Source organism: Homo sapiens, chromosome 6 (assembly GCF_000001405.40).
Source record: "Homo sapiens chromosome 6, GRCh38.p14 Primary Assembly".
Lineage (NCBI taxonomy): Eukaryota > Metazoa > Chordata > Mammalia > Primates > Hominidae > Homo > Homo sapiens.
Genome location: NC_000006.12, coordinates 168436613 through 168723197, shown reverse-complemented (window position 1 = coordinate 168723197; position 286585 = coordinate 168436613). Strand labels below are relative to the sequence as shown.

The following is a 286585-nucleotide window of genomic DNA, read 5'->3' as shown; positions in this document are numbered from 1 at the left end:
TCCAATCACGAGAGCATCTGGACCTGTTGGTCCATCTCCACTTGGTCATTCCATGGGAAGCACCCACTCACTAGAGGTACTATTCCGTTTTCATGCTGCTGATAAAAATATGCCTGAGACTGGGAGGAAAAAGAAGTTTAATTGGACTTACAGTTCCTCATGGCTGGGGAGCCTCAGAATCATGGCAGGAGGTGAAAGGCATTTCTTACATGGTGGCAGCAAGAGAAAAATGAGGAAGAAGCAAAAGCAGAAACCCCTAATAAACCCATTAGGTCTTGTGAGACTTATTCACTATCATGAGAATAGCACTGGAAAGACAGGTCTCCATGATTCAATTACTGCCCCCCCAGATCCCTCCCACAACACGTGGGAATTCTGGCAGATACACTTCAAGTTAAGATTTGGGTGGGGACACAGCCAAACCATATCACTAGAGAATTTCGACCTGTAGGTCCATCTCCACTTGGTCATTCTATGGGGAGCACCATTCACTAGAGTATCTGGGCCAGAACTCACTTTCCTTCTTGGCTCTCATCTCTGACCTCTTTCTGGCACCTGCCCTGACATGACCCCTGTGGGGTCCAGGGGGAAAAGATGTTTCACGTGCCAGCCATGGAGGTCAGCTCTGGTTGCAGAGCTAGCTGGAGAACAGAGCAGAGAAGACCTGGAATGGAGACGGCGCAATGAGATGCTCCTGCCTGCACTGCCTGGGCTCCTACTTGCCTGATAAGTTGTGTGGTCTCAGCATCTGGAGTTGTTGTCACATTTTCTCTCACTGTTCCTCACCCTTCCACTTTAAGAAGCATTAGGTTTCCCATCATCCTCCTTTTATACTCCATGAGCAATTCTGTCTTCATTGCCTTCCTATCCTTTAGGCCTGCATCTATTCCTCCTGTCTTTGCCCAGTTGAAGTAGAAAACATCTAGTCCAGTGTTTTTGTTTTTCAAATGTGGACTATATTAATACTCTTCTTAGGAGGCTACAGTCCTAGCACAATTTTTTTAATACTGTATTTTTATTTTTATGCTAATCTAAACCTAATTACTTTTACTAGTTATGATGACAAAACTTTTTCTACAGTGAAAACGTGCAGTTAAACGGTATCCCTGCAGGCTAAACCTCTGCTTCTTATGTATCCTCAGAGAAATGCAGAGAAGATCTATATATTTTCCACATTTAAAAATGCTCGATGTTACATTCTCACAGACCCCATCCTCTTGGTCACTATTTAGCACTTGGCCTTTTGAAGAACTTTAGGGTTAGTGAGGAAAGGACACTGGGAACTGGGTACTCCCCAAGCACACAGTGGTGTTCCCGTACCTCACAACAGCACTGTGATCAGGGATGTGTGTGTCTCTGGGGCTGCCCTAGCAAAGCACCACAAATCGTGTGGCATATAATAACCAAACTGTGTTTGCCTAAAGCTCTGGAGGCTACAACTCTGAAATCTAAGTGTGGGCGGAGCCGTGCCCTCTGCGAAGGCTCCAGGGCAGAATCCCCCTGGCTGCCTCCAGCTTCTGGCATTTACCGGGGACCCTGGGTGTGCCCTGGCTTGGGGCTGCATCACTCCAGTTGTGTGGCATCTTCTCCCTGTCTTCACAATGCCTTCCCTCTGTGTGTGTCTCTCTGTGCCCAAACTTCCCCTTTTTATAAGGATGCCAGTTATATTGAAGTAGGATTCAATCTAATAATACCATTTAATTTGGTTATCTCTATAAATACCCTATCTCTAAATAGACTCCTATTCTGAGGTCCTGGGGATTAGGACTTCAACATATGAATTTTGGAGGCACATAATTTTTCCCATAGCAATAGGGATTCTTCTTCTTTACAGATGAAGAAATTGAGGTTCAGGGTGTTTAGGCAAGTCCTCAGTCGATGCAGCTCCTAAGTTCCAGAACCAGGCCCCAGACCCTACCTGTCTAACCTCAGAGTCTGTGTTCTCTGTAACATGCGGCTGTCTACTCATAGGCTATTCAAGTTGGAAGGGATTTAATGCTCTATCAAAAAAAAAAAAAAAAGAAAGAAAGAAAGAAATCTCTTTCTAACATTCAGGTCTCTGTATTAGAGAGAGTCTTTTTGCAACTTAGAGAAAGGCACTCTCTTTGGGTGGAAGTACAGAAAAGATTCTGCTTTCTCTAGGTGGACACCGTTCAGCCCGAGCAGATAGACTTACCTGATGTGTAAATGTGACAGCCCAGTCTTCATGTCAGGTGCTGTACATTCCATCCCCGTCCTCAAAAAAAAAAAAAAAAGAAAGAAAGAAAAGAAAATTAACCCAGGCAATTTCAACCCTGACCTCGAATCGGGTGGAAGACAGGAGAAGGATCTTCCACACTTTAAATGCAGGGCAGGCACAGACAAGAGGTTTCTGCCTAATTGCTGCTCAACCCAAAGGCGTCTGCAAAGTCCACAGCTGATGACACAATGAGCGTCTGCATCCCTCACCAGCCACATTTCTAATCTTCCCTGTATGAACCACTGGAGCAGAAACTCACAAACAAGGTTCCCAGAGAATACTATATACACGTGGACTAATATTTGTTTCTTTAGGGATTCTGAATTCTTTCTATATCCATGTCTTCACATTCTTTATTACTGATCAAACCAGATTTTATCAGAGCAGAAGATGTGTACGATATGCTGTTCTTGCATTGCTCTCAAGAAACTCCTGAGACCAGGTAATTTATAAAGAAAAGAGGTTTAATTGGTGCACAGTTCTGCGGGCTGCACAGGAAGTGTGGCGTGGGCATCTGCTTGGTTCCGGGGAGGCCTCCAGGATCTTTTACTTATGGCCAAAGGTGAAGCAGGAGCAGGGGCAAATGAGAGACAGGGCGGGCACTACACACTTCACACAACCAGGTCTCGGGAGAACTCACTCGCTCAAGGACAGCACCAAGGCATGAGAGATTACAATTCAAAATGAGATTTGTGTAGGATAAACATTTGTGAATGTCAAATTCCCGAAGTAATTATGGAAAGATTTCTCTGCCTCGTCCTTGCCCCACTCTCTCATACCAGGCCAGCCCAGGGCATCCCCACCGCTTCCTCCACCTGTGCCATGGCGTTGTCCTTCTGTGAACACTGGCTGGGGCTGTCTTCTTTGCTCAGCCCACCTGGGGTCAGGGGATGTCCAGGTGTCTCTTTTCCTGTCTGCAGTGAGCCCTTGGGGCAGTTCCCAGGTCTCACCCATCTTTGTGCACCTCTTACCCAGCTAGAGGTTTGTCAAGTTGTAGGCACTTCAGGAAGACTTTGAAAACATAATTGAGCCTGGCACAGTGGCTCGTGCCTACAATCCCAGCAGTTTGGGAGGATGAGGTGGGCGGATCACTTGAGGCCAAGAGTTTGAGACCAGCCTGGCCAATGTGGTGAAACCCTGTCTCTACTAAAACTACAAAAATTAGTTGGGCATGGTGGTTCATGCCTGTAATCCCAGCTACTCAAGAGGCTGAGGCACAAGAATTGAATTGCTTGAACCTCGGAGGTTGCAGTGAGCCGAGATCAGGCCACTGCACTCTAGCCTGGGAGAGAGAGTGAGACTCTGTCTCAAAAAAAAAAAAAAGAAGAAGAAGAAGAACAAAAAGATAATAACATATAACATAATTGGATTTTTTCTTTCCTGGAACTTCTTCATGACCTTTTATTCTCAGAGAACAACCATGCCTCAAACACCATTATCTGTCACATTGAAATCCCTCAATTTAATGAAACAGGCATTTTGGAAGCACATTCTATGTGTAGACATCAGGTTAGGAGATACAGGTTATGCAAAAGTGAACACAATGTCAGCCCACATCACCATCCATGTAAGCCAGGATGGCGGGAACCCTCCCCTGGTGGACCCATATGTGTAAACCAAGATGGCGGGAACCCTCCCCTGGTGGACTCATGCGGGTTTGGAGCCTGCCGCACGGGTGTCGGGACCAGGAAGCATGGAGACTTTGCAGCAGTGTGTCTGGATGCCACACGGGCCCCTGGGGGACTCATGTGGGTGTGGAGCCTGCCGCACAGGTTTTGGGACCGGGAAGCATGGAGACTTTGCAGCAGTGTGTCTGGATACCACATTGGCTTCCCAGGGCTGCCACCAAAGCAGACCACAGCCTGAATGCCTGAGAGCACAGGGACGTGTCCTCTCACAGCTCTGGAGGACTGAGGTCTGACGTCAAGGTGCCATGAGGCCCCTGGCCTCCTTTAAGACTCTAAGGGAGGGCCCCTCCAAGTCTCTCCAGCTTTGGGGGTAGCACCCATCCTTGAGGTTTCTCGGCTTGTGGATGCATCATTCCCACCCTGCCTCCATGGTTACACGGCCTCCTCCCCAGTGTCTGGATCTCTTCCCCTCCTATAAAGACGCCAGTCACACTGGACCAGGACCCACCCTAATGACTCAGCCTGATGACAGCTGCAAAGACCCTGTTTTCAAATGGGGCCATGTTCACAGGTTTCGGGGTTAGGAATAACACAAATCCCACACACCTTTGTAGGAAGCACAGTTCCACCCACTTCGGGTCACACCATGTCACTCACACCGTGTCACTCACACCATGTCACTCACACCGTGTCACTCACACTGTGTCACTCACACCGTTTCACTCACACTGCACTCTCACCAATCCCCAAGTTCAAAATGAAATCACAGAGAACCATCACAGAAGAGAGTATATTTTTTCTGCCACTCTTTACCCTTAAGAAACTAAAGAATTAAGAAAAGTCTCCAAAAATATTGATTCCAGCAGCACTTCATGTGAGGTGTCATTGCAAGCCCAAACCTTAAGTTCCTGAGCTTTGACCTGGTAAAACTTCCCGTAGGACTCAAGAAAATCGCCATTTCAGGAAAAGGTATAAAACATTTTGCCACAGTATTATTTGTAGTACTAAAGAATAAGAATTTTTAAAAATAAGAAAGTGTTCATATGTTCAATGAGAGTAAAGAATAACTTTATCGTGGGGGAACCACAGATTGGGCTCCATTACTTACAAAGTAATACTGGGTGGGGCGGGAGGGAACAAAGACTAAAATTGTATATACAGAATAATCTCAATTATATAAATATGTGTATAAAAAGCCTGACAGAAAATGTTAACAGTAGGTTCTCTCTGGGTGGCAGAAACAGAAGTTATTTAAATTTCTTCCATATCCTTGCCTGCACTTCCTTAAATCAACAGTAAACATAAATTAGATTTACATGGAACAAAGGCGGGAAGTATTATTTCAAAGTAAATATGGGTCATTTTCTGACAGCCACACACACGTAGGAAAAATGGCGGGAAACGGTCCAGTGCAACTGTGGCTTTTTGTTGGTTCTGCAGGATGAGTGGATGATGTGACCGCCCAGATGAAAGAGCTCCGAATCCACTCAACGGACGACAAACTGAGAAAAATCAGTGAAAAGAACAGCACTCCAGGCCCACCTTGAAACGCGTGTCTTTGAAGTTTTAAGTGAGGCTGGGTCGCATCTGACAGCGTGCGCCGCCGTGGGGAGGCTGCCTGAGCTGTCTTCTGGCCTCTGGGCCTTCCAAAAATGAACGTTTTAACATCAACGTGGCCATGGACCCACCTGCTGTACGAGCTGCGGTTGCGCGTGTGATTTTCCTCTGTGAGGCAGGAGGCAGGCTAGCCTGGGAAGGGCTGGGGGCCTGGAGGAGGTCGGCAGAGACCCGGCCGTGCATGCGAATGGATGCAAGGGGAGCACTGACTGACTCTCGCACACACGTTCAGCCTCCTTCCAGGTGCTGCTCCTTCTCTCTCTGGACTCCACTCTCCCCAAAATCCCAGGATATGTCTCCAAGGGAACATTTCATTCTTTCCTCCTCAACCCCCCAAATGCCCTTGGAGACCCTCAGTTCTCAGCTGATGGCTTTTCCTCTTGGTGACACGCGGCACCTGCTTTGGGGAAAATGCAGAAGCCACCAAGCTTCCTGAAACATCTTCAATTTTCCCTCTGACAGATGGAAACACCCCCACTCCTGTTGGAGCCCAGGGCCACCCCTCTGGGCATTGCACAGACACCAGGCATAGCGGCATCCCTTTCCCGGACTCCAGAGTCGTGCCCCTGAAATCTGTCTATCCCACAGCCTCCACTTCCCCGCCAGACATATTACCTCAATAGCAGAGACCAAGCTTTAACCTCTTCTACGTTAAAAAATAACAATAATAAAGCTCCTGCCTTAAAAACAAGGATGTCCTGCCTTCGTCCTCTCCTCTCCTTCTCAAGGCAGGCCATGGAGAGACTGCCCACCTCCCCGTGCCCACATCCCCATGCCCACCTCACCGTTCCCACCTCCCCACACCGCTTCCTCCCCTGGCTGCCACTGAGTCTGCTGTTCCCTCCACTTGGCATGACTCTCTAAATCTCACACAGCTCACTCCTTCTTCAGATCCAGGCATCAGCCCCAGGCTGCCTCCTCACCCCTCTGCCTAAAAACACTGGGCTGCCCAGCCCCATGGCTGCTGGTCCTGTTTCCATTTTAATTTCCATTGCAGCCCCTGGCGCTATCCGAGATTACTTATCCACCTGTGGGTGGTGTGGCTCCTGCCTCTTTCCACTGGAGGGGCAGCTCCGTGAGGTTGGAGTCTCCAGCTTGTGCGTGCAACCTGGCCCCAGGAGGGTGAGTGCACCTGTTGAAGGAAGGATGGATGAGCCGGCGGTGACAGAAGCAGCCAATTCCCAGTTCACGTTTTTTGCCTTATTATTGCTTAGCCACATCCCCAACAACTCTAAGTCAATGAAGTTAAAAAAATAAAAACCATGACGCAAGAACCAGGGCATTCTATTTTAAAAATAGAATTCATGTGCCTTCTTAGTTTTTCACACTTGATTTAATGAGCTCACACAAGAGAATTATGAAACCTAAAACCCGTCAGCCCAGCTCTCAGCCTTCCCGAGTTCTGCTAGCATGTGCGGCTCTGTGGAGCCTGGGATGGCAGACACAGGAGATGCCAGCCCTGCGCCTTCAGACAGCAGCCCAGCTCGACGGGACCTGGAAGAGCATGGTGTGGAAACTGAAAGAATGCAGCTGCATCGTTGTCGTCATCCCTATCACCTCATCATTTTCATCATCACCTCCTCCTCATCATCATCCTCATCGTTATCTTCATCCCCATCTCCTCCTTCTCATCATCATCCTCATCATAATCATCTTCATCACCATCCTCTTCCTCCTCCCCATCATCCTCAACATCATTTTAATCACCATCCTCCTCCTCATCCTCATAATCATCTTCATCACCATCCTCTTCCTCCTCCCCATCATCCTCAACATAATTTTAATCACCATCCTCCTCCTCCTCATCCTCATCAATCGTCTTCATCACCATCCTCTTCCTCCTCACCATTATCCTTATCATCTCCATTACCATCCTCCTCATCATCATTCTCACTGTCATCTTCATCACCATCCTCTTCCTCCTCACCATCATCCTTATTGTCATCTCTAGCACCATCCTCCTCCTCCTCCCATCATCCTCAACATCAAACATCTACATCACCATCCTCTTCCTCCTCACTATCATCCTTATTATCATCTCCATTACCATCCTTCTCATCATCATCATTCTCACCATCATCTTCATCAGCATCCTCCTTTTTCTTCTCCCCATCACTGTCATCATCAATCATCTTCATCACCATCCTCTTCCTCCTCCCCATCATCCTCATCACCATCTTCATCCCCATCTCCTCCTCCTCCTCATCATCATCCTCATCATAATCTTCCTTCAACACCATCCTCCTCTTCCTCACTATCCCGAACATCATATCCATCACCATCCTCCTCCTCGCCATCATCCTCATCATCTTCATCACCATTGTCCTCCTCATCATTATCTTCATCACCATTGTCCTTCTCCTCCTCCTCACCATCATCCTTACCATTAATCATCTTTATCACCATCCTCCTACTCCTCACCATCATTCTCACCGTTATCTTCACCACCATCCTCCTCCATCCCCCCATTATCCTCGTCATCATCTTCATCACCATGATCCTCCTTCTCCTGATCATCTTCTCCATCACCATCATTCTCCTTCCTATTATGCTCATCATCATCTTCATCACCATGGTCCTCCTCCTCCTCACCATAATCTTTACGATCATCTCTTTCTCCATCCCCCTCCTCTTCACCATCATCCTCACCATCATTTCCATCACCATCATCCTCCTCCTTCTCCCCATCATCTTCATCATCTCTATCACCGTCTTCCTCCTCCTCCCCATCATTCTTACCATCATCTTCATCCCTGTCTTCATCTTCCTCCTCCCCATCATCCTCCTCCTCATCTCTATCACAATCCCCCTCCTCCTCATCATCATTCTCACATCATCTTCATCTCTGTCATCCTCATCATCATCATCCTCATCATCTCTATCACCATCTCCCTCTTCCTCCCCATCATTCTCACCATCCTCTTCATCCCTGTTATCCTCCTCCTCACCATCATCATCATCAATGATCTTCATCACCATCCTCCTCCTCCCCACCATCCTCATCATCATCTTCATCACCATCATCCTCCTCCTCCCCATTATTCTCATTATCTCCAATACCATCATCCTCCTTCTCCCCATCATCTTCATCATCTTCATTACCATCACCCTCTTCCTCCTCACCATCATCCTCATCGTCTTCATCACTTTCCTCCTCATGATCTTCATCACCATCATTATCCTCATCCTCCCTCTCCTCACCATCATCCTCATCATCAATCATCTTCATCACCATCATTACCCTCCTCATCACAAACATTTATTGAGCACTTAATCAGTGCAGGTCACTTGGTAATTGAGCCCCACGAAGCTCCATGTGAAGCCAACATCAGAGCTTGGAAAGACCAAGTAACAAGTAACTTACTAAGGTTCCACAGCTGCTAAGGCCTGACCCAGGACAAGATTGAGATGCCCAACCTGTGCCATTGGCTATGCTGCCATGCTGCTGCAGTCCTGGAGAAGGTACCCTGTGCCAGAGAAAGAGGCCTTCTCTTTTCTTTCTGCCCAATTATGTGTTGTGGGTGCAATGGCATCTGTAAGGAGCACACCCCCCTGCATGGGCGTGACCACAGATGACTGGACGGGCACTTGGCCAGGCTCTGAGGCAGAGATGGCCCCGTCATTGGCTTCAGCAGTAAACTGCAGTGTCATTTAAAGCTGGGTTCTCTGAATCCCAGGGACTGGACAGGGTGTCCCTGGCCACTAGGGGGCTGGGCATGGGAAGCAGGAGGCTGGTAAGAGCAACCAGCCTCCATAACCTTTGCCCAGCCAGCCCCAGTGTGATGTGTGTCTTATGCTCCAGGCTTCCTTGTCAGATTGAGTTGGGGCACAGATTCCATGGTGAAGATGTTTGAAAGCTACTAAACCTGATGATCTTTAAGGGCATTTTTTTTTATTTTGATAAATAAAAAGTTTGATTTAGGTCCAAGTATCCATTATTTTACCAACTCCAAGTAACCACTAAGTAGCTGTGAAGGGTCAGCTCTGGTGCAGCACCAATGGTGTGGACAGCCAGAGGGCAGAGCTGCAGAATCTGTATCTGACAGGAGACCCCCGGGTGAAGTGCAGATGGTGCCTGAGGTTTTGGTGCCTGAGGTTTTAGTTCCTGGAAAAATCCCAGAGAGATGAAATAAATATTTCCCTCTATAGGATATGTGCAGCTAGAAAATGTAAATCTTCAGGTGGTCTTTAAAATTAAGAGATACATTTTTTAATAGAATGAGCTTAGAATTGCAGATTGCATAGAGAGACCAGACACAGCAGTTCACCACCATGACTGGGCACCTGGCTCGGTCCTGCTCCTGAATGAACCCTGCTAGGATGGTTTCCCTCCTGGCCATTAGCCCAGTGGACGTGCTTAGAGCTTTTCTGTTTCTGCTCACAGGCCAGTTTGTCCACTGAGGAATCCTCGGCTCTGTCTTCTCCTGTGCCTCCAGTTTCCCCACATCCTGGCCACGTTGTGCTGTAGCTCTCTGCATGTGTGTGTCTCTCCTTGCTGTGCTGTAGCTCTCTGCACACACGTGCCTCTCTTCCCTGAGCTGGATGGCCTCTGCCATGTGCACTGTGCATGCCTGTGCAGTTCCCTTCTGACTCTCTCGGGGCTACCACAATGCAGCCTGACACCTGCTAGATGTCCAGTGTGCAGCAAACAAGTATTAACAATTAAGGACAATGACCTGCATTCTTGTTGAACAAAACTGTGTATTTGAAAGTCTTCCAAATGATTTCAAACCATCAGAAAGTGATTGGCAAGCAATTTTTGACAACAGATTTTTGAGTTTACTTTCTCCCAAGGGTCCAGCTTCTATATCTATATTCAGATTCATCCCTACAGGAGATTGGAGTTTGGCATCAGTGAGCTATCAGAAAAGGCAAATGTCAGTGGAGGCTTCCTGATGCGGTGGTGAGAGTCAAGGCATTAAATCAGCCAAACTGGAGCCAAGCCATCCTCTGCTCTAACGCCACTGTGACCCCAATCGGGTCTCCAGCCCTGCAGCTCTCCCAACACTGGGCCAGTGACTCCCACTGCAGGGCATGGAGGCCCAGGCACCTGCTCCAGTGAGGCAGAGCTTGGCAAGGGCTTCTCAGAAGACAGATGGGCATTCACCCTCCTTCCTGTCCTAAATTCCTCATGATACTTGCAGCAAAATCCCAGGCCACTCCAGGAAGCTCTGGCTATCTGCACAAGCTAGAAAGTCATTAGGAATGTAGAGATTTGTCTATTCTGAAATATTAGAACATACTTACTTCAAACATGGCATTTCCAAAATGGCTTTTCTATGAGAGAAGTGACCCACGCCTGCCCTCTTGTCCCCTGACTCCCCAACACCCAGCACCCCGAGGCCCCCAGACATCTCCCACCTCATTTCTGTGTCCTCCTTCCAGGGGAGTCTCAGGACCTCCAGACTTCCGAGGCTGTCTCTGCCTGGCATGCTGTGTCAGCTCATCTCAGAGAGAGAAGCTCTGATCTTCCAGGTGCAAAGGCCACAAACCTCTGGTGAGTGTCACCTTCACCTGCCAAGGTCCCCAGGGCCAGTCATTCTCACCGCCCTGCTATCTCTGAGGCTGCACTGCACCACCCTGGTCCTGCATCCTTGCGGACTCCTGTGTCCCTCGGCCACTTGGCCCATCTCCTCCCATAGCTAGGGCAGTGCCTGCCATCTCATCATCTGCCTGAGACCTTCTCCCCTCCTCAGGGTCAGGGCCATTCCCTTGGGGTCTTGGAACCACATCCCCCTTCCCTGACAGCCACAGGGGCTCCTGACTGTTCCCAAAACAGGCCAGGCAAGCGCCGGCCTCAGGGTCTTTGCAGGCACTGCCCCTGTGCCCGGAGGGTGTCTGTCCCACAAGCAGCAGGACAACCCAGATATCCCTCCTGGGGTCCGTTATGAGAGCCCTCCGCTCTGCCCTCCCTGGTGCTCACCAGTGACTGTGCACTCTGCGTGTTTGGTGCCACTGTCCTTCTCACTGGCATAGAAATGCCTCCAGGGAGAGATTCTGCTCTGTCCGGCGGCTGTGACTCAGGGGCACAGAATTAATGAGTTGGGCTGAGGAACGTGGCTGCTGGCAGAACCCTTCTCACTGTAGCTTCGTATCTGGTAGAAATCTTTTTCTTTTTCTTTTCTTTCTTTCTTTCCCTGCATGTTAACTTAAAGAGGGGGGCAATGAAGAGAAACAGTTCCTGGAACTAAGAGGCACTTGATATTATTATTATGAATAATGAGTATAAAGCTTTCATTCACTGTAAATATCACATGTGTAAATGCAGAAGAATCCGCGTTGCAGACAGGATGGCCAGCCCTGGAGGAGCTAAGAAGGGCGGGAGGGAGATGAAGGTGTCTCCCTCTGCCTCACTAGCTTTGAAGAAAAGTTTATTTTTTTAAATGTGCAATTCTCCCATGGAAATTGGTCAAAGCTGCAATTCAACATCTGACCTCTGGGGCGTTAGAATAGTCAGAAGGACACTGTTTTTTTTGTACTAGTTCTCTTTTTAAAGTTTATTTTTGTTCCCAAATGTGAAGTCATTAGAAGCAACTTAATTGCAAGATTCAGTGGTTCACCTGGGCAGGTTTACTAAACTCTAGGCTAATCTTCTCCAGCCCTGCCAACCATTCAGCTTGAAAGCACATTTGGTGCCTCAATAGACACATAGATTTTTCCTGGACAAGGTTGTTATGGTTCCGTTTCATAACATTTAACTACATGTTTGATGAAGAAACCACAAAACCTCATGAACCCATATGCAATAATGTCAGATGAAATCTGCTGATTTTGTTCTCGGCTTCAATAACACCATATGACTTCAGCCAAAACCATAGACATTAAGACAGAAGCTAAACTTGAGACCAAATGACCATTTGGAGATGGCACTGACTGGCGTGCGGGGCTGATGGAGCCGTTCCCGTGAGCACCCTGTATTCACAGGACAGTTGTTGGGCCTGGAAAGGTGACTGGCTTGAGGTTGTCACGCGGTTGCCGGTGGGATTGCAGGCTTTGCTGTGAGACTACAGAAAATCTATGGTTTGATCAATATTCTGAGAAGTATAAAAACCCAGTAAATGGAGCCCTTTGGAGATGGGGTCCCTCACAGCCCCGTGTGGCTCAGATCCCTCCCTCTAGGCAAAGGGCACTTGCCCAGCCAAGCAGCGAGAGAGGAGAGACAAACACCCAGCACTGTTTTCAGGGTGATACTCACCAAAGGCAATAGCTTCCTTGAGAAGGTCGCCTTGGATTATGAAACTCAGTTCACCCGTTCCTGTGAGGAAATGGAACTTGAATGCAAATCCCAGCCCACAGACCATTCAGCCGGTGGAGTTCTGTGCATGCGGCGTTCAACCATCTCGCTCAGTGGTTGTTATAAAAACAGTGTCCAGCAATGATGCCTCAGAGCCAGCTGGCCCCTTGAATTTCCTGCATGCCTTTCTTTCATCCCAGGGTGAAGAGGGTGGACTTGGGACACACAGCACCTGCGTGGGGGTGGGCAGGAGAGCGGACGTCCCCATGGCACCGTGATGAGGACCTGCTGGCTCTGTTACCTTGGGCAGGAATGAGGCTGGCTGAGGGATAGAGTGCATCTGCAGGTGTGGTGTTTGGGTAATTTGCTCTGTGCTCCCTTACTTTCCCCCAGGAGGCCCCTTCACCCGCACCCACTGGAGCCCTGTGAAGAGTTCTGACGAGAGTCAAAGGCAAGTTTTCCAGTGAGCATCAGTCTCCAACTCAAAAGCAAATGCCTCCCTGACCCCTGACTGGCCACCTCCCAGGGCCCCACATGAAGACCCCTCCCTGCCTGCCTTTCCTGCTTTCAACTGAGAAAGGACACAATGAAGGAGGGAGGGGAAGAGATGAGAGGAAAGTCAGCGAGGAAGTTTATTGGAAATCATCAAAGCAAGTCATGTTCTGCGTCCTTCTTCTGAGCAGACGGGGGGCTCTGCATCTCCATCTCAGCCTCTGCGGGAGGGCAGGGGCCATGACCTTGCGGCATGTGCTGGTGACAGGGGCCTTGCAAGATGACAGATCTGGGTTTAGAGATGGAAAACGGTCACAGGTGGTAGATGGCACAGAGCCAGCATTCCATGTAGCAGCCCCAGGTGCTCCCAATCCTGCCCTCTGTCCACCGCCTCGTGCCCCACGCCCCCTTCCATCAAACTGCACGGCTCTAAGAGAGTCTCCCACTCACCTAGCCAGGTCTCCCAGTTCCATCACCTTGCCCGGATCCACCCACACATTTCCCCAAAGATTGCAACCCTGACTTCAGGAACCAGCGGCTCCTTTGCTCTCACACATACTTTGTCTCCCTGTGGCTGGATCTGTCCTTCCAAATTTTACATCATGGCGACATCTCACTGGTTCTCCATGGAGCTTCCATTCAATTTCTAATTTTGAACTGACTGTGTCTCTGTTTTCTGGAAATAGCAGTTATATTTATTTATGACACAATATAACAAGCCTAGACTTTCAAGATGATGTCGAGCAGAAGTCCACTGCCCTAATAAATGTCAAGAGGAAAACCCAGAGAACAAGAGACAAAGTGATGTCACCTCAGAGTTGCCAAAGCAATGCTATTGCCAGTGGACTGGTCCAAAAGTAATGGAAAATCCTTGCCTGGGTGGCCCAGGCTTATCATCAGTGTTCTGTCTCAGAGTCCTTCTCTTAACTGCCCTACACTGACCTCCACAACTTCTTCCTCATAACAGAAATATCAAATCATAAATATAATTCCAGAGAGGTATTTAGTAAATGAAAAGACCGTACTAAGTGAAAACGCAAAAATATTTATGTAACTGATATCATGAATTTAAATAGTGGCTGTAGTAAGTGTTCATGCTGAATTTATTACTGGCAATATGTCATTATTTTAGACACCGAAAGATTAAAAATAAAGAGGACATTGAATGCATACTCTCATTTTTATGTCAATATTTTAATAACCACAAGCATAACTTACATTGATTGATGTGCCTAAGCTACGCCAGGCACTCTTCCAGACTTTATGGAAATTAACCACTTAATCTTCCCATCAGTCCATGAAGCCAGCTTTGCTAGAGCAAGTGAACTCGGTTTTCCCTGGAGGTAGATATTTGCTAGTGAGCTGTTCTTTGGCCAAATCACAATTGTGTTTTTGCACTCCACACCCAACGGCAAACATGTCTCCTATTCCCATTTTTCCCTCATTATCACGCAGCAGCATTCAAGCATTGAGTTATTAAATCACAGGGTTGACAAACAAAATGGCAATTTCTAGAAAAGCATAAAGCATAAAATGTTTTTATTTTAATTACTTCACTGATTCTTGCTAAAAATTATCATGCCCATTGTAATATTTTGAAAAAATACAAAAAATGTATTCCAATCCCTCCAGATCCATTACCCAGAAACAGGCAAAGAGCGTACTTTACTTAACATCCAATGTGGCTTCATCAAAAATATAACTGGTCCTAGAAATGGCCAGGACCCACGAAACTCGACTTTTATTTTGCACCCAGGACGACAGCATGGTCCCTCTGATTTCCTCTCATATTCTGTCATGACTTAAAGGTGACGTTAGACAAAATGTATTTTCATGCCGCCATGAATGACTGTCTTCTTGCACCTGTCTGTTTTACGTCCAGTTAACTCACCTCTGGGAGCTAAGGTGAGATCCTCTTCAGAGGAAGCCAGGCCACAGCGACGTATAGGCATGCGTGTTCAAACGCACTGAACCGTGGCTAAATCTCACATCTACCCCAGAAGCTAAGCATATTTTGTCTCTAAAATTGTGGCCCTGGGGGATATGAAAGGGTTGGAATCTGACACCTTACTTCTGAGAATTCAAACTCCAGGGAATTTTATTCCATCTGGGGAAAAACAAACAGTAAGGCTCTCCATACCATCATGCTTGTGTTCCACAGGAAACCTGGCATCTCCTCTTACTTGGCCTGTCTTAGATGTGGGATGAATTTGTGAGATAATCAAAACCACAGTTTGCATTATGGTGGCATCCCTGACACTTCTAGAGGAAGCTCTAACAAGTACCTTCATGAAGGTGAATCCATGCATAGAAACTGTGTCAGCATCTCCAATCTGTACCTTTGAACCCATCTCAAATCTGCACATTTGAGACTTTTCAAATGCCAAATGCAGTATTTCCTTAATGTCTTTATAAAGCTCCCTGCACAGATGCAGAGGCAACTGAAGCAAATGGGGAGGGGGGAGGGATAGCATTAGGAGATATACCTAATGCTAAATGACGAGTTAATGGGTGCAGCACACCAACATGGCACATGTATACATATGTAACAAACAAACCTGCACATTGTGCACATGTACTCTAAAACTTAAAGTATAATAATAATGAAAGAAAAAAGAAAAAAAGAAAGTTATAAAGATCTAATACAATTCCATTATGAAATTACCACTTTATGTCTCAGAAAGTAAAATGGCAGCTTCAAAGATAAATGCTGCTCACAACAATCAGTCAGAAAATTCTTGCCCACAGCAAGCAGCAGAACACAGGGATGCACGTTCAAAAAGACTCACGAGTAGCTTTCGAAGCACTCACATTCGCTGTGTCTGTAAAGAGTTAGGAAGGTTCAGGGATCCAAGGGCAGATCTGGCAGGAGAAGGGCCATCTTGAAGGGACAGGCATGAAAACCCAGGAGTGGTCTGCACAGCTCCCACCGGGAACTCAGGGGATCCTCACGGGTGGGTGTGGGGAGCAGCCCCGTGTGCACCCTCCTGGCCTGGAGAGGTGCTCCCAGGAGCTGAGCACGTGTCGCAGCCCAGCTCAGTGCCGTGATTTGGAGAGCAAGCTCCCCGAGCCCTGCAGTGGCTAACACAGGAACCCTCGTTGCCCTAGAAAGTTTCAAGAATGTGTCTTGAACTGAGAAGACACGTGTTTTAAGAACTGAGAATTCCCCTGAACTGCCATGCTCACCTGGGGTTCTTCATCCTCAGGGAACTGGTCAGCAGGAAAGCCTGGCACAGGCCAGTCGTGGGGCCATGCGGCAGCAGCATTGGCTAATTTCTGAGAACTCATCCCAAGGGAAGCGTCCTGCGGAGTCAACGGGCAGCATCTCCCGACAGGTGCCCAGAGCAACCAAGAACACGCAGGACAGCAAAACGCCCGTCAACCAAGAACACACGGGACAGCAAAACGCCGGTGGCTCCTCATCTGTTGAGGACTCTGGCTCCGGTACAAGTTTGATGAATAAATATCCTCAACTCAATGACTAAAGGCATAGGGAGGGTTACGCGAGAATCAAAACACCCAGCAGCTGCCAGAACGCTGCCTGCTCGTGCAGTAGAAAGTGGTCCTCACGGCAATCATCTAAAAAATGCAAACACGGGTCGTCCTTCACCAGCTCCTGCGCTCCTCCAGACCGAAGGCTGTGGGTTTTGTCACCTTCCTGACAACTCTGTGATAAACTATTAGGAATGTCTTATGGATGGCGAAATGGAAGCCCAGAAATGCTGAGGGACTGCTCTACGGGCCCAAGGATACAGTAAGAGCCAAGACTCAACCCCAAGCGAGTCTGGTGCTGCACTGGAGCGCTCACCACCTGCACTGTGCTGCCTGCTAATGGGATGTGTCACTGGTACCCCATGAAAACCTCAGGGCCATCTGGCGGTGCTACTTTTGTTTGTAAATCAACACCTTCTAAAATCATCATCACAATAAAACAATCTCCTTCTTAGCAGCAGCTATGAAGGTGAAGGCAGGCGCCATTTCTGCATCACTTACCGTAAAAAGCAGCCTGATTATCCTTAAAATGTCAGGTTTATCATGGGAGAAAGAGCACAGGGCATGTCATCCAGGCAATGGGATGTGTGAATCTGAGAAGTGGCTCTGAGCTCAGAGCGTGTGTTTCATACCAGAGGACTCCGTGCCCGCCCTGGGCGCTGCGTGCTAGAGAGGACTCCGTGCCCGCCCTGGGGTGCTGTGTGCTGGAGGACCCCGTGCCCGCCCTGGGGTGCTGTGTGCTGGAGGACCCCGTGCCCGCCCTGGTGTGTTGTGTGCTGGAGGACCCCGTGCCCGCCCTGGGGTGTTGTGTGCTGGAGGACCCCGTGCCCGCCCTGGGGTGTTGTGTGCTGGAGGACTCCGTGCCCGCCCTGGGGTGTTGTGTGCTGGAGGACTCCGTGCCCGCCCTGGGGTGTTGTGTGCTGGAGGACTCCGTGCCCGCCCTGGGGTGTTGTGTGCTGGAGGACTCCGTGCCCGCCCTGGGGCTCTGCGTACTGGAGGACTCTGTGCCTGCCCTGGGGTGCTGCTTGCTAGAGGACTCCGTATCTGCCCTGGGGCGCTGTGTACGTTTACTTTTCTTACACTTTCTAGTAGTTTCCTCATTTGCAAAATATGGCCAATAATATTCCTTTTGGAGATGCATCAAACGGACTTGATGATGTAGTGCAAGCAGAGGCCCCAGGCATCCCGAGTGCTCCCACTCGAGTTCCCAGGCCATGGGGAGCCTTCCAGTCTTACGGGCCTGGGTCAGTGGTGTCCTCAGCTGCCTTCAGGAAAGAAGCTGCCACCCTTGCTTTTATTCACTTGTGTTACTCCAAGTGATGGTTATTAGCAGAGGTGGTGAAATGCAGTAGAATGCAGAGATGGGGTGAGGGTCGGCTTTGCTGTAGGTAAGCAAGTTTAGCAAATAGTTGTGCATTGGAACCAAGAGGATAATTGTAAAGCCTCTTAGTCCAAATTATTAAGAATAAGAGCTGGATGTACATTTTACTCCAGAATACATAAAAACAAAAAAAGACTGTGTTTCCTCTTCCGTCCCTCTGTCCCCATTTCTGCCCTGCTGGTCACAGCGGGGAGGGCTGGGGAGCTGGGAGGAGCCTCTGGGAGGGGGATTCCAGGTTGACATGGGAGCTCCACCCTCCAGTCCAGTGCCCTGTGGGGTTCGGGCCACTTCTGGTCTCCAAATGCATAATGTACTGTAAGCTTTGCGGTCTTGCTGCAAACGCGAAATGGGACATATTAGATAACAAGTGTTCTGCCAGTGCCAGAGTGCTGCTTGCCTGTGAGGTGTAGTTAAGATTATTTTGTCCACTTGCCTGTGAGGTGCAGTTATTATTATTTTGTCATGAAGGAGGGGGGAGTACCTTAAGAGAGAAGCCCATGGCAGACTGTTCCTAGAGGATTCCTTAAGGGTCTCAGGCGAAAAAGCCACTGACTGAGGGAATACATAGAGCCAGTGTTCTTCTCCTTAATAAATGTTACTTCTACGTCAAAGGAGTCACTGTATGGTGGGCTCCAAAGCCATGTTTGTGGCCTTGTGCGTGGAAGCGGATCATCGCAGCGCAGCTGCTCAATCCCAGCCCCCGAAAAAGACGCTCAGGCTGTTTGGTTTCCCTGCCGGCTTCACTGTGCCCCCCGAGAGGAGCATCTCTGGCACCAGCAATAGTCTGTGCCTGCGGAGGGATCTAACCGCGGCCAGAGCGGACCGAGTTCTCCTCAAGCTTTGCATTCTATGAGATTCTATTAGCCCTGCAAACGTGACCCAAGCCACCATCCAGATGGCCACAGCAACTGCCCTCCCCACGTGGCGGGCCCGCCCCTCATTCCACTCACAGCTCAGCTGACAGCCAAGCATGAAAATGAGGTCAGAGCCAGGATGCCCCTTTCCAGGAAACACGCCAAAAACACAGAAGCCCGTGGAAGACTCCCAGGTTCAGCTTTACCCTGGTTGGGCTCACAATTCGCCGGGCTACAGCAGGCCCACGCCAGTGGCCCAGAGGCAATGGTCAAGTTCTAAGGAACTCTGTGTGTTGATTGATGCCATGTTGGAGGCTTGATACCAACCAACGTGGAAGTATTTATACCACTGAAATTGGTAGATGCTGAAAACCAGGACTTATTTTTTCCTTGTCTTCTTTGTGTGTGGAGAGAGGTGTGTGCGAGAGAGGGGCCGGTTGTTAAACATCTACCAGCCCCCACAGCCTGCAGCCCCATCTCACAGCCCAATGAAGAGATCTGCTCCTACTTCAGTTTCCTGCCAGTGCAGGGAAGGCCTGCACCCCACGTGGGGCTGAACTGACAGGGAAAGGCTGAACTCTCAGTTTGAAGACTGAAGGCTAATGCTTCACAGTTTATTACCACCTCTTGGTGGGTTTTACATTTAGAGCTCAGTTGCCATTTTCATTTCAATATTTGTGGCCAAAGGAAAATGGAAAAGGAAAACATGTCTGCTTCATGTTTTGGTTCCAAAAAAAACAACAAAAAAACCCTTTTGATTTCTATGTGTATTCTATGCAATGTTTAGAAGGAGGACAGGGATAGTTTTCTTTCTCCTGGATGGTGAGAGTTTGTGGGTGGATTATTATTTCTCCACTCTTACCAGGATCACAATATCGCCAGAAGGACATTTGGCTAAAAGGTGCAGGACGCTTGTTTGGAGTGTGAATGGCAAATGGAACCAGAGTCATGGGAGGAGAGTGAGAGGATGCGGTCACAGGAATGAAACCAGGAGCCCTCTGCACTCAAGCGAAGGATGGGAAAGAAAATATGAAAAGCCCAGGGGCACCCAGGAGAAGGTCACTGGTGGCAGGGCCTGGCTGAGGTCCTGGGCTATCAGCTAACCCAGGAGAATGTCAATGGTGGCAGGACTGGCTGAGGTCTTGGGCTATCAGCTATACTGATAAGATGGTGAGAAAAGGCAAGGCCTTCAGGGCTGAATGGAAAGCTACCAAAATGAAGAGCAATGCAGGAAAGACCACCTGTCCCCCACCCAGGGTGAGGCAGCGTGCCCTTTGACAGGGGAGCAAGGCTAGGGCTGGCACTAGGATCTGCTCGCATCCCAGTGTTTCCTGGGAGAAGGGGTCCAGTCCTACTGAGGCTTCATGAGGCCCTTTTGTCCTCATGTTCAGGAGCATTTTACACAGAAATCCTAATAAACTACGGTGGCACTTAGTCACGAGGTAATTTGGGAAAACATCATCTCTTCAAAAAGACAAAGGGAACCATGCAAGGCAGCCATTCCCCACCTTTTTGGCACCAGGAACTGGTTTCACAGGAGACAATTTTTCCCATCTGTAAGTTCTGGGGAAAAGACCTGAAGCTCTGGAATTGTTGTTGAAAGCAACCTGGACTCTCAATTGGCGATGGCCTAAGGCTGAACTAGTCGCTCCAGCCACGTGCATATTAATTACTAACTGCACCAGATACCGAGACTGTGTGTGAGAGACTCAGGCCCTGCCCTTAAGGAAGGTACCTGCTGGAGGAGGTGAATCTACATATGACACAGAGGAGGAGGGTAGAGAGTGCTGTACCCCAAATCCACAAATGACACAGAGGAAGGGGGTAGAGAGCGCTGTCCCCCAAATCCATGAACGACAGAGAGGAGTGTGGACAGCGCTGTCTTCCAAATCTAGGAGAGACAAATGGGGGGGTGCAGCAGTGCTCACCCAAACATGCAGAGGTACAGCAGGAACACCACGGAAGCCATGCCACATCGGCTATGCTGGGGAGAAGCTGCAGGACACGAGGCCGTTGAGCAGGGCCAGCATCCAAGTGAGCGCGCCCTCCTGATGTGGGGAGAATACCCATTCTATACCCAGGTGTGTCTCCCGTCACTTCAACACTGGAGAACATAGTGTGGTCATGGGCTTTCCCTCGTGGGTCGTCTTCTCAGCAGGCCTGATGGGGAAGGGTGTCCAGGAGCCTCTGTCCTGCCCGAATCTTGTGCCCCAACAGGGCAGGAGCCCAGCTCGCCTCTCCCAGGTGATGGTTTGCTTGGTGGCTTGGAGCAGGGAAGGGCACTAGTGGTGGAGGAGGAACTGGAGTTCGGTGCAGTAACCCAGCCCCTGCTGAGCGCTAAGCACTCCACACCCAGTTCCAGGTAAACGACCCAGCACCCCAACAGGTGGACATTCATCTCCATTTCAGTAGTTAGAAAATGCGGGGAGAGACATTTAACAAGTTACACAGTGACTAAAGGTGGAGGAGGTCAGAGTTCTGGAGTGACACAGCCCCTAACCCCTCATGTCACCTTGCTGTCTCCTAACTAGACTCGCCTGAAAGACCAATTTTGGACCACGAGTAGGAAAATGCCTAGAGTGGCAGTCTCTGGAATCACTCAGAGCATACAGAAGGCAGATTCCGTCTACCTGTTCTAGCAAAGGCTGGTTTCTAAGGTAGCACCATGGATGTCGAGATAGTTCTGTGTTAAAGACAGGTTCAGATGCAGTGACCAAGCTCTCCATGCCAGCCCAGGCTGGTAGCCACCACCATGATGCCCTCCCTGCTTACTTCCCAAGGCCCGTTGCCTTGAGCCTCACACCTGTGCTGAGTCTGGCCCCAGTCTATTCTCTGCCCACAACCAGGGCTCCAGGCTATCCACACAGAGAGAGGCCTGGGGGCTACCACCTGTCTCCAGTCCCAGCATTATTTCCACCATGTCATGGTGCTGCCAGATGGAACAGGGGAGAGGCGGAGAAATGGGGAGAGGCTCAGGAGTGGGGAGAAGCAGAGGAACAAGGAGAAGCTGTGAGACCCCTCTGCCCTCATCAGTGGGGGGAAGGCGGTGCTAGGGGGAGGATAATGACTGGACTCGGTCCCGGCCTCCCGACACCTCAGGAGCATGACTCAGGAGAGGAGAGGTGTTTTGCTTGGCAAGAGGGGCAACCGATTTTCTTTCCAGGCCATAAGGGCACTGGGTCCAGGGAGCTGGCAGGAGGGCTGCTGTGCTCAAGGGAAGGGCTCTGGGCGGCAGGCCAGGGCAATGGACGCAGGCAGTGTGCAAAGGCACAGATGCACCTCTGCTCACCTGCTCAGCCTCTAACACACCTGTATGCCAGACATTGCCACACCGCCCAGGTGTGCTGTTCCTGGATGCAGAGGGTGGGGGCCCCCTTTTCAATCCCCCTGCCACCAAGAGCCTGTGGTGGAATGACAGTGGTGTCTGACCTTATCCACCAGTGACTTTCCATTTTCCCTTCTTCAGCCTGTTTGAAACTTCCATCCTAATACATTTTCTGAATTAAATACATATGGAAGGCTGGGTGCGGTGGCCCATGCCAGTAATCCCAGCACTTTGGTAGACTGAGGTGGGTCACCTGAGGTTAGGAGTTCCAGACCAGCCTGACCAACATGATGAAACCCCGTCTGTACGAAAATACAAAATTAGCTGGGCATGGTGGTGGGCGCCTGTAATCCCAGCCACTCGGGAGGCTGAGGCAGGAGAATCACTTGAACCTAGAAGGTGGAGATTGCAGTGAGCCAAGACTGTGCACTCTAGCCTTGGAGAAAGAGTGAGACTCGGTCTCAAAAAACAAAACAAAACAAAACAAAACAAAAACATATGGATTAAATATCAGGAGGTGGCAACATTTTCCAGTCCCATTTTAATGAATTATTTGTTTTTACATCATCAGAGGGTAGAATTACAGTTCCCATTTAAACACTGAAAATGAATGGAATTTTCATTTCTCATTTTATAGGAATTAAAAAAAAGTGTCACAAAATTTTCAAAAACAGCCACGAAAAGGAGTAGCAAGCTCTCCTGCCCCTTCTCCTGCCCCGCTCCCCATGCTGCGCTGGACGATCAGCCAGCACTGCTGTCTCCATCCTAGGAGCTGCCAGGCCAGGAGCCAGGAGGCCGCGAGTCTGCTGCTCTCCAGGACGCCTCCTGCATGTGGTTCTCATTTGGCACGGCTGAGACGCGGCAGTGTTCTTGTCCTGGCTCCAAGTAAAAACCCTCTCCTTGAAAACTCAGGAGAACAGGGAGAGGTGGTGTCCTCAGAATCTCTGAAAGCCAAAAAGTGGCTCAAAAAGATGCATTCATCCAGGCTGGGCGCCTGGCAGGGTGCTGAAGGCGGCTCCAGCTCATGCCACCCGGAGCCACCAGCGTCTGCTAGAGAACCCTGGCATCCAGCCTCCCCAGGGTCAGAAAAATACACATGGAGTGAGAGTCAAGTGTATTTAAATTCCTGGGAAATGTCAAAGTGCTAATTAAGCCTAATATTCTCCAGGTGGCCAGCTCCTATGGCAACACTAAAGCTGTGTCTGTCTCCTGCACCAACCAACAGCCATGGAAAGCGGCAGCCATGGAGGATGCAGGAATTTCTTCCCATATTCAAAGTAAAGAGAAGACCAGTACTTAGCATGAGCTGACCATCGGGTGAATACTTTGTGCCTTGATTTTTTTGTAATGATAGAAAAGAAACAGCATTCTTTGTGAGATTTGCTTTCATGTTTTTAGTATGAGTTAGTCTGTTTAGCGAATGCATGGGATGAATGTGATTCAGCTCCTTGCACATCTTGCACCCCCAGTCCCCTCTGGTTCCTCTGCTTAGTGCTCCCAGGTAGGAAGAGGAGACTGGAAGCCCCTGGGACTCTCGAGAAATGCCACCTGGTTTCCTTGCAGCAAGCGCAGCGCAATTTGCCAAGTATTAAGCTAACTCCCCTGAAAGCCTGTTGCTCTGCAGCCCCTATAACTAGCAGCATCTGAGCCATCCCCAAGGTTTGGGCCCCTTGTCTCCTGTCTAGGCAGGGCTCCATTCATGGCACTCGTGAGGACAACTTGTTGGGCTATCAAATGTCACTCTGTTACTCCCATGCAGAAGGCAGGTTTGTGAAGCAATGATGAGTTATTCCAAGCAAATGCCAGGGCTGGACAGGGCGTTGATGCTGGAATGCAGGGTGAGAGACGTTGCCAGCTTCCATCTCACCACCAAAAGTGCGAGGGTGCATCTGCCCCATACACTGGCCCAGCCCCTTCAGGTCCTGTGCCTCCAAGCTGTGGAGGAAAGGACACACGGCCTTCATGTGCTCAGGCCTGTGGCAGTATTTTTTTGATTGAAGGGAGAACTAGATACTACACTTGAGCCTTCTATATAATGCTATTTTGCAAGGTGCAGGTCATTTGATTGTGAGGCTTGCTATGCTGTTAGTAGCACAAAATGTAAGTCAATCTAAGGGTGGTGTGACAAGATCTTTGGAAGATTTGTGTTGGTATCCAAACAGAATTTACCAGCTTATTTCATAAAAAGGAAAAGGCATTTTTAGTCATTGGGTACCCACTGAGGACCATCTGATTGCTTATCTTCATCTCAACAGTGTTAGGATGACTACATTATGATAGTGCCCATTTGAAGAATGAGATCTTGGCTTAACGAGGTTACATAACCTGTTCAAAAATCACATGAATAGCAAGTGAAAGAACTCAAATTTCAACCTGGAGAGGACACTGAAAATAAACTCATATAAATTTTTATCCAAAAATTCTAACTTGATGAATTTAACAATTAAGTCATTTTATGTCTTTAAATTACATCACTATCACTTATTGGATGAATGTTCACCTCATCAACAACATAATCTGACTCTTTCAAGACATAATAATTTTCCTCTAAAGAAACAACTTATATATTTAGTGGATCTCGTCATGAAAGAAAAAAAGAATATTTAGAAAAAAACATACACAAGGTAAAATTGGAAATAAAATCCTGCCGGATGAAGTGTTGCACGATAAACAAAGGGATAATTCCCCCACACTGCTTAGAGCTCCTCAAGTGAGATAAGAAAAAGACCGACAGTGTGACGCAGTGGCTCATGCCTGTAATCCCAGCACTTTGGGAGCCCGAGGTGGGCGGATCACCTGAGGTCGGGAGTTTGAGACCAGCCTGACCAACATGGAGAAGCCCGGTCTCTACTAAAAATACAAAATTAGCTGGAGGTGGCGCATGCCTGTAATCCCAGCTACTTGGGAGGCTGAGGCAGGAGAATCGCTTGAACCCAGGAGGCGGAGGTTGCGGTGAGCCGAGATCGTGCCATTGCACTCCAGCCTGTGCGACAAGAGCAAAACTCCATCTAAAAAAAAAAAAAAAGACGGACATCCTCTAGAATAACAAACGTCGAGCTCAACGAGCATCTCCTAGAATAATGAACAGAGAGTTCCACGGACATCAATAGGCATCCACTGGAACAATAAACGTGGAGCTCAGTGGGTGTCCCCTGGAACAGTGAACGTCAAACTTAGTGGGCGTCCCTTAGAATAATGAATATGGAGCTCAACGGGCAGTCTCAGAAAATCAAACCCACGTGGCCCCGGGTGGCCAGAATTGGGCAATATCTTCCCACCATAAAAAGGTTCAACCAATACAAACAGTGATGCATCATGTTATGAAATACCATGCAGCTGCTTTTTACAATTTTCTTATTTTGAGGTAAGTAGAGGCTCACCGGAGGATGCGCAACTCACAGGAGGATGTGCAGCTCACAGGAGGATGCCCACAGAGTGAAGAGGGATTCCATGTGCCCTTCACTCAGATTCCCTGAAGGTAACGTCCGTAATGATGCTAGGACAAAAGAAAAACCAGGAGGTTGATGTTGGTACCATACAATTAACTAGACTACAGCTTTTCTTGGATTTTTCCATTTATTTCAGGCACTCATTTTTATTTTTATTTTTGGCATGCCTTTCTGTATAGTTCTATAACTTTTAAATATATATCCTCATCTATATTTCTATGACATTTAATCACATGTACAAGCTCATATCAACTCCACCATAATCAACATATAAAACTTTTCCACCACCACAGAGAATGCAGCTATTCTTTAGATAGGTTTTGTTTTCATTCTGTTAGTTTTCTGACTTCACCATTTATTTATTTCTGTCCTTTAGTTAGTTGCATGGCTGCTTTCGTATTTGCTTACCTATAGTTTTTAATTTAACCAAAAATCGAGCTCAATTCTTCTTCAAGATCTTTTTTTTTTTTTTTTTTTTTTTTTTTGAGACGGAGTCTCGCTCTGTCGCCCAGGCTGGAGTGCAGTGGCGCGATCTCAGCTCACTGCAAGCTCCGCCTCCCGGGTTCACGCCATTCTCCTGCCTCAGCCTCCCGAGTAGCTGGGACTACAGGCTCCCGCCACCACGCCCGGCTAATTTTTTGTATTTTTAGTAGAGACGGGGTTTCACCGTGTTAGCCAGGATGGTCTCGATCTCCTGACCTCGTGATCCGCCCGCCTCGGCCTCCCAAAGTGCTGGGATTACAGGCGTGAGCCACCGCGCCCGGCCTTCTTCAAGATCTTAAGACTGCTTTTCTTTTTCCAAAGCCTACTGGCCACACTCTGGGAAGAATTTTGAACAAGTATTCGCTTGAAGGAGAATCACTGGTCTAGCTTAATGGTGGTGCCTTCCAGGTATGTGAGTACCTAATTGCAGCATTTTGAGCACTAACTAGGTACATGGGAAATTGTACTAGTTTATTTTATTTTTCTGAGTGAAGCAAGATCAACACAGTGACTTATTTGGGATAAATTAGTAAGTGGCAGAAATGGAACTGGATAGCCTTCCCCCATACTTTACTTTCCTGTACCATCCACTTCACATATGAGATTTACCATAACCATAGTACTCAAAAGAAAAACAGATGAAAACTATATCTTAAAATATAATTTGATATGGGCCCACAAAATAAAAGCATGTTATAAATAATAAGGATTTTCCAAAGAAGATGGAAATTCTTATAAAGTTCATATTAATAAATGGAGTCTCTATAATAGCTCTAAATGTCCCTGTTATCAAATTCATGTTAAATTCTATCCAAAATGTTTCTCATATAATCATTACTGATTAGTATTTTTAGTTATTTTTTACTCTTTAAACTCTATTCCCTTGCTTTTTGGACTGATCAATACACTTCTGTTTTGAAAAGGAGGGTCAAGTGGTGGAGAGGGTTTGAGGCTGGGAATAAATTATGCTGGCTGTGGCGGGAAACTATGAAAAGCCAGAGCCAGCCTGAAATAGGAATTCCTGCCAGCCCATGCCTGTGAGCAGGGAAGGGGAACATTCCACAGCACACCTGGCCTCCATGAAATATGATCTGAATGGCTGTAGCCCACCTGGGGATCCGTTGAGAGCCCTGGTTCCAGGATTACACCTGCAAAGCCCTCCTCCCCCAACAGGACAATGCAAGCCATTGAGGTTTGTCTGTCATCAACAGGTAAGTACCCACCTGACCTGCAAATCCAGGGCGTCGACCTAGGGCACATTTCAATCCAAATTCTTATGAAGTGTATTGGCCACATTTGACATAGACTAATCCCCAGAAACAGAGGACCATAGGAATTAATGCCTTTTTCTGCTAGTCTAGGCATTCAATGTAAAGATAAAAATTTATTAAATCTGTGTGGTTCTAGCAAACAGTTTTCATTAATATCTAATCCATCAATGCTTTTCATTAGTTTGTAAGTGCTCTACAAGTCTGCTGTATAACCCTGTGAATTTACATAAGGCACAAAAGTCTTAAGAGATAAATAAGCAAAATAAAGAAAAGGCCCACACAGGTATTTTCAGTGTATAAGCTGAAGGCTAATCAGTGAGTTAGTGTCTTCAGATGTCCACTGAATCACTCATTCTTTTGAAGCAAAATCTATAATACACGAAATATCTTTGTTGTAACTGAAGACAACTAAGTAACGAGAAGCAGAAAATGTCCTCTCACCACCCACATCTTGCCCCAGGTGACCTGAGAAATTGCATTTGTAGAAGGAAGGCAACATGTTACTTACATGCCCCAGGGAGGGTGGTAACACGGGATTCTCCCTTTCTCGTGTAACATTCAGCCGAGCTACCTGGACATACTCCAAACATGTCGTGATTTTAGATATTGTATAAAAATACTCCCAAAGATACAGCCTCGCTCAAAGCCAGGATCCACCTCCCGAGGACTGACAGAGAGAGGACGCCTCCGGCCCAGAGCCCACAGCAGAGGCCTCACTCACGTGCGCTCTGGGCCAGAGCAGGCCTCAGGCACTTCAGCTCCAGGGAGACCGGCCAGCAAGGTCGGGTATTTGGAAGGAGCTCAGGAAGGGTTCCCCTGCAGGAAGCCGAAAGCAGGAGAGACACCAGGGGCCGGGAGATGGAATTGGAATCTGCAGCATTCTTCAGGGGCGGAAGCCCCAAGCCGTCCATGTGAGGCTGTTGGCCAAGGGGCTGAGGGGAGGGCACGAAGTAACTCACTAGAGACGAGACACAGGTGAGTCCTCCAGGCACCCACTCACAGGAACAGCGTGAAGGTCAGCTTTCAGAAACTTCAGTAATTTTAAAAGGATCTGAAGAGGACTTTAAAAATATCTAAGATCCTTAAAGGGATCTGGTGGGAAGAGACTCCACAAAAACACACAGGACATGATGAGGTGAGGAGTGCAAATCAGGGCCTAATTGCTGATGACTCAACTGCAAAAATAAATATTTTCTCAAAGGCAATGAAATAGCATTTTCACAGGACTCAGGAAAAATGACTCAACCTAGAATTCTATACCCACATAAAATATCTTCCAGTAGAGAAAGTTAATTGCAGCATTTTCGGGTAGGGAAACTGAATTTAAAACCTGCAAGCACTGATGAAAGGTTTATTAATACACGTAGTTCAGCAGAAGAAAACAGCCTTCAGGAATAAGAGGGAAAACAGCCGAAGCTCTCAGCAAAATGGCCTTGTAAGCTCTTGGCAAAGCTGATTTCTATGTCTTATTTGTTAAGGGGGAACGTACATTTCAGGTATCCCAGGTGCAGAAGACCGAGGGGTTCCAAGGAGGGTTAAACTGTGGCAAGACCCTTTGTTGAAAGGAGAGCAGAGATAATGAATAACTCAAAACTTTGTAAGATAATATAAAATTGAATAGCATACTAAGATGTTTAGGTAATCTTTAATAGGATGTAAAACTATAAACATCCAAACATCCTTCAAAGGGAATGAGCTAAAGAGATAAAACTTTTCCGTTCCAACACAAGCCAGAAGAAGGGAAGAGGAGAAAAACAAAGCAAAGTAAGAATAGAATGCAAATTAAAATTATTCTAATTGAATCAATAGTCACAATAAATACACGGAGAGTTATCTTACCTTGTACAAGACAGAGGCTAGGAGATTGAAATTTAAAATCCAGTTTTATGCTGTTTATGGGGGACATTCTTAAAACAAAGAAACAATTTGAAACTAAGAGGAAGGGAAATGATAGTGAAACTCTGATATACCAATATTAATATCAAATAACTAAAATATCTGGTAATCACACTAACAGGTAAGAGGGTATTAAGAGTTGAGTTGTGTCCTGTTCCCCAGAAAAAGGATATGTTGAAATTCTAACCCTCAGTACTTCAAAATGTGGTAATATTTAAAATTGTATTTGATTGTTTGGAACTATATTATTATTTGGAAATAGAGTTTTCACAGATAACCAAGCTAAAACGAGGTCACATGCGTGTCTGGATCCAGCGTGACAAAAGTATTTATTTCTGCAGATGAATCATCAGCAATTAGGCCCTGATTTGCACTCCTCACCTCATCATGTCCTGTGTGTTTTTGTGGAGTCTCTTCCCACCAGATCCCTTTAAGGATCTTAGATATTTTTAAAGTCCTCTTCAGATCCTTTTAAAATTACTGAAGTTTCTGAAAGCTGACCTTCACGCTGTTCCTGTGAGTGGGTGCCTGGAGGACTCACCTGTGTCTCGTCTCTAGTGAGTTACTTCGTGCCCTCCCCTCAGCCCCTTGGCCAACAGCCTCACATGGACGGCTTGGGGCTTCCGCCCCTGAAGAATGCTGCAGATTCCAATTCCATCTCCCGGCCCCTGGTGTCTCTCCTGCTTTCGGCTTCCTGCAGGGGAACCCTTCCTGAGCTCCTTCCAAATACCCGACCTTGCTGGCCGGTCTCCCTGGAGCTGAAGTGCCTGAGGCCTGCTCTGGCCCAGAGCGCACGTGAGTGAGGCCTCTGCTGTGGGCTCTGGGCCGGAGGCGTCCTCTCTCTGTCAGTCCTCGGGAGGTGGATCCTGGCTTTGAGCGAGGCTGTATCTTTGAGAATATTTTTATACAAAATCTAAAATCACGACATGTTTGGAGTATGTCCAGTAGGTCGGCTCAATGTTACACTAGAAAGGGAGAATCCGTGGGTGCAGACAGGTGCTGCGGGAGGAGGATGTGGAGGCAGCGGGTCGCCGGGACCACCAGGAGCTAGAGAGAGGCCGGAGCAGACCCCGCCCCGGGCCTGTGGAGGGAGCCAGGCCCTGCCCCGCAGCACCTGCGTTTTGGCTCTGGCCTCCGGAACTGTGAGAGAAGAGATTTCTGTGAAGACACCGGCTCTGGGGTGCTTTGCTCTGGCAGCAGTAGGAAGCCAGCGCAGAGATCAGTATGATGCGTCTATTTAACAGCGTCCCCGCAGAATGTGCAGAGGAAACTCCAGAATGCAAAAGTCGGGAGGTGACAGAGGGAGAAGGTTTACCTATAACTTCTTGCGCAAAAACATAAATTGCAAATTAACAACAACAAGAGGTATGGTTGAACGGCACGATTCTGAGCTTGATTGATGTGTGTGTCAGAAGGCAGGCCTCTGCGTGAGTAGACACTGAACACGGTTTCCACGCGGTGTATTAAACGGCCCTTGCAAATGCCTCACAGTAACAGTGACTTGGGCAAGAGAAACCCATGGAGGCAAAACCTAGTGGATGAAAGTTTCACGAGAAACGAGGTATTTAAATCATCTCAAGCCACTTGCCGCCGTTTCGCACCTGTAGGCCCTTTTCCGAGTGATAGCACTGCCCAGTCGCATTCGCGTGCCATGGGCACCATGTGGTTCTGTGGGGTGTGCCAAGGGCCCTGCACCAGTCTCAGTCCCCTGCACCTAAACACCAGGACATCAGCAGAGCCCGGGTGAGAGGAAGCTGACCCCGGAACTGGCCTGCAAGCCTCTGAGATGCCAGCAACTGCAGAGTTCACATCTGTTTGCCTGGGGTTGTCAGAGAACAAAGCCCCAGCAGAGGTCATTTCAAGGTCATGGGAGGAAAGGGAAGACCAAGCCACCATTCCAGGCAGAAGGAAACTGGCCGTGACAAGACATGGAATGCATGGTCCTGAGTCAGGGGCTGTGCAGAAAGAAGGGGATGGACCGACGGCTGCTGCAGGTCTGGTTGGCTGGTGGGTTTCGGGTTTCCCTATAAGTGCTATGGAAACCACCTACGGTATGCCAGCAGGGCCTGTGACTCGATGGTAGTATCGCGTCCACGTTGATCGCTTTGGGGTACTGGGATTACGTGGCTGTAAGTCCAGGTTTTAGAAATGAGAGCCACATCTGCCACCCTTGGCTGTTATTCACAAGTCATGAATCGAGGCAGCCGCCATTCTTTTTGTTTTTTTTTTTTTTTTAATTTTACTTTAAGCTCTGGGGTCCATGTGCAGAACGTGCAGGTTTGCTACATTAAGTATACATGTGCCACGGTGGTTTGCTGCACCTGTCAACCCAACATGCTGGTTTTAACCCCGCATGAATTAGATATTTGTCCTAATGCTCTCCCTTCCCTTTCGCCCCACCCACCGACAGGCCCCGGTGTGTGATGTTCCCCTCCCTGCGTCCATGTGTTCTCCTTGTTCAACTCCCACTTATGAGTGAGAACATGCAGTGTTTGGTTTTCTGCTCCGAGGAAGCCTCTATTCTACAAGATAGAATGAGAGTTCCACTGGGCGCTGGCAGAACAGTGGGTTTTGTAAGGTGGGGACCAGGAAACAGAATAGGAAACAAAACTGACGGGTAACCTCAGGTTACTTCAGGTTCCCCTTTCCCTTACAGGGAAAAGCAGAAGGGGCTTCCTTTCTGCGCTGACTCAGGTCTGGAATCTCCTGTGGTCAGGAAAATCTGGACTGTTTTGTGATCTAGATGCTTCCTTAATGTTTCAGCTTGACTTAGCGTGAGTGACTCCATTTTGGTTTGATCTGGTCTGTTGGGACCAAGTGTAGGGGCTCATTCAAAAACAATGGCCTCCCACAATTTTTGTTTAACAAGGTTCAAAAAGAATAATGAAGTGTGTGTGTGCCGTGAGCGCCTGTGCTGTGCGAGCACACGTATGCACATCAGAGAAAGCCAGTGGATGAGACAAATGTGGTGAAAAGTTAACAGCTGAAGATGGGCATATAGGAGTTCTATGCACTGTCCTCTCACCTTTTCTGTAAATTAGACATTATTTCAAATAAAAAAGTCAAATAATTAAATGCAACAAAGTAATAAGACAATATAATATAAACATTAAAATTGATGTGAAAAGAATATTGAAATTGGCCAAAAAGAAAGTCTTGACAAATTCCAAAGATAATATATCATACAAACCATATTTGTCAGCTACAGTGAAATTATACTGGCAATTAACTTTAACCAAACAACATCAAATGTTCAGGAAGTAAGAAAACACATCTCTGAGTTAATCATTGGTTAAAGAAGAAATTACAGAGTGAATTACAAAACATTTATAACTGAGTGATAATGAAAACTCTAGCTATCAAAATTTGTGGGCTGGGCGTGGTGACTCATGCCTGTGATTCTAACTGTTTGGGAGGCCGAGACAGGTGGATCGCATGAGCTCAGGAGTTTGAGACAAGCCTGAGTAACAGAGTGAGACCCCGTATCTACGAGAGATACAAACATTAGCCACGTGTGGTGGTAGACACCTGTCGTCCCAGCTACTCAGGAGGCTGAGGTGGGAGAATCATCTGAGCCCAGGGTGTTGAGGCTGCAGTGAGTCGTGATCAAGCCACTGCACTCCAGCCTTGGTTACAGAGTGAGCTAGACCCTGTCTCAACAAACAAACAAACAAACAAAAAATTTGTAAAGTGCAAATAGGAGGTAATCACAGGAAAATGAGCACCATTTGATGTATCTATTGGAAAAGAAGGCAGATGGGAAACAAATTAATGTTCATCTCAATATGTCGAAGCCAGGCGCGGTGGCTCACGTCTGTAATCCCAGCACTTTGGGAGGCTAAGGCGGGTGGTTCACCTGAGGTCAGGAGTTCAAGAACAGACTGGCCAACATGGTAAAACCCGGTCTCTACTAAAAATACAAAAAAAGTAACCGGGCGTGGTGGCAGGCACCTGGAATCTCAGCTACTCAGGAGACTGAGGCAGGAGACTTGCTTGAACCCAGAAGGCAGAGGTTGCAATGAGCCTAGATCGCTTCACTGCACTCCAGCCTGGGCAACAAGAGCAAAACTCTGCCTCAGAAAAGAAAAGAAAAGAAAAGAAAAAAAAATTGGAAAAAATAGATGCTTTTCCTCAATCATCTGATTAGCTTCTGACAGCAATGCTGAACAGAAACAAGACTGTGGCAGGGAGGCTTCGGCGCGTACATCTCATCTGACAGGGATGCAAATATTCCATTTCTCTCCTTGCCTTGGTTTCTCAGCTCAGCCCACATGTGTTTTTCCTGTGGGACAGGTCCCTTCTGCACACATTTTGTTCACCAACAGCAGCTTAAGCTTTATCTTTTTTCTTCTGAATTCTTGTTCTACTTGTACTGATTTTCTAATTTATTTGTTTTTATCCTAGGATATTTTGTAAGCTATGAAACAGTTTTATATGAGACTGCCATTGACTGAGGAAAAAAATGTGACTTTGACAGAAAAGTACTCCATAAATATTTGTTAAATGCAAATGAGCCACACTAATTAAGTCAGGAAATGATAAAAGAACTTGCCACATTATTATTTTTCATTCTTTAGTTATCAGCACCTTTAATTGCTACCTCTGAGAATCTTCATGTAACTTCTCTAAGAGAAAATATGGAAAGACTTATAAAGCTAGTGTGTGTTTTCACAAATCAAATTTTCAGGACTCACTTTGGCCCAAGTTAAGCAATGCTAAGTCATGAATGATTTCTAAGAACCCTCTGAACACTGCCTTATTTGCGTGGCCTAAATGGGGCTGAATAAACGTTGCAACCAGCTTTCCCTCAAATGTCCCCATGATGTTTTGAGCATTGTGAATGCACCAAGTCCTCACACACGTTTCATTAGGCAGCATCTCTCTGCCCCTTAATCTTTAAATGCAAGTGGGTTTCCAAGGAAATTATGATTCATATGTTTCTAATTCCTTTATTCTTACTGAAATGTATCTAAATATTGCTTTGTAATAGTTATCTGATGCCCAAAAGCTTTTGAAATTTTAACTATTTTCCCAAAGTCAGGGTCTTATGTTTGGAAAAACAATGAGCTCTAAACCCTACATATTTCAACTCTGAACTCATGAGGTTTCAGATGACTTTTCTACATGAGCAAATGCCATTCTCTACAAATATCTGAGGATTAAATCAATAAATTCCCTTTTTTTTCCCCATGGCAGTAGGTAAGGAAGAAGAGATTCAGAGGAAGAAGAGGGCCTCTTAGTTTTGTTTTAAGACATTGCAATAGTTTGGGTGAAAAGAAAATAGAGAGTAGTTTGAGCCACTCTGTGTGATCTCGTTGGGCCTAGAATGGTGATGGGCCATCCAGGAGGGTGCAGACCCAGGAACCAGCCCGGAACCGTGTTCTCCTGTATCTGTAGGGAATGATGGTGCTTCCAGATGCTCTTTAGTTGTGTCTGAAGGAAAGACGCTGTTTTCCTGGAAACAAGAGCTTGGGTTACATAAGGGGAGGCCAGTGAAATGTTATAAAGGTTCAGGAGGAGCTTTGCTCACTCTCCTTCCCAGTCAGACACTTTACTATTTTCTTCCCAAATGCGAGAAAGGGGAGCAGATCCTTAGGCACTGGGAGTGCTTGAAAGCCTTCCTTCTCAGTTGCCCTTTACCTAGAATTCCTTAGAGATGACTGCATTTAGAAGTAGAAAACCAAGGTAAGCAACAATGTATACAAAGGTGCTGTTTCTCTTCTTATCTTTTCTGCAAATTGATTTTAACTTCAAATAAAGAATGTAGTGAGTGTATTTCTCTAATCTCCATGGGGGGGGTGGGGGGTCCCTGTGAGCCCCTGCCATTTCTCTCTGGTGGAAACTCTGAGTGGCCTGTGCTTTTATGAAAAGGTGAAATAGCTCAGAAGCTGCGAAGGTATCTACAAGGTTGGTAGCATCTACACTGGAACCCAGCACCCCAGGCTGCACTGTCTTTTAAGTTGGACACTAAGAGGCAGAGGAAGTCAAGAAAGAAAATGTGAGTTTGAGTCCTAGAGACCCCATTTATGAATTCTGTGACTTTGGACAAATAAGTCCAGCATACAAGCCCCGAGTGTTCTCATTGAAGAATGCAAATAAAAGTCCTTACCTGGCCTGAGTCTGGATTGAATTTGATAAAAGTATTTGAAAAAGGAAGGAGTACACCCATGTATTCTGCAGATGCAAAGTTAGTAGTTATTTTTGTCATCTGCACACACAGCTCTCCCCATCCCCCGGCCACCTGCCTGGTGGCACATTCCCCCAGGATTAGAGATGGCAGAGGAGTTCATCTCAGGGCGGCCAAGGGTCACAAAGGTGTCCTGGAAGCTGCTGCACAGCCCTGAGTCAGAGCCATCCATGGAAGCTGGTAGGAAGTCAGGTGGAATCACACAATCACTCATTCATTCAGTCAAGACATTTTTTTTTTTAATTTACCTGTTCAGAGGCACTGTGTTAAGTACTGAACCAATGGAGTTGAAATGATGAAGCAAGCCGGGAAAAACTGACTTAGGACCAGAAGAGCAAGCGGCAGAGGCCAGAGGTGAAAAGTAACAGAAGGGCCTTTGCTTGTGCAGGTGCCAGGGGCCAGGAGTGAGGCACCGACTGGGGAGGAGAGCACAGCAGGAGAGGAGCAAGGCCTCTGGGGAGGGGAGCACAGCAGGGGAGGAGGGAGGCTCCTAGAGAGGGGACCACAGAACAGGAGCTGTGGTCCGTGTATATGCACATATATATACCTATGTATATGTATATGGGGGGCTGTTTCCCCCACCAAGGTTCCCAGCAAGCCCCTGTTACTGCTTAAAGACACAATTCTCTAGAGCATGACTGACGGGGTCTGTTTCCGCCGCCGAGGTTCCCAGCAAGCCCCTGTGAGCATTCAGAAGCGAGGCTGCAATTCAGTGTCTTTACGTCTTTTTCATTTTCTTAAGCTCCTGTTTTCAGCTGGAAGGACATCCACAGGGCATGATTCCTAACGTATTGGTATCACACCATGCTGGAGGAGCGTGGAATCGTGCAAAATGTGAGAAGTGCTTGTGCTTTAAAAGACATTGCTTTGTAACAGCCTTGAACAGGGATGTGGAGGGAAAAAAGCTCAAGGAGAGGGAAGCAGAGGGGCTTCCCCTGGAGAGAGCGCTTTCTCCCTGCTCTGTGCCTGCATCCTCTTTGCCAATGTGGCAATGTGGGGACTCCTCGGCGTGGACGGTGAGCTTGCCAGAGACAGATAAGGCAGTGGAGCAGAAGGGCTGGTTGCATCGCCAAGCTGTGAATACACCCAGCGCCAGTGAGAGCCACCGACTCCCCGTCTCAAGGTGAGGAGTGTCACCGGGCCATCCCACTGGAAGTGCCACTCTGGATGACAAAAGAGACATTTACAGTCTGAGACGTGCAGGCGGCTGGAGTTTGGACAGGGCCACAAAACTCAGTGAGGGCGTCCTCCCCAGTGTTCCATGCTGGCAGCCTCCCGAGAGAAAGAACCTCTTCTTATTAGTCCAAAATGAGGGCAAAGTGCAACATATCCAGAAACGGTCATCCTCTTCAGACCCTGGACTGGGGTCTCCATAAGGGGCCAAGGCATGAGCTGTGCAGCCGGGATGTGCCTCGTGCCATTTCGGAGTCTCGGGGTCCTCACCCGCACAACGCGGCATTTCATCTACCTGCACAATGTCATGGTTTTTTCCCGGCTCCAGAACCTCGGGGTCTGTCACTGATCCTGGAGAGGCAGCACTGGAGTCGGTGTCTTTAGCCACGAGAAGCTGAGTGTGTTAAATCTAGAAATTAAGGTAGTTTTTGGCAAAGCCAACCTCTGTTTCCTTAGGGGCTCGTACAGAGGCTGTGTTCAATGTCTGAGGAATTCAGAAGCGAGTGTGGTGGTTAGTTTTGTGTCCTCTTGATTGGGCTGTGGTACCCAGCAACTCCAATCTCTACGTTGCTGTGAAGGTATTTTTTAAATGAGATGGGCACTTATCAGACGACTTTGAGTAAAACAGACCTCCCTCCACTAAGTGGGTGCGCCTCATCCAGTCAGGTAGAGGCATGGAGAGAGAAGACTGAGGGCCCCTGGGGAAGAAGGGATCCTACCTCCAGACAGCCTTTGGATTCCAGTGACTCCAAGACTTCCTGGGGCTCCAGCCCCCAAGTCTGCTCTGCAGAGTGTGGACCCACCAGCCTCAGCCACGTGAGCCGATTCCTTAAAGCAAATCTCTATCTCCCCGTCTCTCCATGGATGTGTGTATAATAACATATATGTGTGTATGACTGTGTGTATATAATGTATATATATGTGCATAATCTATATATGTATGTGTGTATATAATGTGCATATGTCTATGTGTGCGTATATAATGCATTATGTGTATGTATGTGTGTTTATACATATCTTATTACCTGTTTCTCCAGAGAATACTAATACAATGAGTAAAAAATAGATGAAAATCTCATCTAAAGGAATGACTTCTGTGACTCTCGGCCCGGTGTAAGCTGCTGAGACTGAACAAGACGTGGGTCCCGGGGCTGCCCGTTACCTGGAGCGTTTGAACATGGACTCCTGGGCTCCATCCCCCGGCTCAGTGCAGATACTGGGCTTCTTATGTAACAAGCCCCTTCTCTCCCCCTCCTTCCAGGTGGCATGCACACACACACACGAACATCTCATACTCACATTCCTTGTTCAATTGCTTCCATGAGAAAAAGCTTGCAGCTATCTTGTTCATCTTTAACGCCCAGGACTGGGTGCCCAGCTCAGTGCCTGCTACACAGAAGATGCTTAATGTCAATTTGCTGATTGAATAAAGGCATACGATGTGGATCCCCACGGCTTTCAGCGGCATTTCCTCAAGCAGACCCTGAAACCAGGACATGGGTGCAGATTTCTTTGAGGAGTGACTCCACTAGCCCCCGCCCGTGACTGTGCTGACAAAGTGAAAGCAGGAAGGCAGAGTGCAGGGAGATGAGGTTGCTCTGAGTACCAGATGAGGGATTTTTCAATAGTGCCCCTAACCACCCTGATTTGTATGGAGGGCCTGGGCACCCACCTGTCCTCCCTGGCTTCACCTGGGAACTGGAACTCCCGCCTCCTGCATGTGGGCTGTGCCATCTGTGGTTCAGGAGGCCACGTTGGGGCAGAGAAGCGGAGAGGTCCTGTACTCCGTACAGGCAGCTGGGAGTGCTCCTGGGAACCCAGTACCATGAGGACAACCTCCCTGTCAGCTGAGGGGACCCAGGGCTGTGGGGCAGGAGCCACCAGCAGGTGCGGCACCAGCCCACGAGGGCCCCATTGCCTAGGATTTTGTCCATGGAAATTATCTTATTTGAAATGTGCAATAACACGACACAAAAATATAGATTGACCCCACGCAGCAGAACATGTATGGGATCAAAAATGTAGGGAAGACACAGATTTTGTCTCACATCTGACATTTGGAAATGTCAAGTGAAGGGAAGAGAGGATGGGCGAGGGGAGCCATGGCTTCTGCGCCCTTGAAGGACTGTGGGTTCCAGAACGTCACTCTCCTCCTCCACGAACCTCAGAGCCTCGGGGGACAGAATATGGACCCCGGCCTCAGCAGCCACTGCCACTGGGTCAATCCAGCCTACCTGAAGAGGTGCCCCTCACAGCTCATTGATAACAGGCACTGATCTCTATGCATGAAGACCTTTAAATGCCCTTCAATCACTCCCATCTATCCCTTTCACTCTGAACACACTTTTTCTGATGAGTACATAATTGAATTCTAAATAACTATACATGACACTTAACCGCATTGATTCTGACCCTGGCTTACAGGGTATGAGAGATCCAAGACATTCTTTAAAGACAAATGCCAGAACGACAAGAGAATGGATTAAATTACCTAATTGACCCTTCCCATCCTTAATCCCTTTCATCTACTTGGAAGAAAGCTAATTGTAACATTCACTCTTGCCATCTGCTAGGAATTCCACATCCCCAGGCCTGTGGCATCTGCAGCAGCTGAAGGCCGCAGGGAGCTGAGCGCTGCGTGGAGCGTGCTCCACCCACAGCACTGCAGCCTGCCTCTGTGGCCGCCCCACATCACTGTGCTGGCAGCTGCCTCCCACGCCAGTGCTGCCATAAAATGCTTAGGCACAGGGGAAGCCACAGCGACCATTTCATCCCTGGGTCTTTAGCAGGACGTGACGATTTTGGAAGAGCAGCTAAACACGAAAATAGACCTCAGAAAAAGACACATTCACATTCACATTCACTTGATAATTCAAGCCGTGCTTCAGGTTTTGCATGCAAGATTGACGCTAACCAACAGCAAAGTTACGTGGAAAACAATCACAGCTGTCAGTGAGCATTCATTCCGCATTTGCTTGTTTTGAAGAATTCCAGGGTAGGGAAATGTGGAAGTCATTGTCTTTTAACCATTTTCTTTTGTGATCCCATAATGCTGGTTAGCCTTTGATATAACCCACAGGAATATGTGCTTTTGGTCTGACATCCCCCTGCCTTCAGCTTGCATTCATTGACTGTTTTGAGTTAGACGTGACTGAGCCTCAGTGGGGTTACGTGCAGGGGAGGTTCTTGGTACAGTAAGAATGAACGAACCTGAGTCTGGCACTGTCTCTGGAGGGGAGGAGGAAAATGCCCTGCTGTAAACCATGATGAGATGACCCGGGACATTCCTCCCAGAGTGAGCAGGGACAGGAGGAGTCATTCCACTCAGTTCAGCAACAGTGGCCACCGTCTTCACCAGATGCTGAGGGAAGGAAAAGCTCTGATTCTGGTGGTGCTGAAAGCTTCACAGAAGAAGATGGGGCTTGGGATGTGCTTTAAGGCAAAGGGCAGAAGTGGCACAGCAGGGGGTGCCCTGGTGGGAGCATCGCCAGCAAGCCCAGGTACAGGGGAGGAAGGATGAGGCTCATCCCTTGGTCGATGAAAAGAACTGAACTCTATAAAACATTGGAAGAGATTTATTCTGAGACAAATATGAGTGACCATGGCCCGAGACACACCCCTCAGGAGGTCCTGAGAACATGTGCCAAGGTAGTTGGGCACAGCTTGGTTTTATGCAATTTAGAGAGGCCTGAGACATCAATCAAATACATTTGAGAAATACATTGGTTTGGTCCAGAAAGGCAGGACAATTCAAAGCGGGGGCTTCCAGACTACAGATGAACGTAAACATGTTCTGGTTGACAATTAGTTGAGTTTGTCTAAAGACCTGGGATTGATAGAAAGGGAATGTTCAGGTTAAGACAAAAATTGTGGAGACCAAAGTTCTTTTGAGTCTTATAGTGGCTGCCCTTAAAGACAATAGATTACAAGTGTTTCCTATTCAGATCTTAGTTAATCTCTTTAGGATTGGGAGGGTCTGGAAGAAGAAGATCCAGGTATGTTAATAGAGATTCGCTACAGATGCAAATTTCCCCCACAAAGAACAGCTTTGCAGGGCCATTTCAAAATATGGCAAAAAATCATGTTTTGGCATAAAATATTTTGATTTTCTTCCTTGTCTCATAATGTTATGCCAGAGTCAGGTTGGAAAATAAGTCATAATATATAGGGTTAAATAAAACCCATCCATTGAGGATTTATTATTTCTAGGGCATGACTCCCCAGACCCCTTAGATGGGAATTTGGGCAAGAAAAAATCAGAGCTTAGTCCTCACCTTCCACCACATCTTCCCCTCTCTTTGGCCCCTTCCCCTTCCTCTTTTCATCTCCATTCTAGCCCCTTCCTCCCTCCTTTTGTTTCTTGATTTCTTTCTTCTTTGGGGAATTATGGATCCTATGAGCACTCTGGGGGTTGGCAGACACTCTGTTCCAGAATCCGTCCTCCCTCCAGTGATTGTCAACCCCCCTTTCCTGTAGGTTCAATAAGCCACAGTGGACTTTGAGGAAGCACCACAAAAGCTGTGTTTCCCCAGAGGCCTTGCGACTCAGGTGGCCTTGCAAACTGAGCCCACCTGCAGCAGCTCAGCCATGGCCGAGGAAGCTAAGCCCTGCTGGGCTGCACCACTGGGGTGTCCGGAGAGGCAGGGCTCTTTCTTAATAGGCTTACTGCTCCCCGATTCCAGCCAGCAGGGATCCTAGCACAGCATGGTTTTTTTTTTTTCTTGATCAGACAGACTAGATTTGAATTGTCCATGAAAACAAGTCAAACTCCGTTTAATATTTAAAGAAGTTTATTCCGAGCCAAATATGAGTGGCCCTGGCTTGAGACAGTCTCAAGAGGTCCTGAGAACATGTGTCCAAAGTGGTTGGGTTAGAGGTTGGCAGCTTGGTTTTATACATTTTGGTTGGGTTATAGGTTGGCCGCTTGGTTTTACACATTCTGGTTGGGTTACAGGTTTGCAGCTTGGTTTTATACATTCTGGTTGGGTTATAGGTTGGCAGCTTGGTTTTATACATTCTGGTTGGGTTATAGGTTGGCAGCTTGGTTTTATACATTTTAGGGAGACACAAGACATCAATCAATACATGTGATGTCTGTATTGGTTCCATACCAAAGGCAGGACAACTCGAAGCAAGGGTGGGAGGCTACTAGGTCATAGGTAGATTCAAAGATTACAAAAATTTTCTGATTGGCAATTGGTTGAAAGACTTGAGTTATTACCTAACACTCCAGAATCCATAGGGAGGAGTGTCTGTGTTCAGAGAAGGGGTTGTGGAGACCAAGGTTCTTATTATGTAGAAGAAGTCTCATAGGTCATGTCCTTAGAGACAATAGAGGACAAATGTTTCTGGCCAGGCATGGTGGTTCATGCCTGTAATCCCAGCATTTTGGGAGGCCGAGGTGAGTGAATCACTTGAGATCAGGAGTTTGAGACCAGCCTGGCCAACACGGTGAAACCCCATCTCTACCAAAAATACAGAAATTAGCCAGGCATAATGGCACATACCTGTAATCCTAGCTACTTGGGAGACTGAGGCACAAGAATTGCTTGAATCCTGGAGGCAGAGGTTGCAGCAAGCCAAGATCATACCACTGCACTCCAGCCTGGGCAACACAGTGAGTGACGCTCTGGCTTAAAAAAACAAAAAACAAAAAACAATAGTTTCCTATTTAGACCTTTAAAAGATGATACACTCTTAGTTAATCTCTTTTTTTTTAATTTATTTTTTCTTTCAATAGGTTTCTAACTTATTTTTTATTCCAATAGCTTTTTTTTTTTTTATTTCAATAGGTTACAAGAATAAGTTCTTTAGTGGCGAGTTCTGAGATTTTGGTGCACCCATCACCCTAGCAGTGTACACTCTACCCAATGTGTAGTCTTTTATCCCTTACCCCATTCCCACCCTTCCTTCCAAGTCCCCAAAGTCCAATGTATCATTCTTATGCTTTTGTGTTCTCATAGCTTAGCTCCCACTTATGAGTGAGAATATATGATGTTTGGTTTTCCATCCCCGAGTTACTTCACTTAGAATAAAAGTCTCCAATTCCATACAGGTTCCTATGAATGCCATTATTTTATTCCTTTTCATGGCTGAGTAGTATTCCATGGTGTGTGTGTGTGTGTGTGTGTGTGTGTATATATATATGCCACATTTTCTTTATGCACACATTGATTGATGGGCATTTAGGCCAGTTCCATATTTTTGCAATTGCGAATTGTGCTGCTGAAAGCATGAATCTGCAAGTATCTTTTTCGTATAATGACTTCTTTTCCTCTGGGTAGATGCCCAGTAGCGGGACTGCTGGATCAAACGGTAGATCTACTTTTAGTTCTTTAAGGAATCTCCACACTGTTTTCCATAGTGGTTGTACTAGTTTACATTTCCACCAACAGTGTAAAAGTGTTCCCTTCTCACCACATCCATGCCAATATTTATTATCTTTTGATTTTTTTATTATGGCCATTATTACAGAAGTAGGGGGTTATCTCATTGTGGTTTTGATTTGAATTTCCCTGATAATTAGTGATGTTAAGCATTTTTCCCTATGCTTGTTAGCCATTTGCATATCTTCTTTTAAGAATTGTCTATTCATGTCCTTAGCCCAATTTTTGATGGGATTGTTTGTTTGTTTTTTTGTTTTGCTTGGTTTTTCTGATTTGTTTGAGTTCTTTGCAGATTTTGGATATTAGTCCTTTGTTGCATGTATAGATTTGAAGATTTTCTCCCACTTCCCATCAAAGCCTGAACTAGTTTGTCAGGTTTCTTTGGGATCCTATTGGCCAAGAAGTGGTTCATTCAGTCGGTGGGGGGGCCTAGCATTTTATTTTTCGTTTACATAATTCAAGTTCTGCCTTTTACCTGCCCAAAAACTGGACGAGTCTTACAGGTTAGTTCAAGATCTGCACCTTATCGACCAAATTGTTTTGCCTATCCACCCTGTGGTGCCCAACCCGTACACTCTTTTGTCCTCAATACCTTCCTCCACAACTCACTATTCTGTTCTTGATCTTAAAGACACCCTTTTCACTATTCCCCTGCACCCCTCATCCCAGCCTCTCTTTGCTTTTACCTGGACTGACCCTGACACCCATCAGTCCCAGCAGCTTACCTGGGCTGTACTGCCTCAAGGCTTCAGGTACAGCCCTCGTTATTATCTCATGATTTACTTTCTTTCCGCCCCTCTGCTTCTTACCTTATTCAATATATTGATGACCTTCTACTTTGTAGCCGCTCCTTTGAATCTTCTTAGCAAGATACTCTCCTGCTCCTCCAACATTTATTCTCCAAGGGATATTGGATATCCCCTCCAAAGCTCAAATTTCTTCTCCATCTGTTACCTACCTCGGCATAATTCTTCATAAAAACACGCGTGCTCTCCCTGCCAATCGTGTCTGGCTGATCTCTCAAACCCCAACCCCTTCTACAAAACAACAACTCCTTTCCTTCCTGGGCATGGTTAGATACTTTCGCCTTTGGATACCTGGTTTTGCCATCCTAACAAAACCATTATATAAACTCACAAAGGGAAACCTAGCTGACCCCATAGATCCTAAATCCTTTCCCCACTCCTCTTTCTGTTCCTTGAAAACAGGTCTAGAAACTGTTCCCACACAGTTCTCCCTGATTCATCCCAACCCTTTCTATTACACAGAGTCGAAGTGCAGGGCTGTGTGGTTGGAATTCTTACACAAGGACCAGGACCACACCCTGTAGCCTTTTTGTCCAAACAACTTGACCTCACTGTTTTAGTCTGGCCCGCATGTCTGCGTGCGGTGGCTGCTGCCGCCCTAATAGTTTTAGAGGCTCACCTTAAGGCTGCTTTCCTGCCAGCCAAGCCTGGGGTTATTCATTGCAAAGGACCCCAGAAACCAACTGATCTTATTGCTAAAGGAAACGCTTATGCCAACAGGACAGCAAAAAAATAAATAAAGAAAATAAAAATAATAATAATAACGATAGCAAATGCCTCCACACCCACAAATATTCCAGCCCTCACTCCAAAAGGCCAGTATTTTTCTTTCTTCTCTATCCCCCCACCTCCTCCTCTTCTGAAAACCTGCTCTACCAGTCTTTTCCAACTTAGGGCAAGTGGTTCTTAGATCATGGAAAATTCATTCTTCCTGCCTCACAAGCCCAGTCTATTCTTTCTTCCCTTCATGACCATTTCCATGTAGGATATAAGCCTCTGGCTCGCCTCCAACAGCCCCTCATTTCCTTCCCCATATTTGGCAACCAGACCAGCATCCAGGACAACATAAAGTATGCTGTTGGTTGTTAGAGGGCTTAGGACATTTCTGTCTTTGCCAGCCTGAGCTTAAACCAGGAGACAAAGATTATTTTACTTATGATCTCTCTTGCATAGGATATGCAATCAGGACTATTGAACTCCTCCATTCAAAACGCCACTCACGCCTTTGGGAAAAAGGTAATATAATGACTCTTGGCTTGACGCCAGGGGGTCCTATTCGTATGATGGAAAATAGGGACACAAGGCCTTGGTATGCAAAGCATTATTCCTACCTTGGCCTAAAAACTCACTGTCACCTACCTTAAAGCTATTACGCTTCATTGCTATTTTTAGAGAATTTATTCTATTAGGACAATTCCAAGCTCAAAAATATGCTAACTGGCACCTTCTTAGCCACATAAAAATGCACCCTAGACCTGAAACTTACTGGACTAACTCATTATAAAATTTTCTTTAAGGTGTCTACACAGTCCCTGGTCATGCCTGAAGTAGTCCTGAGAAACATCGCCCCTACCCCGATAATCCCCAGTAAAAACTTATATTTTCTTTATCTTTTCTTATAACTTTATATTTTATAAGTAAAAAGACAGGAATATTAGGCCTCTGAGCCGAAGCTCCGCCATTGTAACCCCTGTGACCTGCACATATACATCCAGATGGCCTGCAGGAGCCAAGAAGTCTGGAGCAGCTGAAAAAACACAAAGAGGTGAAACAGCCAGTTCCTGCCTTAACTAATTAACCCACCTTACAACATTCCACCATTATGACTTGTTCCTGCCCTGCCCCAACTGGTCAATCGACCCTGTGACATTCTTCTCCTGGACAATGAGTCCCATCATCTCTCCACCATGCACCTTGTGACACCCTCCCCTGCTGACGATAACCACCTTTAACTGTAACTTTCCACTGCCTACCCCACTCCTATAAAGCTGCCCCTCTCCTATCTCCCTTCTCTGACCCTCTTTTTGGACTCAGCCCACTTGCACCCAAGTGAATAAACAGCCCTGTTGCTCACACAAAGCCTGTTTGGTGGTCTCTTCACATGGACACGCTTGACACTCATAAGCCCCACGTGCTGAACATTTGGGGTGCCCTTGGCACCATGCTGAACACCTGCACCTGTTCAACCAACCAAGCAAGCATCATGCATCCAAACTCATCCACCCATGCATTCAGAGCTGGTAGCTCTCACAAGCTCAGGAGGAGGAATGCCTGTCTTCATTGTCTGAACCGGGGGAGGGTACAGAGAACAAGGACAAGGCAGTCAATGAGTCAATGTGAAGATGCCTTGCCCTGCAGGGAGGGGATGGTCTCCCTGAGTTGGAACCCAGGGAGGGCCAACTGGAGAGAATGGTGAGAAAACACAGCCTCGCTCAGGAGGGGAATGTAAACAGGACTCGATGGGTTAGGAAGCTGCGTGGCGAAGGGATGGTGGGCGAGCAGGCCTGGGCATGGGAGGGACACCGTCATGGCTGAGTCCATGCTGATGGCTTGCGGTGCTGGAGCGGGTCGGTCAGTCATGCTGGAAGGAGTTACATGACGGAAGATCCATGTTTTGGAACTGGAAACCATGAGACGTATGGATAGATTGTAAGGGAGGCTCTTCCTCAGGCCTGGAGCTGGGCCCATCTGGACCGTCCACACAGATGGTAAAAATAAACTCACCGACCCCAGTCAGGTCTGATTGGAGCTTCCTCAAGAACAGTAAATAAAGGGGGTGCCCAAGAGCAGGGAGTTCCTTGGGGTTCCTTTCTGTGTCTCATGTGGAGCCCAGGGAGGCAGAAAGCCACCAGCTCCGGAAAGCGTTGCTGGAAGGACCCAGGAAAAATGCCTGCTGCCCTCCAGGTGATCATGACCCTCGGGGAGCCGGTTCTGGCTCCAAGACTGGCTCTGGGGCCTGCAGGAGCTGCTTCTCAGTCTATGCTGTGCCTCCCTCCTGCCCCTACCCAAACCACATAGACTGACTTTACCTCCCCTGCATCTGAGCCCAAGACTGTCAGGCTTATGAGAGCTTCCTCCGGGCAGGACTCGGAGGGTTTCAGTTTTACGGTTTGAAAAACAGGAGGATATTAGGAGAGGCTTTTCTTTCAGCAGGGACACACTGGAGCGACTGGGCAGATGACCGAAATGAAGAGGTGGGGAGGAGGCCAGGGTCGCAGGAGGGCGGAACCCTCAAGCCAACAATGGCAGGTGCTGGGAAGGGGGCAGAGTCTGAGCCAAGCTGCAAAAGGAAGAAGAGAAGCCTCACCCTCTCCATAGACAATGGAGGGAGAAGGAGCTCCTGGGAGATGTGTGGGGTTAGGGGAATGAGGGTGATCCTGCCTGAAAGACTGAGGAGCCCCAAAGGTGTGGAGTGGGTGAGGTAGGGTCGGAGAGGCCTGGACCCAGAGTCAGGAGTGAAGTCATCTTGGAGAAAACGAGAGGAGGGTGAAAGCTGAGTGTTCCAGCCCCATCAGATGGTCCCCACCGGACTCTTGAAGTGGAGATTACAAATTACAAGTGACATGAATGGACATAATTTTCTACCGTTTCTCCAAGAATGCTCACCTGGAGAGGTGCAAAAACAGCAGGAAGGGGTATGGGGTTCAACTCAGTGTTGGACTTTGCCCAACAGGGCTCATGGAGAACACCGTGATCCAGTGAGGACTTCTGATAAGCTGCGGGCAGCAGCCCGAGTGGGAGGAAGTCCGGGTGGCGTGGTGGACACACGGAAGGCAGCTCACTGCTCACGGTCTATGTGATCGTGAAACTGAAGGGTCATCTCTTAGGGCGGCTGATTTGGAAGGAGCAGGAGCTTGGGGTGAGATGCACAGATTGGTGTCCTTGGAGGTGAGCTGTCTGTGGGGACACCAGGTCTTGGGGTGCCTTTGGGAGAGGGGGACTCAAGCTGAGTGGAAAACTGTTCACATAAATAAGATGAAAAACTGCAGAAATAACCAAGAATGACACAGGCATTGGGTGGAGAGGGAAGCTGTGAGCCAGATGCTGAAATAGCCAGGAGTGTGAGCACGTGCCCAGGAAGGCATGGATGCTGGCAAACGGGGGAGACCAAGGCAGGGCCAGACCCACTGGGGCTTCCTTGCAGGGAGGCTGGGGTGGGGGAGGGAAGAGGCATTGAGGAGCAAGAGCTACACCGAGACTTCCATTTCAGCCGGGTTCCCTGCAATCCTCAGACAGGCATTCATGGTCTCGGTTTCCAGGCAAGAGATTGGAATTCAGAAAACCTAAATAATTTGCCCAAGATCACAAACTAGTAGAGCATGCCATGAGGTTAAACAACCCCCCACCCAAAATCAATTTAAACCTGCACAACTTCTCCTATCTTTTTAAAACTGGCATTATGTCTTCCTGTATTCATGTATTAGCACTCAGTGCACCGGGCCGGGGCCCTTGTGTTTGCTGGTCACGTACTAGAAATAGAGAAAATGTCTCAGAGAAGAAGATTGATTGGGTGCAAAGGGAAAGAAAGGCCAGGAGTGTCTCCCATGTCCTTTGCACATGCAGGAACGCTGGCAGCCAGTCCTTGGGAGGAACTACAAGAGTGACCAGAGAAGTATTATGGCCGGGTCCACCTCGCTGTGAGCACATGTGCATCTGACTTCTAAGAGAAAAATTCCAAAAAGGAGCCCGCTGTAATTGATTGGAAATACATCTGACTTATAATCAAAAAGGAACACTGTGGGCTCACTGCCAGACTATATGAATCTCCAGGGTTTTTCAGCACCCGAAAGGTAACCAGCTGGGATTGCTAGAAGGTCTTCCTACCCAAGTTGTACATAAGTGAATGATTTTCCTTTTAATTTTCAATCTGCATTTCATCAACAAGATAGAACACAGCCTTTATGCCTTACTCTGCAAAAAAGCAAGCTTTGTAAAACTTGTGGGTGTTTAGTATTTAACAAAAAGATAAGTTCTACATTTTTTTTTTCAGGCACAAAAGTCCAGAGAACATGAAAAATAGTATGCTCAATGCAAATGTATCAGATGACGCTTCCATGTCACCATCAGAATATGAAAAATAGAAATCTTAGAAGAAGAGTTTTTATTAACTAACAGGTATAATTAAAGACAATGGAAATAAGCATATTAAGAAGAAAATATATTCATTTAATTGTGAAGAAGATCTTCATTTGATGTCAGCTGTGAGGTCTGGACAATCCTTTGTTGAATCCAAGATTTCTGAAATGGTGTCCATTATGACTTCATTTAATGCAAGTAATTAATATTTGTCAAAAATATACCCTATGGTATCTAGAAGAATATACTTTCTAAATATTGGCATGTGTATTCTCAAAAGAAGAAAAAGCTGGTAAGACAGTGATGTGTTTATTCACATCAAACCTTCAAGCAAAGAAACTCTCAGCAGTCCCTATGGATCAATCGTGCATTACAGCTCAGCTCCACCAACACACTGCAAACAACTAAGACTCAAGGGAGCAAACAAAAACAGCGAGTTCTAGGAATGGTTGATTTGGGGTATGAAACAAAGGTGCTGTTGCTCAAACTCTGGGTGAAGGAATAATCCAAGTGGCTGACAATCATGGACACTGTTTCTGAGGTCAGAGTGGGGAATCTGTGACAGTGAGAACATAATCTTCCGTGAGTTAAGAGCTGAGGTTGACAGCGGTAAGTCGCCCACCACCTCTCCCTGCTGGACCACGAGGTTAGCGACTTTGAAAAGTTTCCTTGCTGAGGCTTCCATGATCTTCTGTTGTTGTTTTTGTTATTATCTTGCCTGGGACGTGTCTTGATAATGGTAATTAATGGCAGGATACAACTTATTTCTCAATACGCTATTTAATAGACACATTTTCTAGGCAAATAGTATAGTTGGAAAAGTCAAAAATAACTGTCACTAAGTCTCGGGGGTGAGGGAAGAGACGAAGTGACACACATTCTCTTATAACGAAACCTATTTATTATTAAACATCTTCGTAGAATATACGGAGGTTATTTTCATCCATCCATTCAAATGGTAGTTTTTGAGTGTCTTTTTCACATGATTATGAGGTGCTGTGGGGATAGAAAATGCTTAAGTTGTAGGCTGTGCGTTAAGGACCTTGTGACATACGTGTGCATGCTTAGGAAGGATTTCCTCCCAGAGATGCAGGGTTTCTAGTTCATTCCAAATTAAACAATGGCAAGAGTCGTGGGCTCCCTCTCCTTACAGGTTGGAGTATCAGAATCAACACGTTCTGCTTTTACATTTTTCCTCTTTCCCAAACTGGAGAAGGCATTTAATGAAGGGCTCAGTGTGTAGCCCAGGGTCGGAACGTCTGGAAGGTCTGAAGAAGCTGTTCAGATGCAAGGTCGGGGGAAGCCAGTCTTGGGCACGTGCACGCTCCAGGTCACACCTGTCTGCTCGGAGAAGCCAGGACTGACCACTATTTCCTTCTCACATTAAAAAACAATCTAACTACCAAGTCAACCTCCTCACTCCATCTGAAAACACATTTAAGAGGCTGAGGCAGGAGAACCCTTTGAACCTGGGAGGCGGAAGTTGCAGTGTGCTGAGATGGTGCCACTGCACTCCAGCCTGGGCAACAGAGCAAGATCCCATCTCAAAAGACATTACGTATTTTATTTTACTTTTAAAAATCCATTTCTTTTATTATAACAGGGCTCAGTTAATAAAATTACTTACCAAATGAAAAAGACCATTTTCTTAGATGAAAAAGCAAGTGAGTTGATATATTTTAAATAATAAAACTTACATCTATTACAATACTCAGAGAATCATGAATATGTACATTTGAACTAAAACATTCAGAGCCTTACCTCAGGTCACACTTTCAACGTCTCTAGAAGCAATAAAAAGACACCTTTCCTCTCAACCACAGTAGCTGCAGGAGATTGAAAGGCAATGTAAGAGCAGGCTGGGGACCATAAAAATTCCAGCTTTTGCAACAAAGACACAATCTTTGTACTGAGCATGATTTCAACTTTAACATAAGGAAGCAAAATATTTTTTTCTGAAGTTAAACATTAATAACAAGATATATAAATTTTTTTTTCCATGTAATGCACACGAATTGAATTAACTTTGAATCAACTTTGTCAGTACTTAGTAAGCATTCAGATGTCCAGAGAAAGTAAGTAGAAAAATAAGGCATTTACTTTGTATAAAAGCTGGAATAAAAATCATTAGGTGTCAAATGTACCATTAAGCCTAAACCACTGGCACCTGTGGCTCGCGTTGCCCGCGGCCTGCCCATAACCACAGTCCCTCCTCCGCCTGGCTTACAGAACTCCAATTCTTTCCTGAGCAGAAAATGTCCAGTTAAAACTCTGAAGCCAGAGACGCCAAGAAGAGACGTCAGTGGCCAGTGAAATCCAGCAGACTTCCACTAGACGGGACAGGGGAAAACTAAAATCATGAAATGTGCCATATTCTGCTTCCTGCCCTTGCTCTCCACCCTGGGTCCTGTCTGGCCAGATGCTCAAAGGCACAGGAGCCCTCTGGGCAGCGTGAGGACAAAGTGGAGGGACCAGGGCAGAGGGCTGAAGACTGTCTCCACAGAAGCAGAGGGACCAGGGCGGAGGGGTGAAGTCTCTCTCCACAGAAGGGGAGGGACTGGACTGCAGTGGTGAAACCTCCCCCGCGGATGGGAAGGAGAATAGGCACCAGGATGCAGGGGTGAAGCCTCCCCCCAGGGATGCATGACGGAGAAGAGGGACCAGGGCGCAGAGGTGAAGCCTCCCCCCAGGGATGCAGGACGGAGAGGAGGGACCAGGGCGCAGGGGCGAAGCCTCCCCCCAGGGATGCAGGACGGAGAGGAGGGACCAGGGCGCAGGGGTGAAGCCTCCCCACATGGATGCAGGACGGAGAGGAGGGACCAGGACGCAGGGGCGGCGCGGCTGGCTGCATCAACACACAGGTTCGATTTATGCCTGTCCTCTTGTTAACTGAGAAAAATAACTCGTGGACTTAGGCCACTGGGATTTGGTTTTCCATTTTCTATTTCTTATAAGCGAAGTCAATTGCTAGCACTTCTGAGGAGTCAGCATAAAATTCCCCTATCACCTTTGGAGAGTTTCCTTCTGTAGGTGGTTAAGACCTGCAATTTTGACCTGATGTGTATTGCTCAGGTTTGTGGATTCAATTTTCCCCATCCTTTATTCTCTTTCAAGAGGAAAATTCAGAATCATTTGACACAAAATGGTTCTGACACCCATATTTGAGTTCCTGATGGCCTGTGTTGAGTGCCTGTTTCACATCAGGCTTTACACGTACAATCTCCTGTTCCACGTACAGTAGCTCTGAGGGGGAGATGTCAATGACACCATTTTCTGGTCCAGGGTCTGAAATTGAGGAGGCTGGGATCCTGCGGCCTGCAGGTCATGCTGCTGGTAAGCTGGGAGGCCCCTGTTCCATTTTAGTTTAACCCCCGTATCTGCGACTTCCCACTGCCTGACACTGCCCCAGTGTGCACGCCCTTCCCCGGCCTTTCTGCTTTGTCAGAAGGAGGTTCAGCAGACAAGCGTGTGTCGATGGGAGTTTGAGTGGTGAGATTTCATAACTGTGAGGGGCGTTCTGCATCCACTCCCTGCCATAGCCCTGTGACTTGCTCTGACCCACATGACAGACTTCCCCCAGCAGATATTAGCAGACAGGCCACAGCTGAGGCTTGAAGTGTGCTTGTGCAGTCCTGCTGACTTCCTTGCATTTCAGCCGCAGCTGTGCAGGAGCCTGCCCCTCATGACCCATGAGTCCCAGAAGGATGAGACTCCAGCCCACCCGTGCCCATCCTGAAGCACACGGCCAGTTCAGCAGAGCCCAGACTACCATACTAGACCCATACTAGACTGACCAACCTCAGACAACACACAGGGATAAAGACAAAGACAAATGAGCATTGTATAATTATATATTCACACTTTTTTTTTTAATTCTTTTTTTTTGAGACAGAGCCTCACTCTGTCCCCCAGACTGGAGTGCAGTGGCATGATCTCGGCTCACTGCAATCTCCACCTCCCAGGTTCAAGTGATTCTCATGCCTTAGCCTCCCAAGTAGCTGGGATTACAGGCACCTGTCACCATGCCTGGCTAATTTTTTTGTATTTTTAGTAGAGACAGGGTTTCACCATGTTGGCCAGACTGGTCTCGAACTACTGACCTCAGGTGATCCATCCACCTTGGCCTCCCAAAGTGCTGGGATTACAGGCATGAGCCACCACACCCAGCCCATATTGTCTTTCTTGAGTAGCTTTGTTGTTTGCTTGACTCAATTGTCCAATTGGCAGCTTATGATCATGTCAGTTATTTCTGTACATTGATTCCAAAAAAAAAAAAGCTGAAAACATTCACCTGGATCATTTAAAATATTTCTGGTGTGGCAATGATGGGCATGATTTATGAGTTGGTCAGTATGCTTCTAAAATAAATGTCCAACCAAGATATTTTTGACAAAAATGCAGGCAAGCCTTTTCAGACATAAGGAGGAGAGTGGGGGATGGTTTGGGGAAGGAGGCATCTTTCACTAGAAGCAGCCACATGGCCTAGGTAAGAGAAAGATTTCTGGTTTGGATTTGCAATCTTAATATTTTGCAATAAGAACCACCTGCACCGGCTCCATGCCTCCCCACTCTCTTTCCCTTCCTATCTTTTCAAGCTCTTTCAGACTTCTTGGACACTTCATTCTCTCCTACCTACTTCAAATCCCAGTTGAAGCTCCACCTCCGCTAGAGCTTTCCCTGACAGCAGCCCTGTGCTAATGCCCTTCACAGCACTGTCTTTACTGCACAATCGTCATGGCCAATGCTAAGACAGTTTTACAAAGATCACTTTTTTTCTGAATAGAAAGAAAATTGTGTGTGGGGTTGGGGTGGGCTGGGGGAACTTACCAGGACCAGGAGGCAGTAACGAATCCTGGAGGAAGTGTGTCCCGTTAAGATGCTACCACAACAGTCCAAGGAAAACACGAGGGCCTAAGCGAGGCAGGGATGCCAGTGCGGGGGAGGGGGACGCAGGATGTTGTGGGGGGCGTGGGGTGTGGGGGAGGGGGACGCGGGGTGTGGGGGACGGGGATGCAGGGTGTTGGGGAGGGGGACCTGGGGTGTGGGGGGGGCCGTGGGGCGTGGGGGAGGGGGACGTAGGGTGTGGGGGAGGGGGACGCGGGGTGTAGGGGAGGGGAATGTGAGGAGTGGGGGGGACGCAGGGTGTGGGGGAGGGGAATGCGAGGTTGGGGATGTGGGGTGTCGGGGAGGGGGATGACGGTGTGGGGGAGGGTGACAGCAGGTGTGGGGGAGGGGGACGCGGGGTGTGGGGGAGGGGAATGCGAGGAGTAGGGGGACGCAGGGTGTGGGGGAGGGGAATGCGAGGTTGGTGGGGATGTGGGGTGTGGGGGAGGGGGATGATGGTGTGGGGGAGGGTGACAGCAGGTGTGGGGGAGGGGAATGCTAGGTGTGTGGGGGATGCAGGGTGTGGGGGAGGGGAATGCGAGGAGTGGGCTCAGGCTTCTAGTTGTATAACTTGGAGAAAAGCACCAGCTTTTTTTAAAATTTATTTTTATTTTTTTTTTTGAGACTGAGTCTTGTTCTATTGCCCAGGCTGGAGTGCAGTGGTGTGATCTCGGGTCACTGCAATCTCCCCCTCTCAGGTTCAAGTGATTCTCCTGCCTCAGCCTCACAAGTAGCTGGGATTGCAGGCACCCGCCACCATGTCCAGCTAATTTTTGTATTTTCAGTAGAGATGGGGTTTCACCAGATTGGCCAGGCTGGTCTCAAACTCCTGACCTCAAATGATCCACCTGCCTCAGCCTCCCAAAGTGCTGGGAGTATAGGCGTGAGCCACCGTGCCCGGCCACCAGCTTTAATCAAAATAAGGCACTCTTTTTGTTTCTTCTGAAGTTTCCCATAGCATTGGGTGATGTCAGCAGCACTGGGCAGTGTGGACTTAAGACTCACGGGCAGATGACCTTCCACATGGTCAGGGCAAACACATGTACGTGGCACACCTGGGGTGCAGGTTCCAAGCACTTTACATACATTAACAACTCACATAATTCTCTTCCCATGTGTGGAAGGAGGAGGTTCATTCATACCACCAGCATCCCCGCATCCCAGAGGAGGAACTGAGGGGTCATGTCTAAAGTCACACACCACTCAGGGACACAGCCAGGGTTCCAATTCTTTCTGCCCAGAGCCCTCACCTTTCCCTCCCTTACAGTGGACACTTGTACAATTAAGCAATGATCAAAGTCTGCAATTAGCTGGAAAAAAAAAAGACTAATATAGTTTCAATAGCATATTTTATTTTAATCTAAGAACAATGATTAAATTCAAAGGTCAGAAATATAAAAGATTATCCAAAAAGTTTAGGATCATAACTGTTTCTTAAACAACATTGGCATGTACTTGAGCTGGTTCTGTGGCTCCAAAGGCTTGATTTTTACCTTGCACAGTTTAAATAAGCAAGAAGCCTTACGCGATGCTCCACAAGCATCACAACATCACAAAATCATTCTACAAGGCATGTCTCAGGGGATTTGGGGCCATGAAGATCTTTTTCCAACCAAAAGTCTGAGCCGAGATAGAATCACAGCTTGAAGTTCCTGCTCTCAGACTGTCCTCCAAATGGTTCCTTAAGACACTGGGTGCCCTGAGCTCTGGGGCCCAGGCCTGAGGGTGGCAGCTGGTTATGCACGCAGACCAGTTCTGTTGGTCACTGTGTGGGCATTCCACTCCTATCCTTCTCTGCCAGTGCCACTCGGATGAATTTCCCATTGGCAAGTTCTCGTACCCTTGATGCATTCAGAAAAGCAGAAAGGAACCGTGGGGACCCTCAGGCACCTCCCCCCGGCTGCCAACACCAGCCCCGGGGGCACCACGTATCCGGCTGTACCTTCAGTAAGGAGACTGCTCATAATTGGTTCAGGTGAAGATTTTACCTTCCGGTAGCCCTGGGGTGGACCAGGTAGGAGGATCAGGAGAATAATGTCCACGTGTAGGAGGAAAACCAGGCAGACAAGCCTGTTAGCCAGCTCGGTCACACCGCGACTGGATTTACATTTTGGAAGGATGGGCCCCTCCCAGGCACTGTGACTGGATTTACTGCCTCCTAGGCAGCCTCCCACCATCCGAACGACTCTCTGGGACTCATTCAAGCCCCAGGGCAAAACTCAAAACAGAAGCTTAAAATGGAAAAGCAAAGATCCTTTGAGCCAAAGTATCACACCAACGACAGTTTGAAAATATTATTTCCTCCAGGGGAACTACCTGCACTTAACTGGATAGCTTTAGTGGTTGCGTGATTCATTGTATGAGCAAGATCTCTGGAAAGCAAAACAAGACAAACTAACAGAAAATCCCAAGAAACAAACCAGCCCATGCATGTTAACTGCCTGTAGGGTCGGCCGTACATCACAAACTTCCATGGACATGTGGAGCTTCCAACATGATTCCACAATGCTGTAAGCACAGGCATCTGGAAGTGACTGCAGGGGTTAGAGAAAGCCATACGATTGCAGCCGGAGTGCATAGAGCTCTACTGTTAACATGTGGAAGGCGAAGAAATTAAGCCTAAATGCATTCAAATACTTCTCCACCACATACAGATTTCCAAGGTCAAAAGAGGACACATACATTGTATGTGATTAATTTTCTGAAGCCAGCTCTCCATTTTCACAGATTAAAACAGTCTGTTTAAATAGCTCATTTCTACAAAGTGAATTTACATTTAAAGTACAAAGTGCAAATACTATGTGTTTCTGTTTTTGTTTTCTTAATTGCTCTTTGGTGAGGGAAATTTCCCATGTGTCTAGGAACTGCCTTCGGGGTATGAGCCATTTATCCTTGTTTCCTTGGCTGAAAAGGAAAAAACAAAAAAGAGACATTATATTCAGAGGTGTGTGTCGCTCATCTGTGAAGACTAAGGCTTGGCTTCTGGGAATGAACTGAACCAAAGAGGGCTGGGCAGGTCATGTGAGGTGTAAGTATGAGTAAGAAACAATGAAGACATTTTGGACACTGGTAACTTCTTAACAGTTTCCTTCCTTGACATGATAGAAAAATTGGGAAAAATATATCGTTTCAAAAAAGTAACATCCACTGTAAATATTCTAAGTACTAAATACATTAAATGTTTTCCAGAATGTCTTATCACCTTGATTATACAAAAATAATTTTAATAATATAACTTATGCTTCAAATTTGATAAAGGCATAGTTGATTCTTAATTTTCCTTTTTATCTTTTTTGTTCACTAGTTTACCTCTTTAAGAAGAAATCCAACTTAAAAAGTTTGCTTATTATAATGATAAACAACTGTAACTCAGCATCTTGACTTTCAATTAAAAGTAATTTAGAATGAAAAAAAAAAAGCAATATATGATCTCCTAGACTTAGTTTTCCAAGAGTGCCAATTCCGACAAATGTTGATCCCTTCTTCTGTTTTATTATTTCAAATAATTAAATTTTAAAGTTTAGGTTTCTGGGTTGGCTTTTATTCCCCCTTGATAAAGATCTGAAGAGGTGAGAAGACAAACCCATCTCCTACACTAAACTTGAGGTTTAAATTAGTTGCACAGAAAGACAACCCGTCAAAGTATTCTAACAGTCTCAAAAGATGGTTAGGATTGCAGGAGGAGACGGTGGACTAACATTTTAACTTATTTAATATCAGCTCTGATGATTCTGGAGTGGCAGCGGAAGCTGAAGAGATCAGGAAAGAGCTCCTCTGGATTCCACATTAGCATCATGCACCTTCCCGTGATCCCTTCTTTTGATAGTTCCTGTCTGGGTCATGCATATGGTGAAACCCTTGCTGGCTGGCACTATGTTATTCTTTGAGATGTTTCAAAGCAACATGGTGGCCTTCAATGGCCACGGCCGGTAGGAGCCGCAGCTGGCTTGCCCGTTAGGATCATCCCAATATCGTAGTTTGCTGACATAGCCACAGCATGAAAGGCATGGAGGTCCGCGTGTCCACGCAGGCACTATAAAAGGAGGGGGAACCTGCTTCTGTTTCTCTTTTTGGAAAAAAGAGCTGAAGCAGGAGGCATGTGCTTTGAACTGAGTTTATTTAAGATGCGTGGAGCGCATGAGTACAGTGATTGCCATTCGGGAATGAAAACAACTTCTGGAGGTCTTGGCACTCAGGGAGGGTAATTACTTTCAGACCAGCCCTGTTTTCAAGTGTAAGTGATTTGCGGTGAGATTTAAAGTTAAAACCATAAACATTTGCTAAACAAAGGAAAGCATATCACACATCTTTCCTCAGGAAATGGTTTTAAATTACATCCAAGGTGTGTGCTGGCCGCCTCCACTTAAATCCACAACAAATACAGGGGCTTGCCTTAGGAAATGTCGACCTGGCATCAAACAGGTGCAGACAAAATAAATCACAAATTGACTCGCGGCAGCAAAGAAGTGGGGATTTTGTCCTGGCTTTGAAGGAGAGAGACATGAACCCACTCATGTTTATCTTCTGGAAAGTGTTCTTGACTTGCGATGGGTTGTGGCTTTGGGTCTGGAGGACACCACCATTGCATCCTTTACTTGCAAATTGAGAGGGAGAGCCAGAAACACAACACATGTTTGTGAACACACAGCAGGAGCCGAAAGCCCCTTTTGGAGCCCAACACTTGTCTTGCTGGGACCCCAAAAGAAGCAGAAATGCACCTGCTTATGCAGGATGCCTCCTGTTCCTGCAACCTCCCTGACAAAATGGAGGAACCAAATTACAAACACTCAGACAATTGCTTGAAAAAATTCAGCCGGGTACGGTGGCGCATGCCTGTAATCCCAGGTGGATTGCTTGAGCCTGTGAGTTCGAAACTAGCCTGGGCAACATGGCAGAACCCCTTCTCTTAAAAAAAAAAAAAAAAAAAAAAAAAAAAAAAAGATCTACCAAACAAGGAAACTCAGAAATTTTTCTTAATAAATGAAAGTTCAAATAATAAACTTTTTTCAAACAAGTTGGTGATTTCGGATAGAATTCGGCAAGGCTGCTTTAGTCCCCATAGGGTGTAGTCAGTAAGCTTGCCTCCCTTGAATTATTTATTTTCTTGGATTTTCTTGGAAGGTACTGGCCATTGCAAATCTACATAACTCTGAATTTTTATTGTTTATAATTTAAAAACGAAATGGTTAAGAGTAAAATATAAACATACTTACCTGTCTATTAGACGTACTTTCAGCATGACCTCTGGGGGCTAGCAGGAAAAAAAAAAGATATTATTAAAAATCAGAGACTCATTATTTAATGAAAGGTTCAACACAATTTCAGGAAGGAGTCCACATCACTTTAGGAAGGTGTTATCAATTGGCAAACTCATTTATATGAAAAAAACCACATACAGTCATTCCTCAGTATCCAGAAGGGATTGGTTCCAGGACCCCTGCATATCAAAATCCTCCAATTCTCAAGCTTCTTATATATTATCGTGTAATATTTTAATATAATCTGAACACCTCCTATATACTTTAAATCATCTGTAGACTACTTATAATGCTTAATGCAATGTAAATGCTGTGTAAATACTTGCTATACTACATTTTTTTATTTGCATCTTTTCTTTCTCTGAGCATTTTTGATGCAAGTTTGCTTGAATCCACAGAAGAGCTAACTATATATACATTCAACACAAATTATGAGTACTGGATCATGAAAGTAACTATGTAAGTACTTTCTAACATACAGATTCTCTAGTCCAGCCTTAGAAGAATGTTTTACTTTACCCCAAACTCTAAGGTAAATCCACCTTCCCTGGAGAGCTGAATTCTAGATGTTTCTCAACCTTTCCCCAGAAGGCGGGGGATTCACGTCCCTGGGGTGCCGGAAGTGAAGCCATCAGCAATGCCCCAACAAGAGCTCTTTGAAGTCTTTTGCTTCTATATTAAAATCAGGAGAGATGAACGTGTTTGGCTCAAAATAGTTTTTTTCAAAGCTTCGAGTAGAGTCAAAGCCCGAGGGAGCTGTGCTGTCCGTCTCCTGGCTTCACCGCCCTCTGCACAGCGGAGCTTCCTGGGAAAGTCTCCTTCCTGCTCTCAGCTCAGCTTCCACGCTTGCATCTCCATGGAAACCTCTGAGAAGCACCCCAGGGGCTCCAGCATCCTCATCCCTTTCCTATCTTCACCCACTCACTGGTGGGCTCAGGTTGGCCTCAGGATTTTAAATACTCTCTATTTCCTGACAGCTCCCAAGGATACAAATAGCTGTAATCTTCAGCATGGACCTCTTTCTCTCCTCAGTCCAGATTATCAGATCCAACTTCGTTATCTCCATGTGGAGTTTCATTCAATAGGCAGCTCAAAAGAAACAGGACCCAACTGGACTCATTATCTTCCCTTGCAAACCTACTTTCTGACGTATTCCATCCTCAGGACACAGTAACCCCATTCTTGAGCTGCTCAGGGCAAACTTTGGGAGTCATGATCACGCCTCTCTTCTCCTACCTTCCTCATCTCACCTGGGAGCAAATCCCTCAGGCTCTACACCCAAAGTCTATCCAGAGCCCGACACTCCTCGCACAGGCTGCTCCGTGGCCGGAACCGCCCACCTCTCCCACGTGGACCCGAGCAGACACCTCACCACTCTCCTCCTTCAGCCCTTCCCATCTGTTGTCTACACAAACATGGAAACCAGCAGTCCTCTAAAACATTCCACCCAAGCCTTCCAATGGCCTCACTCAGAGAAGCAGCCAGAGGCTTCTGGGCTATGCTGGAGGCGGGGTGGGCTCTGCCCCATCCACCCATGTGGCATCACATCACTCCGGATGCCTGTTCCTCTCCAGTGCCCGACTTCTCCCCACCCCTGGGGCTTGCTGGGCATGGCGTTCCTGCTGTCCTCTGCAGGCTGCTCTCCACCCGACGGCCCTTGGTTCTCCTCTGCTCCTCCAGTCTCCACTCACTCGCACCTTGCAGGGCCTCCTCCCTGCCCCCATCTAACGTTCCAGCCCTCCTGACCTTCCCTTCTGCCTCCTCCACAAGCAACCCCTATCGTGCTGTGGGGTTTCTTATTTATCTGATGACTCGCTTCCACACCAAAGTATAAGCCTTAAAGAGACACACATTCCTGTGTGTTTACTGTTATTCTGTCAATATCTAGAGCAGAAAGTACTTGGTCAATAGTTTTCAAATGAATCAATAGATGAGGGAAGTATCCTTCATCCCATATTCCTTGATTAACTGTTGATTTCTATCCACTCAATAAAAAACATGGAGTAAAGAGCAAAATTGCTCTATTTTCAAACTGTCTTCCCTTGCCATAACGCAAATAGAAACAGAGTATGAAAAGGTGAAAAACAATTTGCAATTAGGTAAATTGCAAAAACATCGAGCAGTGGCTAAATCTATGATTTTTTTAAATAGTTGGTTTCAATGGTCTAAGTGCCAAAATGAGTGCTGCTGTTCCTCTACTTGTCTTGCCTGGAATGACTACTTTACAGGAAAAAATATAGGCTTTTCAGCCAACGGTTCAAATTCAAATACTATTGGAGTGATACTTTGAATCTATTCTGAGCCAATTTGGCTATTCAACAATTGCCAGTTTTTTTTGTATTGCTTGCTGATTAATAGAATTCTCCCTGGGAGTTAGAAGTAGCTGTAGATTAAAGTTATAAAAAGAAGTAGCTGTAAATTAAAGTTATAAAAAAAAACTAATATTCTTTTTTTTGGGGGGAGGTTGGATGGGGTCTCACTCTGCCACCCAGGATGGAGTGCAGTGGCGCGATCTCAGCTCACTGCAACCTCCAACTCCCTGGTTCAAGCAATTTTCCTGCCTCAGCCTCCCGAGTAGCTGGGATTACAGGCTCACACCACCACACCCAGCTAATTATTGTATTTTCAGTAGAGACGGGGTTTCACCATGTTGGCCAGGATGGTCTTGATCTTTTGACCTTGTGGCCTCGGCCTCCCAAAGTGCTGGGATTACAGGCATGAGCTACCACGCCCGGCTGATTTCTCATATTTTTTAGAATAAAAAGCGCATTGTTCAGTAGTGAGCAAAAATATAGGGAACAAAAAAAACTTAGCAACAGTGTGGATATTTAGAATGTTCTCACTAATTTCTTCCTGGATCTTTAGGTTTTTCTGACTTTTCACTATTGTAAACTATACAGGGTACAAAACATATAACTGATAATGAATTTTTTTAAGTCAAAAAAAAAAATTCTGTAAGGAAAATGAAAGGGCTGCAAAATCAGCTAAATATGTATCCAAGACCACAATGTTCATTTTTGACCATGACCAAATTGCCTCTTTTGCCAAACTGCAGTTTATTTTGCTAGGAGCGATCATATTCTTTCTTCTTGATTACTAAGAAGACAGTAAAAATGAGACATATCAGATTATTCAGAGGGATCTGAAGAAGAGAACTCTAACTTCTGCAGCAACTTAAACTTTTCACCTAAGACAATGGCATCAGAAGAGATCGCGCTGTGCTCCAAAATCCATCCATTCTTCCTCGCCAGGGGCTAAGAACTCCAGCCCATCCATGCCCCTTCCCTGCCCCACACTGCGGCTCGGGCCTTTGGAAGGTGGGAGGCTGAGAGGCTCCATCTCTGAGCATCCACCTCCCTTGTGGCTGTGCGAGTGGCTCAGCCTCTCATGCTTCTCTGCCACATCTTCCCAAGACCTGTGCTGACCTGCGCTGAACCTGCCTTCCCGCCCAGGGCGGCATGGTGGCAACCCACAGCCTCTATGCTATGTGAACCAGAAGGAAACGCTTGGGTCCTAAGCCATCGCGATTCTGTAGTCACTTGCATGAAGCGTGACCCATGGAAGGTCATGACTCATAAAAGTTACCTTCATTTCAGTCTATCAATATATGCAATGAAAAAACATTTCCTCCCAGAGCTTTCTCCCAGCGCTACTGAGAACTCCATGTATCCTTCAACACCAGGGTCCTGCTCAGCCTTAGCAGAGAGCAATGCGGACCAGTCCTAGAAGGAACTGACAACCTTTTGAAATCAGGATATGCGGCTCACAACAGTTGTCTGTATGGTGCTGCCACCTTCCAAAGAGATTGTCTAGGGGATTTAGCTTGCCCATGAGGGACTCATATCCTTCTATCAGAACCCAATCCATGGGCCAGTTCCTTGGAGAGTGGGTGTATTAACCATGACTTTCATTTTCTTTATCTAATGCTTTGACATCTGAAGAGGCTGAAGAGGCTGCCCTCTCAGAGCTAGCCCATCCCCAGAGACCGTGAGGAGCAGCCTTTCCTATTCAGGCCAACCTACAACCTCCACCCTCACCCAGCCTACAACCTCCACCCTCACCCAGACAACAACCTCCACCCTCACTCAGCCTATAATCTACAACCTCACCCAACCTACAACCTCCACCCTCACCCAGCCTACAACCTCCAACCTCACCCAACCTACAACCTCCACCCTCATCCAGCCAACAATCTCCATCCTCACACAACCTACAACCTCTACCCTTACCCAGTCAACAACCTTCACCCTCACCCAATCTACAACCTCCACCCTCACTCAGCCTATAATCTACAACCTCACCCAACCTACAACCTCCATCCTCACCCAACCTACAACCTCCACCCTCACTCAGCCTACAACCTCCACCCTCACCCTACCTACAACCTCCACCCTCACCCAGCCTACAACCTCCACCCTCACCCAACCTACAACCTCCACCCTCACTCAGCCTACAACCTCCACCCTCACCCAACCTACAACCTCCACCCTGACTCAACCTACAACCTCCATCCTCACCCAGCCAACAACCTCCATCCTCACCCAACCTACAACCTCCACCCTCACCAATACTATAACTTCCACCCTCAACCAGCCAACAACCTCCACTCTCACCAACCCTACAACCTCCACCCTCACCCAGCCTATAACCTGGCCACCTCATTTATAGGCAAGCCTGCCTGGGAAATCATGATGAGGGCTCAGGGCCAGTCCCTTGCTCCCTCTGTCTCTTGGCTGACCCTGGTGCTTCACATGTGGCCCCCGACAGCACAGCATGGCCTCTTCTCCTTGGGATCTGTGAGTAACAAATTATCTTTTCAATTGTCTCCTGATCTGTTTGCCAAATGACACCTCAAAATTCTTATCAATACATTATGTTTTAAAATAGTAGGACACATAGATGAATGCCAGACATTTGCCCTAACAGAGCTTGATCCAGCCCAGAGCGCCAGTATTAGTGTTTACACACCACATGCTATACACATACATACACACCACTCACACACACACCCCACACGCCACACACACACATACACACCACACCCCCACACACCATAAACACACACACCCCATATTTACACACACACACCATACACACACACCATATACACACACACCACACACACCACACATACACACACTCCACACACACACACCACACACACCACACATACACATACTCCACACACACACACAGTCTGAGCTGTGTCCTGCAGGTGATGCAGGATGAGGGGAGCTATGGGTTCCTCTGGAAGGGTGACTTAGGAGCAGGGCCTCCAGGAGAACAGAACATCTTCTTAACTGCTGTGGATCCATCTTGAAATCGTTTCATCCCGAAATTTTCAAAATTCTGTCACCATAATCACAGCTCTGGGCCCAATTACTCTACCTGAAAACCCGCCAATTGCTGGAACTCATCCAACCCCCTTACAAAGAGTCAACATTCACTTCGGTTTAATTGAAGAAATTAGTAGACAGGAATCTGCCCCAGCAAGGGCCATGGACCACATGACCCTGTAGCACCAGGCTGAGGAGGGCAGAAGCCATGCGTGGCTTACGTTTCAGGTGCTACTCAAGCCACCTGACAACGGCTAACAGGATGGAGTCCTTGCAAAGAGAAGACCAGCCTGCACCACCCAGGAATGGAAGAAGATTAAAAGTTAGAAACAGATCTACACTTGGCTCTACCCATCCTTAATTTTCTCATTATGACCATAAAAATTAGCCTTCTACAGAAATGCAGAGACTGGTTTCCGTAACAGAGGAGGAGCCACACAGGAAGCCCCCAGGTGCCACAAGGTGTCACTCATCACATGCAGATGGGGCAACAGCAGAATGTGAGCAGCTCCCTTCATGAATCACTGGGTGGGTGTTCATCTTCCCTCTCTGTGGAACCATCAGGGGTGAGGGACACCATGGTTCCCTGGCCCCAGCTGCAGATCTGGCAGCCACCTGCTCTCCATCTCCCCATCAGTCCCCCAGGCCTCCCATGTGGACCCTGCTTGTAGGTTTTAAGTCTCAAAGAGCAAAACACCATTTGTCTTCTGGGATCCTGAGCAGGGACCAAAATAAGAGAAAAAGCACAGGAAGTGAAGAAAGCAGCCTGTTATGGTCTGAAGGTGAGCCCAAAGTTCATGTGCTGGAAACTCAATCCCTAATACAGAGGCGTTGGGAGGTTTAAGAGGTCTGCATCATGAGGACTCTGCCCTCACGAATAGGTGAATGCCATTATATTGGGAGTGGGCTCCTAGGAAAGAATGTGTTTGGCCCCCCTTGCTCTCTCTCTCTTTCTCACCCTCTCTTCGCCCTTCTATTTGGGGATGACACAGCACAAAGGCCCTCACCAGATGCTGATTCCACAATCTTGGACTGCCCAGCCTCTAGACCCATAAGCTAATACGTTTGTGTTCATAAGGTATCCCATCCATGGTGTTCTGTTATAGCAGCACAAAATGGACTAAGACACAGTCCCAGTCCAAGAAGCCAAAAGCAGTATCGGGTGGCAGTAAGAGAGAAGTGCTCAGGAAACCCAGTGGGCAGGTGCTGAATACAGAGAAAGGGAAAAGCAAGGGGGAAATCACACATGGGCAACTACTGAGAATAGGCATCCTTGGTTTTCCATCCAAATGCCTGGAGGGTTGCAGGTGTATGCTGGTGTGGGCGAAGGAGCCCTAACAGCAAGTGTAGCCCAGCAGAGTGGACGATTTCCAACAGCACTGCCCTTGCTGCATGCAGCACTGCTGAGGAAGACTCAGATCAAAGTGCTGATGACTGCAGTGCCTGTGTGTCCTTGTCTGCAAGTGTCAGGGATGGCAGCATCTGTCTGTGACCTCGTCCCCCTCAGGATGGCTGTGAAAATGAAATGAGGTCTTGAGCCATGAAGTAGGATTGGATATTGGATCATGAGCCTTGCCAGACCTTGGCAGCACATTTAGTGCCCCTCTTCCCACAGTGGTGAGTGGGCATTTGCTGCCTTCATGCATTGCAGTTGATCAGCCCAGAGTGATTTCTTTTCTTTTTTGTCTTATTAGAGGCCAGCTCCTCCCACACTTGCCAAAGAGTCCTTGATGGAGACAGAACATTGAACATAACTGAGGATTCTCTCTGACCTCATCGGATGGCCGGGCCAGCACAGGGGGCAGCCTCCTGCATACAGAGCGAAGGGAGGCGGCCATAGGTACAGCCATCTGCTCTCCCGTGAAGACATCATCAGGACGGCAGGACGTGCATTAACCACAAAGACCCTATACAAAAAGCTTCAAACTAAAGCTTAATTTTTCAGAGCTGACTTTTCACAGAGAAATTAGCAGGAAGTGCGTCGCCATGACACAGATCTAGGCTTGCCCTAATTTGGTTGAACAGCACTGAGTGACTATCAAGACAAGCACTAGGACACTGAGAAGAGGAGGCAGACGATGATCACTGCCTCCTCCAGGAGCCCTCAGTCCAGGTCAGATCAAAGGGCCCCTGTCTCACAGCTGAGCTTCAAACATGGGAGGGTTTTTTTTTTTTCCTTTTCTCTTTTTCTTTTCTTTTCTTTTTTTTTTTTTTTTTTTTTTTAACACAAAGTCTTGCTTTGTCACCCAGGCTGGAGTGCAGTGGCACGATCTCAGCTCACTGCAACTTCTGCCTCCCAGATTCAAGCAATTGTGCCTCAGCCTCTGGAGTAGCTGGGACTACAGGCATGAGCCATCATGCCTAGCTAATTTTTATATTTTTAGTAGAGATGAGGTTTCACTATGCTGGCCAGGCTGACTTTGAACTTCTGACCGCAGGTGATCCACCCGCTTCAGCCTCCCAAAGTGCTGGGATTACAGGTGTGAGCCACCGTGACTTGCCAGGAGGATTTTAAAGACCACGGTGAATCAGCCCTCCACAACACAGTCTCAAGCTTGTTTTCTCTTCCACATTTGTTATCGAGTTGACAACAAATAAAAGAGTCATAAACGACAGAGATTTGAGCGGTGTCTACTAGCCCTACCCAGCAAGTATTACACAAATCAGGAAACAGATCCCCAAGGACAGTGAGAGCTAATGCACATGTGGAATGAGATCCAGCACACATGTGCAGTGGGATCCAGTACACGTGTACAGTGGGATCTAGCACACACATACGGGGGATCCAGCACACACGCGCAGTGGGATCCAGTACATGTGTACAGTGGGATCTAGCACACACATATGGGGGATCTAGCTCACACATGCAAGGGATCGAGCACATACGTGCAGTGAGATCTAGCACAAGTGGGCAGGGAGATCCAGCACATACATGAAGGGGAATCTGGCACACATGTGCAGTGGGATTTAGCACACACATGCAGGGGAATCTAGCACACATGTGTGAGGGGATCCAGGATACATGTGCAAGGGATCTAGCACACATGTGTGAGGGAAATCTAGTACACACGTGCAGGGGGATCTAGCACACACGTGTGAGGGGATCCAGCACACATGTGCAGGGGGATCTGGCACACATGTGCCGGGTATCTAGTACACACATGCAGTAGGATCCAGCACACACATGCAGGAGTATCTAGCACGCATGTGCAGTGGGATCAGGGCATGCACGCATCTCACAGTGCTGTCTCTGAGCTGAAAAGTCAGACCCGGCTTCTCCTGGCTTGCCTCCTAAGAACATCTGGGCTCTGGCCATCACAGGTTTCTCTTACTTCCTGTCACGGTTGGGTAGGCCAGGCCCACAAAAAAAAGTATTTTCAATTGTTAAAACTGCTATAACCATTGGAATAACTGGTCTGGGCCACAGCAATGATTTTACGGCTTGTGAACTGGCCTAACGTTTAGTTGGAGCTCAGGTGCAGGGTTGGTGAGTTCCTAACATCTGGTTGGAGCTCAGGTGCAGGGTTGGTGAGTTCCTAACATCTGGTTGGAGCTCAGGTGCAGGGTTGGTGAGTTCCTAACATCTGGTTGGAGCTCAGGTGCAGGGTTGGTGAGTTCCTAACATCTGGTTGGAGCTCAGGTGCAGGGTTGGTGAGTTCCTAACATCTGGTTGGAGCTCAGGTGCAGGGTTGGTGAGTTCCTAACATCTGGTTGGAGCTCAGGTGCAGGGTTGGTGAGTTCCTAACATCTGGTTGGAGCTCAGGTGCAGGGTTGGTGAGTTCCTAACATCTGGTTGGAGCTCAGGTGCAGGGTTGGTGAGTTCCTAACATCTGGTTGGAGCTCAGGTGCAGGGTTGGTGAGTTCCTAACATCTGGTTGGAGCTCAGGTGCAGGGTTGGTGAGTTCCTAACATCTGGTTGGAGCTCAGGTGCAGGGTTGGTGAGTTCCTAACATCTGGTTGGAGCTCAGGTGCAGGGTTGGTGAGTTCCTAACATCTGGTTGGAGCTCAGGTGCAGGGTTGGTGAGTTCCTAACATCTGGTTGGAGCTCAGGTGCAGGGTTGGTGAGTTCCTAACATCTGGTTGGAGCTCAGGTGCAGGGTTGGTGAGTTCCTAACATCTGGTTGGAGCTCAGGTGCAGGGTTGGTGAGTTCCTAACATCTGGTTGGAGCTCAGGTGCAGGGTTGGTGAGTTCCTAACATCTGGTTGGAGCTCAGGTACAGGGGTGGTGAGTTCCTAACATTTGGTTGGAGCTCAGGTACAGGGGTGGTGAGTTCCTAACATTTGGTTGGAGCTCAGGTACAGGGGTGGTGAGTTCCTAACATTTGGTTGGAGCTCAGGTAGAGGGTTGGTGAGTTCCTAACATTTGGTTGGAGCTCAGGTAGAGGGTTGGTGAGTTCCTAACATTTGGTTGGAGCTCAGGTAGAGGGTTGGTGAGTTCCTAACATTTGGTTGGAGCTCAGGAGCAGGGTTGGTGAGTTCCTAACATCTGGTTGGAGCTCAGGTGCAGGGTTGGTGAGTTCCTAACATCTGGTTGGAGCTCAGGTGCAGGGTTGGTGAGTTCCTAACATCTGGTTGGAGCTCAGGTACAGGGTTGGTGAGTTCCTAACATTTGGTTGGAGCTCAGGTACAGGGTTGGTGAGTTCCTAACATTTGGTTGGAGCTCAGGAGCAGGGTTGGTGAGTTCCTAACATCTGGTTGGAGCTCAGGTGCAGGGTTGGTGAGTTCCTAACATCTGGTTGGAGCTCAGGTGCAGGGTTGGTGAGTTCCTAACATCTGGTTGGAGCTCAGGTGCAGGGTTGGTGAGTTCCTAACATCTGGTTGGAGCTCAGGTGCAGGGTTGGTGAGTTCCTAACATCTGGTTGGAGCTCAGGTGCAGGGTTGGTGAGTTCCTAACATCTGGTTGGAGCTCAGGTACAGGGGTGGTGAGTTCCTAACATCTGGTTGGAGCTCAGGTACAGGGTTGGTGAGTTCCTAACATTTGGTTGGAGCTCAGGTACAGGGGTGGTGAGTTCCTAACATTTGGTTGGAGCTCAGGTAGAGGGTTGGTGAGTTCCTAACATTTGGTTGGAGCTCAGGTAGAGGGTTGGTGAGTTCCTAACATTTGGTTGGAGCTCAGGAGCAGGGTTGGTGAGTTCCTAACATTTGGTTGGAGCTCAGGTGCAGGGTTGGTTATTCCAGTGGTTCCCAGGTTTGCACCTCAAATACCAGAAGACAATCCATTCTGGGGGAAGCCAACCGTGGTCTGAACAGTAAAAAGGCTCATTGCAAACCAACACGCAGTTCATGCCCTTTGAGCCTGGGCTCTCCTGGGCAAGTGGCATGTGATGAGTCGCCAATTATCATTATTATTTCTGCAAACAGACGCCCAACAATTAAACAGCATATTTGATTTTTTGCACTCCCAGGCCATAAACACAATCTGTAATTGTGTTTGTGAGAAGCAGACCTCCCAGGCCTCAGGGCCTGACCACTGCCCAGGGTCGGGGGTGGGAAAGCTCTTACTGTGGCGTTTCTTGGTGTCCGCTTTGCCGTCCTCTTTCGCCACGCCCAGGCAGCCCATCAGTTCTTGTACGGAGATGGATTTGTCATTATTCACGTCACAGTATTCAACAAACTTCTTCACACATTTTTTGGGCTTTGATTTTTTGCGAAGGAACCTCTTGAAGGGTTTGATTTCCTTTTTGCCGATGTCTCCACTGGAGTTTTTATCCAGTAGTTTGAAGTACCAGTGCACCACCCGCTCCTCTAGGGTATGGCTGGGGTCGGGTTCTGAGAGCCTGGAAGGAACACAGATGCCGTCAGGATGCTTAAACCCCTGGGCTGCTCCTTCCTGGCCACTGTCCTTCCCTCAAACCCATAACCCCTGCTTGTAGTTCTCATGGTCCTGGTGTCTCAGCCTGCAGCACTGGTCATCAGATATAACAATTTAAAGAAATAATTTAGAAGAACATTTTTAGCAAAGATTTTTCAGGTTGGATTCAAAATTGTAAATGATGCAGTGAATTTGTGCCCAGCAAAGATGCACTTGAAGGACAAAAGCCCCCTTATCCTGGCTTCTGTGTGCACAGGACTGGCAGGTCAGCACATGCAGCTATACCCGCCCGACACACCAGAACCCTGAGCTTTTCTAGCCCTGTAAATGTGATTCTTTTACACATCCTTCATGTCATAGGAATATCAGATGATGCAAATCAAAAACATTTTAAGTTGGGACTAGATATTTTTCCTTGGATTATGTTAGGTTCAATATTTTAGGGCATACATAAATAAACTCTTCTAGAAGGTGCGGATCTTTAAAAGTGCACCAAATGGCAGACACGCACCTTCTCCGTGAGATGGAGGGTGTGTGTGTGCGCATGGGATGGCCCTCCTGGAGGTGCTGGCCCCTGGATTCTGCCTGTTGGGATGAGCTGTACATTCCCAGGTATGAGAACACCGTGAACTCCGACACCATTGCCAATTTCTCAACCTTTCGGAGGATTTTCAGATAACAATCCATTTACTGCCATCAATTTTAGTTTGCATTTAGTTTAGTTTGCAATTTAGTTTAGTTAGCAATTCATTTACTGCCTTCATTTTTAGTTTGCAGTTTAGCTTAGTTTGCGAAAACAATCTTTCCAAGAATAGAAGATGTAAAGTTGAAATTTACATACAGTTTGACTCTATTAAAATTTTTTTTTTTTTTTTTTGAGACAGAGTTTTGCTCTTGTTGTCCTGGCTGAAGTGCAATGGTGTGGTCTTGGCTCACTGCAATCTCCGCCTCCCAGGTTCAAGTGATTCTCCTGCCTTAGCCTCCCGAGTAGCTGGGATTACAGGTGCCTGCCACCATGCTGGATTAAGTTTTGTATTTTTAGTAGGGATGGGTTTTCACCACGTTGGCCAGGCTGGTCTCGAACTCCTGACCTCAGGTGATCCACCTGCCTTGGCCTGCCAAAGTGTTGGGATTACAGGCGTGAGCCCCTGCGCCCGGCCTGCTCTATTAAATTTAATTTCCTACACATTCATGACATTTTCTGTTAGTATTGCCTTTTTATTTCCTTAAGTCTTCTTTAGCAGACAGACAGTGAGAGGAGAGGCTTTTAGTTCAGGAGACCAAAAAAATCACCTAAAGTGGCTGAGATAATCAAGGGTTTGGGTGTCAGGGGCTATGGGGAGAAAGGCCAACATTCTAAAGAAAGAAAAAAGATGAAATCTCCATCAAAACTTTATTTGAAAGAAACAGATAAACTATGGCTAGATCAGGGGGAATATCTGATGCTTGAGATGCCATCGCAGTAAAACCCTGGGGTTCTTCTGCTCTCCTGAGGCTGATCTACAGAGGGTGGAAAAGAGGAGTGTTGGAGAATTCACCGAAAGCCACTCCACCGAGCTCCAGGCCCCAGGTCCAGGAGTGCGGGAATGCCTACCAGGTACTCAAGGAACATCTCCAGGGTTCCAAAAATCCTATTTTGAACAGTGTGAATGTCTTTGATGTAACTGAATCACATGCCTGAAAGTGGTTAGGACAGCAAATGTATGTGCTGTACATTTTACTGCAGTAAACCTAATCACGTTTTGAGAACTTCAGATTAAACGTTGTCATTCAAAGTATTTACAATCCAATCGATGACTCTAAAGTGCAATTTCAAAGCACAAAGCCCTCTGCAGGAAGTGCTCCCCCTGCCCTGCTCCGCACCAAAAGGGCCAGGGTCAGAGCCCACTACCCCGCAGAGGCCCAGGAGTCACGGCTCAGGGCCATGTACCCCTATGGGAGTGTTTTCAGTGATTTAGTCTTGCTACAAGAAAACCTGCTAAGCAACTTCCTGTGTTTGCAGAAGGCTCCTTTTTAAGGCCCTACTGTGTCCAAATAAGCTGAGAAGGTTGCCAATATGTAATGTTCAGACTTTCCAGATTCCCCAGAATTCTGGGACCCTGCCAACTTGTTGTCCCACGGCGAACACAGCGTACCTGCCTGACGAGGAGGAGGGGTCGGAGGCGGCGTGGACCATGTCCGTGGACAGCGCGTCCAGAACGCTGGTCAGAAACTCATGCTTTTTGGCACCCGGACAACCTGAAAAACACGTGTATGTTTTCATAATTAACTCATAAAGCCTAACAGATTTTCCTCTAAAATACAGGGAAATGTTGTTTTACTGTTTGGAAATGAGTATTTTGGCCTACCTTAATCTTAATGAGCTAGTTTAAACACAAACACATTGCATTATATATATTGATTTTGAGCCATAGCTATTATTAATTCCTCTATTGTTTGAATTATTACGTGAGACTAAAATTCACAGGCATTAGTATCTCACTGATCTTCAGAACTGCAATCGGAGGTGGGCAGTGTCACTCATCCAGCGAGTGTGGCAGCAGAGGCACCGGGTGCTTAGGGACACGGGACATACGGAGTGCACGCTGAGAGCACATGAGGCTGGCCATCCCAGCAATCGAGGCCAGGGCCTGTGATTCACCGCCACCCCCACCCTGTCCAGAGCCACCTCGCTTCTCAGAGCAAAAGGAGGCAGTAGGGCAAACAGCAGGAGCTCCCCAACGCCCGTCTCCTGGGGACTTGTCCACACCACGGCATTGGCACGAACAGTCCACAGCAGGGTTTAGTGCTCATAGCTTTGGAGCCCAGCGCGGACTGTGTATGGATTCTGGGGTCAGGGAATAATTCAGGCACCCAACATTCTGCAGCGTGACTTTCCCCTCCATCCTTCCCTCAACACCACTCTCCTCTCCCACCGGTTAGGAATTCCCTGACACCATGCCTGAGACACTCGTCCCACCCCAAATTCAAGATAACATTTGAAAGAAGCCATCCACTTTCTCTGGGGTCTTTTCTCCTGAGACCGTTCCCGGTGCTACTGCCCCAGTAGCTGGACACAGGCAGCATCCCGTGTCCTTATGCCCAGGGTGGCATGGACAATGGACAACATAGGTCTCCTCTCTCTGGATGCCCTTTTGGCATAGAGAAGCAGCTCAGCTGCCCAATACATGCTTGCTGGATCAATAAGCAAATGCAAGAGGTAGGAGCCCCACCCTCGTTTCCCCGATGAGATCGGCGGGTTTAAGAGCTTCACAAGCAGGGAGCAAAATTTGCCGATTCCAACTGGGTCTATTTGTGTGTAAATATCCAGGGGAGAGGTGACAAACGGAGCTTGTTACCATTTACATTTTGTTAAATTTTTATAAAGAAAGCCCTTCCAGAGTTCAGTAGAAAGAGAAAGATACCGAGGGGAAAATAGAAGACAGAAGCCAGGCACCAGCCCTGGAGGGACAGCGTCCCCACTGAGCCACGCTGCACTCTCAGACTCCCTGCTGGGGAGGCTGCCTCTCCCTGGGGCTCTGCTGGGGCTAGGGACACCCACGGAGACTTCTGAGCCTGGAGAGCACCTCGGGCATTAGAACATCTGCTCGGACCGTCCTCACCACAGCAGGAAGGGAGTTTACACCACACACCTTCTGCCCAATTTAGATTCCATTTTTTACTAAGAAAAGTTTTAGACGGCCCCGCCAAAGGGAATCTCAGGAGCCCACTCAGTAAGTGGAGGACGCGGAGAGCTGCAGAGCCCAGGCAGAAAGCCGAGTGGGACTGAGGACGGCCCCTTCCCCGCCTTCCCCGTGGCCCTCAGAGGAAGGATTGTCTGAGATGAGGAGGGCTCTCTCTGGACTCCTCAGGCAACAGGACAGGCTGAGGGTGCCGTGGGGAAAGGCAGTGCCACACGTGATTCTCAGACCCCTGGGTCGAGGGCACGTTGGCGTGGACCACCCCTGGGTCAAGGGCACGTTGGCGTGGACCATGTGGCCGTGGTGTGGACAGCAGCCAAGTCGTTCGGAGACCAGCCTGTTTATGCAGTTAGGGACGCCCTGGTTTTCCTAGGTTTCTTTTTGACACTGGAGTTTTGTGTGATTGCTCTTGAAGCACACGTGAGCTGCCGATAGCAAGACTCCACAGTCATGCTGGCTTCCACTTCATTAAACACACATGTCAGAAAACAGATGTGCAGCCTTCACCAGGGGGGTTCTGAGAGTGCAAAAAGGTCTGTGTTAGTCTCTTTGCACACAACTGAAAAAGGAGATCAAAATCTATAGCAAAAAGCATCACGGCCACGGGGCAAATGCTACTTTCCAAGAAAGAAGTAACAGTCTCATCGAACATCCCCTCAGAAAGGCAGAGGACCTGAGGCTGCAGAGGCTGCTGGCCGCGGTGCTTCCAAAGCTGCCCAGCCCACCCGGCCTCGGCTCCCTGGGAGGGGCCTCCCGGTCTACAGAAGGCTGAGCTCCCCAGCTGCAGGACTAACCAGGAAGGGAAATGAGAAAAACAACTTGGAGGGCTGAAAATGCCTCCAGGGCACAGGCTCGGGAACACGTGGGCAGAAGCCCTGCCAGGCCAGCCGTCCAGGAGAACTTGTCCAGGGCGACGAGACAGGCGCCGGGGCAGGTGAGGCTGGGACCCACAGGACCTCGGGCACCTGCCTGCCAGGGCTGCTCTCTATGAATTTCCAGTCCTCCACTGGCCTCCAGAGATTCTGAGAGGAATATGGATTTGATGGAGAAGAATATTATTATCTGGGAGAAAAGGCGTTTTAGATAATCCTCAGTACTGAACAGCTTTAAGAAAGAATTATGTGGATATTTGGTGTGGTAATAGGGACACACCCAGGGGGATTTTTTTTGGCTGTTAATTTAATCATATTCCCCCAAATGAGATAAAGCAACACAATATTTCAAATGAGAAAATAATAGATGTTCATCACGAAACATGACTAACATAATATAAAAGCTGCAGGAGTCTTTAGTGCAAAAAGAAAAACTGAACATAAAAAGCATTATGTACTTCTAAAACAAGAAGCAGCAAATCAATCCTGCTCAGTCCCATGTCACAGTCACCCCAGGACCTGGAATAATGCTTGTTACTGATGACGGACGACTGTACTTCAAAACTACTTCTGAAGAAAAAAGGCGAACAAAAATGAAAGATTACAAGCAATCAGAAGAAAAAAACTAACTTTCATTATGTTAAAGTGAATGTTCACTGCATGAGAAATCACAGAAGTACCATGAAGTGAAAATTTCATCACCCTGAGATGTCCCAGATCTAGCAAACGCATGAGAGGAGCAACGAGGCTTGAGGTAAAAGAGAAACGACCCCAGAACAGCTGGGATTTCCCCACTGTTGCCCACAGGGAGCTATTCCGCTTCTCCCATGACAGCTGTGTCCGGCACGGTGATGGCTGCAGAGACCCTCGTCCCTCGCAGGGGCGCTGGCCCCCTGCCAACCCTTGCTGTAACTCCTCTGGCCCATCTTGATAGCAAAGCCACCCTTTGCTCTGGCATTTTGTGGTGTGTGATTCAGGCTGGGGAAGCTGCCCGCTGAGAACCTGTATGAGGAGCCTGGTGCTCTGGTGGGTCCTTTCTAGCACACTCCGCCCCCGGCCTTCTTCTCACTTAGCCGCCTGCACGGTGGGGTCTAACGGCCCCTGTAAATACTGCGTCATGGAAGGGTTGGCGTCAAAACTGCCGCATGCAGGCTCAGCGATGTACCCAGTCACCCTTTATTTTGGGACAGTTCCACTCACAGTAAGTTCTCCAACCACCCATTGAACTGAGTTCAGAAGTCTCAGGTCAACAGAGGCATAGCACGAAGGTGCTACCCCATACACACTCCCACCTGGGTTAGACGTGCCAGGCCCTCTCAAAGTCCACACCATGTGGCAGTGTCCTATGCCCAGGCTCCTGGGGGGAATAATAAGCCAATTCAAGAAAGAAAACCAGACTGTTCTTTTCAAAGCTAGAAACAGAATAAGTTCACCAATTTATATCCAATCTGTGGCAAAACAATGAAGGGAGTAGCTTAGCCCAAGTATCCTCAGGTGCTCCAGCTGATCTGCAGAATCCAAGTCCTTGACATCTGTGAGGTTTCTGTGGAAACACCGGGTTCTATCCTGGTTTTGCCCCACAGTAAAGGTGCTGCACCTTACAAAGCCCTGAGCCCTTCTCAACCCCAGAGCTCATCCAGTCAACAAAGTGGCTGAACTGGCGGGTCCCTGAGACCCCAGCCTATGGACCAGGGACTTTTCAGAAACTGGGTTAATATTCTGATGCTTTAAAAGCATTTTTGACTTTCACTCGTTTAAAATGAATGTGTTCTGTGCTTTCTATGAAACGTCCTTATTTTAAGAAACAAAAACCATTTTTGTATAAAAATTCCTGTTTCAGTAAGTTTATGTAGTTTCTTCTTTTCTCTTTGTCTTTTAAATACAAATGGATACAAGTTCCCAGCTGCTCCCTCAGTCGCCTCCTGTCTGGACACGAATTAACTTTCGCTTCCTTCCCGTAACCTGGAACACCCAGTACTGCCCCTGAAGGAACTCAAACACAGGAGAAAGTGGAGCTGAGTGGTTTCCTCACTCACCGATCAAGAGAAGAGACCACTGGATAACAGCAGCCACACACTGGCACAATCGTGGGTCTGGATTGTGCCAGTGAGGCCTGCAGGGTCTGGATCGGGAACACGAGGGAAGCAGGTGTACGGACGGGGGCCAGAGATTTCACACGCAAGTAACATTATTAGCTCATCAGGCATGAAGTGTCTGGGGATAATGAGACGCATTCCTCTGGTTTTAAGTATCTAGCAGTGGCTTAAAAATCAGTTCTCTTAGTTTCATGTTTAGTTCCAATGTTTAGGAAACTGGTATAGATGAGAAATGAGGAGAAAAGAATGGATGACAAAGGAGCTTTCTTCTCTAAGTTGTTCAGATGCTTCTGAGGAGTGGTGTGTGCACGCAGGTATTCACGCCATCATCATTGTCTATGTATCCACTCACAGTTTTAGCTCCTCTGGCTTGGAAGTCCAATCATTTCTGTCAAGCAATCAGCCTGTGCTCCAATTCGCCAGCCAGGGACCCCGGGAATGCCTTTGCTGGCCTGATGTGAGGGGGACAGGTCAGCCACCTGAGAAAAGACTGTCCTCGTCTCCCATTGGGGGCCTGCGTGGTGACCTGGGGGGAAACCGCTTCTCTCGGTTTGGGCCAGGAACATGTGCCGTGTCTGCTGAGAACACCTGCTGGGCACCTTGGGGTCACTTCGTGGAGGTGGCAGTCAAATGCTATCTCCACTCTTGTGCCCGGGCTGTCACATGTGGGTTGGGAGAAAGCCCACAGGGTTGGATTTTTGAAGATTTGGTCAGAATTTTAAGGCGGGAACTGAGCATTCTCAAAGCCTGTGTGGTGCCCTGAGGGGAGAAAAGGCCCGAGGAGAGGAACTCAGGTGAACTGAGGAGTCTCTGTCCCGTGCTAACTCGCTAACTCCAGTTTCACTGGAATAAGGCAGAGGTTTCTCTGTCTGAGTGGCCCTTCCCCGTGGGTTTTAGGCTCACTTCCTCCCCATTTTAAGAATGTATCATAGAAAAGTTTGAGTGTGCTCTAGTTTTGTGCCATTTCCCCAAGGTAAAAGAAATACATTTTTAACTGCAGAGTTAAAAACGGACAGAAAATGAGACTTTTTATTGCTTCTAAGGGTTGAGAGAAATGGAAATAATGTTACTAAGATGTTTTTGTGACTCCTTCTCTCCTTCTCCAGAAATCTGTAAGAAAGGCGCTGAGAATTTCTCCTTTGCGATTAAATCCAGTTTTGTCTTGACACTAACAAAATTTTACATTTACTAACTCTATGATGAATGTTAGGAACCAGGATTTTAAGTTCCTTTATTGATTATAAACTATTTCAAACTATATAAAAGCAAATAGTTTATAATTTTCTTTCTAAATTATCTTTACTTGTAAGTAGGCATTCACTTGTGGGTCTGGTGGCTCACGCCTGTAATCCCAGCACTTTGGGAGGCTGAGGTGGGTGGATCACTTGAGGTCAGGAGTTTGAGACCAGTCTGGCCAACAGAGTGAAACCCCATATCTACTAAAACTACAAAAATTAGCCAGCCATGGTGGTACATGCCTATAATCTCAGCTACTTGGGAGGCTGAGGTGTGAGAATCACTTGAACCTGGGAGGTGGAGGTTGCAGTGAGCTGCGATCGTACCACTGCACTCCAGCCTGGGAGACAGAGCGAGACTCTGTCTCAAAAAAAAAAAAAAAAAAAAAAAGAAAGGCATTCACATTGACCCAACATTTGATTGGTCCTCTCTTTGTGCATAGCTGGGTGCCTGGAAAGAGCTCTGGGTACCAGGTAGTTTCTCCCTGACCCTGAACATCACTGGTGACTTGTGATGAAGGTTCCATTGTGTGCACACCAAATAAGGGGCATCTGTCTTCTGGTAGAAAAAGCTCTTTTCATCTGGCTGGGGAGGGAGAAAGAGGGTGCCAATAACAGCACCTGCATTTGGCTGGGTCTTTTCACAAACAGCTAGAAATAAAATGTCATGGCTACTCATTCTCACAGTTTAAAACACACCGACCTGGTACAGAAAAGCAGGGAAGATGTTGAGCCTCTGAGTGGCAGCCCCGCTGAAGAAAAGGCATCAGAGAAACAAAGGGGAAATTCCCAGGGCGGAGGGGTCCCGAAGCCATGTCCATAAACACGTGTGCTCTCACACTTGGCAGCTTTGGATTACCAACATTTGCTGAATTTGAAAACTCCGCTTTAAATCCTGACATTGCCAGAGTTAAAAAGCACCGCAATCTCAATGCTCCATCCCCAGCCGAAACAGACCACTCCTTCTACATAGTAAATGCTCATTTATTAAATGCTGTGCTTCTTTGTTTTATTCCAAGCGCAGATTTTCCTCCAGCACTCTTCAAAGAGCATGTCCCAGCTGTGTGGTCCAGGGAGTGTCACATGTGTGACGGGGTTCACAGAGGCAGGACTACAGCATTCCTGTCTGATCTACGCGTGGGGCCGTGTGCATGTCACCCTCATGCAGCTGACACTCAGCACCACACTGTGGCCTCGTGACTGCCTGGTGAAACTAATCAGCACATCAGTGTCTGAGGGAGAAACTGAGGCCCAAGTCACACTCAGTGGGAGACTGAAGGCTTGGATGGTGCTGAGAACTCTGACCTTGCTGGGGGGTAGAGGCAGGAGTGCATCCTACGTCCAGGTGATTTTGTGCCGAGCTCACCTGGAGCTCTCCCCGCTGCCCCACGGCCATGATGAGGCCGGGAACAGCAGACAAGGCCCCTGCCCACCACCACGCCTGTCCTGGCAGGGTGGGCACTGGTGTCACGTTCACCTCTGCTTGCCAGGCAGAGGTGCAGTGGTGTGGAGTGAGCCATTTGGAACAGGGAGGAGAGTGCTGGGGGCACAGGGAAGGCCCACGAAGACCCTGCGTCCCAGGCAGTGTGGCATTCCTGAGGCCCTGAGGATACCAGGGTGTGTCGAGTGGGGCAGGAAGGATGGTCCTAGGGAACAAAGTTGAGGAACTGACAGGGGCCCAAAACCCAGGAGGTCTTATGAGTCCAGAAACAAGTGTGGACCTTATCTGAAAGGAAACTGGAAGCTGTTGGGAGAATCTGAGAAGTGACACAATCTTGTTTCTGTTTTAAAGTGTGACAGTGCTCCCTCTGTGGGTCCCAGCCAGCTGTGGGAGGACCCAGGAGCCCTGCTTGAGTTTGCTGTGTGGTCCAGGGAAGGGGCTGTGAGGCGAAGTTTGGAACGGGGACCCTGGAGAGCCTGTGAAATACGTTCAGAAGAAACCATGGAGTTAGAGGGCCTAGGGCTTTGAAGGTTTGGTTATAACCAGGGCCAAATAGAGCCTCTGGAACATAACAAGTACACAGAGATGGACATGTGGAACACAGCTTTGATGCCATTCCCCAAGCCCATTCTTGGGATTTAATTCAACTTCCACCATCTAGTTCTACAGCCACAGAAAGGGGTGCGAGATGTTTCCCAAGTACCCCACTTGCTCCATTAAGCATTTGACGCCTGTCATTACATGTAACACTTGGCTTTCCAACTTTTAACTTTCCATGCAGTTTAAACATAAGAAAAAAAAGTATCGTGTTAGGAAAGTTTCTTCAGGCACTTTGATTTTGAGATTCATAAAGTGCCTGCAGCTTATAAAAGGTATACAAAGTCTATTTTGATAAACCCCCCTCCAAACTGAGACCTGGTCAGCGCGTCATCCTCAAGGGCCTGGCCTTAGACCTGCAGGGCCCCTGATATGGGGAACACTGACAACATCAAGCGCCTCTTTTGGACGATTCAAGACAGATGCAGTTTCCTCACGACAGGTACGCGCTTTAACCACCACGCAGTAGAGAAAGAAGTCCTGGCCAGTGATGGTTAACAGTACATCAGTTGTGTGGAATCAAGCTTAGCCTGAAGCTGCCTCCTTATATATTTAAGTTCAGCCTAAAGGTTTCTGTGTACGTTGTGAACTGTAGCAAGTGGAGACGTCAACAGACCGTAGCCTACACTTGTGCCAGTCACCGAGTTTTGGCCAATCCAACGTAGCCAACTGTTCAAACCATGTTCAAATGAGGCTGACGCCGAGCTGTAGCCAATCCGGCTGGTTCTGTGCCTCACTTCTGTTTTCTGTCCATCACTTTCCTTTTTTCTGTCCGTAAATCTTCTTCTACCCTGTGGCTGTGCTGGAGTCTCTGAGCCCACTCCGGCTTGGGCGGTTGCCTTATTCAGGAATCGTTCACTGCTCAATTAAACTCTTTCAAATTTAATTCAGCTGAAGTTTTTCTTTTATCCAATGAAATTTGCTCATGACAATTCATACTTTAAAAAAGACACTAAAGAAAAAGCATAAAACTTCACAATCTTCAGCTGAAAAGAAAATTACTACTTTTGTGCATTAACTCTACTTTTCTATATTTTCTATATTCACATATTTTCTATATTTATTTTCATATCCTTGATTTTTCACTATATCTTTTCATTATTCTAGACAAAGAGGTCCATAGGCTTTAGATAGTGCTTTGATGAATTAACACTGATAACTAATACACTGATAGAAGTGGGCACTTGGTTAGAAGTCAGTGCCTGAAAAGAATTAGGAAGTTCCTCCAGTGAAGATGTGGCCGGGAAAGCCAAGGCTTTGGGTGAAGGTGCCTGCTCTTGGCCCTGCCTCGGCTCATCCATTAAACTGAGTGCTGCCGTAAACTCCCCAAGGTTCCTCTGACCATAACATTCCAGAAATTCTTTGCCTTTGACTTTAACTCTCTTTTGGGTCAGGTCATCCAAGGCCAGGGTGTGCACTTGGAATTTATCACAGCTAATAAGTTAACTCTGAATATGTATCTTAAAGACCAACGTGTGTGTTTCTAAAGTCTTCCTACATTTCTCAAGGACAACGTTATGTCATTCAACCATTTTTAAAAACTACTTATTAACAAAATGCTTGGTAAAAAGCACCAATTTTGCCCTCAAGGAGCTTTTGAATGAAGGTATTGGTGAAGAGACACGGAGGGTTTATGGTGATACAGGTAAGGTTGACGTCAGTGCTGTAGAGTGTGTGGGATTTCTTCAGGTTTCGCAGGCTTGAGGAGGGATCTAGCATTTGAGGGGAGATCAGGCTGATGTCCTCTGCCATCCGGGGAGGAGCGAGCATTTCAGGGCACACTCATGTTTTAAGGAGGTGTTCTGTGCAATCAGTATTTTGCCAAACATTAGGATTATTTCTGGTGTCAAAGCCTTCCTGATTTGCAAGACTGTATTCTCACTCTCAGTGTTACTCGGCATGACAAAACAACTATTTCTGCCTGAATTTTCTCCTGAAAAAAAAAGTTTGGAACATTTCCAACGGACAATGAAATTCTTAAGGAGAACTAAGTCGTTCTTAGGAATGACTTTTAACTGTTTACTGTCCAAACAACTGGCCCTGGCAGGTTGCTCTAGCCTCATGAGGACACCAAATATGCAAAGCCAGCTGCCAGGAAGCACTGAAGGTGTCCAGATGTTCAGGCTCAGGCTAGCGTTTTTGTCTCTTTCTTTCCCCGCATATGTAGTTTAGGAAATGCTTTCAAGTCAAAAGAGAAACTTTTCTTTCCAGACTCCTAATCTGTTTTTACTTCTAATAGTTTTTTTCTACAACATTCCCTCTTTTGTATCTTTTATGAAAAACTTAAGGAGTCAGTCTTAACAACAAGATAGACTCTCTATGTTTTTAAACCATAAACCTCTAAAAATTCATGTATTGTTAAGAAATAAGCTTCCGTACTAGTAAATATTTCGTAGCTCCAATGTCCTTGATTGATTTCAAGTGAGGTTACATTTTACTAAACTCAAAATATTTAGAGCAAGTGTTTTCTGAGCACACTGTGATGTTGCATTGTCTCCTCAAGGGCCAATCAGCAACGCTACCACTGCAGAGGGGTTAGTCTAGTGTGAGCTCTGGGGTTGGTGCCTGGCTGCCTGGGCCCCTCAGCGTCTGCAGCAGCCCCCGGGAATGCAGCAGCCCCCCGCCGCAGCCTGCCCCATGCTTCCTCTCCATGCTTCCCCTTCCCTTATCCAGCTGACAGTCAGGCTGACAGTCACCACCAATGAACCCTACCATGGAAATAGAGCGGCCAATCCTTCTGAGTTGGCAACCACACAGCGACTACCACAACACAACCGCAACACAAGCACAATACAACACCAACACCAACACCAACACCAACACCAAGACCGTGTGCTGATATCCACGAGGACCTGGAGGGAACAAAGACTGGAGGGCTGACCAGGGCTGACCAGTGATCCATCAGGAGGGAGCAGTGAGTCGCCCAGAGGCTTCAACTACCCAAATACATGGAGTAATGACCTCCTCAGAAACCCAAACACAAAAGCATATCTATGCCCCCAAAGCAAAGCAGGCAAAGGTGATGGCAGAGAAAGCCCACACCCGTAGCTCCTCAGAGATCTGCACATGAACCGAGGGCTCCCTCTCAGGAGGCTGTGGCTGGCCCCATTCTAGCATCCCGGGGTCACACCAGGGATTCAAACAGGACCGGCAACTGGGCCATTCTGCCGTCTCTGTAATCTTATGATTGAGTTTGTTCTGAAATGAGGGATGCAAGTAGCAGCGAGTCTGAGAAACGCTTTCCTATGCTGACATCCCAGGTACCTGCCTGGCGGACTCTGGTCCACCTGATGATGGAATCGAACGCATTCCAAGTATTTGCCAGAATGTCTTCATTTAAGAACAGTTCCTCATTTTCAATGAAAAGATTGACTTAAGCTACGGTTAGATAAAAGGAATAAGTTCTAATATTCAAAAGTACAATAGAAAAATTATAGTTAAAAATAATTTACTGTATATTTCAAAACAGCTACAAAAGATCTGGAATGTTCCCAACACAACGGAAAGACAAATATTGGAGTTGACGGTTATCCCAGATACCCTATCCTACTCAGGTATCAAAATAGCACATGCCTCAAAAACATGTACAACGGTCATATTTCAATTAAAACTTTTTAAAAAGCATTTCCCTCATTGATTTTTCTTTTTCGTAAACTATGGAATGAAAACAAGTTTGCAGTAGTAGTCTTGGCAGAATCTGAGCAACAGAAGGTCGGGTCCTACAGAAACAGAAGGTCTGGCTACATTTTGGAAGTAACTTTAAGCAAGGATTTTCTTTACATCTACACATGCCACCCAGAGCCAAAACGGGGGGCTCCAATGACGATTCAATGACTGAGACGCCAGAGTATGGCTGCATCTGAACAAAGGACGCTCAGTGCTGACAATTTCAGCCTCTGAAACATTGCTAGGATGTCGGAACCAAGCCTGTGGAATCCTATGGTCTGTTTGTTTTAAATTTGCTTTTTTCCATCTAGATTTGTAACGAAGCCAGGTCTACACACAATAAATGCATATGACACAAACAGGCAGGAATCATTTTCTCCTCTCGGGGCTCATGCACTACGGACGGAGCAGCTGGGCACTGGAGATTTTCTCCTTTTAAAAGTGCATTTGTTTCTTCCTTACGTCAGCTCAGCCCTCTGTCTAACTATGAATTCTTTTCCTGGCTTGAATCTCAAATGGAACGAGGAGCAGGAGCACAGCGCTTCTGATTCCACAGTTGCTCCTGTGCTGGAGACTCCACTGGATTTCCAGGCCCTACACCTGTCAGCCGCCCACCCCAGGCCCCCAGCCCGGGGCACCTTCGCAGTCTTTTCAGTTAGGAAGGGCTGGGAGCAAGACTCCACTCCGCGGGAATTCCGGCTGTCCCTCCTGATGGGCCTTCCCAGCCTCCTCCTCCTCCCCAGCTGAGCTCCTCTCTGAGCGGGAGCCCTGTGTGCTCTGCCCACCCTCTCGCTGAAAGCATTCCCTCCAGACCCCGCTTCCAGCAGCTCTGCGGCTAAAACCCACCTCCCACCAAGTAGAACTAAAGATAACAGTAAAACAGGGCTGCTTTCCTACCCCGTCACGAGAAACATGAAGGAAGACATGTTTGCTTAGTGTCTAACTTAATGACACTTGCTCTTAAAGTTATGTTCCCAACCTAACAAAATGGAGTTGACTCAGGTTCTCATGGTGTGAAGTAGGTTCTTAGTGGTGAAAACCAAAGTCAAAAGAGTCTGTCTTTACGCTTTCTATTTTTGGACATAATAATAACAATAACAACATTATTTAAAGAGAGCATTATTTATCTGGGGACTAAAGTCTGTGGCCCAATCAGCTGAACGGTGTCCCATGAACTGTGCCAGGGCAGGGGCTGGCCAGCGAGTGTGTGGGTGTGCAGGGAGAGGAAATGCTTCCTGGGCAGGGCAGGGGCAGGGCAGGGTGGGGCAGGGGCAGGGCAGGGACTGGCCAGGGAGTGCGCAGATGTGCAGGGAGAGGGAATCCTTCCCTGGGCGCTGCAGGGTGGGGCAGGGGCGGGGCAGGGGCACGCCTGGCTCCCGCTCAGCATCCAGCTCCAGCTCAGCATCCAGCTCCAGCTCAGCATACAGCACGCCCTGGGAAACACATTGACACCTGAGGCCTCCGTAGGCCCAGCTTCCCCTTCCCCGTAGGGAAGGGGAGGAAGAGGCTGCTCCTGAATTGCAAGCAGCACAAACAGACAGGAATCCTTCTCTCCTCTCAAGGTCTCAGGCACTGGTTTTGCAGTTTTGTTTGGAAGAAGCAGTTTTTAAATGGAGGTAAATGTCATGGTCTTTCACAAATTATACGTAACTTAGGAATTAGATGAATCAGTGGACTCTATGAAATGTTACAAGCCTGGTGGAGGCCGGCAACAGAAATGTTCCTCGCAAAGGAAAACGCAAACATTCGGCAGCTCAGCTGTATGCTTCTCCAGGATCCTCTAGCAAGTCGACACCCACAAAACTGGGCAGCATTTGTTTCTTAAAAGTATTGTGATAGAATTGGGTAAGAAGACGCAAGGAGTAGAAAAGCATATTCCATTAAATGAAACAACCTCCTTGCTGCTGTCACAATAAGGTGATGAGCATGCAGGACTTCAGCTGTCCTGTGGACGCCACAACTCACTTCCAGGTCCAGGAAACTGCAGAAACAGTGATGACCTTCCCCACAAACACAGTCCTGCTCCCAAGAAGGCCGCGGCCACCCTGGCACACAGGCGTCATCTGGGTTTGTTAATGGACCACACCCAGCTTCACACTGCATGGTTTTCATTCACACTTTCTTTTTCAGACATGGTTAATATGCTATTGTTTTTATTCCCAACATGCTGGCTTTCAAACTACTCAGTGTTAGACCCTCTGGTCCAACTACCTCAGTTAGAAAGATCAAAAAAGTGAAAAAATAAACAAACTCCATTTCCTCGTGTCCCTCACATCTACGTCTGGATTGAGTTGACTTGAGTGGATGCACAGAGAGGACTTGGAATGAGTGAGGGAGGCGGGAGGAGGGAGGAAAGCAGGAGGGAGGAGGGAGGAAAGAGGAGGGAAGAGGGAGGTGGGGAGGGGGGAGGAGGGAGGAGGGATGCGGGCAGGAGGGAGGTGGGAGGAGGGAGGCGGGAGGAGGGAGGCGGGAGGAGGGAGGCAGGAGGCATATTCCCCACTGATGGCCAGGGCCAGGCATGTGTGCCCTCAGGGGCAGCTGCAACACCAGCCTCGGCCACCAGCTCTCTTTAGGGTGAGCAGCAAGCAGTTCTCACGCAGCAGTCACAGCAAGGTGAGCCAATTCCTGATCTCAGGATCACAGTGACAGAGAGATACCTTTGTCTGCAGTAGCCCAGCAGCAGCTTTGACCGCTATCACTTTCTGTCCTTCCAACAATGTTGTGAGTGTGTACTCCTTCGTGGGGAGTCCCCGTGTGCCTGAAATAACTACAGAGGTTTCTAGCTCTACTGTCTGGTACATGTTTAAATATAGAAGCCTATCCAAAACAACATTATTAAGCATGTGATCAGCTAATCATGTCACTGACCTCAACACTGGCATCTACAACCAACACATATTATCAGGAAATAAAGTGCATACATTTAGGAGAAGGCTGATTGCAAGTGTTCACATTGTACTATATGGCTCCTGATGGGAAGACCCATCCTAAGAAGCAGGCTCTGAGACATTAGAGTCTGTCTATGTTGTTCTTAGTGCACTGTGCTGGCATGATGAGCTGGTGTGACCACCTGTGCCGAGCACCATGCCACTCATCCTTAACCGAATGCAGCTGATAAATGACTCCCAGGAATGAGGACACCTGCATTAGAACCACTGAATCACATACTGGGTTGAAAACTTTCACGGCAGAAGTCTTTGCAGGAGACAGCAGCTCTGAGTGCAGACACTTCTCACAGGCTGGGGGCTGTCCTCATCAGTCACACAACAGACATGCTATTCCTCCTTCATTGCCAGATTTCAATTTTATGTAAAATTGCTTTCAAATTAGGAGGATATAAATTAATTAGTGAGCAAAATGTTTATTTTTATAAGCTTCCTGGAATGATCTGAAGTGAGAGTCCTATAGAAGTCTCACCAAGAAAACTATTTGTTAAACCAGTAAACTTTTTTTTTTTTTTTGAGACAGAGTCTTGTTCTGTTGCCCAGGCTGGAGTGCAGTGGTGCGATCTCAGCTCACTGCAAGCTCTGCCTCCCGGGTTCAAGCAGTTCTCATGCCTCAGCCTCCCAAGTAGCTGGGATTACAGGCACCCGCCACCACGCCCGGCTAATTTTTGTATTTTTAGTAGAGACGGGGTTTCACTGTGTTGACCAGGCTAGTCTCAAACTCTTGGCCTCAAGTGATCTACCCACCTCGGCCTCCCAAAATGCTGGGATTACAGGCGTGAGCCACCATGCCCAGCCCCAGTAAACTTTTGACTCAGCAAGATTTATGCTTTCAAAGCGACCTTTAGACAGATGAACCTAAAAAATACTTTCCTCCAAAAATAAAGTGTTTCTTAAACATAAAAGCTAATTAAAATAGACATGAAATAAAAATGCTGGCAGGGAGGCTTCAGTGGCCCCACGCGGGGCCACGGGACCCCTGAAAGAGCTGCCCCCACAGAATGGAATGATCTGAGGGTTTATTTTTTCCCTGCGCTCTTTATTTCCTCTTGGGATTCTGCATTAGCACCAGCTTAGTACATGTTAAACCTCCACAGCTAGATGATAAACTGCTCGATGTCCGGCGTACGTCTGGTGAACACCCTTTATCCTGCCTTTTAAATTATTTATCACCTAGAGTAGGAACCACAGTTAGAGTGTAATAAAACTCTTGATGGATTTTGACCAACCCCATAAAATAGCTCTGAAGTTTGAAATAAGAGAGAACTCGTGAAGTGCTCACGAGGCGTGAGAAGGCTCTTCCTGGGGATCTGTTTATTGACCCTTTCAGCAAGGCTGTGTTCTACATCCTGTGGCATCAGGAGTCACTTAAGCATCCTTGAAGACATGCAGGCTGCTAACTCATTGTTTAAATGAGCATCTGAAAACTGGCCTCTGAAAGTAATGTATTCCTTGAGCCAAATATAATATAGCCCATTTTATGAAACCACAATAAAGTCATGTTGAAATAATGCTTAGAAAGTAACTAAAAGCCACACACATTTTTTAAAGTCAAAGGAAATCAGAAATCAGGCTGAGAGCTCCCAAATGTTTGCTGTCCCTGTATTCACACAGAGAAACAGTGTCTACGATGGCCCATTTCTGTAACTGGAAAACATTTAAATAACACAGCTTCTCCTATAGGAAACTCTCCAAAATAATTATGTTGCTCAGATGTCTGCCAAGTTCTGGTCTTGTAGCCTAGCGCTTGGAAAACCAGCTGCACTATGCAAAAGTTTTAGCTCCCATCTCAATTGCTGGACTTCTCTCTCAGGACCATGAACTTTTAATATTCTGAAACAACGTTCTCTTCAGTGAGGGTTGTTTGCGGTGTTCATTTCAGACTCGAATTGGGCATGAAGTGGTAGGATCCTGAGACCTATGACCCACTCTTAAATCTATTGACCACCTGGGGAGAATATCCCCATAAGAAGGTTATAAATATGCTCATTTTAATTACAGCCAACCCTTGATGCACAATTATCGCATGCAATAAGTCCTGTGCCATGCAAAGTTACAGACACGGTCTCATCCAAATCTCACAATAACCCAACAATCTCAGGACTTAGTATCATTCTTTTTTCCTAATGAGTAAACAGAGGCTCAGCCATGAAGTAGCCAGTTCAATGATAGACTACAGGCTCTAGAAATCCCCTAGCCAGACTGCAAAGCCTGTGTGTATTAGTCCGTTCTCACGCTGCTAAATAAAGACATCCCCAAGACTGGGCAATTTATAAAGGAAAGAGGTTGAATGGACTCACGGTTCCCCATGTCTAGGAAAACCTCAGGAAACTTACAATCATGGCAGAAGGGGAAGCAAACATGTCCTTCTTCACATGGCATCAGGAAGAAGAAGTTCAAAGTGAAGGGGGAATATCCCCTTATAAAACCACCAGATCTCTTGAGAACTCACTCACTATCATGAGAAGAGCAGTGTAGGGGTAACCACCCCCATGATTAAATTATCTCCCACCAGGTCCCTCTCACGACACATGGGGATTATGGGAACTACAATTCAAGATGAGATTTGGGTGGGGACACAGCCAAACCATAGCACCGTGCCATAACCACATACTCTCTCTATACAAAAACTCAACTTAAACCCAAAATGACAGTGTCTCTGCTCCAAGAACACCCTCCTGCTTTCACACCCTGACCTCTGTTATTTTTTCCCATGCCCTTGGCCCTTCTGTGTCTCCTGCAAGGAGGACTCACTTCTTCTTCTGCCTCAATGACAAGTGGCCAAGCATTGTATTGTGACAGCTTCTGTATTTTTTTTTGTTTGGGGTAATTCTTAAATTATTGAGTTTTTCATATTTTATTTTCCTCTTTCTTTACAATAGTTCAAATCTTTGTGCATGAGAGCCAAGGGCCTATTTCCTTGCAGCTCTGGAGTCCATGTGGCAAAGCCGGTGTGCAGCGAGCCATGTGCAGGGAGCACTTACTTGTCCCTGCCCTCATCTGGGCTCCCCTCCCGCATATCTTGGACCATCTATAGAGCTCTGGGGATTTGTCCACTGAAATTAAGAAATGGGGAAATGCAGATCAGGACCTCTGGGAGGTGGGGCATGTCTGATACAGTTTCTGAAGCTTTCAAATAGCAAAACATTTTACATGTATACATTCCTCAAGGTTCAAATGATTATCTGAATACACCAAATTTTCCGAAGTTTATTTTGCAGATTATCCACCTCCTTACTCATTCCTGGCAGGAGACACAGAGGAGGAAAATGAAGTCATCTCAGCCCTACGTCCTCAAACAGCAGTGCAGATTGGGTTTACCTGGTTTCTCATCAACACTTGACAGAGAGTGAACTCCTGTGGCTTGAAGCTGGAGAGACAGCTGGGGCTTCTGGGAGCTGAGCCAAGGACCCCTGGGGAAGGGGGAAGCCGCTCTGCACCTGCAGACCTGAGAGGAATGGTGGGTGGGACCCAAAAGGCTTCCCCAGGAGCCCCATCTCTGAATAGAGGTCAGCGAATTCACATCTGGTTCAATAGCTTTAGGGAAAAGGCATCAAAAGGATGGGCTGATGACAGTCTCTGGGAGCTTCTGAGGACGAGCCACAGAATTCTGTCCTTAGCCTGCTCCTTTTCCAAAACCAGTTACAATGTTGTGGATGAAGAAGGACATTAACCATCTGTATATCAAACAGAAATTGCATAAACACAAGGATAGCTTATAATAGGCTGGATAGCAAAATTTCAAAAAATCATAGCTCAAAATTATGGTGGCTGCAACATTGAGCCAACATCTACAATATGAAATACAACGAAGCCAAAGTCATGCACCTGGGTTGTGTACGTACTGGAGGTGCAGTGTTTTCAACAATCAGGTAATCACTGATTTGAAACTATTCAGTAAAAAACAGATGCTTAGATAATTTCATCAACTCTCCAGAGTGAAAGCACTTCCTTTGATAAGGGGAGAGTGATTATTTTCATACACGGTTTCTGGTTTTGTACTTTTAAAGGCAATTATCTCACAAAAATTTGTCAAAGATAGCAAAGTTGTTGATTCTTGGCACGACTATGTTCTGATGACTTGTTCTATAATTGCGTATGGCCAAAGTGATCTAATTAAGGAAGCCCCAGCCGTTGAGATGGATGGTTAATATGAATGTCACTTCTGATGTTCCTGAGTTAGGCCATTAAATATTAACCAACTCAACCAACCATTAATCAACCAGGTGACCAAAAACCTCCTGTCATTGACAAAATTTCAGATGAAGATGTTTGTAAGATTTGGGAATTATTATGCAATTTTATATTCACAAAGCATCAGGTCTGGAAATGCTGAGTGAGGGGAACGGAGCTCACGTGTGATGACTGTGATAGGCCTGGATCTTTAGGAATTGCATGTGGAATGCAGGGTCTGCTCGGATCCCTGGTTGAGCAGCCCTGTCCTCCTCCAGATCATCATCATCATGAGCCTGGTCTGGAAGGCTGAGCTTTCAGCCGCTGTGTGCAGGAAATGAACTCTTCACTCTGCTCTTCAGGGAGAATTCCTGAAGAAAGACCTCATGCACCTTCTCACCTGGACACATAATCAAAGGCTGTAATGGGAAACTCCATCCTCCTTAGAAAACATGTAACATGAGGAGGAAATAGGAAAACACAACCAACCAGAAACACGTGCACCAAACCAATGTCTGCATTCCTTCAAGACGAGGAGGAAATATGAAAACACAACCAACCAGAAACAAGCTCACCAAACCAATGTCTGCATTCCTTCAAGAAAAGCTTTTCCCAAGCACGTACTGTTAGTTTTATTAGTTGCCAATCCTTAAGTTTTCATGTCTGCAGCACAGCCCATGTTACCCTCCTAGGAACATCATCTATTCTCCACCTACTCACATCTTTCTCATTGTTAATAAATTAGTTCAAAGCCCATTTTCTCTGGAACACTCATTGCCTAGTCCTGCAGAGCCGAACCTTTCCTGTCCTCTAAGTTTCTTGCACCCAGTGTGTACCTACTTCAAACCCAGCACACTGCCAAATGCTTTGAGGGGTCATCTCTGATGCTCCAAGGCCTGACTTTTGTGGGACAGTATCGGGGAATCGGCCCCGAAATTCACGTAGGTTCTTTTCTATTTTTCCTAAGCATCAGCCGGCTTGAGAAATAAAGGGACAGAGTACAAAAGAGAGAAATTTTAAAGCTGGGCATCCGGGGGAGACATCACACGTTGGTAGGATCCGTGATGCCCCACAAGCCACAAAAACCAGCAAGTTTTTATTAGGGATTTTCAAAAGGGGAGGGAGTGTGCGAATAGGTGTGGGTGACAGACATCAAGTACTTAACAGGGTAATAGAATATCACAAGGCAAGTGTAGGCAGGGTGAGATCACAGGACCACAGGCCCGGGGTGAAATTAAAATTGCTAATGAAGTTTTGGGCACCATTGTCATTGATAACATCTTATCAGGAGACAGGGTTTTGAGAGCAGACCGTCTGATCAAAATTTATTAGGTGGGAATTTCCTCTTCCTAATAAGCCTGGGAGCACTATAGGAGACTGGAGTCTATTTCATCTCTGCAATCTCGACTGTAAGAGACGGCTATGCCCAGGGGGGCCAGTTCAGAGACCTACCCGCAAGCGCACATTCTCTTTCTCAGGGATGTTCCATGCTGAGAAAAAGAATTCAGTGATATTTCTCCCATTTGCTTTTGAAAGAGGAGAAATATGGCTCTGTTCCACCCGGCTCACCGGCAGTCAGAATTTAAGGTGATCTCTCTTGTTCCCTGAACATTGCTGTTATCCTTTTCTTTTTTCAAGGTGCCCAGATTTCATATTGTTTAAACACACGTGCTCTACAATTTGTGCAGTTAATGCAATTATCACGTGGTCCTGAGGCGACATACATCCTCCTCGGCTGACAGGATTAAGAGATTAAAGTAAAGACAGGCATAGGCAATCACAAGAGTATTGCTTGGGGAAGTGAAAAGTGTCCATGAAATCTTCACAACTTATGTTTAGAGATTGCAGGAAAGACAGGCATAAGAAATTATAAAAGTATTAATTTGGGGAACTAACAAATGTCCATAAAATCTTCACAATCCACGTTCTTCTGCCATGGCTTCAGCCGGTCCCTCCGTTTGGGGTCCCTGACTTCCCGCAACAGGACAGGCTTCTGTTGTTGAGTTTAGGGAATCAAATCAAGCTAAGAGGGCCTGTCTTCTTTCTACCTCACACATCTTTAACAAGAAGTGGCCACGGAGGGAGAGCATTGGTGTGGCACCCTGAGTTGGAGATGAACGAGACGCTGCAACCATCTCAAGGTTTCTTCAGATGCCCCACGACAGGACAGGCAGCCCCAGAACCCTGAGAAATGAGGGTTCCCCTGAAGAATGGGGCAGGAGCTCACAGCACAGTGGTGCTTCCCCAGGATGGCCTCCACCAAGCCACCCACCCCGGTGTTTCAAGCAAAAGAATAAGCTTTGAAAGGGAATGTAAGTAAGATGGCAAAAGGATTTACCAAGTCAGCTTCATAAACACCAGAAATGCTTACACTTCAGCGGAGCTTTAAAAATATACTATTCTATTAAACTGAGGACCAGTGATGGGAACTCTGCATGGAGACAGCTCTGGGACCAGCTTCCCCACACACATTCATCTGTTCACAGAGTCAGCTGCCCACTCAGTCCACATCTGCTTAATTAAAGGCCTGAACAGTCCATTTCATTCCTTGATGACTCTCAGCTTCCCCAGGCTGTACTTGAGGAGGGTGTTTTTAAACAGAAAAGGTGATACCTAGCTACAGGGATTCCTTCTGGTGGAAACTCTGGACAAATGATTTGCGGACAGTAATCCCAGCTGGATTAAAATTTCCCAGATGACAAGAGACCACCTGAATTAAATCCCTGGGGTCCAGAGCTCAGGCAGCCCGGCACCCAATCAGCCTGTCCTGTGGCGACAGGTGCCCTGCCTGGGACCTGGAGCCTTTGACAGCCAGCAGCACTGGGAGAGCAGCAGGCCTGTTGGAAGAGGTCGATGAATGGGGTTTCTGGGGGACCGCCCTATCTTGATCCCTTCCCATGTGGGAAGAATCAAAAGACAGCACTGAGGGCACTTGGGGGCGATGAGGACCTGTCGGAGACCCTGAAGCCAAGGCTTGCACCTTGCAGCTTGAGTGAGGGAACAACAGTGTGGTGGCTCCTTCTGGAGAACCAGTGGTGTCACACATTGTGTGCACAAAACTCCAGGAACAGCAAAGGCAGGAGCACAGCTGCTCCAGTGACTGCGAAGCCTCCTCTCGGAGCTCGAGGCAGCAAGCAGGGCTGTCAAGGGCAAGTTTTCCCCAGAGAAGAGAGAGCTGAAAAGAGGCCGTGAGTCCCCCTCGCCTGCCTGCCAGCCAACGCGGAGGGTGGAACCCCTGCGCAGCCCATGTCCCGGGCCCCCTGCCCTTCCCTCTCAGGGACCGGACTGCCCTCCACCCACGCCTCCGTGACCGGCCCAAGGTCGGAAACTGTGTGTTCCGAGAAGAGTGGTCTCTGCAGCAGTGAATGGCCTGGTTAAAGTTCATTCTCCGGCGGGGCACCACGCTCAAAGGCAGGGCCAAGGGACTGAAGGAAAGGCCTTCAGAGGCAGGCATCTACGGAGAGCAGGTAGTGCCTTCAGCACAGTCCCATCTACTGTACCACGCACAGTTTAGTAATCTTGCAGCAGGTCCTCCAGAATCCATGTTGAATAGGCAGACAAGAGTGAGACGTGGGGACTTAGGAGAAGGAATTGGTCAAATAAAAGTATAATTTATGTTGGATACATGCTGCGAGTTTTGCATTTTCCAATTTAGACTATTTCTCCAAATTACATACTCCTGTTTCCTAATGTGGAAGCTGTGTTTAGTATCTACTACAGAGTGTCCGGAGACCTGGCCCACAGTCTTTTAAACAGACTGTCACAAACCATCACTGTAACAGCAAACAGAAATCCAGTTCCATTTTGGAACGAAGTGTTTCACTTAAAGCTCAGTGTTTACTTATATTTTTTCAGGTGATATTAATTTATGGCAGCATGATGTTCTCCAGCCCTCGGTTTTTATTTGGGAGGTAGCCACACAGAGGACAACGGGATGTTACTGTTTTGTTTTCAAGAAAGTGTATGTCTCGACGAGGCCCTTTGTTTTGTCAAGCTAAAATATCAACAGAAAGTGAGGCTCTCCAAAGTGTGTTTATCTGGGAATCAACAAAGAAGTGCAACCCCAGAATCCGTGAGCCATGGCAAACCTAGGGGGCCACAGGCGCGCCCAGGGAGGCCAAGGAAGGCAAGGGCTTGTGGGGTGAGGAAGGTGGTTGTGAAACATGCCTCCTTGACAAGGATGGATGGCAAGAGTGGCGTTAGTCCAGGGTTCAACGGGCAGTCACTGGCTGATGTCCACACAGAAGGCTTCTCCGTGGGAGCCTGCAGTGCCTTTGTGCAAGGCTGTGGTTTTCCCCACTGGTGTGTGTGAGGGCCCCTCCTGTGGGCCTTTCTCCTCCGCTTAGCTGGGCTTGGCAGAAGTGACTCCATTTGAATTCTGACAATTTTCAGTTTCCAGTGGAGGCACAGTTTGAAAGGATCCCTTGCACGTGCCCTCACAGCTGTGCAGTACAGTCCACCCCTGTGCAGGCTGATTACAACTACATCTCAGGGCACAGTGGCTCCTACTGTATACTGAGTTCTTGCTGCCTGTCCCTGAGATGAGGACCACAGGCTCAGAGCTAAAGGCCATTTTGAATCTACCAGTGACAAAGCAATATATCACTCCATTGAATGGAAGTTTATAATTGATTTCTTGTTTGAATTGGATCACATTGAGCAACTACCAGAGTCACTGGATTTTGTAGTTCTCAGTTGTTTTCTCATTAAGGAACACATCATTTTTCTTCCTGACATCCTGCCCGCAGAGAGTAATACAGACAAGAAAAAGAGGGAAATCTAATAAAAATTAAAAGCTCAGCATGGAGCAAGCAATCAGGAGATAAAATACCAATTCCTGATATTAAAACAAGAGAGAAATCTTCCCTGTGCCTCTAACATAACAGCTAACAGTGCACTCACCTAAATCTCAACAAACAATATCACACTTTCCAAAGGGCAATTTTTATAAGGTGCTTCAATTATCAGCCTTTGGCATAACCCTGCAGTCAGCAGACTCAGTCTTACTAGAGGAGAAATGGGTGTCTATAATACACTCAGCTCACGGCTAACCCAAAGTCAACATGCTGGCCTATCAGGAGCTGGGGGTGTGTTTCATGGTAATTTTCTATACATATTTTTCTTGGGCTAGATTTTTACAAATATCTAGCTCCTCCAAGGTTATGGGGCCTGGAGTGTGTCTCTTCTCTGAAGCTGGTTAAATGAGAAGCTCCTTGTCTTGAGAATCACATAAACTAAGACTCCTATAATCAAACACAGCAGGTAGAAGAATGACTCTCCCGGCAGGTCCAGGCCAACCCAGGCCAACTCAGGCAACAGAGAACTGGGCTGTCAGGGCCCCGGGTCTCTATCACCACATTTTCAGCCTACAAACAATTCAAGCAGGTGTAGCCCAACATCTCCTTCAGCCGTTACCTAAAATTCTGGTAAAGACCCCTGGAATCTGAGTGATGCCACTTCCTGGCGCACTCTCCAAGATACACAGGCCGTTAAACACAGGCCTAGGTAACAGAACGCGTTAAGTTGCCACGCACTTTTGCTAAATGATGTTTGGCTTTAGAGTGACCTATAGCCCTTCCTTTGGGTGATAATCAGAGAGTAGAGCCCATTGCCTTTTGTGGCCCACAGTGATGCAGAGGAGACACAGGCTGTAGCAGAATGTGGAGTGTCGCGGCGGAACCCCAGTGCCTCAGGCCTGTCTGCGGAATCGCCACGGCCAGGTGTTCCTGTTAACTGCATGGATTCTGATTTCTTCATAAAACATAGAGAAAAATGCAGCTGTCTCCCCTTCTCTGGACGACCTCAAGTAATCCGAGCTGTGCCTGCAGAAATCTCGCACACATCGTCAATTATTCCTGACGAGGAAAAACAGACGCTGGCAACAGAATTCAGATTTTTCCACCTTCTTTCCTCACACCCCAAGCCACAGTGGTGAAGACTTTGCTTCTGCACAGGGAGCAGAAACGGGGGCGCGGACTTGAGTCTGTGCGAGGAGTGAGACAGGTCTGTCTCGCATAACCTAAAAGTAAAAAGAATTAATTCCTCCACAATGTAGATTGTCTTTTCCTAAGCAGTGTAAGGAACTTGCCTCCTTCACGTGGCAAGACCTCTGCTTCACGTGGGGGCTACTTGAATAATTTCTCCAGTGACTGAGGAAACAGGTGCTGGCCTCTTAGCTTTCTTAGAAAGGCAGCTCTCGTCTTAACCATTGCCTTGCTCACTGCAGAATAGGGGAGCCAGGTCAAGACCTTCACTCCTGGGTCCAACAAGGCTCCTGCCAGGCGATCAAACACGTAACCACGGAATTCGCTTCCTCCTCCGAGGCCCCTCGCCTCTAGGCTGAGAAAGCCCAGAGCTGGTCTGTTTAATCTGGGCCCACAGGCCGGCCTTCCTGGCTCAGCGGTGGAGCTGGAGCGGCTGCCCTGCCCTTGCAAAGGGAAGAAGCAGGTCTGGGTGTGGACAGGCGCATTTGCTTTCATTTGCTCCTGGGGCCCAGGGCTCACACGGACACAGGCACTTGGCTCGGCTTGGCTGTGTATACGCCCTCGAAGAATCGTAAAGAAAAATTAGGCTTTCTGAGAGCGAGTGCACAAAACGTGGCAGAAGACGGAGGCCTAGGTGTTTGCTCCCTGGATTTGAGCCTATGCTATTTAGTTTTAATAAAGAAAGAACAAGTGAGAAAGAAAACCACCAAAAGCAAATGTTACGATAAAAAGAAACTCGAATCCCAAGAACGCCATGCGGGGCATTTGAGCTGACCTTCAGGCCACACTGGGCGAGTCCTGAACCTCTCTGGGCCTCTCCGGCACAGCGAGGAGCTGGACCCAGTGCTCTCTGCTCACAACCTGCTCCAGCGTTCCCACATCGAAGCTGCTGTCTGCCTTGGGCCTGAAACCCCAGCAGGCTCCAGGAAGGGGACTCTGCAGCGCTGCGATCCAGTGTCTTTCTTCCCGAGGGGCAGCATCCTAAGCTGCATCTCCAGTGCCTGAGCAGATGCGGGTCTTCACGGTGAGGACGACCCACGTGCCCCACATGCCCTAGTGCTTTTCTACTGCTGGAGCGCCAGGCATCTCGTGACCTTGGGGAGCAAACGCGAAGCAGGAGCCCCTGGGAGGAAGGGCGGGGGCGGCGCTTCACAGTGTCCAGGGGGCAGGGTCGGGGTCCACATCACTCTGTTCATTTTGGGAATTGGAGCCCCATTCCAATCTGACCCAGATGGTGCTGCTGGTGGTGGTGGTGGTGTGCATGTGTCTGTGTGAGTGCATGTGTTTGTGTGTCTGTGTGTGGGGATGTGTGTGTCTGTGTACATGTGTGTTTATGTATCTGTGTTTGTGTGTGTGTTTCTGTGAATGTGTGTGTGTCTGTGTGCCTGTGTCTGTGTGTTTCTGTATGTCAATGTGTGTCTGTGTGCATGTGTCTGTGTGTATCTGTATTGTTGTGTCTGTGTGCATGTGTCTGTGAGTGTGTGTGAATCTGTATTGTGTCTGTGTGTCTGTGTCTGTGTGTCCGTGTACATCTGTATCTATGTGTGTTTATGTCAGTGTGTGTGTGCGTCTGTGTCTGTGTGTGAATTTGTACTGTTGTCTGTGTCTGTGTCTCTGTGTGTCTGTGCACATCTGTGTCTGTGTATCTGTGTGTGTGTTTCTGTATGTCAGTGTGTGTGTGCATGTGTCTATGTGTGAATCTGTATTGTTGTCATCTGTGTCTGTGTGTCTTTGTGCTCCATTACATGAGAGGACAACTTCATAACAATTCTCTTCTAGTTCCTTCAATAATAGATTGCAGAAGGTACTCCACATAAGCCTGCCTTTCAACGAGTACTTTATTGTACAGAATGTTTCTCTAGCGAGCTTCGTCTACATATGTGCGTGTTCACATGCAGCTCAGATTAGCTTCCATGTGGGTTGGATAGGTCACCACAGCACTGAGTGAAACTAAGTTACAGAGGGTGGTGTCTTTAATATCAATCCACTAATCTATGAACAAATCAATAACACTTCCTCACAGCACTGTCATGAGTCGTAAATGAACTCATATAGGGAAAGCACCTAGGCTGACACCGTCTAAGTTCTCAGTAAATATTTGCCATTTTGAATGTTGTGGTGGTGGTTGTTGACCCTGTTACTGTCTCCATTTGGTCCTAAGAACGGCCCTGTGGGAAGTCAGGGGCTTCTGTGCATCCGTGCAGCCACTCGGGTGAGCGCCCCTGAGCTGCAGGAGCCTCCTCTGCGGCGATGCCCCACCCAGCCGCCAGGCTCTGTGACCTCCAGCAGGTGAGCGCGCCTCTCTCCCTCCTCCCTTCCTCTGCCATCCCCACAGCCACTGCACCGACAGCCCAGGCCTCAGCACGCATCAGCCACTCTGGCTGCCCCAGTCTTGTGCATCTCTGAATCACTGTCCCGGAGGCTGTCGAAGTGATTTTTTTGGGGGGATAGGGGGTCTCTATGTTGTCCAGACTAGATGGGAACTCCCAGACTCAAGCAATCCTTCCGCCCAGCATCTCACCTTCCTGAGTCGCTGGGATTACAGGCATGAGCCACTGCACCCAGATTCATTAAAAATAAAAAAAATAATTATTGGCCAGGTGTGGTGGCTCACGCCTGTAATCCCAGCACTTTGGGAGGCCAAGGTGGGTGGATCACTTGAGGTCAGGAGTTCAAGACCAGCCTAGCCAACATGGTGAAACCCTGTTTCTACTAATAAATAAATAAATAAATAAATAAATAAATAAGCCAGGTGGGGTGGTGTGTAGTCCTAGTTACTCGGAGGCTGAGGCGGGAGAATTGCTTGAACCCGGGAAGGTTGCAGTGAGCAAAGATCATGTCACTGAACTCCAGCCTGGGTCACAGAGCAAGACTCTGTCTCAAAAAAAAAAAAAAAAAAATTAATTATCCATGTCTCAGCCAAAACCCTTGCAGGACATGGTCCAAATGCCTTAGTGGGCCTGACTGGAATCCCCGCAGCCCTCCAGCCTGCTCTGTCCTTTTAGAGTATTGCATGTTGACCTTGGTTTGCTGACTCAATCTCTACTATCTTCTTGGGCTTCCTATATTTAGAGCATTTCTATAGAGATACCCTGGACAATAGAGCACGAACAGAATTAAACAGATCATCTCACTTACTTAAATTTATGTAGCAGCAGAGCTAACTCACTGTCCAGATGGACAAGCTACGGAAGTCAGAAACTCCCCTACCCAGAGGGGCTTCCAGAAAAGACACCACTGCATGCCCTTCCCAGTGTGCACTAAGGCTGACTGCTCGGAAGTTCAATCCCACACTCAGCCCGAGTACATCCGGCTTTCTACAGATTGTCCTCTCCTTGGAGAAATGTGGGCATGGTGTCGGTCTCCGAGAGTGGCCTTGCACGTCCTGTACCTTGTCCCTTCTATGGATGCCAGGCACCAGGCACAAAAGGCATCTACTTTTGCAGTAAAGCATTTTGTACCTCAGCTTCCCCCCTGTGAAGGAGGCTCTCTGTGGAAGTGTGGATTAGAGAAATGGCATCTCAGGGTGGAAAGGGCTTGGAAATAGCAGTGGGAAGACAAGACAGGCAGCCCTGCTCTTGTCACTTTCTTGACACGGCAACAGTCTCACCTCTGCTGAGTTAGTTAAGTGGTCAGGAAGAAACCGAGCACACATGGACTCTAGGTCTGCCTGTCAGGAAATGGTACGTGCAAGAAAAGCCAGGGCTCTAAACAATAAAGAGTAATGTCAACACACAACATGCCATGGCGAGAACAAAGGGGAGACTTGCCAGGCACCAGGAGAGGCACAGGACTATCCTTGTCTTTTTTTTTTTAATGTAAAGGAGTTTAATTGAACAATGAACAATTCATGAATCCGGCAGCCTCCCAAGCCAGAACAGGCTCTGATACTCCTGTGCAGCCACATGGTGGAAGAAGATTCATTTTGTTCCATTCTTTGCTTCAAAAAGATTTATCCACTAGAGGCTGGCCGCAGTGGCTCACACCTGTAATCCCAGCACTTTGGGAGGCCGAGGCGGGTGGATCAGGAGGTCAGGAGATCGAGACCATCCTGGCTAACACGGTGAAACCCCGTCTCTACTAAAAATACAAAAAAATTAGCCAGGCGTGGTGGCAGGCGCCTGTAGTCCCAGCTACTCAGGAGGCTGAGGCAGAAGAATGGCGTGAACCCGGGAGGCGGAGCTTGCAGTGAGCCGAGATCATGCCACTGCTCTCCAGCCTGGGCCACAGAGCGAGACTCCATCTCAAGAAAAAAAAAAAGAAGATTAATCCATTAGAGAAATTCCAAAGACAACAATGCTATTCTGCTGCCTTTGAATAAACAATTTTACCCCTGTGTAACGCAATGAGTGGTGATATGGTTTGGCTCTGTGTCCCCGCCCAGATCTCACCTTGAATTGTAATCCCATAATCTACACATGTCAAAGGTAGGACCAGGTGGAGGTGACTGGACCATGGGGGTGGTTTTCCCCATGCTGTTCTCCAGATAGCGAGTGAGTCCGCGTGAGATCGTGAGATCTGATGGTTTTATAAACATCTGGCACTTCCCCTTCTCTCTCCTGCTGCCATGTGAAGAAGGACATGTTTGCTTTCCCTTCTGCCATGATTGTAAGTTTCCTGAGGCCTCCCCAGCCATGTGGAACTGTGAATCAGTTAAGCCTCTTAACTTTATAAATTACCCCATCTTGGGTATTTCTTCATAGCAGCATGAAAACAAACTAGTACAAGCGGGTTACTACTTAACAGAGCAAAATTGTAAATAAAACATGGACTTCAAATACATTTTTAAAGAGCATATCAAAGACTGCTCCAAAAAGTAGCACTTCATGGCAGATAATGTGTGTTCCTTAGGAGACGTTTTTAAAATCAGAAATCTGACACTGGGACTAATACTATTCTCCTCTGGAAATAAGGGGATTATACATTTCAAGTAAGTTGATTACATCAGGAAAAGCGTAGAGAAAAGATGCATAAATAGGACAGAAACTCAAAACACTAAAGTGTGTCTGCTGAAATTTACACTTGAACAATTTATCTCAGGAATTTCTCAAAGCGAATTAACAACTAATGGGCAGTCCATTTATCCTTCTCTGTCAGAGGGAAACCTCTGACGTTTCTGAAAGATTGTCCTTAATTTGACAAGTTAGAAGAGAACTAAGAAAAAAAGTAAATCATGCTGTCTGAGAAAACATCCTAGGGGTTTCCATAGCCTGTGGTTATTCATCACAAGCCAGGTTTTGAGAAGTTTTCGACCTTGGTTGGTCATCCAGGGTGTCCAAGGAGTTTGACACGCGGCTGATGCATCTGGGCACTGCAGCCTTAGTCTGTCCAATTAAATTCTTAAGGAATTATCAGGAAGAACATAACTCAATTGCTCCTATCAGCTGGGCCATTTCTATTAGTCTTGCCTTTATTCTAGAAGTAATAACCGCAGTGCTCTGGCCAATATCCAACCTGGATAATTGGATTTTCCCTGTCTTGATCCCCCTTGGAATTAATTTCTCCTGCAGAAGTGATTTCTCACGTTCACTCCTCTCTCCGCACAGTGTCAGTGCTGCCCATGCTGTCTGCGGTTCCCTGACTCAAAGGGTGCTATCTAGGGTGAGGGTGAAATGTTCTTGACATTGGTACAAGTCTGGAAAAGAGTTTACAAGAATTCTACCATAATATTTTTAGACATAGGGAAAATTTTCCTATATATCAGTCTCCATTTTCCCAATATTTCAAACTGAAATAAGGTGGCTTTCTTGTTCAAGAGCATTCATCCCAGGGTCATAAACCTGCAATCCTCACAGCCAGGTCTCAGCTCCAGAGTACGGGAGCTGGATCTCTATTGACTTGCATCTCCCAGAACATTGGCAAGCACCACCTATGCAACAGGCATGTAATAAATACTTGCTTGCAAAATTAGAAAACAAAGGGATTTGTAATTCTCATGAGAAGGTAAAGCAGAGAAGGCACCATGCAGTCTTAGTATTCTGCCAGCGTTGGGTTTAAAGACATAGGGGAATCAGGAAGATAAGCGCTTCCAAGTGAAAACAATAAACATGATTCAGTGAAGAGATGAAATACCGATAGCTAAAGAACGCTCAAGGCATCTGAATTGCTTGGTTTGGTGGAGGGGAGAGACCACAGGCAAATATTACACGCAGGTAGGGCTGTGTGTTTCATGCCTGAGCAACCTGGTGCAGGGGATCTGAAGACCTGAAGGCAGTGACTGCCAACCTCAGGGAGCACAGAGCCCGTGTGTCCGGAACCTTGAGAGCGAGCTGGACAACGGCCTGCCGGAGCACAGTGACCATGACTGGTACGTAGAGTAAAAGGGCCACAAGACACAGAGCGTGTAAACTGAAGCTGTGGGCTTTCTAACCATGGCAGGCACTGGCTACACAAGGGACAGCTGGCTGTGGAGACCTTCCGACTCCAGGCAGAGTCCCCTCTGTCCGGACTGGCCTCACTGTGGTCTCACCTGAAGTGCACAGCCTCTGAGAAAGAAGGGCGCTTTCAGGAGTACCACGGTGGTTTCCTGCCTGAGTCAGCGGCAAACGGGAAGTAAGTGAGACTTGCGTTATAGGAGGTTTTAATTTGATTATGGTAGAGCCTCAATCAATTCAGAAAAGATAGGAGGGAAGTCTAAACTAACCACTGTAGGCCAGTTAAAAGCATACTTGTTATTTTTAAGTGTATACCGTACTTGGAAGGCTTTTAAAGTAGTTAATCATTTAGGATAAACTGCTTTAATAGAGTTAGGAATTATTTGCAATAGAATAACAATTGTTTAGAAATTAATTTAATATATTTGATAGTGTTGGAGACCAGTTTGTTCTCAAGTTATTTAAATTGTCTCTGAAATATTGCTTACACTATTAATTTGTCTGGCAGATGCCTTTTTCATGATGAACGTAAATCTAAACTTTATTCCATCTCTCTTCTGCATAATCATAACTTTCAAAGTAACGCAGGCTAAACTGGCCAGAGCTGACTGTCCTGTTGTCGTTCAGAATGCTCCCTGCTGTCTTTGGGAATTTTTTAAATGGCACTTTATCTTTAAAAATCTGGCTCTAAAGGAAACCATAAACAAAAACAAGCCACATTGCTTCTAAAATAACTCAACAATGTGCTGTTGCGGTCACCGGCGCTGCTCAGAACTCAAGTTCTCCGATCCGTGCTGAGGGTCATTTTGTGTCAGGTCATAGGTCATCTAACACTTGGTTCTCTGATATTCTAGCAAATTCCTGGGTATTTTAAGATTAAGATATTTATTGTCTTATTATATTGAATAAACAAATAAAATGCAGCCCATAATTTCAGAAATTGGTTCCCAGTTTAGTGGAGTCTGTGGAGTAGTGACTGAAGGGCACTCCAGCTTTCCTGCCATCGCTGTCTCTCCCAGACCGGATGCCCGTGTGCCTGCTGCGTCGAGAGCCCATAGTCCCTGCAGGAGACGATGTCACCTTCCCCATCGCCTAAGCTGGGCTACTGATGTCCTGAGCGCACCGTCTTCCTGTCTGCATCTGTGCTCACCCCATGCGGGACATTCCTAGCCCTTCCATCGTCATTCCCTGGCCTTGTCTTAACTCTTTTACCACCTCTCCTTGACTCGCCTCTTAATGCCACTACCTGCCTCTCCTCAACTCTCCTCTTAATGCCACTACCCACCTCTCGACCCTCGTTTTAATGCCACTACCCACCTCTCCTCGACTCTCCTTTTAATGCCACTACCCGCCTCTCCTCCACTCTCCTAATGCCACTACCCGCCTCTCCTCCACTCTCCTAATGCCACTACCCGCCTCTCCTCCACTCTCCTAATGCCACTACCCGCCTTTCCTCCACTCTCCTCTTAATGCCACTACCTGCCTCTCCTCCACTCTCCTCTTAATGCCACTACCTGCCTCTCCTTGACTCGCCTCTTAATGCCACTACGCTGGCTCTTTGCCATTGGATGCCCAGTGAATTGCAAGCTGTGTGTTGTTACTAATCATGATCGGCTTGTTTGTAGGGCTCAGTGCAAAATGGAGCACGGAGGCCTCGCGTTTAAAAATTAATTATTTCATCGTGGTGATAGCACAGCAATAAACCGAGGGTCCTGTTGGAGCACTGGGCCCTGGGGCGATGGTCCAGGCCACTCCCATGCAGGCAGCCTTGCGGCTAATAACACGCCATAGGACAGATCCGTTTTCTTGGATGGGAAATAAATGGGTGGGTTAAAAATCTCAGATTATTTTATCCCTGGCAGACCCCATAAACCTGGCAATCCATGTCAGCATGCCTCTCAGGGAAATGACCTGTGTCCTGTGTGCTGGAGGCATGGCCCCTCAGCGAGGCGCTGGACGCGACCCCCGCCTCTCCAAGTAGGCCATGCAATCAGGCGAGATACAGTCCCATGCATGGCGGAGAGAAGAAAACAGAAAATGCACTGGGGTAAGGCCAGGAGGGGCCCCATCGGTCACAACAAGCAGTTCACATTTAATCTGGAGCCAGGAGACCCTGATGATGGGAAGCAATACAGGCCAGATCTGGGGTTTCCAGACACCTCTTCTTGCTGCATGGATGGGGATCAGAATCTACTTACAGTCTATTTGGAAACTCGCCTGGAGGAAGCAGTGGGGCAGCCAGCGAGATGCAAGAGAGCTTGGAGCAGAGACAGGACTTGTCCAAGCGGATGTGAGTGCGGGACAAGAGTGGAGTGCCCCTGGCCCATCAGAGTCCTAAACTTTTGCTTGAAAGGTCATGGGAGAAACTATAGCTCCAGCTTCCTGCCCCGTCTTCAGAGTCCACGAATGCAGTGCCCTGGGCCCCTGGGAGACCCGTCCTTGGGTGTGAGAAAAGCTCCTGCTCAGCCACGTCGGTGAGAAACAGCCACCCTGCTCAGTTATTCACACTCAGCTGTTGAAGTATCAATTAATAAACAGAAAAAGCGCCCAGCACCCTCCTGTACATAATTAGACATTTGTTAGTCTTTCCTCTACATGTTGAGGAAAATAAAACGCCTTTGTTTATTTAATTTCTCTATTCCTGTTCTTGTTTTTTTGAGAATGATGAATTCCCACATTCCCCCAAACCTCCAATGTCTCCTTACTCTCAAACATGAAGACAAAATATCAGCCAAAAGAAATATTGTAATAAAATCCCACTGAGAATTCTGCTGGCCTTGCTGCAAGAGTAGCCATATCGCTCCTTCTTAGTTCTCATCTCTCCGGTGCCCTCTGCAGGGTGCATCCTGTCCACTTTCTTTCCCAGGAGAAAAGGCAAGCGCTGAGTGAAACGCTCACTTCACCTGTGTCCCTGCACCTGCGTGGGCTCCCTCAGCTGCTGGAGGAGCTCCCTGCAACCCCCCCGCAGTGCAGCGGCATCTCGGGATGCTCCACAGACACCGGTTCTTGAAAACCACCTTTTCCCAACCGCTTGACTCCTCGGCACCCCTTGTCCCTGCTCTTCCTGTCTTATGATGCCTCTGGGATGGCAATTATATGTGTGGTTTTTCTGAGTTTTTATTTGCAGCAGTCTTTTCTCAATAAAACTGATTTAATGGTCCATTTCACTGTTACGCTTCCTAAAAACTGCAATTTCCTTCAAAAGTGTTACTAATCTTATTCATGGGCAAATTTCATATTTAGACATCCAACTTAGTGGTCAAAAAATAAAATAATGTAGATTCAGCTCTCTCTTCCAAGTGGTGCCATGTGGAACGGTCTCTTGCCATATCTGGGACTCCCCAGCCCTACCCATGAGGCTGAGTTGATGTTCTTTAGGTATCATGCCACCAGACAGCTCTCAAAAGCAGAATGCCAGGTTAAAAATCCTCTCTCACAGACAGCCTCGCATCCCAGCCTCCTCAACACCCAGTCCTTGTCCCAGCCTCATGGGTCATGGAGAGTCTGAGCCTGTGCCCTGAGCAGCTGGTTCTGGCGTGAGCCTGTATGGACACAGAGTGCAGATAGCTCACCTAACTACTCACATCCCCAGAATTACAGTAGTATGTTTCTAAAGCCTGAAGCTTTGTTCCCAGCTCAGCTAAAATTTAGAAGACTCGTGTCTGTAAATTCAGTCTTTGATATGACAGCAGGGATCACAGAAGTAGACATTTTTAGTGGGCAGAATATTGACACCTCGTGTCACCTTTGTGAGGCTCTCAAAGGCCACCAAGCGAGGTCCTGGCCGGCTCCTGTCTGCTTTGTAGAAAAGGTAAACACCGAGGTCCTTACATGTCACATGATACCTGGCAGGAATGTGTTGCTCCTGATCTAACTACCTTTTGGAAAATGTCCTAAGCTCCACTTAGGGCAAGGTAAGGTTCATTTTATGCTCTCTCAGAAAACCATAACTAATCTTCAAAAAATTAGAATAGTGCTAAAATCGTGTCTGAAAAATCCAGGTGTTGCCTCTAAGGTTTCTACATGAGTCAAAGACGATAATTATGCCAGCAATTGCTTGGGGCCCCAAGAAAAAAGATGCTCCTGGCTGTAGATGTGAAGAGACCCTGTGCTGGCTGTAGGTATGAAGAGGCCCCCTGTGCTGGCTGTAGGTGTGAAGAGGCCCTGTGCTGGCTGTAGGTGTGAAGAGGCCCCCTGTGCTGGCTGTAGGTATGAAGAGGCCCTGTGCTGGCTGTAGGTGTGAAGAGGCCCCCTGTGCTGGCTGTAGGTATGAAGAGGCCCTGTGCTGGCTGTAGATGTAAAGAGGCCCTGTGCCGGCTGTAAGTATGAAGATGAAGAGACCCTGTGCTGGCTGTAGGTGTGAAGAGGCCGTGTGCTGGCTGTAGGTGTGAAGAGGCCCTGTGCTGGCTGTAGGTGTGAAGAGGCCCCCTGTGCTGGCTGTAGGTGTGAAGAGGCCCTGTGCTGGCTGTAGGTGTGAAGAGGCCCCCTGTGCTGGCTGTAGGTGTGAAGAGGCCCTGTGCTGGCTGTAGGTGTGAAGAGGCCCCGTGCTGGCTGTAGGTGTGAAGAGGCCCCATGCTGGCTGTAGGTGTGAAAAGGCCCCGTGCTGGCTGTAGGTGTGAAGAGGCCCCGTGCTGGCTGTAGGTATAAAGAGGCCCTGTGCTGGCTGTAGGTGTGAAGAGGCCCTGTGCTGGCTGTAGGTGTGAAGAGGCCCCCTGTGCTGGCTGTAGATGTAAAGAGGCCCCCTGTGCTGGCTGTAGGTGTGAAGAGGCCCTGTGCCGGCTGTAAGTATGAAGAGGCCCTGTGCTGGCTGTAGATGTGAAGAGGCCCTGTGCTGGCTGTAGGTATGAAGAGGCCCTGTGCTGGCTGTAGGTGTGAAGAGGCCCTGTGCTGGCTGTAGGTGTGAAGAGGTACTGTGCTGGCTGTAGGTGTGAAGAGGCCCCCTGTGCTGGCTGTAGGTGTGAAGAGGTCCCCTGTGCTGGCTGTAGGTGTGAAGAGGCCCTGTGCTGGCTGTAGGTGTGAAGAGGCCCTGTGCTGGCTGTAGGTATGAAGAGGCCCTGTGCTGGCTGTAGGTGTGAAGAGGCCCTGTGCTGGCTGTAGGTGTGAAGAGGCCCTGTGCTGGCTGTAGGTGTGAAGAGGCTCCATGTGCTGGCTGTAGGTGTGAAGAGGCCCTGTGCTGGCTGTAGGTGTGAAGAGGCCCTGTGCTGGCTGTAGGTGTGAAGAGGCCCTGTGCTGGCTGTAGGTGTGAAGAGGCCCCCTGTGCTGGCTGTAGGTGTGAAGAGGCCCCCTGTGCTGGCTGTAGGTATGAAGAGGCCCTGTGCTGGCTGTAGGTGTGAAGAGGCCCTGTGCTGGCTGTAGGTGTGAAGAGGCCCTGTGCTGGCTGTAGGTGTGAAGAGGCTCCATGTGCTGGCTGTAGGTGTGAAGAGGCCCTGTGCTGGCTGTAGGTATAAAGAGGCCCTGTGCTGGCTGTAGGTATGAAGAGGCCCTGTGCTGGCTGTAGGTATGAAGAGGTCCTGTGCTGGCTGTAGGTATGAAGAGGCCCTGTGCTGGCTGTAGGTGTGAAGAGGCCCTGTGCTGGCTGTAGGTATAAAGAGGCCCTGTGCTGGCTGTAGGTGTGAAGAGGCTCCATGTGCTGGCTGTAGGTGTGAAGAGGCTCTGTGCTGGCTGTAGGTGTGAAGAGGCCCCCTGTGCTGGCTGTAGGTGTGAAGAGGCCCCCTGTGCTGGCTGTAGGTGTGAAGAGGCTCCATGTGCTGGCTGTAGGTATGAAGAGGCCCTGTGCTGGCTGTAGGTGTGAAGAGGCCCCCTGCTGGCTGTAGGTGTGAAGAGGCCCCCTGTGCTGGCTGTAGGTGTGAAGAGGCCCTGTGCTGGCTGTAGGTGTGAAGAGGCCCCCTGTGCTGGCTGTAGGTGTGAAGAGGCCCTGTGCTGGCTGTAGGTGTGAAGAGGCCCCCTGTGCTGGCTGTAGGTGTGAAGAGGTCCTGTGCTGGCTGTAGGTGTGAAGAGGCCCCCTGTGCTGGCTGTAGGTGTGAAGAGGTCCTGTGCTGGCTCTAGGAGAAGAGGCCCTGTGCTGGCTGTAGGTGTGAAGAGGCCCTGTGCTGGCTGTAGGTGTGAAGAGGCCCCCTGTGCTGGCTGTAGGTGTGAAGAGGCCCTGTGCTGGCTGTAGGTGTGAAGAGGCCCTGTGCTGGCTGTAGGTGTGAAGAGGCTCCATGTGCTGGCTGTAGGTGTGAAGAGGCCCCCTGTGCTGGCTGTAGATGTGAAGAGGCACTGTGCCATGCCCTTTAGGGAGAGGCCTTGACCATTCATGAAGTCTGCTGGGTCCATAGAGCTTCCAGAAACACTTGGGTGAGAGGCTGTTTGACCAAAATAAAGACCATTTCTTAGACTGTGTGCCAGGCGGAAGAGCTCTGGGGATCCAGGAGAGGACCCTGGCTTGGGGTACAGGGCAGTAACAGAGGGGCCATGCCCAGGCTCCCCAAGGGGCTCCTCATGCCGCCCCCTCTGTCCTCACACTGGTGCCACTGCTGAACCACCAACATCAGGACACCCACAGAAAGACAGTGCTGTTTTCACCTGAGCTGGTGGAGGAAGGAATGGCTCACAGGATACGTCAGACTTCCCCTGCACCTTCCTGACCCCCAGGGCCCAGCTCCTGTGCTGCCTTTGGGGTGGCCTGGACCACAGTGCCTGAGAGTGAGATCAGACTGCACGCAGCGCAGATCGTCACAATGACGAAAATGTGAGCGTTCCCTGCCAGTGTAGACTGAAATGAAGCAACGCCCAGAGGAAAGCCAGTCTGCTCATTCGAATACGATTGGTCCTGAGAATGAGAGTCAGCCGGAAAACCGTATCCGAGAGTGAAAGACACAATTGCATGATCAGGAAAGGTGAGAGGAAACCCTGCACTCTAGGCCATGAAATCACTTATTTTGACTTCACTTTAGATCAAAGTCTCCATTGTAAGTTTTCGAGCCAACTCTCCTTGGCCGATGCTCCTGCCCTGAACCTGCCGGCGACTGGGCCTGCTCTGCTCTGGACAGGTGCATCTCCCTGCACCTCTGTCTTTCGCCTGCATCTCCTCTCTGACAAGGTTGTGCCGATGGCCTCTTGCATTGCCGCGCCGAGGGCCTACGAGCCTGAATCACAAATGGAGCCGGTGCCGCAGCTGAGGCAAGCAAGGGACTGTTCTGGCTTTTTCCCCTCTCACTCAGCAGAAGGGGCCCTGAGGACTGATGGAGATCACGAACCCAGTGCTGCTGTTTGAGTAAAGGCTGGGGTCACCCTCTCCCCTGATGGAGATCACGAACCCAGCGCTGCTGTTTGAGTAAAGGCTGGGGTCACCCTCTCCCCGATGGAGATCATGAACCCAGCACTGCTGTTTGAGTAAAGGCTGCGGTCACCCTCTCCCCGATGGAGATCACGAACCCAGCACTGCTCTTCAGGTAAAGGCTGGGGTCACCCTCTCCCCTGATGGAGATCACGAACCCAGTGCTGCTGTTTGAGTAAAGGTTGGGGTCACCCTCTCCCCTGATGGAGATCACGAACCCAGCGCTGCTGTTTGAGTAAAGGCTGGGGTCACCCTCTCCCCTGATGGAGATCACGAACCCAGCGCTGCTGTTTGAGTAAAGGCTGCAGTCACCCTCTCCCCGATGGAGATCACGAACCCAGCACTGCTCTTCAGGTAAAGGCTGGGGTCACCCTCTCCCCACACTGGAAAGCCCATTCAAGACCAGTGCTGCGGGGCCCTAGATAAGCAAAACCACATGGCTAGTAAGTCAAAGCTTACCAGTATCACTTAGCCAAAAAGTCTTCTAGTAGGAAAAGAAAACTGCCTACATCCTTCGTTCCACCTCGCGGATGCCGGGAACATGGAGGTGCAGTCTCCACCTCCCCAGGGACCCTGTGAGGCACGGGGCAGAGTCCACACCCACACCACACGCTGTGCCCCACCAGGTGGGAACAAGCTGGACAGGTGCATGTGAGTGGCCGGCCGCCTGGGCATCCTGAGGAAGCCGTCCTGAAGGATGTGTGGGAGGCACAGGAGCTAAGAGAGATGCAGCTCAAGCAGAGGGAAGAATTCCAGCAAGGCTCAGACACGGGAGCCACATCAGGGCCTGACATGGGAGCCACAGCCAGGCCCGACACGGGAGCCACGGTGGGTCCCGGACATGGGAACCAGAGCAGGGCCAGACATGGGAGCCACAGCCAGGCCCGACACGGGAGCCACGGTGGGTCCCGGACATGGGAACCAGAGCAGGGCCAGACATGGGAGCCACGGCCAGGCCCGACACGGGAGCCACAGTGGGTCCCGGACATGGGAACCAGAGCAGGGCCAGACATGGGAGCCACGGCCAGGCCCGACACGGGAGCCACGGTGGGTCCCGGACATGAGAACCAGTGCAGGGCCAGACATGGGAGCCACGGCCAGGCCCGACACGGGAGCCACGGTGGGTCCCGGACATGAGAACCAGAGCAGGGCCAGACATGGGAGCCACGGCCAGGCCCGACACGGGAGCCACGGTGGGTCCCGGACATGGGAACCAGAGCAGGGCCAGACATGGGAGCCACAGCCAGGCCCGACACGGGAGCCACGGTGGGTCCCGGACATGGGAACCAGAGCAGGGCCAGACATGGGAGCCACAGCCAGGCCCGACACGGGAGCCACATAGGGCCCAACAGACACACCACGGCCCCGACACAGGAGCCACAGCTCAATGCAAGTGCCTGGTTCTCCAGCCTCACATGAGGACCTGGGAGGATGTCAGGGGGCTGGGGAGGCTGGAGAGACAGAGTAACCCTGTTATTTAAAACACCAACCAGAGTGTGATCAGAGATGCCAGGGCAAAATAAAGTGAGGTGAACCTGTCCAAGAAGAAGGTGTGGTTTAGGAAGGGCTGGTTTAAGAAGATCTGGTTTAGGAAGGTGTGGTTTAAGAAGGTGTGGTTTTGTGCCTCTTTTTAGAATTTCTGCTACACAGGATGTGATAGTCCCAGGAGGAAACCTACACAATGAAAGAAGAACCTTCAAAAGCCAAAACGGTGACCCAGTCGTCACTATGTAGCCCCTTAAGCCAGACCTAGATCTCTTGTGCCATATAATAAAATGATGGCCTCCAAAGACTCAATGATCGTTTGCTGCCAAACACCTGCTAACTGTCCTACATAAGATGTGAATAAGTATTTGGTGACAAATCAACTGCTCACCCCAAACAAGTGAATTTTGTGTGAAAATATTATCAGCTTTACATGGAAAATAGAGGACCTACATTGGCAAAACCTTAGAAAAGCAACTTCAAAAGGAAACGGTACCTTTTAAGAATAAAATACATCAGCCTGCATGGGACCTGAAGGATCTTCCTACTCAAAGGCTGCTGTGTTATTTTGGAAATAGGTTTCTCCTCTCTACCAGGAACAGCCTCTATCCTGCAGCTATTTTAAGACCTACTTGTTTTTTCCTAATAAGGATAATTATCTCCAAATAATCAAAATAATTAAGTGGTCATGAACAGTGCACTCCCAAACATCTATGGCAACAGCACAAGCTGACCTTTGCACAGTTTGCGTCACGTGGCTTTGATGCCTCAGCAATCTGGTTTTCGTCTGAGGTGTGGGCAAGGAAACGCCGTCTTCATTGTGAGCATCTAACCATCCTTCTCCTCCTGTTTTAGCAGAGAGGAGCATGGTTTCTGACGTGCCCATCCTCACAGTGTGGGATGCTGTATCTCCAAATGGCACCTCTGACACTCAGAGAAGACAATGACATCATGTTTCTCAATATCAAGGACCAGTTGTTCTCACTGGACAAATGACTGTGTCATCTTTAAATCAATAGTCTGGGTCTAGAGTGTAACAGATTAGATTCCACCAGGAAAAGGTCTTCCTGCCACGTGCACTCCTGAGAGGCAGCAGAAGCCAGCCTCTGTCACGGTCCCTTTTACCAATGAGAAGCGAAACTGACTTCCATAAATTGCACTCGTATCACCTGTGTGAAGACCACAGTGCAGCTTGGCTTAGAAGTGATGCAACTTTGTGCTATCGAAAAAAAAAATAAGTTAAGAATCTTGGACTCTTCAAGAAGTACACTAGGGGCAAAAGACAGATTGAAGTGCACGTGACAAGGTCAAGACCAACCAAAACCAGGAAACATTTATTGAGGGCTTTCCATGCAGCAAGCATGTGAGAAGCTCATTATGTCTTTTAAGGAAACATCTTGCCCACCAATATTAAAATCGGACTTCAGAGACAAGAGATGACACCAGATAATGGAGGAGGAGAACTCCCTCCTGACAGGGCCATCAGGGGGATGGAATTCAGCCAGCAGCTGAGCACAGCCTGCAGACACGGGGTCAAAGGCAAAACACCCTTCACTAGGCATGCACAGGGACGGGTGTGTTTGCACCATCGTGATCTCTTCCCCCACCCTCACCTGCGAGATCCAGAAAGAAGCTGATTCATTCAACAGAAAGCAAGTTGATTGCTCACACAAGGACCATACTCTCATTAAAAAAAAATTACTAGAACCAACAGATTCCTCAAACCTGCCTCACAAGGAAGACACTGAGGAGGTACACGGCTGGGAAACCATGAAGAACTAAGACAAAGACAGTTCCTAACAAGCCAGCCCAGTGAGCTGCACGGTGTTTACCAAGAGCTGGCAGAATAACTGTGCTGTGTGTCCCCGGAACCACATTCCGCCCTCTGCTTCCCTGTGTCAACCATTCTCGTTACTCATGTTGTGGAATCGCTATGAACACGTAGCAATGAAACATGTATAGACTGTGGACATTCTGCTCTACCCTGTCCTCATTTATAAGCCGAACATCTTTACTTTTTACAATTTAAAACCTTTCTACCAATGACAGTACAAATAGTACAGGAAGCACAAAAGTTTACTCATCCGGAATTCATCCAGTTTCTGTATGAGACAAGATCAAGCACGTACTCTAAACAAAGTACGCTGTAGTGTGATTTTCATGTCTCTGAGATGTTGGTTAAACATACACAATCTGGAGATATTTAGAGAAAAAAAGATCAAAATGAAACAAATGGCAAGTAGCTTTGAAGCTTCTTAATGATATATCAAATTCACCCCATGACGTCTTTTTGTGACTGCATTTTTCAATTATTATAAATTTTAATTCACCTCTGTTTAATTACAATATTTCTTTGTAATTAAACTCAATACATACATTCAACTCATGTTTTCTTAAAACCTAAACTTTAGCTTCATGAACTGTTGATTCAGTGAAAAAGGAATGTCAGAAAGTGACAGTGAAATGTAGGTAGAATGAATAAAGGGTTCTTTGGGCTGTGGGGTTCAGGAGCATCTAGAGAGGTTAGGGTGCTGTGTGCTGATCTGATTTGTGAGGGGCCCTTTCTTTCTCTTCCATGTCTGACCTTCCATACACAGCAGCAGGGAGGAAGCCCCCCAGGTGCTCCCCGTGTGGGCTCCTGGCCCCCTGTCTCCCTGCCTGGACTCAGGGCCCTCTGCAAGGAGGTAGGAGGCCTCAGAGTCAGACAGGCCCCCTGGGAAACAGAGTCAGATAAAGTCTTTTTCATTCCAAATTTGCAAGAAACTGCATGGTGGGGCCTGTGGATTCGGGCCACACTCGCGGGTGCTGCTCACCTTGTAGCTGGCGGCCCTTGTACAGGTCCCGGGCTTTGGCTGGGTGGGCCCTGGCCGTGTTGTCACATTTCGGCTGCTCGTACCTATGGGCGGGGGGAAGGCGGGGGAAGGAGAGAGAAAACAACGGGCTTGAGACCAGCTGTGGTTTGTCTTCCATTTCTGGAGTGTCCTACCCTAGCATACACCGTGACCTGTGGCTCTGATGCTATGACACCCATGACCTCCTCACTCCTTTCTGTCACCTTTGTGGATATTTGGCATAGAAAGCTATTGCTTGCAGTCAGTAGGAAGAAGCACACTGTGACTTCAATCACACAGCAGGGCCGTCTCTCCATCCCGTCTCTGAAATGAATCTCATCTAGCAGCTGCCAAGCACCCACACCTCCCCCTCCTCCCGTTGCAGGGTTGGATGGAGCAGCGCCCACACCTCCCCCTCCTCCCGTTGCAGGGTTGGATGGAGGAAGCACTTGGGTTGTTTCGTCAGAGCAGGAGTGTGTGCACGAGGACAGAGGGTGTGACCACTACCCCCACCCCGCCCAAGGAAAGGATGCAAAGGACTTCAGGATTTAGATTCCTGTAGCACCAAAGGCCAACTCATTTCCAATCCACCTCGTGAAGCTACGAAAGTCTGCCTCAGTGTTAAAAAAAAAAAAACGACTCTCTGGTCCCACTTAGCATCAATGACAAACTGCAGGTTAAGTCCTGAACAGACAGGGCTGACATCCAAGAGGGCAGGTGCCCTGGCTGCTGCGGTTGCAGAGCTCATGGGAGCAAGTGGCTCTGTGGTACTACTGAATTGGCAGTGGGAACCAGGGTGCCTGTCCCTAAGGGTGTCAGATTCAAATCCGGTAAACAGCTCATAAACACTGCCATATGCATGCCATTCAGCAGCCCTTGACCAAGGCCTGCTTTGCCTGGGTTTTATCCTTGTCCTGGGTGTAGGGCAAGGAGGAGACCCCTGCCACGCAGACCACCAGCCTCATCCAGTAGAGGAGGTGGACATTTAAACAGAGTGCGGGCCACCATGAGAACCTGCCTCCCGGAGCCCCCACCCCCAAGGAGGACAATCTTCCGCACACAGAAATCCTTCACTGTGGCTTTCACCAAGAAGTGGGGCTTCTCACCAGCATGAAGGAGACGCCGGGGAGGTGCGTTCCCGGGAGATGGGAGATTCCTGGGTCAGCACACCCACCGCCCCTTTCTGTGGACTCGCAGGACCCCAGACAGCCCACACCAACTTTCCTCGCTTCCCCTCCACTCAGCTGACCTCATGCTGCATGGCGGCTCCCCAGCCCCCTGCCCCTCCCATCCATGAGTGTCAGGCACGTGGAATCCTTCGTGGCGGCCTCCTCAGGCCCTGGCAAGTGACACACTGGGAGACGCAGTGCCCGCCAACACCATCATGGGGCACAGGTGCAGTCTTGGGGCTCCAGAAAGACTCCTTGGAAAATGAAGAAGACAAGCAGGAGGCCAGCGGGAGGGGGTCCGGCCCGGAGCCCTGAGGTTGTCAGGAGGCCAGCGTTCCGCCAGTTCTCATCCTCTCCCTCTGCCCTATTTTCTTTTTTCATTCTTAAAGAAAGGGCTACAAGATCCTATTTACTTCACAGAGATCACTTTAGGTTCTATTTTTTTCATTGCTTACATGCTTTTCAGCCATAGAAAATAAAATGAAATTTCTCTCTAAAGGGACATATTTAAAGTGTTCTAACAGAGGCCCCAGAGAGTCCAGCAGTCCCAGTGAGAGGACCCCATCCAGCTGTCATAAGAGTCAGGAACCACACATTCCTGCCACCCTTGGCCCTCAATAGCCTCTTTGATACCAGAAAACCTGCCACCCCAGTCAGACAAACTTAATATATCTTTTTGAAATATTGTTTTTGAAATTAAAGTCTCTGACACACTCTGGCAAACAGTTAAGCTATCACATTCTAACTGAAAGCCATTAACTCATATTCTTTGAAAATGTGGGGGTGGGGGTCAGCTCCAAGAGGTCACAAGAAAGGCGAACTCAGTAAAGGACCTGTTACCCAGCCAGGTGTCTCCTAATGCAGCTGCTGCTGCGGCCAGCAGGTGAGAAGTAAAACATTCACCCAGAGATGATGTGTACAGGAAGCTGGCTTCCTGAGGGATTAGGAAGCTCTTATTTTTACTTATGCGTGTTAAATTTGTAGAACTAGGGCACTCTGAGGGCTGAACGATCTTCACTTCAAGCTCCGGGTCAGTGTCTCAGGGGCCGAATTGAGACCTACATTAGAATGGACCCTTCCTGCCCGAGGGCTTATGAAGGGGGAGCTGCCAAAAGCCAGGCGAATGTCCCAGCTCAGAATGGATGACGTAGACTCTGAGGATAGAGTTCCAGCCCTTAGGGGCCATCTTGCTTCTCCGAGTATCAGAGGGCACACCTCCTTAGAGCCCTGGACTGCTCTGTAGTGTTAGAAAAAGGAAGTGTTAACATGAACTCTGTTGTGCCCCTGAAGCCCTTCAGGATCAGTACCTGTATCCTTCACATGGGTGGCACGAGACTAGATCATTTCTTACCCTCATTCCAAATCTCCTAGCTTCGAAGCAATCAGGAAGCCAGCCACCTGGACGGGCATTTCGGTTTTGTTCCACATTTGGGATAGAGGTATGTTGCAAATCCTATCACTGATGCTAATATAAAAATATATATTTACATGACAGTATTCTGCTTGTTTTAATGAGTAGTGTGAAATGCCCATGACTTGCAGAATTGACAATCTCAAGAGAGGAGAAAGAGGAGAAATAAGTCCGTTAATTTCAGCTTTGTCATCCATCACCATTCTTTTCAATAGGTTTATTTTAACTTATTTGTATAAGGAAAAACACAAACGTCTCTTCTCTCATTGCCCATCAGATACCAGGTTCTCTGCCAGGGAGAAATGCAGTCCTATGCCCACATGATCCCCTGCACACCCCACTGAAAGACACGCTCTGGGGTTGGGGAACAGAGGCTACACACCTCATTGAGAGACATGCTCTGGGGTCCAGGAACAGAGGCTGCCCAGATGTGAGGTAGGAACAGCCAGCAGTTGGATGGCAGACAGACAAAGGCTTCATCAGCCTCTCTGTTCTGGGCATGAATGCAGAATCTGGCCATCAGCCTGACTCAGCTCAGTCTGATGGCCCCTTCCCATTCTCTCCTCACTACTGTTAGTGGCTGAGGGGAAACTTGCCCCTCGGCTCCCACCTGGACTCTACCATTCATGGGGGCCTGCACTCATGACAGGTGCCTGGACCCCTCCTTCCGGGATCTGCAAACAATGACGAAGATGCCAATTTTGACACAAAAGTCAGGGGCACTAGGAAGGGCTGAAGCCTCTGCCCCTCCTCATATCTCCTTCTAAGTGATGGGTCCAACTAGAAACTGCACCAGAGCAAGCTGCTCCTGCCTCATCTGGGCAGAGTGGCATGTACTTGTGGTCCTTGGGATGAGTCTGCCACAAAACTAACGCCTTTTAATTCTCATGCATGGTGACATGAGGATAAGAGAGGTCACATATCAAAGACGATGCAATTTATGTTTATAGCTTCTTACTGTTACTGGATTATTAAATGTTTCTTCCCCATCAGGAAATTTAGAGGATGATTAAAGAAAACAAACATCTTAATTGCCAACCCAGGTATAAATCAAAACTATGAAGTATCTCCCTGGGGCTGCTTATTTCAGAAAATTAATAAGAAAATTGCGCTGAGGGAACAGAGGGCATTTAAATAGAAATGCGACCTGGTTACTCAATAATGGCAGAATCACTGGGAGATGAGGAATGGTGAAGCTGGCTGTGGCTTATCAGATACTGCCTAATATTGATTATTTTGCCTGGTGCCCAGTACCCATGTCTCCCTAGGTGATCAATTCAAACCAGTGTAAACCAACTCAATTTTTCTTGCCAGCAGTGGGTTTAGCCATGGACATATGATCTAATTCTGACCAATGATCCATGAATTAAATTTGCTAGCAGAATTCTAGGGAAGGGATTTTTGGCTCCAAAGAAACAAAGAGATGGGCTCCTGTGTCCTCTGAGCACTGTGGCATCTGGATGAGATGTCCGGATCTGTTGCAGCCATCCTGTGACCAAGAGGGGAACCTGCCTAATGGCCAAGAAAACAGAATGAGGGTGTCAGGGCGGCTTTGGGAGAGGGAATGTCCTCGGCAACATTGCCAGATGACAGCCTCAATGGAGGCTGAGCCTGCTCCACTGCTGTGCCTCTTAGGGAGATCATGCCATCTCTGGTCATTTATATTCATTCATCAGTTTCTCATCTCACTACATGAAACCAAAAGCTTCCTAACTGATACACCCCACCTTTTGATAAAAACTGCACTGGGTTCTGGGGCTGGGCCCTCAGTGGCATTCACCACCTCTGACCAGGCTGGACTTCTGCAGGCTTCCTTGCTTCTTGAGGTCTTGACTCTGATGTCGGCATTTCAGGGAGTCGCCCCTGCCATTTCCTTCAAGCTGTGCCCCATCCCAAGTCCCTCTTGTGGATTACTGGTTTTTTTTTTTTTCCTCCAGAGCATTTGACATTATACCACATGTTTACCCATGTCTGCTAAGTGTGATGTGTTTGGCTTATATCTGCATCTTCCCATTATCATGCAGGCTCCGTGGAAGCATGGACTGTACCTGTTTTGTTCACTGGTGTATCCCCAGCTCCCAATACAATGCCTGGAACATTGAGGGCATTCACATGTTTACTGAATAAAAGGTAAATGAATAAATGTGAGTGTTTTTCAGGATTGTTGAGAGATTGTATCACTCCTCTGCTAAACTGTCCCAGCAGCTTCCCAGGGGAGCTGAGACGTGACAGATGTTCCAACCCCATTGTGAGTGGACCCGCTCTGTTCTCTGGCTTCCACCAGCTGCTCCCCATCTGCCCCACCCCTATGACACCCCCAGTATTAATCTGTTCTCATGCTGCTGTGAAGAAATACCTGAGACTCGGTAATTTCTAAAAAAAAAAAAAAAAAAAAAAAAGGTTTAATTGACTCACAGTTTGGCATGGTTGGGGAGGCCTCAGGAAAATTACAGTCATGGCAGAAAGCAAAGGAGACGCAGGCACCCTTTCACAGGGCGGCAGGATGGAGTGAGTGCAAGCAGGGGAAATGTCAGACACGTATAAAACCATCGGATCTCATGATAACTCACTCACTATCACGAGAACAGCAAGGAGGAAACCACCCCCATGATCCAATCACTTCCCACAGGGTAGGTCCCTCCCACGACATGTGGGGATTATGGAAATTACCATTCAAGATGAGATTTGGGTGGGGACACAGCCAAACCCTGTCACTCCCCATTCAAACACACCACACTCATCTCTCCCAGGACCTGCCCTCTGCCTGAAACAACCCTCCCCAGCCACTGTGGCTACAACTGCCTCCAGCATCTCGGCCCTAGAGAGGCCTGTGCCGGCACCCTGACCTGCCCTCACTGGGCCCAGCCCTGGTCTTGCCCCACCACCTCTACCATCTTTGTGTCTACCACCTGTCTAACTGTTTGCACGAGGAACCAGACCCTGCAGGCTGCCTCCCCTTCCACTTTTGTAACAAAACCAAGACTGTCTTAGCCACAGACCCTGCTCCACGTGGCTGTGGGTGCCAAGGGGCTAATCCTAGTCCTGCCCTGGGTGCTGAAAAAGGAACCACAACAGGTCCCTTCCCCTTTTCTCCCCAGTCCAAGGCAGGTCTGGGTCTGGGCGTTCAGTGATATTCCGGCCAATTAGTGTGAGGGGAAACCACCGCAGGTGGGTGGGGAAGGATTTTCTCTGCTGACAAAAAGAAAAACTCTTTCTCGAAAATACATTATCACTGTGATGCCCTAACAGCTATAACATGAACAAGCCGCAAAGCACACCAGGAAGAAGAAGACGGCAGAACAGACCAAAACAACAACAACTGCCCCCACCAACGACTTATAACAATTATGTCTTTGAACCGCTGAAATCATCCAGAACTTCCCTGTCTCCAGAGAGTCGAGTGAGAAGTACATTTTGAGACTAGGTAAGTTTGAGGGCTTTCTGTTGGCAGCAAGGGACAGCAGTTCTGGGTCCGACACCCCCCTGGAAGAGTGTAAACCGCAGGAGAGGTGGGGCCTCTCCTCTCTTATTCAATGCTATTTCCTCAGTCCCTGAAAGAGGGTTTGAATGTTGTTGATAATCAGTATTTGTGCTGAATGAATGAATAATAATAAAGGTAAAATTACATGCAGAATCAAAGGAGCTGTCTCCATTTGTTTACTTTCATGTTCTTTCTGAAACTCCAAAAAGACGGAGCTGCCCGCTTCTGTAGGCAGAAATAGGAAACAGGAGAGCCAGAGACTTTTCTTTCTGCCATGACAGCGGAATGAAGCCCAGGCAGAATGAAACCAGCATCGATGGACGGGAAGAGAGGGGTTACTGTGTTTCTAGCCTATCACAATAGTGGACGTTGGCAGGTTCTTCAGGCACAGCGTAGTAAATGCTGATCTCATAATTTCAGAGCCAGTTTGAGGAGCTCTGGGTTTGACAGCTTAAAGATTTTCATTGGCGTGTGTAAAACAGCATCTGCCAGCGGTCTCTACCTCTGCTACAGGGGCCTCACTGGGGGCTGGGGCTGCCCCAACTTATATGCACTGTAAACCAGCCAGAGCTCTAAGATACGCAGAAACATTGCTTCCAAGAACGGTTTCTTAGAAAACAGTACTCCCTCTATACCTAGGCACAGAAACTAAAAAAATAATAATTCTCATACCAAAACCTTGAAAAGCTTTATGTTCTCTTCAAGCCCTGCGGAGCACACGGGTTTGAACCAATCCCCCATATCAGCCCCGCAGAAGCCAAGCCTCAGCCGCTGGCCTCAGCACCCCTGTGCAGTGTCGGCTGAGTGGGGTGTCGAGAGCAGGCGGTCAGCCAGGGCGGCCGGACGGTGGAGCGCTGGCCAGGAAGGGGCAGCACTCACGCTCCAGCGTCATCACACTCCCCAAAGCAGGACTCCCAGCGGGCCAGACGGTGATGGGTGGACCCGATCTTGGTGAAACAGGCATTAGTCGGCTTGAGCCCCTGGAAACTACACAGTTTCCCCCACAAATGTCTACTGGTGACACTTGGTGACAAATTTGGAAAACAGTTTAGGAAGCGTCCAAATGCTCATGCCTAAGCATTAAAGGTGACATCAGCGGCTACATTTGATAACATTTAAGAGATCATATTTTCATATACTTTAAAACTATTTTTATATAAATCTAGGACACATCGAAGTCAAATTCATGTTACAAAGAGCTGCAAAACCATTTCTACTCACGGTTATACAATTTCCATGAACACACAGCTCTTGTTCTTCAGGAGCTACTGTGAAAACCCTCACGTTGCTCCAACTCACACAAAACTCCAGTGAACAAGTTGTTTTTGTATTTCAGGCCCTCGAATAACTTTCATTGCCCTTGTCTTTAGCACAGCCTCACTTTTTCTAAAAGCGATAAATTTGGGGCACACATATGTGAATACCATAAAAAGCCATCTTGGACAATCGGTTCTTTCACTTTATGAAATGCTGAGCTCCCTTTCCCAAAACCAGGAGCAGAAGGAAGCTGCCACTGGTATTTGATGCCGTCCACGTTTCCACCCTGGCACTGGGTCCCAGAGCCACCTTTCAGATTCCGTCCGGCGTGAGTGGGGCAGAAGAGCCAGCGCTGCCTGTGAAGGCGAAGCTACTGCTGCTTCCCAGCTGCCACTCGGGTGCTTTTGGAGGCCATCAAAGAAATGGTTTCCTCCAGTTTCCAACAGTTGAAACTACTGTTTTTTTTTTTGTTTTTTTTTTTGTTTTTTTTTTTTTTGAGGCAGAGTTTCGCTCTTGTCACCCAGGCTGGAGTGCAATGGTGTGATCTTGGCTCACTGCAACCTCCGCCTCCCGGATTCAAGCAATTCTCCTGCCTCAGCCTCCTGAGTAGCTGGGATTACAGGCATCCACCACCACGCCCAGCTAATTTTTTGTATTTTTACTAGTGACAGGGTTTCACTATATTGTCCAGGCTGGTCTCAAACTCTTGACCTCAGGTGATCCACCCGCCTCGGCCTCCCACGGTTCTGGGATTACAGGCGTGAACCACCGCGCCTGACCAAGCCACTGGCTTTTATAGGCAGCTCATGCACAAGAGCAGAGCATCACCCAGCGTTGGGTGATCGCCACTTGGAGAACCAGACCATCCAGGTGAAGAGGTGCAACACCCACAGCTGATGGACAGACTGTGTGTGAGTGTGTGTGTGGGGAGAGTATGTGTGTGTGAGTGTGGATGTGTGAGTGTGGGTGTGTATGAGAGGGGAGTGTGTGAGTGTGGGAGTGTGGGGATGTGTCGGGGGAGTTAGTGTGGGTGATTGTGTGTATAAGACTGTGTGTGACTGTGGGTGTGGGGGGCGTGTGTGTGTGTGTGTGGGGTGAATGTGTGACTGTGGGTATGTTTGTGTGTGGGGGGGTGTTTGGGGGATTGTATGAGTGTGGGTATGAGTGTGTGAGAGTATTAGTGGTTGTGTGTGACTGTGGGTGTGTGTGTGAGAGTGTGAGAGTGTGTAGGGGAGTGTGTGAGTGTGGGTATGAGTGTGTGTGGGTGTGGGTGTGTGTGGTATGAGTGTGTGTGGGTGTGTGGGGGTATGTGTGGGTGTGTGTGGTATGAGTGTGGGTGTGTATGGGGGTATGAGTGTGTGTGAGTGGGTGTGTGGGGGTATGAGTGTGTGTGTGAGTGTCAGTGGGTGTGTGGGGTATGATTGTGTGTGGGTGTGAGTGGGTGTGTGGGGGTACGAATGTGTGTGTGAGTGTGGGTGTGGGGGGTATGAATGTGTGTGTGTCAGTGTGTGTGTGAGTGTGGGTGTGTGTGGTATGATTGTGTGCGTGTGAGTGGTTGTGTGTGGGTATGAGTGTGTGTGAAACAGTGTGGGGGTGTGTGTGTGGTATGTGTGTGTGTGGGTGTGTGAGAGCGTGGGTGTGTGTGGGTATGTGTGTGGGTGTGTGTGAGAGAGACCATGGGTGTGTGTGGGTATGAGTGTGTGTGTGGTATGAGTGTGTGTGGGTGTGTGTGAGAGCGTGGGTGTGTGTGGGTATGTGTGTGGTATCAGTGTGTGTGAGTGTGAGTGTGTGTGTGACTGTGTGTCGGTGTGTGTTGGGGGAAGTGGGGGTTCTGCTTTCCTGGCTTCCACACCCCAAAGCCTCCCATGGTCCCGGGGGGGGTGGGTGCACCCTATTTACCTTGTGGATGTGCCGGGAATGGGGCGCCCCGTGTCCACCAGGACGCACCAGCAGTACCCCGTGGAGGGGTGGCACTGCACTGGCTTGTAGAGGCCGCCGTGCGCACACTCAGGGATCACCACATTGTCGTTCTTGGGCTGCTTGGCTTCCTCCAGGGCAGACTGGTGCTCTTGGTCACAGGATGACACTGCGGGGAAGAAGAAGGCAAAAGGTGAGCAGGATCCAGCGACGTCGTCCCACATGCAGAGCTCTTGGGAGGCCACAGAGAACTGCCAAGAACGATGTGGTCCTCCTTCACCCCGGAGCAGGAGGGCCTGCCAGCGTGGGGGGCACAGCAGGAGAGGCAGAACCTCACATGGCTCCAGTTCCCGCAGCCTCGCATGCTGCTGTGATCACGGATCTCTCAACAGCATACCCACAGTGATGGACATTCCTGCTCAACACGCAGCACAGCTCACAAGTCAGCATGGGCAGTCGCCTGGGAGAGGGGATCCAGGAGCAGATCTGATGCCCACAGGACTCCTGAATGTGACGAGGCAGAACCAGCCCTGTGGCTGGAAGTCTTCTCCACTCCCTGCTCCGAGCCACGTGTCATTGAGGCTGGAGATTCCTCAGAGCGGGCCCCAGGGCAAGGTCGTGTTTAGACTCCGAGGCTCCCTGTGTGACCCCTCTCTCCTCATTCTCAACATGCGGTTCATCGTCCATCCCCCACCCCCAAACGAGGGGGAGACTTGTAAGAAAATCCACTTTCTCACCTGGGGTCTCCCCAAGGTCTGACTTAGGTGAAATCTAAGCAGAACAGGTGCACGCTATCTAAAAGTTGTTCAGCCCCAAATCGTGAAAATTTCCACTGCACTCTTTCCAAAACAAGCTTTGTTACTGAAAACTGGTAAAGAATAATAATGAGAGGTATTCATACTCAGCCTGTGCACCAGGCATTGTGCTACATGAATACTGACACTCACTCACATGCAAATAAAACAATGACTTAAAAATTCTAGGACCTCATATTGCCATGTGCAAAGGTTGGTCTCTTTTTGTTAATAAACTCAGTTTCTCCTTTGTTTAGACATGTATGTCTGACATCCATCTTCTGCCCCAAATAGTTAAGCCAGGAATACCTGAGAATAAGTGCGTGCTGGCAACCGCCTCCTGACTGGCCCTCACCTGGGGGGAGAGCGGTAGCATCTAGGAATGAAAGACCATGTGACCTGTTGTTGGCTGCAGCAGGAACACGCAGGTGGAGCAGCAGGGGCAGCCTCTCTGCTCAGCCTGAAGGAAGCTTGGGCTGGGACGTCACGAATCTCTCCAGTTGGAAGTGATTTTCCACAAATGGTGCTTTAAGCCTGCTTTGAAGCTGATTAACTACAGTGTATAGTTTATAGAGCTTTTATGACCCTAAAGGTGATATCAGACAGGTGGAACACAGTAGGAAGCTGATAAGAGCTGCTCAGCACTGCCATAGCTGGTGTGGTGCGTCCACATCACAGCCCAGCAGAAAGGATTGTTCTGGGGATTAAAAGCGATTATAGGTGCAGTGTGGCATATTGACACAGTTCCACAAATGTTAGCTATTGCATAATTTTTCCAATGCTAAAAGGATGCCTGGCTTGTAATAGGCACTCAATAAATTTCTTTTGAGATAATAAATAATTGTGATGGTATTAATGGAAACCACCCTGATTTTAGCATATCTAGCAACTCTGTTTAACATCTGAGGATAATCAGATTCGTAATTTTATGATTAGTCCATTACTGACTATATTACCAAATGTTGCTATTAGATTTTGTAAAAGCATACGTTTTGTGTCTTCACTGCAAGAATGTAAAAACAAATGTTACCTTTTAGACTCTCCCCTATATTTCTATTCCAAAGTGACTAACAATCATTCTCCCCTGGCAACCTCATACGCTGTACTCAGCCACTTGAAAGAGTGGATGATAAACATTAAAGTGAAGTCATCGTGTCTTCACGATGACAATGCTCTTATCAACATTTTTTAGAATAAGCTCAGAACTCATGGATCATTCAAATCTCACAGTAGGTGCTCAAAATCGGTTTAATGAACAAGAGAAGAAGCAGAAAGAAATTTGTCAATGACTGAAATTTCATATGATTGTGTCTTATAAGTTCTGTGTGGGCTCCAGGTTTTGCTCAGCAAATGCACAGGTGCATAAAACAAAACCTACCTCTGGGTTATAGTAAAGAGGCTTTTGCCTCAACGATAACGAGGAAACTGGTAACAAATAAAAAGGACGATGATTTGCATTTCTTTCTGAATTGCTCAGTAAGTTACTTTAGGTCATGGAAGAAACAGAAAACAGCAGGGGTTGTGCGAAATGTTTCTGGAGGTTGTTGCTTTGCAGAAATCCTCAGAGCACTTGGTGCATCACTCAATGGAACTGCGCCTCCGGAGAGCAGCAGCTGAGGATGGCGGAAACTGCCTCTCCAGCAGCACCCGGGAAACTCAGCACTGCCGTGTTCACATGGCACCTGTTCATTCCTCTCCAGCAGCACCCTGGAAGACTTAGCACTGCCGTGTTCACGTGGCGCTTGCTCATGCCCCTCCAGCAGCACCCTGGAAACTCATCACTGCCGTGTTCACATGGCACCTGTTCATTCCTCTCCAGCAGCACCCAGGAAACTCATCACTGCCGTGTTCACATGGCACCTGTTCATTCCTCTCCAGCAGCACCCAGGAAACTCATCACTGCCGTGTTCACATGGCACCTGTTCATTCCTCTCCAGCAGCACCCAGGAAACTCATCACTGCCGTGTTCACGTGGCGCTTGTTCATGCCTCTCCAGCAGCACCCAGGAAACTCATCACTGCCGTGTTCACATGGCACCTGTTCATTCCTCTCCAGCAGCACCCAGGAAACTCATCACTGCCGTGTTCACGTGGCGCTTGTTCATGCCTCTCCAGCAGCACCCAGGAAACTCATCACTGCCGTGTTCACGTGGCGCTTGTTCATGCCTCTCCAGCAGCACCCAGGAAGACTCAGCACCGCCGCAGCGCTTCTTCAGAAATTTTATTAGTGCACAGAATTTATGGTTTGATGATCCAGACACGACATACTTTCTGTGCTTTATCCAGGAACATACTGCATCTATAGAAATTGTTCTCAAAAATTCTTGAAACGTCTCTCTTGAGGATTTTATGTGATATTTGAAAGCTTATCATAAGCAAAATAAGATGGATTAAATCAACCTCTTAAAATTTGATGAGCATGATATAAAATATTAAAGATATTAGAGCAGAGTCAGAAGAAACTTCGTGTATGTTTATATAAACATCGTGGTTGATGAGGGCTGTTAACCCATGCAATTTTACCTGATAAACCTGGCTGCATGTGGGAAATTCAGACTCATTGGAGAAATGCAATTCCATTTTCTTTTAGTAAGGGCCACAGTGGAGGCAGAAGATCTTTAAACAAACTGATGACGGCCCCTGGGAAGAGAAGGCCACAGAACACAATTTCCACCTGTGACTGTCACTCCCTCCTGGGGCACCCCAGAACGCAGCGTTCTGCAGGCAGAGCTGACGGGGGTGGTTCTCTCTGGCAGGAGACAAGTCCTTATTCTATAAAGGACTTAATCACGCTGGTAGAGGGAACAAGGAGGGGTGAATTCGCACATGACAGGTCCTGTGTCACCACAGCACGGGAGATTTCCGTCTTGGGGAGGCGCATGGGGCCGTGACTCCAGGAAGGAACCCAAGGAGGAGGAGCTCGGCGATCCTCTAGAAAGATGCCCGTGAGGCCTCAGGAAGGAGGAGGAGCTCGGAGATCCTCTAGAAAGATGCCCCTCGTGAGGCCTCAGGAAGGAGGAGGAGCTCGGCGATCCTCTAGAAAGATGCCCCTTGTGAGGCCTTAGGAAGGAGGAGCTCGGCCATCCTCTAGAAAGATGCCCGTGAGGCCTCAGGAAGGAGGAGGAGCTCGGCCATCCTCTAGAAAGATGCTCGTGAGGCCTCAGGAAGGAGGAGGAGCTCGGCGATCCTCTAGAAAGATGCCCGTGAGGCCTCAGGAAGGAGGAGGAGCTCGGAGATCCTCTAGAAAGATGCCCCTCGTGAGGCCTCAGGAAGGAGGAGGAGCTCGGCAATCCTCTAGAAAGATGCCCGTGAGGCCTCAGGAAGGAGGAGGAGCTCGGAGATCCTCTAGAAAGATGCCCCTCGTGAGGCCTCAGGAAGGAGGAGGAGCTCGGCGATCCTCTAGAAAGATGCCCGTGAGGCCTCAGGAAGGAGGAGGAGCTCGGAGATCCTCTAGAAAGATGCCCGTGAGGCCTCAGGAAGGAGGAGGAGCTCGGAGATCCTCTAGAAAGATGCCCGTGAGGCCTCAGGAAGGAGGAGGAGCTCGGCCATCCTCTAGAAAGATGCTCGTGAGGCCTCAGGAAGGAGGAGGAGCTCGGAGATCCTCTAGAAAGATGCCCGCGAGGCCTCAGGAAGGAGGAGGAGCTCAGAGATCCTCTAGAAAGATGCCCGCGAGGCCTCAGGAAGGAGGAGGAGCTCGGAGATCCTCTAGAAAGATGCCCGTGAGGCCTCAGGAAGGAGGAGGAGCTCGGAGATCCTCTAGAAAGATGCCCGTGAGGCCTCAGGAAGGAGGAGGAGCTCCGCGATCCTCTAGAAAGATGCCCCTCGTGAGGCCTCAGGAAGGAGGAGGAGCTCGGCGATCCTCTAGAAAGATGCCCCTCGTGAGGCCTCAGGAAGGAGGAGGAGCTCGGAGATCCTCTAGAAAGATGCCCGTGAGGCCTCAGGAAGGAGGAGGAGCTCGGAGATCCTCTAGAAAGATGCCCGTGAGGCCTCAGGAAGGAGGAGGAGCTCGGAGATCCTCTAGAAAGATGCCCGTGAGGCCTCAGGAAGGAGGAGGAGCTCCGCGATCCTCTAGAAAGATGCCCCTCGTGAGGCCTCAGGAAGGAGGAGGAGCTCGGCGATCCTCTAGAAAGATGCCCGTGAGGCCTCAGGAAGGAGGAGGAGCTCGGCCATCCTCTAGAAAGATGCCCGTGAGGCCTCAGGAAGGAGGAGGAGCTCGGAGATCCTCTAGAAAGATGCCCGTGAGGCCTCAGGAAGGAGGAGGAGCTCGGCCATCCTCTAGAAAGATGCCCGTGAGGCCTCAGGAAGGAGGAGGAGCTCGGAGATCCTCTAGAAAGACGCCCGTGAGGCCTCAGGAAGGAGGAGGAGCTCGGCCATCCTCTAGAAAGATGCCCATGAGGCCTCAGGAAGGAGGAGGAGCTCGGAGATCCTCTAGAAAGATGCCCGTGAGGCCTCAGGAAGGAGGAGGAGCTCGGAGATCCTCTAGAAAGATGCCCGTGAGGCCTCAGGAAGGAGGAGGAGCTCGGAGATCCTCTAGAAAGATGCCCGTGAGGCCTCAGGAAGGAGGAGGAGCTCGGCCATCCTCTAGAAAGATGCCCGTGAGGCCTCAGGAAGGAGGAGGAGCTCGGAGATCCTCTAGAAAGATGCCCGTGAGGCCTCAGGAAGGAGGAGGAGCTCGGAGATCCTCTAGAAAGATGCCCGTGAGGCCTCAGGAAGGAGGAGGAGCTCGGCCATCCTCTAGAAAGATGCCCGTGAGGCCTCAGGAAGGAGGAGGAGCTCGGAGATCCTCTAGAAAGATGCCCGTGAGGCCTCAGGAAGGAGGAGGAGCTCGGAGATCCTCTAGAAAGATGCCCGTGAGGCCTCAGGAAGGAGGAGGAGCTCGGCCATCCTCTAGAAAGATGCCCGTGAGGCCTCAGGAAGGAGGAGGAGCTCGGAGATCCTCTAGAAAGACGCCCGTGAGTCCTCAGGAAGGAGGAGGAGCTCGGCGATCCTCTAGAAAGATGCCCGTGAGGCCTCAGGAAGGAGGAGGAGCTCGGCCATCCTCTAGAAAGATGCCCGTGAGGCCTCAGGAAGGAGGAGGAGCTCGGAGATCCTCTAGAAAGATGCCCGTGAGGCCTCAGGAAGGAGGAGGAGCTCGGAGATCCTCTAGAAAGATGCCCGTGAGGCCTCAGGAAGAAGGAGGAGCTCGGAGATCCTCTAGAAAGATGCCCGTGAGGCCTCAGGAAGGAGGAGGAGCTCGGCCATCCTCTAGAAAGATGCCCGTGAGGCCTCAGGAAGGAGGAGGAGCTCGGCCATCCTCTAGAAAGATGCCCGTGAGGCCTCAGGAAGGAGGAGGAGCTCGGAGATCCTCTAGAAAGATGCCCGTGAGGCCTCAGGAAGGAGGAGGAGCTCGGAGATCCTCTAGAAAGATGCCCGTGAGGCCTCAGGAAGAAGGAGGAGCTCGGAGATCCTCTAGAAAGATGCCCGTGAGGCCTCAGGAAGGAGGAGGAGCTCGGCCATCCTCTAGAAAGATGCCCGTGAGGCCTCAGGAAGGAGGAGGAGCTCAGCGATCCTCTAGAAAGATGCCCGTGAAGCCTCAGGAAGGAGGAGGAGCTCCGCGATCCTCTAGAAAGATGCCCCTCGTGAGGCCTCAGGAAGGAGGAGGAGCTCGGAGATCCTCTAGAAAGATGCCCGTGAGGCCTCAGGAAGGAGGAGGAGCTCCGCGATCCTCTAGAAAGAGGCCCCTCGTGAGGCCTCAGGAAGGAGGAGGAGCTCGGCGATCCTCTAGAAAGATGCTCGTGAGGCCTCAGGAAGGAGGAGGAGCTCGGAGATCCTCTAGAAAGATGCCCGTGAGGCCTCAGGAAGGAGGAGGAGCTCGGAGATCCTCTAGAAAGACGCCCGTGAGGCCTCAGGGAGGAGGAGGAGCTCCACGATCCTCTAGAAAGATGCCCGTGAGGCCTTAGGAAGCATGAAGGGCGCAGGAAAAAGAGAACTGAGTGAAACTGAAGATTGAGAGAAGCAGGATGGCAAGGGTAGAGAACTAGGGAAATAGGGAAGGAGAGGCTGCTCCAAGGATCATGGTGGAGTCACCGGCAGGACCACACAGGGACCGGTAGACACAGGACACCAAGGTGGAAATGTCAAGACAGAGACACTTGGTTCTGTTAAGTGGGGACAAGGAACCAAAGTTCAAGTTTTAAACTAATCATATTACTATAAGTTATGTTTGATTCCAGATGGAGTAGGCTACGCTTCCAAAAATGACCATTGATAGAGAAAAATAAAGCTAGAAATTCTGGAAATAATTCAGAAAAAAAGTAATAATGAATGATTACAAAATCCCTATTGCAATATTCCATTTTAATATATTAGATGAAAATATGTCACTTTTCTTTCCTATTCAGAAGGCCCTTAACTACATCATTTTCTCATATAATAAATTTTGAGGAGTTAATGTATAAAGAAAAAATAATCTGAAAAAGACGCAAATAGAAGCAATTCCGATATGAAGGCATTCAAGAGGCTGACTTTTAATACACACATGCATACATATATAATATGTATTATATTACTTATAGTATTATATTAATTATATATTATATTAACAATATAGAATATGTATAATTTATTATTCTCCCACATTACAACATTTTTAACCAAAGAATAGCCTTCCATTTAGTGTATTAAGTTCATTCTCACTCAAACCTTTGGCTTTGCCTCAATCTGAAGGTTTCTGCTCTTGCCAGAGTCAGTGACACCCTGCTGGTACTCAGAACCCATAAGGAAATGTACTAATTCTGTAGTATAAATGTTGTAATAATTCTGTAGTATAACTATGATTGCATGGTGCTGTCTTTCATAGGTAGTTCTATTTGGTGGTTTGTGCTTTTCTAGTTCCACGAGCATTGCCTGTGTGCTCCCTTCTCTGACAGCTTTCTGCTGTCTGTGGCTCAGATCCCTGGCCTGCAGGCCTGTGCCCCTTCCTGAACACACTCCCGAAAAGTAATTAGCACATTGGAGACAGCCTTCCTCCATATTGTCTCATTAAATATTAGGCTAGCAATGTGATTCCCATTCCAATTTACTTCTATAAGTGTTGTTTTATAGAAACATGATTTCAATTCCAATTTACTTCTATAAATTCTAACTTTTATAGAAATATGATTTCAATTTCACTTCTATAAACTTTAAGTTTTATAGAAACATGATTCCCATTCCAATTTACTTCTATAAATTTTAAGTTTTATAACCATGTAACAACTTTTTTTTAATTTGTAGAAAGCTACCTTTGTAAAGTTGGTAGAAGGTCTATTAAAAAAATATGAGTTCGTTTCCCAAACTAGCATTAGATGCTTGTGACTTATAATGTGTCTGACAGTTTGTTCAAATAATCTGACAACCAAGAGGAGTTTTTAGATGATAATAAGCAGCTGCCAGACATTTATGAACATTAAAAAAACTCTTAAATAATTATTTCATTAAATGAAGTCTACTTGATTCAGTATGACGACGCCTAAAGCATTTTTATAGAAAGCAAGAACGAATCACATGCATTCTAAAAATGAAGTCTCCATATTTGGCCATATTTCAAGACATCGCACGCTGCAGGTTTTAAGTTTTTTGGCAAGCTCACACGCTTAGGGGCTTTGCATCAACATTTGGAGAGTTCTTGCTCAGCTTCCAGCAGGCACATGGTCCCGCGAAGCTCCTGAAAACCAGAAGTACTTGAAAGTGTCAATCTGACACCACCAGGCCGGCTGCCCCCTAAACTCATGCCACACCTGACCACCACCAGGCCGGCTGCCCCCTAAACTCATGCCACACCTGACCACCACCAGACCGGCTGCCCCGTAAACTAATGCCACACCTGACCAACACCAGGCCGGCTGCCCCCTAAACTCATGCCACACCTGACCACCACCAGGCCGGCTGCCCCCTAAACTCATGCCACACCTGACCACCACCAGACCGGCTGCCCCGTAAACTAATGCCACACCTGACCAACACCAGGCCGGCTGCCCCCTAAACTAATGCCACACCTGACCACCACCAGGCTGGGGCTGCCCCCTAAACTCATGCCACACCTGACCAACACCAGGCCGGCTGCCCCCTAAACTAATGCCACACCTGACCACCACCAGACCGGCTGCCCCCTAAACTAATGCCACACCTGACCACCACCAGACCGGCTGCTCCCTAAACTAATGCCACACCTGACCACCACCAGGCCGGCTGCCCCCTAAACTAATGCCACACCTGACCACCACCAGACCGGCTGCCCCCTAAACTCATGCCACACCTGACCAACACCAGGCCGGCTGCCCCCTAAACTAATGCCACACCTGACCACCACCAGACCGGCTGCCCCCTAAACTAATGCCACACCTGACCACCACCAGACCGGCTGCTCCCTAAACTAATGCCACACCTGACCACCACCAGGCCGGCTGCCCCCTAAACTAATGCCACACCTGACCACCACCAGGCCGGCTGCCCCCTAAACTAATGCCACACCTGACCACCACCAGGCCGGCTGCCCCCTAAACTAATGCCACACCTGACCACCACCAGACCGGCTGCCCCCTAAACTAATGCCACACCTGACCACCACCAGGCTGGCTTCTCCCTAAACTAATGCCACAGAGACAGAACCCACAGGTTCCCTCTGCCCAGTTCCAGCTTCCAGCTTTTCCATGTTTCCCTGAGCTATATGTGCACTGGCCTGGAGGCCTCCCCTGGCCCTGAGTGTGCCACACAGCTCTGCTGCTGATCTGTTTTGTGGCTGTTGAGCCCATTGCTGGCAGCTGCGTGGTTGAATGGATGTCATTGCTGTTGTTGTCAAGGAACTCTGAATCCCTTTTCTCCACATCCAGTCTGCTCTGGGAACACTATGCTGCCCCAGACATACCTTGTTTTTAAAGAAATGCATAACATTGTTATTTAGTGTCAGCCAACACCTTAAGAGTTCTTCAGGAATTATTACAAGTATTGACAGTATGCCCACACATTACCCTAAGGGGTCTTAACTATTAAAGAAATGAACATCATAATGACATAATTCACGTCTAGTTTAGGCTGGTGGGTGCTATTTTCTGTTTACTCCCATCTTCTTATTTACTCCTTTTTTTTTTTTTTTTTTTTGAGACGAATTCTCCCTCTGTCATGCAGGCTGGAGTGCAGTGGCACGATCTCAACTCACTGCAACCTCCACCTCCCCGGTTCAAGTGATTCTCTTGCTTCAGCCTTCAGAGCTGAGACTACAGGGACACACCACCACGCCCAATTAATTTTTTGTATTTTTTTAGTAGAGATGTTGGCCAGGCTGGTCTCGAACTCCTGGCCTCAAGTGATCCGCCCCTGACCTCCCAAAGTTCTGAGATTACAGGCGTGAGCCAACACACCTAACCAGTATTTACTTCTATGTTAAGCAAATTTAATGTTCAAAGTCAAAGAGTTTGTATTTAAGTCTGTAGTAGTCATTCCAAAAATATGGCAGGTTGCACAGTGCAAAATGGAGAAAATAAAACAAGAAGAGAATAAATACGGTTAAGTCTCAGTTCAGCCCCAACCTGGCCACTCCGCTTCAATCCTGTAATGTAAATGCTGGGAATCACTTGTCACACAGAATCTGCACTGGTCAAATGTTTGTGCCCCCTCAAAATTCCTGTGTTGAAATCTTTTCTCCAAAGCTGATGGCATTTGGGGGTGGGGCCTTGGAGCCCTCAGGAATGAGATGAGCCTTTAGAAAAGAGGCTCCGGCTGGGAATGAGATGAGCCTTTAGAAAAGGGGCTCCAGCTGGGTGCAGTGGCTCACGCCTGTAGTCTCAGCACTTTGGGAGGCCAAGGTGGGTGGATCACCTGAAGTCAGGAGTTCAAGACAAGCCTGACAAATATGGTGAAACCCTGTCTCTACTAAAAATACAAAAATTAGCTGGGTGTGGTGGTGTGCACCTGTAGTCCCAGCTACTCAGGGGGCCGAGACAGGAGAATTGCTTGAACCCGTGAGGCAGAGGTTACAGTGAGCCGAGATCATGCCACTGTACTCCAGCCTGGGTGACAGAGCGAGACTCCATCTCAAAAAAACAAAACAAAAAAAAGGGTGAGGGAGCTCCAGGGATCTGGTTTGTTCCTTTCACCATGTGAGGAAACAAAAGGACACCGTTTACGAACCAGAACATGAATCACCCCCACCCCTCACCCCTCACCCCGACACCAAATCTGCCAGTGCCTGGATCTTGGACTTCCAGCCTCCAGAGCTATGAGAAATGAATTTCTGTTGTTTATAAGCCACCCAGTGGAAGGGATTTTGTTACGGCAGCCCAAACAGACTAAGACGGTGTGAAAGGAAAGGAAATCTCAGGACCCCAAAGTCACGAAGCCAAAGGGAAGTCAAGCCAGGAACTGTGTTCGGCAAACCTGCCCCTCAGTTTATTCCTGAATAAGAGGGCTACAAAGGTAAAAAAGCTACAGACCTCCCTCGCTGTTTGCCTGCAGGAAATTCCCATGGACCAAGGACAGACAGAACTCAGTCATCCCTCAGCAGCTCACCTGAGACAGGTGCAGATCTGATGGCTTCCTCCACCCTATTGCTTCACTGAGCCAGACTAGGGCGGAAGCGACTGTTCCTCTATCCTCCTCTCAGATGTACGTTGTATATTCAGTGAAAGGCTCATCAGAGACTCAAAAGAATGCAACCATTTGTCTCATATCTGCTTAAGAAGTTGTCCCGCCTTTCTGGACTGAACCAATGTACTTCTTACACATACTGATTGATGTCTCACACATGAAACCAAGCTGTGCCCCGACCACCTTGGGCACGCGTCGTTAGGACCTCCCGAGGCCATGTCATGGGTACATCCATACCCTTGGCAAAATAAACTTTCCAAATTGACTGAGACTTGTCACAGATACTTTGGGTTCACAACAGTGTCAAACCTGTCTAATTGTCTCACAAGGTGGGCGGGAGGAGTTAGTGGAAGAATATATGAGTGTATTTAGAAAGAAAGATAAAGCATTTTGCAAAATTGAAGGGACTATTTAAAATACTACAAATCATAACCAACAATTCTTTTAGACATTGCAATAGCATTATACCCTAAATGCAAATGTTTTCAGCTATAGCAAAACTATCAGTCTTTAGACAAGTAAATTTAGTTGCTCATTTTTATTAAGATTAAGTACTTCAATAATTAAATAGCAAAACTCTTGGTAGACTAGGTGTAGAGAAAAGCCTTCTCTGTCTGATAAAGAGCATATTTGAAAAGTCTATAGCTAACATCATATTTAATGACAAAAGACTGAACACTTTCACTTTTAGATTAGTAATAATCTCACTACTTTTTTATATTTGCAAAGCAAAAGCTGCTAAAATTAATAAGTGAAAATGACAAAGTCCTAAGTACAAGCTCAATCTACAAAAACTACTTCTATTTTTATATATTACTAATGAATAATTGGAATATTAAAAAAATTAAATGTCATTTGCTATAATATCAAAAACATAAAAGTGCTTAGAAAGAATTTTATCAAAGATGTACAATACATTGAAAACTAAAAGCATTGCTGAAAAAATTAGAACACCTAAATAAATAAAGAGATGTACCATGTTAATGGATGAGCAGACTCAGAAATGCTTTAATTCCCCCCAGTTTGATTGGTGGATCCCATATAATTCCTACCGAAATCCTAGGAAGCTCTATAGTAGAAACTGACATTATGGTTCTAAAACAAATAGGAAAATGTGAAGGACCTAACTTATTCAAAGTTTTCTTCCGAAAGAGCCACACTGGGGGACTAATATTACCTTACTTGAAAAATCATTATAAAGCCAGTAATCTAGACTAGATGTTAGTGGAAAAAGGACAGCTAAGTAGATGACTGGAAAAGAATAAAAAGCTTATAAGTAAATTTAAAAATATATGTATATGTTCAATTGATATTTGATGAGGCACCAAAACAATTCAATAAGAAAGGGAAGCCTTCTCAACAAATAATTCTACAACAATGAGATATCTACATGACAGTTAAAGATGGAAAAGCCTAACTCACCACACACACAAATTTATTTGAGATAAATTAGAGATCTAAACATAAAAGCTAAAAATATAAAGACTCTAAAAGAAAATATGGAGACTATTATTGAGATATTGGGTTAGACAAAGATCTCTAGGGCAGATGCAGAAAGCACTAAGCACAAAAGACAAAAAAAAGTGGACTTCATTAAAATTTAGAACTTACCTCACCAAAAGAGACCATTAAGAAAACGAAAAGGCAAGCCACAGACTGGGAGAAGAGATCCCTAATATACACAGCTGACAAAGACTCCAGGTGCTATAAACAACGTCTGCAAATCAACACCAAAGGTGAACAGCCTTATCCAAATTTAACAAAGGTGAAAACAGACATGACAAAATGAAAGATGTGTGACTGAAAAATAAGTATTTGAAAGAAACTGTCCAACATCATCCGTCATCATGACAATGCAGGTAAAACATCACCATGAGGCAGCACCACATGCCTGCTAGAACAACCCAAACCAGAAACCCCACCCCACAGGCCAGCTGAGCTGAGGAGCAGTGGGAGGCCTCGGACATTCCTCCTGTGAGTGTGAAATGCTGGGGCTACTCTGGAAACCTACTCTCAGGTATTTATCCCCAGCATCATGAAAACATGCACTCACGAATGACTAGTACAATGACTAGTACCTGGTATCTTTATTTGTAGTAGCCCCAACCTAAAGAGAAAAACAAAATATCCATTAATTTGAAAATGCAGAAATAAGCTGTGGTATCTGCATACAGTCTACAATCATGCATGTAAATTGCAGAGAATGAATGGGTAATGCACGCAGTGAGGATGAAGCTCAAAACCATTACTGGATCGAAAAAAAGACAGGAACAAAGGGGTACTTATGCTTGATTCCATTTACATGAAACTCCAGAACAGACCAAAGTAATGTAGGCTGGGCACAGCAGCTCACACCTGTAATCCCAGCCCTTTGGGAGGTCAAGGCAGGAGGATCGCATAAGCCCAGGGGTTTGATGTCAGCCTGGGCAACATAGCAAAACCCCGTGACTGCAAAAAAACACAAAAATTCACTGTGTGTGGTGGCGCCCTCGTGTAGTTCCAGCTACTCTGGAGGCTGAGATGGGAAGATCACTTGAGCCTGGGTAACCAAGGCTGCAGTGAGCTGTGATCACACCACTGCACTCCAACCTGGGCAACAGAGGGATGCCTTGTTTTTAAAAAAATGTAATGTATGGTGATTGGAATCAAAAGAGCAGTTGCTTCCAAGAGTGAGGGGGCATCAACTGGGAGATGGCTCTGGGGGGCTGTCCCGGGATGGATGTGCTGTCTACTTCCACAGGTGCTTGGGTTTCCTGAGCACCAGCACTGGGCAAAGCTCCTCCCACCGTGCACGGCCGTCTGTGCATCTCACTCTACATCGATGCTCTCCATAAACAACATCTATGTCTACATAAGCCTGAAAAAGTGCTCCTAGTAAGCATAAAATAGGAATTCTAAGAGATGAGAAAATATTGCTCACATTTTAATTGGCAACATATTTTTTGCCTGTTCGGTAGGTCTTAAAAATGAATAGTATATCAGACTCAATGATAGGCAAAAGTACATAGTCCACTTCTCAGAAAATTGCATTTAATGAATGCTTTTTTTTTTTAAGAGGACCTGGTGTTCCATTAGTGTACACTCGATTAAACAGAGACCTCTTACCACTAATGTGATTTAAACCACAGGCCTTGAGCATTCCCAACTCTTGCCAAGTTTGGCTTTATCTATGCAAGTTTCGTTTTGTTTATAAGAACACTTGTGGGCCTTGAAGTGCTGACTTTATTGGCAAGAGGAGGTTTTCATTAGAAAGTGTGAATAAACCCACCAGAATGTCTCAATTCAGTTTAGGTCCCACGTCGGAAGAACTCAGATTCCCACTGGTGTGAGTCTAGTCCGCAGGAGGAGCTATCTCACAGGTGGTCTTCACGTCCAGCCGACTGTAATACCTGCAACCCTGCATGGCCATCTGTGGTTCTCTCTCTCATCTCAGCTTCCTGGGTGAACTTCTTAATCGCCTGCTTCCATTTCCTTTGCCCACCCCAAGTCTTGTTACTATTGGCCGGCCTGGCTCCCCAGTTTTTGCTGGCCTGCTGCTGTGCTGCTCTGACGTGTAGGGACTAGAGTTTGTTTACCTCCGATGGCCTCTGCCAAGTCCCAATTACTGTTGCAACCACAGCCTGGAACTTTTGGAGATGCTTGGTTTCCTCGCCTGTGCACAGCCTCATCCCTGACGGAGCGGCTGCAAGGCCCTCGCCCTCCTCTGCCCTCCTCTGCCCTCCTCCCTTCTTCAGTTTGTCCCACTCAGGACAATGACACCCTTATTCCAGGAAGAACAGACTGCAGTACTGGCCACTCTCTCCGTATTGCCAAGGTCTCTGCAGTGCTCCCATAGAGGCTGGGTGCTCTTCCCTACCTGGGACTTTGGGCCCAAGCCTGTGAACTCAGCATGGCCAGCAGGAGGTTGGGGAGCAAGAGGCGGGGGAGGCTCCAAATTTGCTTGTGTGTGAGGCCCGGCTTTCGTGTGCCTCTGCTGCTGCTATGAGAAGAACATCCCCAGTTTGCTGATTAGTGCAAGGAAGATGAGAGACAGGGGGTCAGACCCACACCCCTGTAGTCTGGAACCCCCAGCAGAGCCTGTAGGCCAGCAGATGCCTGAGAAGCAAACACCCAATACACAGACATTGTGCGTTCATCTGCTGTGAAGGAATAGTTTCCGATATGACAGCCATTCCTTCCTAAGCTTCAGACCAGGAGGGGTGAGGCAGGGCAGGGCTGAGCCCAGTGGAGCTGGGAAGGGGTGAGGAAAGGCAGGGCTGAGCCCATTGGAGCCGGGAAGGAGTGAGGCAGGGCAGGGCCGAGCCCACTGGAGCCAGGAAGGAGTGAGGCAGGGCAGGGCTGAGCCAGGCACGGGCTCCTCAGTCCACACTGGCAGCGACTCCACCTCAGCTGCTCTGCCTGGATGCAGGTTATTTAGTTTTTTTCCTTCCACCTGTATTTTTTGAATTTTCTATGGCTAGCATGAATTACTTTTGAACTGAGAAAAAGCAAGCAATGGTAACTTTTCTTAAGTAAGTAGCATGGCTCCTCCTGTTCAAAACAGTTCAGAATCACTGACTTCAGCTGCGACTGGGCAGCCTCTGTGAAGGTGACGGAGGCCGGAGCCTGGACGAGTCTGGCGTGAGTCTTGAAGGAGGGGGAGATTGAGGGAGGCGGGGGTGAGAGGGCGCCACAGTGTCCATGTGGAAAGAGTGGGTTCAAGAAAGATAAAAACCGGGAGGGGCAAGGCCACTGTCAGGAAAGACCCTCGGCCCCCGGGTCTTCCCCGTGCGTGTCGGTTCGTTTGAGCTGAGTCTTCTGAATGTTACTAAGCTCTGAGTTCCCGGCAGGTCGGACATGCTCCAAACAGGTGGAAACACCGCGTGACGCACTCCTCCCAGGTGGGGGGAGCCTGCGTCTCTCCATGGCGGCGTTCCAGTCACCTGTCCCTCCAGGTGGACCGTCCAAAGAAAGCTTCCAGTGCCTCCAACAGCTGAGCTGGTCCAGGCCACATTCAAAATCGGCAACAACTGGCCTCCAGCTGTCTGGTTTCCTGCTTACTCTCTCCGGCTCTGCCCCACCCCAGCCTGCATTTCGGGCACTGCCACTCCCTCGGCCTCCTTTGCTACCTTTAATCCTCTCCTGCCCAGCGGTGACCCCAAGACCCCTGCAGCCCTCAGTTGCTGTCCTGGGACCCTCTGGACTGAGGAAGGCTCAGTGCTCACACACGCACTCACACTCACCCACTCACAACAAAGTGGGGAGAGCTAGTAACGGTCTCACACATCTCCAGCTATAATTGCTGTTAGCAGGATTGCCTGAGACTCCAGAGCTGTAACATAAAGAAGTCACCCCAAAACCAATCCATGACATCCCTTCAACAATAACCATGGATTCAGCCTGAGACTGCAGAGCTGTGACATAAAGAAGTCATCTCCAAAACCCATCCATGGGATCCCTACAACAAAATAACCACCGTTTAGCTCCCGCTCTGTGCCTGGAACCTGGTGCTGTGTTGAGAGAAAGTCTCCAAACTGGAGCTTGAGATGTAATGAAGAAATCAGGAAACGGGCAAATGACCCAGATAATCTCGGAAGAACTCCATGAAGCAAGCAGACAAGCTAATGCTGATTGTTTGGGGGATGGTGGGGCAGGCCACCTTGGAAAGGGGGGTCAGAGAAGGCCTCTGCACGGAGGAGACTTCAGAGCTGAGGCTGAAGGAGACGCTGAAGTCAGCGGTGAAGGCGGCTGAGTGCAGGCCCCATGTGTGGGAAAGACACCTGCACCCAGCCCCGGTCAATGAGGAAGGGAGGGGAGGGGGGCTGCAGGGAGGCAGCGGGGTCCCAGGCAGGTCTGCGGCTTTTCAGTGGAATCATTCACATCACCCATCCCACCTAAACATCAGCTTGAGCTTGTGTGTCTACAGGTGCATCCGACATTAATAATTGTTCTCCCTTTCTTATCAAAAGTGAATTTCAGACTCCTGGTAACTATTAATAGGTAATGATTGATATTCATCTGTTAATAACTGTGCAATGATTGCATTGCCTAAAACTCAGTGACGGCAAGAAATGCGCCCGGCAAGAATGTGACTAGGGCAGCGATTCTCAAACGTCAGTGTCAGACCCGTCCGGGGCTTCTGAAGCTGCAGGTGGCAGGTGCTTGGCTGCAGGTCCCTGGCCAGCAGGTCTGGGCGAAGCTCCTTCGTCCTCTTGTCTAACAAGTTTCCAGATAATGCCCATGCCAGGCACACATTTCCACCTGTCACAGATGTCCCCGTAGGGGTTTTCATTTTTTTTTTAGAATTGATTTTACTTAATTTTTACGCATGTTGTCTTCAGCAGTCATGGAAATTTCGTGGTTCTCTTTTTAATTATACAACATTTAAATAAGATGATCAAAGAAAATAAAATATAAAATTTTAAAAGTGCCCCTTTAGTATTTGATTTTCTAGACAGGGCAGACCAGGTGTGGGGGCAGGGGGAGGAGACCTTGAAACTTATACTTCTGTTGGAATAAAATTCTTCATATGTTTACTTTTGGTATAAAAACCAGGGGGGAATCAGAGGCGAAGGCTGTGCCTATGACGGGCATTCATTTCTGACTGGTTGCATACTTTAATTCCCAAGAATACTTGCAAACTCACTTTTAATTATTAAATACAAGATGCTTGCCATCACATTTACACGCACTGTAGGTGCTCTGCATGCTGTCCTTTAATCCTCATAACAACACAGCATTAAAACTGTGTTTTAAAATTATGCATTCAAATGGTGTTTTAGGCCAGGCATGGTGGCTTACCCACACTTTGGGAGGCTGAGGTAGGAGGATCACTTAAGCCCAGGAATTTGAGACCAGCCTGGGCAACATACTAAGACCTCATCACTATGAAAAACGAAAAAAATCAGCCAGATGTGGTGATCTGTGTCTGCAGTCCCAGCTACTCAGGAGGCTGAGGTGGGAGGATCACTTGAGCCTGGGAGGTCGAGGCTGCAGTGAGTCGTGATTGTGCCACTGCCCTCCAGCCTGGATGACAGAGTGAGACCCTGTCTCAAAAGAAAACAAAGAAACAAACCAAAACCTGTGTTTTATCAGTGAGAAAGCTGAGGCTCAGAAAAAGTTGCTGTCTTCCTCAAGATCACAGAGCCAGGAAAGGCTGCATGGGAATTCATATTCACACCAGTGACAGGTGCCTCCGTCCCTAAAACGGCACCCCTGCCTCTCCCAGCCTCGGCGTCTGAGGACCAGGCCCTCTCCAGGAATACCCGTGAAAAGGAAAATTAGATACTATAGGAAGCTCATACTCAAATGTATGTTCTAAAAAACAGGGTTTGGATAAAATGCGTGGATCCAGTTCCTTTGGAGAGAAAGTAATGACCACAGGTGTCTGTTCTGATTTATTTCTTTTCACATGTATTTCCCATAGCAACAAACTCAGACATAAAGTAACCATAGACCTGTAAGTTAATTTCCATTCTGAAACATGAATCCTAGGCCCTGGTGGAGGAGGGAAAACTACGTCTTAAGCCGTGACAAAGACAGACCATCTCGGAACGCATCTCAGAGCCCCTGATGGGAATGCCTCCCAAGTCCCATTTGCCTCCCACACTAACCTCCTACCTCTCTCTGTATCCTCCCCGGTGTCCTCAGCATTTGTAGGGGAATTACCTGTGTTGAAAGGCCAACTTTCCACATTTCTCTACCAGTGACAACCACACCAACATAAGCTTTGAAAACCGGAGTCGAAGTTAGCCCTGATTCCATTCTCTCCTTAGACTCATTTAGCCTAAGTTTCTATGGTATTTCCTTAATTCCCTCCCTCCCCTCATCCCTGGGTCCCCAGCCCTGACTCACAGGGCTGCAAAGGCCACCCCCACCCACCACAATCAAGGCCACAGGGAGTATCTCCGCGTGATGCCCCCAAGGACTGGAACTTGGTTGCTACTCATGAAGTTCCTGGATGCTTTGTTACCAGTAATGATAACACCCTCACCAGCTCCCCTCAGGACGGGTGCAAACACAGCTATGCCAGAAAAGTGCTACAGAAATGCGACTTTATTCTCTGTCAGATTCTGTAGAATTTGGACACTGAATCTATTTAAAGGAAGTTAATAAAAGTCACCTGATGTTATATTTGGAAGCCTTACAAAAACAATCAGAATAGTTTCCATTTTCCAAAAGTGCTGCCTTAGGGCCAGTGGTTTCACCTAATACAGCTGATGAGAAATAAAAGCGACGCTGACAATCCCACTTTAAAATAGACTGTGACAGGCGGCATAAGCCAATAGCCAGAGGGGGCCACTTTTTAACACTTCACTTTTCATGTGGATAAAAGAAAAAATAGTGGCTTTAAAAAATTAAGATGAGAAAAAGGAAACATCAAAATAGCATTTTGATAAAAATGGCAGATGCTTGGGAACCCAATGCCACTGCCCACCCCGAGGGGAACAGGACACAGTGTGACCTGGGGATAAGGGCCACCCGGTTTGAATTCTTACTAGCCATGTGTTCTCAGGTTGACCTTTTAAAGCCTGTTTCCCCATCTGCAGGATGACAATAACAGCTTCTATGTGCTGCATTACTGTGAGAATTGAAACCTGTCGGTGGTGGGCACTCAGGGCCTTTAGCCCTCTTCTCCAGGGTGCAGATAAATGACTTGAGGGCCCAGAATGCCGGTCAGGAGAGATGCGTGCATCAGAGGCAGGAATGCTGCATTTCATTTTACCACGCAGCGATCCCTACTTGAAAATCCTTAACCTTTAACACAAGGAAGAAAAGATACCGCAAGCCCTGGACTGTCATGCCCCAAACTCCATTACCCACGTCCAATTCTTCATAATAGGCACTTTTGCTGAGCCAGAACTCAGCAAATTCATGACATGAGGTTAGAAAGCTGCTACGTTAGGTCTTTGCCATTTGGCATAATATAATCCCAAGATATAACTCAACCCGTGTGTAGAATTCTTCTCTCTTCTCGGAAAACCCCAGAACGAAGCCATGCTTGTTCTTAGGAGAAACCGTTGCTGTACATGAAGCCCTGGGGACCTTCAGCCCTGAACAAGGGCTGGTCCCTTTTGCACCAAGGGCAAGGAAGGTCAGGGCATGTGCTAGACTTGAAATTATTCAGAGATGAACAAACTCAAATTCAATGACAGCAGAAAGGACAGAGACTGTCTGCCCCCGTCTCCTACCTCAATGGAATTTGAAGGAAACAATAACATTTTGACAGCACTTTCCAGCTCCAAACACTTCCCATTCATGACCTCATTCAAGTATAATTGCTAAGACTTCCTGAGGCTTAGGATGTGCCAGCCACGATGCCAGTCACTTTCCATGAGCTACCTCCTTAGACTTTCAGCTCGCAAAGGACTCCCATTGCCCCCACTTCACAGACGAGGGGAGAAGGGACAGAAGATTGCAGGGCACGGCCAAGCTTCCTGCCACCTGGAGCTGCTACACACAGCAGCTGGGCAGCTACGTGCAAATGCACGGTGATTGTTCTCACAGAATCCCAGGACCCTGTGAAGCTGGTGTCATTGTACCTGGGTTTTAACCCTGCGGACACAGATGTAGGAGAGTGAGGTGACTTCCCCAAGGTTTTGCAACAAGTTATGGTAGAAGCAGAATGCAATCCAAGGGTTCAAACTCCAGAGTCAAACGCAACTACTTCCATTTTCTTCAGGAGCCCCAAACTTAGAAAAAGATGGATTCAGTGGGATCAGTTGTGATCAAGGCAGGTCTCTTCCAAAGCCAAACTCTCAGTTCTGGACTCAGCTCAGGGAACATCCAAGTGGCCACCTCCAGGCCCCATGCGTTGCTGTCTCGTCACCTCCAGGGTCTCAACAGGGCTCTGTCGATGTGTTGCCCTCAGCACTGCAGGGTCCTGTCTCTAAACCAGATTCGAAAGTGCGTGACCCTCATGCAGATGAAACAGGAGTGAATGAATCACTGCTGGGAGATGCTGCGGGACCAGATAGAGCCAGTCCAGGATGAGGGTGCGTGTCACCCAGAAGCAGCCACTGGCGATCTTAGCAAGGCTGGGACATGTGTATAAAGCATTTCCCATGCAGACAGGCCATGTGGAGAGATTCCGCTATTTTCCAGGTACCTTCAGCCTGATCACCGGATGCAACATAACCATCACAATGGAAACCAGAACCCTCATCTGAAACTGGGTCAAGGAAAAAGAACCAAACATCTCAGAGTTTAGGTGCCAGCAGAGTCTTACAGAGACTAAAAGAGAGAGAGCACTTGTTTAGATGGAATAAGGCATCCTGGTCCAGCAAAGTCTTACAGAGATGAGACGAGAGAGAGCGCGTTTAGACGGAACAAGCATCCTGGTCCAGCAAAGTCTTACAGAGATAAGAAGAGAGTGCGTGTTTAGATGGAATAAGGCATCCTGGTCCAGCAGAGTCTTACAGAGATGAGAGGAAAGCATGTTTAGATGGCGTCCTGGTCCAGCAGAGTCTTACAGAGATGAGAAGAAAGCATGTTTAGATGGAATAAGTCATCCTGGTGGAACTTTGGTTTTAAGATGTTTTTGAAACGTGCATAGTTTTCAACAGGCAAGGGGCCATTTCAAAACAGCAAGTGTCACCCAAGACTCAGTGGCTGGAATTCACCTTCCAGGGATTCCTTCTGGGAAAATCTCCAGGATGGGCCCTTCTTTCTCCAGGTATAAAGGAAATCTCATGCGTGCTTGAGGGGAAAAATCTAAATGCCTGCGTGTAGATGTCTGTGACTGAGGAGCAAAGTGCTCAATTTAAGCATGTAAACTAGATTTAGGGATGTGTGTTCACATCGACGATGAGTCTCTGACGGGTGATCCCTGAACACGATCACGACACTGCCAGAAAACCTTCCTTCTACTTTGCTTCTGCCTTGTTTCCTCAGGGAAACCTTCCCTCATTCCTTCCACCCCAAGGACTCGGATCACCTGAGGATCCCACTGCACTTAGAGCTCCTTGTGGTTGGGGGTTCCATGGAGCGAGGCCCGCCGGTTTGCCTGTGATGCGTCCATTTGGTGTCCCTGCTGTTAGACCAGCCATTCTCAGAGCGAGGTCTGAAGGGACCCCCAGGGCTCCCTAAGGTCCTCACAGGAGATCCGTGGGGTCGGAACCACTTTTATAGACTGCTAAGGTGTTCTCTGGCCTTGCACTCTGGAAGCGTGTGAGCCTAGGTGATCTGCGATGTCAGCCATCTGCTGCCCGACTGGACGTGCCTCAGATCACAACGTGCTTAGTGCAAACATGTTCACTGATGTCAGTAGATACAGCCCATGATTACAAGAGCTTTTTGGGGTCCTTGATGAGTTATAACAGCACAAAAGAATTTTTATATCAAAAAAGTGTGGGAGCTGCTGAATTAGACCATAAACTTGAGCTATTTGAGAATAAGGGTTGTGTGTTATGTATTTACCTGTTTGAATGAGCAGAGTTGAGGAAACCTACACAGGGCTGACTGGTGCACCTGCCCAGCATGGCCTCACCCAGTCTTCACCGCTTGGCACAACTAAATCTGAGCAACCACAACCTGACCAAGGCTAGGGTAGGGAGGGGACAACCAGGTTTCAGACCCAGGCCACCAGGCTCCAAAGTCCTGCCTCTAACCCCAGCCACCCTGCCTCTGTGTCTCATGGCGGGCTGCCTCCTGCCAGCATGTGGCCGACAGGCAGGGGTGCACTGGCCTTCACCTGGGTGCTTGGGAGGGCACCCAAGTCAGTAAAGTCACAATGGTGGAGGATGATCCTGAGAGAGGAACTGAGTGATGATCAAGGAAGTCGGTCATCTTCACCGCAGAGCCGAGACAGTCTGGAGCAGCCACTGGAATTGGCTGGTGTCCTGTCATGTCCCTGAATAAGACAGAGCCAGGGGTATAGCTGGGGCCGGGAGCCTGGCGCAAGTCCGTTAGCTGCAGCAGTGTGGGTGCTATTTAGCATGATTTATTTTTTGGATGTTTTTGGCTGGTTCAAATGGCTCTGCCTGTGTTCTGCATCCCACAGTAAAGACAGACCCTTCGCATGGCTCCGCCTTCAAACTTCACAGAAATACCCACCCCCTGCGAGGAGCTCCCCGTCTTCTGCATCGGGGAACTGAAGGGAAGTTCTGCTGTGTCCACGCTCCTCATTCTGGCTGTTTGCAGGGTCCCCACACCCTGCTCACAGGGGCTCCCCACCCACTACAGTAAAGCGCTATCTATGCATTTATCTTCCCAACAATATTTTACTAGATATGCTAGGAGAGTAAGAGATTTATCCTTATAGGGCTTAGAAAGAAGTCGGGGGGAATCTAAGGAGGGAAAAAATATTCTGCAGGAAACATCCGAAATGCATGTTGAGTGCTCACTTTATAACCTACTGTCATTTTAAGCCACAGAAGAACAGCCTGAAATGTTCAGCAGCAAAAGCGAGCCACTCGGTGCTGAGCTCTTCCCTGTGAGAATTAACACTGGGAGGGGTGTGGCTCCTAAAGGCAGGCCCAGTCCACGCCCGCCCAGCGCTTCGCACAAACCTTTCCCCACAGACACACTTCCTCCCGCCTCCCAGACCAAGGGTGCTGCTAAGCTGGCAGGCCTTCCTGACAAAGACAGAATACCTAAAGAGACTTCTTGGCAGGAGTGTTCGAGTGGAGCAGAGTCTAAATGTTTAGCTTTTGCAGATCAGCAGCACCACAGGAAGCAGCCCCCGCACCCCGGCACGAAGTCACCTAATAAGGCAACATTTTGTTCTGGTTCATGCAAAGGGCGGTGGCCGGCCCCCATGTCACCCTCTGTGCCTAAGTGGTGCTTTTGTTTTGACTTGGAGAAAGGAGGGCCCTCCTGGCTGTCTGAAGTGAGACCAGCATGGAATGTGCCGGTCTTCAGGGAGGTCGGGAAGGACAGAGCGCCGAGTCCGGCAGTTCGGGATGGGTCTGCACCTCATCCTGTGCTGTCACCCACCGGACCCCCTACACACACGGCACAGGAATCCCCCCTGACTCAGGCAGAATTGCTCAGGCCCTTCAGGAGAAATCCGAGCTCTAAACACATCTGCAGACGTTCCAGGCAAACCTCCCTCCTCACCTTTCTCCAGAGCTGCTCTTGCACCCTTTACCTCTGTGATGTGACTTGTTTCAGAATATTCTCCAACTCCCCAAGGCCCGGCGGGAAGGTTCACTCTCCCAGGGATTTCCAGGGCTTCAGGCGACCTCTCCCCTGTGCTGCCCACAGGATCTGCGCCGTGTTCTCCAAGCTCGTTCCTAAGGACGGGGGCTTCCTCCCGGCCTGCTGCCTCAGCCCTGTTCCAGGATGGCTGCTGACCTGCCCTATGGAGGCCCGGCCTGCAGGGTCCTGGAGCAGCCTTCGACCTACCCGCCCTGCCCATGAGCATGCTCAGGGCCTGGCCCCCCTCCCAGCGCTGCCACACCACTCCCATCTTCCTGGTGCTGGATGACAGGTGCCCATGCACTGCTCAGTCCCTGAAGGAGGGTCTCTATCCACAGAGATCACATGTGCAGGGAAAAGACAGCTGCAGGAAATATTGAGTGCGCTTGTTTCCAGCCTCTTTTCCTCGTCTTCTAGGGTGGGCAAGACATTCTTCCCAGTCAGCCCCTGTGGTGGGCGCAAGGCCCGGGTCCACCCATCCCTCCCCCTCCAGAGAAGGGCACGTGCCCCTTATGGCCAGAGAGCACATCCTACCCCACTGGCCACAGCGACTGGTTCAGGGGTGGACGTGTGACCCAAGACAGTCACTGGAGATAAGATCTGGGACTTCTATTTTAAAACAAAAACAAAAAGCCTCCACTGGATCGTTAGTGGGATGGACAATGAAACCTGTGGGCCCCCACGTCGGGGGCACCTGCCTGAGAATGAGGCTGGTGAGATGAGCCTGCAGGGTGGGGAGGCGGGGTCCTGCTGGGGAGACAGGGTCCTGAGGCTGTGGTGTGAAGCGGATACCAGGGCACGCAGGGGCCACGGAGTTCCCAGGAAGATTGCCTGCCCCATGCATGCTGCTCTCTGCCCTGTCGCAGGCGCTCGCTGCCTGCACGTGTGTGGGCAGAGGCTACTCCAGCCTCTGCGCCTCCTCCCAGGCTGGACACACAGACACAGAGGGACCAGCAGCACCAGCAGCAGGCTCGCCTGGGAGCCCGAGCAGAGCTGCCTTTCAGCCAAGTCCCCAGGGAGCACGCAGCCCTGGTCCCAGCACCCGGAGATGCGGGCAGGAAATGAACATCGCGTTCAGGGACCACGCAGCCCTGGTCCCAGCACCCGGGGATGTGGGAAGGAAATGAGCATCGCGTCCAAGGAGCACGCAGCCCTGGTCCCGGCACCCGGGGATGCGGGGAGGAAGTGAACATCGCATTCAGGGACCACGCAGCCCTGGTCCCAGCACCCGGGGATGTGGGAAGGAAATGAGCATCGCGTCCAAGGAGCACGCAGCCCTGGTCCCGGCACCCGGGGATGCGGGGAGGAAGTGAACATCGCATTCAGGGACCACGCAGCCCTGGTCCCAGCACCCGGGGATGTGGGAAGGAAATGAGCATCGCGTCCAAGGAGCACGCAGCCCTGGTCCCCGCACCCGGGGATGCGGGGAGGAAATGAACATCGCGTTCAGGGACCACGCAGCCCTGGTCCCAGCACCCGGGGATGTGGGGAGGAAATGAGCATCGCGTCCAAGGAGCACGCAGCCCTGGTCCCGGCACCAGGGGATGCGGGGAGGAAGTGAACATCGCGTTCAGGGACCACGCAGCCCTGGTCCCAGCACCCGGAGATGCGGGCAGGAAATGAACATCGCGTTCAGGGAGCACGCAGCCCTGGTCCCAGCACCCGGGGATGCGGGCAGGAAATGAACATCGCGTTCAGGGAGCACGCAGCCCTGGTCCCAGCACCCGGGGATGCGGGCAGGAAATGAACATCGCGTTCAGGGAGCACGCAGCCCTGGTCCCAGCACCCGGGGATGCGGGGAGGAAATGAACATCGCGTTCAGGGAGCACACAGCCCTGGTCCCGGCACCCGGGGATGCGGGGAGGAAGTGAACATCGCGTTCAGGGAGCACGCAGCCCTGGTCCCAGCACCCGGGGATGCGGGGAGGAAATGAACATCGCGTTCAGGGAGCACGCAGCCCTGGTCCCGGCACCCGGGGATGCGGGGAGGAAGTGAACATCGCGTTCAGGGAGCACGCAGCCCTGGTCCCAGCACCCGGGGATGCGGGGAGGAAATGAACATCGCGTTCAGGGAGCACGCAGCCCTGGTCCCGGCACCCGGGGATGCGGGGAGGAAATGAACATCGCGTTCAGGGAGCACACAGCCCTGGTCCCGGCACCCGGGGATGCGGGGAGAAAGTGAACATTGCGTTCAGGGAGCACGCAGCCCTGGTCCCGGCACCCGGGGATGCGGGGAGGAAGTGAACATCGCGTTCAGGGACCACGCAGCCCTGGTCCCGGCACCCGGAGATGCGGGGAGGAAATGAACATCGCGTTCAGGGAGCACGCAGCCCTGGTCCCGGCACCCGGGGATGCGGGGAGGAAATGAACATCGCGTTCAGGGAGCACGCAGCCCTGGTCCCGGCACCCGGGGATGCGGGGAGGAAATGAACATCGCGTTCAGGGAGCACGCAGCCCTGGTCCCGGCACCCGGGGATGCGGGGAGGAAGTGAACATCGCGTTCAGGGAGCACGCAGCCCTGGTCCCGGCACCCGGGGATGCGGGGAGGAAGTGAACATCGCGTTCAGGGAGCACGCAGCCCTGGTCCCCGCACCCGGGGATGCGGGGAGGAAATGAACATCGCGTTCAGGGAGCACGCAGCCCTGGTCCCAGCACCCAGGGATGCGGGGAGAAAGTGAACATTGCGTTCAGTGAACAAACAAATGAGGACTCAACGTCGGAAACATCAGTCTCCCTCGGCAGGGCACCTCCATGAGTCCCCAGGAAATCCATCCTGGACACAATCACAGAAGCACAGAAAATTGTATCCATAGAGAAGTATTCCTCATGGAAGTGTCCCTACCAAAATACTACACACAGTATACGAATCTATTCCTCAGAACTCGGTTTGGTCAACTATGTTCCATCATGCAACCGTCTAAACAGAACCATACACACCACGCCGTGGAAAAGCGCCTCACAAACGCGACCACACCGAAGAATCACCCGGATTGCTGAGACACGTTCAGGATCCCTGTGTCCCATCGGCACGTCTGGCTCGGAGGCTGCATTTTTCCAATAACCTGAGATGGTTATGTATGGAGCACATGGTGGAGTAACATTTGCCGACGGCACAGGCATGGCGGCACAGGTGCAGCACTGCGTAACAGAATACAGTATTCACACACCCACCGGTGTTTCCACAGGCAGTCATCACCAGATTATGAATTCACAAGATATTTTACTTTATTTTCCTTGCTTGTTAATATCTCCTACAATAAACCTTTTTTACTAAACAAAAAGATGTATTCAACTGCCATTCTGAACATAGTCAATCTTGCACCTCAGCAGAACCAATTCTCAGGTAATACACACAGCGGTCCATGCTCGGGGGTTAACAACAAAAATGCATTGTTACGAAGGTCAGGCCATGCGCCACTGTCACTGCAAAGAGGGTCGTGGAAACCCTGAACTCCCCTCCTTCAGATAATCCTGCACTGCTCAGACAGCTACGCTCCATTGGTTGTTAAAAACTTCACTATGAGTTATGTGCTCTTGGAAAAGATGAAGGGATGAGGAGAGAAAAGAAAACAAGACGTTTAAAAAATACACTGCCCCCCAGACAAATAAATAACACAGAAATCAGTGCAGGAAAGGATTAGAGATGTACCTGAAAATAATTAGACATCTACCTTTTCCATCCATCACAGAATGCTTAAAATACGCTTCTTAGTCATTAAAGTTACGTTATCTTCAATTCTTCCCTTTCCTCAAGTTTTCTCTTTAAATTCTTTGCAAAAGTATTTAGCGTCCCTCTCCTAAGGGTGAAAAATTTCCTACATATCTTGTTGGAAACAAGGCCCATTGTAGATGCTTCCAACTTTCCCAGAATTTTCTTCAGTGCCTCCGATTTGCTTTCAAAGATGGACAACACTTTTCAAAAGAGGTGAAATATATCCCACACACAACACAGGGCCCTGTGAAAACCTGGCTCCCTCCTAGCTGAGCACGGAGAATTAGCAGGAGTGCGCCCTGGGCCGTTGGGTGCTTTTATTTCCAGCATTCTTTCCTAGTCTTCTAGGGTGGGCAAGACGTTCCTCCCACAGTCGGCCCCCGCGGTGGGCCTCAGCCTGACGATTCTGGCAAGGCTCCTCTGGTTGCTCCTGAAGAGACCCCCACAGAGAAGTCACATCTTCTCACTGTCTTCTGTGCATTGCACCTCTCATTTCCTGACTTCTTTGACGTTTTTTCTAGTCACCTTTAGTTCTATTCCCATTCGGCTGCTCAGCCCATGGCCAATTTCTGAATATTTTTCAGCCTTAACCCAGTTCCAGAGCTGAGCCCTCCCCCGACCCCCACAGAGGCAGCTGATGGTTCCCAAAGTAGCGAAGCAAGGTGACGTGATGCCAGGACGACGGGACATCCGCACACAAAGAGAATGCCGTCTAGACACGGACCTTACGCCTTTAATAAATTAACTCCAATATACCACAGAGCTACGTGTAAAACACAGAACTGTACAACTCCTAGAAGGTAACGCAGGAGAAAATCTAGGTGACCTTGGATTCGGTGATGACTCTTTAAAGACAACCTCAAAGGCACAATGTATGAAAGAAATCATTGATAAACGGGACTTCCTCAAAGTGGAAAACTTCCGCTCTGCAAATACACCATTAGGAGAATGAGAAGACAAGCTGCAGACAGGGAGAAAATATTTACAGAACACACATCTGAAAAATTACTTAGGTCCAGGTCAGGCATGGTGGCTCGTACCTGTAATCCCAGCACTCTGGAAGGCCGAGACAGGCAGATAGCTTGAGCTAAGGAGTTGGGGACCACCCTGGGCAACATGGCCAAACCCTGTCTCTACAAAAATAAAAATAAAAACTAACCAGGCGTGGTGGTGTGCGCCTGTGGTCCTAGCTACTCAGGAGGCTGAGGCAGGATGATGGCTTGAGTCCAGGAAGTGGAGGTTGCAGTGAACCATGATTGCACTATTGCACTCCAGCCTGGGTGACAGAGTGAGACCCTGTCTCAAAAAAACAAACAAATGAACAAAAAACTTATGTCCAAAATATATCTACAAAGAACACTTAAAATTCAACAATTAAAAAAACCCCAATTAATTAAAAATCAGGCATAATATCTGAACCGACACCCTATCAAAGAAGATATACAGATACCAAATAGGCATATGAAAGTCATTCAATACCCTATGTCATTAGGTGATTGCAATTAAAACAATAATGAGACACCAATGCAAACCTATTAGAATTCCTAAAATCAAAAACATTGACAACACCAGCTGCTGGGGAGGCTACAAAGCAGGCTGAGACTGCAGAATGGCGTGGCCACCACAGAAGACAGCTTGGCAGTTTCTTATGAAGACACACAGAGTTTTACTGTACCATCCACCAATCGTGTTCTTAGTTATTTAGCCAAATGTGCTGAACCCTGATGTCCACAAAAACCTACATATGAGTGTTTCTAGCAGCTTTATTCATAATTGTCAAAAATTGGGAGCAACTAAGATGCCTTTCCAGTGGTAAACAGATGAACTATGGTGCATCCAAACAATGGAATACAATTCAGCACTAAGAAGATATGAGTGATCAAGCCACGAAAAGACACGGGGGAACCTTAAACGAATATTAGTAACAGAGGAACCTTAAACGAATACTAGTAAGCAAAGGAAGCCAGTCTTTAAGGGATGCATACTATATGAGTCAGACTCTCTGACATTCTGGAAGAGGCAACACTATGGAGATAGTAAAAAGATCAGTGGTTTCCAAGGGTGAGGGGGAAGGAGGGATGGGTAGGTGGAGCTCAGAGGGTTTTCAGGGCAGTGAAACAACTCTATATGATACCATGATGGTGGGTACACGTCACTCTAGGTTTTCAGGGCAGTCAATCAACTCTGTATGACACTATGATGGGGGGTACCTGTCATTATACATTTGTCATGACTCATAGAATGTCCAACATCAGGAGTGAACCTTAATGTAAACTCTGGAAGCTGGTTAATAATAATGTATCAATATTTGTTCAGCAATTATAACAAATGCACCACACTAATGCATGATGTTCATTCCAGGAAAAGTGGTGGAGGTGTGGGTGCTCTGGAGGTACCTGGAAACTCTGCGCTTTCTGCATAATTTTTTTCTCTAAAAGTAAAACTGCTCTAAAAATAAAGTCTGTGAAAAAGAAAATACTGTTCCACCCCTGAGGAGAAGACATGAGAAGACGCGCTAAATGCTAATATGAGACACCGACTCACACCATCCGGTCTTCGCCTGTAGTTGCTCATCTGAAGAGAAGATGCACTAAATTCTAATATGAGACACCGACTCACACCATCCGGTCTTCGCCTGTAGCTGCTCATCTGAAGAGAAGATGCACTAAATTCTAATATGAGACACCGACTCACACCATCCAGTCTTCGCCTGTGGCTGCTCATCTGAAGAGAAGATGCACTAAATTCTAATATGAGACACCGACTCACACCATCCGGTCTTCGCCTGTGTCTGCTCATCTGAAGAGAAGATGCACTAAATTCTAATATGAGACACCGACTCACACCATCCGGTCTTTGCCTGTAGTTGCTCATCTGAAGCGAAGACGCACTAAATTCTAATATGAGACACCGACTCACACCATCCAGTCTTCGCCTGTAGTTGCTCATCTGAAGAGAAGACGCACTAAATTCTAATGTGAGACACCGACACACACCATCTGGTCTTCGCCTGTGGCTCCTCATCGAGCTTCAGATAACGTTTCTGGACCGAATCAAGTCCTCTAGTCTCGGAAATGCTTCTGGTTTCTCCCTCTCCTTTTATTTGCTCAAGACTCCAAATATTTGCTTTGCCACCTCTGAAAACGACTAAAAATGTTACAAGATACCATTGGAAACTCAGAGGTGTTCAATATTTTATTGAGCATATACTAGATATTCAACGTGGCTTTACAAATTATAGAAAGACACACACACACACACGCACAAATAAAAGGCAGTATTTTAAACACAAAGGTAAAGCATTAAACAAAGAGAAATATCTTAAGTAATTTATCAACAAACATCTGCTTCAACCTAAAATTTTGTATATACCCATAATTTAACTTCTGATACATTTTGGTTGTAACATATTGCTATTTCAAAAATTTGAACTAATGGCTTTAGATAAAGCATTTTAGCATTCATGAGAAAACATAATGATTGAAAATGCTTAACATTTAAAAAAATTATTGAGCCAATAAAATCTCTCTTCCCAAAGAAGTATTTTTAAGAAAATTTTCTCATTTTTTGTTTTAAATATTGACTTATACAATTAAAGTATCCTTTTTTCTGATACAAACTCATACCAAAACAGAAAAACAAACTTATTTCCAAGTTTCCAAACAAAAGAGAAAAAATGCCTTTTAGTTGAGACTAATCTTGGAAAATTTATTTCCCAAGTTAACTTCAAAGAGTTATGAGCTATAAAAATGCGAGGTTAGAGAGAATGCTTTGTGGTCAGGATTTAATCATAAATAAGGATAGCGGGCCTGTCTCCTATTTTCCGTGTATCATTCTGTCTTTTTTTATAGTGTCTTCCAAACAGTTTGCCAAATACTGCTGTGTGTTTCAAGTATGATTCCGTCATGTGCCACCCACTCTACACTTTGCAAAGTCTAACTCTGCATTAGAAGTGCTACAATAGGCTGGGCACAGTGGCTCATGCCTGTAATCCCAGCACTTTGGGAGGCTGAGACGGGCAGATCATGAGGTCAAGAGATCAAGATCATCCTGGCAAACACAAAAATACAAAATACTCTACTCTCCACTAAATGCTACTAAAAATACAAAAAATTGGCCGGGTGTGGTGCCACGTGCCTGTAGTCCCAGCTACTCGGAGGCTGAGGCAGGAGAATCACTTGAACCTGGGAGGTGGCGGTTGCAGTGAGCCGAGATCACACCATTGCACTCCAGCCTGGGCAACAGAGCAAGACTCTGTTTCAAAAAAAAAAAAAAAAAAAAAGAAGTGCTACAATATCCATAATAAAGCCTGAAAATTCGTCTGAGGCTTTTTAGCTTAGCTAAAAATTTTAGTTCTTAAAATACATTAAATCCACATACATACAAGTTAAAGACAACCTATTGCAAGGATTTGTCATAAAGTCTGAACTGTTGTATTTCATATGTAGTATACATGATTAGACAGTGTCCTAGAATCATGTACTGTATGAGGACTTGTGCAGTGGTGTATAAACACACACAGGCATGCAGAGGGGGTGCAAAGAATAAGATAGAATTATTTATTCTAGGATAAATAATAGGATAGAGGTTTCTTTCAAGAGAAACCTCCCTGCCGGCCAAGGTGGTAGACGCATTGCCATAGCTTCGTAAAAGACGTGGATTTTTTCTTAGTTCACTTCAACTATGCTTGGATGGTCCCCATAAAAATAGTAAAAAAAGAATCACCAATTGAAAATAACTATTTTATATAAAATATCTGTGGCCATGAAAACAAAAGATAAATTTGGGGGAAATTCTCACTTTGTCTTCAGCCAGTATTTGACACACTGGGAGAAATTTCACTCCAGTTCAAAACGGAAACTTGTATCGAGGTCAGGTGAGAATCCCCCAAACCTCTTTCACTAGTATCCCTTTTCTTTACTAGACATCACAAGCATTCCTATTGTAAAGCCGTTTTTCACTGGGAAGACAGCTGGGACCTTAGATGATTGCAGAAAGAAGGGTGATGGCGTTGGTGGTGCCGTCAATAGACCTGAGGACAGAGCAGGGGCAGTTTCAGCTCCATGCTGAGCCTTTTATTGATACGCTTTGTTTTCAATGCAAGCAATTCAAATCCAAGCCACACTGACAGAAATAATTCTATCCTGCTTGTTATGGATTCAAAATTCATGGATGAAGGCTTAACTCTGAATGTGACTGTATTTGGAGATAAAGCCTTTAAGAAGTTTATTAAGGATAAATGAGGTCATCATAAGAGTGGGGCCCTGATCCAGTATAATTGATGTCCATGCAGGAAGATGGAGACATCTAAGGAGCAAACTGAGGGAAGACCACGGAGGGAAGAACACAGAGGGAACACCACAGAGGGAAGACCACGGAGAGAAGACCACATGGAGGCCAGTCAGAGAGAGAGCCCTCACCAGGCCAGCCCTGCCAGCACCTCGGGCCTGGACTTCCAGCCCTCAGAACAGTGATAGGAGGCATTCCTGCTGCTCAAACCACATGACTGTGCTACTTGTTACAGCAGCCCTAGCTGATTAATACACCGTATTCACATTTGATTTTTAAAGAAAGCCCAAGGAAATTTCCTTAACTGAAGATTCACTAAGGGAACTGCATTTATTTACAGGCAGAGTTGTCAGATAAAATGCAAATGCCAGGTTCAATCTGAATTTCAGGTAAATAAGGAATAATTTTCGGTATACAAACATTCCCTGCAAAATTTATACCTTTTAAAATAGGATTGCCTTTTATTCTTCCCCATTCAGAGATGCTGTTGATGTTACTTTTACCAGCTTCACTAGCTTAAAAAAACATGTTCAAGACTGAAGGAAAAAATTACCCAGTGGGATTAACTTCAAGTCCTACCCCTCCAGGTCCAGGTTAACCTTATGTCAGCAGAATGCATCAGAGTGCATTGTTTGCACAGCAGTGAGACCCGCTGCCTTAGGGGTAGTGAGCCCTGTGTCACCCTGGGTGGCAGCGGCTGCCCGTCATCAGCCTCCTGTCATGGGCTTGACACTGGCTCACAAAGGGGGACTCAGGTGAGGCACTAGTTCCTTAGACATGGCACCAAAAGCATAGCCACAAAAGAAAAGATAGGTAAACTGGACTTTACCAAAATTAAAAACACTGTGCATTTCCAGTATGACAGAATGTGCCATCCACTACATTTTATAAAGTCTAACTCTGCATTAGAAGTGCTACAATATCCATAATAAAGCCTGAAACTTCCTTTCAGGCTTTCTAGCTTAGCTAGAATGTTTACCTCTGAAAATACATTAAATCCACATACATACAAGTTAAAGACAAACAACCTACTGCAAGGATTTGTCATAAAGTCTGAAGTGTTATATTTCATATGCAGTATACATGATTAGACAGTGCCCTAGAATCATGTACTGTACGGGGACTTGTGCAGTGGTGTATAAACACACACAGGCATGCAGATGGGGTGCAAAGAATAGGCACTCTTCTTTGAAGAACCCCACCAAGAGAGTGAAAGGACGGCTCAGAGTGGAAGAAAATACGTGTGAATCATAAATCTGGTAAGGACTTGTATCTAGAATACAAAAAGGAGTCTAAAACTCAAATGCCTTCAAGAAACTTCGTGTTTTGTCTTATACACATACGTAATTTGGGAAAAATTAAAATATGTACAAAACCTTATTGATAATAGTTGCCATGTGTCACAGTGATCTGTACATTTTAAGATAAAACAATTTACCTGAGAAGCTGCTTAAATTGCGTCTCCAAGGCCCCACCCACCCCAGAGGTTCTACTCCAGGGTGTGCTTTAACCAGGACTAGAGGTGAGATGAGGCAGGTGAGCACCCGCCCCCGCCCCCTGCAGGCCCCTGAAGCCGGAGACGCAGAGCTCTGCTTGCTCTACGGACACCGAGCCTCCGGTTGGGAGGAGTCTTACCTGGTGCGGGCCTGTGCTGCTGTGCTCCGTGGCTTATCAACAGGCATTCATTTGTCACAGTTGAGAGGCTAGAAGCTCAAGATCAAGGTTCTGGCAGATTCAGTGTCTGCTGGGGACCCATTCCCTGGTTCACAGATGGCGCCTTCTTGGTTGAGCTCATGTGGCAGGAGGGGCAAGGGTCTCCTGGGCCTCTTTTCATAAGGCACTAATCCCATTGCCCTCACAACCTCATCACCTTCCAAAGGCCCCAGCCCCTAACACCATCACCCTGGGGGTGAGGATTTCAACACAGGAATTTGGGGACACACATACATTTAGACCATAGCAGGGAGACAAGAAACAGACACACAATATTTTAGCAAAAAGAAAGTTTATATGTGTGTGTGTGTATGACTGTGTATCTATGTACGTGTGTGTGTATATATATATGCACACAAATATATATAAACTTTATATACATACACAGGTACACATATACACACATACATATACACACATACACATATATAAACTTTATATACATACACACATATATATACACACACACACATAAAACTTACATACATACATACATCGATATTGTGTATGAATGCACGTGTGTGCTTAAGCTCAGGAATGCCATAAAATGAAAAGTGAACAAGTGATCAGTGTGAGTTAAACACAGGATCCACACCATGCAGAGAGATCGCGATGAATACCTGCTTTTTCCTAAAATGGCAGCAGAGGCTGAGTCTGTGGCGGCTGTGGCACAGGTGCCCAGCTGCTTCCCAAGCCGCCCCCTTCCTCGACGCAGACGGAATTATGGCAGGCACACAGCGAGTCTCCACTCCCAGCCCCCGTTCCGGGGAGCATGCCTACGTGACTGTGTTTGCTCCAGTGAGATGGAGGGAACAGGGTTGGTTCGATTCTAGGCTGGAGCTTTTAGGAGAAAGATTCTGCCTCCTTCTGATGATCTACCCCCTCCTGAAACTGTCATCCGTGAAAATACGGCCTGGAGGGATCCAGATCCCTGCGTGATCACCGGGAAAACAGCTCCACGGGCAACGCTCTCCCGGGGCAGGACCATCACGTGATAAAACACTGCGCTTCCGACCTGCTGAGCCTCTGAAATGTGAGTGCATTTCTTTCACCATTTTAAGCCGTCCTACCTGATAACCCCGGATGCGTAAATCAGAAACGCACCCTCTGACAATAAACAAGGCAAGCTGAAGCTCAGGCGGGTCATCTAGCCCTCGCCTCTTGTTTGGGTGAACGTTTGCATTTTTTCATATGTAAAGAGGAAAACAGTACCTCCTCACCCCCAAAGTGAGGACGGCATGAAAATAACACCTCCTCCGAAAACGCAGTCAGAGCCTCGTGTCTCAGGGCAGGAAAATGACACCTCCTCCGAGAACACAGTGAGAGCCTCGTGTCTCAGGGTATGAAAATGACACCTCCTCCAAGAATGCAGTGAGAGCCTTGTGTCTCAGGGCAGGAAAATGACACCTCCTCCGAGAACACAGTGAGAGCCTCGTGTCTCAGGGCAGGAAAATGACACCTCCTCCAAGAATGCAGTGAGAGCCTTGTGTCTCAGGGCAGGAAAATGACACCTCCTCCGAGAACACAGTGAGAGCCTCGTGTCTCAGGGTATGAAAATGACACCTCCTCCAAGAATGCAGTGAGAGCCTTGTGTCTCAGGGCAGGAAAATGACACCTCCTCCGAGAACACAGTGAGAGCCTCGTGTCTCAGGGTATGAAAATGACACCTCCTCCAAGAATGCAGTGAGAGCCTTGTGTCTCAGGGCAGGAAAATGACACCTCCTCCAAGAATGCAGTGAGAGCCTTGTGTCTCAGGGTATGAAAATGACACCTCCTCCAAGAATGCAGTGAGAGCCTCGTGTCTCAGGGTATGAAAATGACACCTCCTCCAAGAATGCAGTGAGAGCCTTGTGTCTCAGGGCAGGAAAATGACACCTCCTCCGAGAACACAGTGAGAGCCTCGTGTCTCAGGGCAGGAAAATGACACCTCCTCCAAGAACGCAGTGAGAGCCTCGTGTCTCAGGGTATGAAAATGACACCTCCTCCAAGAATGCAGTGAGAGCCTCGTGTCTCAGGGCAGGAAAATGACACCTCCTCCAAGAATGCAGTGAGAGCCTCGTGTCTCAGGGCAGGAAAATGACACCTCCTCCGAGAACACAGTGAGAGCCTCGTGTCTCAGGGCAGGAAAATGACACCTCCTCCAAGAACGCAGTGAGAGCCTCGTGTCTCAGGGTATGAAAATGACACCTCCTCCAAGAATGCAGTGAGAGCCTCGTGTCTCAGGGCAGGAAAATGACACCTCCTCCAAGAACGCAGTGAGAGCCTCGTGTCTCAGGGTATGAAAATGACACCTCCTCCAAGAATGCAGTGAGAGCCTCGTGTCTCAGGGCAGGAAAATGACACCTCCTCCAAGAATGCAGTGAGAGCCTCGTGTCTCAGGGCAGGAAAATGACACCTCCTCCGAGAACACAGTGAGAGCCTCGTGTCTCAGGGCAGGAAAATGACACCTCCTCCAAGAACGCAGTGAGAGCCTCGTGTCTCAGGGTATGAAAATGACACCTCCTCCAAGAATGCAGTGAGAGCCTCGTGTCTCAGGGCAGGAAAATGACACCTCCTCCAAGAATGCAGTGAGAGCCTCGTGTCTCAGGGCAGGAAAATGACACCTCCTCCAAGAACGCAGTGAGAGCCTCGTGTCTCAGGGTATGAAAATGACACCTCCTCCAAGAATGCAGTGAGAGCCTCGTGTCTCAGGGCAGGAAAATGACACCTCCTCCAAGAACGCAGTGAGAGCCTCGTGTCTCAGGGCAGGAAAATGACACCTCCTCCAAGAACGCAGTGAGAGCCTCGTGTCTCAGGGTATGAAAATGACACCTCCTCCAAGAATGCAGTGAGAGCCTCGTGTCTCAGGGTATGAAAATGACACCTCCTCCAAGAATGCAGTGAGAGCCTCGTGTCTCAGGGCAGGAAAATGACACCTCCTCCAAGAATGCAGTGAGAGCCTCGTGTCTCAGGGCAGGAAAATGACACCTCCTCCAAGAACGCAGTGAGAGCCTCGTGTCTCAGGGCAGGAAAATGACACCTCCTCCAAGAACGCAGTGAGAGCCTCGTGTCTCAGGGTATGAAAATGACACCTCCTCCAAGAATGCAGTGAGAGCCTCGTGTCTCAGGGTATGAAAATGACACCTCCTCCAAGAATGCAGTGAGAGCCTCGTGTCTCAGGGCAGGAAAATGACACCTCCTCCAAGAATGCAGTGAGAGCCTCGTGTCTCAGGGCAGGAAAATGACACCTCCTCCAAGAACGCAGTGAGAGCCTCACATCTCAGGGCCAGAAAGGTGGGCACAGAGGACGCATTCTTCTTCAGTTATTGAAAGAGTTTTAAAAAATAAATATGACCTTGAAGACTGTTTGTCAGTAACCATGACTCTTCCATCACTTAAATGTTCTGTGTTTTGATGCAGACGCAACATATAACTGAAGAAGGTGCTTTACAATGCTTTTGAAATGACTTCTTCGTTTGCCCTTTCATCTGAAACACAATAGCCTGACGTGACGTATTCTGGCATTAGTTACTAATGTGACTTTCAGGCAAAAGCAGAGAGATCCATGTCTATACTAGATTTTATCTGAGACACAAATGTAGGCTGCAGGTACATAAAAGGGGAAAGATGATAAATATAAAGTAACAGAGCTAAGGAAAAAGGTTGCCTCTATTAAAAACATAAAGCTGTCTTTTTAGAGAAGAATAATTATGAAGTACATGTGTGGTTACACACATACACATGTGCACATTCATGCACCACACCATTCCTGGGGAATGAATAAAATTCCTCAGCAAATGCATGAACATTTTTTAAACTCTCAGTGCAGTCATTGCCTTGATTGTAACTATAGTAATGCATCGTGCTTGGCAAACAAGTCCTCATCAGTCAGCACTTGATAAGGGTGACTACAGAGAAAGATGATTTCATTAATTGTATGAACTTTGTCCTTTCACAAAGGAGGATGGACTGGTAAAAATATTAGGGGGGCTGGTAAAATTCTTTACTAGTCACCCGAGATAAATCGTTAATTGCTCACAGCTAGGGAGAGGGTTGCTGTTGATAGAACAAGGTGCGGTTGAAGGAAACGCCGTTGGTGGGTGCACCTTGGCTGGCAGATGAGCACAGGCATGAATTCTTATCTTAGTGCAACTACATGAGTCATCTCCCAAAGGGTCATATTATTCATGGGCCATATTAATTATCTGTGGGTCTTTAAGCTAACTGATGGGAAGACCATGGAAACAGAATCACAGTGAAATCTCTTCTACTATGTTACTATTTTATTTTATTTTATTTTATTTTTATTTTTATTTTTATTTTTTTGAGACAGAGTCTCACTCTGTCACTCAGGCTAGAGTGCAGTGGTACAATCTCAGCTCACTGCAACTTCCGCCTACTGGGTTCAAGCCATTCTCCTGCCTCAGCCTCCTGAGTATCTGGGATTATAGGCACCCGCCACCATGCCCAGCTAATTTTGTATTTTTAGTAGAGACCGGGTTTCACCATGTTGGCCAGGCTGGTCTCGAACTCCTGACCTCAGGTGATCCACCCACCTTGGCCTCCCAAAGTGCTGGGATTACAGGCACGAGACACCACACCTGGCCCTAAATTACTATTCTTAAGTGTGAATGGCAAAAAGAGATATTTCACTCAGTTTATGCTTCAAGCCAAATCTGTAATCACGACGACACAAATTTCATAACAACATGTAAATCTTGGTCCTATTAATCCTGTCACTACGATTTCCAGTACCTGATTTCTCAAAAAACTAGTTACTATTACAGTAAACATGCATGTGTGCACGCATACACGTACACACACATGCACACGCATGCACACGCACACACGTGCGCACAAGCACACATACACACGTGCACACACATGCACACGCACACACGCACACACATGCACACACATGCGCACACGCGCACATACACACGTGCACACACATGCACATACGCACACACACACATGCGCACACGCACACCCACACATACGCATGTGCACACACATGCACAAACACACACACATTCAGGGAAGAGCCTCAAGAGATGCCCTGAATCCCTATTTGCCGAGTCCAGTACCAAGCTCGATGTGCACACCTGGAAGTTAATTCCATTCCTAGACACCAAGTGGACACTGGTGCATCCAACCAGACTGAGCTCTGGGGCTTTTCCGGGAGGTGGGTCTTACCATTACCATTTTAAAGATGAGATGCTGAAACCCAGATAGGTAAAATGCATTGATCAGGATCACACAGGGGGGGCCGAGAACCAGCCCAGGCCCCCCTTCTGTCCTTCCCAGGGACCAGGGAGGCTCCCAGCAGCAGCAACAATAACTTCGATGGGAAGAAAGGTTCCAGGGGGACTGATGGCATGCAGGAGGAGGAGTGAGCACACCTAATATCTCTCCAGCCACTGTGTTCCCTTGTGCAGAAAAGATGGTTCCTAGGGCAGGTAGTGTCCTAATGCACCTTCACGGTACATGACACCAACCACTCTCCCGTCTCCTCCCCATGCCTGACATGATCCCTCCTAAATAAGACAATGAGAAGGTTGCGGCTCTGCCTGCAGGTTCAGGGTGGAGACACAGCCGCTCTCCTGGTTCTCACTTTGGAGGCCCCATCTGTGAGCCTGAGAGAGCTTCTGCTGGTGCTGTTTACCATGAGATCGCTTCTGAAGCCAGTCCCTTGCCTGGTGGAGTATCACTGGGAGAGGGAGCATTCACAGGTGTGTGCCACGGGGCCTCTCCCACACTGTCAGCCTCAGAGATGCCCCAGAGGCCAGCAGCTCTGGAACTGAGTGTGCCTGTCAATCTGCGGGCCGCAGGAGGAGGTTGGAAATCACAACTCTGGGCTAAATCCTGGCCTCAGCCACTTAAGAGATTTTGAAAAATGAACTTCCTATGAGACAAGCAGCTCCAAGTTCACATGGCTATTCTAAGAATCAGCTTCTATGATGCATTAGAACACACGGTGCCTTGCCTGGTACCTCATAAGCATCATATGAGGTCAACATCAGACCCATGAGCAACTGGTGACGTCAACATCAGACCCATGAGCAACTAGTGACGTCAACATCAGACCCATGAGCAACTAGTGACGCCAACAGCAGACCCATGAGCAACTAGTGATGTCAACATCAGACCTCATTAGTTCAAGGAGGAGTTGATGTCATTTATATTTAGAAAACGAAGTAAGGCAAATACCCCTTCTTTCATGGCGAGAGCTCAAGGCCTGCGTGTACACGTGTTGGTGTGTGTTTCCAAACCACTCAGATAGGGTTTGCTTGTATTACTATTTTCTGTACTTAGGTTGAAAAGCTTCATTCTGATTACTTAACCACAGTGTGATTGAATATTGAAATCTGAGAATCAAATATGATTGAAATTAAAAGCTTTTATAATTATGAAAATTGGATAAATTTAGTTATGCATATTTTTGGTAAGTTAATTAATGTTTTTAAACAATACACTTTTACAGTCTACACTTATGAGGTGGTATTTGCTTTAATTTAGCATTAATCTCTTCAAATGACCAAAAATTAATAACTTACAAATCTAATTGGTGTCTTGATGTTTGTGTAATGTCATATTTGAAAAACAGAATAAACACGAAAAACTTAGAAATAAAAAAGGAAAATATAATTTGTATCGTTTTCCCATAGGGAATGCATTTTAGCATGATTTAAAGCAGAATCAAAAGATAATTATCTTTTGGCACTAATTTTAATATGTCCGATATAACAAAAATTATCATCCCTAAATAAAGCAAAGAAGTATTTCCACTGAGGGGCTCCATGAACTGCGGGATGTCCTGAACATCAAGGACTCTTCCTGGACATTGAACAGAACTGTTTTTAATGGGTTAGGGAGGAAGGCATTTTTCTCCCAAGCAGGAGGAATTTCACAGATGACAAAACTGGAGGCCTCTACGTTCTCTCCAGCTCACAAAAAAAAAACCTAACAGAACAATGAGAACACATGGACACAGGAAGGGGAATATCACACAGCGGGGCCTGTTGTGGGGTGGGGGGAGGGGGGAGGGATAGCATTAGGAGATATACCTAATGTTAAATGACGAGTTAATGGGTGCAGCACAACATGGCACATGTATACATATGTAACAAACATGCACGTTGTGCACATGTACCCTAAAACTTAAAGTATAATTTAAAAAAAAAAGATCCCAAGGCGCATTTTGGGGGCCTCAAACAGCCCTGGGCTTTTGGGAGAGCTTTGGAGGAGGCAGGAAACAGACGCCTCCAGCGCCCGCGTGGGATGTGAAATAAAGGAGATGAGGCATCAGTGCCCAGGGCCCGCACAGTCTGCGAGGCCACGAGGAACAGCTTCCCGCGTGGGGAGGTGCGGGGGCCGCAGGGTGGGCTGCTGGGGACCGAGGGTGCAGAGCCGGACTCCCCTTAAAAGCTAATCATCCCAAGGCTGCTCCCGCACCCCATGTGGGCAACAAGGACACTGGAGGAAAGGAGCCCGCAGCTTCCCCTGGTTCCCGAGTATGGGCGTGGGGAGAGTCCTGTGGGCAGCCCCACCCCAGCCGGGAGAGGCCACGGACGCCCTCGGAGCTGGGACCCCCACCTGAGTCCCTCCTTCCCTCCCGCACAGCCGCGGACCCCCGGGAACACTTCAGCTTCCCCGTGCGGGGAGGGGAAGGCCTGGACGTGGAGGGGGTCCCCTCAACAGTGAAGACGACGCCTCGGGCTGAGACCCGCATGGCCCGAGGCCCCAGGCCTGCCTGGACCCCGCCACGGCGAGGATGGTGTCGCTCAGAGGCCCTGACTTCAGCGTCCACCTCGTCCACGCAGTGCCCCCAGCGGTGTCTGGCCCCGACCCATCCAGCAGCCGCCCACCCTGCTGGTAAGGGACTGCCCGGTGCTGCCTCGGCCTTAGGAGGACCGCGCAGGAGACAAGGGCTCAGGGCCGAGAGGGGTCAACAGAAACAGGTGCTCAGGGCGTAGAGGATCAAGCTCGACGGTCCTCTACCCTTCCTCTAAAGCGAAGGTGTGTCCGGGCGGCCACTCCCCGCTGCAGGCTGCTGGGAGGTCTTTGCCCATCTGAATCCAATCTGGCCTGGGTGTGAAGGAATTTGGCCTGAGCTACAGATCCCAATTTGGTTCAAATCCCGCAAGAGGCATGATTTAGGTTCCACAGTGCATGCTATGAGTGGGACCTTGTAACATGCGGCCGTGGACGCCATACGTCCATCCCAAATCCCACGGGGAGCAGGGTGCTGGCAGAGGGAGAAGGAGCTCGCTGGGCTGGCTGAGCCAGCACCCAGCCTCTCTGTGTAGGCGACGGGAAGGTAAGGGCTTCCCTGCTTGGCCCCTGGTGGGAAGCTTGATGGTGGGAGCTGCGTGCTAACAGAGCTCTTCCGTCTTCCTCGTCACTCTGCTTCGCAACCAGCCAACCCCAGGACCCCAGGTCACAGGACCCCGGATATTTGACGGGTGGAGACAAGAGTGGGTGAATTTCTCCGCGCGTTGAACCGCTTTTGCAATATGTGCTTTTTTAAATCTCCAACATGAAATAGCCTTTAAGCACTTAGTCTCATCCCGGCTGGCTAATGATTGCAGGCCCGGTGGAGACATGTTACCGAAGAAGGAAAGTCCCGACTTGAGGGCGAGGCCGAGAGGAGCCGGGAGCTGGCCCCAGGGAAGCCCTGAGCTGCGCTTGCAGGCGAGCGCTGAGCGCTGTGCAGATGCTGGGACCAGTCAGGCCCACTTGGCGAAATCCACTTTCCCCCTTTATCAGGAACTGCTTCAGCTTTCATTTTCACTGATATCACAGTAAAAGGCCTTTCAAAAATGCCAGAGAGAACTCGTGCCCGAGGGAGCACACGCCCTGTGGTGAGAGGGGACCCAGCAGCAGATGCCCCCGGCATCTTGGGCAAAGTGAGACCCATTTCAGAACCAAATGAGGTCCCCAAAACACAGAATGTAGTTGGGCAGCCGACCTGACCATCTCCCCACGTGGCAAAGCCCTGTGGCAGCATGGCTCCATCAGGAATTGGGCACACGGTGTTAAGGAAAGCAACCAAATTCACCTTGCCAGTGGGCCACGAACACCAAATTGCCTTTAACTGCCAGCCACAAAGTCTGGCTGCCAGCTCCGAGGACTGTGTGTGGTCCCACGTCTGGCCTTGTGTCCTGATAATCAGGAAAGGTCTTCCAGGACACGCAGTCCCAGAACGGCCTGTGCAGGCCTGAGACGGGGGGCCTCCGTGCCCCTCCTCTCCACCCCCACCCCTTCCAGGGGCAGGCTGCCCAGGAGCCCAGGAGCCCAGGAGCCCAGCAGAATGCTTCTAACTTCCTAAGTGTAAAAAAGTTCCTGCAGAAGCTTAACAGAAGCTTCTTGAGCTCCTGCACCTATTTCTTCTTTCTTTCATGTTCTCTTCAGTGCTCTGTATAATAGTAGTAGGACACCCCAAGGTGTTAATTAATTGATGGAAATCGAGACAAGTTTTTCAGCATGACTTTAAGAAATCTGCATAGAGTAAGTATCACATGATGGGGCTTATCTGGTCCTCCTGTCTTGTGGGAGACTATGGCACCTGAAAACAACATGATGGCAGCCTCACTGTACGTGACAGATGCGGATACCTGGTGGGGAAGGGGCACCGTGCACAGCACACGCAGTTCAAAGGTGAGTTTTAACCGACTCGTCCCATGGAATAATCCTCCTACCAAAATGTGAAAAAAGCTGATACCTGGTGGGGAAGGGGCACCGTGCACATGCAGTTCAAACGCGAGTTTTAACCGACTCGTCCCATGGAATAATCTTCCTACCAAAACGTGAAAAACGCTGATACCTGGTGGGGAAGGGGCACCATGCACAGCACACGCAGTTCAAAAGCAAGTTTTAATCGACTCGTCCCATGGAATAATCCTCCTACCAAAATGTGAGACAGCTGGCCTTCCACATGTTCTCCATCTTCCCATTATTTCTGAGTGCTCTTTCCCATAGGTCACGTCACTATGGCAAATGGTGGCAAATGGCAACCGTGATACAGAAACCGTCCCGTGAGCCTGGATGCCTCCTCGCCCCAGAGATAGAGCCCTCCTTGGCTTTGACATGCCACGATCATATGCTTTTCTGTCTAGAGGGGATGTGTTTTATTATGAATGGGTCATGAAACCCTAAGCACCTTGGTGTTGGTAATTCATGAAGAGTGTTTGTTATTTTGTGAAGATGTTAGTAGCTGGCTCAAGTAAGAAAAGAAGTTGCAGTCTCCTCTTCAGTTTTAGATTGGTTTTAAAGGAAATCAGGCAGAAATCTAGAAAGTACTTAATATGCCAGTAGGGAAGAGTACTAATTCGATTTACATTTGTTTAAATCTTACATAATTAAAAGACTGTATCTTACAAAATGTCTTATCTGATAAAATCTTGTAACTAGTTTATGTATCTTCTATGAAAAGAGTAATAAAACAAAGATGATTTGAGACAGTAAAAGAAGTAACACAATTTTATATTGATGGGAAAAACTGAGTAATGCACTTTTAAGTAACAGGCAACTTCAGATTTTACTCGTTTATTTAATGTATATGATTCACATGATGAAAGTGATGATTTTCTTACTAAATGAGCCAAGAGAATGTTTGACTTATATATTTATTAAATTTAAATCAATATAAGTCTAATAGGCAACCTCTAGGGGTGCCTAGATTCTCTCTTTTCCAGTTATGTATTAATTTGGTTATTTTGTTTGTTTCATTCAGCTTGTTTTAAAAAGAGTAATGATGCTACAGTAGGGCCCGTGGAACATATGCTGGTACAAATCTTTATTCATTTAATGCATATTTATTGTGTAGCTACTATGTGCAAATTTTCAAGTGCCGTCACTCACCTCCTGCAGAGCATCTCGGAGGACAGTGAGGGGCCACCCTCGGTGGGCTCTCTGCTGGGGCCTGGAGTGAGCAACAGGCTGGTGGGGGGGTGGGGGGGTCTTTGCCAATCTAAATCCAGTCTGGCCTGGGTATGAAGGAATTCTGCCTGACTTACAGATCCCAATTTGGTTCAAACCCCACAGGAGGCATGATTTTATTGTGTAGCTACCATGTGCAAATTTTCAGAGAAGTATTTTATTTTCCTTTGTAAAAATAGTCCCTTTTAAAAGACTACTATCATTATATGCTCCAAAGCATATGTGACCACATCTTGCTAGTGTGCACATGGGCATTTGGATGCATGGCAACCATATTCTATGTCTGCGGGAACAAAAGTCACATTATTTTCATACAAATTCATGGGGAAAAATACTACTTTTATCTGATATAAAGAAACATCAGAGAAACAAAAAGCAATGCATTTTCAGTTTGGCCTTTTTAATAAAAAAACAGGAAAAGGTACTGACAAGCTAGATAAATTTTTTTAAATACCCAAATTATTATCAAAAATTACTTACATTTTCTCAAATAAATGTGTCTATGTCTACCGAAGATGATTACAAGTAAAAGTATATTTTAAAAATTAAAATTAAGTATAAATGACACTCTTCTGATATTTGAAATTTCAATAAGAGTGGTCATTATATATATCCTATGATTGTCATTTCATTGTTAAAACTTAATAAATTAAATATTATTTTTAATGTCCTAAAATACCAACTAGGTGTTTCTTCAGCCCCTCAGAAAGAACATGTAGCTAGAAAACTGGTATTAAACACAAACATAGTCCAGTAGCTTCATGCCCCGTGTCTGTAAATCAACTCAATGCCATCTTTTCGTGCTCCACTCATCTCGGCTGACTTAAACCAAATTATAGTGTAAGGTAACTTCTGTAAACTGGAATTTCCTAAAACATTATTTTCAGTCCCACTAAATACCAAAAGCCTGCTCAGTTTTTACTGGTTAATTATAATGGCAGGTCATTTGAAGTCTTGGAAATCTGCAAGTGGCAAGTGAGAGGTGAGACACAGAAATGCTCTTCTTCCACAGGTTTACATGGAGCTTAATCTGCTGAAGCCTGAAATGGTTACATTGGCTTAAAAAAATGTACATTTATATTTCTTAGCCTGGCATGGTGGCTCACGCCCATAATCTCAGCACTTTGGGAGGCTGAGGCAGGCAGATCACTTGAGGTCAGGAGTTTGAGACAAGCCTGGCTAACATGGTGAAACCCTGTCTCTACTAGAAATACAAAAATTAGCTGGGTGTGGTGGTGGGTGCCTGTAGTCCCAGCTACTCAGGAGGCTGAGGCAGGAGAATCGCTTGAACCTGGGAGGCGGAGGTTACAGTGAGCCAAGATTGTGCTGCTGCTCGCCAGCCTGGGTGACAGAGCAAGACTTTCTCTCAAAATAAATAAATAAATAAATAAATAAATAAATAAATAAATAAATAAAATAAAGTATATTTCCAGTAAAATCATTTACAAGAATGTCAAATTAAGTTTAGGTGCTAACATATTTATTCTTCAATGGTTTTCAAGATCTACCAATGTATTAGTCCATTTTCATCCTGCTATAAAGAACTCCCCAAGACTGGGCAATTTATAAACGAAAGAGGTTTAATGGACTCACGGTTCAGCATTGCTGGGGAGGCCTCAGGAAACTTACCATCATGGCAGAAGGTGAAGGGAAGCAAGGCACCTTCATCACAAGCCAGCAGGAAGGAGAAGTGCCCAGCGAAGGGGTTAGAGCCCAGTATAAAACCACCAGATCTCGTGAGAACTCACTCAGTATCATGAGAACAGCATGGGGGGAACCGCCCTCATGATTCAATTATCTCCACCTGGTCTCTCCATTGACATGTGCAGATTATGGGGATTACAATTCTAAATAAGATTTGGGTGGGGACACAACGCCCAACCATATCAACCAGTAAACCTGAAACATACAGTGTTTTAATTAATCTCTCATATACAAATTTGTATGAAACAGAAATAAATCAAAATAACTTTTTTAAATGGGGTGACAAAATTGAACAAAACCCAGTGTCAAAAGTTCATGAGACATGTAAAGAGATTAATATCTCCATATAATAGGAAAAACTCATCTATAACAAGCATTTCTGAGAAAAATGTTATAAATAGGTATTAAATGTTTCTGCCATGTGTGCCTGTAGACGGTGGGGGGCCCTTGGGGTTTGCCCTTCCTCATCTCCGCCCAGAAGGGTAAAGTAACAAGAAGATGCCACACAGCTAAGACTCCGGGGCTGGAGGCAGTGATTTCAGAGCATCATGGGGCAGAGATCACACATTGGACCTGTGCCAGCTCATCTGGCATTGCACCGCGCTAGCTTTGCAGGTGGAAATCAGTGGACGGGCCTACCATAGACTCGCCATGGGGTTCTGAGGTGGCTGCTGGCTTAAGGGGACTCAGGCACTTCCCTCAAGGGTCCTTTTCAGGTTGGGTGTGTAAGAGCTGGGTGAAGGGGGAATCGAACCACTCTTAGTCTCCTGAACTTTAATATACCTTTTGATTTTTTTTGTAAGCAGAAGAATATATGGATGCATAACCACAGATAAAGTTTTAATGCATAAGCAGCCTCTGTGAATGTTTGCAATTTTTTCACCCAAAGCTGATCGCAGAAAATTCAAGCTGTTACTAACTCCGTATTTCCTCAGCAGCTGAACTACTTTAAACCTACAGAGCTACTTCCCTTCAGTAAGAATCTGTGAAATTCTTATTTGAAAAGGCAATGAGAAACACACAAGCAATCAACTGAGAGCCTAAATGAAAATTACAGAACAAACCCGCTTCCATGAAAACAGTCAAAATCATTAACCAAAGATGAAGCAACCCATTACTGGTCTTCAAAATGTCAAAATAGTCAGCTTTAAAAGGTGAAAGTTCTCTCAAACACTGCTTTATAGCAAACAAAATGCACACAATTTGGAGGATTTTAAACTAAATTAGCAAAGTGTTTTAACATCTCTGAAATTAGGTCAAAAGCAAATTTATAATTATTTACTTATTAACTAAAGCTATAGTTTGACATCCACAGAGAAATCTGTTAAAGAATTTAGAAAATTTAATTTTAAAATGCCGAATTTAAAAATATATGCCGGTGATCAAATAATAAGAATTATTTTCATGACTGAGTAACCAAGTGAGAATATTTACAGCTGACCCCTGAACAACAGAGTTTTGATGTCATGGGTCCACTGTTACAAGGATTTATCCTTTGCCTCTGTCACAGCAAGGCCAGCCCCTCCTCCTCTTCCTCCTCCTCAGCCCACTCAACGTGAAGACGATGAGGAGAACGAAGACCTTTATGATGATCCACTTCCATGTAATCAATAATAAATATATTTTCTATTCCTTATGATTTTTAATAAATTTTCTTTTCTCTATTTTTGTAAGAATACAGTATATAATACATATAACATACAAACTATGTGTTAACTAACTGTATTATGGGTAAGGCTGCCAGTCTACAAGAGGTTATTATTTTGGGGGGAGTTGAAAGTTATCCTCAGATGTTTGTGCCAGGTCTGCACCCCTCACCCCCATGTTGTTCAAGGGTCAACTGTACAATACACTTAACTCCAAAAAAAAACCCCATCATTTTCTAGATCTATTAAATCACTCCTTACAAAGTGACATCAGGCAGCATCTTACCTGAATTCTTATTGGTTTTGTTCTGCCGACTTTTAACCTGTTCAGTCCAAAGGGTAGGGTAACGTGATGCAATATCTATGAACCAAAATGAAATGACAAGCATCTTTAATTCATCACGAAAGCACAATGTTCCTTAGTTACGCAGTGCAGCAAGTAGTCCAACAGCCAAAATAAATCAACATAACACACATTGTACATTTGTAAAGAAATAGTTACACTGATTATATGCCTCAGACGAAAGGAAATCATAATATACATTTAAAATATTTTTGGCATTCTTCTCTCTATCCAAAAGTATAGTTAAAAGCTCTTTGGGTCTAGACAGAATTCACTTTGAAAGAATCAGATTTTAGAAAAATACCCAGTGTACAAAAATATATTCTTGTGTAGTTAAAATGGCTATTCACATAACATACAACGTTTTCACTCAGTTGAAAGATTCATTATAAAATGCAATATGTGAAGTATAACTTTTGCCTGAAACTTTTCAGGAACACCCCTTTTGTAGTAATCTTGTTTAACAAATAAAATTGAATGGGCCGGGCATGGTGGCTCACACCTGTTAATCCCAGCGCTTTGGGAGGCCAAGGCAGGTGAATCACCTGAGGTCGGGTGTTCAAGACCAGCCTGGCCAACATGGTGAAACCCTGTCTCTACTAATAATACAAAAAAAAAAAAAATAGCCAGGGGTGGTGGCAAGTGCCTGTAGTCCCAGCTACTCCTGAGGCTGAGGCAGGAGAATCGCTTGAGCCCAGGAGACGGAGGTTGCAGTGAGCTGAGATCGCATCATTGTACTCCAGAAGCCTGGGCAACAAAAGCAAAACTCTGTCTCACAAAAAAAAAAAAAAAAAAGGAATGTAGTGCAGGTCACCGTTAGTGCTTGAGAGCACAGACCCTGAAGAAGACATCTGGGTTTGAATGCCAGTTGCCATTTACACCCAGATGGACTTGGGTCAATTGCCACAGGGCTCTCATCTGCGGAAGGGCATTCAGAAGGTCCAGGGACTCATGGCAGCAGATCACACATTGTGTAGCGCTTAGGACCACGCAGCATCAGTCATTATTATTATTTGCAAAGCATAATGCAGTTCTACATTTTAAGGTTTTGTTAATTTATACTGTGTACTCCTTACACTTTGCCCTTAAACCCCGGTTCCCTTTGACCTGATAATTTTTATACACTGGTAAATACCTAAGACAATGTATTAAAGGTAAAAACAGGAAATCTCTCCTTGTTATGACCACTTGTAAAGACGTGAAATGTAAACAGGGAAAATGGCCATACATTTTATATTATCCAAGCTGTAAAATTTCAACTTAGAAATGTGTATTTAACGAAACCCTCATGAGAATGCACCATGGCAATATCTGAAAATCCCTCGCTCCAAAGACATCAGGAAAAACAGTGGGTGCCCTCATAAGGCTGGACACGGCCACACACAATCCGTTTCTGCTTGAGTTTGCTCTTTTATCCCTGTCTAACATCATGATGTTTAGATACACATTTACCCAGTGAAATTATTTCTACAGCCAAGCAATTCACATCCCCAGCATCTCACAGTTACTTCAGGGGCGTGTGGCTAGGAAATGTTTACTATGCCATCCGTTGCCGTTTCATCATTAAGTATATTCCTCATGCTATGTGCTGGATGTGTGGTATGCCATCCATTGTCATTTCATCACTAACTAGATTCCTCGTGCTGTACGCCGGATGTGTGGACTTGTCCATCCCACGTAACTGCAGCTTCGCAGCCTCTGGCCTCATCCCTCTGTTTCCTCCATCCTACCCTACCCTTCGTGACCACCTTTCGGCTTGCTGTTTTCCTCTCCTCACTATTGGAGTTTTGTTTGTTTGTTTTTTTTAAAGAGATTCCACATATAAGTAAGATCACGTGGTCTTTTCTGTCTGTGTCTGGCATGTTACACTCCATACTGAACGGAGCTCTAACAAGATGACTCGCTCCACTTCCCAGCTCCATACCGTCCCTCGCACTCCTCCCCAACCCAGACTGTGCAATCCCCACCCCGGCTCACCTTCTTCATCTCCTTGAGGCTGAGTCTCCAACGCTGGAGCTGCGGCATCATCTGAATTCAGAACGGAAAAGATTTGCAAGGAGACTACAATTATGAGAGTAAGTTAAGTAAGTGTGCATACGGGTGGATGCTGAGGACTTGCACTCAGTCCCCACAGATCAACCACAACAGCAACCCCACACAGACCCAACGCGATGCTGCCTGCAGCTGCGGCTGGAATGACTATACCAGTCTTGAGTGAGCCGCTACTTAAAATGCTCGAGGCTAGACACTGACCTAACTTCACGTGGAAAATATCCGATCAGTTCTAAACTATCAGAGCCAATCACAGGCCATAGGGCAGATGAGGAAGGAATCAAAATAATTAGAGTAAAGAAAGTCTAGCCCTGGGAAAGAGAAGTCATAAATTCAGGCCACTGGAGGTTACAAAAGAGGGCTTGGCAGGGACTGGGGTGGGGTTGAGCAGAGCCCTGTGCCCTTAACACATCCTCTGTTTTCCCCAAGAGAAAGGCAAGGGTTGGAGAATCCTGGACCCCTTTCTACACCTCTGGCCCTCCCTCTCTCCACTGCTGCCATGGCATAATCTAAGTAAGGATGTGAGTGGGGCACGGGGTGGAGGGGACAGGGCGAAAGTGATCGGAGAATGGAGGAAAGGGCGGACTGGGGTGTCACAGGCCCCTACACCACCCATAGACTCGCATTTTCCAAGTGAAGAATCTGTATTTAATTAATTGACACACACACATTGGGCCCCCTGGTAAAGAAAGAGGTTTTAAATGGCTCAGAGACCTGGCAGGATGGTGGAGCCTGTGAGTCAGGAGTCCTTCTCCAGACACTCAGGGCCCCACCCAGGAGGCAATCACAAGGCACTGTGGTGCTCTCAGGATCATCCTTTTTTTTTTTTTTTTTTTTTTTTTTCACTGAAGCTTGCTTATATCATTTTGTTAAATAACTTTTGGATTGAAATATAGGAAAAAGTGGCAAAGATGAGGGCCAGATACAAGGCTTACGTAGATAACTAAGTCATGAACTTCCCAGTGGTCTAAAGAATAAAGTTTCTTATAAGACTTTTTAGGGGGAAAATCAAAACAGATTTTCAAAAAAATTTAACATTGAGCAATCTCTCAAAAACAGTTTGCTAGCTATCAAAATACTGACAAAAATGTAACATCAGTTATTTGAAATATCCAAGTCTAACACTGATAATAACAATAAACTAGGAATATTCTGTGGTTGAATATTTTACAATCTTCTTCCAAGAAAATAAAACAAAATGGGAAACATATTTTAAACACAAGAACATACAAAAAGTCTTAAAAGAACATATTTGAAATTTTTTGGAATGAGGACAATCAAATACATTATTACTGTTGTGTGTTTTTGCTGAGGCCTCACCAAGTCACCACTCTGGGACCACCAGCCCATTCCCCAGTCACTGGGGCCAGACCAGTCTGAAAGCTCAGCCTGAATGGCAGGCAGGGAGGGCAGGTGTGGCCTGAGGACAGGGTGAGTAATGGGCCCACTGGCCGTTCCTCCTCCCAGCCCTGATTCTGGGCACCAGAGGCCGCTCTCCTTCCTGCCCTGTCCATGCTTCCCTCCTCAGCACGGTCATCATAGGCCCTACTCCATGCCCCCGTCCCTCACAGACGGGGTGGCTCTGTCCCAACAAACAAGGCCATTGGTGGCTGCTGAAGTCAGCCTTAAGGAAATAAAACAAAAATCTCGAAGAGCTGTGCATTTTTTACTTTCCCTCTATCAGAGTGTGTGAAGTGTCTTATTTGTGTCTGGAAACCAGCTCTGTTGCTTAATCCAGGTATCCCCTCTGCGTATTCCGGCCTAAAGTGGGGGGTGTGTTCTTTCCTTAACTCACTTTCATGCCCATGTACTAATTCCTCTAGATTTTTTTTTTTTACAGTGGGTACAATAAATATCATAATAAACAGGATTAAGAAATGCCCTCTGAAAGACGATGATCCTTCCATCTCCTCCTCCCTTTCCACATTTGATTAATTTTCCTAATCATGAGATTGTCCCTTCCTTTCTCTACAAATGTCGACATACCCACACCATTATCTTCTCGACTCAGTTCACGCAGCTCACACTATTGCTCTATGCAACTTTACCCCTTCCTTTCCAAACATAAACCCTCCCCCAACCCAGTGTCCCCATTATGCCTGTCATCATTTTTCGGCTGGAAAATGAGCTATCTTCCTTGACTGTGAGGCTTCTTCTGTTCCAGCTCACACCTGTTACATATTTCCCCTTCCAGGAAGCCAGTCCTGCCTCATCCTTGGTAGGCACCCTCTGGACAGAAAGCCTGACATTTACTTTCATGCCAGCTTGTCCCTCCAAAATGTCAGTGTCCTAGTAATACAGAACTCTTTTTGCAAAGGATCTTCCAGGGCAGGGATGGGCCCCACCACAGTTTCCACACATGCAGAAGGGATTGGTTGAATAAAACTCCGATTTTTATTTTTATTATTTTGTTTTTGTTTTTGAGACAGAATCTCACTCTGTTGCCCAGGCTGGAGTGCAGTGGCGTGATCTCGGCTCACTGCAACCTCCATCTCCTGGGCTCAAGCAATTCTCCTGCCTCAACCTCCTGACTACCTGGGATTACAGGCATGCACCACCATGCCTGGTTAATTTTTGTCTTTTTAGTAGAGATGGCGTTTCACCATTTTGGCCAGGCTGGTCTCAAACTCCTGACCTCAGGTGATCTGCCTGCCTCGGCCTGGTCTGTGTTTATATTATTTTTGTTTGTTACTGGTTCATTACACTGTAACCTACACTAGAAAAGAAAAGTACCTAAAATTTTGGTACTAAAGTATTTCTTCTCATCTTGAAAACAACGTCTGACTTTAAAGGCTGATGTAAGAGAAAAGCAGAAATGTGTCCTGGTACTGAAGGGTGTTGGCCGAGGCAAGGGCAGAGAAGAGGATGGAGACTTTCCCAGGGGGGTCATGGTGGGCATGTGACAGACCCCGCAGACCCCGAAACAGGACCTGCAGGCTGCGACATGATGTTTAAGGTTAAGGGTTCTGTTCAGCTCTTGTTTGTACCAGTCTCAGAGGCAGGGATTGCTGTAGGTAGAAAAACTGTTCCTCTTCCTCCTTGTAGGGAGGAGTTGAGGCATCTTTATCAGGGTCCTCAATAACTGCAATGGTTTAGAATCCCACAGGGAGCCAAAATACTGAGCCTCAGCCCTCTCCACAGTCACAGACTGGGAGGTTCCAGGGGGTCCTAACAGCATCTGCCGTTGGTCCCGAAACAAGCCTCGGAGCACAGGTCCAACACCAGCGACCCCAGCGGAGCACAGGCCCAACAGAGCTGGTGATCGTGAGTGAATGGCATTGCTGAATGAATGCAGAAGTAACAAACTGGTTCGGCTCTCATCATCATCACTAGTGGATGTTTCAACTTTAACTTGAGAAGTTATTTCACGGGATAAGTTAGATGTTACATATCGTCATAGACATTTATTCTAAGATAGTTACCTGTTTTTCCTGTGCCTTCGCGTTGGGGTAACTTTTCATTTACGGAACCTAAAAGAGGAAAATAAGGAGTGAAATGAAATTATTTTGGACTCTTAAATGGCCATCACAAATTAAGTTATGCACATATTTTTGCTCCATTTTGACTAATTTGCCGTGCTTCGGCATGTTCTACTTAAATTCTGTAAGCTGTCTAGTACCCTGAGGGGACACTGTCACCTAAACACTCAGACCCTGGACTCAGAAACAAAAGATTAGTTTCTGCTTCTGGCGCTAAGGGGTTGCACATGTATATAAGACCTTAAAACCCAATATATTAGTCTCTTCACCTCAAAAATGTCATCATAGCCATAACATACATACCCATGTTGGGGTACTGAAGTGAATTAGGTAAAAAAGGAAACGTTTTTAAAATCTTAAGACATTACACAACCAAAGATAACTAAAAACCCTGATTTCAGCTTGATTCTGATTTATAGAGGAGAATGGCGAGGAACTACCTTTTGGTAGAGTATTGAAAATCTACTAACTAATGTGTGACCAAGTTTAAATGTTTATATGATGCTGAAAGATGCATATTACAAATAGAAAGTGTAGTTCTTTCTCTTCCAACAGACTGAAGCCACTATATGGATCCACTTCCCCCTCTTCATTAGAATACCAACTCGAGAAATAAAAATAGTTCGTCTCAGAGTTTACTGGCAGTTGAATATTCTGTTTAGAATTAACGTGGAATTCCCATAGCCATACACATGCCCAGTAAAACTCCTCAGGGGAAACATCTTAGAACTTGAAATTATTTGTTTTTGTTTTCTTTTTTTTTCAATTTTGCATATGACAGAAATACAGACCAACATTCAAATTAAAAATATAGCTTATGACATTTTGAGGATGTTTATCTTATTTTTGGGAAATGCAATAGTAATGTGGCAGGAAATTTACAAGCAATTCATTGGATGGCAGAGAAAACGGAGTAACTTCAAGGCGCCATCCATCCTCTGGCACTCTCAGCGGACACTGCCTCGAGGTCACAGTGCCCAGACACCCCTAAACACATGTCAACGGTTCCTATGAAGGAACACAGCGCAGCCACCCCAAACCCTCCTCTGTAACAGGTACTCATCAGACAATGCTGACTTCAGAAAGCTGAATGAGGATTTACACGGGAATGTTCTCAGCGGTTTCCCTGCAGGCTGCATATCTAAAAATAACTAAATAATATGCGTTTGGGAATTTAGTGTCCCCAGGGGATAAAAAGGAACACAATTCTCCTGGTTCATCTGCCAAAGCCAGCCTTTCTCTCTTTCCCAGCTGTTACTGTTACCATTTGGTTACATATTACATTGTTTCCAGGCCTTGCAATACAAGGTTTTTCTTGGTAAGAATCCCCTAGGATACAAAGCTAACCTCACTGTGTGGCCACCTCCTGAAGCTCTCAAAATCCTCCTTTGCTTGTTTCTCCCTTTTGGATCATCTCTTTACAAATCCACATTTCTTAAAGAGCTTAAGCTTCTCAGTCATCAGTTTATTTTTATCATGTGTTCCCGAAAGAGGCAAAAAGTATTTTCTACTTTTGACGGGAAATGATCATATTTTGATAATAGTTCTGAATATTTCTGTGCAGGTTTTAATATCGTAAGGAAAATGTAAATATGCTAATAATTAGAATATCTTTCATGAGAGAGTTTCTCAATTGAAATAAGAAAATATTTTGCACTGTACAGACAGAACAGTACAGACTGCAAATTCAAAATTTCGCCTGAGGTCAGAATCCAACATTTAAACATTCTCTACACTCAGGCAGCCTCTGTCTCTGAGCCGACCAGCACTGTGGCTTTCTCTTCGGGCCCTTGCATTGAATCAGTGTTTCCTTAAATAAGTCCACACAAAGTTAATCTGATCTTGTTCTTCATATGTAAGAGATGATTTCAAGACAGAACCCAGCGTCCCTTGATAACCTGCTCCGTGATTCATGACTCAAATATTTTACAAGACAGAAATTGGAGGAGATCCTGATAGTGCATTGACTTCACCTTTTAACCACCTTGGGATGAAAAGATGATGCCCAACCTTCCTGCCCCTGCCTTCCTGTAAGATCCTGGCCTCCAGGATGGGAAAATAGCTCCACATATTTCCACAGGCCAGCAGAGCCATGCAAGCACACAAATCCAGACCCAAGAAAGCAACTCTGATGCTGTCATTGCATTTTTCTGGAGATAAGGATTTGCTGAACTTCCAAGTGTTTATAACAAGCAAGATTGCCGGCTGTACTTGCAGAAAAGGGGCCGAGAAAGAAGGGTTGACTGATACGCACAGTGTCTGCAGACAGTGAACACCTTTGTGAACCCCGGGCTGGAGGCTGGACCTTAAGGATCTGCTTGCTGTTCACAGACACAAAGAGGTTGCTAAGTGATCCCCCTCAGCCTTGGATTCCAAAGGACACATCTGAATTGCTCCCATTTGTGAGATCCCATTCCATCTAAATGCTATTCTAAAGGGGTGGGTTTTGTCATAATGGGGATACGAATTTCTGGTGGAAGAAGCCACAAAGTACAATGTGAGGAAACGTCTCCGGTTTAAGGGAGGAATAATAGCTGTTAAGTCTTGTAGCTCTGAGCACTTGGTTCAAATCCAGCCGCTCTCAGCCTTAACAACGTGTTACCAGAACAGCCCAGTGGAGGGAACGGTGTTATGCTGATGGAGGCAGTGGTTTGCATAAGCTCCTTCCAGACGCCCTTCCCAGGTGAGTGAGGGGAGGGAGGTCTGCGGCACAGACGTGAGAGGGGTGAGGGGCAGCTCCCTGCAGGGAGTCCTCCTTCAGAGCAGCTAAACAAGCCTGCGGCTCACCCCTTCCGAGAACTTCACATCCTGGGGGCAGGTTTACAGCATCAGATGAGGGAGGCGAGAGAAAAAGAAAAGGGAACAGCAAGGGCTGCGTTCTCTGGTCTAGACGGCGTCTCTGTGCTATTGGGCTTTTCTCAAGGTTCCTGCCCTCCCATCCTCTCATCAGGACAACATGAGGGTGACAGGAAAGAGGGTGCCAATTTCTGAGGATGTGGCGCTGCAGGGAGAAGACAGGGCATGGGCAGCAGAACAAACGTCCCTCCCTCCTAGCTCCGTGCCCCTGGCCAGGCACCTTCACCACTCGAAACCTCTGTTTCTTCATCTCTGGAGTGGGCAGTGTGGTGAAAGCCCACCAAGTACAGCTGAATGGACCTAGCAGAGCAACCCACACATAGGAGTGCACAATGGATGTTCACCAAAGATGTGCTGTGTGCGCCATCGGAAGCTGCCTCTCCACGTGCTCTGCTGGACACGCAGCTGGGGAGAGGTCCCCTCCGGAAGAGCAATGCTCCCCACTCAGACCAAGCCATCCAAAACAGAGCAGCCTCTAGGAGGGCACCAAATGGCCTGCAGCCCTCAGGCCCTCGCCGCCATCACCTTATGTGCATTCATTCATTCCTGGGCTCACCCCCTCATACACACCTGTCACGTGTCCACAGGAAACGACGGCAGGGACGCAGCACTACACACTTTAGTCCAATTTGGGGAGGCGGGCATTAAACAGAATTTACTCAAGCAATGTCTATTGCAACCGTGTACACAGCTGATGTCTATATAGCTCTTACTGTGTGCCAATCCCTGCTATGTCCTTCACAGACTTGAAGTCATTTAATGTAGATGCCAGCCCTGCGAGGTGGGACTGCCATCATGCCCGTTATACAGACAAGGAAAGTGAGACCAGAGGGGTAAGTAACTGGCCCAGGGCCACTTAGGAAGCGGCAGAGCCAGGATCCAGGGCCTGCTTTTTTAGTCCTCAGGAGAGCTGACTTTGAGCAGAAAGGCCTCTCTGAGGAAGAGTAAAGGGGTGAGTAGGCATGGGCCAGAAAAGAAGGGAGAGTGGACCGGGAGGGCCAGGAGACCACGCACAGGCTGGCAGAGAGCAGCACACAGCCCATCCACCACCACAGGGATGCCAAGCTGCTCCAGATGCTGGAAGTGCCCCCCTGCAAGCCCCACCTGTTAGGAGCGTTCTGTCCCCACTGGGCTTGCCCATCTGGCAGGACTCTCTCAGGCAGCAGCCTGCTAGAGCCGGTGTGGAAGGCCTGAGCCCGCTGTCCTGGGACCCAGACACCATGCACAGTGTGGCCTGTGAGGCTTGTGGGCTCTGGTTGGCATCAGATCCACGATTTGATCTCAGGACCCTTCCCACTTATGAACGGACCAAGGGGTGGTGAGAAGGGTGGAAAAGGGTGGTGTGTGAAATGGTGCAGTGGGACGGAGCTGCCTGTCTGGGCGCTGGCATGGAGATGCCCTTGGAGTCGGAGTTCAAGAAAGCCGGCCAGCCCCGTGGGGATTCTCTGTCAGTGGCAGCTCAAACAGGTGCCTCTCTGGCTAGACAAGAGATGGTTTTCTACACACAGTGATTTTCATGTTTATAAATAAAATTTAAGTTTTTTGATCTAAGAATATATAAAATCAGGGGAGGAAATAGAGAAGCCATCTACATTTTTTGCAATCTCATGCTTCAGTCAGCATGAAGACTGAGAGGGGACATGCGGGCATTTCATGTGGCCGTCCAGGTCCCGTCAGTGTCAGGGAGCACGAGCCACAGTTACTGAGCACTGCCCAAAGCGAAGGGAGGAAGCGACTCAGTCCCCTGGTGGTTTTCCTGAGTTGACTGCCGGCGTCCCTGAACCACCTGGGATGGGACAACAGAAAACCTGACCCTGGGGCTCATCTCTGCTGCTGAGGACTCCGGGGATGTGGTCAGCAGCCCTCTCCTCTAAAGGGCCTTTTTATCTGCACCAAAACACCTGCTTCTGCAGGGGTCACCCCACTCCCCCAGATTCCAGCAGGGGTCACCCCACTCCCCCAGATTCCAGCAGGGGTCGCTCTGCTCCCCAGATTCCAGCAGGGGTCACCCCACTCCCCCACATTCCAGTAGCGGTCACCCCACTCCCCCTCACATTCCAGCAGCGGTCACCCCACTCCACCATATTCCAGCAGCGGTCACCCCACTCCCCCACATTCCAGCAGCGGTCACCCCACTCCCCCAGATTCCAGCAGGGGGTCACTCTGCTCCCCAGATTCCAGCAGGGGTCACCCCACTCCCCCACATTCCAGCAGCGGTCACCCCACTCCCCCACATTCCAGCAGCGGTCACCCCACTCCCCCACATTCCAGCAGCGGTCACCGCACTCCCCCACATTCCAGCAGCGGTCACCCCACTCCCCCACATTCCAGCAGCGGTCACCCCACTCCCCTACATGCCAGCAGGGGTCACCCCACTCCCCACATTCCAGCAGGGGTCACCCCACTCCCCACATTCCAGCAGCGGTCACCCCACTCCCCCACATTCCAGCAGGGGTCACCCCACTCCCCCACATTCCAGCAGGGGTCACCCCACTGCCCCAGATTCCAGCAGGGGCCACCCCGCTCCCCCAGATTCCAGCAGCGGTCACCCCACTCCCCAGATTCCAGCAGGGGTCACCCCACTCCCCCAGATTCCAGCAGGGGTCACCCCACACCCCAGATTCCAGCAGCGGTCACCCTACTCCCCAGATTACAGCAGCGGTCACCCCACTCCCCCACATCCCAGCAGGGGTCAGTCACCTCACTCCCCCACATTCCAGCAGTGGTCACCCCATTCCCCCAGATTCCAGCAGAGCTCACCCCACTCTGCCAGATTCCAGCAGAGCTCACCCCACTCCCCAGATTCCAGGGTGAGGAAGTGCCTCTGGGCTTCCCTGCCATGTCACACAGGTGGGCTTGGGAGGGCTGAGAAACTGTCCCCAGGTGCCCCTCCGAGGGCAGGGGAGGTGAACTCCAGGCCAGGCCCTTTCCCCTTCGTGCTGACAGAACTGCATCCATCCACCCTGTGGGCTCCAGCCACCTGAGACTCCTCTGCACTCCTTAGACTGCAAGACTGGCCGTGGCAGGGAGGGTGTCCTGCCAGAGGACCGAGGGCATATGTCTCTCGGCCCCAGGGCAGCAGCGGTCCTGTGTTCTTAGGGGCTCCAGGCCTGTGAGAAGCCAACCAGCCACTCGGCCTCCTGGGGTGAGTCCTAGCGAAGAACAGAACGTGCTTCTTACATCCTGCAGAGCACTGTATTAGGATAGACGCTGCTCTCCCTAAATAGGACCAGCTTTCAGCTAAGCAAGTCTTCTCACAGCCTGCAGAGTGCTGTATTAGGACAGACACTGCTCTCCCTAAATAGGACCAGCTTTCAGCTAAGCAAGTCTTCTCACAGCCTGCAGAGTGCTGTATTAGGATAGACGCTGCTCTCCCTAAATAGGACCAGCTTTCAGTTAAGCAAGTCTTCTCACAGCCTGCAGAGTGCTGTATTAGGACAGACGCTGCTCTCTCTAAATAGGACCGGCTTTCAGCTAAGCAAGTCTTCTCACAGCCTGCAGACTGCTGTATTAGGACAGACACTGCTCTCTCTAAATAGGACCGGCTTTCAGCTAAGCAAGTGCTTCTCAAGCCTGCAGACTGCTGTATTAGGATGAACACTGCTCTCCCTAGATAGGACCGGCTTACAGCTAAGAAATAGACAAGGCCTTTGGACCAGTCAGGGTCTCCTTGGCATGAGCCAGAATCCCGGCACTGGCCGGCCGAGGGAGGTGACCACGGGCTTGTCTCCCCTGTACCCTGAGAGCTGCCACCTTCATTTTCACTCTTGTCCTGACACTGGCAGGAGCCCCGACCCTGCTGCCCCGACCCTGCCAGGGTGTATACCCTAGGCTTCAGACACACACAACACCTGTCCTCTGTAGTCCTGCTGCCAGAACTCAGGGAATGCCTCTGCTCTATCCGACTTCACCGGGTCCCATCCCTGAGCCTCACCGTGGCCACAGGTTGGGGCCAAGCAGGACTTGCACGCACTCCTTGTTGGGGACATTCTGGAGCAGGGACGGCACGGCCCAGGTCCACAGTACCCCCAGGGGGTGGCACAGCCCAGGTCCACACTGCCCTTAGCTCCTCCCACCTCATCTCCCCTCTCTCCACACTGAGTCCGGGGGAGGCTTAGTGGAGAAGCAATTTGCACAGGAGGAATATCACCTATTTTCTATTTTCCTGAGTGCCCATGGTCAAATAATCCTCAAGATAACATGACTGGAAGTGGTAGGACCTCCTTCCTGCCTCATCCCAGGGAGGCCCTGGGTCACCGTGAGGCTGAGCTTCACCCCCTGGCCCATGCGGGACATTCAGAGTCACAGGCACCGTGCCCTGGGACCCAACCACCTCCTTATCCGCCAGCTCCTGTCAGCCTCTGAAGGCACTGCTCCCAAGTATTCCTTCTTTGTCTCAGCCTTGAGCTGCATGGCCAGGCCAGGACCCCAAGCAGGCAAGACGTCCCTCACCCGGGATCAGGAGGGGCCCTGGCAGCCACAGGCTCCCCCACTGGCCCCTTGACCATCCTAGGATCCCGTGTTGAGATGGTCATGGATGGCTGCCCTGTGGGCCTGTGTTCCTCTGGAGTGAGGCCCCTCACCTCAACCCAGGGCTTGGAGTGTGGGGCCAGCCACGAGCACCAGCGCTGCCTGGAAACTCGGCAGAAAGCAAACTTTGGCCACACGACAGACCTGCCAGGCCAGAAACTCCAGGAGCCGGCACAGCCTGGGCCCATCAGGCCCTCCGAGTGAGGTTGGCACGTGTGAAAATTCGAGCCAGAATCCAGAGAGAACGGCCGGGCCCCTGTGCCGTGAAGCTGCATGGCTGCTGCGTTATTCCTCACGTGTCCCCAGGATCCCTGTCACTGCTCATGCGTCTCCCTCCCATCTTCCCCCGGCGGCGCCCCTGTGCCGTGAAGCTGCATCACTGCTGCGTTATTCCTCACGTGTCCCCAGGATCACTGTCACTGCGCATTGGTCTCCCTCCCATCTTCCCCCGGCGGCGCTGCCTCTCTCCTGACATCCTCACCTCCAGCTCAACCTCAGTTTTGCCACTTCGGTGTTTCTGTGGATGAAGAAACCAAATGCAATCCATTTGTTTTTGCTCAGTGATCCTTTATGTTATTTATGGACTTGGAGGAGGGTTTCGGTGGACTTTGTGGCACCGGCTTTTATGCTTCGTGGGTCTTTTTCTATCCTAGTGATTCTGCCTTTAAACAGTTGGGATTCCTGATTTGAGGTGCATCTGATAAAAGGAATGTTCTGAATTTACTGATTTCTGATTTGAGACCCTGATTCAATGGCAGGAGAAAAATGTCTGAGTACAGCTGTATCACTCTTGCTAAAGGGCCACACAACATTTTAATAGTTTCATAAATCTTTGCAACATTTAACTGTTGTAGCTGCATATAGTGAAAAAAGGTGCTGTAAAATAATTAGCATTTGTCCAAAAAATAATTAGAAGAAAAAATAATATACTTGTTTTTATGTACATAAAATATCTCTGGAGGCTGGGCACGGTGGCTCCTGCCTGTAATCCCAGCACTTTGGGAGGCCAAGGTGAGCGGATCACAAGGTCAGGAGATTGAGACCATCCAGGCTAACACGGTGAAACCCCGTTTCTACTAAAAATACAAAACATTAGCTGGGCGTGGTGGCGGGTGCCTGTAGTCCCAGCTACTCCGGAGGCAGAGGCAGGAGAATCGCTTGAACCCCGGAGGCGGAGGTTGCAGTGAGCCGAGATTGTGCCACTGCACTCCAGCCTGGGCGACAGAGCCAGACTCCATCTCAAAAATAAATAAATAAATAAATAAAAATAAAATCTCTAGAAGCACTCAGCCATTATTCTTTAAATAGACCTATACAAATTGGGGCCATTTACTTCCAAAGACCTCTTGATTTCTTTGGGAGCATTTTATTAACTATTAGAAAACAGGAGCGAAAAGTCACTTGTAGATGAGGTGCAACAAAGGGCCATTTTACAGGATACTGTTCTCAACTCATGTGAGGCTCCAGTACAAATTAGCCGCCAAATTAAATGTACACTAAAGTATAACAGAGGAGCAGATTATAAAAAACACAAGCATTAGACACCAGAAAGTACTTTTTCCTGAGGTTAAAAGTAATAAATATTTTTCCTGAATAGAAAAAGTTACACCAGAATATTGTCTATCAGAATAGTTGTGAATAACTCAACATAAAGTCCAACTTTAAAAAGAAAAGTGAAGCAGAGGAAAGGCTGGGCCCAGATGGGAGCTTCAGCCCCAAGGGCCTCTGGAGTCATCACCCAGGGAAGGGCCAGGGCGGGACGCAGGGGAACCTGACTTCCAGTCCGGGCCCTGGCAGACGCAGGGACCTCCCACTCTTCCCAAGCCGGCCTGAAGCGGCTTGTCAGACTAAACCTACACCCTGTGGTCTTTTTCTTTAACATTTTATTTATTATTATGTTTTTAAATTTAGTATCAGTTGAACACTTTCAGAATTCAATCTGAATCTTTTATTGAAAATTTTACAAATCCTGTGTTGGCTGTATCAAATTACTATTTTATGTCATCATGGATGTAAAATAAATGTCCTCGATACTATAAAAGGTGCTATAAATTTACGTGTTACAGAGTAAATTTAACATTTTTCTCTGAAAAAAATTCACAAGTTTTTAATTGTTTTAAATTTTTAAATTTTTATTTTTTGTAGAGATGGTGGGGGGTCTCACTTTTGTTGCACAGGCCAGTCTCAAACTCCTGGGCTCAAGTGATCCCCCTGCCTTAGCCTCCCACAGTGCTGGGATTACAAGCAAGAGCCACCACTCCCTGCCTACAAGTATTTTAAACAGATAAAATTCAGATTTATATTTGATATTGTGGCTTGATTGCTGAAGTGACCACCTCTCATTGTTTTCATGGCCATCTAGAAAGAGGCCTCAATTTTCGGTGCATTTCCTACTTCTCCTTAAGGTTGTTTGTTTTTACATTTTCTTTTAAATTTCTTTCACATTTCTTTCAATGGTATTGAAATATTTTACTTTAATAACTTTCACTTTTCAAGAAAAGACCTACGAAGGCTAAAGAAAAAGCCGTTTTGAGGTGGAGACAAACAGCAAGCTGGATTCTCTCCAAGGCACAGGCTCTCCAGGTCAAGCCAAGCCACTGCACACTGGCCCTGAATGATTTCTACCAGGAAGTGCTTCAGAGACATTGGAGACCAAACGCAGCTGCCTCGTTGATCTCAGGATTTGGGAATTTAATTATTCTGGGTGATCCTTTCAAGTCCCTCAGCTATGTAGGGTCCTTAACTTAGTGCCAGGGAAATTCATGTGAAAAATTAAAAATTCAGTTAGCTTTGGCTTATGAAGTGTATTTTTTTCTGAAGTCATTTAGGATACTACTACAAACATGGAGTTCCACCATTTCAGATGGAGGACAAGACTTTAGGCCTTGCAGAAAAATGCAGAAGTCATAGTTAAATAAATGTATATCATGTACTGAGATTCATGCGACTCCAAGATCATCCATCATTTATAACAGGGCCTTCCCCAAACCCAGATTTAGAAATCTCTGGGATGAGCATCCACAGTGAAGATGGACGCATAGTCATGTTCAGACCACAGAGAGGAAATTCCTAGAGCAGGGAGGAAATTCAGACCGCAGAGAGGAAATTTTAGAGCGGGGAGGAAATTCAGACCGCAGAGAGGCAATTCCTAGAGAAGGCCACTGACCTACTGCTGCCTGTCACAGGTATCACACAGACTTTAGTAATTAAAACCAAATTATAAATTTGCATGTTACAGAGCTTGTTAGGAAATAAATGGGAAGAAACAGATGTCTTCTTCCCCATGCAATGGGAAAGGACTCCTTCTACGCCAGACACAGCTGTGTCAGGTGGAACAGGAAGATGTCCACTCTGTCGGAACAGGCCGATGGCTGCAGTGTATGAGGCCTGGTCCCTACTTTAGAAGGCAGGGATAGGCTGGGGGTCTCAAGATGGGCACCAGCTACTACACATGGGCTGTGTCTATCCCTCTTCTGTAACTCAAAACCTGTAGCTTCCTTCAAACACGTAACTCCAACCAAGCTATATATGAAGATTCTTTGAATATTGTAATATTAAAAAATCTTGCATGTAGGTTCAGCTTACAATATCTTAACCCACTTTGTACTCATGCCAGGAACCAGCTCTTGGTCAGGGTGCACAGTTACAGAGGAGAGATGAGATTAAAAACCTGAAGCTATATCCAAATACTGGAGAATGGGTTGCAAACACCCTCTCTTGGCAAAAAGGCCTTTGTTTTCAACCTCTAATCCTGCCCCCAGCAATGTTAGGCTTCAAATCTTTGTGGGGGAGGGGGGGAGGGTGGTGAGGAAGAAAAGAAAGAAACAAAAAGAAAATCCCTACAGAAGAAATAAGAACCAACTCTGTCTTTCAGGAGACACGTGGAGCTGGCCCCCAATCCCAGGACGAAGGACATGAAGGGCTTGTTATGTAGTGTGAACCCTGCCCTTTACTGTGCCTTCCTTGAACACCGGGGCAGCAGGGCACTCCCTGAGCATAAAGCCATCTACAGACCCCACAGGTCGACATCAGCAGGGCCCTGAGGAGTGCATACATCTCTAAACTGTGAGCAAGAAACACCTGCCCTAAAGCCATCTACAGATCCCACAGGTCGACATCAGCAGGGCTCTGAGAAGCACATACATCTCTAAACTGTGAGCAAGAAACACCTGCTCTCAGCAGCGCAGAACATGAAGTGGACTTGGATACGTCTCCGAGAGCCGGCTTCTTGTCCTCGCCATATCCAAGGCACCACACCATTTGCCATCAACCTCACCCCACTCTCCAGAGCCCTTGACCATCTCTGCCCACATTCTCCTACGCCCGACTTCCAGCCAAGTGTAAATAGGAATTCAAGGCCCCAAGAATTTTGATACTTTGGTATTTGGGGGAGAAACATGGGTTATGGAGACAAAGATGTAGGTTTACATCCCAGCTCTGCCACTTCCAAGCACAGAGACCTTGGAAGGTTTTCTCGTCTGTAAAAGAGTAGGTTTAACCCCTACAATTTAGGCTGCTATGAGGCAGCCAGTGTTTGGCCCTGGCGAATGTGAGCCATGGCTGGCACTTCTGCGTGGCCAAGTGGGGGGCCGCAATGCCCAGCCCGCTCTCTCCAGCTCTCCAGAGCATCCCCAAAGGCAAACCTTAATTTTCCTGTTCCCCAAATCCCCCCTGGGTCTTTCCTTCCCAGCCCTCCCTCAGGCTCAGGGATGTGTCTTTTCCTATCTTCTCCTTCCACCAGCTCCTAAGCATCTGGTCCCATTCCCTCTGTAAACATCCTCAGGGAAGGACGCTAGAGAAATGTGTACATGTGGGGAGAATTCAGCCTGCGTTACCGCTTTCAGTGGCGTTGCACGTTTTAACATTTTAAATTCCTAAAATATTGACACCCATACAGAAAAGTGCACAAAAGATAAATGTACACGTAATGAATTATTATCAACCAAAACCTGTGAAGACATTTTCCAGAGCAGGAAAAGGACTCCCCAAGTCAGCCCCCTCTGCAATCACAAAATTGACCCCCCTGCTCTCCACCGCATGCAAGCAACCGTGGCCCTGCGTGTGTGGCCATCACTCCCTGCTGGTCTTCATGGTTTGCCACCTCTGGATGCATCCCTCAGAGCTGGAGCTGAGTTTTCTGACTCTCAGCTGTGGGAGGATTTGTGGTTGGGGTGCCTCCGTGTGGGGCTCCGTGGACTCAGGAGGACATTAGCGCACGGCACCACTGAGGAAGGCACTGGACCTTTTCATCAGTGCTCACTGCTCTGTAGGATGAACCGAGCGAACCGCAGTGCTCACCCAGGCAGACGCCAATGGACACAGATCTGTTTCCAGGCTTTGGTTCTCATGTGAACACTGCTGGGAACGCCCTCCCAGGTCTCCTCCCACACAGGTGAATGCATTTCTCCTGGGTTTCCTCCCGGAATGGAAGAGCTGGGATCTTAATCACCCACATGCAAAGGGGCAAACTGATGTTGCAAAGGGCAGTACCAGTTCCCACCACACCCGCAGCTCTGTCCTCACCAGCAAGTCATAGAATCACGGTTTTTCATTTCTGCCAGAGCAGTGGGTGTGGGGGCGGGGGGGGGGGGGTTGCACCGTGACTTTAATTTGCATTTCCAACCAGTGGGTGTGGAGGGGAGTTGCACGGTGACTTTAATTGTGACTTTAATTTGCAGTTCCCTGGGACTGAAGATCCTAGGCACCTTTTCCTGCCTTTACTGGTCATCAGGATTTTTTCCTTTATAAATAAAATGCTGCCTGCTCGAGACTTTTGGCCGTTTTTCTGCTGGATTGTCTCATTATATTATCTGATTAATAGGAATTTATGGATTAATAGGAATTTAGGTATTTTGCATTCATGGCTTTAAGAATACATGATTATGAAATAAAGGAATCCATTTCCTATTAAAGATCTTTCTGAGACAACTGAAAAGCTGGGAGGCTTTGGGGCAAGGGCTTTCTCTGCTCTCCAGGAATCATGCCAGTCAGTGGAGCCCCGTTTCCCTCCGCTGTGGCTGGCCTCAAGTTACGTTTGCATGTATTATTCATAAACACACACACATGCACTTTCTGAAAAACAGCTCCTATCTACGGCTCTTTTTAAATCTCATTGTCTGATTTTCAAATTTTTATAGAGTCTGCTTCTATGGTAACCTCGGTATTAACTTGAGGGCAAAAAACATTTATTAAATACTGAAATTTGCCCAATTTTAGTAAACTTGATGAAAAGTACTCCTGCCATGTACAGACAGTGCATACTGCAGATTAGCCATTCTGTGTATGAGCTGACTTCTCCGTGAACCCCCAAGGGTATGCCCAGAGGTCCAGCTCCCTGGCGCCTACAGATCAAGACACTGCCCAGCTGTGGCCCATGCTGTTGACCACGATCTCACAGGTGATGCCCGCTTCTCTGCTTCTCTGCATTACTTAACTTCCCTGCTTCTCTGCATTATATAACTTTCAGGAAGAAGTTAAATTCCAGTATGAATTTATGATAAATTCTCTGTGTTTGGGGGGTATGTATACTCAACACCTCTCGCCTCCATAATTCTCCCTTCAATTTCAAAATTCTCTCCACAATTTGCCATGACTCCATAAAGTTTCCAAAGTGACCCTGGCATAGACACTGGCTCCGCCGTGCCCACATGTGTGCGGAGGGGAAGCCTGGAACACAGCCAGGGATTAAGAGAGTTTTTCCGTAACTCTGTAGACCTGCGGAATATACTAGTTGCACCGAACAGGTGAACCAGGGGTAGAAGGACGCTTGTCCTGCCAACACCAAGGGTGCAGCCAGCGGAACCCTGCCCCGACGTGGAAACACTGCCCCCCCTCACAGACAGCACCGTCTTCTCAAGGAAACTGCCCCTCGGCATCGAAGCTTTTCATCTCGCACGCCTGGCTTCCTACCCAGCGCATGGGCTGCCCAATAAACACCAGACTTCTATATGCAAAGGGCCATCTACTCTCTTCCCCAGTCCATTCCTTGGACCAAACGTTCCACGTAGGCAGTTAAAAAAAAAGGAATATTTCTATACAGTGAGATGATACTGAGACCTAGTTGGAAGCAACAACGTGAGTAGATGGTACACTGATTTGATTCCAGAAACAAGCCACTATTTGTAGATCGTACAAAATTCAGCCAATTTTGCACATGTTTTCTAAGAAAGTTCTTTGGGACACTCCTTAATTATCAGATGATATCACTAAAGCAACGGAAATAGATGCCCCTATCCCCACTGCTTTCCCCTTCGTAAAACAAGGCTCACCTCAAAATGCTGCTTGTGGATGAAGGAAATAGGAAGTGAAAGTGTCTCTCAAAGTCAAAGAGGGACACACACAGACCCAGTTAATCTTGGTGATGTTTTTCTGTTTCATTTCCTCCATGAGTTTGCAACAGAACTATTAGGTATACATGTTAGCTTAACTAAAGATATATTTCCAGCACTATTTAGGCTCTGGAGAAAAAGTTTTTACAAATAAACATATTTTAATTCCACATCATGCATCCCCATGGCCAGTCGCTGGAAACATTAGGCCTTATGTCATTGCTGACTGTGGACACCCTCATTCTCCTGGAACCCACAGAGGTCATGAGTTCTGGCCAGGGCCATGGCTCAGGAAGCTTGAAAAACATTTGAATAATAAACAGAATTCCAGATTAAAAGATATATATCCCTTAAACAGAAAAATAAATCAAAAGGTAAACTCTAAATGCAAATGTTTCAAGATTGTACATGAGAAACAGGGAGAGACATTTTGTAGTTTATTATTGCTTTATATTGATGTGTTTTGACTATCTTAATACATATGATCCAGGAATCTGGAGGGCTAGATCATAGCATTTCTTCATAGATGGTCTGATAAGTCTCCCCCACAAATTAATCAAACTTGGGCTGCAGATTATTTTCAAATAAAAATGATCTAAATCATTTACAGCACTATTGGCAAAAAAAAAAAAAACACTAATGGGAAAGAGAATATTTTACAGATTTTTAAACTTCTAATTTTATTACTTTTAGTACATCAAGCCCTCTTACGAGTAATAAAATAACATAAACCATTTTGAAATTGACTTATGAAGAAAGACCCATTTTTCTTTGAAAACATATGCATACAAAACCAGCAATTTTCACTTTTTTGGCCAAAGAAAACATTTGGTCATTTCCACTGGTGACTCCAAGTCCTTGCGGTTATTTTAAACAATTAAGGGACCTGAATCATCTTAACCCATCATGATCAGATGCAGGGCTATCTTCCTTTAGTAAGCTGGCCTCCAGCCATATGCATACATTCACACAGCTTCACCCTTCCCCTCTTAAAAACAAGGGCTCCCTAAAATGTAGGCTTTGTCAGTGACGAGATCTATTCCCACTGTGGCTCACAATGCCGGCCAAACTGGATTTCCCTTTGAATTATCAGTAAACCCAGGGAAGATGATGAGAAGAAACGGCAAACCAATTCCCTTCAAGCCTTCCACTTGGAAAGGCACGTCAGACCTACCCGGGCACCGGGGCGTCTTGTGGGCCACGGCAGTGCCGCTGATGGGCCTCCCGTTGGGCGTGACGCACCAGCAGTATCCCGTGTAGCTGTGACACTGGACCTGCGAGAGAGCACAGGACGGGTAAGCCCTCCCGGGCCCGTGGCGCAGCGCCTCACGGCTGCGAGGCCCACTCTGCTTTCTGCGGCAGTGGCTCAGACAGGGTCCTGGGATACCCAGAGCTACTTCTGTGGCTGCATTTGAGTCCTCGGTAAAGAAAGTGTGCAGGTCTTGACCCCAGGGTTTTAGAGATAAAAGGGGCCCAAATCAGCACTTTACTGACTGCTAGTGTGGGCTGGACACCTTACCTGTGAAGCCACTAATCCTCACCGCCTTCCAGATGGAGCCCTAGCCCTCATCTTATGAGTGGGGAAACTGAGGCCCGGGAAGGTCAGGAGCTCCCCACTGTAGAGCCAGGAGAGCAACCTCGGCCTCTTTAGTGTTCACTCTGCAGCCTGCACCGCCCGCTCCCCCTGCAACCAGGGCCAGAACAGCCTGTCCTTCAGCTCCAGCTCCTCTCTCTCTCATTCTCTCCCTCGTTGTCTCTCAAAGGCCAAACGATGATGTAAACACACAGAACTCACATCATCACCCAATGGGCCCCAGGCATGTCAAAGTGCAGAACCCGTGCTGTTTTTTCTGCTCTTTCTGCCCCTGTGCCAGTTAGCATTGTATGTTAGTACTTTGTTTTTCCTTAATAAGGAGTTAACAGCATTGACACACTCAAAACGGAGAGCTGGCTGACTTTCTCAACAGTGCCTTTGGCTGACAACATGAATTTGACTTGGCTCAGCTCCATGTCTGTGGGCCCATCAGGTTGGAATGAATGATCCAGGAGCTCACGCTTGGCACAGACACGACTTTTAGTGTGTGCTCCCCATAATTAAAATCAAACTAAAATTAAATTCTAAGCTGCAAGCCAGGTTAGCACGGTCTAATTGGCCTCACTAAGGAAGCTTCCAGGCTAAATTCATAGTAATGAAAGTGTGAATGACAGCAGCAATGATATAAATGCCTGCACCAACTAAGAAATAAACACACACCTTCATTTATGTGTCTATTTATGCCAAGTAGGCTCATTACGAATTAACTTCTAAAATGCAGAAGGCTGATTTCCCCAGAGAACAAACCCGCTGCTTCTTCTGTTCGGCTCCCCCCACCTGCCTTCTCCCCACACCCGCTCCACATCTCCCTCCCTAATCGCACAGGTGCAGAACCTCCCAAGCAAGGCCGGTAACCTGACTGTAGGTGCCGTCGTCATTGCACTCAGGAATGAACACTTGCTGAAACTCCTTCCGGGCTTGCTCCTGGGTATACTTCCTTTCGGCCACACACCTGGACACGTCTGTAGGGAAGAACAGGGCAGAGGTGTGGTTATGCAATGGGAAGAAGATAGAACAGATATAGGAACATTGAAAGATGTGAAGGCATGAGTTAGGCAGGAGTGCTGAGGACCTGGAGGCTGGAAAGGGCTTCACAGGCAGCTCAGCTCTCAGAAAAGGGAGCCTCAGAAGAAGGGCAGGTGCCTGTCACATGCAGGCCTGGTCCTATCTGATGCGAGGCCCAGGGGCGGGAAGGGCAGGCCCATTCTCCACATTGAGTGAGGAAGAACACTGAGGCCCAGGAAGGCCTCCTAGCTTATCCCTGGGGAAACAGGTGGCCCCTGCTTCCTGAAAATGGGGAAACGCCAGCTGCCTGGTGGGACGGAGGCAGGCTGTCCTCAGATCCAAGGACGACCACCTGAACACACCAGGATCAAGTCCAGATGCAGAGGGTGGGCAGGGCTAGATGCCACCATTAAAAACAGACCAAAGGGAAGTGACTGAGGGGCGGGGGTCTCAGGACGCACGCGGTGGGACTTCCAACCACAGCTGCAGCCCAGGGCACCGTCCCACTGAGACCAGCCTGAGAGGAGAGCGTGGCTCGTCCCTTTTCTCTGTTTCCCGTCCTGCCTCTTCCACCTTCACATGGAAATCTGACTGTCAGGTGGATAAAAGGGTCAGGTCTTCTTAGAAAGCCTCATCCTCTGCCCCAGAGGCTCCACATCCCACCTTCCCAACAACACAGATTTCACAGAAGGCGCAACGTCACTGCTACTACTTAAGAAGACACCCCAAGGATGAGCAAAACTGGAAAAGTCTTTAGACTTCCAGGCATATCTAAGCTCACTGTGGAAAAAAACTAATTCAGAAATACAGAGACATGAAAAGCAGTAATGCAGGATCCGTGTGTGCCACAAGCAGGCCTTGTTTCTCCCTAACTTGCACAATCAGGGCCAGGTTAAGACACGTGAGGACCACAAAGTCGGTTGCTTACTGAAGCTCTTCTCAGCCTTCCAGCCCAGGGAGTGAAAGCTGTGAGCCCAGCATCAACCAGGCCCATCTTTCAGTGCCCCCAGGGGGAAAAGGCTTGTCCTAAGAACAGCCTCCCACCACAGGAGACGACGTCACGTTGGCTGCCATGGGCCGCCTCCCCGGAAGCAGAACACACATGCATGCTTTACTTCTTGGGACCATCACACCATATAGCTTATTTGAATTTTAAAACTTGAAAAAATGGCTTTCCTTTTTAAAAAACGTATTTCCAGATTTCAATCACAAGTGCCTGCATCTTGAGAGAGCACAAAGGCCGTCTCGACTCCAAGGACTCTTCTTCAAATGTTGTTCACTTCCGTCTTCAGATGGTGACTTTTTGACTCCCTCGTGGTTAAAGTGCTGGCTATGGCAAAATGCGATCCGATTACCAGCCCTGGGCTCCACCCGTCACAGCGGGCTCCTACAGGCTCCGCCTCTAACAATGCTCCAGGGCCTTTGTGCGACTCCTCTCTGGCTTTTGCAGAACCACCGGCCACATGCTGCATAGAGCATTACGGGCCTACACATCTGAGCAAACGCTCCTCCATGCATCCCAGCTTCATGCCTTCAGCTTTATTCTAAAGTCTGGCCTGGCCAGCCAGCACTCAGCAACATGTGGTTTTAATGCAGTCTGTGTTTTAGCTGAGGAGAAATCACTGCTTTGCTGGACTTCTGTCCTCGTTTTTTAGTATAACCTGTGGTTTTGACTGTCTAAAAAGGAAAAGTGATATGAGTTCCAGCTTGCGAGGTCTCCACGAGGTACAGATGGAGCTATAAATTAGGTCTAATATTTGAGCTATCATGGAACATGCCAAGAAAGCTAAGTTTTCCAAACTCCTGTGGGCTCCATTCTTGGCGTGGACTTCTTTTAAAGACTTCACATTTGCCACTGGTCAGATAGTTCTGAAATCTGCAGCTCTTGGGTTTAATAGAATATTAAATTCCAAGTTTACGTCTAGCCTATGGCAAACTATTTAGTCATAGGAAACAATTAAGACTTAGCATGAAATTACAAGGCCTGCATAAATCATCACTCAAAATAAACCTGCAGTCATCTTATGAAGTAAAACTGCTACAGGGTTGCGGCTTATTCCACAGATTTGCTATTCCTTATTCTGGATATCTCGTGTTAAATCAGGTTCAAGATCTTTACTACAGAGAAGTGCCTGACCAGCATCCGACAAGGTCCATTCTACCGAGAGGCACAAAATTGCCAGAGAATGAGCACTCAGAAACAGTCATGGCCCCCGTGTGTTCTCAATATCACTCTAAGCCATTATATGCTTGATACAGACATACCTTAGACTGAATTAAATGCCCCTCTTTATAAAAATCAAAATGTTAAACACACCCTCAAAATTATACTATTTCCAACTTTCCAACTTTTTAATCGCTTTGAAAGAATGGAATAGGATGCTTCAACACTGTCCCCTGGAAACCTTATTTACAGATGATGATAAATGTCTCTCCTTAATATATTTTTACTCTGTATGATTCTTTGGTTGAGTTAAAAATTAAGCAGAACCCTAACTGTTTAACAGCCTTGTTGAGATTCCACTCTGAACACTTTATGTTTAACTGTTTGATTATTAAATCCCCAGAACATAAGCAACATAATTTTTTAAATTACTGTATGACGGCCAGGTGCGGAGGTTGATGCCTGTAATCCCAGCACTTTGGGAGGCTGAGGTGGGCGCATCACGAGGTCAGGAGATGAAGACCATCCTGGCTAACATGGTGAAACCCCGTCTCTACTAAAAATAAAAATAATAAAAAAAAAAATTAGCCAGGCATGGTGGCAGGCGCCTGTGTTCCCAGCTACTCTGGAGGCTGAGGAAGGAGAATCACTTGAACCTGGGAGGCAGAGATTGCAGTGAGCTGAGATCGCACCACTGCACTCCAGCCTGGGTGACAGAGCAAGACTCTGCCACAAAAAAAAAAGAATTACTGGCCGGGCGCGGTGGCTCACGCCTGTAATCCCAGCACTTTGGGAGGCCGAGGCGGGTGGATCTTGAGGTCAGGAGATCGAGACCATCCTGGCTAACAAGGTGAAACCCCGTCTCTACTAAAAATACAAAAAATTAGCCGGGCGCGGTGGCGGGCGCCTGTAGTCCCAGCTACTCGGGAGGCTGAGGCAGGAGAATGGCGTGAACCCAGGAAGCGGAGCTTGCAGTGAGCCGAGATTGCGCCACTGCAGTCCGCAGTCCGGCCTGGGCGACAGAGCGAGACTCCGTCTCAAAAAAAAAAAAAAAAAAAATTACTGTACAACTACAAATAACATAAAATTTACCATCTTATCCATTTTAAAGTGAACGATTCAGTGGCATGTAGCACATTCATAGTGTTGGGCAACTGCCACCTCAGCCTAGTTCCAGAACATTCTCCTCATTCCCAAAAGAATGCCCGTTAAGCTGCCATTCCCCATTTCCCCCTCACCTCAACCCCTAGAACTATCCGTCTACCTCCTGTCTCTACAAATTTGCCTATTCTGGGCATTTCCTATCAATGCAATCACACACGAGGTATCCTTCTGTGCCTGGCTTCCTCCACTTAGCCTGATGTTTTCACGGTTCATGTATGTATGCTGATGTATGTCTACACCAGAGATGGTACATCAATGTAATCATACACGAGGTATACTTCTGTGTCTGACTTCCTTCACTTGGCATGATGATTTCAAGGTTCATGTACGTGTGTTCATGCATGTCTACACCATCAATGTAATCATACACGAGGTATCCTTCTGTGTCTGGCTTCCTTCATTTAGCGTGATGTTGTCAAGGTTTATGTATGTTACAGCATGTTTCAGAGCCATGTTCCTTTTTATGGCTGAATAATATTCTATTGAACAGATGGACCATATTTTGTTTATTCATTCACTCATGGATGAACACTTAGGATCTTTTGGCTATTGTAAATAATGCTGTTATAGACATGCAGATGTAAATTTTTGTTTGAACGCCTGTTTTCAAGTCTTTTGGGTAAAAAGTAGAAATGATGGAGTAGAAATGATGGTTCACATGGCAGTCCTGCATGTAACTTACGGAGGGAGTGCCTGCTGTCTGCCACAGTGCTAAACCGTTGTATGTCCAGCCAACAGACACAAGTGTTTATCCACCCAGAATTTATTTTGTCTTTGTTACACTGTTGTAACCATCTGACTGGGATGAAATGGTTTCATAGTACTTTGGCTCATAGTATTATATTACTATAATCAATGTCTACCTCAGAGAAAAACATCTTAGCTGGAAATTATAATATTAACACTTTAAATAAAAGTGTTAATCTCCTTCTAATTGAAGAATTTAGTCACTTTTTACTAGACCAAATAAAAACTTTCTTATGTGAATTTTGTCATCTATTTTTAGAAAATGTTTGCTCTTACCTGCAGAGCCGGGACTTTATAAAGAAAGAACTCATCATTGCTTAGCAAGGCATCACTAACAACAGGTTTTGTTTTGCTTTAGAGACAGGGTCTCTGTCGGCAAGGCTGGAGGGCAGTGGTGCCATCACGGCTCACTGCAGCTTCAACCTCCTGAGCTCAAGGAATCCTCTCACCTCAGCCTGCCCAGTAGCTGGGAAGACAGGCACCACGACTGGCAAATTTTTTAATTTTCGTAGAGATGGGGTATTGATTTGTTGCCCAGGCTTGTTTTGAACTCCTGGTGTCAAGCAATCCTCCCGCCTCCCAGAATGCTGGGATTACAGGCATGAGCCCCCACGCCTAGCCCTAACAGAAATATTTTGATGAATTTTTGGTTAATGATAGTTAATTGTGCAAGCAATTTATTTCTACCTGTTGGATGATATTTCATCTCTCTCAGTTACAAAACAAAATAGGCTCCAATCAGATTACAAGCTTGTTTACATATCAAGATATGTCATGGAGACCTGGCACAGTGGCTCACGCCTGTAATCCCAGCACTTTGGGAGGCCAAGGCGGGTGCATCACCTGAGGTCAGGAGTTCAAGACCAGCCTGGCCAACATGGTGAAACTCCACCTCTACTAAAAATACAAAAATTAGCCAGGTTTGGTGGTGGGCACCTGTAATCCCAGCTACTCAGGAGGCTGAGGCAGGAGAATCACATGAACCTGGGAGGTGGAGGTTGCAGTGAGCCGAGATCGTGCCACCATACTCCAGCCTGGGTGACAGAGCAAGGCTCTGTCTCAAAAGAAAAAAAAAGATATGTCATGGAAACCATTAAAATGTGATGCTCACTACAAAGTAGAAATGAAAACAGTGTTTTATAATGGTTACTTATGATGAGTGTTTTCTTTTAAACGGAAAGCAAATAATTCCCTACTTTGCTAGAATCTCTCAAAACAGGATTAGGCAAGAATCAGCAGAGATTGCTTTGCTGAACATTTTACAGAGATCTGGAGAGCAACAATTAAAAGGAACAGTTAAAAGGGATCTTTGAGAAAACTTTTCAAAACAGGGCCAAGAAACAGTGATCTTCACAGGTGATGATGAATTTGGTAGTCCTAAGCCCAGAGAGTTCCTCTCTCAGGGACTCCTGTCTGTAACAGAATCGAATAACATAAACACACTAAGCTAGGCAAAAGTGAATCAAAGTAACTCTTCCTGTTGGTCTTCCAAGATGCTTTGGTTTACACCAGAGATGGTGTCTCAAGACTTTGATGCCACTCAGCTTCCTACTGCAATAGGCAGAGAACTTTGGGACACAGGTAATGACTGTGGTGTCTCATTTATCGATATGGAAGGAGCAGCTAGCTGGATATGTTTCTGGTCAACAGATGCTCTGACTCTGGATCTCGCGAGGTCACTGAATGGCTATGATTATGGCCACGGCCATGTAAACTCTTCAAGTTCAGGCTCAGCTTGCACTGCCATCTCCCCATGAGCCAGTGCAGGGCTGGCCGGGACGGGGCTGGTGTGGGAATGCCACGGGCTGAACGAGCAAATGGCAGCCAGGCAGAGGACACATATGGTGTCTTTGTAGTGGCCACGGCAATGATAGCCCTCAGAGTGGCATGGCTTTTATTGATTTTGGCATCAAATGAAGGCAGACACTGTGTTTTAAAAGTTGTAGTATTTTACCCACCCGTAATTTTGAAGGCCAGAGTCAGAAAAACTAAGAATGCCATGCTGCAACACTCTCCAGCAGAACTGAAGTATTCTTTTCCATCCTAATATCCTAATATAGATGAAAGTGCTGTGATAAGCGCCCCCAACCCCAGTGGTCTGCAGCCCTTGGCCAGCAAAAGCAGCATGATGCATCCCCACAGCAGCAGACTAGCGCATCCGTCCAACCTTCCCTCAACCATGACCAGAACGACACCATTTCAGAGCTAAGGGAGACAGGAACGACATTTTCGTTTTACGTAAGTATTCTCTTTTTAAATGCATAAAGGCAGAAACAAAATTATAATAGGAAATCTCTAAATATGTAACTGAGATTGCCAAATTGTAAAGAGAAAGTTAAGAGAAACTGCAAACCATTGCAAGACTATATTACAGTATTCAGACAGCCTTTATAATATTTATACAAGAAACCACAGATCATGCCCATCTCTATGAAAATATCAGTGATTTGCAACAGATCGAAATGGATGATTGTGTAAATGGTCACTAAATCCTTTGCAGGAAGGCTGACTAGAACCTTCCAGAGGGCAGAAGCTCCCTAGGCTGTGCGGAGAGGCCCCTGCTCTGCTGATGAGCCGGTGCCTTGGGTTTGGTGGTGCCACTAAAGCAAACAAGGAAAGGCCCTTTGGATGTGCGATGTTCTAGGAACGTCCGGCTGTGTTTCTGATCACGGCTGCACACGAGACCGAAGGCCCTGAATCTCCTGTTATGTCTACCCCAGCCTGTGAGGAAGGGCGCTCCCAAACATCAGACGTGTTAAAATACCATAAGCGAGTTAAGGTAAACATACTCTGGGTAGAGTTTCTGCAAGACACAAGCACAAATCCGATTGAAGTTGCTTCTGATAACTGTGTCTGCTGGAAGAAGAAAATCCAACCTGGAAAGGGTGGAGCCAGGGATAAGCACCTGGCCCAGGAGCCCAGGGCACAGAAAGAATCACGGACACTAATGCTCACTCACACATGCACGCACGCACATGAACACACAAACATGCACGTATACACACTCTCTCACACACGCATGCATACACACACATACACATGCACGCATACTCACACATGCACGCATACACACACGCATGCTCACACATGCACACATACACATGCATGCATACACACGCGTTCACACACGCATGTTCACACATGCACGCATACATACACTCACACACATATGCATGCTCACACATGCACACATACACACACATGTTCGCATGCACGCATACTCACACATGCACGCATACACACGCATGCATACACACGCGTGCACGGATACACACTAACACACATGCAAGCATATGCACGCACACTCATGCTCACTCACACATGCACGCACACACACGCATGCTCAGACACATGAATACATTCATACACAAGGAGGCACACACACGCATGCACACTCATGCACTCACATAAACATGCATTCACACACAAGCACATACATGCTTTCACACATGCACACACGCACATGAACACACACACATGCACATTCACACACATGCACACTCACATAAGCATAACACTCACACATGCACGCTCATACACATTCACACACAAGCACACTCTCCATACATACACACCCACACAAGCATACACTCACACATGCACTCAGTCATACATGCACACACATGAACACACATTCACACACATACATGCATTGTCACATACATGCACTCACACAAGCATACACACGCTCTCACACATCCACACATGCACATTTACACACATTCACACATGCACACTCACATATGTACACTCACAGGCACATGAATACACACATTCACACATTCACAGTCACACATGCACACTCATGCACACATTCACACACAAGCATACACAATCACACATGCACACAATGCACATGAACACACATTCGCACTCACGCACACACACCTCAGGCATACACACATGCAACAGAAACGCCCTCTCACACATTCACACATTCACACTCACACCCCCGCACAGATTTCCTTCATGGAAATGCCCGTTCTCTGAGGAAAATGAACAGGTCGATGCTGCCCGATAGGAGCCAGGCGACACTCCGGCCCCGGGCGCTTGTGCGGGGGTGAAGGAGCCTCATGGGGACGTCGCGACTCCCGCTTCCTCCAAGGCGAGGCTGTGGAATTCCGAGGAACGGGCAGGTGTGGAGCTCTCTGGCCTGTTTCTAGGCCGCTGAGTACGAGGACGAGCTCGACGGAAACACTCATGCGATGGGAAAACCTCCAGAGAGAAAGAATTCTTTGGGTTTCTCTGAACCGGCTCCTCGTTCTAGAGACGCGAGGACAGAGCCCCCCGGCCCAGGCTCGCGCTCCGGCGCCCTCAGCTTGTAGCCCTGAGAGTCTGGAGCTGGGCTGGGCATCGGGACACCTGCAGAGCCCGCCCTCCACCGCCCAGGCCCCTCCACCGCCCAGGCCCCTGCATTTCACCCCCACAGGGGGTTCCCACGTGCTGCCAGCGCCTCACCCGTCAGAGTCTGCCCAGCCCCAGCTGAGGAAAAGGCGGGGTCCTCCTCCCTACAGGTGCTGAGAAGAAGCTGCGAGCCGCAGGGGCCATTGCCGTGCTCTCAGGAAAACTGCAACAGAAGGAGCAGAGCGCGTGGACGGAGCCCCACGGGGAGGCCTGGTTCCTCTGGAGTGTGAGACACCCGTGGCTCCGGCTTCTTAGGCAGCGCCTGGCCTCAGAGCCCGAGAGCTGTCGCTGCTGATTCAAAGGATGGCAAAGCTGCTCCCCCGGCAGGGCAGCCCCTCAGGTCCACGCTGGGAAGTGGAAGGAGCTGCACCTCGACCCACATCAGACGTGAAGCCGCCTGGCTTTCCTCCCGGAGACACTGCTGCCCGCTGTTCCTCTCTGGAAGCATCAGGAGCAGGCGTGAGGCGGCTTGAGAAGGCCTGGGAAGGTGCCACCCCAAACCCCTGCTGGGCCTCACAGCCAGGCCACGGCGCCGCTGGCCACAGGGGCAGAGTGGTCCCCACCCCACCCCAGCTCTGCAGAAGCTACAGAGAATGCCAGAGAGACAGCCGCAGACAGGCCTCAGAGCGAGGCCTCACAGCTGACTGTCTGGGGCAACCTTGAAGAAAGGAGCTTTTCCAGGGAAGCGCTGACACGAAACGCCTTGTCACGGCACAGCGAACTTGGATGAGCGGCCCCAAAACCAACAGTTAGATTCCTGTTACAACCATCACTTGGCCATGGGAGTAAACTTCTGCGTGTATCACTCCAGGGGTTCACCAACGGAAAGAACAGTCTCTAAACCTCATCGTGGCAGTAACCTTTTTTCTTCAGACGGAGTTTCAGTGTTGTCGCCAGGCTGGAATGCAATGGCACGATCTGGGCTCACTGCAACCTCCACCTCCCGGGTTCAAGGGATTCCCCTGCCTCAGCCTCCTGAGTAGCTGGAATTACAGGCACCTGACACTACTACCGGCTATTTTTTTGTTGTTGTATTTTTAGTAGAGACGAGGTTTCACTATGCTGGCCAGGCTGGTCTCCTGACCTCATGATCTGCCCGCCTAATAATCTTAATAATAACAGCATGTGCGTTCATCTTGTGGAGATTCGAATCTGATTGTGATACCTGTGGACTTCCTGCACCGTGGGCCTCATGTGTGCCAGATGCTGGCTGAGTCCCAGCCGCTTTGCTGAGGGCTGTTGAGGTCATTGTGCAGCCTCGGAGATGGATGCACAGAGCGACAGGTGAAGTTAGAGCCTTTGTCACCATGTTCCCTTCACTGAGACTCGCCCGTTCAGAAGCTCTTGGTCCTCAGATCTCCAAGGAAGCTGCTTTTGTCCAATATCTGTTTCCAGAAATCTCAAAATAGTTCCAAGTTCTCCTGGCATTTGGCTTTTTTTTTTTTTTGGCTTTTCTATGGAATGCCAGAGATTTTGTTGAAAAGAAAGACAGCCCTAAAAGTCTCAGATCAAAAGAAAAATATTAATGTGTGTGCAGAGTTCTGAAAACATAAACTCCACAAATTTCTATGAAAATATGAGAAAAATGCATCAGTGTAAACTACCGCAGTTCTATTCAAGGTCAATGGCTAGATCACTGTGTGAAGTGTGCAAAACATTTAAATCGAATTTAATCAAACATGGAGTAAACTATTTGAATTGTTTCCAAATAGTACATCCAAAAGAGACAGGCCTATAGAACTATCACCCACCAAAAATGTAAAAATGCCCCCAAAATGCTAAAGACAGCCTCAGCCTCATATGTGCCGAGGCGACACTGTGCTACACTAGCCAGCGCCCACTCCAGGAATCACGTAGAGAAAACCTGGAGGTTTATTTGTGTTACACGAATGATCTAAAGGGACAATCCTGTGCTCCCTCTTTTACCTTCAGGGAAGAAAATTCTCAACCTGGGTTTTGTTGTGGAATGTGCAATATTTATACTCTTAGAGGGAAACAGAAGCACAATTTGCTGAGTAGACACCAAGCCCCGTGTCTGTTCTCACCCGTCCTGGGCTCAGTGTGTTTTGCTCCTGCTCCCCAGGAGCCCCTATGCTGCGTTTGCAGCAGTGGGACAGGCTGGATGCTGGGATGAGTGTGTAAGTGACTAACAGTGTGACAGCCTAGAGGAAGGAGCCGGCCCCTCAGGGCGAGGCCTAGGAAGGAGCCGGCCGCTCAGGGCAAGGCCCGTCTTCCGCCACGAGCCAGGATGCAGGTGCGAGGCTGCTTCTTTAGGAAAACTCCAACTGCAGACGGGAGGCAGGAGCCCCTTTTCAAAGGCAGCCCCCAGCAGGGAACAGACTTAACTGGAGGCAACTCGTGGAGCGGAAAGCGGACGGAGCCTCTCCGAGCCCAGCCCCACATCCAAATCTAGACTATCAGAAGGGCGTGACACCCAGTTATTTCAAGATCTGTGATGCGCGGGGAACAGTCTCTCCGCAGACTGATTGTAACGTTTGCCGCCTTGGCAGCTGCAGCACCACACACGAGATTCTGAAGACTACAGGTGTCTGTGCGTTCTTTCCAACAGAATCCTTTAGATTTAAGTGAGACCTACTTTGGTTAGGTCCATTTTATTTTTGCCTACTTCTCCCTTATATTTGTTTGTGTGTCATAATTTATGGTATAAAACTTCTTCAGTAACATAAATGAGAATTCCTATTGAAATAATCATCCAGAAAAATTAGCTTAGATGCAGGTACAAATAAACTAACAAGGATATTACCAAAAAGGACATCTGTGTTTAATTGACATTTGTTCTCCCTGTCCAAAGAGAATGTCACTGTGACCCTGCAGCTGGGTACGGCAAAGATCCGAAGTCACATGCTAGGGAGACACCTGAAAAGCCCACGAGCCAGAGAGGGTCACAGGTGTCGAGCTTCCACCCAGAGAGATGGACCAACCATCCTCCCTCCTTTGTCTAAGAAATCCCTCACATGCTCATCCTCAAAGGCTACGGCTAAAGCGGAAGCTTCTTCGCGGCCTTTCAATGGCACATCCGACTGGAGTTATCTAAGGGAACACGGCAAGAAAAGGGAAGATGAAATTCCAAGTTTAATGAGGTGCTGTGACCTCCCCACTTCTACAGCGCTTGTTTCCACAAGCTAAGACTTCATAGGCGATCACTTGTAAAAACTTCTCTGAAGAGTACATCATCTGATATTTAAATTTATTCTTAAATTGTTTCTCCTTTCTCAGCACAGATAGCTGAGATTTATAACTACAGCCAAGGTATCAAATCACATCTGAGTCTTTCTCCAGTGTGAGTCTCACACACGTCGGTCAGACACAAAGGAAAGAAGAACATGCTTCCTTCAAGCCATGTACCTGGCTCCACGCCAACTTTCCATAACCCATGGCCCTGCGGTTTCCTGGGTGAAGCATGCTGGAAATCACGTTATCCCCGGACAGTTGTCCAACGCACCACTGTCCTTCCTAGCCAATGAAGCAAGACTTCTAGCAGTAGAGTATCGGCAGTGGAAGGAGACACTCATTCAGTGTGTGGAACGAGACACACTGTTCTTGGTGGGCGCTGTGTGTCCTTGAGTCTGAAAGATGCTTCTTAAAGGAGTAGCTGGTCTCCAAAGAAACAGACTGACTTGTTTTTTCTCAGATGCAGAGTAAACAAATTTGCAGCGTTGGGGCAGGCTAGGGAAGCTGGGTGGGGTCGGCACTTTGGGGTCCTGTGCTTATGACCCCACAAAGTAGGCACCACTGGGCTCTGGAGAAGTCCCATGAGGGCCCCCTGTGCACCCCGCTGTGTGCCCCATGGCTGGCCCTTGTGTGGAGGGAGGTGTCCTGCCACCCCGGAGGGCCCCAGCCATCCACCTCATAGGAGAGTCTGAAGACAGGCCGGGCGTTGGGAGCATCTGGGATCCTATTGAAAATCTCACGTGAAACCGTTTCCAGTGCTAGAAGCAGGCCAGTCACTTCCCACCTGGAGGATGCTGCCAGGGACAAAGATTCTTACACAGTCCCTGAGTTCTGGGGCACCCAGTGCTGAACTGAATCAAATGAAGAGACGAGCTCCCTGAGAGGTTATCTGATGGAGAACAGCATGGACTCACTCGCAGCCTCAGCGCTCTTCAAGGAATCATTCAGTAAGAAGAAAACGCCAATTTACTGAATGTATTAATATCAAGTAAATGTCAGGACTTATTGAAAGAATCAGGTTGAAGCAAATTGATCATAGTTTTAGAATCACATAGAACCAAGCTGCTTAGTAAATATCAGTTGTCCACTTGAATAAACTAAGTTTGTGTGTGTTTATGTGAGTGTCTATGTGTGTGTGTGTGTGTGTATGTATGTGTGTGTGTGTATTTGTGTGTGTGTGTCTCCCATTGAATGACTCTAAGATATTTCATCCAAGTTTTCACCACGGGAATTAAAACTAAAATAACGTACAGTTTACTGAAACCTAAATGTCTACTAAGAAAAAAAAACCTATAAGGACAAAATACTGATATAGAACTATAGAACTTCAGGTACGTTAGATTCAACAAATTATTTTCCTTTTCTTTGAGATAAGAATGGATGCTTAGGGAAAAAAATAAATCAGTCATTTACAAAACATCATTTATTTTAAATGGTATATTCTATTTTCCCTACCACCACAAAGAAAGCTGGAGCAGCTATTGCTGCTACTATAGTCAAAGTTTCAATGTGTGTTTTAATGTAAATAGTGCATACAAGTATATAATTCAGTGAAAGAATGTCAAATGCTTTCAATTTTAATCATGTTGTCTTTACTTTTATGGACATTTTATAGAAAGATATTTCACATCTGTGTTTTAAATAACTTTAAACTATTTTTCTACTACAGTGAAATTTGTATATATATAGATCTTTCACTTCCACACATTTTCCAAGTGTTGTTGTTTTCTATTTGGGCTAAAGTTAGATGGAGTCAGCTCCTCAGTGTGCGGGTACACTGGAGGGTCAATGTGTGGCATCATCACCAGATGTTAGCTGTTTCTAGAAGGGGCTGGCACTCCCTCAGGCCATAGAAAGTGGTTTTCCAGAGTCCCCCAGAGCTGTTTCAAACAGATGAGTGTCCAGAGCCCAGCTCTCTGAAATGGATCCTGAGGTCTGGGGTGGGTTCCACAAGCTGGCAGCGACCATTCCAGGCCACAAGCTGTGCTTGCCAAACCTGTCCCACTAAGTTCATGTCAGCATCTTTAAACTTTGTGTTTGGGATTCAGCTATGATACTGCCACTGCACTTCATTTATTTAAAGTATGAATCAAATAATTTTTTACTGCATTTTGTTCCTTGCAATCTCAGTAGCATATTGAGGTTAATCAGTGAATTAAAGTTCCATTTTCCCTTTGAAAGTAGCTCACCCCTCCATTTGTGGTCCTTTCTAAAGCACGCCAGGGCTTCAGCACAGCAAGACTCACTGCAATCGTGCTGGTGACGCTGGGGTCTGGCACCCCTGGACAAAGGCACAAGGCGGGTGCTGGGATGGGGCAGCCTGGTGAGCTCAGGGAAGCATGCGCCGTGCAGAACAGCAATTTGCATCCATCCCTGTTCTGCCCACGACTTCCTGTGTCTTTCCATTTCCCACAGGAGAGTGCAAATTCCGGGATCCAGCACTCAGCCCTGCCAGCCCGGCTCCACCTACTTCCCTCTCGGGCCCTCCTGTCGGTCCTCAGAGGACCCTCTGAGTGGGCTTCTGTCCTGGGGTCTTCATGACTCCCCCAGCATGAGGGGAGGATAACATCATCACATGATAAACACTTTAGAAACAGCATCTGACCGACAAACCAGAACGGGACTTTAAGCTCCACAGCACCATTCTCTCTTGTGCCCTCAGATGTATAATACAATCATCTTCCCAGGGACACTTACTAGAGAATCTACCTGCCTACTTACTGTGCCCCATACCTGGCATTTGTGTAGCCTTTAAATGCTGCATCCTGAAATACTCTGACTTTGAACAAACTGTAATTTCAGAAAAAAAAAAAAAAACAACCCTTGATAATGAATAGCCATTTGTCATGGGCAAAGCCACAGGTGCATGTGGACAGGAGTCTGGCCTTTAAATCCGGAGTCTGTGCACACTGCTGGCAGATAAATGCATAGGGGTTGAGTTTGCCACCGGGCAAAGACCAAGGCTCCAGAGGGAGTTTATGCTGTTCCTTGTTTTCAGAGCACTAAATCTGGGAAAAGTCACATGTTTCTTAATGACAGGGATGCACTCTGAGAAATCACCCTGATATGGTTTGGCTGTGTCCCCACCCAAATCTCACCTTGAATTGTAGTTCCCCACGTGTCATGGGAGGGACCTGGTGGGAGGTAATTTAATCATGGGGGTGGCTTCTCTTATGTTATTCTCATCATAGTGAGTTCTCATGAGATCTGATGGTTTTATAGTGGGCTTTTTTCCCTTGCTTGGCACTTGTCCTTCCTGCCATCATGTGAAGAAGGATGCGTTTGCTTCCCCTTCTGCCATGATTGTAAGCTTCCTGAGGCCTCCCCAGCTGTGCAGAACTATGAGTCAATTAAACACCTTTCCTTATAAATGTACCGGTCTTGGGTATGTCTTTATTAGCAGTGTGAGAACAAACTATTACACACCTTTAGGCAAGTTCACCATTGTGTGAACATCATAGAGTGTACTTACACACACTTAGATGATATATACATCTTCATTTATATACTTATCTTTTCATATGGAAAACAGAATGTCCCAGCATCATTACTGAACATCAGTCATTTCCCCTACTTGATCGCAATGCCAATATCAAGCGCCATCCAACAGGTTTCTACATCTGCTCCATTACAACGTTATGGGACCCCTGCTGGACATGCGGTCTGTCATGGAGCAAAACATCCTTGTGACCGTATATAGGAATGTCTTCATAATGTCAGTAGGAAGAACTCTCAGGCCTAAAGAACAAGGCAAAATTCTGCCTTCGTCGTCTGCAAAAGTAACTGAAATCTGTTTACCTGGTATTATATTGCATTATGAAAGGAAGAGCAAGCTTATTCCACACCTGGGTAAGCAGGGACGTAGACACTGCACTCAGTGCTGGTTTGCAGTGTGGCTGCTGTTTTGTTTCATTTAAGAGGATTGCTGAAGCTAACTGCCAGATGATGCAGAACTTCATCTCAAAGGCATCTTTAGTCTTTGTGGTCTTTTTTCCTAGATACTATGACAAACAAGGTAAATCTCTTTCTGAAAATAACTCTGAAACATCAGCATCTTTTGCTGAATCAAACCCTTCACTGATGTAGGAAGCATTTCAATCTTTGGCTCTAAGCATTAGACTCTTAACTCTGAATCTAATTCTTAAATTGGGAAAATTGAGAGTATAAAATCAACACCAAAAAATCACTGAAAACTGCACACGTGCTATTGTACACATCCCACTTGCTAAAAAGAAAAATGAGAAAGAAAGAAAGAAATCTTATTGAGAATAATTTTAGAAGACTTTGGGGAAAAAAACTGAAATATTTGGATAAATTTCTTTCATGGTGGAATAAGGCATTCTAAGAAAAGAATATTAGACAAGTAAAAAAAGACTGCTCTTAAAATTCATAGAAATTACTCTTCTTCCTTACATGCTGTAAAAAAAGAGCCAACATAAACCCGAGTTTGTAAATGTAAAAAGTTATCAAGTATGAAAATATGTTTGCATTCATTTTGATGATGGATGTACCCATCTTTGGATGAATGATCAAACAGCAGCTTACCTTTGCAGTTTCCTCGATATGCAATCTCTAGCTGGGGATCTTTGCACTTGGCACGTTGAAATTCACAACGGGAAAGGAAGGTCCTTCCGTCAGATGCGCAGAGAGGTTTCTGGGGCGAACCCGCACAGTCCAAGCTACAATCCTTGTCTTTATCTTGATCCACTCTCAAAAACTTAAAGGAGAAAAAAAGAAGCCAGACAAATTTAAAGACACATTCTTCAGAGCAGCAGAAAACAGAAGGCTGCCTCAGGCCACTTCACGGTCAGGGAATGAAAGCTTGAGGGATAACACCACCCGGTTCTCACCCCTGCCAGAAGCGCCACGTGCACCTCTGAACATTTTAGCCATCATCTGTTTCAAAAGCCTAGATAATTTGGAAGTTCTCTACATCAATATCGGCCGTCTGACACAGAACAACATGTGAATCATTGATCTTTGAAGGGGGTGCACGTGTGCCTAGTTCAACGCTTAAAGTCTGAGTAGCAATGTTTTCCTTTTGTGAATTCATTGACTAATTTGCCTCCACATTCATCGACTAATTTGCCTCCACATTCATCACATTGTACCATTCTTTTGGAAGTGACGAGTATCAGGAATGTCCACTATCTGGAAATGGGAGGGAATCCTTCCTGATTTAAATGGTGCCACACAATTTCATCTACATTCTCTGAAGGTAGGTGAAATCTACATTCAATTGGACTAGACTGCACTCAATTGGACTATTGTTCTTTGAATAAATGTTTGTTGAATGAATGAGTGACCTCATGGCCCAGAGGAAGCTTGTGTATTTCTCTGAAAATGCCTAAGGCACAGGAATCCTCTCCGCAGGCCATAGAAATCACCTAATGGCCATGTGTGCTCCGCAGTTCCCACGGTGGCCCCAGGCCCTTCATCTCCCTCCTGCTCTTTTACAGCTTGACACAGACTTCGGAGCTCACCGGACCCCAGGGAAGCCTCCGATCTGGGCGTGCTGGCCCCGTGTGTTTTCCTTGGACAAGTCACCAGTGTCCTGCCACTTCCTGACCGGCCAACTAGTCCCGTCCAGGCCTCCATCAGGCCAGACGAAACACCAGACACCAAGGTGAAGCTCAAGGTGACCCTGAGGAAGCGTCTGTGCTCCAGGACAAACAGGATTGTCAGAGGCCTTTGGTCCCCAGACTATCACCTGCCCCAAGGGGTATTCTCCTTGATTCAGAGCATAGACAATGCATTAACAAAAAGAAAGAAAGAAACGCGCAGAGCTGTGGCTGGCAGAGCATAGGCTATGGTAGTACGTGGCCCTCTGGACGTGGTGTGCACGTGAGCGGGGCTATGTGGCATTGTTCACCCAGGGACATTTGTGGAGATAAAGAGAGCACTGGTCCAATCCCTCTTCCAGTTTGAGCAGGGGGAAAATAGGGTTGAGGTTCAGCAGAAGCTGGGGGGCCCTCATCAACATGCTCCTTTACCAGTAAGAGAGGAAAAAGAAATTCACCAACTCAGGATGCTGCATTCCTTGAGAAGCTAATGAAACTTTCCACCTTGAAGTCTGCATCTCAGCTGGCTCTGTTTAAAGGCTAGCTTTGCCCAGCTAATCAGCATTGTACCCCTCTGTGGCTGCGGATCACCAGGTGGGTTGTGTCAGTGGAGCTAACTCGGCAAGGCTGGCTGTGGAAATTGCACTCACTTTTATATTATTGTCACATAGGGCTGTCAGCACCACTGTGGGTTAAGTCTCAGTTCTTTTAAAAAGGGCTGCTCTGCTATCTTGAAGATAAATCTTGACCCAAGTTTTGCAGGAACTACGGTGACCTTGATGGGCAGTGGAAGGAATCATAATCTGTGATTTTTTTAATGGAAATTTATCAACTTTAAATAATTTGCCCAATGTTACTCATACATTTTTTAAAATCTTCACGCCAATAAAAGAATTAAAAACAGAGATTAGCCAAAAGCCAAAGCTGGACTCAAAGCCAGGTAGGGCACACAAGATGCTGTAGGGGCCGGACGGCCCGTGGGGAGCCCCAGACCTCACCAGAAATCCAGGCGGGGTCCTCAGAGCTCCTGACCTGAGGACCGTGACAGTGGCAGGTGTGGCTAAGAACAGGTAAGCCTGTGTGTTTTGGAGCTCACAAAGCTACTTGGCAGTGGCCTTGCCCAGATGTGGGGATGAAGGCTGGAGCCAAGAGACAGGTGAGCGGCACCCAGAGGTGATGGGGCCTTTGCCATCTCAGAGTGAGCTATTTTTCACAATTGTTCCATTTCAAACAGCGTGCTCTAATTTTCCTGAGAATAAGCTCACCTGCTGAAATGATTCAGGTTTGTTTTAGCTAAGACGCAAGTGAAAACAGATCATTGCCTTTCAGGGTTTTGCAAATATGTATGCTTTCACTTAAAGAGGGCAGAGATGGCACATAAATACATTCTGTTGAATTCTGCCACAGATGAGTCTCAACCACATTTTTCATGTCACCAACACGCATTGACTGAGCTCTTCCAGCAGTGGGGGGCGCCCCGGGGGCAGGCAGCTCCTGGGAGACATGACCTTCGGGTGCTGTGCCATGGGAAGGTCCTCCACCCGCTGAGACGCTGCTTGGATCTTATAAAATGCTTCCGAGTCACAGGCGCCTCACAGGTACTTGAGGATCTCAGCAGCCTCGTTCTCGCAGCACACAGCTGGCTGGGGCAGCACAGCTTTGCACTGAGAAAGAGGGAAGAAAACAGAAAGAAAACATGAACCTGCAGTGTGTTCAGTAGGAGCCCCAGGTGCCTTCGTTTCAAACAGGGGCCGGCCCTATTAATAGCTTTCTCCTACTGTAGATGAAAAGATGGAATAACCTAAATCCTGTTAATTTTTATGTTTAAGAGGTGGTCTCTATGTATTTCCTGAAACCCTAAGTGAGGAGATGCTGAGAACTTAGGTAAGACGCTGTAATTATCATTTTCTCTAAAGGGAAAGAGACAGTCTCGACATTTTTTCTCAAATAAAAGCACCCAGCATCCAGGCATTTGGAATTTGACCATAATTCTTGATAATGTACTGGTGCGGAACTAACAATGGAAGTGTTATTTCTCAGGGATAAGAGAACATACAGGTTATGGACATGTTTCTCCCCTTCCTCCTGTTTAATAGCAATTAAATTTCACAGGAAGACAGTGCATGTAAGAAAATAAGCTTTTAACTAAGTTGTGCTCATTAATAAACAGCCCATTCAAGAAAAATAAATATTCCTATTGCAAAGAATTCACTATGTGTTAAAAGAACTCGGTTGAGAGTCTTAAAACTAATTCAAGATAAAAAGTACTTTGCTAAATGTAGAATGCAATGAACTGGACATCGAGTGACTTTATTAAAAAACCCCACAATTGCAGGGGGTTCTCATTTCTTTTGATTTCCACGAAGCAGTGCTATTTGCACAGGTGCGAGGAGCCCAGGTGTAAGGAAGTGGTGGGGGGGAGGGCACAGGAAGTGTCTTTGTGGACACCAAGTAGCTCACACATTAGAAAACCAGTCAGACAGACTCAATGGATCAAAGTCATGGTCTATGTTTCTTCTTAATAAATTACTGGGTTTGGGCCAGAAGAAAAAGATTAAAACAAAAACCGTTTACAAAACAGGTAAAAGCACTCTTCAAATCTTAACATGTTTAAAATTTCTCCTTATAATATTGATTAAATACGTCTCTGACTATATGAGATAACGTGACATAAGAAGACATTAAGGAAATGTTGCCTCTGAAATACATAATTCTTGTAGCTGTAAGATTTGCAAGGCCAGGTGCAGTGGCTCACACCTATAACCCCAGAGCTTTGGGAGGCCAAGATGGAAGGATCTGCTGAGGCCAGGAGTTTGAGACCAGCCTGGGCCACACAGTGAGACTCTGTCTCTATCAGGGGTGGGAGGAAATTAGCCAGGTATGGGGGTGTAACAAAATAAAGTGCACAATAAATGTGCACCTGTGGACCCAGCTACTTAGGAGGCTGAGGTGGGAGGCTCACTTGAGCCCGGGGAATGGGAGGTTGCAGTGAGCTATGACTACGCACCAGGGCACTTCAGCCTGGGCAAGTGAGACCTTGTCTCAAAAAAAAAAAAATTCTCAAAAGCACACACTTTCCAAATAATAGGCCAAGAGAAAATAGATGGCATCCACGTGTTTGCTTTCTTAGTGGGAGGTGCACACAGGAAGAAATGAGATTGAACAGAAGACAGGGCAGCACTGGCAATGAGGCCCAGTGCGTGAAGAGCCTGCACAATTCTGAAAGTCACTGGGGACAGGTGGGAGAGGGGCTACAGACTCAAGCCTGTTTAAAGAATCATTTCTCCATTTTAAAGCCTGGACTTCCTCAGATTTCAGAAAACAGGGTCCTACTCTTTTAGAACACAGAACCTAAATCTTCCAAGCAAATATGGAAATCCTGTTTCAGAGCCCGCAATACAAAACTTAAATGCTAAAGGAAAACATAACTTTCCACAGGACATTTTCTCCCAGAGACGGACATTTCATTCAGTCATTCATCCGGCATCTGAGAGACGGACATTCCATTCACTCATTCATCCAGCATCTGAGAGACGGACATTTCATTCAGTCATTCATCCGGCATCTGAGAGACGGACATTCCATTCACTCATTCATCCGGCATCTGAGAGATGGACATTTCATTCAGTCATTCATCCAGCATCTGAGAGATGGACATTTCATTCAGTCATTCATCCGGCATCTGAGATACAGACATTTCATTCAGTCATTCATCTGGCATCTGAGAGATGGACATTTCATTCAGTCATTCATCCAGCATCTGAGAGACGGACATTTCATTCAGTCATTCATCCAGCATCTGAGAGACGGACATTTCATTCACTCATTCATCTGGCATCTGAGAGATGGACATTTCATTCAGTCATTCATCCAGCATCTGAGAGACAGACATTTCATTCACTCATTCATCTGGCATCTGAGAGATGGACATTTCATTCAGTCATTCATCTGGCATCTGAGAGGCAGACATTTCATTCACTGATTCACCTGGCATCTGAGAGATGGACATTTCATTCAGTCATTCATCCGGTATCTGAGAGACGGACATTTCATTCACTCATTCATCTCGCATCTGATGGAAGTTAGCTGCACCACTTTATATGTATTTTAGAAACCCTTAACTTCAGTATTTTATTGTCTTCGACTTCTTGCTCCCAGTCTTTAAGAGTAAAGCCTCATGTTTCCAGTTAGCTCAAAAGTCAGACCCAGCTTAAACTGAATGTATTAAATAGTTATTAAGTGACCCCTCTCTGTAAAAGGCATTCTACCAGCCTCCAGGAGGATGGGATTTTGAAGAAGAGCCTGCCCTAGTGAAGCTGAAAATCCAGAGGGCAGAAATGTACATCCACAAATGACCACGCTGTATAAGGAAGAACACAGGTGCCTGAGTGGCTCAGAGGGAAGATCAGTCAAAGCTGATCTGGGGGGATATCTGCTGCTTCCTAAAAGATGACCTAAGGCAGAGGTCCCCAACCCTGTATTCATCTGTATTTACAGCTGCTCCTCATTGCTCATATTACCCTGAGCTCCACCTCCTGTCAGATCAGCAGCACCATTAGATTCTCACAGCAGTGTGAACCCTATTGTGAACTGCGCATCTGAGGGGTCTAGGTTGCGGGTTCCTTATGAGAATCTAATGCCTGATGATCTCTCACTGTCTCCCTTCTCCCCAAGATGGGACCATCTAGTTGCCAGAAAACAAGCTCAGGGCTCCCACTGATTTTACACTATGGCGAGTTGCACATTATCTCATTATATATTACAATGTAATGATAGAAATAAAGTGCGCAATAAATGTAACATGCTTGAATCATCTGGAAACCATCCCCCACCCACCAGTTCATGGAAAAAATGTCAAACGTTCCTCATGCCGAAAAGGTTGGGGACCGCCCATCTAAGGAACCCAGAGGAGCTGGATGAGAAGCCATGTGAGCTGGCATCCCAGGGCAAATCCACAGACGTGGATGTGTCAAGGCCAGCAGTAGGAAGAAATCGGAAAGGATGCCACTGAAAGCAGGCCTCGTGTGTCATCGTGGTGGCCAGTGCCTCTCAAATCAATGTGCTGGCATCACTTGAGGACCTGAGGAGACCGGGGTTCAAACAGAAAACAAGGAGGTGCTGGGCTCCTCCCTCCGGCAGAGGATTCTGGGGAGTGTGCTGTCCTCAACATGACACAGATGAGGCCAACGAGCCAACTCTGCACAGGATCTCACCAATTTTGTGGTGCGTTTTTTTGATCCTCCCTGATGCACTAGACTGAGTCACAGATGCTCAGTTTGGGGGCATTAACATTGGGCTCTGGCCACCACAGCCTCTGCGGGACACTGAGCCGGCATCATGTTCCTAGCACAAATGGGTGGTGCCGCTGGGCTCTGCACCAACAGGGGAGAGTTAATGCTGGTTCTGCATTTTTCCACCCGTGCAATCTCTGACACTCAATTTGCTAATCTGTAAAATGAGAGTAATAATACCTTGTCACCTTTGAGGTAGCTGTGAGGATAAAATAACGAGCTCTTTCATATGTGGACGAGTACCATGAAGAAAACCACCATGCGGGGAGGGCATTTGCTTCCCAGCCTCAGCACAGCCCTGCTGACGGAGGTGCCTCACAGGAGCACAGAGACTCACCAGGAGGAGCTCACTGTGGAGACGTGACGTAAGTGCTCTCTGCTCATTTAGAAAACAAGCAAGGTGGCCAGGCATGGTGGCTCACACCTGTAATCCCAGCACTTTGGGAGGCCGAGGCAGGCAAATCACCTGAGGTCAGGAGTTCGAGACCAGCCTGGCCAACATGCTGAAACCCCGTCTCTACTAAAAATACCAAAATTAGCTGGGCATGGTGGTGGGTGCCTGTAATCCATCCACATGGAAGGCTGAGGCAGGAGAATCACTTGAGCCCAGGAGGCGGAGGTTGCAGTGAGCAGAGATTGCGCCACTGCACTCCAGCCTTGGCAACAAGAGTGAAATTTTGTCTCAAAAAAAAAAAAAAAAAAAAAAAAAAAAAAGGCCAGGCACGGCGGCTCACACCTGTAATTCCAGCACTTTGGGAGGCCAAGGCAGGCAGATCACAAGGTCAGGAGATCAAGACCATCCTGGCTAACACAGTGAAACCCTACCTCTACTAAAAATACAAAAAATTAGCCAGGCGTGGTGACACACACCTATAATCCCAGCTACTCAGGAGGCTGAGGCAGGATAATCGCTTAAACCCAGGAGGTGGAGGTTGCAGTGAGCCAAGATTGTGCCACTGCACTCCAGCCTGGGCGACAGAGCAAGACTCTGTCTCAAAATAACATAAATTAAATTAAATTAAATTAAATTAAATTAAATTAAAATAAAATAAAAAAGTAAGTGAGGCATGAATCAGAGACACTGGTCGTCAGCTTTTCAAAGGCAGCTTGTCTTAGTAAGTTTAAGAGTCTGAGTGAAATAACTCAGTGAGTTAGGAAAGTGGTGATAATGTAGGTCCCATCGGCATTCCTGACCCCCTTTTGCCTTTTTGTTCTATTTACTGGGTATCCATAGGACCTTAAAACCAAGAGCAAACAATTGAATGAGATGAATTTGTTTTAATCTGCATGACTAGATTACAGCCACAAACCCAATAAATACGCAGAAGGTGGCTGTGGGCAGATGCAGGGCATGGAGGGCCATCGGGCTGGCAAGGCTCTGTGGTCAAAGGGAACATGCTGACCTTGGCGATGGCAGAAGAGCAAAGTGACCAGGGACGTGTATGGAGCCATGTGAGAGCTGATTTCTTCACTTGTCCAATGGAGGTGATAACAAGGATTCCTGTTTCATAAAGATGATCGTGAAAACAAAATGTGATAGTGCACGAGAAAGTGTTTGGAAAAGATATGAAGATGTTATTTGCAAGAAGCCCTTGGAGCAGAGGTCCTGCTTATCTACCATTTAAATGAATATAGGGTATGTTTGCCATTTCAACTCTACTGTGTGAGCACTAAGGGATCCTCTTGCTGGTGATCATTTTCAAAGAGAAAATGAGAAGTGTGCAGTAAAAAGGGAGCTAAATTAGAAGTTCAAGAAGAGAGAGCAGGTTTCTTCAGGAAGCCTGGGAAAGATGGAGGCAGATGCAGGAAAGAGGGCAGGGGCTCAGCCCTGCACAGAGCTGCCAGAGTGAGGTATCTGCAGCCAGCGGGAAGACCCAAGGGATGTGCAGGAGGATGTGGCCAGGGCGAGGCAGCCCCTCTCAGGACCAAACGCCTGGAGACGCTCCCACCTTCTGTGGGGAATCAAGACGGACCTCTCAGGATGCACACACAACCAAGCAAGGCTGAACCCCAGCCACCCCTGGGTGACGCTGTTGGGTACGGAGATCCCAGAGGAAAGCAGGAGCCCTGAGGCCGTGGTTGTTTCTCTGTTTGCCACACTGCCTTTATTGTTTTTTAGTGGACCTGGAACTTTTTATAAGTGCATTTACCAATGCTTTACTGGCTTTTGGTCCCCTGAGCCAGGATTTCCTAGAGCTCTTGGTTCCATCTTCCCCCCACCTCACATTCTGCAGAATGGGCTTCAGGTTCCTGGCCCCATAGCGAGGGACAGATGATGCAGGTTCCTGGCCCCGTGGCGAGGGAGGGACGATGCAGGTTCCTGGCCCCATAGCGAGGGATGGACAATGCAGGTTCCTGGCACCGCAGCAAGGGACGGATGGTGCTTTATTGTACTTTTTGCTCTGCAACTCTCTTCTCCTTTTCCAAAACATTTATTTTGTGTTTATTTTCCTTCCCTGTCTCCACATCCATGTTAATTTCAATGATGAAAATGGATGTTTTTCCTCCCTGTTAGTAATTTTTGAGATAATTTAAGAAATCTCTCAGGTTATTCATTGTTCCAATCCAGTTTTATTTGAGATTCAGTAGAAGCTCTGTTATTCTAAAATTCTTCCTAATAAGATATGATGAGGATGGTGTTACATTAATGCAATAATTATCTCTGGCAATGACAACGAAAGATTATCCTTAGCATCCGGCCACGATTCTTAGGGGTCAGAAGTGTTTAGAGGCACAAGGTAGATTGTACAAGTCCCCTATGAAATACTGTAACACAGCTGAACTTCCCCCTCTCATAAGCAATGCCCACTCTGTCGGAGAGTCTTGTCATGCTTTTGGTCACTTAAAAGTGTTCCGGGGGTTCATGCAGCCTCAGGCACCATCCTTATTGCTTTAGCTACAAAAGTGCTTCTTATCCAGGGTCCCAGTGAGAATCGAGATGCCCCTGGATGAGTGTGAAGCACTCGTGTGCGTCCTCGGCGGCCACTGTGAAGCAGTACCCTTGTAGACACGGAATGCATGGGCATGGACTCTAAGCCCAGTGCTCCTGAGCCCATGGACGGTACCTCCTCGGGGGGTAGAGAAGCTTGTGCACCCACATGGCCTTGGAGTCCAGCAGTGTCTGGCCAGAGCTGCAGCTCAGTGAAGAGTGTTGTCTTCAGAGCCACATTCGCGTAGCCACCCGGGGTCCCTACAGAATCACCGGGGCAAGTAGCAGGGCCGAGAGAAGGTGTTGGAGAAAATGAGTGCAAGAACACGGGGCATGACCACGCGGAGACCCTAGAACACCTCCGTGAGGGACCCCGTCAGGTTCCACGCGTGAATGCTGTCCTTCCACCCGAGTCAACAGGAGACCCGCCAACACCAAGTACAAAACACCTCCAGCATTCAGAGTTCCCTCTCCTCCTACTTCAGTCTCCCCTTCTCTTGCTCAACCCTCTTCGGATGTCATCTCTTTTTTCTTTTTTCTTCTTCTTTTTTTTTTTTTTTTTTTGAGACAGAGTTTCACTCTGTCATCCGGGCTGGAGTGCAGTGGGGCGATCTGGGCTCGCTGCAACCTCTGCCTCCTGGGTTCAAGTGATTCTCCTGTCTCAGCCTCCCGAGTTGCTGTGGGACCACAGGGGCCACCATGCCCAGCTAATTTTTGTATTTTGGGATGTTGCCCAGGCTGGCCTCGAACTCCTGAGCTCAGGTGATCCACTTGCCTTGGCATCCCAAAGTGCTGGGATTACAGGCATGAGCCACTGCACCCGGCATGGACTTCATCTCTGTTAGCCTCTTTCCCTGCTCACAGCTTGAACACTGAGCACCCGGGCCAGGCATTGTTCTAAACACTTTACTGCATTAGTACCTTTAACCTAACAATCTTCTGCATTAAATGCTATCATTAGTCCAATTGTGCGGAGAAGAACATGGAAACAGAGTGATTAATTAACTCACTCCTTCCTGATTGCACTGCTGGTCAGCGTGGGACCCCAGGGCCAATCTGCTCCACAGTCCCCTATTGGTTCTGGTTAAAAAAATGAAATGTGTAGCTCCTCACGGGCTCCCAGTGGAAAATTACAGGATGACTGGATATAAAGTAGTAGTTTCCAATTGACATAAAAGTATACGCACTGGAAATACATAAACTTATTTCCTTCACACGTAGAAGACAATTAAAACTTTGGGAGGTAACACACAGTTGGAATTCTCTGCTGTAGGCATATAGGGAAAAACTGATCTGACTTCTAACCTGAAGGTTTGACTCTCATCACTGCCCCATCTGCCGCACACTTCATAGCTCATGTATAGCTCATCGGTCTCTGGGCTGCAACGCACAAAAGATCAGATAAACTCCGACCTTTACTGATAGCAAAAGCAAACATGCTACCTGGGGAGTGATTACCCAGTGACAAGATTACAGAGGTTAAATGAGAAGTATCTGAAAATAAAAGTACAAATCAACCATGAAAGTAAGTATGAAGCACACGTTGGACTGCGGTTCCCACATGCCCAACGGCACCTGGAATCGCAGTGGCTCTCAGCGGCAGCATGCAGCACCGTCTCCCGGGCAATGGACTCTCATCTCCACCCCCAGAGACTGGCTTGTAGGTCTGGGAGGACCCAGGGTTTCCATGTGTAGTAGACAGGCTATGGGCCCTGGCTGTCCCCCCAGAGACTGTGGCTCGTAGGGCTGGGAGGACCCAGGGTTTCCATGTGTAGTAGACAGGCTATGGGCCCTGGCTGTCCCCCCAGAGACTGTGGCTCGTAGGGCTGGGAGGACCCAGGGTTTCCATGTGCAGTAGACAGGCTATGGGCCCTGGCTGTCCCCCCAGAGACTGTGGCTCGTAGGGCTGGGAGGACCCAGGGTTTCCATGTGTAGTAAACAGGCTATGGGCCCTGGCTGTCCCCCCAGAGACTGTGGCTCGTAGGGCTGGGAGGACCCAGGGTTTCCATGTGTAGTAGACAGGCTATGGGCCCTGGCCATCCCCCCAGAGACTCTGACTCGTAGGGCTGGGAGGACCCAGGGTTTCCATGTGCAGTAGACAGGCTATGGGCCCTGGCCATCCCCCCAGAGACTCTGACTCGTAGGGCTGGGAGGACCCAGGGTTTCCATGTGTAGTAGACAGGCTATGGGCCCTGGCCGTCCTCATGCAACACAGTCACATGTTGCGGCTCTCTCACCACTCAGCCTGCAGCAGGAAGGGCGATCAGAAAAGAGCGGCTCCCCTACCATTCCAGGGACACAGACAACCCCAATGACCTGACCTCTTTTACTGAAGAAGTAGCTCTGTTTTTATTACAGTATATAATTCACAAATTCGCTGATAGCCTCGACATTTTCTGGCACAGCTAAACTACCCGCCGGACAGCCACTCTTTCCCTCTCTGTCCTTAGGGTTCCCTGGAATAGCGAATGCGTTTGCTGATGAAGTGACATTTTCAAAGGCATTCAGCCAGAGTTTCTTTTCTGAGGCTCTTGCTCATTTCAAAGCATTTAGAGCAAATTACACTAAAATACATGTTACAGAATATGAGAGTAACCTGGAAAGCCAGGGAAATGCATCCAAACGCCAAGATACCAGATAATTTGTTTCTTAGCCAAACCTCAGTGGAGACTGTGTTATTCGGTGAAATCATTTCCACTGAGAGGCATAACTGAAGGATTTAAAATAGGAAACAGAAAGGCAGATCCTTGCTGGAAACAATATGTCCGAGAGGCAGCTCCACAGATCACCTGTCTCCCACTCATGCTGGTGAAGAGAAACGGCTCCCCTGTATGGGCAGCGGCTGTGCAGTCCCGTGAGTTAAAAGTACGACAAAATGGCCCAGCGGTAAAGGTCAGGGGCCTCTGATCTCTGCATAAAGTCCAGGCAGCCTCCAGCCCTGTGTCTCCATCTAAAGGCAGTGAGACTTCATTTTATTCTAAATGTCACCTATAGCCCTTCAGCACCCCCCATCATCACAGTTCTGACTGTGTCCATTTATTTTGCTTTGTGGGGGGCAAAACGTGGTTGTAAGGAGACCTCAAAACTAAGAATGCTTAGCTGCCAATGCAGGGCGATGATTGAATAACCCGAAAACCGAGTTTGTCTCTCACTTCATCTGAGCCAGGTTTTCCTGACAAGACCACGGGCTCCTAACGGGGATTGGTCCCATGAATGTCCAGAGAACGGTACGTTCCGGGGGCAGGCCTCTTGCTCCCACTCAGGACTCCTAGGAACCTGCTTCCCCCGTCACTGAGGGATCTGCGTGCCCACTGCCCGGGTAGGCAGGAGGGTCCCTGGAGGAGAGAGGGCACTCAAGAAGACCCCCACCTCCATCCGCATTCACCACCACATGCCGCGGAGGCCACAGATACCTATGAAAGGAAGGGCGAATTCTTTTCTCTGTAATAAAAAGAGCTGGATCCCCTTTGCCCACGCCTGGGGGCAGGTGCAGAGGCCGTCCCTTTGGGAAGGGATGTTGTCAGGGCTGGAGGCTAAACGGAGCTGCTCACAGGGTCACCCAGGAACACACGAAGATGCCAGCCCAGGCACCTCATTTGACCACGCACAGCTGAGGCTCCCAGTGACCACCGGGCTCCTCTGCGAGGGAAGGAGAACCCAGTCATGGGCTTGGGGCCCGGGCCCTGCCCTCCGTTCCAACCAGGGCCCTTAACCACAGGGCCAGGGCTGGGCCTTCTTTCCCCAGGACGGCAGCCCCAGGGCTCTCGCATAGCTTTACACTCACAGGCTTTGAGAGGAAGGGGCGGGCCTGGGCCACAGAGCCCCCTCTAGCCCTCTGCTCAGCCTTCCCCATGCTTGCCGGGGGCCGCATCTTCCCCTCGCCTGGAGGAGAGGCGGTGGGGGCTCCGGTCAGGCTCCTGTTCCCCTCTCACCTTGGGTCACGCATTAAAACAGATTCTTTGAATTTTCGACAGCCTTTGTTTACACTATGCGATAGCCCAGACATGGAATCCTTCCAAGAGAATTCTCCCCACAGTCCTCTGAAATGGAACAACTGAAAAGCCATCACACCCCACTCAGAAGGGTCCCCACGCTGAGGTGCACAGTGCAATCTTGGAGATGGGCAGGGAAGGGCTCGGGAGGCCCCAGGGTGGGGGCCCTCACCGCTGCCTCCTGCAGTCCTTCACCTGACACCTCTCAGGCCGCAGCCCCGTCCAGGTGCCGGCCAAGGAAGAAACCTCTCAGAAGAAAGGACCTCTCGGGACAGAACTCGAGGGCTGGGGCGACAGGCGATTGGTCCCGTCTGCAACTCCACCATCACCCCCGAGCATGGGTAGGCTTCCCCCAGGCTTGGACAGTCCAACACACAAACCATTAGCCACATGAATCTATTCACGTTTAAATTAACTAAAATGAAGTAAAATCTGAAGACAGTCGCTCATTTGCTATGTGTTGAGTCCTCATGGCCTCCTGTGCTAGTGGCTGCTGTCTGGGACAAGGCAGCTCATAAATCATTTCCATCACTGCAGACAGCTCTTCCAGACAGTGTTATCTAGAAACAGGGATTGCAGGGCAAGCACTCCCCACCCTGCCTTCCCAAACCCCAGTGTTTTCCACAAAATGCCCAAGAAACAAACAGTTGCAACAAGATGAGTACCGAAAAGCTTCCAGGCTCTGTGACCAATCGAACAAATCCTAAATGCCAAGCAGAGTAACTTAAGAACAGTGTCTTGAAATTCACACTTTTAATTACAGAGAGAATAGAAACACCTTAATTACAGGAGGATGAGAAGCTTGGAGACTTTTGTGGAGGGAGTACAGAGGATTTTGAGGGACTTCAAAGGTATTTTAGACATTAAAAGAAAAGAGCGAGGAGGCGAGAGGAAATGCATGCAGGGCACCCATAGGCTTTGAGGCCTGAGCTCCCAGCTCGGCCCGGCCCTGACCGCTCATCGGTGAGGAGGCCAAGGAGGGCAGGGCGGGCCGTGTGGGTGGGTGAACCGTGCAGGTGGGTGAAGCCACCATGGGGAACTGCACAGGTGGGTGGAGCCCCCAGGTGAACCCTGCAGGTGGGTGAGGCTGCCAGGGAACCGCGCAGGTGAGTGAAGCCATGAGCTAGCAGAGCCCTGTGACCCGGGTCACGCCTGTGTCCTGTGGCCAAAGGGGGCAGGCAGTGTGGGAGTGGCAGACGCAGGCCTGAGGTGTTTGCGAAGCGCTGCTCCCCAGGAGGAGTCACCTGGGCTTTCTTTAAAGTTTCACCAAACGCTTCCCGGGCATTGCGAACTTCAGGGCTGCCACCACAGCAAACACACACTCATTTATCGTTCGGGAGGTGCTCACAGCATCCCACATCTACGATCTGTACTTTATAGAAAAATTAAATGTGACAAAGAGATAGAATTAAAAACTCAGGTTCCCAAGGAAAATGTTGGAGCTCTGGAAGCGACCCCAGCGGTGGGCACCGGGAGCCGCGGACAAGGTCACCCTGGCTGGCGTCAGCCAGTGGCTGAGAGAGGAAGTGAAGAAGATCCACCTGCCACGGTGGGCTTTCCACAGGGCCTCAGTTAGAGGGGGGTGGACCCGCAGAGGGACCTACACCTGGGCCACAAGGAGCCTTTCCCTTGGCCGGAGGTCCCTCCTTTGTGACTCACTCAGAGCAAGACAAAGCCTGGTCTGCAGGAGCCCACATAGGGCGCAGGAGCATGGCTTTCCTGGAACCACTCTGAGCCAGGAGGTGTCTGTGTCCTGAGCCCACCCTGTTTTGCTCTTACCTTAGACCCTCTGAGAAGGGTCATGGTGTGAGCAGGTTCCCTGCGGGTTTCAGGAAGGTGCCAGAGGCGGGGCCTGGAGGATGCAGGCATGAGGGAAGGGGCAAGGCCGAGCGAGGTGAGCACACCCCGGCCCAAGGGAGGTTCCCTATTCCCCAGGAACTGCAGGCAGAGGGAGGCCTCAGCCAGGATGGTCCATCCCAGCCCTCCCAGGCCCAGTGCACTTAGACAAGGCTGTGATTCCATCCCAGCAGCTGGGAGCGAAGTGGTGCCCGCCCTTCCCAGCCACCTCCCTTGCCCTTCAGCTGCTGGGATGGGGCTGCTCCAGCCGAGGGTTCACTCTCACTCCCAGCCCTTTGGGAAAGAATCGCAAAACCCCAGTATGAGGAGAGGTGCATTTCTCCATTCACGTCTCCTCCAAGTCTTAGGCTTACCAGGAAATCAGTGGCACTCTAAGCAGCGTAAGTCAAAGGGCACTGCCCACTCATTTTCAACGTGCTTAGGAAGTGATCCCCTATCTTGTTGGCTGTGAAAATGCATAGAAGAAAATGTTTGCTGTGTGTGTTCATTTATCCAAAAAGATTCTGATGGGCACTTTAGCCCTAGTAAAGTGTTTCGGCTAAAGCCAAGAAGAAGTCTATCTAGGTGTTAAATTCAGAAAAAGAGGAGAAGGAAGAAGAGAGGCAAAGTATTCACTCTTTTCATGTATTTACTGGTTGGGTGCGCATTAGGTGCGTGTCTGCTGAAACCTAAGGAGACCAGCTTATCACATGCCTGCCCTACCACTGAACTACCTGAGCCCAGACCAAAACTTTGCCATGTCCTAAAGAACGCTTGCACTCACAGTGTGTAGAAGGAAAGCTGCTCTTAGCTTTGCCATGTCATGAAGAATGCTTGCACTCAGAGCGTGTAGAAGGAAAACTGCTCTTAGTAACATCTGGAATAACCATCTAATACACTTGCCAAGATTCAGACCAATATGCCTGGAATAATGTCAAACCAAGAAAACAATGAGGTTTATGATGGAAACAGAGAAAAGACTTCAGGATCGTTCCAATGGCATCGGAATGATCCCACACTCATAATATTTTAAGGTTACCAAATGCACTTATGAAAGGTGGCTACCACATAGAATCTAATTTTGTTTTTTGAAGAACAACTCCTCTGGAAGTTATTCTTGGCAGACACTGAATAGCAAGAACCAATTAAAATAGAAAAGATAAAGACAGTTAAAAACTAATATGTCTGATGAAATAAATATTCAGATGAAATTTATTTTCTTGGCTGTCATTTAACTAAGAAAAGAAAAACTAGGACTTATACACTTTTTTGAAAAATAAAATCATGTCCGCAATGTCAACTTGTTTGTCAAAAGCTAATTTTAACTACCTAGGATTTAATATCCCTAAAATGTTGATATTAATATATCAAATTAATATAATTTTAAGTTGCAATACTATTAGACAGCCAGATCTTATCACAGTGGTTTCCATTCTGAAGATATCTTGGCCTTTGTACTTTGAACATCATTTTCTGAACAGTAACAGTTTTCCTTCGCTTCTGGAAACTTGTCACTTACTTTGCCATCCATACATCATTCACAAAACATTTGCCTTCATCATCATGCAAAGCTACAGAAGATCTTGTACAAAGTAAGATTATGAAGGGAAAGGAATTAAGTTTTTAACAAATCCATACTTATGCAGATAAATGTTCAAGTCAGTTCTTTAACTAAATCACTTTTGAGGCCAGGTGTGGTGGCTCACACCTGTAATCCCAGCACTTTGGGAGGCCGAGGCAGGTGGATCTCCTGAGATCAGGAGTTCGAGACCAGCCTGACCAATATGGTGGAACCTCGTCTCTACTAAAAGTACAAAAATTAGGCAGGCGTAGTGGCGTGTACCTGTAGTCCCAGCTACTCAGGATACTAAGACAGGAGAATTGCCTGAACCCAGGAGGCAGAGGATGCAGTGAGCTGAGATCCTGCCACTGCACTCCAGCATGGATGACAGAGTAAGACTCTGTCTCAAAAAAAAAAAATCACTTTTGAGCATATCTAAACATTCCAACAATTTAGTCTTCATTCAAATTTGTGAACTCTTCCTTTGAAGCTACCTTCACAATGTATGGAGAGCTCAAGGAAAGTCAGCCTTACGACGTCATGCAGTGATGCTGAAACAGATTCCATTCGATCCTAACAAACCTACAACACAAGGAAGAGAAGGCACATTTCTGTACTCTATAGATGGCAATATTAAAGCCAGAGAAATGCAATGTCTTGCTCAGAGTGACAAATTATTTTGTGGTGGTGGGAGAGCGTCAGGACAGGTATGTGCCTCTGGTCACCATCCACATTTTGTCCTGTGAGACAGTGCTCTCTCTAAAATGTCATCAACCTCGTAGGTCACGTCATCTTGAGACTGAAAGAAAAGTTGATTTAGAGAAACCTACCTCACACTGCAATACTTTTTATTTAATCATGTGGTAATAACTATGAAATTCGTAACAGATGCTTGTGTGTATATTTTCTGCCACACTTTTTCACCCTTATCACTGGACTGAGTTGTTGGTTTTGAGTGACACCTGTAAGAGTGACTTTGTGAAGTTGAGATTGGTCAGATTTGATCAACCCATTGTTGTGCGAATTTGCCCCTTGGCCTAGGGCTAGCAGGCTGAGAGGTGGTAGAGCTTCCTTTATGTTTGCATAGTTCTTGCTTTGAAAATAGAAGGTGAACTGAAAACTATGGAAAGGTAGGTGGGTGTCTTGTGGATTAAAAATGAGCATCATGCATGTGTGTGTGTGCCTCGTATCTTGGAGAGGATGGGGCCAGCCAACGGTATTCTCATGTGCTTGGCAAATTGAAACTTCCATTTTAAATACAACTGACTTTTCTCATTTAGATAGGTAAGTCCTATATTTTTCCTTTCAAGAGAAATATTCCCTTCAGATACAACCTGTAATTTCTCTTCCATGAATAAAAAATTGGGGAGACATTATTTTGTTTAATTAAGTGCATTAGTAATGCCAGATGCAGACCAGTAAGACTGAGCCATGTTCAAAGAAATTCAGAATTAGGAGACTTCCTTCTAAAGTGAGAAAATGAAATGTATCAAAAAGAAGAATGCGGGAGAATGTGTGGGTGGCTCGAAAATGGTTAAAAATAATATTTCGATGTAGTTAGCGATACCTGCACTTATTCCAGAGAGAAGTTAAGATGATGAACAGCACAGTTCACTCTCCATGGGGTTTATCATTTCTGCAGTTAAGGTTCCCGCTTAATTTTAACTTATAATACGGCCAACAAGCAATCTCTTTAAAAATAACAAAATAAAATCACAATTAAGTCAACTCAATGGCTCTTCTGTATCTGTGTCTGACAAGAGTAGACACATTCCCACAGCTCATGCAGATACTTTAAATAGAGTATCAAATTAATGTTTTGGTTTAAATTTTTATTAAATAGTTTATTGTTATTATCAATAATGTTTTTGATCTTTACATACGCACAGGAAGCTCTGGCTGACTGGTGGGAGTTGCCCAGGAGGATCTTACAGCTGAATTGATCCCAAATACTTATTTTAAAAGATGCTCCATGGGTGACATCATCATGAGACCAAGCAGTCTTCACCTTCCAGCCGCCAGAAACTTCTCAGACTGCCATGAGGTCTTGGAGACCTCCTTTCCTAATTCTTCTCTTGACTCTCATCCCATGATTCGGATGTTATGGAAACTAACATCTTTGCATTATCTTAGCATCCAAAATTTCACCTGTGAGAGTTAACTTGTGATTTTAATAAAAATAAAGTTAATGTCCGTTCAGCATCATCTGTCTCTTGCATCCTCATAGTTCAAATTCTCCAGCTTCCACAAGACCAAGATCAAAAACACGGCATTACTCAGGAGCATGGAAGCAAGGCTGGCGTGAGCAGCATGTGCAATGATTTGCATGAGATGATGCAGAAATATTTCCTGCCATCAGGAATGACCTCTCCAGAGTCCTACAGGGTCACCTTTTAATGAGAGAGACCAGCCGCCCCCGCTGCCCCCTTGCACAAGATGATGCAGAAATATTTCCTGCCATCAGGAATGACCTCTCCAGAGTCCTACGGGGTCACCTTTTAATGAGTGAGACCAGCCGCCCCCGCTGCCCCCAGCTGCCCTGCCGTGTCTCAAGTCATGCATGGGCACACCTGGGCAGCAACAGAGGGCTCACCTCCACCTGCTGCCCCACTCAGTGCTGAGCGGGAATCCAAATCCCAAATGCAGCCTCAGCCCAGACTCAGCCACAGTAAGCGTGTGGTCAGAATGGAGGGATTTGAAGACAGGAGATGTCCCAATAGATGTCAAGGTTGTTCCAAGGAGCCCTGAGCCCTGGCATCATGGCAGGTGCACTGACCTGCTGTCTCTAAACACCCAAGGTGTCCACATGACATTTTAAAAATCTCAATTCTACCCCTCAATCCACTGATAAACCTAGGGGCTTGCAAGGAGCAATTTCTAAGATCCTATCAAGGCTAAATCCTGAAATCTCACTTGGCACACCACTTTGCTTCCGAGTTGCCACTGTGAACTTGAAGATGGGTGGGCGTGCAGGCCATCAAGGGGTGAGTGAGAGTCAGCTGCCCAGTGAAAGGTCCCCTCTGGAGCCCACCTGGTGTGACAATGCCTTGTATGCTGCGCGCCTTGACGAGACACAAGAAAATATCATGACCTTCAAAGAAAGAATGATGGCTGGAGTCTCTGTCTTCCTCCCCGATATATTTCATTCTAAAACAGTGTGATCCAAGGGGACCCAGACGATTTGATATATTTCATTCTAAAACAGTGTGATCCAAGGGGACCCAGACAATTCGATATATTTCACTCTAAAACTGTGATCCAAGGGGACCCAGACAATTTGATATATTTCACTCTAAAACTGTGATCCAAGGGGACCCAGACGATTTGATATATTTCACTCTAAAACTGTGATCCAAGGGGACCCAGACGATTTGATATATTTCATTCTAAAACAGTGTGATCCAAGGGGAACCAGATGATTCGACATATTTCCCTCTAAAACAGTGTGATCCAAGGGGACCCAGATGATTCGATATATTTCCCTCTAAAACAGTGTGATCCAAGAGGACCCAGATGATTCGATATATTTCACTCTAAAACAGTGTGATGCAAGGGGACCCAGACGATTCGATATATTTCACTCTAAAACTGTGATCCAAGAGGACCCAGATGATTCGATATATTTCACTCTAAAACAGTGTGATGCAAGGGGACCCAGATGATTCCATATATTTCACTCTAAAACAGTGTGATCCAAGAGGACCCAGACGATTTGATATATTTCATTCTAAAACAGTGTGATCCAAGGGGACCCAGACGATTTGATATATTTCATTCTAAAACAGTGTGATGCAAGGGGACCCAGACGATTTGATATATTTCATTCTAAAACAGTGTGATCCAAGGGGACCCAGACAATTTGATATATTTCATTCTAAAACAGTGTGATCCAAGGGGACCCAGACGATTTGATATATTTCATTCTAAAACAGTGTGATCCAAGGGGACCCAGACGATTTGATATATTTCATTCTAAAACAGTGTGATCCAAGGGGACCCAGACGATTCAATATATTTCACTCTAAAACTGTGATCCAAGAGGACCCAGACGATTCGATATATTTCACTCTAAAACAGTGTGATCCAAGGGGACCCAGATGATTTGATATATTTCACTCTAAAACAGTGTGATCCAAGGGGACCCAGATGATTCGATATATTTCCCTCTAAAACAGTGTGATCCAAGGGGACCCAGATGATTCGATATATTTCACTCTAAAACTGTGATCCAAGAGGACCCAGACGATTTGATATATTTCATTCTAAAACAGTGTGATGCAAGGGGACCCAGACGATTTGATATATTTCATTCTACAACAGTGTGATCCAAGGGGACCCAGACGATTTGATATATTTCACTCTAAAACAGTGTGATCCAAGGGGACCCAGATGATTCGATATATTTCCCTCTAAAACAGTGTGATCCAAGGGGACCCAGATGATTCATATATTTCACTCTAAAACTGTGATCCAAGAGGACCCAGACGATTCGATATATTTCACTCTAAAACAGTGTGATGCAAGGGGACCCAGACGATTTGATATATTTCATTCTAAAACAGTGTGATCCAAGGGGACCCAGACGATTTGATATATTTCATTCTAAAACAGTGTGATGCAAGGGGACCCAGATGATTCGATATATTTCCCTCTAAAACAGTGTGATCCAAGAGGACCCAGACGATTCGATATATTTCATTCTAAAACAGTGTGATCCAAGGGGACCCAGACGATTTGATATATTTCCTTCTAAAACTGTGTGATGCAAGGGGACCCAGATGACTCAATATATTCCACTCTAAAACAGTGTGATCCAAGGGGACCCAGACGATTCGATTGAGAACCTGGGTCCTGATCTCTGCCTCCTGCGAAAATGTTAGTTTTCTCTGCCTCCCACCCACAGTGCCCTGGCTTTCAGCAGATGGACGCACCCTGCAGACTGCCAGGAGTGGAGACAGGCCAGAAACAGGTGCTCTTCACAGCCCCAGGAGGAGCTGCCCTGTGACAGACTATCTCACACCTGCACCCTCCAGAACTGAGTGAGTTTCTGTCTGAGCCACCCAGTCTGGGTATGTTGTTACAGCAGTCCAGCAAACTCATGCAACTAGCACCCTCATAAGAAGAGAAAACAGACACAGATGGGCATAGATGGAAGAGAGGGAAGACAATGTGAAGACATGGGGGGAAGCGGCCATGGGAGCAGACAGCTGCATCTGCAAGCGGAGGAATGCCAAGGAGTGCCGGAGGCACCAGGGGCCAGAGGAGACCAGTGGGATTTTACCCAGAGTGCAGGCCTGCAATCACCCAGATTTTGGACTGCTGGCCTCCTGAACTGGGAAAGCATAAGTTTCTGCTGTTTCAAGCTACCCATTTGTGGTGCTGTGATAGGGCAGCCCCTAGAACGACTGCAGATGTATTGCCTTGCTCTATAACCGGAGAGAAAAGCAGTAAAATACTCCTCCTCAAATATTGCTCTCGAAATCACCATTACTAATAAACTATGCTGTCACATAAAATTCCCCAATCAGAATGATTGTAGCATTTTACTGCTTTACATATAGAATATACATGTAAATTGCCAAAAAAAATACTTAAAAGGGAACTACATCAACGTATAGATTGTGTGCCATGTATGTTTTTTAATCAAAAGGTAATTTTTGGCTAGGCACAGTGGCTCATGCCTGTAATCCCAGTACTTTGGGAGGCTGTGGAGGGTGGATCACCTGAAGTCAGGAGTTTGAGACCACCCTGGCCAACATGGTGAAGCCCCATCTCTACTAAAAACACAAAAATTAGCCAGGCATGGTGGGGTACCTGTAATCCTAGCTACTTGGGAGGCTGAGGCAGTAGAATCGCTTCAATCCAGGAGATGGAGGTTGCAGTGAGTCAAGATCGCACACTGCACTCCAGCACCTGGGCAACAGAGCAAGATCCGTCTCAAAAAAAGAAAAAAGGTAATTTTTAAATTAAGTCAATATTTAATTCTTTCCTACATACGATAATTTTCGGTGCATGAGATAGCTCAATAAATACTAAAATGCACCATATAGAAGCAATTCCCAAATACTGTTGGCACAGCATCTCTTATATTCTGAAATAAAGACTGCCTTGCCCATCACCCTGACGAGTAGTCAATCAAGTTGACTAATTCATAAGCCAAATATGAGTCGTTCCTGTCCACTGTGAGTTTATTTAAGTTGGAGCTTTCCCCATCCGCAGCTGAGATCAGAACACAGGGGAAAGTAGAATTTTAAGGGGCCCTGTGGAGGTGCAGCTTTGCCGGGGAAAAAGATTTGTCTGGAACCCAAGGTTTCCGAGCAACCAGCAACAAGAAGCAGGGGGACGTTTGAGTGCTGAGATGGCCACAGGGCAGAGGAGAGGCTGGGAGAGGAGCCCAAAGGCCAGCGAGGGCCATGTCACTTAATTCTCATGTTATCTGCAGTTCCCTGGCCAGACATCATTACACCAAAAGGTTGCAAAGGCCCTTCTAATGAGTGAGGGGACGGAGTATGTCTCTCTGCATGCTGCCCAGCCCTTGGCATAAGATAACTAATGCGTTGGTTTATGATTTTCTTCCAAGAAGTGACAAGCCTATGGAGGCTAAGCTCTTACCCTGGACTTCTACTTGGTAATGAAAAGTCAGAAGACATGGATTTGGATAGCAGAGAGTTGGAACTAAGAATATGTTTTGTTTTGTTTTGTTTTGTAAAATGCCGTTGAACCACAATAGAATGTGAACAAACAGAACAAGCCAGATAGGTTTTCATATCATCAGCCTCCAAAACAGTTACTGATCCATTGGTGAATCGCAGTCGGTTTGGATGCGCTCACAGCCAGTGCTGGCTTGGGGAAGGGAGGTCATCAGAGCCAACTCCAAAATTAATGTGATAAAGAACAGCGCTCTTCCATGTAAGAATACGCCAAATCAAACTTCCCATCTCTGCTGCATGGCTTATTACAAATTTTGGGGAAGAAGTAGCAAAGAGAAGACATGGTGCAGTCCTTTCATGATTTTATTTCTTTTTTCTCTCTTGAGTTCAATTGCACAAGGGAATGTGTGGGTCCTTTGCAAATGTTGGAGTGCAAAGCTTCTGTGAAGCAGTGTAGAGTGTGTAGAGAAGGAAATGATGTGAGTATTCAATCTACAAGGCTGTTGGATGGATAAAGTGCTGCCTTGAGAATTTAGACATCTAGCATTTTCTTTTCCAGTTCTGCCACTAGACTTTGTATTCAGTGATTTGGGGAACAATATTATATATCTATGCAACTCCTTTACTTACTCATATTTGTTCAGCTGACTTAAGTGAGCCAGAAACCATGCTGAACCAGGGACACTAAGACAAACAGTCCCCACAGTAAGAAGTAGAGAAGATAAATTATTATGATACCATACACAGGAACCGTACGAACGGTACACAACGATGCAAAAGAGAAGCAGCAGAGGAAGGAATTGCATAACCCTTGCCCCTATTTCTCACCATTTTCTGTGACTCAGTTAAATATTTGCAGTTGCTCGTAACATTACAAAATAAATCTATTAGACAGAATACTTTTGAATTTGATGAAGTCATAGGAACCTATAAGGGAGAGTTTAGAAATTTATTACTAATCCATGCATGTTGAGATACAATTCCCCTATCACACAATTCATCCATTCAAATTGTACAATTCAATGTTTTAAATTTATTCAGAGTTCCACAACACTATTAACACAATCGATATTAAAATTTTTTTCATCATCTCCCCCCCAAAAAAACATAGCTATTAGCAGTCACAGCCCCTATTTCCACACAACCTCCTCAGCCCTAGTAAATGATTAATCTGCTTTCTTTCTCTATAGATTTCCCTATTCTGGGCATTTTATATAGAGACTCATATGATATGAGGTCGTTTGTGAATAACTACTCTCAGTATAATGTTTCTGAGGTTCATCCTTGTTGTAGTGTGTATCAACACTTCATTCCTTTTTATGGTCAAATAACATTCTGTTGTGTGACTAGGCTGCATTTTACTTATTCATTCACTGGCTGATGAATATTCAGGTTGATTTCACCTTTTGGCTGTTATGAATAATGTTGCTGTGAACATTTATGTACGTGTTTTTTTTAGGACTTTTGCTTTCAATTCTTTTGGTATACACCTAGGAAAGGAATTACTGGTTCATAAGAGAACTCTGATTAAACTTTGGAAAACTGTTTTCCAAAGCACTTGAACAATTTTACATTTCTCTCCAAACTATATGAGGGTTTTTCCATATCCTTGTCAATACTTGCTATTTTCTGACTTTTTAATTCTAGTGTGTATGAAATGCTGTTTCATTTTTTTCAATTATTTGTATTATGGTAAAATACATATAACATAAAATGTACCATCTTAACTATCTTTAAGCGCATAGTTAAGTGATATTAAATACATTCATCATGTTGTATAACTATCACCACCATCTGTCTCCAGAACCACTTCCAACTTGTAAAGCTCAACCCCTGTCTCCATCAAACACTCCCTCCCCATTTCCCCTTCCCCAGCCCCTGGCCACCAGATTCTACTTTGTCTCTATGACTTTGTTGACTCTAAGTAGCTTTTGTAAGTGGAATCACACAGTGTTTGCCTTTTAGTGACTGGCTTCTATCACTCGGCATCATGTCCTCAAGGTTCATCCACATTGCTGCCTGTGTCAGGATTATTTTTCTTCATTTTAAGGATGAATAATATTCCTTTTTATGTATATACACCACATTTCATTTATCTATTCATCTGCTGGTGGCCTCTTGGGTTACTTCCATGTTTTAATTATTGTAAATAGTGCTGCTATAAAAATGAGTATACAAATATCTCTTTGAGAATCTGCTTTCAGTTCTATTGGGTACATAATCAGAAGTGGAATTGCTGGATCATACAGTAATCCTATTTCTAATTCTTTGAGAGGCAACCATACTGTTTTCCACAGCAGCTTTACCATTGTATATTACCACCAACAGTGCACAAACGTTCCAATTTCTCCACATCCTTGCTAACATTTGTTATTTTCTGTTTTTAAAACAGTAGCTATTATAATGGGTGTGGGTTGGCACCTCATTGTAGTTTTTCTGTGCATTTCCATGATGCTAAGCATGTGTTCTGAGCATGTTTTCATGTCCTTAGTGGCTATTTGTGTATCTTTTTTTTAAAAAAAATGTCCATTCAAATCCTTTGCATAAGTTAAACATCAGGTACCTTATTTGTTAAATTTTAAGAGTTCTCTGTATATTCCGGATATTTATCCCTTGTCAGATATATGATTTACAAATATTTTCTCTCATTCCATGGATGCCTTTGTACTGTGTTGATAGTGTCTTTTGATACACCAATTTTTGAATTTTTCTTAAAGTCCAATTTGTACAATTTTTCTTGTGTTGCCTGTGCCTTTGACATCATATCCAAGAAGTCACTGCCAGATCTAACGGTGTGAAGCTATTGTCCTATGCTTTCTTCCAGGAGTTTCACAGTTTTAGGTCTTACCTTTAGGTCATTAATCCATTTTGAGTTAATTATTGTATCTGATGTTAGGCAAAGGTCCAATATCATTCTTTTGCATATAGATACCTGGTTTTCTCATGCCATTTGTTGAAAAGACTGTCCTCTTTCCAACGAATGGCCTTGGAACTCTTGTCAAAAATCATTTGGCATAGATGTGATGATTTATTTCTGGGCTCTCTATTCTGTTGATCTATACATCTGTCTTTATGCCAGTACCACACTGTGTGACTACAGTAGCTTTGTAATGAGATTTGAAATCACAAAGTGAGAGTACTCAGTTTTGTTCTTTTTAAAAATTATTTTGTCTAGTCAGTGTCCCTTGACATTCCACATGAATTTTAGGATGAATTTTGCTATTTATACAAAAAAATGTTTTTGGAATTTTGATAGGGATTGAGTTAAATCTGTATGTGTCTTTGAGTAGTATGGACATCTTAACAATACTAATACTTAGCAGTACTAATACTGATCCATGAACGTGGGATGTGTTTCCATTTGTTGATGTCTTCTTTTTTAACTTCTTTTGGCAATGTTTTATAATTTTTATTGTACAAATCTGTCACATTATTTGATTATTCCAAAGCATTTTACTTTTTAATATTATTTTGAACAGAATTGTTTTTATGATTTCCTTTTCAGAGTGTCCATCATTAGTGTACAGAAGTGCAATTGATTTTTGTGTTTTAATTCTATATCCTGCTACTTTTCTGAATTCATTTACTGGTTCTAACAAGTTTTTTTGTGTGTGTGTGTGTATGTGTGTGTACAGCATTGTTAGGGTTTTTTAACACATAAAATCATATCATCTGTAAACAGAGATAATTTTACTTCTCCCTTTCCAATGTGTATGCCTTCCTTTCCAATTTGTATTTATTTTTCTTGCCTAATTGTTCTAGCTAGAACTTTCAGTACTATGTTAAATAGTAGTGGTGAAAGCAGGCATCCTTGCCTTACTCCTGATCTTAGGGAAAAAACTTGTGGTCTTTCACCATTTAATATAATGTTTACAATGGTTTTGTTTTTCATATGTGGCTTTTATTATGTTGAGGTAGTTTCCTTCTAGTCTGAGTTTATTGAGAGTTTTTAGTCATGGAAGTGTGTTAAGTTTTCTCAAAAGCTTTCTTCATCTAATTGAGATCACGCTTTTTACCCTATTCATTCTGTTACTATGATGTATTACATTGATTGATTTTACATATTGATTCATCCTTGCATTCCAGGAATAAATCCCACATGATCATGGTGTATATTCCTTTTAATATGCTGCTGAATTCAGTTTGCTACATTTTGTTGAAGATTTTGGCATCGATGTTCATAAGGGATATTGGCCTCTAGTTGCCTTTTCTTAGAGTGTCTTTGTCTGGCATTGGAATCAGAATAATACTGGCCTCATACAAAGAATTAGAAAGTGTTCCCTCTTCTTAAATCATTCAAGAAGGATTAGCATTCATTTCTTAAAGTTTGGTAGAATTCACCAGTGAAGCCGTGAGGTCCACAGGTTTTCTCTGTCCAGAGATTTTTGGTCACTGGCTCAATCATGTTATAAAAGTTATAAATTTACTTAGAGTTTTTCATTAGTTAGTCTTGGTAGGTTTTATTTTTCTAGGAATTTGTCCATTTTAACTAGATTATCCTATGTATTAGCATATAATTATTCTTAGTAATCTCTGTTAATCCATTTTTATTTCTGTAGAGTTGGTAGTACTGTTCCCACTTTTATTTCTTTCTTTTTCTTAGGAAAACCCACTTTCACTTTCTATTTTAGTAATTTGAAACGTCTCTTTTTTTCTTAGTCTATGTAGCTAAAATGTTATCAATTTTATTGATCTTTTCAAAGAACCAATTTTTTGTTTCACTAATTTTCCTCTATTATTTTTCTGTTTTCTATTTCATTCATCTCTGTCTTCATCTTTATTATGTAGTTCCTTCTGCTAGCTTTAGGTTTAGCTTGTTCTTATTTTTCAGTTCCTCAAGTTGTAAAGTTAGGTTTTTTTCTTATTTTTTTAAAGGGTAGAATTAATAGCTATACATTTTTCCCTTACAACTAGTTTTACTGCATTTCCTAAGTTTTTGGTTACTTTATTTTGGTTATTTTTTTGGCATGGAATCTTTTTCCATTCTTTCCTTTCAAGCTACTTTTGCCTTTAGACACAAGTTACATAAGATCTAAAACAAGTCTCTTGTAGACATCATATAGTTAAACTTTTTATCCATTCTGACAGTCTTTGTCTTTTAATTGGAGAGATTAATCTATTTACATTTAAATTAATTTCTGATAAAAGGGATGTACTTTGGTCATTTTTCTATTTATTTCTTACATATCTTATAAGGACTTTGTCCCTCATTTCCTGCATGTCCTGTCTTATTTTGTGATTAGTTAACTATTTGTAGTGAAACATTTAAATTTCTTTCTCACTTCCTTTCATATATACTCTATAGCTGTTTGTGTGTTTTTAGTTACCATGAGGATTATATTTTACATCCTAAAATAAGAACATTTTTATTTAAATTTATACCAGCTTAACTTCAATAACATACAAAAACTCTGTTCTTTTAGCAGCTCTGTTCCTACCTTTCGATTGTTGTTTTATTTCTATTTGAGATCATGTTTTTTACCCTGTTCATTCTGCTACTATGTTACAAAATCACATCTTCATACATTCTGTACATCGAAGCATTAAGTAATAATTTCTTTAAGTGTATTAGTCTCAAATTGTGTAGGAAACAAAATGTAGAGTTTTAAACCATGTTACAATGATACTATATAACTGACAAGTATTTACCTTTGCTGAGATCTTTATTTCTTTATTCAGCTTTGAGTTACTATTTAGTGTCTTTTATTTCATCTCACAGGACTCCCTTTAGCATTTCTTACAGGAAAGGTTTACTGGTAAGAAACTTCCTCAGCTTTTATCTGGGAATATCTTAATTTTTGAACTGTTCCTTACTTTTGAAGAACAGCTTTGCTGGAGATAGGGTTCTCAGTTGATAGTTTGATTGTTTTGTTTTTGATTTTCCTTTTAGCACCCTGAATTTATCTGCCCACCGCTTTCTGGCCTCCAAAGTTTCTGAGGAAAAATCTGCTATTAATCTTACTGAGGATCCTTGTATGTGAGAGCTACTTCTCTCTTTCTGCTTTCAAAATTCTCTTTGTCTATTGAAAGTTTGGTCATAATGTCTCTGTGTGACTTTCTTAGAGTACATTGAGCTTCTTGGATCTTTATATTCATGTTTCTTCAAGTATTCTCTCTGCCTCTTACTCTTTCACTTCTACTTCTGGGACTCCCATAACATGTATGTTGGTCCACTTGATGCTGTCCCACAGGTCCCTTAGTCTCTTTTGCCTTTTCTTCCATTAAAAAAAATATATTTCTCAGACTCAGTGATTTCCATTTTCCTGTCTTTAAGTTTGCTGATCCTTTCTTCCATCTGCTCAAATGTGCCTCTGAATCCCTCTAGTAATTTTTTTAATTTCAGTTATTTTACTTTCCAGCTTCAGAATTTCTTTATTTCTTTTAGGTTTCCTATATCTTTATTAACATTTTCATTTTGTTCATATATTATTTTCTTTACTTTCTCCACATCTTTCTTTAGTTCTTTGAGCATCGTTAAGACAGGTGTTTTCAAATGTTTGTCAAGTAGATCTGCTATCAGGTCTTTTTCAAGGACAGTTTTCTGTTGATTCATTTTCTTCCTTTAAATATGCCACATTTTCTCATTTTCTGTATGCCTTGTAACTTCTTGTTAAAAACTGGACATTTGAATTTAATACTGTGATAACTCTTGAAGTCAGATTCTTCATTTTTCCCAGGGTTTGCTTGGGGTTTGTTGTTGTTAATTTTAAAATATATGTATATATTTTTTCTTATTGTGGGCTGTCTCTGTGCCAAGGATGAGACTGAGCTGTAAAATGAAGGTCCTCTCAGGTCTTTTCTGAGCCTGCACCTTTCCCTGAGCATGTGTGGTCACTTTCTAATTCTCTCCATATATTAAGTTGCTTCTGAGTGTCCTAGTCTTTAATGTCTGGCTTCCAAGGAGGAAAAAGTAAAATAAAGGGTTTTGGGTGAAGTGTGCCAGCCTTTTAAATACCTTGGAAGTCACTTCTGCTGGTGGAGGTGGGAGGCAAGGGTTGGGACAATGGGTAAGATGCAACAGTGTCAGCCACCACCTTTTCGTCTGCACCCCTGTTATCAACAGCTGCAATCAACATTCACAGCACAGCTTCCTCATATTTGAAGGACAGGGTCTTTCTCCGCACTCTGATTCTCACAAACTGCATGCAGCCTGTTCCAGGAACATGTGCACAGCTTTCACCGCAAGGTTGGGGTGGAGAGTGGGTAGCTGCTACTGTGCTAGAGCCAAAATTAACCCAAATTAACCACACTTTACTGTCCAAGCCTTTACCTAGAAACCGCAAACTTTCAATGGACTCCAGAGTTCCAAAATAGTTACATCAGAAAGATTTTGCCAGTGCAACTGTTATCTAGGTGGGAATACAGATTTCTGATGTTTCCTTCTCCACTATTTCCTCCAAACTACTAACACTTTTAATTTCTTAATTCCCTTTATGCTGGAAAATAGCGATGCCTTATAAATATGGCTTATACATACATTTTAACAGGTTTCCAAAAGATCTCCTATACATAGTCTTCCCAATGCTCACAAGTACAAATCGAACATTGTATCTTAAATTGCTGATCAATGGCAGAATCATTCTCTGTAACCCAGGGCTGTTCTAGACCTGATACCATAAATCATTCAACGTTACTGACTCCTTTTCCCGAGACAGGGTCTGTAAACCAGGGCTGTTCCAGACCAGATACCATAAATCATTCAACGTTCCTGACTCCTTTTCCCGAGACAGGGTCTGTAAACCAGGGCTGTTCCAGACCAGATACCATAAATCATTCAACGTTCCTGACTCCTTTTCCCGAGACAGGGTCTGTAAACCAGGGCTGTTCTAGACCAGATACCATAAATCATTCAACGTTCCTGACTCCTTTTCCCGAGACAGGGTCTGTAAACCAGGGCTGTTCTAGACCAGATACCATGAATCATTCAACATTCCTGACTCCTTTCCCCGAGACAGGGTCTGTAAACCAGGGCTGTTCTAGACCAGATACCATGAATCATTCAACGTTCCTGACTCCTTTCCCCAGGACAGTGTCTGACAACCAGGGCTGTTCTAGACCAGATACAATATATCATTCAATGTTCCTGACTCCTTTCCCTGAGACAGAGCAGACAGAGATTAGGCACATCCAGCACAACTTGTCTCTCTCCCATGGCAGCACATGGGACTCTAAGGAAGCTGGGAAGCTGTGCTGTTTGAGGAAATTGAGTTGAAAGTTCTTTACCTCAAATGGACCCCTTACTTGTCAACCTCACCTGCTGCAAGTCTGGGCATAAGGAGATCTTTGTTTCAGGCAGTTCATCTTATTTTGTTTTTTTAATGAATACTTACTTTACTACCATTTTCCAACCTTATTTCCTAATGCTGTGCTTACCCACATTGACCTCCTCTTACAGGTGCACATTCTCCACACATTTAAAGACTTCCCTAAAACTCTGTCTCTAGTATACCATCATCTACCACTCCAATAACAATTATCCTTTCTCTAGCCAAATTCCTACCACCATCATTTTCTTGGCTACACCAGGAGACATTTTGGACTATTCATTTTGGACTGTCCTCTTGTGGTCCCAAGTCTCTATGCTTTACCTTCCCAAGAGGACTTTAGGTCTTTAAGGCCAGGAACTACGGCCCAGGACTCTTGTACATCACCCTAACGTTTGGGAATGAGCTCACAGCTGGCATTTAAGGTGTCAAGATGAAATGGCCCCACTTCCCTTCAAGGGTAAAGGGACTGTCAGAGCATGGCATGCCTTAGGTCCTTACAACAAAGACTAATGAATATCCTACATGCTCGGGGTACCTCTGGTGGATAAAAGGGAAGTTAGCAGGGTAAGGAGAAGACCTTTATGAGCAGTTTTCTCCTGGAGAAGCTAGGGACAGTAATCCCACCTTCACTGGGTCGTAAGAAGAATCGAGTGGGTCGCGGAATGAGAAAATGCTTTGTAGAATACGCAGTGCTGCAGAATTGTACTTTACTTTTGTTGTGTATTTTTGGCTTTCATCCCCAGTAGATCCCTAAAAGTCAAGCACATTAGGGGATGGTTCTTTAGAGCACCGCATCCAAAGTACTTTCCCCACCTCCTGTTCTGACTCCCCCTACAACCCACCGCCCCAACACACACACACCAAGGTGTTATACAACAGCAAACAGTGAGGGCGCACAGACAATAAGAAACAACCCTGCTTCATCACACATCTCTCTTGCTCCATCATCATTTTCCGTTTAGGACTTGAGCTGTCCACGAAAGAAAGAGAAAGGGCTCTGTTATATGTCCAGAACTTTCCTCTGTACTTGTCAATTCTCTTAGTAGAAAATAGAGGTTATAAAAAATACCAATTGGTCATACTTTCCAGGAGAAAGATAAATAATTAGGAGTCCATTTAAACACACATGTAATGACTCAGGACCATGTTACAAGCCCAAATATACCTTTTCATGCTCTGAAAACTGAAAAGGTAAAGAGTAAGATTTGGGATCTCAGAGACATGCATCAGGGCCAGCCAGTGTGGGCATGAGGTTGCGGTTGCTGATCTCAAATGTGCAGTCCTCACACAGGCTTGAGGTTTGGATATCTATCTGAGCAATTCTCAATTTTGTCTTTAGCATGGGCTGGAGTGTCCACAGGAAAGGCTGTTCTTTCAGGATCTGAGCCCATCTGTTCCTAGTTGACACCAAGGTTTGAAAAGTGCAGACCCACATGAAAATGAAACTACATCGACTGCAGCTTTTAAAGTTAACCAACCTTAATTGGGACTCAAAAGTATTCTAATTTCGTCCAGCTTTGGTTAAAGGTTTGGAACCATTGGTGTTATTGCACACAAACGTCTATGATGAATGTAGGCTCTTAGATGGAGAACCAAGGGAAATAAAGTTGCTGATGCTCAACTTGAAGGAGTGACGTGCTCCAAGCAGTTCCAAATGTTTCATACATGCAGAAACGCTAATTCTATAATATGTATTAAAATCCCTTGAAGTGTTGATAACTCTTGACCCAACAATTTCACATCCAAAATATATGTGAAGAAAAAATCAGAAATGCACATAAATTATTATGTACAATGTTGTTCTCTGCAATATTATTTTTAGTAGTAAAGTAAATTTTAAAATTAAATGTCGACAGTAAGAGTTTGGCTAAATTATTATAAATATATATGTATGTATGTACACACACACATCTATATATATTAAAGTACCAGCTCATTTAAAATCATGTAAAAACCATAGAAAATATCTGTTATATATTTTCAAACAAAATATTTTAAAATACAAATATAGAATATGACCCCAATTTTATGTATACCATACATAGACACACACACACACACATACACACACACACACAGGATAAAAGATTGCCAACTGCTCAGTACTGCAAAACTCTAAATGTTTAATCTCTTAGTAGTGATATTACAGGAAAACAATAGCAAAAAGTAAATACACCAAACACCCAGTGAAAAACAGAAACTGCCATGTTCTCTTCAAATAGGGTTAGACATCACTTTCTCGTCTACTCAGTGATTAACTAGTGAGTGATTGATTAACTATATATCACGAAAATTGTGGGTCAAAAACACTCCCATCATAGTTATTTCCGCCATATCTGTTAACTCCCAAATCTAAAGTGCAGCCAAGACTCTCATGTATTTCCCAACTGCCTCTGCACAGTTGGAGATGGTTAAAATAAAAATAGAGTTTGAATCAGAAATCAATATATTAAATCCTGGTTCTATCTTTTTACGCTTGTGTGTTATTGGGTGACTTCCTAAAACCTCTCCAACCTCATCTCTGTACCTGTGAGACCGGAATGGTTCTGGGAGACCACGTGTGGGAAGGTCCCAAGTGGACTACGGTTAGCAAACCTCAGCCCTTCCACGCCTCCTGGTCCACCTGCTCCTGCCTGCCCCTCAGTTAACGACACAGACCCCCGTGAAGCCCACGCCTGGAGAACCCTGACCCCATTCCCCTTGGCACCTGTGCCCACTGCCCAGCCCTGCGGCTCCCACCCACTGGCTCCGGAGACGTTGTCTCCCTCTCCTGCCTATTCCACCAATACTGCCCTTCACTACTTCTTCTTCTAACGCCGAGCAGTGTCCTCGACCCACACCAGGTCTCACACGTGGCCTCCCTGGGCCACAGACGCGTGGGAAGCAGGTCTCAGTTCTCGTCCTCTGTCCCCGCTCTGGACTCACCCTCCTGTCTCAGTCCTGACACTGCCTTCCAGACCCATGTGCCTTCATGCCCTGTCCCCCAAGGCAACGCTGGCCATGGCCTCCTCTCCCCAGCCTGCCACAGGTTTACAGAACATCTCACCCGTCTTGCTCAGAGCCCGCATGAGACCATGCTTCCCTCAGGGATCACGACCTGGTGGGGTGGGGGAGGGATTGAGCAAGGTTGTACGCACCACGTGTTTCCACCTGTGCCTGGGACATTGGCACCTGCTCTCCAAATGCTTCAGGAATAAATGAGAGTGAATTTAATCTACGTCCACAGAGAAGAGGAAGGAAAGGCATTGAAATGTGACATCCATCAAACATGCCAGGACTATCCAAGCTGCCTTCCACACACTTCAAAGTTTAGCTTCTCCAAAGCAAGGGTGAGGCCAACGAGCCCCAGATCACCCACAGCAGGGCTGGCATTTGAACTCATCTTCCCGATTCCAAACTCCTCACTAGACCGTGGTTTCCTAAAATGAGAAACCAGCTGACAAGAGTGTATGGCATGAGTGCTGACCTACCATAAAGGGATCTATTCTGAAGCTACAGCCACAACGACCTTACATTCTTTTTTCTTCTTTCTCCTCAAAAATGTATCGGAATCCTTAGTTCTAGATGAGAAGCTTTCTAGGTAGTCAGCAGTATGGTATCACTTACAAACATAAAGGAATCACAAATGCATCCCCATAAGTATGAAACTGTAGTTTAGCAGTCAAAACCTCTTTATGGCACTTCAGTATCCAAATACGGAGTAATATAAATGCCTCAAAAGGTTAAGGACGTGTCATTTGTTACACGTTTTCTACACAGAACATCAGCAGCAATAACTGTCGTGTCCTACCCTGTTCTGCTGGGCTCGTCACTGTGCTTTACCGTGTGTATCAACGATGCCCCTGGAGTTGTGCAGTGCACAGCCTGCGCAGCTGTGCCTGGTGGTCTTGGCTGTGGCGCTATCAAGGAGGCAGTTGTATACGTCTCCGGAGGTTTCAGTGGACAGACACGTTTGTAAATTATCAAGCACAAATAGTATTTAAAGGCAGGGACATAGCGGCATTACTGACAGAGAGCTTGTAGAGAGAGGACAGAGAGGCCAGAACCAAGCGGCCAGACCACACCAGCAGAGAGAGCTCAGACGCAGGAGCTGGAGCCTGGAAAGGAGGCTGAAATGGACCCATCAGTGGAACAAAATCACGAGAGGGTGGAATCAGCAAAGGGCAGCAGGAAATGCTGGAAGGAGGAGCGGGGCACTGTGAAAGGTGCCCCAGGAAGCCCCAGCCCAGCTGGCAGCTCTAGGTCAATGCAGCCCTTATCGTCCCTCCCCCTTATGCACAGGTGCACAGAGCAGATGCTCAGTATTGGCCTCCCCCATAAAACGTGCAGGAACCTGCGAGCTGTAGGAAGCCAGGATCGGGTCTGTGCTCCTTCCCCAGGGGGCTTTCCTCCCCACCTGTGCTAAATGCTCACTATTGAATGAAGCAATCCATCAATGCACGGATGAACAGAGGAAAGAACAAAATCCCACCACTACACTGAGCCCTCACACAAGCCTGCGTGGAGAGTGGAGAGGCGAATGGGTTGTTATGCTAAGTCCTGGATTTAGAAGGGACTGAGATGTGGTAAGGTCAGTGATCTGCCTAACGTCATATAGCTGGGAAGGGACAAGACTCTGTCTCCAGGCTCCAGATCCCATTAATTTGCAGCACACATGCCGTGCTGTCCCAACAGGCAGCAGCCCCCTGCCCTCCTTCCTCACACACACGCTCACACCCACTGAGACACACAAGACACTAGTGCCAAAGGAGTCTTGCTTGTGAGAAGACACTTTCCTTGGCAGCACTGGCTTTGCATAGACTGTGCCCTCATCAGTTACGGTGACCTGTTTCAGCCCTAACTATTCCTCTCCCAAGTAGGGATGACAAGGACGGCCTGCACCAAATTCTCAAGTTTTGGTCTGTTTCTAACAAAGACAGAGTCGCTGGTCTTCTCTGTCACCTGGAGTTCAATGCGCTTCCAAAAGTCCTGCCCACACAGTCACCTGGAGACGTTTCAGGTAGAATCCAGACCTGCACCATGCTCCTTCAAGAGAATAAGCAACAGGCATCAAGGAAGTGAGAGAAGGTAACAGTATCGTTTCACAGGCTCACCGCAGGGCACACAGGTGGCAGGTAAGACCACAGGGCACACAGGTGGCAGGTAAGGGCGGTGCTGCAGGGAAAGGACCTGAGCAATGCCAATTGGGCCATGACACCTGGCAGTGCCCGCAGTCCCTGCTGTGCCTGGAGGGCTTGAACTTTCGAGCCATTCAATACCCTTCAGTAATGCCAGAATCTTATAAACATGTAGGGAGATCCACTTTCTGGCCACCCTGCTCCAGGCATCTGCCTCACCCAGGAAGGTCTCAGTGGTCTCAGCCCTGATCCCACTCCCTGCTCTGTCCACTGGAATTCTGCCCTGGGGCAGCATCCAAACTGTAGTCACCTTCAGGGGTGGAGGTTGAATTTACAATCGTACTCTTCATCTTAACACACCAAAGGGCTGCTCAGCCAAAGGACAAAGGATTTTGCAGTGTTGGGCAATGGCCAGGGGACAGTGGAAGAGGGTTTGTATGAATCGGAGCCTTCCCCGGTGCTGTAGCATCACAGACGCATCCATCAGCAATGATTCTGATGGAAAGAAGACTGAGCACCAAACAGTGTGGGAGGAGGTGAGGAGAGAGCTTCAAAACATCACGATGCTCCAGTGCAGTGCTTTTGAATGAGAAATAGCATTTCCCCATTTCCCCTATAGTATTAGTAAAATATGAAAAGAAAAAAATTGATTCTAAAAAATCTAACTTTCTTCTGCAATGTGTCCTAATTATGCCTTGGAGGGGAAAAAATGCCTGCATTCCCAACAATTTGCAAGAGGATGATAATTTTACTAAAGACTCAAGATGTCCAAAAGCAATAGCATTTTAATATTGCAGCAACACGGAAAGTCTTATCAGAATAAACATGTGACATTGTTACCTTAAGCAGCCACACTCATAATTCAAAGATGAGAGTCTGCTGCCCATCCTACAATCTCCAATACTTTTTAAAAAATGTCTTTTAAAAAAACTTTTTTTGTTAAGGGAGCAATTTAAAAATTGTTAATTGCAGTGTTGGGCAATGGCCAGGTGATAGTGGAAGAGGGCATAAAAATAAATATATACACCAATAGAATAGAGTAGAAGTGCCAGAAATAAGCTCTTACATATACAGGCAAATGATTTTCAGTAATGATGGCAAGACCATTCACTGGGGGAAGGGACAGTCTCTTCAACAGCTGGTATTCGGAAAACTGGGTATCCACATGCAAAACAACGAAGTTGGACCCTTACCTAACACCACAGACAAAAATTAACTCAAAATGGATCAAAGACCTAAACCTAAGACTCAAAACTATAAAATTCCTAGAAGAAAACATGGAGGAAAATATCTTGACATTGGCTTTGGCAATGATTTCCTGGCTATGACCCCAAAAGCACAAGCCATAGCAGGAAAAATGGATAAACTGGACTGCATCAAAATGTAAAACTTCTGTGCATCAAATGACACCGTCATCAGAGTGGAAACGCACACACGGAGTGGGAGAAAATACTTGCAAATCATGTATCTGAAAAAGCAACTGCTATCCAGAATATGCAAAGAACTTATACAAGTCAACAACAACAAAAATAACCCAATTGAAAAATGGGCACAGGACTTGAATAAGAAAAGATGCTCAACATCATTACTCATTAGGGAAATAAAAATGAAAACCTTCCAATGAGCAATCACACCCAACCCATCAGGATGGCACTATCCAAAAATAAATACATACATACATAGACAAATAAAAAAGAGAAAGAAACACAGAAATAACAAGTGTTGGTGAGAATGTGAAGAAAACAGAGTCCTTGTATATTCTGGTGGGAATATAAAATGATATAGGCACTATGGAAAATAATACGGTGGTTTCTTGAAAAAGTAAAAGTAACCATTTGATCCAGCAATTCAACTTCCATGTATATATCCGTGAGAACTGAAAGCAAGGTGTTGAAGAGATACTCATGTCCATAGCAGCATTAGCCCAAGTATCCACGGACAGATGAAGGCATAAGCTAAAGGTGGTGTATGCATACAATAGAATATTACTCAGCCTTGGAAAAGAAGGAAATGCTGAACTATGTTACCGCATGAATGAACCTTGAGGCCATTATGCCAGGTGAAGTAAGCCTGTCACAAAAAGACCACTACTGCATGATTCTACATATATGAGGTACTTAGAGCAGAATTAATAAAGACAGATTGATAGAATTCTCGGAGCAAACTGATAGAGACAGAAAGTAGAATGGTGGCTACTAGGGCTGGGCTGAGATAAACGGGTCAAGTTTCGGTTTTGCCAGTTGAAAAAGTTCTGGATATCGGTTGTGCGACAGTTATATCTCCTTAAAACAGAACTCAGCCACACACTTAAAATGCTTACGATTTTTAAAAATGGTTAAGATGATAAACTGTGTGTGTATTTTACTTCAATTAAAAATGTTTCATGAATTACAACAATATTACAAAATTTAGCAGATGTAATAAAATTTATATATAAGAAACTCTCAGCATCTCACATTTGATATTCCTTATTTGTTTCATGTTTGGGTAAAAATTATTCTGGAAATGCCTCAAATGACAGTGAAGAAAATCTATACTTCTCTTTAATTATCAATGTTTTGGCATCTGTGGCTTTGGATGTGTCAAATATGACTTCATTAAGAAACAAATTTCTATTCCATGGAACCCTGGAATAGAAATCCTTTTTTAAAAACATAATTATCCTTGTTTAAACATAGAACAAAGTAATGTCACAGGATACCCAGTTTATTTAATTTAATTTAATTTTTATTTATTTAATTTTACTTTTTTCAGATGGAGTCCTGCTCTGTCACCCAGACTGGAGTGCAGGGGCACTATCTCAGCTCACTGCAACCTCAGCCTCCTGGGTTCAAGTGATCCTCCCACCTCAGCCTCCTAAGTTGCTAGGACTACAGACATGAGCCACTAACACCTGGTTAATTTTTTGTATTTTTGGTAGAGACAGGGTTTCATCATGTTGCCCAGGCTGGTCTCAAACTCTTGAACTCAAGCAGCCCACCGACTCGGCCTCTCAGACTGCTGGGATTACAGGCATGAGCCACTGCGCTTGACCAGGAGACCCAGTTTAAAAATTGGGTTTTTTAAGGAAATTAATTATTACAAATATATACCACAAAATAGCTTCACTAACAACAGGTATTTTTTCATTAAAATGTGAAGACGCTTTATAACGGAAAGAGTAGGAAACTATGTCCAAAAGGACTCACAGCAGAGACTGATACTGGCAGACTGAGACTGTGATTCTGAGACCTCAAAGTGCAGGAGGATCACCACAAAGCCACACTTTAGAACAAAGCATGTTCCGGCTCCGCCCTGTAGATTCTGGAGCAGGGGCTCAAGAGAGGATCCAAATCGCACTTTTATCCAGCCTTGTGGGCAATTGTGATGGAGATTAGCCTTGGCTCACAGCAGAAGGAATTCTGCACTGAAGCACACAGTCACTTATAAAGGCCAATTTTGGGAAAATGAATATATTTTAAATTTCATATGTATTTTCTGTGAGCAGATAAAACTTAGAGAAAATTATTGTTTCTAATTTAGTCTTCCAACCCAAGACAACGAGAAAGACAAATGCACAATATCACCGAATGGAGTGGAAATTTCCACTGGACATCTTGAAGCAGTGAGGGAGCACTCCTAACGAGGCTGCAGCGGTGAGGACGCACTCCTAACGAGGCTGCACGTGGGACCTCTTGGCACTGCTGGCCATGTGGTCAGTCTCTGCAAAAGTCATCGGCTCCGACCAGCTCTGCTGGCCATGTGGTCAGTCTCTGCAAATGTCATCGGCTCCGAGCAGCTCTGCTGGTGGAGAAGCAGAGGCTTGTGATTTGGCTTTCCGTACAAGCCTGGGTTTGCACGATGATTTGAATTGCTAAAGTTTATTGATTTCAGGACACCATTTACGAACAGAAAGATTTACAAAATTGCTTCTGTATTCAAACCCTGACCCTCTGAATTCTATTGATCCCTGAAGTTCAACCAACCAAGTCTGCATGTTTATATAAACTAGTGAACCCCTATCCGTTTACAAAACACACTAAATTACCCCTAGCAAAGCCTGTCCCTCCTTTCAGTTTTGCCAAACTTTCCTCGGGCGAAAGCACTGCTCCGTTAGGAAGTTGCAAAGAGTAAGAATCTGAGACCCTCCAGGGGTTCCACCATGACTGAAACCGCTCCTTCCCAACAGGTTTCCTTCAGGGAGCAGTGGCAAGGCCCTGGAAGGACTGGCTCTTATCTCTTTTTACCAGTGAGGAGCCTGATGAGAACCAGCCCCTTTCATCAGGGCAAGGACTCTTGGAGTAAGAACAGAAGGGCCATGTTGGCCAGTGCCACAGCTGGGTCTGACCCATTAGAAACAAGAACAGGAAGAAGTGACTGTGAGAGAAACACCATTGGATCCATCAGCCAAGGTTAGCCAGACCTGCCTTAGATAAGTAATCCCAAAATGCCAGCTTGTATCACCTGATGTCTGTATGCGTGCTGCTTCTAGAGTTTCTTCTTGAGACGAAAAGAAACAGAATTATGGATAAAACTGCTTAACGTATTAAACCACTATTTAAAGACATTACTGAGAGTTGCAGAAATGAGCTTTACAAATAAAACCTTCATAATCCTCCGGGTGTGGTGGCTCAGGTCTGTAATCCCAGCACTTTCAGAGGCTGAGGTGGGCAGATCATCTGGGGTCAGGAGTTTGAGACCAGCCTGGCCAACATGGTGAAACCCCGTCTCTACAAAAATACAAAAATTGGCCAGGTGTGGTGGCAAACACCTGTAATCCCAGCTACTCGGGAGGCTGAGGCACGAGAATCGCTTGAACCCGGGAGGTGGAGGTTGCTGTGTGCAGAGTTCGTGCCACTGCACCCCAGCCTGGGCGGTAAAGCGAGACTCAGTCTCAAAAAACAAAAAACCTTCATTGTCAAGACCAGCATTCAAAAGAATTTCTAAATGGTGCCCACTGCCCATGGCAGGGAGAAGGCAGTCGGTGGGGGACGGGGGGAAGGTGGTGGCAGGAGTGGTTATAGGTTTTCCTTAAGGAACATCTGCACATTCTGAATGGGGGGATTCCCTTGGCTCCAAAGTTTTGAAAATCACTGACCTGAAAGTCCTGCCAACACTTTAGAACATGTGCTTCCGGAATTCCAGCAAGGCTGGCAGAGCCCTGACCATACACATTCCTCACCTGCTGCGATCACCATGGGAAGCAAAGAACCCGCAGCGCCCTGTGTCCCTCGATATAAATCCATGTGTGCACAGCAGGATGGTCTGTCTCCAGCTCCTCATGGTGCTCATTGTTGACACTGACTCAACAAGAAAGCCTTCATTGAGCCAAGGAGAAAAGAAGAGTACAAACCTCAGAGCCCCCCTGAGTTACTTTTATTACAGGGTAATTATCAGTGAAATGCATCCACTATTTTTTAAAAACAAAACAACACTTGGTACTTTCTGAGAAATGTAGATAGATTTGCAGATAACTTTTTGCTACAGTTTTATAGTATACAAAACTATACAATATGTACATATATTGTAAATCCTTTTGCATAACAAATAATACATTAAATTTTAAAAAATCTATATAAGGATAGCATACTAGGAGTATCAAAAGGAAAATAATCATTGATCAACAGGAAAAGTAACCGAATAAACTCAATAGGACATCTCACATAAAAATATAATTTGGTATGGCTTTAGTGAAATCTATTTCACATACCATAAAATTCACCCTGGTCAAAAATGTAATTTTTAGGGGGAAGATTGCCTGAGCCCAGGAGTTTGAGATCCGCCTGGGCAACATAGTAAGATCCCATCTCTACAAAAACATTTTTAAAAATTAGCAGGTTGGGCCAGAAGCGGTGGCTCATGCCTGTAATCCCAGCACTTTGGGAGGCCGAGGCGGGTGGATCACGAGGTCAGGAGATAGAGACCATCTTGGCTAACACAATGAAACCCCATCTCTACTAAAAATACAAAAAAAATTAGCCGGGTGTGGTGGTGTGCACCTGTAGTCCCAGCTATTCGGGAAGCTGAGGCAGGAGAATCGCTTGAAACCAGGAGGTGGAGGTTGCAGTGAGATGAGATTGCTCCACTGCACTCCAGCCTGGGCGACAGGGCGAGACTCCATCTCTGAAAAAAAAAAAACCTTAGCAGGGTGTGGTGGTGCATGTCCCCCAAGTGTTGAGCCCAGGAGTTCAAGGCTACAGTGAGCTGTTTTGCCGCCAGTGCACTCCAGCCTGAGCAACAGAGCAGGACCCTGTCTCGAAATAAACGTGTGTGTGTGTGTGTGTGTGTGTGTGTGTGTGTGTGTGTGTGTGTTTGAGAGCACTGATTTGTTAAGCACACTCCCACTGCAGTCTGGACGGCAGAAGTGCTGCAGCTCCCGAAACGTGGAGTTCCCACCCATGACATGACCAGCACGGCGCTGCTTGTGGGGAGCCTGTCCCTTCGCCCGACCGCAGGATGTGGCTGCAATGGCGCAGCCCTGCCCAGCATCCTGTGGGCAGAGCTCAGAGTAGACAAGGGAACGGAAGACACAGCTCCCTTTTCCAAAAGGAATGTTGGAGAAGCGGCTTGGGATTTACCGCCCCACCGGGCTATTCACCATTCCTTGGCCCTGCTGAAACATCCGGGAGAAACCAAGCGTCCAGGATGACTTTGACTTTTGGCGCTTCTCCCCATCCCGCTTCCTCCCTCCACCGGCCTTGGCCGACATGGAAATAAACATGTTGCAGGTGCACCCTTCGTGGAGCTGGGGTTTTGAAGAATTCGTCCTCTGGGACAGATGCAGAAAGCCCAGACAAAGCGCATGCACAAATACTATGACAAATATGCTGTTTTTCTTGAGATTTTTGGAAACTCACTACAACTGAGAAGAGCAAAGGGAGAAAGTTGGAAGTGACCTCCTCATCTCCTGATCCAGCAGGCAGTGGCCTGACAATGAATGCCCCCTCCAATGCTGCCCAAGTGTCTCTCAACCCTTCCCCCACCACCAACCCACAGAAGCGGCTGATCTGCCCTAGAGGAGCCCCTGGAGCAGGGCACGAGAGCAGGACTCCAGCTGTGGGAGCGGCATCCAGAGCACCCCAGTTCCAGCTCTCAGAGCAGCACCTGGCTTCATCCAGAGCACCCCAGTTCCAGTTTTCAAAGCAGTGCTTCCACTCAGAGCCCCCCAGTTCCAGCTCTCAGAGCAGCACCTCGCTTCATCCAGAGCACCCCAGTTTCAGCTTTCAAAGCAGTGCTTCAACTCATTCAGAGCCCCCAATGTTCCAGCTCTCAGAGCACCTTGCTTCATCCAGAGCCTCCCAGTTCCAGCTCTCAGAGTAGCACCTCGCTTCATCCAGAGCCCCCCAGTTCCAGCTCTCAGAGCAGCACCTCGCTTCATCCAGAGCCCCCCAGTTCCAGCTCTCAGAGCAGCACGTCGCTTCATCCAGAGCCCCCCAGTTCCAGCTCTCAGAGCAGCACGTCGCTTCATCCAGAGCCCCCCAGTTCCAGCTCTCAGAGCAGCACCTCGCTTCATCCAGAGCCCCCCAGTTCCAGCTCTCAGAGCAGCATGCCGCTTCATCCAGAGCCCCCCAGTTCCAGCTCTCAGAGCAGCACGTCGCTTCATCCAGAGCCCCCCAGTTCCAGCTCTCAGAGCAGCACCTCACTTCATCCAGAGCCCCCAGTTCCAGCTCTCAGAGCAGCACCTCGCTTCATCCAGAGCCCCCCAGTTCCAGCTCTCAGAGCAGCACCTCGCTTCATCCAGAGCCCCCAGTTCCAGCTCTCAGAGCAGCACCTCGCTTCATCCAGAGCTCCCCAGTTTCATCTGATTCCCTATTTGGCTTTCACAAACTATGTCACTTTCGTAAAATCTCTTGGCAAAAAAAAAAGAAGTAGCATTTTTAACAATCACAAATACAGTAATTTGTCCACCTGCACCCAGAATGATTCCTACTGTCTCACATAGCAATTTCTAAAAGTCTTTCTTTTTTCTTTTTTTTTTTTCCGGCTGATCTGATGGCTTCTTAGCAGAGAACTGTGTGTTCCTAAGTTTCATCTAAATCTTGACCATTCGAGAAAAATCTCTTCATGAAGAGCCCGGAAATTTTGGAGGAAACAAAAGTGCCTTAAGTTTGCTCTTATCATGTAGAGCTTAAGTGTAAAGGACAACGTTCTATCTATAACCAAGGGTTTAAAAGAAAGAAAAGACCACAGAAAGCAGCGGCAGGATGGAGGCCTATTCCACTGAGTGAAAAATATAGAAACAAAAACAAAGAGATTCATTTTGTTGTTAAAAAGAGAAAGGAATGTGTGTGTTGAAGCCTTGGCAACCAGTGATGGATTAAACAAGGCAGCAGACAACCGCTGGGCAGGTTCCCTTCCTTCCATGGGGCAGGGGCCAACTCTGGCCAAGAAGGTCTGTGTGGGGCAAGGTGGGGCCGCTCCTGGACGTAAGTCACTCACTCTCTGGGGCAGGGCTGCCCTGCAGTCTGTGGAGCCTCCGGAGCTTCTCAGACACTGGTGCTTCCACCCACCTGGAGCCACCCCTGGAAGGCCCAGGCACTGTGCGGCCAGGTGAGTTTCTGCCTCAGGTTTCCAGGGCACTTCTGCACCTGCCGTCTGACTTACAATGTTCCTCCCTGGCACTTTTTTTATTCCTCTCCCAAATGCTTCTGTTTAATTGTTCTATGACGGCAGAATGAAGTTAACTAGCACAATCTGGAGAGAAATCTGGAAACCTTCAAAACATTACTATTTACACATTCAACGATAAAAATGTTTAAAAGGCTGTGGCACATGATATGTTTGGAGTTATCCATTTGTGGCTTAGTGGAAATACTACCATAGTTGATTCTGGCATTTTGGTTTCTGAGCCTTAGATGCAGAAAGTATGTTAAAAAAAAAAAATGAAAATCCTAATTGAATATTCATGAAACTGATTATAACTGAACCAATCACTTGATCCCAAAATGTTTTTTTCTTATTGGAGAACCTGTCTACCCTTTCACAGTGGAAATAATACATCCAGGAATGGCACCGGACAGGCTGCCCTCCTGGCAGATAGTGATGGCACAGCGTCACTGTCAGCTAATTGTTATGGAGCGTCATCCAAAAGCCAGTCTCCAGAGCTATTATCCGAGTAGCCAAGTGGAAGGAGATTTCCTTCCTTCCGTCCGTCCTTCCTTCCTTCCATCCTTCCTTCCTTCCGTCCGTCCTTCCTTCCTTTCTTCCTTCCTTCCTTTTCTTCCTTCCTTCCTTTCTTCCTTCCTCTTTTTTTTTTTTTTTTGACAGTCTTGCTCTGTTGCCCAGGATGGAGTGCAGTGGCATGATCTCAGCACACTGCAGCCTCCACCTCCCAGGTTCGAGTGATTCTTGTGCCTCAGCCTCCCAAGTAGCTGGGATTATAGGCGTGCACCACCACACTTGGCGAATTTTTGTAATTTTAGTAGAGACGGGGATTCACCATGTTGACCAGGCTGGTTTAGAACTCCTGGGCTTAAGTGATCCACCTGCCTAGGCCTCCCAGAGTGTTGGGATTACAGGTGTGAGCCACCTCACCTGGCCAGATTTCAAATCCTGGTGATAAAATGTGATATAAGGGAGAAGTCCATCCAAGTTCTCCAGACATCATCTCAGCCGACGTCTCTACAGGGCAATCCTCTTCCCACCTAGGAGTGTGCCCCTGTAGAGATGATGCCTGAGCAACACGCCTGGGCCTGCACCTTGCCTCTGGAGAGGAGTCCGGAAGTGTTAGGAGAGTCTTCTCTCAGGATGATGCTCTCTGTAAGCACAGGGTTTCTCTCAGGACAATGTTCTCTGTAAGCACAGGATGTTACCCAGCCGCACCTTACTCTTCTTTCTTCCGTTTCCAGAGGTCTCACTTCATTTTCTCACACTCCCCTGGCTCCTGGGGATACATCACTCCCCACATCTTCACATTCCTCCATATTCTGATTATCAAATTCCCTTAAATGTCGACATGCATTACTTGAAAAATGTAAAACTAGCAGATTTTAGTAACCTCTCAAACCCCTCAAAATAACTGCTTCTTCCCAGGCCTCACTGGGGAATGAGCCTCGTGTATTTCAGCACATACGCAGCAACGGGTGCCAGCTCAGCTCCCGACACTGCTTCAGGATAGCTTTCTAGAGGCATCATCTTCTAACGCCTTGATTTCGCCACAGCCAGCGCTTTCTATTTATGAGAATGAGATTCTCCTTGGGGTAAGTACGGGAAAAGGGGGTCTATTACTTAATATTAGGAAGACAATTCTGCACTTTAATATCTTCTGTGTTTCATTTTGTTCAGTGCATTTGAAGTTCAGTGAGCCTGAGCCCCCAGTGGGAGCAGAGCCCCTGTCACACCACGGCTCGCTGAGCAAGTGCTCCACGAAAGCCAGGCTCCAACTCCCCTGTGGGAATGGGACCGCTTTTTGATTCAAAGATTGTCCTCAAACAAATGTGGGAGCCTTCCTATTGGGAGAGTTTTAGTGTGTTATTATTAATTACCAACATTTATAGAGGTCATTTGAATCTTAGAAACTACAGGAATGTCAGCTCCTCTCACCATCTGATCATCCACTTAGCACCCTTCCCAAGGCTCCGCTCTGCCTTCCACCTCTCACTAAATCACACAGCTCTACACAGAGAGTTGGCAAAGCAAACTCAAAGTGCCTGAGGTTAGTCACTTCCTAAAGAGATGCACCACCTCGACACATGGAGACTCTCAGCCCAAACCCTTTTTCTCCCTGAGTCCTCTGAAGTCACTAACTATTCTTCCTCCCTAAATATCTCTGCAAAGCTTGCAGCCTGAATTGCTGAGGAACATTCCAGTCATGTGACTTCGTGTCATTCATCATAAGCCACCACTGGAGAGCACCAAATGGAGCCCATGAGACATCTGGGAATTCCAGCACCACAGAGACGAGGTCTTGGTCATGTGGGACCTGCTGGGAGGACAGGGGACCACCCTCCTGGAGCAGCAGCCGGACCTTCGAGAGCTGGGAAAACTTTAAAGAGGGGGCTGAGCTGGAAGGACCTGGGAAGATAGGGAGGCCGAGCCCCAGCAGGATGCCGGGAAACGATAATTCAACATACAGACTCAGGCAGTTCCAACAAGGACATGTTTACAACCTCATTGCAGCTTCATTGCAAAAGTCAAACTTCCCCCAGGACAATCTGTCATAGCTTAGCATGAACTTCAGAATACGGACATAGTCTTCATTACACTTCACAGAACTGGAATCCCTGTGTCCTAAAAGCAAGCTAAACTGATGGGTTCTAGGGATCTAAATCACTCAGTAATGAAAAAGTGTGCCTCAAAGTTAAGGGAAGAAATCAGAGGATGGGCAGGATGGGGAAAGAGCACAGCTCATTACTCTCAGTTGATCTGGACAAGGAGGCCCACCATAAAGAGCCCTCCTCAAAAAAAACTGATAAATAAAAAATAAAAAAATAAAGAGCCCTCCTCCAGTAGAAACTATGAGAAAGGGAGAGAAAGTGTTAGTGACAGTCAGACGGGCTAAGACACTAAGGCATCATCCCATTGCCACGTGAGCCTAGTGATGCACATCGTATCCTTGACTTAAAATATCACAGCTTCTCAAATAATAGCAGCCCTGAAAAAAAAATTCATAGGACATGAGCACCATTGTAACAATATGGGTAGGGAAATGCCACTAGGCGTAATAGAGTGGTGTTTCTAGCACGGCTGCCTCATCTGCATGGGTATTCAGCTTATCAAACTTGGGTGACAGCCAGATGTCTCCATTTATGTCAAATAGTGACGCTTGACCCGACTGAATGTGCTACTAGAGTCAAGATTTTAATTAACATCCGAAATGCTTTAAAGTGCAGTAAAACTCAATATCAGACTCTTACTAAATATTAAACGAAAAAATTAAGAAAATCAACATGAAGTCAAATGAAAACCACTAAAAGATTAAACCTTAGTTTGGTTCAACTGAAAGGGCGAAAACCTAAAAAGTTGTCATAAAAGTTCATTTTTAGGTATTCTCTAAAAATTTGTAACAAAATTTTGCAAGTGATTCACTTGCAATTCAGAGTGTACCCAACACCATTGAAAAATGAAGTAAATTTTTCTTACACTTTTAATATGGTTTGGCTCTGTGTCCCCACTCAAATCTCATCTTGTAGCCCCCATAATTCCCACATGTTGTGGGAGGGACCTGGTGGGAGATGATTGAATCATGGAGGCAGGTCTTTCCCATGCTGTTCTGGTGATAGTGAATACGTCTCACAAGATCTGATGGATTTAAAACGGGAGTACCCCTGCACAAGCTCTCTTTGCCTCCTGCCATCCATGTAAGATGGGACTTGCTCCTCCTGAGGCTTCCCCACCCACATGGAACTGTAAGCCCATTAAACTTCTTTCTTTTGTAAATTGCCAGTACTGGATATGCCTTTATCAGCAGTGTAAAAACAGACTAATACACCTTTCAACCAAAATACTGCCTAAAGCCTGGGCACTTCTACAGACACAGGGAAGAACCTCTGTGTTTAGAGCTGAGGTCCAAGGATTTCCTGTAGCCCTCCCTCACACTGACCCAGTTTGATAGTGATTACTCATTATCAAACAAGCATTTTAATCAAAGAATATCTACAATATGTTGACATTATTTTGCATCTTTGGTTCTCACAAGTGATGCTTTTGTCTCTTAACACATTTCCACCAAAATGAGTTCTTCATAATGGATGTAAGATACTTTGAGGGTTGATACAGAGATCATGATCAACTTCAATGTTAAAATGTGGCATTAATTCACCTTTAAATGTCAAGCCAGCAAAGGAGTGTGGAAGGAAGTTGGTGAAGCTGAGACAAGACACCTGGCCCCACACCGGGTTCCTGAAGCTTCCCAGGGCTCAGATGCCCTATTATAAAATTCAGGATTTGGGTGGGCAGACCTCCAAACCCCTCCTAATGCTCAAGTGAGGGAGGTAAATGGAAAATAGACTAGTTTTCTTTACAATATTCTACCCCTAAATATTATTAAGTAAGACAGACGTAAAATGTTTTATGTCCTCATTATAGCAATGTTCTAAGAAAGTCATGTGAGGAAAGTCTTGAAAAGGCCCCAAAGTTGTTGGGTAGTACCACTGTGGAGGAACATCACTACTTTTCAAAGTGTCTATTATGTTGTTACATTGCTTGTAGAATTCCTTTAATTACCTTAGAAGGATATCCCATAATTTCTTTCTAAGCAACTGCTTGGAGGACTGGGGTCTAGGGGATTTCATTTGAGGAGTTTTGAGGTCATTTAAATACATAGGTCTTAAGTGTGCTAATTGTGATGTGAGTGTAGCCACATAAGTGGGCAAATGCAGTACACCAAGAATATCTTTTGGGGTATCAGTCAATCAAAGCAAATTTTATCCTGTTTACAATAAAGTAAACGTTATCTATGAAAGGTTTCCAAAGAGTTCAAAATTCTAGTGAGAGAAACATTGATCAGGGAAGATATTTGAAGCCTATCACTTGAAGGAAACATGATTGAGCGATGAGGAAACCAAAGCACAGAGAAAATGAATCGGGCCAGCGTCAACCACACGGACTTCGGGGCTCTTCTCACCAAGGTCTCACCCACCCCCGGGCTCACCCAGCCCAGGGCTCACCACCCCGGCTCACCCACCCCAGGGCTCACCCAGCCCGGGGCTCACCCACCAGAGGGCTCACCACCCCGGCTCACCCACCCCAGGGCTCACCCACCACAAGGCCCACCCACTCCAGTGCTCACCCACCCTGGCTCACCCACCCCAGGGCTCACCCACCCCAGGGCTCACCCACTCCAGTGCTCACCCACCCCAGCTCACCCACCCCAGGGCCCACCCACCCCAGGGCTCACCCACCCCAGTGCTCACCCACCCCAGGGCTCATCCACCCCAGGGCTCACCCACCCCAGGGCTCACCCACCCTGGGGCTCTAGCTACAGACCCAAGTTCTGCTTCATTTTCACATGTGAGGGTGCCAGGATCCTGTTTCATCAACTCACTGGGATCAACCCAGGCATGACCGAAGGAACTCATCTTCCCCACAACCGGAGAATACCCTTCCCGATGCGGCAAACGCCCCCTTTCCAGCTTGTCCTCAATGTCACGCTTCCTGCCGATGGCCCAGATTCCCCACCAGGGACCCAGGCGCGTCTGTGACCTTCATCAAAACACACCTACGAAGCCCTAGACGCTTGCACAGCACGAGGCCCACGCCCCGGCTTTGAGCCTCGGGTTGACAGAACTTGCACTGATGACATCGCTCCTGTCAAACCGTTTGCTCCAGGACCTTCCTCAGGCCTATGACCTAAATCCATCACATGACCTCGTCCATCTGTGTCTCAAGTTCCTCATCTGCAAAATGGGAACAATGAGAGCACCCACCACATCGAGGGTGTTGTGGGGAATAGAGTTTATTTGGGTAAACCATTTTGAACAAGGCCCTGGATATAGTAAGCATTATTCATAATTATGACCACGTTTCCACACTGTTGATGACAACAGAGGGAGTACTTAATGTCCATAAATTAAACTTCCATGTTACACTATTTTCCAACACACAGTTAATACAATGAATTAGCTTTAATTATTATACAATGAGAATTAGTATAAGCAAACATCTTCCTGCTCTCTGCCTCCTTTACACCGAGGAGTGGGCGTTCAGACCACTGCAGGGTGCAGAAAGTGTTCCTAGAAGGAGAGCTGGGGGTGTGAGGCACACAGCAACATGGCACAAACACAACTGGAGGGCAGGGGGACGTGACAGAACAAGCACTTCACATCTCGAGCAGGAAGACGGCCCGGACAGGGGTGCAAGCTGGCCCAGGACCCTGGGAGCCTTCGTTTCTCCCCTAAGATGCCTGGGCCCCATTCCTTAGCAATGAAGGCAAAGGGTGTTGTCAAGGACACACCAACATCACACACAACTCAAAATACTGCACTCCAAAGAGGCTGCACTTCCCATTTTACAGCATGAAAGACTGAGACTCAGAAGCTGGTCCAAACCCATGGCGAGTGGGAATCCAGGACTCACAACAGAACTGGTGACGCCAAAGCCCAGGACCCCCAGGGCAGGCAGCATGATGCCCCCAGAGGGGCAGGGTGAGACCGTCTCCCTCCCAGGACCCCCAGGGCAGGCAGCACGATGCCCCCAGAGGGGCAGGGTGAGACCGTCTCCCTCCCAGGACCCCCAGGGCAGGCAGCACGATGCCCCCGGAGGGGCAGGGTGAGACCGTCTCCCTCCCAGAGAGGCTGCTGGATCCCAGTTCTCTCTGATGAGCCGGTACGTTGATGGCCCCAGGGGAACGGTCCCCACACCCTGAAGCCTCACCACAGCCCGGCCTCTGGGTCACACTGCAGGATTATGTTATCATGACATCCCCCCAGCCTTCCTAGGAGCTTAATTGTTTTGGAGTAAGTGCAAGAGGCCCAGGTTGCGTTGATTCCACGTGAGAGTGTGTCTCGCAGCAGGATCTTCAGGACCAATCTTTGTGGCAGGTGGGAAAGACCGGCCACCCCCTGTGCTGCCCCCCTCCCCAGAAGATGATGGCACACAGGCTGCAAGGGCCCCCCACCTTGAAATGACCGTGAAATACCACCATGAAAAAAGAAACAACTGGAATGTTTCTATTAGACTCATTAGAAAGAGGAGGGAAGAGAGAACAAAACAGGCTTGGAAAAATTCCAGGCCTTCGCCGAGCTGGGCCTGCCATCCTGCTCAGCAGGGTCAGGTTGATTTCCATTAGGACCAGCCCCAGAGAGGAGGCGGCACCACATGTACTCGTGGGCGTGGGGAGGGTGGGTCTGGGCCGGGGCTGCAGCGAGTGCGAGGCCAGGCTCCCACCCCGGCAGTGATCACAAGCACGGCTGGAAGGACGTGACGCGGGGCTCATGTTCTGGGAGGATTACTCTGCCGCATACATATGATGGGTGCAGGCTCCTGTGTATTTACAAACAGTGACTCCAGGCCACTTTGTGATTACTGGGCACCCGACGGGAAACACAAGGCGATGAAGTCACTGCAGCTCCAGTGCAGGGTCGGTGGGTGCCGTTTGTCGCTGAGTCCATCGCAGTCAGCCAGCCCCTCGGGCACTGCTTGTGTTGAAGGTGGGGTTGGATGGGTGGCATCCCCGTGGCTGGCGTCACGCTGGGGTGCTGGGGCAGCTTTTCAACTGGGTTCTGACTCCCCCGTTGTAGACAGTGGAATGGCACTCACTGGAAGCTGCACTTTGTTTTTATTGAAAGTGTCTAAACACACGTTCCTCCTGGCAGCCCTCGTGGACGGTCCAGAGGAGCTGCCATCTCCAGGTGACCGTGGAAGGGAGAGCTGGAGAGGGGCGTGGCGGCCGCGCTGTGCCTGAGGCAGTGTGAGGACACAGGGCTTTGCCATCTCTCCCAGGTTGTGCACAGTTTGCCAGAAGGAGAAAATGGAGCATGATGTGGAGCAGTTGCCGTTTCACATGAGCGTGTGCATGCTTGTCCCGAGCAGCTTCTTCAAAACCCTGCAGCCCTAGTCTTGTTGTTGCTTTTCCCCTGAGCTCATGCCTCACAGGCAGAGGGATGAAGACTGAACTCATTCACCTCGGTGGACATGACGACCCACCCGTTGCCCACATGGAGCAGCCCAGGCTTCTTCCTGCCCTCACAGTGACATGCCTTTTGCTTGCCACCAAAAACGATGCATCCAGAGTCCCCTCCAGGAAATCCCACCTTCTCCTCCTGTTAACAGTACCTGATGTCCCACAATCTGGAAGCACCCTCCTAAAAATGTAAGGAGGCTTCTCTGAGATCAGCCTGACCTGGGGCGCGTTTTGAAATCCAGTACTAGCCAGAACATTCTTGTGGGAAGGCCACTTCCCTTCTCAAGCTTCGGCACTGGGGTTGCTGACAGAGGAAAGCTCCACGTGGGAGAGTCACTGTGGCCACCAAGTGGCACCGGGGAGTCTCCGTGAGAGACCCTGCTGGGGTGCCGTGAGGGTCTCGCAGCACCGAAGGTACCTGGTGTGAACGGAACCCACTGCGAGGTTTCTCTTTGTGGCCTGCTTCAATGCAGCCTGACCTGGTTGAGGTTAACTCAAGGGCAGACCCATGGCCTGAGAATGGCCGCGGCCACCTGCCAGCCCTGCAGCCCCTCCACGCCCCACCCACCCTGCCTCAGTCTTGCAAAAACCCAGAGCCTTGCTCTTGCCCCTGCACAGCTAATCGCAGTCATAAACGGCGACAGCCAGGCTGTGTCATTAGGGAACGATGTGTGTGGGACCCTCTTTTAAACTATCTAGCAATTGAACCAGAAGCAGATGAAGTCACTTCGCAGAGCTCAGGCAAGAGACGTCGGCCCACACGTCCAGCTCCAAGCAGTGACTCCTTCCCAGCAGGCCCGTGCCCCCACGCCCACTCCGCCCTCCCTGGGCTCTGGGGTGGCCCTGGTATGAGGCGTCTGCAGTCAGAGGCTGGGCTGGGGGCATCTCCGCCCTGCCTGAGTGCCGCGCCCTTTCACAGGAACAGACCGGGAAATCGGGAAGTGAGGTGAAGACTCCGCCCAGACGTTTGCATGGATTCACGGAGCGGGTCACCCTAGTCCTCTAATGCTGTTGAGATACGAGGTTTTGAATCCACGTTGATTCTGCCACTTGCAATTTTCTCCCCAGAGCTGCCCATTTGTATAAAGTGAGGCTAGGTTGTTCGGTTTGTTTTAAACCCCTCAGGTCTTCCTCTAAGTTCAAGGTTTCGGACCTCCAGGAGATAATGGCTCATTCTATGTCCTTTCTGTGATATTCAACATCAGTAATTTTGAGTGACACCCCAGAGATAATAATGAAATCTGTACCTTTTCCTTTACATTTTATAAAATCTGTGTAACCTTTATAAGGTGAAGAAGTATCAAATGTTCTTCAGAAAGTTCATTTTAAGAAGGGAACAATAAACAAGTATAAACATGAACATTTTTAAGTAGGAGAGAATGAGGAAAGAAAAGGGCCCAGCCTCTCAAAGCCGGGACTTGAGGGCCGCCCACCACAGCCAGCTGCCAGGCCAGCCCGGGCTTGGTGGCTGCCGAGCCAGCGTCCTTCCTGCCCCTCTCTCTAAATCCATCATTTCTGATTCTGCTTAGAGAAAACCACGACTGGGACAAGACACAACACAGGAAAATGTTGAGTTGATTACAAAGTTCACCAGTTAATTCTTTTATATCTTAAAGAAGAAAACTCATAGACCAGACCCCAAGTCGGCTGCCCTCCCCTGGTCCTCTCTGGGGCCAACTGAAGGGTCAGAGCCAGGCTCTCCTCAGCACCCCTGGGCTGCACCTCAAGCTGGCCTGGTTCTTGGACAAAGCCCCAGTTCCTCCCAAGGCCCTTCATGGCAGCCCGTCCTCACTCCGCCCCGGCACCCTGCAGGGGCCCCTAACAAGCCCTCCCCTCCTGTCCTGGGCTCCCTGAACCCAATACACACAGCTCCCATCTGAGACCCCGGCCACCAAGACCCTCTGGAGTCATCTTGAGAGCCACCTTTGGGCCAGCGCCGACCCTCGGCCCCACACTATTATCCGGTCTCAAACCGGGACCCTGGCCACAGGGACCCCGGCCACAGGATGTGCACCTGTAGCATCTGCTGGAACACTGGCCACGCACAACCTGTCCCCAGCAGCGTCTTCAGCACATGGCCAGTACAGGTGTAGCTTCAGGATGCGTCCCATGGAGAAGTTGTAAGCTCACCTCCAAATCAAGACACACCCGGAGTGCTGTGGTATGATTTTTTTCACATATTTTAGTGGGTTTTCTTTTCCCTTTCTTCATCAAAGCCTCCTCTGTTCCCCAGAATGTGTGTTTAGAAAATCCCAAGAACAATCTGATCAAGCACCGGCTGAAGGGCAAACGGTCTACCTGCAAACACCTGGTCTCACTGCCCAGGTGCCTCCCATCTGCAGAACCTGTCAGAGCCGCAGTCTGGCCCTACCCAGGATGGGGAGATGAGTTGGGGGCACGTGTCCTGAGAGCTCTGGGTTTCGTGCTGTGAAGTTACGAGGGGCTATTTTCAGTTCTGAATGAACCTGGAAAACCCAGAAAGCATCTAAAGAAGAAAGGGTGAAGAAAATGTGTGACCAAAAAAAAAAGCCCAGTTAGATTTCGGCTGAGGTTAGTTCTAGGTTAGTTCAATTCTTCTTCACAAACACTTCAGCGATGCCTCAGCTCTCAGAGCCACAGAGCCCTTGGGCCTCCTCATCCTTCCTGGGGGAGCCGGGACACACAGAGCCCAGAGGCAGCCCAACAGGAGAGACGGCCACAGGGCAGAGTCACAGGAGGACACAGAGTGACCCCCTGCAGGCATCATGGACTGGGTGGAGCCTGGGAGAACAGAGACAGAGAGATGAATAAAGATAGGGAAATAGATGAATAGAGTAAGAGAGACACAGAGATAGTACAGAGATGGACAGAAAGAAGACACACAGAGACAAGGACAGAGAGAGATCGAGACAGAAATAGAGGGGCAAAGAAAGATAGACAAAACAGAGAGGGAGAATGGCAGAGACCAAAGATAGAATCAGAGAGACAGAGAGAGAGGAAGACAGAGAGAAAGAGAGATAGAGAGACAGAGATGGAGAATGGCAGAGATCCAGAGAAAGAATGAGAGACAAACAGAGAGACGGAGAGAGATAGAGGACAGAGATGGAGAATGACAGAGACCAAGAGATAGAATCAGAGAGACAGAGAAAGAGGGAGACAGAGAGACAGAGATAGACAGAGATGTAGTATGTAGAATGGCAGAGATCAATAGACAGAATTAGAGAGACAGAGACAGAAAGAGACAGGAAGAGACAGAGAGAAAGAGACAGAGAGAGACAAAGAGACAGAGACAGGAAGAAACAGAGACAGACAGAAAGAGAGAGAGCAAATGGCAGAGACTGAGAGAATCAGAGAGACAGGTACAGAGAGAGACAAAGAGACAGAGAGAGACAGAGAGACAAAAAAGAGAGCGAGAGAATGGCAGAAACTGAGAGACAGAACTGAGAGACACACAGAGACAGAGAGAAAGAGAGAGCCTAGCCTCTAACTCTCCACTTGGCTTTGCCAGGGAAATTCTTTTCTCCTTTTTGTTGAACTCCAGGGTAGACTGAGAAGAGTGAGGAGGAGACCCGGAGACAAAGGCACAGCCCGAAATGACAGGGCCGCAGGGTGACGGAGCCTTGAGGCCACCACACCCCCTGGCTGCCCCACACCCTCTTGGGGCACAGCCCTGGGTCCCGAGTTCCTCCCCCACCCCCGCCCGCATTTGTCAGGCCACCCTGAGCACACTCTAGAACAGCCTGCACCTGCCTGCGTCGGACAGCAGATTCAAGCCACACTGCCCTGAATTCCTCAGGGCAGATTGCCCTGAGTGTCCGGCCAAGGCCCTGGGGACTCTGGTGCAGAAACAGAGGCTGTGTCCTCCCAAGACCGACTTCCAGGGAACTATGCCCCCGGCCCTGCTGTCAGAGCCACTGGGAGGAGGGCGTCCTGCCCCTGCTGTCAGAGCCACTGGGAGAAGGGGGTCCTGCGTGGAGCCCAGAGGAAGCCCCAGAAATTGACAGAGTGTGGCCTGGGAGTCAGCCTCGTGTCAGCCTCCAGGAGCAGAGCAGGACAAAAGCCTCGGCCTGGCGGGCTGCCCTCCTTCCTGCTGCCTTCTAGAATAAAGTTGGCCAGACAACCTACAGATATGTTTGGAATTTAACAAAACAAAACGAAATTAAAAGGTAGTAGAAATGAGGGAAGGGACTAGGAATGGTGTACAAATCTAAATGACAGCTGCTAATGATTTTTCAAAATTTCCTTCAGATTTTGGGGTACAAAAAAATGCAAGTGGTGTTTTGAATATCTGAGCACAGAAATTTTGATTTGCTGCACTTATTGTTCTTTTGGGTTAAAATCCCTCATGAAAATCACATGTCTGAGAATCCTATTACTGGAGAACACTGAAATATAATATTCATTTAGCAAATAAAATAAGTTAAGCGATTGCTTTGAATAAAACCCGACTCACAAAGTGGACTGACCTCACAGCAAAAAGAAAATAGCACCCTATTTAGCCAGTCCAGGCCCCAGGCAGGCAGCCCGCCTCACACTCCCCCTGCTTACTCTGGTTATTTTAAAACCAAAATTCTGCTTCAATAACATGATACTCTTATCTGATATGTGGGTAGTAATCCTGAATGTAACATGCATATCCCAGACTTCTAAATAAAGACAGTAGAAACATCAAGCTAAAATGTCCCTGCTTTTTAATTCCCTAATTTAGCATTCTGCATCATGAGCCAATTCTTTAAAGCTGGAAAGTTGAACTCACTTGGGGCAGCAGGCCCGTGGGGTATTTTTGCAGGCAAGGTGGCAGAAACTTTGCTGGTGGTGGTAACCCCAGACCCCACCATGCGACCCTCCCCTAAAAGACAGAGCTCAGCCATTCTGGGGCTCCCTCCTGTGGTGGATTCTTGGAACCAGGGAACCTGGGAGACAACCTCTTCCACCTCTTCCAAAAAAGGACAGGGGCTTCCCCTCACACCAGCTGGGTGATTGCACCTGGATGTTTCCAGCAGGGTGTAGGTGGTGGGAGAGATGCCAAGAGTACAAAAAAAGAAGTTATGACTCCACCTGGGTTTTATCTCTAAATGAAAAGAAAGATCTATCTTTGGCAACTCTCTCCAAAAGAGAAATCTTTTAAGAATGAAGAACTGATTAGCATACTCACAGATCTGCGTATCCTAAAAAGAAAGAACTTAACGGACGTGTATGTTCAGGTCAGAGAGATTGCTCAGTTTCCTTAGCCTAAGATGTTTACAAAAACCTAGAAAATATACACCCAGAGAGGGAGGGAGAGAGAGAGAGAGAGAGAGAGAGAGAGACAGAGACAGAGAGAGACAGAGAGAGAGCGCGAGCTGCCTGGCAGGGATTCTGTGAGGACACAGGAGATCATGTCTGCAGGGCACAGAGAGAGGGCTCTGTCATGTTTTAGGAGAGAAGGGTACAGAGTGTAAAGTGGGTTTTTTATTCTTACAGGCACCTTAATCCCATGTTTCAGATGCTTTCATCCTGTTTCTGGAGAAGGCGTCCATGTTTCCAGAAAATAGCCTTCGCATGTGGCAGAATGAGGCAGAAAACATGCTCTTATGACTATTCAGAGCTCATGGGACAACGTTCTTCACAAAGTGTCAATTATTGGATGAGTGTAAGCTTTTAGAGTAACATTTCCAGTTACATGTACTCGGGAGTTCAATTTAGCATTTTACTGATGATTTCCAAGACCCCGGCTGCAGGCAGGGGCGACCCGAGGGAGGGAGGGAAAGCTCAGTATTCAGCTCTCCTGGGCTTTCCCCTGGGGAATAAATCAGTGCAGCAAATGGAAAGGTAGCCTGAGGGAGTGAGCTCTAGCCACACCCATTGCTTGGGAGAATTAAGGCCAACCCATTCACGGGAAGAAACAGGATCCTGTAACACATTTGCATCAACTGGTGGCTGTATTTCCAACCTAGGATAATGGAATCAAGATGAAAATCTAGTTTGAATAAAAATAATACGTAAAGTATCATGTGGGGGTGCCAAAAAATTCAAAAAACAATGAGTGGTGGAAACTGGTTTAGCAGAATCTTAAATTTGGAGACACTTAGGATTATTATCTGATCACCAACTAGTGCCACCTCACAAGGTCACGTTCGGGTTTAAGTGACCAAATGCTTGTGCAAGACCATATCTGGTGTTGGGACCACATTCTTAAAAGGATATCAATGAACCAAAGCTCCAAACAGAACCCGGTGGAGAAAAGGAACTGAAAGTGTCAGGGCCCGAGATCATTCTTTTACATCCTGGGGAAGCAGCATCTACTACATGCATCCAGCACTTCAACATGAATATCTCATTTAGTCTACACAAACACCCCAAATACTGGAAGAGAGAACCCAGGGCCTGAGAAGAAAGGGGTAGAGGAACAGGGAAGAGAAGGACTGGCTGGGAAGGGGACCCATCTGCTGACAACCTAAGCATCTTGTTTAAATACTTAAATAAGGGGCCCTGGAAAATAGATGATGTCCGTTCCTGTTGATTCATTAAGAGATAAATGTTTAAAGATTACACAACTCTCAGCCTTCATTCAAACACAAACCCTTTCAGCATTCCTAGTTGACAACTTCTTATATAGGATCCAAGAGGAATTCTCCTTAGAACAAATTTCGCTCTATGGTGACTGGCATGACAGCAGGCCACCAGAATGCTCACATTATCTTTCTTGCTCAGTGTTCAAAACTTTATGTACATTTGTATTCCAAAGACAGAGGCCTAGACTGTCTTTGAAAGGGCCGTAATGTCATATTATCCAGATTGATTCACCAGTAAAAGCTACCTTCATCTTTTCTCTCTCCTTCCTTTTCTTTTTTCTCTTCTCTCTCTTCTCTTTCTCCTCCTCCTCCTGATAGATAAGCACATCTCAAGGAAGCAGCAATGACAGGATCCTGATTGAAACTCACTGTCCTTGGGAATGTAGGACCACAGGGCACAGTCCTGACCAGGGTCGGAATGGGATTTGATAGGCTGCTAACTGCTTCTTCTTTGATGCGGCCATTTCACAGTGAAGAATATGACTGTCCCTCTAAAGATATGTATGTTACAAAATTTAACTCAATTGTCCTTTGAAATGAAGGGATGACAGAAAAGCACGTGTTTATTTTATGCTTCATTAAAGGTAATGAAACCTTCTAGAGGGTCCAGAAGTGCTTGTCACACACAGGGAGCTGGACAGCCCAGAATCTTAATGCCAAAGAATGGCCATGCACGGTTTATCTGACAGTCCCAAGCTGCCAGCCACCGCAAAATGAAAGGATACTAACTTCTTTTTTCCAAGGTACATTTTAGGTTAGTTTTAATTGTACTTAAAAAAATTCTTGATTACATAGACCCACATCCCATGTGGCATGAATTAATATACAACCAAAACCAAAAATATACCCTAAAGTTGGCCTGATTCTTTTTCATCCAGATCTCTCAAATTATTTTTAAAATTATAAGCACATATGGAATTTCCTTTGTTATTTGAAATTTCTATCTCCTATCTAAAAGTAATTCTCTTATTTAAAAGGTGACTATATTTTATGAAGTCATTTTCCCTCAATTCGATTGCTAATGTCAGGAAGAATATTACAGTGACCGCTATAAATGTGAGGAAAGTTTGTACACATGGTTCTGAGATACGACTTCAGATTTACATTTTTTTCTCAACGTTATAAGAAACGCCATGGCAGAGGAATAAGGGGGCAAGCGTGTGGGTGGATTCATGTGAAGACGGATCAATCTGCACAGACACTGGGAATCAGACAACAGAAGCTGGACACAGGGAGCCACAGGCAGGTCTGCGTTCACTTCTGAAGATGGGCGATGGGCCACAAATGTGGTTCCATGTGAGCGAAGAAAGAAAAAACCAGGTAATTAGGTGTAAAAAAACTGAACATGGGGGTTAGATTTTGAGTGGCACATTAGACCCACAACACCAAATGCAAGCAGGGCATCATAAAATAGTAAAATTGGAAAATATTTGGTGATATGTGTCTGCCCAACACAGGGACCCCATTGAGGTAATATCAACCCTACCATTCTAAAACTGAAAACGTGCCCAAAGACATTAGAATTATTAGTCTACTCACTCCAACAACACGTTTCCATCCTTGCTCAAAGTGCTACGAATATGTTAATTAGTACTTTACTTTAAAACGTAAATATGTATCGCAAGGCTTATGGTAGGAAGAGGGAGTTTAGCAAAAGATGTGCATAAGCCTCATTGCCTCAGTGGAGACAGGGTAGCCAGCACCATCCTCCTCCCCATCACCATCCTCCCCATCACCATCCTCCTCCCCATCATCGTCCTCCCCATCACCATCCTCCTCCCCAGTTCTGTCCTCCTCCCCATCTCCGTCCTCCTCCCCATCCTCATCCTCCTCCCCATCACCATCCTCACCATCCCCGTCCTCCTCCTCATCCCCATCTTCCTTGCCATCTCCGTCCTCCTCCCCATCCTCATCCTTCTCCCCATCATCGTCCTCCCCATTGCCATCCTCCTCCCCATCTCCATTCTCCCCATTGCCATCCTCCTCCCCATCTCCATCCTCCTCCCCAGCGCCATCCTCCTCCCCAGTGCCATCCTCCTCCCCAGCCTCCTGGGAGTGGTTCCACACCTTCTGCTTTGCTCCTGAAAGCCCAGGTCACCACCAGGAGGGCTGCTCAAGTCCAGCACAATGTTGCTTTCATGGCAGAGAATTTGAAAGAGTCTCTTCTGTGGGAGGATTTTGCTCCTTCACAACTCAGCCCTCAATATCATCAACTCACCACTAATCCTAGTCACAAATCGCAGGTCGGTTTGGGCCTGATGTGGGAGAATGCCTACCATCTTCCTGGTCCACTGTGGGCTGATACATGGGACAACCCTGACCTGGGCAGGGAAAGCCTTCAGGAGTCAATGTCCCTAATCCCAAGAAGAAATCAAATGTCCATGGTGACACCCAGCTGGTATGCAGGGTGGATTTATTTGATTCTAGCGCCTTCACTGATCACTGAACAGAGTAAGAGATAAACAAAACACCCTGACGCAGGCAAGGTCAACTTACATACCACAGCATTTTTTTTTTTTTTTTTGCCAACAAACTGGTGAACTTGTCCTTTAAGAAGTGACTAAAATCCAGCAGACTCGGTATCCAAAATGAGATGGGCCTAATGGTGACCTGCACTCAAGGGCTCTGAACCCCTGATCAAACACACCACAGGCCATCGTGTTTACCTACAACTCTTCCACCTTCAGAAACTTTGTTATTATTGGAAGACTCTTTTCTAAGAACCTCAAATGTTAAGAGTTTGCCTACCCCTTTCCCCCCAAAAATGTCTGCCCTCGGCTGGGGGCTAGGGCAGGGATAGGAACAGTGAGAGATGATGCAGCTGGCTCTAGGGCAGGGCCCAGGGCACCCACACTTTAGCAGAAGGAAGGAGTGTGAGGAACAGAAACTAGAAAACCCTTCAGGGAGTCTCAGCTGGTGCTAAAATAGAAATAGCAGCATCCACGGTCAGTATCTTGGTAAAAGGAGAAGCAAAGGAAGTTTCTTCTAATTTGGGCAGAAGCATAAAAGAGAAAGAAAATCGATGACCAGCCACAGTGAGTGGATCACCTGAGCTCAGGAGTTCGAGACCAGCCTGGACAGCATGGCAAAACCTCATTTCTAAAAAAAAAAATACAAAAAATTAGCCAGGCGTTGTAGCGTGTGCCTATAGTCCCAGCTCCTCAGGAGGCTGAGGCAGGGGAATCGCTTGAGCCCAGGAGGCAGAGGTTACAGTGAGCCAAGAGTGCACCACTGCACTCCAGCCTATGGGACAGAGCAAGACCCTGTCTCAAAAAAGAAAACAAATAGATGACCACGGGGAAGAAGACCGTAAAGTGGGCAGAGATATGTGCTGAAGGAGAACGTAGCCTGGACATGCTATATTGACATTTGCCTTCTCTTAAGTGACAGTTTAATTGGTGGATATGCCACATTATGTCATACATAATAAAAATCAAAATAAAATCGTGGTTCATCAAAAAGAAGTCATTCTGAGACTCTCTGTGTTGAAAAATCTAGTTAAATTAAGCCAGATATTATAAAATTTTCATTTGTAATTTTTTAACCCTAAACATATAAATGTGATTTCATATTTTACTTGGTTCTCTTTATTTGTTTTATTACAATCTTTGCTATTTGATGTCTGGCCTGGAACTGCAAAACCACATAAGAATGTCTGTTATTTTCACTTTCAGAGCAATTTCTTTTTAGCCCATAGGAAATTAGGAATCAACAAAAATATTAATTCATATTATAAATCTTCCCTCTTGTGAGCTACAGTTAAATATCCAATATATTAACTGTTGTACATATGTTACAGACACACAATGACTAATGCTGGGATCTTGCTCTATTACTCAATGCCATCAATTGGAGAAACATAAGGGCTGGCAGTTCTAAAGACTATTTCTTTAATTTTCTCCTCTAACTTCAAAATCCTACTGGAAATTCATCATTCTAAGTTTGTGTGTTGTATGTGTAGAACAGTTTATCTTTTGTTTTTGTTTGTTTTTGAGACAGAGTCTCACTCTGTCACCCAGGCTGGAGTACAATGGCAGGATCTCGGCTCACTGCAACCTCTGCCTCCTGGGTTCAATGAATTCCCCTGTCTCAGCCTCCCAAGTAGCTGGGACTACAGGTGCGTGTCACCACACCCAGAGAATTTTTGTATTTTTAGTAAAGATGGGGTTTCACCATGTTGGTCAGGCTGGTCTTGAACTCCTGACCTCAGATGATCCACCCGCCTTGGCTTCCCAAAGTGTTGGGATTACAGGCGTGAGCCACTGCGCCCGGCCCAGTTTATCTTCTAATTCAAAAATATATAAATGTTACCCTTGACCTCCAAACCAATGTTCTGCTGACAATCTTAATAACAATCCCCATTCTAAGATCCTGGATTGGCAAGAAGGCTTATTTTGATATAGAATTACTGAGAAATCTGTTCGGTTCTGAGCCATTGCAACTGACGTTACATCCATGCCCATTGGCTGCATGGTCTTGTTAGGGACTGCAATTGCTTATAGTGTTATTTACGGTCTTGATTTCACAGCAAAATTAAAGTGATTCTTCCAGATGTTTGGGTTTTTAGACGCCATGTAAATGGGCTTCTAAGTTGGAAAATTTTGATTATGTTTAGTTCTCTCCTCCTTAACCACCTTCGTGGTCCGTCTTCTACTGGGGAATGCAGTAGAAGCCCTCCCAGAGCATGAAATGGACTCAAGGCATTTGCAATGGAAGAAGAAAGGAAAAAAAATCACAGTAATTCCCTTGAAGATCCAAGGCTGAGTGAGAACTATATCAAAACAGGATGAGGTACGCATTCCAAACCACAACTGCTCAGAAATGGAATAGCATTTTTATTTTGGCTGTTTCAGCAAAATCAATATTAAATCATCTCATGAACTTGCTAATGAAACTTTAAAAAAATTACACATGGCTAAATATTGTTTTCTTATCACCTTTCTTCTCTTTCAAAGCAAATAAACACAAATAGGAGTGGGAAATAACTGTTTCAGGTCTGTGGTCATGCATTCCACAAGACCAATAAGAGGCATTTACCAGGTGCCAGACCCTCTGTGAGAAGATGAGGATTCAGGATGAAAGTCAACTACAGTCTGAGAGGTGAAACGGCAGTGTGGAATTGTAAAGTTCCTGAAGACAGTGCAAAAAACAGTGCAGGGAACTCCCACGAAGAAAGAAAAATAATGGCAGGATGACTTGAGAAATATTCGGATCTGCTTAGTGACCAGGTGCCCTTCAGAGTCTCTCAAAACTTCAGTTTCCTCATCTCTTGAATGTGGAGACAACGGTACCTTTAACGAAGTCGTGCGTATGACCTTAGGGGAGCGTTAGGTATTGGCAGTAAGAGAAGTCTGAGAAGGATGGTAATGTGACTTCAACATTCTAAGTGTGAGCAAAATATGATTTAGTCAACATGGGAATGAATACTTTGGCTCTAACCAAAAACTTCTGGGAAAGGGGTCCCAGGCAATATTGTTCTTCTCTCTGCCTTTAAAGAAATCACCTAGGTATGGGCTTATGGATCAGTCCATCAAAATTCATATAATGACAACCATGATAAAGTTGAGTAATTGTGATCACGCCTGTTTGCTCTTTGAAAACAGAATTATGTGTAATAAAAACCATTTATACTAGAGATCATTCCCTCATCTCAGTCATTCACAGAAATAAAAAGGAAAATGGGCACGGTGTGGCATTCAATGTACCTCCTTCTTCAAGGAAGAAATTGACCTGCATCCAAATTAAGAGCGCATTGGACACACTTAAGAATGCCATTGTTGACTGGAGGTGAGAGGGTCTGAGCAATAACCAGGAAGTTGTGCAAAGCCATCAGAAAGTCACAATGAGAGACACAGAGGGCCTCATGGTGCCATTTCTAAAGAATGACTTTGGTGGAAAGAAGAGAGATCATTACCAGACAAAGTGGATTCTCTGAATCTTAAACATAAAGTAGCAGAGGTGAGCACACCAGCAATGCTGGACCCACCAAGAAAGCACACTCACCATAGGTGAGTAAGACAAATGCGTGGTCCTGAGAAGCCAGGTATGGCAAACTGAAAGCCCCAGAGAGGCTGACATATTTCCCTGCTTCTAGATGAGAAGAAATGAATGGAGTAGAAGGAGGCAGAGAGGCAAGCTTTCCTCCTTGGTCTATAGAGTCCCACATGGCTACTCCCACAAAGTCCACAGATACACCCAGAGCCAAGTGGTGTGCTCTGAGAATCTGCGGCAGGTGAAAATACTGCAAAGTTGAATCCACACACACCTTAATGCCACAACGCTATATGCATTGATAATTACGGTATCAATTGATAGCACTCTCTTATACGGACCCACGGCATGGGCACCATCAAAACAATGTTAGCTGGAGAACTCACATATAGTAGGCGCATTAAAAGCCCTACCTTTAATCCTCACCACATGCTTGAAAGAGATTATGTATTCTCATTTTACAGATAAGGGGACTGAAGATTATGAAATTAAGTAACTTGCCTGAAGTCACACATCCAGCAAGACCCTAAGCTGTGGGTCCCACCCACTGCATGGACTGATACTGCCTCTTGATTTATTAAAGTAGGTAGGATGCAAATCGTAGGGAGAGAAGGCCCTTCTTTGAATGAGGGCCTCCGGAGACAAAAGAGATTTCCAAAAACCAGAAGGCAATTTGAAAAGAGATGAGCACACTGAAAAATCCTGCACATCTCACATCTCCCAGCGACCAGTCAGATTTCAGGCCTGCCTCAGTTACTTTGTAACTCAACTACTTCTTGATTTTCTAGACTGGGGGTGGGGTGAGAAGAAGTGTGCCAAAATGTGTTATGGCTTTAATCTTTTCTTCGGGATACTGATTTTATTTGCAAATGTAAATTTCAGGCAAACTGTTCTTGGGGAATGCAGCCAACAGGGCAAAGCCCACGTGGGGTATCAGCTCCTGCACAGAGACCCCACATGCAGCGGGTCTCACCGCAACCCAAGACATCCTTGGGGCAACCTCAAGGGGGCAAAAGGTGAGAGGGTTCAAGTAAATAGTTAGATGAGACAGGGGAGAGAAGACAAGAAAACCTGCCGAGTCTTAAACTGTTCTAATTACTAACTACCTTGATTCTGCTCTTCCAGGGGGGACCAACAGGCCCAACCCCACCCCCCACACACACAGGGCAGCAGGCAGATGGCAGTCTCTACTTTTTGCGCTTTCAGAAAATCTGAAAATCCGTGGCAACTGTAGGTACCTGCTGCTACAGTCCTGGAAGAAAATGCTATGATCTCCTTTGGAGAATTGGCCTTAGTTTCTCTGTCTCCTCTAGTGTGCTTTAAGAGTATGTGGGGGGTCTTTTTGTGAGTGTATACGTGAGTATATTTATGTCTAGATGCATGTACAGATGTGCATATACATGAATGCCTCCAGTGAGTATCCTCTGAGGGCCCCCTCTGGGGAGATAAAGGATCTTCAGGGAAAGCCTGAGTGTGTGAAAACCTCCTTGGAGCCCCAGTTAGCAGTTTCTAATCTACAAGTCATTTGTGAGACACAAGGCAGGGACCCCGGGCTGCTGCAGAAGAATTTGAGGTATGAGCAATGAACTCACAAACCATCCTTCACACTGCTAAAACGCAAAAGAAAGAAGACGAAGAAAAAGAAAAAGAAAAAGAAAAGATGCCCACATGACTGTTTTAAATTTGCTGAAAGGCAGAACCGACCACAGCTTATTTCAACCATCTTTATTTTCAATACAATAAACACCTTTAGGACAAGTCCCCGGCCACTTAAAAAAGACGGCTGTCCACCAGAGGCGTTCTCACTACCTTCGTGTTTTCTCAAACACTTGTTCAAAAACACATTTAAGTGGAATGTTTTCGTTTCTGGCGATTGCATTAATGATGGGTTTGCAAACCCTGCAAGCCCAGGAGGACGGCTGGAGCTGGGGGCTGCAGACACCCGGCCTTGGCCCAGCGGCCGCCGCGGGTTGGCTTGGCCGGCGGGGGCTTGGCTCAGCCCCCTCTACATAGCTCCTCGTTTGACACCGCGTGCGTTGGCCGGGCCAAGGCTGTCGCATAGAAGTTACAGCTCAGAAAGAAAAACACACAGCGGTCAACCGCGGTGACCCTCGCGCTCAGGAGCGCAGCATCCCTGCCACGAGGAAGAACCCAGAGGCCCCGCAGAGCGGGGAGCCGCCGCCTGCCTCCAGTTCTGTCCTGAGAAGGGAAGAAAGCGCTTCTCTAATAACACTCAGGCCCGTGAAGAATCATCTGTAACCTCATCTGCTTCTTCCTCGGCTCACTTACGAGGGTCTCTGGGAGAGTCAGACCCACGAGTGGGGCCCACGACTGGCAGCCCCTTCAGCCGGCGAGAGGCCCGGGATCCGCGCGGCGCACGAGCCCAAAGCGGTCGGGAGAACACGCTCCAGGCCGGGTCCCCGTGGGCGAGGTGGGCGCCCAGTCCCGGCGGGTCTGTCTTGGCCTTGGGACAGTCCGCGGGGCGGCGCCGGCGCTCCCAGACCTGGTTCCCCACAGGCTCAGGCCCAGCAGTGAGTGCGGGACACCCGAGCGCACCCGCAGCTCCCACTTGTCCGGGGTCTGCAGGACCCCAGGATCCTCTCACAGCCGGGTCAGAGCCCCCGAGGCAGGTGGGGTCCCAGCCGGGTGGAACCCGAGGAGCCCGTCGCAGCCGCAGCAGGACCCCGGCGGGCAGGGTCCCCAGAAGCCCATCCCAGCCGGGTCCCAGGCGCGCACGCTGCGTCCTACCTGCTCCAGCCTCGCCGGCAGGCGAAGGCTCCACGGCCCCCGGGGCCACCTGCTCCCCGTGCCCAGGCGCCTGGGCCTGGAGCGGGGCGCGGGGACCCGAACCCGGCCGGCTGCAAGAGGCGGCACCACTTGAGCTCCAGGTCCCGCGGGCCCGGGCTTACCGTGAGCGCCGAGAACTTCTGAGCGGGCACCGGCGGGAGCAGCCCAGCGAGCAGCGGCAGCCAGCAGAGCTGGGGGAGCAGCATGGTGGCGGAGGTGGCGGGAGCGGGAGATCGGCCGCGTCCTGCGCCCTGGCACTGCAGCCGGGAGAGCCCAGTGGGCGAGCGCGGCTGGGCGGGCGCGTGGAGGGGCGGCTCCGCGATGCTCTCCCCACCGCTCCCGGCGGCCCGGCTGGAGCAGCTCCCCTGCAGGCACCCAGAGGTCCTCCGCGTTCTTTGCGTCCGCCCTCGCTCCTGTCAAATACCCCGGAGCTTCCCGGATCCTCCCCTCCCGCCCGCCTCTCTCCCTCCCCCTCTCCTCCCCCAGCCCCACCTCCCAGCGCCCGCTGCCGCGCCCGCTCCGCTCCGGTGCCCGCTGCGGCCCAGAGGCCTCCCTGGCGCGGGTCTGCGGAGCGAGAGGTGGAGCGGGGGCCACCAGGGCTGCGCAGTGGCCTGTCCGGGCTGTCTCTGTGCCTCCTTCCCCGCGCGCACTCTCACACACACACGTGCACACTTACACACACGCACACCCAGGCACACGCACGCACTCATACCCACGCGCGCGCACCCTCGGGGGGCTTCCAAGCACAACCACGGGACGCACCGCGCCCTCCTCACGCCCCAGGGTCCAGGCCCGGTCCGCGCAGGATCAGCCCAGCGGGACTTTTCATCCACAAAGGTTAACGCCAAGCCTTGGCCGGTCCCCAGACTCCGGGGTTCTCCTTGACCTCTGCCCTCTAAGGCCCCCTGGTCCAGCCCAGAACATTGCCTCTCAGAGGTGCTGAAGGATCAGCGGCGCTCCAGCAAAGGCAGCTGGGAACACATGTCCAGGAAAGGCTGCGCCGGGGGCAGCCCGCCTTTGGCATCTTTACACGGGGTTATCCACTGCAGGGATGGGGGAATTTAGGTCCTAAAGATCCGGGGTCTGACCTGGGCTGTAGCCTTGATCCTCTCAAGTCGGGGGAGCATGTGGTTGGGCATCATTCACAGACACATGTGGCTGTTTTTAAACAGCTCTGTCAAAGCATTTCAGGTGTTTGTGCGGGGAGCACAGGGCTTGTGGAGGTTGTAAACTCACCCACGAAGACTACGTTGGAAACCAGGAAATTTTTGCACACCCAGACTCTGGATAATATCCACTGCAGACAACATTGCTGACATAGTTTAGCCTTGGCTTATAACTTTACAGGAAAAAGCCCTAATTCTGTCTCACACAGAAAGCCAGAAGAGTGAAGATTTGTTCAAGAACAATGAATCAATTGACTTGTCAGGGGCATTGGGAAAAGCACAAAACACAGAAAATCCAAATCTGAGGTTTCATCCGATGTCTAGCCCACTGCTTTGGCTATGAACTTTGGGGGAGGGGGCTGTATCAGCAAGTTCTGGGACTGGCTGCTGAGGCAAAGGCAATGCTATTGCAACCTTTCCCACACAATTTTATCAGGAAAGTGATGTCCGTCGGGCCACGGAAAGACGGGAAAGAAATGCACCTTTTCCTGAAGGAGGGCTACTCTCAGAATTCTCCTTAAAATTCCAAAGCCCAGGGAATCTATTAAGCACTTAAACACATTCCTCCTGGTTTAAGGACTTAGAAGGAAATTATAATAAAACTCTTGAGGGACTGCTCCTGGGTCCAGAAAAACAGGTGAGCAGAGCAGCTGCAAATGATTAAGTAAATAGGAATCACTGTTAGGGAACTGCAGTGAAAATTAAAGTAAAAAGAAAATAAACACTACATACCACTAATTCTAAGATTATCCAAAGAATAAAATTTACACTCGAAGCTGACATACTTCCTTTAAGAAGTATTTGCTACTAAAGAACCTGTTTTTCACTTTCCACTTTGTTGAGAGTACTGCTCGTCAGAACTCAAAAGTTTGAAAGCATGTTCATTTATCCACCATCGTCCGCTGCAAGAATGGCAGACAAGAAGCAGACTTAATTATTCCCATTCTACAGATGAGGAACAAAAGTCAAAGGGGCCAAATGTCTTAGCCAGATCTCCTAAGCAACAAAATCATAAACAGAATGCAGATGTTAAAACCTGCAATACTGGCAAATCCATGTCACTTCCTCTGGCAATATGGAGAACAGAAGAAAATCCTTGGCCCTCCGTGCCTTGTATTCAAGAATCCCAACACGTCTTTCATGTAGCAACTCCAGAATCCTCTGGGAACTCTAGGAAGATAAATGAAATGCATTTGTCCAAAACTCTGACAGATGAGGCAGGTTTGGAGCCTTTGAAACCCCTTTCAAATCTGGAGGAGCTCATGTGTCCTGAATGCCAAATTTTAGTTTCTCAAAATTCTAGAAATGGAGTTTGGAGAGATAATCAGGTTCCATTTTTATGGAGAAAAACAATACATTTATTTAAAACACTGGGAAAGAGTTATGTCTGTCTTTTATTTGTAAGTCTCCAAGAAAGTTATTACTGGCAGGAATGCCAGAGAGCTGTCATGTTAGAAAGGATAGAAAAGTAATTCACTCAGTTCAAAGTTAAGACAGGAAGTGATCAGCTCTATACTTTCCAGAGAGTTCCTCTAGGATGCAGGAAGAAGTTCCCCTCTCTTGGAAATGTAGGTTTTTTTGTTTTTTTTTTTAATTAAAAAGTGATGCAGGGCCCATTCTAAAATGTGGCTTATGCATTCAGAATTTAAATGCCTGTCACTGATGAAAGTTACAATAAAGAACAGCAAGAGAAACTAATTACCAAAGACTCCAGCTGTTTTCACATTTCTAAACTAACTTTCCCTCTTAGGCCATTAGCAAAATGCTTTATCATGAGTATTGGCTTCCTTTTTATTTATTTTACTATGCTAAAACTGCAAAAGGATTTTATTTTCATTATAGAAATGATATAATTTAGTTATTATTTCTGGCTAATTCATGTTTAGCCAGAAAACTTTTTGTCAGCTATTTTCCCATCTCAATATGCCAAGCATAAGTTTAGTCAAATATCTCTTTGTTGATGCAGTGACTTCCAGAAATCCCCTCTGCCATCACTCTGAGTATCATCTGGGACTGAACTCAGGTCACTGTTCATACTCTGAGAATCACCCCACATCATCAGTCACCTGCCAGTCACTTATTAATGTTTTCTCCTAGTTTCTACTTAATCATGGGAGCAGGAGTTTTCACCGTTCACCTGGACTTTCTTAGGTAAGTTCTGTGTGATTTTCCTTTTAGACTACCCCCAGGCTGGACCCGAGAATCTGTAGTTCCCCAGGTTTCTGGAGTCTCTGTCCTCTTGTTGGCTTGTTCATTCTGATGACTTGCATCTTCCTTTTAACTTGTTCCCTTCAACCTACGGAAAAATGATGCAGGATCCCCACATCAATCCCAGGTTTTTAGCCCAAGTTCTGCAGCTTCACAAACCTGTGAGCCATATAGAAAGGAAACCACATCGGCAGAGTTGACAAAATCAGAACAGAGCACCGCCGAGGCTCACCGTCACCGCGGCTGCAGGATGAGGCCAGCGTTGACACACCACGTTGAAAAGTGGACAGTGGAGTTGTGTGTTTGATCCTTGGGCCTGACTCAATGGCTTTCTTCCTATTTTGATATATTTAAGTAACAGAGAATTTGGACTTTGTGCTCAACAAAATAATTAAACAAGTTTCTTCTTTTTTTTTTTTTTTTTTGAGATGGAGTCTTGCTCTGTTGCCCAGGCTGGAGTGCAGTGGTGCAATCTCGGCTCACTGCAAGCTCTCCCTCCCGGGTTCACACCATTCTCCTGCCTCAGCCTCCCGAGTAGCTGGGACTACAGGCGCCCACCACCACGCCCAGCTAATTTTTTGTATTTTTAGTAGAGACGGGGTTTCACTGTGTTAGCCAGGATGGTCTCCATCTCCTGACCTCGTGATCCGCCCACCTCGGCCTCCCAAAGTGCTGAGATTACAGGCGTGAGCCACCGCGCCCGGCCTCTTCTTCCTTCTTAAGATGCCTGAGGACAATTTTTATGATAATACTTTTCAGGCACTTTGTGGCAAATTTTTAAAAAATAATTTCAGCTTTTATTTTAGACTCGGGGGCACACGTGCAGGTTTGTGACATGGACATATTGTGTGACTCTGAGGTTTGGGGTATGAAAGACGCAGAGAGTGAGCATAGCACCCAATAAGCAGTTTTATCAGCCCTTGTTCCCTGCCCCACCTTTCTAGCAGGCCCTGGTGTCTACTGTTCCTTCTTTATCTCTGTGTGTACCCAGTGTCTCATTTCTTCTTTATCTCAATGTGTACCCAGTGTCTAGCTCCCGCTTATGAGTGAGAACATCCAGTATTTGCATGTCTGTTCCTGCATTAATTCACTTAGGATCATGGCCTCCAGTTGCATCTATGTTGCTGCAAAGGACATGCTTCCGTTCTTTTGTGGCTACATAGTATTCCGTGGTGTCTATGTACTACATTTTCCTTGTCCAGTCCACTACTGATGGGCACCTAGGTTAATTCCATGTCTTTGCAATTGTGACCGGTGATGCAATTAACATACAAGGGCTTGTGTCTTTTTTGTAGATGGTTTATTTTCCTTTGGATACATACCCAGTAATGGGATTGCTGGATCGAATGGGAGTTCTATTTTTAGTTCTTTGAGAAATCCCCAAACTTCTTCCCACAGTGGCTGAAATAATTTACATTCCCACCTACAGTGTATAAACATTCCATTTTCTCTGCTGCCTCAGCAGGATCTGTTGCTTTTTGACTTTTTAATAATAGCCATTCTGACTGGTGGGAGATGGTATCTCATTGTGGTTTTGATTTGCATTTCTCTGATGATCAATGATGCTGAGCATTTTTTAATATGTTTGTT

General features: G+C 47.2%; 1 protein-coding gene and 5 long non-coding RNA genes across 11 annotated transcripts, besides 16 other annotated features; all 6 read right to left on the bottom strand.

Moving 5' to 3' along the window:
- Positions 1 to 4666: 4666 nt before the first annotated feature.
- Positions 4667 to 17342, bottom strand: LOC105378143 (uncharacterized). 3 transcript variants are annotated; one of them, XR_001744472.2, is made up of 4 exons: positions 13770 to 17342; positions 11408 to 13499; positions 10846 to 10998; positions 4753 to 6616 (listed from the first exon to the last, which is right to left on the bottom strand). It is a non-coding gene; the product is annotated as an uncharacterized LOC105378143 (long non-coding RNA). The 3 variants fall into 3 exon arrangements; XR_007059887.1 differs by having other exon boundaries at positions 6310 to 6616; positions 11408 to 11632; positions 12680 to 17342; XR_943296.3 differs by having other exon boundaries at positions 4667 to 6616; positions 11408 to 17342.
- Positions 6237 to 6437: a silencer, noted in NCBI's record as "fragment chr6:169116900-169117100 (GRCh37/hg19 assembly coordinates)". NCBI's record gives its function as "represses an EF-1alpha promoter that drives an FKBP-Casp9 reporter gene in an ReSE screen in HepG2 liver carcinoma cells {active_cell/tissue: HepG2}" and the evidence as "EXISTENCE:reporter gene assay evidence [ECO:0000049][PMID:32094911]".
- Positions 21073 to 21574: an enhancer, noted in NCBI's record as "H3K4me1 hESC enhancer chr6:169101755-169102256 (GRCh37/hg19 assembly coordinates)". NCBI's record gives its function as "activates a minimal SCP1, AML or CMV promoter by ChIP-STARR-seq in naive H9 embryonic stem cells {active_cell/tissue: H9 hESC(naive)}" and the evidence as "EXISTENCE:reporter gene assay evidence [ECO:0000049][PMID:30033119]".
- LOC105378142 (uncharacterized) lies at positions 22790 to 28251 on the bottom strand. Its single transcript, XR_943294.3, has 3 exons — positions 27974 to 28251; positions 25643 to 25758; positions 22790 to 25270 (listed from the first exon to the last, which is right to left on the bottom strand). It is a non-coding gene; the product is annotated as an uncharacterized LOC105378142 (long non-coding RNA).
- Positions 27085 to 27599: an enhancer, noted in NCBI's record as "OCT4-NANOG hESC enhancer chr6:169095714-169096228 (GRCh37/hg19 assembly coordinates)". NCBI's record gives its function as "activates a minimal SCP1, AML or CMV promoter by ChIP-STARR-seq in primed H9 embryonic stem cells {active_cell/tissue: H9 hESC(primed)}" and the evidence as "EXISTENCE:reporter gene assay evidence [ECO:0000049][PMID:30033119]".
- Positions 28252 to 35769: 7518 nt separating the features above from the next.
- Positions 35770 to 44519, bottom strand: LOC124901468 (uncharacterized). The gene is made up of 4 exons (XR_007059886.1): positions 43917 to 44519; positions 39932 to 40082; positions 38021 to 38110; positions 35770 to 37130 (listed from the first exon to the last, which is right to left on the bottom strand). It is a non-coding gene; the product is annotated as an uncharacterized LOC124901468 (long non-coding RNA).
- Positions 44520 to 48999: 4480 nt separating this feature from the next.
- Positions 49000 to 50944, bottom strand: LOC124901467 (uncharacterized). The gene is made up of 2 exons (XR_007059885.1): positions 50751 to 50944; positions 49000 to 49985 (listed from the first exon to the last, which is right to left on the bottom strand). It is a non-coding gene; the product is annotated as an uncharacterized LOC124901467 (long non-coding RNA).
- Positions 55206 to 282014, bottom strand: SMOC2 (SPARC related modular calcium binding 2). Of its 4 annotated transcripts, none has more exons than NM_022138.3 (13): positions 281744 to 282014; positions 213112 to 213283; positions 196746 to 196852; positions 195471 to 195570; positions 179526 to 179573; positions 176029 to 176112; positions 173995 to 174069; positions 124194 to 124380; positions 114959 to 115041; positions 72415 to 72517; positions 69970 to 70244; positions 59087 to 59124; positions 55206 to 56777 (listed from the first exon to the last, which is right to left on the bottom strand). In NM_022138.3, the coding sequence occupies exons 1-13, from the start codon at positions 281825 to 281827 to the stop codon at positions 56760 to 56762; spliced, it is 1374 nt and encodes a 457-aa protein (NP_071421.1). In that variant the 5' UTR covers positions 281828 to 282014; the 3' UTR covers positions 55206 to 56759. The 4 variants fall into 4 exon arrangements, with proteins under 4 accessions (NP_071421.1, XP_011534368.1, NP_001159884.1 ...); XM_011536066.2 differs by having other exon boundaries at positions 55206 to 58462; positions 176029 to 176079; NM_001166412.2 differs by having other exon boundaries at positions 176029 to 176079.
- Positions 55296 to 55795: an enhancer, noted in NCBI's record as "H3K4me1 hESC enhancer chr6:169068083-169068582 (GRCh37/hg19 assembly coordinates)". NCBI's record gives its function as "activates a minimal SCP1, AML or CMV promoter by ChIP-STARR-seq in naive H9 embryonic stem cells {active_cell/tissue: H9 hESC(naive)}" and the evidence as "EXISTENCE:reporter gene assay evidence [ECO:0000049][PMID:30033119]".
- Positions 55796 to 56297: an enhancer, noted in NCBI's record as "H3K4me1 hESC enhancer chr6:169067581-169068082 (GRCh37/hg19 assembly coordinates)". NCBI's record gives its function as "activates a minimal SCP1, AML or CMV promoter by ChIP-STARR-seq in naive H9 embryonic stem cells {active_cell/tissue: H9 hESC(naive)}" and the evidence as "EXISTENCE:reporter gene assay evidence [ECO:0000049][PMID:30033119]".
- Positions 63556 to 64056: an enhancer, noted in NCBI's record as "H3K27ac hESC enhancer chr6:169059822-169060322 (GRCh37/hg19 assembly coordinates)". NCBI's record gives its function as "activates a minimal SCP1, AML or CMV promoter by ChIP-STARR-seq in naive H9 embryonic stem cells {active_cell/tissue: H9 hESC(naive)}" and the evidence as "EXISTENCE:reporter gene assay evidence [ECO:0000049][PMID:30033119]".
- Positions 100331 to 100500: an enhancer, noted in NCBI's record as "experimental_91305 CRE fragment used in MPRA reporter constructs". NCBI's record gives its function as "activates a minimal promoter by MPRAs in K562 erythroleukemia cells, with activity observed for both the introgressed and non-introgressed 6:169023463 variant alleles {active_cell/tissue: K562}" and the evidence as "EXISTENCE:reporter gene assay evidence [ECO:0000049][PMID:34662402]".
- Positions 110074 to 110243: an enhancer, noted in NCBI's record as "experimental_91285 CRE fragment used in MPRA reporter constructs". NCBI's record gives its function as "activates a minimal promoter by MPRAs in K562 erythroleukemia cells, with activity observed for both the introgressed and non-introgressed 6:169013720 or rs118167661 variant alleles {active_cell/tissue: K562}" and the evidence as "EXISTENCE:reporter gene assay evidence [ECO:0000049][PMID:34662402]".
- Position 110158: a transcriptional cis regulatory region, noted in NCBI's record as "Neanderthal adaptively introgressed variant 6:169013720 (GRCh37/hg19 assembly coordinates) or rs118167661 in the experimental_91285 CRE". NCBI's record gives its function as "modulates activity of the experimental_91285 enhancer by MPRAs in K562 erythroleukemia cells {active_cell/tissue: K562}" and the evidence as "EXISTENCE:reporter gene assay evidence [ECO:0000049][PMID:34662402]".
- Positions 116074 to 116610: an enhancer, noted in NCBI's record as "H3K4me1 hESC enhancer chr6:169007268-169007804 (GRCh37/hg19 assembly coordinates)". NCBI's record gives its function as "activates a minimal SCP1, AML or CMV promoter by ChIP-STARR-seq in naive H9 embryonic stem cells {active_cell/tissue: H9 hESC(naive)}" and the evidence as "EXISTENCE:reporter gene assay evidence [ECO:0000049][PMID:30033119]".
- Positions 181948 to 182875: an enhancer, noted in NCBI's record as "NANOG-H3K4me1 hESC enhancer chr6:168941003-168941930 (GRCh37/hg19 assembly coordinates)". NCBI's record gives its function as "activates a minimal SCP1, AML or CMV promoter by ChIP-STARR-seq in naive H9 embryonic stem cells {active_cell/tissue: H9 hESC(naive)}" and the evidence as "EXISTENCE:reporter gene assay evidence [ECO:0000049][PMID:30033119]".
- Positions 194454 to 194591: a silencer, noted in NCBI's record as "fragment chr6:168929287-168929424 (GRCh37/hg19 assembly coordinates)". NCBI's record gives its function as "represses an EF-1alpha promoter that drives an FKBP-Casp9 reporter gene in an ReSE screen in HepG2 liver carcinoma cells {active_cell/tissue: HepG2}" and the evidence as "EXISTENCE:reporter gene assay evidence [ECO:0000049][PMID:32094911]".
- Positions 225543 to 226261: an enhancer, noted in NCBI's record as "H3K4me1 hESC enhancer chr6:168897617-168898335 (GRCh37/hg19 assembly coordinates)". NCBI's record gives its function as "activates a minimal SCP1, AML or CMV promoter by ChIP-STARR-seq in naive H9 embryonic stem cells {active_cell/tissue: H9 hESC(naive)}" and the evidence as "EXISTENCE:reporter gene assay evidence [ECO:0000049][PMID:30033119]".
- LOC124901466 (uncharacterized) lies at positions 242766 to 252540 on the bottom strand. Its single transcript, XR_007059884.1, has 2 exons — positions 244069 to 252540; positions 242766 to 243993 (listed from the first exon to the last, which is right to left on the bottom strand). It is a non-coding gene; the product is annotated as an uncharacterized LOC124901466 (long non-coding RNA).
- Positions 252352 to 253551: an enhancer, noted in NCBI's record as "CDK7 strongly-dependent group 2 enhancer chr6:168870327-168871526 (GRCh37/hg19 assembly coordinates)". NCBI's record gives its function as "activates an origin of replication core promoter dependent on BRD2, BRD4, P300/CBP, MED14 and CDK7 cofactors, with strong dependence on CDK7, by STARR-seq in HCT116 cells {active_cell/tissue: HCT116}" and the evidence as "EXISTENCE:reporter gene assay evidence [ECO:0000049][PMID:35650434]".
- Positions 265323 to 266296: an enhancer, noted in NCBI's record as "H3K4me1 hESC enhancer chr6:168857582-168858555 (GRCh37/hg19 assembly coordinates)". NCBI's record gives its function as "activates a minimal SCP1, AML or CMV promoter by ChIP-STARR-seq in naive H9 embryonic stem cells {active_cell/tissue: H9 hESC(naive)}" and the evidence as "EXISTENCE:reporter gene assay evidence [ECO:0000049][PMID:30033119]".
- Positions 268008 to 268509: an enhancer, noted in NCBI's record as "H3K4me1 hESC enhancer chr6:168855369-168855870 (GRCh37/hg19 assembly coordinates)". NCBI's record gives its function as "activates a minimal SCP1, AML or CMV promoter by ChIP-STARR-seq in naive H9 embryonic stem cells {active_cell/tissue: H9 hESC(naive)}" and the evidence as "EXISTENCE:reporter gene assay evidence [ECO:0000049][PMID:30033119]".

Excerpts from the sequence above, each read along its gene's own strand:
- SMOC2 (XM_011536065.2), bottom strand. The coding sequence starts at position 281,827 with ATGCTGCTCCCCCAGCTCTGCTGGCTGCCGCTGCTCGCTGGGCTGCTC. Across the intron at positions 115,042-124,193 it reads ATTCCCGGCACATCCACAAG|GTACGAGCAGCCGAAATGTG; the intron begins GTAAATAGGGTG and ends CCCCGCCCATAG. Across the intron at positions 58,463-59,086 it reads AAAGTACGTCTAATAGACAG|GATGCAATGGTGGTGTCCTC; the intron begins GTAAGTATGTTT and ends TTGCAAGTAAAG.